Source organism: Schistocerca serialis, chromosome 7 (assembly GCF_023864345.2).
Source record: "Schistocerca serialis cubense isolate TAMUIC-IGC-003099 chromosome 7, iqSchSeri2.2, whole genome shotgun sequence".
NCBI lineage: Eukaryota > Metazoa > Arthropoda > Insecta > Orthoptera > Acrididae > Schistocerca > Schistocerca serialis.
Genome location: NC_064644.1, coordinates 179,297,272 through 179,585,629, shown reverse-complemented (window position 1 = coordinate 179,585,629; position 288,358 = coordinate 179,297,272). Strand labels below are relative to the sequence as shown.

The window sequence follows — 288,358 nt, the reverse complement described above, 5'->3', positions numbered from 1 at the left end:
CTCCATCTGCCTGTTCGTAGTACTGTTCATTGAAAAAAAAATAAGTGGAAGTCAACACATGACGAAATAGATTCGTTAATTCAGCACCAAACCCAAACTCAATCAACCGTAACGAGGCAGACAGAGGAACACGAGTGAAGAGAGAGACCAAATCAGAACTTAATAGAGTGTCGGAGTCATTCAAATGCATTCCCTTTAAAGGACGTTAGAAATCCGCCGAGTTCTGAATGTGGTGCTCACAGTGACCTACTATAAGGCTCAACCGAGTGGCAAGGTGTTTTGCAACACTGTATGTCGGAGCGCCAATGTTACAATCGGACGGATAGGAACCCCATCCTCGTGGACCTTAGGGAGGCGATATAAACTAGGGGGAGCAGCACGGTAAGAACCGAGACTCTTGATAGTCTCCTGCGGTAAGGAAATTTTCTTAAGTAGACTGTTAGTCTTTCTCTCAACACTTTTTGTGGGATCACCATCGATCCCGCGATACGCTGAATCAGAAAGTGAACACTGCATCTTTTGAATGTAATCTTGCTTGTCCAAAACAACGGTACAATTGTCCTTGTCGAACGTAAAATAACAATATCCCGATCAGCTCTAAGTGAATGTAAAGCAGCCATCTAAACCGCTGTGACATCTCATCAAACAACATGCTGCCCTGGCTCTTGTTCGTAAAAGGATCCACTACATTCGTCGACAGTTGGGTTTTGTTTCCAAGGAATTGCTTCGGCTTCACTTAATGACTGCTTCGAAAATTTCAGCTTTTTCTTGGGACTGGCTGGACTGTGCTACATGGTTGCACTCTCACTGGGAATTTCATTTCGCAACTGCCCGGCATTTGGCGAAGTTTCAACGTTTCCAGAGTTCGGAGTCTAAAAATATATCTCCATGTTCTGTGATAAATCTCATGGAGAAAGCTTTTGACGACACAGTTTTACCCGTGCTGGGGAAAGGTTTAAATTTTGTACCGACCCACAAGTGTTTTCCAGACGTTGATATTAATAGTTTTGTTGAATAAGCTGTGTTTAAACTACCTCCTTGTGCTGCAGAGGAGGCTAGGAGGGAAGCATGTCATGTACTGACTGGGGCACTTCTACTCAAGAGTAATATCACGCGCTTGAGAGGACTCCTTTACTGTCACGAACAAGAGCTATGCCAGCGCGTTGCTTGATGCGATGTCACAGAAGCTGAGAGGGCTGCTTTAGCGTTATTTTAACTGCGCACAAGGGAAATGCTACAGCTGTTTTGGAAAAGCAAGATTACATTCAAAAGATGCAATGTTTATTGTCTGATTCAGAATAGCGCGGGATCGGCGTTGATCCCACAAAAAATGTTGAGAGAAATAAACGTTTCTTATCGCAGGAAATTATCAAGAGTCTCAGTTCTTACTGTGCTGTTACCTCAAATTTACTGGGCGTCCCTAACGTCCACAAGGAAGGGGTTTCTCTTCATGCGATTGTAACAATCGTGCTCCGACATACCGTGTAGCAAAACACATTGGTAGTCTGTTGAGCCCAATAGTTGGTCGGTATGAGCACCACATTAAGAACTCGACAGATTTCCTTCGTGGTTAGAGAGAATGTGTTTGAATGACTCCGATATTCTCGTAAGTTTTGATAAGGTCTCTCTCTTCACTCGTGTTCCTCTGTCTGCTTCGTTACTGTTGATTGAGGTTAGGTTTGGTACTGAATTAACGAACCTATTTCGACATGTGTTGACTTCCATTTACTTTTTATTCAACGACTAGTCCTACGAGCATACAGATGGAGTTGCGATGAGAACCCCATTAAGACATATTATTACCAATTTGACTATGGTAGATTTCGAGGAACGTTCTTTGGAGTCAGCGGCTTTGAAACCTATGTGCTTTTCCAGACATGTAGACGATAGTTTTGTTGTTTGACCTCATGGAAGTGAGAATCTGAACGACTTTTTGATCACCTGACATCCACCTGGATATTCGTTTCACGATGTAGGTGGAAAAGAATGGCTGTCTTCCCTTCCTTGATGCGTTGGTCAGGAGCAAAGTGGATGGTCGTTGGTACATGCTGGTCATAGGAAGTTCAAAATGGCTCAAATGGCTCTGAGCACTATGCGACTTAACTTCTGAGGTCATCAGTCGCCTAGAACTAATTAAACCTAACTAACCTAAGGACATCACACACAACCGTGACCGAGGCAGGATTCGATCCTGCGACAGTAGCGGTCACGCGGTTCCAGAATGAAGTACCTAGAACCGCACGGCCACACCGGCCGGCTCATAGGAAGTCTACTCACACTGATTTGTATATGCAGGTTGATAGTTGTCACCATCCGGCTCAACGTTAAGGAGTATTTTGTAGCCCCATGTCATCTCGGACCCTGAGAGTTTGTTAGCTGTTAGGTCATCACGAAATCACTTCTCGTCAGAATGGGTATAGTAAAAGACAGGTCGGACGTGAGCTGCACGATCGGCCAACTGTGCAGCGGGTGAGTGCTGATAATACCGACGTGGCACCAAAATCTACGGCCTTTTTCCCTTACATAGGGAGCGTGTCGAGCAGGAGTGGTCGTCTTTTGCGTAAATATGACGTGAGGTGTGTTTTTTCGCCCACAATCTAAGATCGGGGTCCTTTTAAGTTCTGTAAAGTATAATCTTGCTTTGCGTATGGCGGGTGTCTACCGTATTCCCTGCAGTCGTGACATGTCATATATTGGTCAGACTGACTGCTGTGGATGACCAGTGTACGGAGTACAAGCGGCATTGCACCGATCATCCTATGGAATATAACAACGAGGATATTCTGGCACGCAGTTCCAGATATCAGGAGAGTGTTATTAAGAAAGCTGTTGAAATTAAATTGGTATGTCATCATCATCAGGATTCCGTCCAGCGAGCCAGGTAGGAATTTTGTGAACGATATGTCTTATGCCGCTCATATAAGTCTTTGATAGTTATAGTCAAGCTAATGTCCGTAAATTGGGATTAATGTTACTGAATCACATATGCGACGATAACGCCCGATATCCAGCCGAACTCCAAGTCGATATTTGAGAATTAGCGCGCTATTTGTTTGCACCAAAGTCGGGCTGTGGTTCCCTAGAATAATTTTTAAATCAACTGCGGGCTGCAAATTAACAATTCTATGCCCATTCATGAAAGTTACAGTAGATTAGGACTCGACGACTACTTGATCGCGCATTTGAGCAACACGGAAGTTTTTGTTCTTATAAAGAGAAAACGTACCACGCATAATACAACAAGGTTACTTGCTATGTCAGAACATATTTATATCTATCTTATTAAAACTCAATACCTATTAAATGTTGTACATAATTAAATTCTTTGTAAATAATCAATAATAATTAGAAATGAATGACATGTATAAAAAAATCTCAAGTTGAAATGACGTCATGGGTCACTACTGGTTTCGACTCCCCTACACTCACGTAACGCAAAGTAGATCCGACTGTATAGGACATACTCATGTAATGTTACAGCCTCCATTGGTTTCTGCCCTCGTATAGTTTTTCTCTCTACACTATATCCCATGTTATTCATCTCCTCTTGAGATCTTCCTTTGCCTTGTCTCTCCATCTCATTCTACGCCGTCCAATTGCTCTTCTTCCTGGTACCCCCATCTCCAAATAAAGGCCTGGAGAACGAGTCGGGTGCATTCGCTTCACATGACCGAACAACTTCTATCTCAAAGCACTCATCTTCTCCTCTGTAGTCAATGTCACCTGTTGGTCTCTCCTTACACAATCACCCTGACTCTGTCTCTCCTAGTTTTTTGTAGAGCTAACCTAAGGAACTTCATTTCACATGCTTGTATTTGACACATGCCTCTAGACTATATATTATGATTGGCAGGAGATAATTTTTATACATGGTTTGTTTGGCTCTTTGAGGGACTTCCTTGTCCCAGATTAGATTACGTACTTGGTGGAAGAAGGAAGATCGTTTTGTTATTTTGTTTAAGGCTTCTAGTTTGGAACTTCCATCGCGTGATATGATGCTACCCAGATAATTGAAGCTTTTCATACATTCAACCTTCTCCCCCTCCAGTATAATGTGACAATGTGTGCGTCTCCTGCTCATCTTCATTGCCACTTTCTTGTTCCTACCCACAATTAACTTGAATTTTTTAAATTTTGTGTTCCAGTAATCTAGTCTCCTCTGAACCTCCATTTCCGTCTCTCCCCAAATGGTGATGTCAGCAGCAAAAACAAAAGTGTTGAGATCTTAATTTTTTTCTTCCTTGATTTCTTTCATGATTGTGTCCATAAGTTCAATGAAGACTAAAGGGGAGAGTGAACTGCATTGCTGAACACCTCTCTTTGTCTTAAACCATTTTGATCTTTCACCTCCTACTTGTACACTGCTCTCACAACCTTCGTACAGCATCTGGACCTTTTTAATTAATGAATCGGGAACATTGTGGTTTCTCAAGCATTCCCATATTTTATCCATTGGTACACTGTCATACGCTTTTTCCAAATCCACGAATACTACTATAAAGTCCTTCCCTTTTTCCCAATACTTCTCCATAAACTGACGGAGGGAGAAAATGAGATCTATTGTTCCCCTATTACTTCTGAACCCATGATGTTATTCCTCTAATTGGTGTTCTAGAATTTTCCGCAATCTTTTTGCTATGACCGTTTCCATTATCTTAAGGCAGTGTGTTAACAGTGTGATTCCTCGGTAGTTGGTGCATTTCTTTCTACTACCATTCTTGAGCAATGGTATTATAATTCCTTTTTTCCATTCATCCGGCACTTTTTTTTTTCTTTCCATGTCAGCCCCAGCACCCGGTGTAACCATTGTATTCCATGGATTCCTGCGGCTTTAATCATATCCGCTGTCAGCTCACCTACTCCAGCGGCCTTCCCACGTTTCATCTGTTTCAGGGAATTCTCAGTTTCCAACCACGAGATTGGATACTGCTCCTGCTCGAATTCAATGACTTTGGTGTCACTTTCTTGTGCACCTTCCCCATTCAGTAAGATTTCAAAATAATTCTTCATCTCTTCTCAGATACCTTCAATGTTCCTGATAATATCCCCATCCTCTGTTTCAATCGCTTTTATGTCTTCTCTATCAGATCTTTTACTTTTCAGTAACCCATATAGCAGTTTATGGTTCCCTTTGCTATCCTGCTCTAGTTTCTGGGTGAATAATTCCCAACTCTTCTCCTTTTCTTCTTTCACAGTTCTCTTTGATTGAAGTTTCTTTTGTCGGTATTCCTTCTCCAGTGTTGTCACCTTGTGTTCATCTTTTGGTACCAGACCATGGTTCTGATTTCTTGTTTCAAACTCCATGTTTTTCTTCGTCATATTAAGTTTTTTAATTGCATCTTTTGCTCTATCGTTCCACCAACTGGTTTCTTTGTCTTTCACTTTTCCCTTTGTTTTGCCGCATATCTGTACAGCACTGTTAACTATTGATGTTTTAAATAGGTTCCACTCTTCCTCTACATTACCCCTTTCAGTTTTTGGCAATGTACTAGATTTTGAAAACTTTTCTTATTTTCTTCTTCTTTCAACTTCCACTTCTTAATTTCTGGCTTTCTTTGTACAGCATTCATACTTCTCATTTTATAATTTAGATCATCTACTAGTAACCTGTGGTCACTATCAAAGTGCTGTCTTGGTATGACTGTAGTGTCCCTTACTTTTCCTCCAGTTAATTTTTCCGTTAATATATAATCTATAACTATCTTAGTTTTGCCATCCCAGCCATATCTAGTAATCTTATGGGTATCTTGTTTCTTGAAGAATGTATTCTTCACTAACAGATGATTCCTTATGCAGAGATTTAGAATTTTTTCACCCTTACCATTTCGTCTTCCGTACCCAAAAGGGCCCATCACTTCCTCATATCCATTTCTATCCGTGCCGATCTGAGCATTCACATCACCAATTATCATAATGTCGTTTTCTCTTACTTGGTCTTCCAGTTCTTCAAGGAATTTCTTTTTTTCTTCCTCACTGTACCCTTGCTGAAGTGCGTACACTTGGAGTATAGTAAAACTGTTCTTTCCCAAGTTCACTCCTACTCTAATTATCCTTTCACTTATAAAGATCACATCTGTTACTGGGTCAATCAATGTCTTTGTGAAACACAAACCCCACTCCATTTTTTGCCCCTTTATTGCGACCCTGACAGTATAATTTGTACCCACCTCTCAGCAATTTAGAGGTTTTTCCTTTCCACTTGGTCTCACTCAATCCAAGGATATGAATCTTTCTCTTCTCCATCATGTCTACAATCTCTCCAGTCTTTCCTGTAACCCGTAAACGAGGTTCAGGATGTCCACGCAGCACAGATGCCCGCCACAACTGTCTTATTGAAAAGGCAGCAGAGGCAGATCGTACAGCTACCACAGCACAGATAAGACTTGTAACAGATTGCCGACAGGTTATTAGTTGTGGAACTATACACACGCACACCTCTAGCTCGTCTTCCATTCATGCCACAGCACTGCTGTCAGAGGATCACTTGGAAGATGGAATGGCGCTGAAAGCAGATTCTGCCTGCAAGCAAGTGATGGTCCTTTGCGCATACGACGTAGGCCTGGTGAGCGCTGTATCTTAGAGTGCATTCGTCCAAGACACACTGGCCCCACCATACGGCCTGGGGTGCGATAAGCTACAACTCTTTCACATTTGGTGTTTCTGGACGGGACGCTAACCAGCGTTCGGAGCGTACAGAATGTTGTTAGACTCATTCTTTTGCTGTTCTTGCAACAGGAGGGTGATTTGTTGTTCCAACAGGATAATGCTCGCTCTCACACTGCCCGTGAAATGTGCTCTGCAACTTATTTGGTCAGCAGGATATCCAGATTTGTCTCCAATTGAGCACGTGTGGGATATGATGGGACGAGAAGTATTCGTGCGATACGTCAACCAACAACTCTTACAGAATTACATGAACACGTCCAGCAGGCGTGGCATAACGAATCCCAGGGTAGTATCAGCCATCCAAGATGTACTGGATGCCAGAGTCAGCGCCTGCATTGCCTCCTGTAGAGGCCACACCACATACTAATATAGGTGTTTCAGTATAGGTCGATACCTGTTACCTCAGAGCGGCTTAGCTATTGATCTGTAAATGTAATCATTTCATGTACCCCATTGAATTGTTGCAACGATAAATACTGAGTGAATTGGAACCTCTAAAAGCGTTTATTAATTTTTTGCGACTTTGTATGATGACAATGTTAATAAATGGTCAACCGGTTAGCCGTGCGGTGTAACGCACTGCTTTCCGGGCGTGAAGGCGTGCCGGTCCCCAGCACGAATCCGCCCGGCGGATTAGTGTTGAGGTCCGGTGTGCCGGCCAGTCTGTGCAAGGTTTTTAAGACGGTTTTTTTCCATCTGCCTCGACGAATGTGGGCTGGTTCCCCTTATTCTGCCTCAGTTACACTATGTCGGCGATTGCTTTGCAAACTCGGTCTCCAGGTACGCGTACACCATAATTACTCTACCACGCAAACTTTTGGGGTTACACTAGTCTGGTGTGAGACTCTCCCGGGGGTGTCCACTGGGGGGCCGAACCGCACAATAACCATGGGTTCGGTGTGGGGCGGCGGTGGGGTGCATGGAGTGCTGTAGCCTGTTGTGGGGTTGTGAACCACTGAGGGCTACGACGGGGACAAAGCCTTTACGTCGTTTCTAGGCCCCCACTTCAGTACGGTACAATACAATGTTAATAAGTGGGCAGTGAATCTCTGTAAAATATATATTTGTGATTTATTCAGATTTCATATTTCTTATTGGTCGATGAAAGTTAGTTTCTGGCTCAAATGCCTCAAATGTCTCTAAGCACTATGGGACTTAACATCTGAGGTCATCAGTCCCCTAGACTTAGAACTACTTAAACCTAACTAACCTAAGGACATCACGCACATCCATGCAAAATGCAGGATTCGAACCTGCGACCGTAGCAGCAGCACGGTTCCAGACTGAAGCGCCTAGAACCGCTCGGTCACAGCGGCCGGCTTTAGTTTCTGGGGGGAGCTTTGTACCTACTCTGAGTCTGACGGTGTGGAATTCTGAATCTGAGTCTTGTATGTTACGTGGGCGATGTGATGTTGAGAGGCTTGCGCTGTGTACCTTGTCTGAAATGGGATGGTGTGTTATTGAGATGTGGACGTTATCTGGATAGGGGGTTGTAGTGTTGCGTCTTGAGCTGTGTATGTCGCTAGCACGTGTTGATATACAGTTGTCCTGAGTCAAGTACACTGCTGGGGTAGGGCATGTACAGCGGAATCCTGTACCATTATTTTGCGTGGATGGTGTGACCTACAGCTGATGTCTTAGCTGTTGCCGTTTCTGAGAAGAGGTGATATAAAGGCCAGAGCCACGGATTTTGCTGGAATATGGTGACACAGTTCCTTAAAGAATTAAAATCACATTCATAAAACAGCTTCAGAAACATGATTATTGTACAAATCTGGAAGTCATTCTTCTTATAGACGTGGGACAGCGGCTGACAATATAAGTAATGTAAATGGAACACCACAGTCGTGGTGACTACACTTTCTGAATACTCACTCATGGTGAATAGCGGTCCACGGCACCTAGTCGTTGTTGCCCTTTGCATCCTATGATACATGAGCCAATGACTGAAAGTACTTCGTTGGTTAACAGTAGGACCCGATGATGATGCAAATGTACCATTGAAACTAGTAGTCTGAGTAATAAATACTTTGAATTTACTGCTGTGGTGTTCTATTTCCATTACTTACCAAACTAGTTAACGTGTTAAATATTTGACTTTAAACATGCGAACGAGAGAAAGTTTAAGAAAGTTTTGAAATTATACTTCAAGTCTGTTGGAAGTCGCTAAGTGCTCTAAGTAAGAAACACGAGATAAATATACTCTGGGTACTTTGCGGACCGTTTTGGGCAAAAGCTAGTTCTTTACGCATCAGAATGTTTATGAACTATGTGTCGTACAATGATATAATTTTGTAGGCACATTCAGTGATACTAGTAGATACCGCCTGCAAAGTGTGTTGCGAATAGAGTTAGTTTTAAACAAATATTGCATGATATTGCAGTTTTACTGCCTGTAGTTTTAAGGAAACGCTGGCTTTTGAGGTATCTCAATATTTATGGCGTTATACCGCCTGAATTATTTGCGGTAGAATGATATAATTTTCCAGGTACCTTCAATGTGGATAATGTCTACAGACTGTGTTGTGAACATAATCGGCATAAAAGGAGAAATAAATCAAAACGTCATGCCTGAAGCTGAAGTAAGCACGAACAGCGAAAATATGGTAAGCGATAAAAGTTTTTGCTTTCATCATTTTGTGAGAGTTGTCAGCAGTAAAACGTTTCATAAAGGTTGGAAATTACAAGTTACGTTCGTTGGTAATCAGTAAGTGATCTCATTCTCAGAAACTGGATGAATAAATCCAGGTACCAGCGCGGCATCAGTTACACTGCGTCAAGACAAACACGCAATTTCCAACTTAATATTTATTTTATTGTGTTAAATCTTGAACAGAAGCTTATACCTGCAGTGAGTAGATTGTGGCAGAATTTAAAATTTTTAAATTCGGTCAATAATTATGGAAAATGTTAAAACAACGTTTTTGCATCTGGAAGCCCTTAGATAGACACCCTGCAGCTGGTACTAGATTCCGGGATAGCGGTTTAGCAATATTCTCTTCAGCCCTGACCACATGTTAAAAGTACAAGTGAGCTACTATTGCATTGATTGCTTTGTGATAATACTAGTTAACAATGAATGACCTTAAAAATTTTTGGAACAGTAGTGTATACTTTAGAAATGCTATCATATATGATATCTCAGGACATAAGCAAGACAATTATGCAAACAACTTTACAGCTTCATGGTGCTTTATTACACAAAGAACCAGTGACATACATTGCACGCATTCCTCATACCTGCTGTATATTTCAAGATAGATCAAAAACATACATGTTATCAAAACTTTCAACAATAGTACGTAAACAATTCAAAATGTTAAACAAAATTACCATAGCAAAATTTTTCGAAAAATTGTTGTTTTTCTTAATATTACCATATGGATCAGTATTAAGTAAACATTACTTGCCCTAATTTAATTTACTTTCTTGTGGGATGTGTTAAAGCAATTCCTGTCAGTAGTGAAGCGAAGGAACACTTCGTACTGCTCTCATCGTAGAATGGTAAGGTCTCTGCAGCCTTCTGCCCTGCATTTTGATCTGTTCTTCTTAACATGGCAGTGACGCCCGGGAACCAAGCCCCGCACTTCCAGTGACATAAACAAACGTGACATTGAGTCCGGAGTGATGTATGATACACAAAAGTTTAAAGCTTGTAAGTCCGTTATAACTTCAACTTGCTGTTAGCTATTAACTGAGGAATTACTGAGTAGCTTTGGCAAGTTATTAAAGCATGTGAAATTGTAATTAGAAAATGATATATATTCACGATTATTTCGCCGAGACATACTGTGCAATTGCAGTAGCCGAAGTTTGCAAACAGTGCTGCCTCCTCCTGCCGCTCAGCAGAAGGACGAACGAGTCAGCTCGCTCAGCAGAAGGACGAACGAGTCAGCTGTGGTTTATGCGACGTGTATCGTACATAATGACGCAGAACAGAAAAGGTTCAGCTGCTTACGCACCCGAGAAAAAAATGAAATCTAGAGGTGCCATATATCATATATCTGGACTGAAGAAGATTAACACAGCCGGGGAAAATTTGTCCACCCTTTTAAAGGTACCCAATTCTCTCAGTATTTACTGTTGCAACAGCGCTAATGGATTACACGAAATGATTACATTTACAGATCAATAGCAAAAGCCGTTCTGAGGTACCAGGTATCGACCCATGCTGAAAAACCCATATTAGTTCGTGGTGTCTCCTGCATTCGACGCAATGCAGGCGCTGACCCTGGCAACCACTTGATCGTATAGGTGGCGAATACTGTCCTGGGATACGTTATGCCATGCCGGCTCGACCTGCTCACGTAGATCTGTAAGAGTTGTTGGTCGACGACTCACACGAGTCACTTCTCATCCCACTCGTGCTCGTTTGGAGACAAGTCCGGAGATCATGCCGACCAGGGAAGTTGCTGCACGTCTTGCAGAGCACGTTGAGTTTCACGGACGGTGTGTGGGTGAACATTATCCCGTTGGAACAGCACATCACCTTCCTCTTGCAAGAATGGCGAAAGAACGAGTCTACCAACATTCTGCACGTACCGAACGCTGGTTGGCATCCCCTCCATAAATACCAAAGATTTACGAGGGTTGTAGTTCTACGCTCCCAACACCATAAGGCCTGGGATGGGGCCGTATGTCTTGGACGAATCCAGTCTACGAGACAGCGCTCACCAGGTCTCGTCGTACGCGCAAACGACGTTCACTTGCGTGCAGGCTTAATCTGCTTTCATCGCTGAGGATCATGGCGAAGCCATTCTTCCAAGTGAGTTCTAACGGCACCATTCGAGCCGTGCACGTCGATGCTGTGGGATGAGTGGAAGTTGGTGTGTCTTCTCGTAGTCCTACTTCTAACAACTGTATGTAACAGTTCGTTTTGACATGTCTGAAATAAACGAGCTCTCTTACGTGGGCTGTGGTAGCTTTACGGTCTGCCACTGCTGCCCTTACAATACGACGGTGCTAGCCGACGTCTGTGCCGCGTGGATGTCGACAACCTCGTATACGGGTGTGAGAATGTTAACGTGACCACTGATACCAGCTCATTGCCCAGTGGCACAGCACGTCCAGATTTGTGGCAGTTCTCCGGAAGGACCATCCCGCCACTCGAAAGGCCACAGTCTGACCCCTTTTAACCATTTCAAACTCACTCAGTTGGTTGTAGGAAGCACGAGTACTTCTCCGTGGCATGGTTGCCTGTTTGCTTCACACATTTGCTCACACACTGAGCCTTCTGACTGTGGGAATTGCCGGCCGGGGTGGCCAACCGGTTCTAGGCTCTACAGTCTGGAACCGCGCGACCGCTACGGTCGCAGGTTCGAATCCTGCCTCGGGCATGGATGTGTGTGATGTCCTTAGGTTAGTTAGGTTTAAATAGTTCTAAGTTCTAGGGGACTGACGACCTTACAAGTTAGGTCCCATAGTGCTCACAGCCATTTGAACCATTTTGAACTGTGGGCATACCCCATTAAAGCGAACACACAGATGCTACTCTGTTAGCCATGCCACGACGCTAAATATTGGTGGGCGACGTTGAAACCATTATCAGTTCATCCACTATCTCCCAGGTGGCATACGCGGTCATCAGATCGAAATCGACGTCACCTTTCCAGATATAATAATCTTTTTCGGCAATGTGCATGAAGGTATCATGCGCCGAACACTTTTCTTCGATAGAGTGGCGTAGAGGTGACGCCTGAGGTATAGATTCTGCTGGGACAGAGTGATGTAGCGTTGAGACCTTAGTCGTGGGTTTTGATAAAACAGGGTGATATAGATTAGATTAGATTAGATTAGATTTACTTTCATTCCAATTGATTCGTAGTGAGGAGGTCCTCCAGGATGTAGAACATGTCAGAAAAACAACAATACATGACAAATAGTTACAACTCAAACAAATAAGCAAATGTACCATTCCACAGGTGCCAAGTGGAATGATCGTCATTTTTTAATGAACACTATACGGAAGAATCATTTTACAAATACTAATGCACTGAATTGAAAATATTTTTTTTTATTTATTTATAAGGTAATAAACGTGTAATACAACTACTAGAATACTTATTTACAATGAACACATTACTGCACTGAAATTGTGCAGAAGTTATATATATACACAAATCAGTTGGTTCTACTGAGAAATTCATCCATGGAGTAGAAGGAGTTGGCCACCAATAGATCCTTTAGGCTTCTCTTAAACTGAATTTCATTGGTTGTTAAGCTTTTTATGGCTGCTGGCAAGTTATTGAAAATGTGTGTTCCCGAATAATGCACACCTTTTTGTACAAGACCAAGTGACTTTAAATCCTTGTGAAGATTATTCTTATTTCTAATATTGATTCCATGAATTGAGCTGTTGGTTTGAAAAAGTGATATATTTTTAATGACAAATTTCAAATGGCTCTGAGCACTATGGGACTTAACATCTATGGTCATCAGTCCCCTAGAACTTAGAACTACTTAAACCTAACTAACCTAAGGACAGCACACAACACCCAGTCATCACGAGGCAGAGAAAATCCCTGACCCCGCCGGGAATCGAACCCGGGAAGCCGGGCGCGGGAAGCAAGAACGCTACCGCACGACCACGAGCTGCGGACATGACAAATTTCATTAAAGAATAAATATATTGGGAAGCAGTAGTTAGTATCCCTAGTTCCCTAAACAGGCTTCTGCAGGATGTTCTTGAGTTCACACCACATATAACTCTTACTGCACATTTTTGTGCCCGGAAAACTTTAGCTTGGCTTGATGAATTACCCCAAAAAATAATCCCGTATGATATTATGGAATGAAAGTAAGCATAGTATGCCAGCTTTTTCATTTTTATATCCCCTATGTCTGATACAATTCGCATTGCAAATAGAGATTTGTCAAGACGCTTCAGCAGTTCTGTGGTGTGCTTTTCCCAGTTCAATTTATTATCAAGCTGTAACCCCAAGAATTTAACACTGTGCACTTCTTCTATCTGCTTGTCATCATATGTTAGGCATATACTCGTGGGACACCCCTTACAAGTTCTGAACTGCATGTAGTGTGTTTTTTTCAAAGTTTAGTGACAAGGAATTGGTTAAGAACCAGTGATTAATGCCCATAAATATTTTATTAGCTGATCTTTCTAAGACTACACTTGATTTGCTATTTATTGCAATGTTTGTATCATCGGTAAACCAAACGAACTTGGCATCCGGTAATGTTACTGATGAAAGGTCATTGATATACAAAAGAAAAAGTAAGGGCACTAAAATGGAACCTTGTGGGACCCCACATGTAATTAGTTCCCAGTTGTATGATGCCTGATAGCATGATACATGTTTATTTTCTAATAACACCCTTTGTTTGCTGCCAGAGATATAAGATTTGAACCATTTTGCAGCATTTCGTGTTACACTATAATGTTCTAATTTACTTAAAAGGATATTGTGATTTACACAGTCAAATGCTTTTGTCAGATCACAAAATATACCAGTTGGCTGCAATTTTTTATATAATGAATCAAGCACATTTTCACGGTAAGTGTAGATAGCCTTCTCAATATCAGAACCCTTTAGAAATCCGAACTGTGACTTTGACAGTATGTTATTTGAGATATGATGGTTATAAAGACGATTGTGCATTACTTTTTCTAAAATTTTTGAGAATGCTGGCAAAAGTGAAATTGGACGGACATTTGATGCTATTTCTTTATCTCCATTCTTAAACAGTGGCTTAACTTCAGCATATTTTAACCATTCAGGAAATATTCCACTGATAAACGATAGAGCCAGTAAGTGCCATACGCTTTGCTGCTATAGGGTGATGTAGAGCTGAAGCCAGACCTATGTACCTACATCTACATCTACATCTACATTTATACTCCGCAAGCCACCCAACGGTGTGTGGCGGAGTGCACTTTACGTGCCACTGTCATTACCTCCCTTTCCTGTTCCAGTCGCGTATGGTTCGCGGGAAGAACGACTGTCTGAAAGCCTCCGTGCGCGCTCTAATCTCTCTAATTTTACATTCGTGATCTCCTCGGGAGGTATAAGTAGGGGGAAGCAATATATTCGATACCTCATCCAGAAACGCACCCTCTCGAAACCTGGCGAGCAAGCTACACCGCGATGCAGAGCGCCTCTCTTGCAGAGTCTGCCACTTGAGTTTATTAAACATCTCCGTAACGCTATCACGGTTACCAAATAACCCTGTGACGAAACGCGCCGCTCTTCTTTGGATCTTCTCTATCTCCTCCGTCAGACCGATCTGGTACGGATGCCACACTGATGAGCAATACTCAAGTATAGGTCGAACGAGTGTTTTGTAAGCCACCTCCTTTGTTGATGGACTACATTTTCTAAGCACTCTCCCAATGAATCTCAACCTGGTACCCGCCTTACCAACAATTAATTTTATATGATCATTCCACTTCAAATCGTTCCGCACTCATACTCCCAGATATTTTACAGAAGTAACTGCTACCAGTGTTTGTTCCGGTATCATATAATCATACAATAAAGGATCCTTCTTTCTATGTATTCGCAATACATTACATTTGTCTATGTTAAGGGTCAGTTGCCACTCCCTGCACCAAGTGCCTATCCGCTGCAGATCTACCTGCATTTCGCTACAATTTTCTAATGCTGCAACTTCTCTGTATACTACAGCATCATCCGCGAAAATCCGCATGGAACTTCCGACCCTGTCTACCTCGCTGGGACGGTGCGACGTAGAGTACTTTTCTGGGAGTGGTTGATGCGGTGCTGTGTCCTGGGCGGGCAGCGGCGCCGTGACCCCGGCCGCAAAGCGTGTTTATCGCTCGCAGCCTGTGGCCTTGTGTGGTCGTGCCGTCACAGTGTGGCGCTATGTTGACGCGCGGAGCAACGTCCGCGCAAGACGGCTGTGCGTATCTGTTGCGTGGAACGCAGGAGCGTCGTCCACGTGCTGTCGCATCGGCATTTGATAACACTATCGTATACGTAGTCTACGAAAAAGTAGCACAAGCCGGGGAATCCCCTGCACTTGCAAAACATTTTCCTGGCCAGCAAGTTCCTCTTCTCGCCAGAAGGCGTTCGGTACAGTTCCCCACAGTCGTTTAATGAACAAAGTAAGAGCATAAGGACTATCAGACCAATTGTGTGATTGGATTGAAGAGTTCCTAGCAAACAGAACGCAGCATGTCATTCTCAATGGAGAGAAGTCTTCCGAAGTAAGAGCGATTTCAGTCGTAGGACCGTTGCTATTCACAATATATATAAATGACCTTGTGGATGACATCGGAAGTTCACTGAGGCTTTTTGCAGATGATGCTGTGGTGTATCGAGAGGTTGTAATAATGGAAAATTGTACTGAAATGCAGGAGGATCTGCAACGAATTGACGCATGGTGCAGGGAATGGCAATTGAATCTCAATGTAGACAAGTATAATGTGCTGCGAATACGTAGAAAGAAAGATCCCTTATCATTTAGCTACAATATAGGTCAGCAACTGGAAGCAGTTAATTCCATAAATTATCTGGGAATACGCATTAGGAGTGATTTAAAATGGAATGATCACATAAAGTTGATCGTCGGTAAAGCAGATGCCAGACTGAGATTCATTGGAAGAATCCTAAGGAAATGCAATCCGAAAACAAAGGAAGTAGGTTACAGTACACTTGTTCTCCCACTGCTTGAATACTGCTCAGCAGTGTGGGATCCGTACCAGATAGGGTTGATAGAAGAGATAGAGAAGATCCAACGGAGAGCAGCGCGCTTCGTTACAGGATCATTTAGTAATCGCGAAAGCGTTACGGAGATGATAGATAACTCCAGTGGAAGACTCTGCAGGAGAGACGCTCATTAGTTCTGTACGGGCTTTTATTGAAGTTTCGAGAACATACCTTCACCGAGGAGTTAAGCAGTATATTGCTCCCTCCTACGTATATCTCGCGAAGAGACCATGAGGATAAAATCAGAGAGATTAGAGCCCACACAGAGGCATACCGACAATCCTTCTTTCCACAAACAATACGAGACTGGAATAGAAGGGAGAACCGATAGAGGTACTCAAGGTACCCTCCGCCACACACCGTCAGGTGGCTTGCGGAGTATGGGTGTAGATGTAGATGTAGATGTAGAATACGGAGACGTTAGCAATAATCATCATAACAAGTGCGATAAAGTTGCATCACTTACAGGAAAAGCTAGGACTGTGCAAAAATTATAACAATGATTTGATTGAACTTAACAGCATTTCAAAATGGCACCCATCAATGTTCACATTAGACTAATTATAGAGTTTCCAGAATGAAATTTTCACTCGGCAGCAAAGTGTTCTCTGGTATGAAACTTCCTGGAAAATTAAAACTGTGTGCCAGACCGGGACTCGAACTCGGGACCTTTGCCTTTTCCGGGCAAGTGCTTTGGAAGGTAGCAGACGGGGTACTGGCGGAAGTAAAGATATGTTAACAATTCAGCCGTCGTGCTTGACTAGTTCACTCGGTAGAGCACTTGGCCGTCAAAAGTAATGGTCCCGAGTTCGAGGCTCTGCGCACCACAGAGTTTTAATATCCCACGAAGTTGTATGTCAGTCCACACTCCGCTGGAGAATGAAACTTTCATCCTCTAAACCCCTTCTATGCTGTGGCTAAGCCATGTCAGAGCAATATCTTTTCTTTCGGGAGCGCTAGTCTTGCAATTTTCGCAGGAGAGCTTCTGTGATGTTTGGAAGGGAGGAGACGAGGTACTGGTGGAAGTAAAGCACTGACGACGGGTCGTGAGTTGTGGCTAGGTAGCTCGGTAGAGCACTTGCCGCGAGAGACAAAGGTCTCGAGTTCGAGTCTCGATCTGGCACACAGTTTTAATCTGCTTGGAAGTTTCAGTTATATAGTTGTATCTATAGTTCTAAAACAACAGTAGGCTACCGTAGACTATCATCAGTCAGCGTAGACTATGACAGTCTTCTTAGTGGCTTTGGTCAGTTAAGATCGTTCCCAAGTGCGTTAGGTGTGTTGTGTGCCTAACAGGCGTTACCTAACAAAGATCGGTTTCAAAACTGGAAGTGGTGAACCATATAGAAACTGAGTGAGGATGTACAACGGGCCGGATAACCTACGGAATATTTTTGACCCACATAGTTATCCTCCTGTCTGTTACTTAAAAATAAGCTGTAATTATAGCAAAACTAAAACTATCTATGTTCAATTCAGGTGCTATTCGAAAGTTGTTGATTCCCCAATTTACTCAACAAAATGGTAAAATAAAAATAAAAAAAAACACGAAACAAATACATATCAAATATTCCTTCAATACTTTGTCGATCTTATGTAGCCGGCCGCGGTGGTCTCGCGGTTAAGGCGCTCAGTCCGGAACCGCGCGACTGCTACGGTCGCAGGTTCAATCCTGCATCGGGCATGGATATGTGTGATGTCCTTAGGTTAGTTAGGCTTAAGTAGTTCTAAGTTCTAGGGGACTGATGACCACAGAAGTTAAGTCCCATAGTGCTCAGAGCCATTGATCTTATGTAAATCATGTTGCTATTATTGGCAAACAACTTTCGCATTTTTCAATAATTACAGGAAACCTGATCTTTAATCTTGATGATGAACTTCCTATTGAGATTGAAGTAACAATAATTATATTATATATTTTTATGTTTGTTCATGTAAACTGCACTTGCATCAAAAGGAATTGTTTTGGTTACTTGAAAGTGCAGAAATAACACGATCAATTAATTTTTATTACTTATAAAATGCAATTGATATTTTGTAAGGATATAAAATACACAGTTGATTAACAATGACTGATGTCCGATTCTAATTATGTGCAAAACAAACAATCAAACAAACAAAAAACAAAGATGAAACGTCGGTTCCCAATTTCTCTCTTACACTTTCATTTGTGTTTCTTCCCCTACCAATTCTGCCTATACTACCAGTAATCCTACCACTCACAACGCCATTTATGTAGTGTACCAAAGCTACTGAACTGCATTATTGGTAAAGCGCAACTCTAATTATACCATTTCCGCACCATTTGTCAAAGAGATAATTTATTTTCAGATTCCCAGCCACGGCAGAATTTTTATATAGGAATCAACATGATTTCCGTTAACACCCAACATGTGAAAACCAACTGGCTCTGTTTGATCGTGGTACCCAGAAGGTAGCAGACAACGGAGCTCAGGTTAATGCCGTGTTTTTGACTTTCAAAAAGCCTTCGACACACAGCCACACCATCGCTCACGGTGCGCTTATCGTGAATATTGCAACGCTGTGGCTGCAATACACGCCAATATTGCTGTATGAGCAGGACAACATTACTGACGGAGCAGGCAGGTTGTTGCTTAGAGCGTATTACCGCGGTGTTGCCTCCATCGGTAAACAATATTTCGTATGGCTGGGCCACATATGTCTGTGTCTTGTTTGTCTGCTTGCCCTTCACTCTTAATCTACTACTTTTTCTACGCCGACAGCGCCAAGTCACGTAATCTGACCAGTGGAACTCATCGTAAGTCGCCTTCTGATAATCTATGTTATAGTACAGAGATCGCGTTGGCACACCAAAAATGGCAAAGCGAGTCGATATCGTAGACGTTAGCGAACGATCGATGCAATCTGCAACGACTTATTGGAGTCTTCCTAAAGACCACGCATCCCTTCTCATCATAGGAGCGTCCTCACGCTGAGATCAATACAGCGTCGAGCTAACAAGAACTCTGTCCCAGATCAAGACCTCAGCCTTAGCAGTGATCAGCATCTAACGACAGTGTTCTTGAAGTTTCAGATGGAAATACCCACTTTTGTCAAGGTTGAACATTGTACTTCAAGAGAACAGTTTTTTAATTAGTGTATCAAGTGATGCTTTGATAGTCCATACCAGTTGTAAATTATCCAGTACTCCTGTATTAAAGAAGTGCGTTAAAGTTAACTAAATCTTTTATTCAATTACGTAATAAAATGAACTAATGTTTCCTATGTTCTGGTTTGGAGAGCCTTCTCCCAGAGCAATCAAAGAACTCACAGCTGGCGCCGGACGAAAGTAGTTTCACATGGTCACAACACTGTCGAAACTGGGTATGGCGATATAAGGATCAAAATAAAGGGACATCTATTTTGACTTAGGTGCCAACACACAATAGCTTCCGAGAAAAAGACGACCAAAGTTTCGACAGCACTTCATCAGGCTAGTCGCGCTGCGAAGGTAGTGTAGGGGCTAATAGTATAGTTTGAAGTTTTGCGCCCCATCTTCAGATCAATTTTTATGTGCTCTTTTTTCTTTTGCTGTCGCGAAACTAAGTGACATCAACATTTTTTTATGACATCGTGAAATACAATGGAATTAATGGCAAACGAAATAAAGATTTCGAACCTTATTAAAATATATTTGACCATAATTGATCTGCGTTAATATCTTCCATAAAACTACTACCAACAGTTTTGTATGTCTCCAGGAAGTTATGACAGATTTGATCCTAGAGTCCATCAAGACGTAAACCAGTTAATGGAACGACATAAAAATGTGTAGGCAACAGCCACAAAATCTGGAAAGATCGCTAAAGGACCCTACGAGGGGCGTTCAGTAACTAAAGCAACACGTTTTCAGGACTCCAATACATCATATTATTCCCCATTCTTTTGGCTACAAAACCGCGTTTTTAACATAATCTCCGTTCACGGTGACAGCCTTACGCCACCTGACAGAGAGGGCCATGGTACCATTCTACAGGTCGACGTCGTAGACAACGTCTTGCTGCATCATCGTCGTACTGCATGAGCGATTCCCCGAAGGCACTATCAATAGAGACGGGCAGGTAAGTAGTGAGGTGTTTGTGATCCGTCGATCCCCTCGAATGAGGGTATCCGCACGTTCCAACATTGCAGGAGTTCAGGATGTGTGAGTCGGGCCAGTTTTGACATCGGACAGTTTTGCGCCACCTTGTTGCTATGGTGACAGATGCCTCGCCCAACGACTCACCGTGTTTTTGTACAGTGCCAGGTCTCCGTAGACATTCTGCAAGCGGCTAGGAATATCTGCCATGCTATATAATGAAATAATAAGCAACCAGTTACATAAAAGAAATTTAATTTCTTTACCGGTTTCGGGCACTTAATGCCCTTCATCAGAAAGATATGCTTATCGCATTATTTGCGAGTGTCAATGATAAAGTGCATACAGCGAAGTGCCATGGTCATGTAGTTCACAGTGTCTGCATAAAACTAGTAAAAGATGCTCTTGTTTTCCGCCAAAAGAAATTCAATGACAGCTCTCTGCTTGGAACGCATCTCCGTCACAGACGCCATTCTGAAGGCTACCGTATAGAGACACCAACTGTCGGAGTTTCATGTAACTATAAGGTCTGAGCAGAAAAGGGTTACATTACTTATTGAACGCTTCACGCATCATCACTTTCTGAACAAATTTTTGCGATCTTACGTAAAAACGTAGGCATTTCTGTACATTATTGACTCTTCGGATAGGAAAAACAATCCCTCCTTATATGAAGGACTGTTTTCCGATGAAATCGGAATACCGACTTGTTCACTAAAAGTAATTCCGCCAAAGTATATGCCGTTATGTAGACCCTGCAATGTATACTTTTACTGACATGTGAACAGGTACATTCGCCGATTACGCAAGTGCCCTATCCACAGGGATACCACAAGCAGCAACGATGCGATTAAAAATACACACCTTGATCGATAATGAACTACTGGCTCCAGTTTTCGAGAAAATGCCTCGATATGCTTTGTCTACCGCGAAATTGGTTCAAATGGCTCTGAGCACTATGGGACTTAACTTCTGAGGTCATCAGTCCCCTAGAACTGAGAACTACTTAAACCTAACTAATCTAAGGACATCACACACATCCATGCCCGAAGCAGGATTCGAACCTGCGACCGTAGCGGTCACGCGGTTCCAGACTGTAGCGCCTAGAAGCGCTCGGCCAGCCCGGCCGGCACCGCGAAATTATTTGCAGACTGCGAGTTTGTTTTTCCAGTAATATTAACACAAAAAATGTGACTATGGTATACGTGCCATTGCTCGTTGCTTGTGGTGCTCCGAATTGTTATATTTTGAATGTTTTATAAATGCACTGGTTCTCCTATGTTTTTAATTTTCAAATACAGTTAATTATATAACATTTCTACAGATATAATCCACTTGTAATAAGATTTAAAACTCTAAATACTTTTGTCAATAATTCCATTGTATTTTACGATGATACAAACCATATTGAGGTAACATACTTCCGCGACAAGAAAAGAATAACGAAGCATAAGATTGGATTTGAACATGCGGCATCTAATTTTGAAACTGTTCTCTCGGCAACTGTGCTACCGACTTACTTCGTTTTCCGATGCACGAGTGAACTGATGAAGTCGTGTCGAAGTTTTCCCGATAACTATTGAGCGTTGGCGCCTAACCAGAAATGAGGGTCTATTTAGCTTCATTTTTCTTTTACGAAGCCAAATTTCGACTGGATCAGAGAGCGGCCTATATGTTTCGAAACTACCTGGCAATTTACGACCGTGTGCCGGACTGAGACTCGAACCCGGGGCATTTACCTATCGCGGGTAAGTGGTGTACCAACTGAGCTACCCAAGCAGTACTCACGCTTCGTCCTCACAGTTTCACTTCCTTCAGTAGCTCATCTCCTTCATTCTGGATTTTAAAGAAGTTCTCCTGAGAAACTTGCAGGACTAACACTCCTGTAAGAAAGGATATTGCGGAGACGTGGCTTAGCCTCAGCCTGGGGGATGTTTTCCCAATGAAGTTTTCACTCTGCAGCGGAGTGTGCGCTGACATAGAACTTCCTGGCATATTAAAACTGTGTCACGCAGTCTCCGGAGTATTATTTCGCTTCAGTTTCTAAAGATGGAGCCTGTGTATAGACGCACTACAATTGTTTGTGATGCACAGGAATGTAGACATGGGCAAACAAGATAAGCATGAATTCCATAAATGTGATGCGCACATCTGCGACCATAAGTGTGAAACACATGAATTAATATATACACTGTGCAAAAGAGTCAAAGGACCACATTTCGAAAACATTAAATTCTCACCCGTTGCGACATGTAAGTATGAAATTTGGCTCAAAGTTGCCTAAAACCTTCCTCTCTCATGGTGCAAAAGAGTGGCGCGCGGCAACGTCACCCTCGGGCTAGACCACTTTTCAGGAGTGTCGATTCAGGCGGAATAAAAGTGATGTGTCGACAGAAGTGCCGACACAGTGTTATTTTGAGGGGGCTGATAGGCACGCTATAAGCTCACGCAGAATATCTTGAAGTCTGAAACAGGACGCTCAATGAATTGCTATAAAGAAAAGTACGTTGCTTTGGGAATACTTAACTTTTAATCCTTGTTGTATACATCGTTCTTGATGAGACATTTCATACGATAACTATCAAACTATGTAAGGCTAATGGCGCCTTGCTAGGTCGTAGCCATGGACTTAGCTGAAGGCTATTCTAACTGTCTCTCGGCAAATGAGAGAAAGGCTTCGTCAGTGTAGTCGCTAGCAAAGTCGTCGTACAACTGGGACGAGTGCTATCCCGTATCTCGAGACCTGCCTTGTGGTGGCGCTCGGTCTGCGATCACACAGTGGCGACACGCGGGTCCGACATGTACTAAATGGACCGCGGCCGATTTAAGCTACCACCTAGCAAGTGTGGTGTCTGGCGGTGACACCACATTCCTCCCCCGCAAATCGGCGAACGGTCGTGTGATAAGGCTTCCGCCCGCCGTGGGGAGGACCCCATGTTGACGTATGCGATGAGGTGGGGAGCCTAACAACAGGCGAGGCTGTGCCACCCGCACCCGGCCATTCGGTCCGAGGGGATCTAGGAAACGCCTGAAAACCTAGTCCAGGGTGCACGTCAACATGCGGCGTATGCGCCCGTACAGAGACAGGAGGGGCCGAAGGGTCGACCTCCATTGCGTCGGGGTACCCGACGCGCGATGACGTCATGTGGTCCGGAGCGGGCAAGAGTTCCATGGCGGAGGACAGCTGGTCACGGGAAGCGATCGGCGGCGCGTGACCCAGGGAGGCGCTTGGCGGCTGCAGCGAAGCCGGCGAGCGACCATCTCGGGGCTGAGAGCGATACGATGACAAAAAGAGCAACAACGCGTCCTCCCGAGAATGCGACTCTTTCAACTTCAACATCTGTGACTTGAAAGTCCGGACCAATCGTTCAGCGGCACCGTTCGACTGAGGCGAAAATGGCGCGGATGTCAGATGTTGAATACCATTGGCCTGGCAGAATGACTGAAATTCTGCGGACATGAATTGTGGGCCATTGTCGGAAACAATAGTCTGCGGAAGACCTTCAATGCAAAAGATAGCAGACAACGCTTGGATGGTGGCAGTTGACGTCGTGGAAGACATCCGGACAACAAAAGGAAAATTACTGAAGGCATCTACCAGAACCAACCATCGAGCATTCCAGAATGGACCAGCAAAATCGATATGCAAGCGTTGCCAAGGGGAAGTGGCTTTTGGCCATGCAAAGACTTTCCGCGGCGGTGCGGATTGTTGTTCGGCACACGCCATGCAAAAAGAACACATATTCGTAATCGCAGCATCGATTCCGAACCAAGTACAGTGCTGACGAGCAAGTTGTTTCGTTCGCACTATACCCCAATGTCCTTGGTGAAGAAGCCATAAGACAGAGGACTGTAACGAACGTGGGACCACGACTCTGGACTGATCATTATCAGAACGCAACAACAAAACACCACGTCGAACAAAAAGTCTCTCCTTGTGAGCAAAAAATCGGCGAACCAACGGATCCTCGATCCGAGACTTTGACAAAGGCCATTGCGTAGCAACAAAACGCAAAACGGTAGCAAGGACCGGGTCAGCAGCTGTGGCTGTAGCTACACGACGAAAATCAATCGGAAACGATTCGACCACTGCATCGGTTTCCGAATCAATGAACATGCAAGCAAGTTCGGAGCTGAAACGGAAGAGGCATTGCGCACATTCACTCACACCTTGTGATGCTAAATCGTTTAATGTTCTTGCGACCTCATCACGCAATGGGTGAGGAACATTGCGCGCTCTGAAAAATTTCGGTTGCGCGTTGACTTTCAGTTCCAAATGTGCTTCATAGTTCTTAGCGCAACCAAGGCCCAGTGCAAAAATGTCTGCAAATTCTTCACACAGACGAGAAACACTGTCTGAAGGCACAGTCTGGTTCACTGATAGGACCTGATTTACTACAGACAAGTTAAACAATTGAAATAAATCTAAACCAAACAAGTTCACTGCAGTAGAAGAACGAAGAACGTAAAATGACACAAGTTTTGTTTCTCCCTTGTATGTTGCAAGAAGGGTGCACTGTCCAAACACAGGGATAAGCTGTCCTGAATAACTTTTTAACTGAACATTTGTGGCACGCAACGGAGGTTTGCCCAGTTGTTTGTACGTGTCATGATTGAGCAATGAAACTGCAGCTCCGGTATCGAGCTGGAATGGTATGACCTTGCCATTAAAGTCCAAATCTACAAAAAGTTTATTGTCCTGCTGACGACAAGAGCGACTGTTTTGTGCAATTTGAACAGACACTGGTACAGCATCACTTGCTAATTGACGTGATTTCCGACGACGTCGACGCACACTTGTTCTGGGACGAACACAGTCACTGTTAGAAAGAGTGGCACTGGGCGGAGTGGAATTAACTACATGAATGTCCATGGGCGAAGGTCCACGAGCCTGAGTGTCCTTGGTTCGATTCCGGCGCGAAGCAAAGGGCCTGGAATGGTTGTGATTGTCTGATCTGAGCTTTTTCTGGCAAACACTTTGAACATGTCCTTTCTTATTACAGAAAAAGCAAATAGCTTGGCATGACGGGCAATTGTCACGCGAATGTCTAGTTGCACACCGCGGGTATGATTTCACTGCATTTGTGTGCTGGCGCGGCACACCTGGTTTAGAGTGTGGCAGCAGCTGTGTGGACGTGCGCGAGGGCAGTTTACCGGGCCGCGCATCGCGCCCGGCGGGCCGGTTAATGTTACACACGGCTGGCGAAGTTGCAAATGAGGCCTGTGCAAAGTCAAGCATGTCCTGTCTATCCAATATGTCTATCACTTGTTGAAGGCAGCGATTAACTAGTTTCAAAATCTGTTCCCGTATGCGAACATCAGAAACATTCTGTGCTATTGCATCACGTACCATAGTATCTGAATAAGGGAGTCCACAGTCACACTCAAAAGCACAATCCCGTGTAAGGCCTTGCAATGTTGCAACCCACTCCCTATTAGTTTGACCGGCCGTACGTTTTGTACGAAAGAACGTATACCTTTTTGCAACTACGAGGGTTGCCCAGTAAATAATGCCCCATATTTTTTTTCTCCAGAAGTATTTATTCCACAACAATCAAATTTACATATGTGAAAGACTGATGTTTTGTCTACTTGCTTTATTTTTCCACATAATCTTCTTCAAGTTCGACGGCCTTTTTCCAGCGAGACACAAGAGCGTGTATTCCCTGCCGGTAAAAATCTTTACTCTGCCTACGGAGCCAGGTTGTCACTTCGTGAATCACTTCTTCGTCATCGGCAAAACGTCTTCCACGAATGAAATTCTTCATTGGCCCAAACAAGTGAAAGTCTGAAGGAGCCAAATCGGGGCTGTAGGGTGGATGGGGTAACACTATCCAACCCAGTTTCGCGATGTGTTCACAAGTCCTCAAACTTGTGTGAGGACGAGCGTTATCATGCTGAATCAAAACATCCTGTGGGTTAACATGACGCCCAAGGCGCCGGAAGCGCTGCTTAAGTTTGTCTAATGTTTTGACATAAGCCTCTGAATTAATGGTACTGCCTTTTGGCATCACATCAATGAGAATTACGCCCTCCCAATCCCAAAACACAGTCATCATGACTTTTCCGGCTGAAGGAACTGTTTTGAATTTTTTCTTCTGTGGAGAATAAGCATGACGCCATTCCATCGATTGTCTTTTTGTTTCGGGCTCAAAATGATGCACCCAAGTTTCATCACCTGTCACAATCCGTGACAAAAAGGCCTCCCCGTCAACGTGAAAGCGTCGCAACAAATCGAAAGAAATGTCTTTTCTTTGGGATTTGTGATCGACAGTAAGACACCGAGGAACCCAACTTGCACACACTTTTGAGTATCGAAGCTGATTGATAATCACATCCACACTTCCTTTGCTTACTGACAACTCCAGTGCCAATTGTCGAGTCGTAATGCGTCGATCCCGTCGAATGAGAACATCAGCCCGCTGCAACATGTCAGGCGTGACAGCCGTGGGAGGCCTTCCCGACCGCGGCAAATCTCGGAGATCCGCAGCACCGCCCTCTGATGCTTTCACCCTCTGTGCCCAGCGACCAACAGTACTCCTATCGACTGCAGATGTTCCGTAGACCTTGCACAAGCGTTTATGAATATTGCCCACGGTTTCTTCCTCTGCTACGAGAAATTCAATCACTGCACGTTGTTTCTGACGGATGTCACTTGCAGACGCCATTTTAGAACATTCCTACACCACCGCTCTCTGTCGGAGGAAATTTAAACTTTGCGTACACACGCGGGAAACTTCAAATAACTCGCACCTAAAGTGTCACATTTCTAATATTTTTTATTTCGGAGAAAAAAAATATGGGGCATTATTTACTGGGCAACCCTCGTACATTAACTGTTTCCTTGAAATAGGCGTCCAATGCAGACAAAATTTCATCGTAGCACAGAGTCGCTACGTCGCGTCGGGGAAATAATTTCACTATCACACGGTAGGTGGACACACCGACACAGGATAATAAGTGAGGCTGCCGCTCATTACCTTGAATTCTGTAGGCGGCGAGATGAAATCCAAACTGGCGTGACCACTCCGTCCAGGTCTCTTGGGTTGGGTCAAACTTGCGAAACGGCGGTGCAACTGCATGTTGTGGCTGCGGTAGCGGTGAAGCGGCGGCTGCCGCATCGTGTTGCAGTGCACGTTGACCCTGGACGAGCTGTCCCAGGGCATCCAATAACGCCTGCGTCTGCTGATTCTGCAAGCGACAAAATTCGGACAGTACATCTGGCGAAGCCATGACACAAGTAAATTAGAGCAATACGAACGCGAAATCCTCTTTTAATCCTCGTCGTCATGTAATGTGTCGACAGAAGTGCCGACACAGTGTTATTTTGAGGGGGCCGATAGGCACGCTATAAGCTCACGCAGAATATCTCGAAGTCTGAAACAGGATGCTCAATGAATTGCTATAAAGAAAAGTACGTTGCTTTGGGAATACTTAACTTTTAATCCTTGTTGTATACATCGTTCTTGATGAGACATTTCATACGATAACTATCAAACTATGTAAGGCTAATGGCGCCTTGCTAGGTCGTAGCCATGGACTTAGCTGAAGGCTATTCTAACTGTCTCTCGGCAAATGAGAGAAAGGCTTCGTCAGTGTAGTCGCTAGCAAAGTTGTCGTACAACTGGGACGAGTGCTATCCCGTATCTCGAGACCTGCCTTGTGGTGGCACTCGGTCTGCGATCACACAGTGGCGACACGCGGGTCCGACATGTACTAAATGGACCGCGGCCGATTTAAGCTACCACCTAGCAAGTGTGGTGTCTGGCGGTGACACCACACACAGCTCAGAAGTTCGTGTGACGTGCAAGGGGGGTTAACTACGTCACATCGACACGAAATATCGCGATTTTCCCCAACGTCACCGTGGATGGGTCACACGGTGGGAAGGTCGTCACAGCCCTCTTGCCCACATTTCACACCTTCTTCTGATGACTCTGTGGTGGGGATAGAAACGAAACGCTCGGCGTTGAAACAGCGCGGTTTTCTTATGAGTGGTCGATGAACACATTCCAGATTCACCACAGCACAGAATCGGCTCGAGAATGCCTCAAAGGACGTCGGTGAAACTACCCCTTTCCCTGGGGTGTTTATCCCCACACACTTCGCGGTCGAAAACGACAGTGCGCAGAGCAGTGAGCGACAGGAAGACGTTGTTGATCATTTTGACATTGCTGACACCCTCGGTCGTTTCAACCTTACTCTAAGAAAAATGTGGGACTGCATCCCCTTAAATGTGATCTGACCCTCTTGGACGGCAGCGTAACGGCAATTTTTGCTCTTAAGTACAGGTTGCAACCACTAGTGACAATTCATAATCATTTCACGAAATCTGAACATGATCTGTTGGAAGAAAGAGTAATTATGCATTTTTCATCCCTCCTTCTTCGCGCGTTCCTGTTGTGTGATCACGGGGGGATAGGGGTTGCAGCATTTAAGTGTACATGTCCCTCTACGACCTCGCAGTTCGGCAACACCAGAGTGGCAGCCACGCACCGTTACAAATTAAGGCTACACTATGTGATCAAAAGTATCAGGACAACCCCAAAAACATACGTTTTTTATATTAGTTGCATCGTGCTGCCACCACCTACTGCCAGATACTCCGTATCAGCGACCTCAGTAGTCAGTAGACATCGTGAGAGAGCAGAATGGAACGCTCCGTGGAAGTCACGGACTTTGAACGTGGCCAAATCGTTGTGTGTCACTTACGTCATGCATCTGTACGTGAGATTTCCGCACTCCTAAACATCCCTAGGCCCACTATTTCAGATGTGATAGTGAAGTGGAAACGTGAAGGGACACATACAGCACAAAAGCAGACAGGTCGACCTCGTCTGTTGACTGACAGATACTGCCGCCCTGTTGAAGAGGGTAGTAATGTGTAATAGGCAGACATCTATTCAGACCATCACACAGGAATTAGAAACTGCATTAGGATCCACTGCAAGCGCTATGACAGTTACGCGGGAGGTGAGAAAACTTCAATTTAATGATCGAGCGGCTGCTCATAAGCCACACATCACGCCGGTAAATGCCAAACGACACCTCGCTTGGTGCAAGGAGCGTAAACACTGGACGATTGAACAGTGGAAAAACGTTGTGTGGAGTGACGAATCACGGTACTCAATGTGGCGATCCGATGGCAGGGTGCAGGTACGGCGAATGCCCGGTGAACGTCATCTGCCAGCGTGTGTAGTGCCAACAGTAAAATTCGGAGGCGGTGGTGTTATGGTGTGGGCGTGTTTTCCATGGAGGGTGCTTGCACCCCTTGTTGTTCTACGTGACACTATCACAGCACAGGCCTACATTGATGTTTTAAGCACCTTCTTGCTTCCCATTGTTGAAGAGCAATTCTGGAATGGCGATTGCATCTTTAAACAAGATCGAGCACCTGTTCATAGTACACCGCCTGTGGCAGAGTGGTTACACGATAATAAGAACCCTGTAATGAACTGGCCTGCACAGAGTCCTGACCTGAATCCCATATAACAACTTTGGAATTTTTGTAACGCCGACTTCGTGCCAGGCCTCACCGACCGACATCGATACCTTTCCTCAGTGCAGTACTCCGTGAATAATGGGCTGCCATTCCCCAAGAAACCCTCCAGCACCTCATTGAGTGCAAGCTGTCATTAAGGGTAAGGATGGACCAACACCATTCTGAACTCCAGCATTACCGATGGAGGGCGCAACGAACTTGTAAATCATTTTCAGCCAGGTGTCCGGATACTTTTGATCACATAGTGTACGTAGATGAAATGTCGTAGAATGATTTTGAACATATGATTAAAGAACTGCGGTCGTGTTGCCATCCAAAGAGGTGCAGCCCCACAATGTTCTTAGAGAAGGGGTGAAACGTCCGAGATTGTCAATAGTGTCAAATATTGTCAAGAACGTCTTGCTGTTGGTCTTCGCATTGTGAAATGTCACTTTCGACCGCGACCAGGGAGAGGCGTGGTTTCATTGACGTCCTTTATACAGCCCCTGAGGACTTTTCGTGCCGACCCTAAGCGGCGGTTGTCTGAAATGCTTTCCTCGGCCAGTCGCAAGAAAACCACGTGATTTAAACATTGGACGTCGTGCATCTAACCTCCATTGCAAAGGCGTCGAATGAAGAGGTGAAGTGTGGGTAAGAGAGGCTGGGGGGCGACGTTCCCATCGTGTACACATCCACGGTGGCACTGGGCAGAATTGTGGTGACACTTGCCGCCAACGTGACGTCATTAACCTATCTTACACGTCACATGAACCTCTGAGCTTTGGCCTTTTTGTGCATGTGCCGATATCTACGTGTTTGAAGGATCGTCAAGTCCGAGGATGAAGTCACGGGGCGCCATGCTTTTGTGACAATTAGAAAAGAATGTTTTACACACCTTTGAGCCACATTTCAAACTTGTGCACCGCGAAAAAGTGATTCTTTAATTCTGTAGTGCAGTGTACAAAGACAGGAGTCTGGAAAAGGACATGCTGGCCGTTACCGTTGTAGTAGAAGAAGATCTACAGCAAACTTTTCTGAAGATTCGTCACGTGTGTTTCCATGTTCGTGGGTAGCAATTTTGGAACTGTTTTTTTTATTACACACTTTTTATATATTACTTTTCACTTTTCACGTTCCATACCTCTTTTAGTAGAGAATTATGGAACTCATAGTTTCGTCACTGTACTGCTGAGCCACAATAAAATATTGACATAAACATTTGACTGTTATTTCAAAATAATTTGGTGAATTCTTTGAGTCTCACCACCAAAGCGTTACAAACATCTTGTACCAAGAGAAATAGCGATCGGAAGTGCACTTCAAAGCATTATAAATGTCTGCATGAATCATCAGCTGCCAAAAGCGAATGGCGATAGACAATCTGGTTGTAACTGTATACAGTCCTTCACACTGGTGCCGCTCTTATCAACTGTCTGGCCAACTGCCTTAAAACGATATTTTTAAACTCGTGTTTCAGCATTCGATTCGTAGAAGCGATTTGAATCTAGCATCAGTTCGCGAAATAAAGTTCTGGAAGCAGTTCGCTTGCTTAAAAAAACATATCCAGCAAGCGCGATGTCTTTTTTTCTTGCTAATATTTTCTTTTTTTACTGTAGAGTGCAAATACTGGACCTGCGCTCATTCCCACTAGCTCGCCAATCAAAATTTCCGGGCTGTATTGGCGGTAATATGTCATTGTTATTGTCCATGCAAACGCACTTTTACGTAATATGCGACTGAACTGAAGACTCTGTTGCTAGCATAGCATAGTACGTCGTCATTAATGGGGATGCATCGTCTGAATACCGGCCGCGGTGGCCGAGCGTTTATAGGAGCTTCAGTCCGGAACCGCGCGACTGCTACGGTCGCAGGTTCGAATCCTGCCTCGGGCATGGATATGTGTGATGTCCTTAGGTTAGTTAGGTTTAAGTAGTTCTAAGTTCTAGGGGACTGATTACCTCCGATGTCAAGTCCCATAGTGCTCAGAGCCATTTGAACCATCGTCTGAATGAAGGTGGTGACAGGAGCGCTACCGCCCACGGTATGTGTAAATGATGTTGTGGGTAAAGTCTGTAGCGCTAATAGCCTTTTCGTAGATGACGAGCTCTGTATAGGCAAGTGTCATTGTTAGAAAATTGTTATAAATGCAGAGAGACTTGCAACGATTGGTGCCTGGTGCAAAAATTTGCTACTCGTCTTCAAGATAAGTAAGTGTTGTGAAATGCAGGTAAACGGACGATAACTTCCAACATTGTTTGATAATACGCGACCGGTCGCTGGAATCAGGCACTGACTTCAAGTATTTAGAAGTTTCCGCCCTGAGTGATTTAATGTCAAGGGATCGTAAAAATTCAACCTTGGGGAAGGCAGATGTCAGACTCAGTCGTATTGGGAAAATTAGAAGGAAGTGCAATTCACACACGAAAGAGATCGCTCAAAAAACCCTTCCTTGGCCAATTCTTAAGTACTGTTGATCGGTCTGGGACCCTTACCAAGTTGAAATAACGGGGGAGACAGAAAAGATTCTTACAGGAGCTGCACAATTAGCAGTCAACTCGAGGGTGTCAAACAACCACTCAACGAAGTGTACTGGCAAATATTAAAAGAAAATGTGTGTTTATGTACACGTGTTTACTAAAGCTATTAGTGGAAATTTGTATTAAGGGCGGGATTCGAACCGAGGTCTCTTGCTCACTGGCGCATGAGTTAACCACGACACCACACTGGCACAGGGGCTTTGCAAAACTGCACGGACAACCATAGCACGTCTTCCACGTCAATCCAAGTTCCCTCAGCACACTTGGTATTCCCCATCGTCGCTACACTTTGCATACTTTCAGGTGGCAAAAGTCATAGGATGCCTCCTAATGTGTCGGACCTCCTTTCTCCCGGCGTAGTGCAGCAACTCGACAGGGCATCGAATCAATAAGTCGTTCCCCTGCAGAAATATTACGCCATGCTGCCTCTATATCCGTCCATAATTGCGAAAGTATTGCCGCAGCAGGATTTTGTGCTGGAACTGATCTCTCGATTACGTCCCATAAATGTTCATTTCGGGCAACCTAGTTGTCCAGAATGTTCTTCAAACCAATCGTGATCAACTGTGGCACGGTGACATGGAGCACTGTCATATATAAAAATTAGCAAAATGGTTCAAATAGCTCTGAGCACTATGGGACTTAACATCTGTGGTCATCAGTCCCCTAGAACTTAGAACTAATTAAACCTAACTAAGGACATCACACACATCCATGCCCGAGGCAGGATTCGAACCTGCGACCGTAGCGGTCGCGCGGTTCCGGACTGAGCGCCTAGAACCGCTAGACCACCGCGGCCGGCAAAAATTAGCAACATAAAGAGTGTGGATGGCTGCAAATGATCTCCATGTAGGACATCATAACCATTTCCAGTCAATGATCGGTTCAGCTGGGCCAGAGGACCCACTTCATTCCATGTAAACACAGCCCACATCTTTATGGAGCCACCACCAGCTTGCAAAAAGCCTTGTTGACAATTTATGTCCATGGCTTCGTGGGATCTGCGTGGCGCAGACTTACCATCAGCTCTTACCAACTGAAATTGCGACTCAACTGACAGGACCACAGTTTTCCAGTCGTCTATGGTCCAACCGATGTGGTCACGAGCCCAGAGGAGGCCCTGCAGGCGATGTCGTACTACACTTATCCAAAAAAGTTTTGCATCATACCATTTCCAAGAACTCCTGAAGATAGACGTTGATTGTGGATATTGTATCACAGACACAGTCCATTTGACTGTTCAGAGATGTCACTAAACCCGCCCAAAGATGAAAAAAACCATGCATGTGCAGCGCCTATTAGACGGAGGGGTTCCGACAGCTGATCGGTTCCAGTCATTCCACGAGGAAGGAGATACACGGCTCGTGTTGTCTGTAGTTCAGCCATGCCTAGACGGTCAATACCGTTGTTTGATCGCGTCTGCATTGTTACTTTGTGCCAGGAAGGGTTCTCAACTAGGGAAATGTCCAGGCGTCTCGGAGTGAACCAAAACGATGTTGCTCGGACATGGACGAGATACAGAGAGAAAGGAACTGTCGATGACATGCCTCGCTCAGGCCGCCCAGGGGCTACTACTGCAGTGGATGACCGCTACCTACGGATTATGGCTCGGAGGAACACTGACAGCAACGCCACCATGCTGAATAATGCTTTTCGTGCAGCCACAGGACGTCGTGTCACGACTCAAACTGTGCACAATAGGCCGCATGATGCGCAACTTCACTCCTGACGTCCATGGAGAGATTCATCCTTTCATCCACGACACCATGCAGAGCGGTACAGATGGCACCAAAAACATGCCGAATGGACCGCTCAGGATTGGCATCACGTTCTCTTCACCGATGAGTGTCGCATATGCCTTCAACGAGCCAATCGTTTGGAGACGTGTTTGGAAGCAACCTGGTCAGGCTGAACGCCTTAGAAACACTGTCCAGCGAGTGCAGCAAAGTGGAGGTTCCCTGTTGTTTTGGGGTGGCATTATGTGGAGCCGACGTACGCCGCTGATGTTCATGAAAGGCGTCGTAACGGCTGTACGATACGTGAATGCCATCCTCTGACCGATAGTGCAACCATATCGGCAGCATATTGGCGAGGCATTCGTCTTCGAGACGACTGTGCGCCCCCGATCGTGTACATCTTGTGAATGACTTCCTTCAGAATAACGACATCGGTCAACTAGAGTGGCCAGCACGTTCTCCAGAAATGGACGCTATCGAACAAACCTGGGATAGATTGAAAAAGGGCTGTTTATGGACGACGTGATCCACCAACCACTCTGAGGGATCTACGGCGAATCGCTGTTGAGGAGTGGGACAATCTGGACCAACAGTGCCTTGATGACTTCAGTTGAAACTTCCGGACTGAGAGGCCGTGGTCGATATATAAAGTTTCCACCTAACGTTTCGTCTCCCGCAGATGGAGACGAAGTGAAGGCCGTCGGCCACTTTGTTGTCCGCTGCTAGAGGTAATCCCTGAAATTTGTTGTTGTTGACACACCCTTGACACTATGGATCTCGGAATCCTGAATTCCCTAATGATTTCCGAAATGAAATATCAAACACGTCTGGCTCCAACAACTACCCCGCTTCCTATGAATGATAATTCCCGTCGTGTGGCCATAATCACGCCTGAACCCTTTTCACATAAATCACCTCAGTTCAAATGACAGCTCTGCCAATGCACAGCCCTTTTACATTTTGTGTACGCGACACTATCGCCATCTGTCTATGAGAATATCGGTCTCCCATGACTTTTGTCGAATCATTGTATAAACAAAAAAAAAATTGTTAACTTTCAGTCATACGCAAATCACACAAAGTAAAAGGCAGTCGAGTCGACTAAATACCCAGGAATTACAATAACGAACAACTTAAATTGGAAAGATCATATAAATAATGTTGTGGGAAACGCAAACCGAAGACTGCGTTTTATTGGCAGAAGGCTTAGAAGAAACAACAGGTCTAGTAAACAGACTGCCTACGCTACGCCTGGTCGTCCTCTGCTAGAGTACTGCTGTGCTCTGTGGGTTCTTACCCACTAGGATTGACAGAGAAAATAGAAAAATTAAAAAAAGGCAGCTCGTTTTTTATTATCGCGTGATGGGAGACGCAGTATCACTGATACGAGGGTTGGAACTTTAATTGTGGCAACTATTCGTTTACAGCTCGTAGAAAATAGATAGTGTTTCAAGGTCTTACTCGACTTCAAAGTAGTCACCTGCGTTGTTTATAACCTGTTGCCAGCGATATGGAAGTCGTAGGATACTCTAAGCAGTGCCAGTTGTGTTGACAGTTCGAGCGGCACGGTCTATTGTCCAACGAATTTGTAGCAGTTCTGAAGCAAATGCCGTGAAGTTTTCCTTCAGTTTAGAAATCGAGTTGGACTCATGAGGACTTAAGTCAGGGGAGTGCAGTAGGTGGTATAGCAGTTAGCAGCCCCACCAGTAAAACAAATCAGTAACAGACACTGTACGTGGTTGAGCATTGTCCTGCAACATGATGGTCTGGTCCTGCAGAAAGTGTCATCACTTCTGTCTCTAAGCTGGTCGTATGTTGTGTTCCAAAAATGAACAGCATGGAGATAGAAGCGATGACACTTTCTGCTGGACCTGACTATCATTTTGCAGGACAACGCTCAAACGCGTACAGTGCAAGCTGTTACTGATTTGTTTGACTGATGGTGCCATACCACCTACTGCACTCCCCTGACTTAAGGCCTCGTAAACTCAACTCGATTTCTAAACTGAAGGAAAGATTTCAAGGCATTCGCTTCAGAACTGCTACAGATTCGTCGGGCAATAGAGTGCACCGCTCGAACCGTCAATACAACTGGTACTGCTAAGATTATCCTATGACTTCCCCATCGCTGGCAACGAGTTATACACTATGCTGGTGACTACGTTGAAAATCAGTAAAACTTTGAAACACGTATCTATTTTGTACGAACTGTAAATAAATAGTTGCCACTATTAAAGTTCCAACCCTCGTGTAATAACCAGGTTGATACGGCAATCATATAAACAAAGGCGTTTTTTGTTGCGGCGAGATCTTTTCACGAAATTTCAATCACCAACATTCTCCTCTGAATATGATGATTTTATACTGTCGCAAATCTACATAAGGAGAAATGGTTGGTTGGTTTTGGGGGAGGGAACCAAACAGCGAGGTCATCAGTCCCATCGGTTTAAGGAAGGAAGCGGAAGGAGATCGGTCGTGCTCTTTCAAAGGAAACATCCCGGCATTTGCTTGAAGCGAGTTAGGGAAATCACAGAAAACCTAAATTTGGATGGCTGGTCGCGGGTTTGAACCGTCATCCTCTGAATGCGACTTCATTGTGCTAACCACAGCACCAACTCGCACAGAAATGAGAAATGATCATCATAGTAAAAAAGGGACCACATACAGAAAGATTTATTTTTTCCACGTCACGCACTGTTAGAGAATGGAATGGTAGAGAAATAGTCTGAAGGTGGTTTGAAGAAGATGTAGATGTAGATGTAGATGTAGAATTGGAGTTGGCTGCTGTGTTAAGGTGTCCTCGTACCAATAGGGCTAGTGGAATAGTCCAGATTGTCACATGACTGGAATGTCACTAAATCTTATTCTCGTGGTCTGCGTGGCGGGCACAAAATTGACAACAAAGTCGATGTCATCGAATTTTTCGTCGCAGCCAGAAAGTGGGTACCAAAAGCAAAGGAAACACCACAAGAGTCAATTTTTGTGGGCAGTGATATTTTAGTGACAGGAGTCGTCTATCGCAGATTGTAAAGGCAGATAGACATATCGCGGCATAGCATATCACTCACCACTTCCTTGCTGGAAAACAACAACTGGTGAATATCCGCAGCATCCAGAACCATCTTCTCACTATGGCGTAGAGAAGCCAAAGTCTCAAATATGAATCCCTGCTCACCGCACGTAAGAGTAGATATGAAATCGTTGGGCACAGCCAATGTACACTTAATAAAGCGGTCGCCTGAGCTAAGTCTACATCTGTGTCTACACTTATATCCATATCTACATGCACATCTATGTGACTACTCCTCAATTCACACTTAAGTGCCTGGCAGGGGGTACATCATACCCACTTTCATCTGGACCGTTCAACTCTCGAATAGGGCGCGCGAAAAACGTACACTTAAATCTTTCCGTGAGAGAATTCTTATTTTTTTATAATGGCCATTTGTCCCTGTGTAGTGACTATGAATGAAATATTTTTGTATTCGGAGGAGAACTTTGGAAATTTAGATTTAGTGAAAAGATCTTGTCGCAACAAAAAACGCCTTTCTTTCAAAGATTCCCAGCCCAATTCGCGTATCAATTTCGTGACATTTCCCACCTATTTCGTGATAATACAAAATCAGCTACCCTTCTTTCAAATTTTTCGTTGTACTCCGTCAAACCTAGCTGGTGAGAACCCCACGTCGCAAAGCAGTTCTTCAGCAGAGGACGGACAATATTAATGTAGGAGGTCTGTTTAGTAGACCTATTACATCTTTTAAATGTTCTACCAGTAAAACCCAGTCCATGTTCCTCTTCCTCTCGACTTTATCTAAGTGATCGTTTTAATTCAAGTTTTTAGTAATTGTAATTACTAGACATTTAGTTGAATTGAACAGCCTTTAAATTTGTGTGATTTATTGTGTAACAGAAATTTATCGGATTCCTTTTAGTGCCCAAGTGAATGACCTCACACTTTCCGTTATTTAGTATCAATTGCCACTTTTTCACCACACGGATATCATGTCTAAGTCATTTTCAATTGGTTTTGAGCTTCTGATGACTTTACTAGAGGGTAAATGACAGCATCATCTGCAAACAATCTGAAAGATCTGCTCAGATTGTCTCCTAAATGGTTTATATAAATTACGAACAGAACAGGGCCTATAAAACTTCCCCTGGGAACGACAGATATCATTTCTGTTTTACGCGATGAGTTTCCATTGGATGAGTTTCCGTCGGTTACTATGAAGTGTGACCTTTCTGACAGGAAATTACGAATCCAGATGCACAACTGAGACGGTCCTCCTTAGACACACAATTTCATTAGTAGTCTCTTCTGAGGAACGGTTTCAAAATCCTTCCGGAAAGCTAGAAACATGGAATCAATTTTGAGTTCCCTGTCGACAGCACTCATTACTTCGTGCGAATAAAGAGCCAGCTGTGTTTCACAAGAATGATGTTTTATAAATCCGGGCCGACTGTCAGTCAGTAGATCATTTACTTCGACATAATTCATAACGTTCGAAAATGTTCTAAAATTATACTGCAAATCGACGTTAGTGATATGAGTCTGTAATTCAGCAGGTTATTCCTACTTCCTTTCTTCGGTATTGGTGTGACTTTCCACTCTTTAGGACTCGCCTTTGTTGAGTGATTTAAGCTGCTTCACTAAACCGAGGATATTTACTTCTAAGTTATTCATGTTAGCAGCAGTTTTTGATTACAGTTCTGGAATACTTATTTCGTCTTCTTTTGTGAAGGAATTCTGGAAAACCGTATTTCGTAAATCTAATGACACCGTCATCGTTAAGATTGCCAACACTATCGCGAAGTGAAGGTATTAATTGTGTCTTTCCGCAAGTGTACCTCGCATGCGACCGGAATCTCTTTGGATTTATGACGGGCTCCAAGACAGAGTTTCGTTATGGTGACTGTTAGAAGCATCTCGCGTTGCAGTTCGCACTAAATTTCGAGCTTCTGTAAAACCTCGTCAACCTTAGGGATTTTCAGTTCTTTTAAATTTGACATGCTTTTCCCGTTGCTTTTATAACAGCTTGCTGACCTGTTTTGTGTACCATGAGGGTCAGTTCCGTTCTTATTACTTTATTTGGTATAAGTTTCTCCACTGTTGTCAATACTATTTTTTTTAAATTCAAGCCACATCTCCTCTACATGTTGATAGTTGGTTCGGAAGGAATGGAGGCTGTCTCTTTGGAACGCGTCGAGCGAATTTTTGTCTGCTTTTTTAAATAGATATATTTTGCGTTTGTTTTTGATGGGTTTCTATGTTAAAGTATTCAGTCTCGCTGACAATGTGGTCACTAACTCCTGCATCTACATGCAATGATGGGCCAAAACGTTATGATCACCCGCTTAATAGCACGTTGATCCATATTTGGAACGAAATACGGCGTTGATTCTGCGTGACTTGAATCCAACAAGTACTTGGTTGGTTTCGCGAGGTAGTGACACTAAATAATGAAAAGTGCGAGGTCATACACATGAGTGCTAAAATGAATCCGTTAAACTTCGGTTAGACGATAAATCAATCAAATCTGAAGGCCGTAAATTCAATTGAATGCCTAGGAATTACAATTACGAACAATTTAAATTGGAAAGAACACATAGAAAATGTTGTGGGGAAGGGGAACCAAAGATTACGTTTTATTGACAGAACACTTAGAGGATGCAACAGACTATTAAAGAGATTGCCTACACTACGCTTGTCTCTCTTGTTTTGGAGTAATGCTGCGCAGTGAGGGATCCTTACCAGATAGGATTAACGGAGTACATCGAGAAAGTTCAAAGAAGGGCAGCACGTTTTGTATTGTGGAGAAATAGGGGAGAGAGTGTCACTGACATGATACAGGATTTGGGGTGGGCACCATTAAAACAAAGGCGTTTCTCGTTGCGGCGTGATCTTCTCACGAGATTCCAATCACCAAATTTCCCTTCCGAATGCGAAAATATGTTGTCCACGCCGACCTACATAGGCAGAAACGATCGTCATAACCAGATAAATCAGAACTCGCACGGAAAGATATAGGTGTTCGTTTTTTCTGCGCGCTGTTCGAGAGTGGAATAATAAAAATTATTACAAGGTAGTTCGGTGAACCCTCTGCCAGCCACTTGAGTGTGATTTGCAGCGTAACCATGTAGATGTAGATATATTGAAAGGTGGCTACACTGAGTCACAGCGCCAGAGATTGCGCCAATGAGTTTTATTCCGCCGCCTCCACTGGCAGTGCTTGTTCAGAAGTTGTGGTGGTTAGTGTTTTGCTGAGAGGATGTTGATAGCTGTACTATTTGAGGCCGTGTCGTGTGCAGTTGTTTTGATGGGCTAGACAGCCGATGCTGTTCGATTGGGGATGTTGTAATGATCAGAGTGTATTCTTCGTCAATATATATGAGGTAATAAAAAAAATTTTTTGTATTTTAAATTTCCTAAATAACAATGCCTCTTGGTCACAGATTCAGTCAACAAAGCATCTGGCTTGTGTTCATGTATTAAACTGTAATTCGGGTTTCTATGTGCAATTATAGTATTTCAGTTTTATTTAATTAATTCAGTGTAAATGGTATTTAAAATATCTTGTTTTATTGAGGAAGAACCGTGCCAGATGTGCACGTTGAATCACACTTCCACACACAGAACAGTTACACTTGTGCTTTGTTGTTCGCAGTTTTTGTTTCGTAGCTTTTATAGTTGCTGGGGACTTAATTAATTAATTGTGGTAACGGAAATTTCCTTTCATTCTTTGTTGTTATTCTATGCAGTCAGATTGCGTACTAATACCAGTCAGGGCCAACCGGTTACGAGACTTCGTAGCCGGACACACAGCTACTAAAATTAAAAATATTTGCATTCTAAGTAATTAAGCCCCCATGCCATATGTGACACCACATGTGTACGCCCCGATCACGAAACTCCCGTAAATTATGAGCGGTTGTCTATTTCATTGAGATGGCACCCGATAGCGCCACAGACTTGATCCATTGGGTTCACGTTGGCGAATTTGGTAGCCAAGAAATCAGTATGAATTCACTATTACGCTCCACAAATCACTGTAGTATGATTCTGTGCTTGTGGCATGGTAATCACGCTGTAACCAGCCACTACCATTGGGGAAGAAATCAAGCATGAAAGGATGAAGGTGGTCCGAAAAAACATTCATTAAATCCCAAACTGTCATTGTTCCTTCCACAGGAAGCTAAGGAGAATGTCTCCCATCGCATGACACAGCCTCCGCTTGGCTGATTCCGCGGCAAAAGAACAAGTATGGTCAGTTATTGCGATTTTGAGAGTGATAGAGGTAGAATCGTTGTCCGCTGCCGCAATAATAAGCTAACAATTTGTAATTCGCGACCCTGTGAATAATAATTATTACAAGCGCGTCAATTTGATCGCACTAAGACATCGGATCTGAAAAAGTTTGCTACCGTTAGTGGCGATCGGCATGATATGTAGAAAATGGTTGCGCAAAATCCTACACCCGCAACACTTTCGCAATTGTGGACGGCTAGAGAGTCAGTACGGCTCAATATTTCTGCATGTGACTACCAACGACTCGTTGAGTCCATGCCACGTCGAGTTGCTGCACTACGCAGAGCGAAAGGGGGATCCGACACGGTATTAGGAGTTAGAAGATGATTTCTGTAACCTCGTTGTATAAACTCCGCAAGGCATTGTATGGTGCATTTGAGAGGGTTCTTCCTATCTACATTATCGAATTTTTAATCCTATTCCATGTGAGTGAGAGAAAACTAGCCGCCAGTATGCCTCTGTACGCGCCCTAACCTACCAAATCTTACTCTCATGTTTCCTATGTGAGACGTACAGCAGAATGCTGGCACAGTCTTCTTCGAATGTAGATTCTCTAAACTTACCTTATGAGGTTTCATGAGAAATACGTAATGCTTCACGTTTTAGTTTACACAGCACATCTACACTCCTGGAAATGGAAAAAAGAACACATTGACACCGGTGTGTCAGACCCACCATACTTGCTCCGGACACTGCGAGAGGGCTGTACAAGCAATGATCACACGCACGGCACAGCGGACACACCAGGAACCGCGGTGTTGGCCGTCGAATGGCGCTAGCTGCGCAGCATTTGTGCACCGCCGCCGTCAGTGTCAGCCAGTTTGCCGTGGCATACGGAGCTCCATCGCAGTCTTTAACACTGGTAGCATGCCGTGACAGCGTGGACGTGAACCGTATGTGCAGTTGACGGACTTTGAGCGAGGGCGTATAGTGGGCATGCGGGAGGCCGGGTGGACGTACCGCCGAATTGCTCAACACGTGGGGCGTGAGGTCTCCACAGTACATCGATGTTGTCGCCAGTGGTCGGCGGAAGGTGCACGTGCCCGTCGACCTGGGACCGGACCGCAGCGACGCACGGATGCACGCCAAGACCGTAGGATCCTACGCAGTGCCGTAGGGGACCGCACCGCCACTTCCCAGCAAATTAGGGACACTGTTGCTCCTGGGGTATCGGCGAGGACCATTCGCAACCGTCTCCATGAAGCTGGGCTGCGGTCCCGCACACCGTTAGGCCGTCTTCCGCTCACGCCCCTACATCGTGCAGCCCGCCTCCAGTGGTGTCGCGACAGGCGTGAATGGAGGGACGAATGGAGACGTGTCGTCTTCAGCGATGAGAGTCGCTTCTGCCTTGGTGCCAATGATGGTCGTATGCGTGTTTGGCGCCGTGCAGGTGAGCGCCACAATCAGGACTGCATACGACCGAGGCACACAGGGCCAACACCCGGCATCATGGTGTGGGGAGCGATCTCCTACACTGGCCGTACACCACTGGTGATCGTCGAGGGGACACTGAATAGTGCACGGTACATCCAAACCGTCATCGAACCCATCGTTCTACCATTCCTAGACCGGCAAGGGAACTTGCTGTTCCAACAGGACAATGCACGTCCGCATGTATCCCGTGCCACCCAACGTGCTCTAGAAGGTGTAAGTCAACTACCCTGGCCAGCAAGATCTCCGGATCTGTCCCCCATTGAGCATGTTTGGGACTGGATGAAGCGTCGTCTCACACGGTCTGCGCGTCCAGCACGAACGCTGGTCCAACTGAGGCGCCAGGTGGAAATGGCATGGCAAGCCGTTCCACAGGACTACATCCAGCATCTCTACGATCGTCCCCATGGGAGAATAGCAGCCTGCATTGCTGCGAAAGGTGGATATACACTTTACTAGTGCCGACATTGTGCATGCTCTGTTGCCTGTGTCTATGTGCCTGTGGTTCTGTCAGTGTGATCATGTGATGTATCTGACCCCAGGAATGTGTCAATAAAGTTTCCCCTTCCTGGGACAATGAATTCACGGTGTTCTTATTTCAATTTCCAGGAGTGTATAATACTTTCGAATGGGCTTTACCGAACTATAACGATCCTAGCAGAGCATCTCTGAATTCGTTCGAAATGGAAATGAACGTATGTCAACGTTGGCCGGGAGGCCCCGTCTGGGGAAGTTCGGCCGCCAAGTGCAAGTCATATTTCAGTCGACGCCACATCGGGCAACTTGCGGGCCGGTGATGGGGATGAAATGATGGTGACGACAACACAACACCCAGTCCACGAGCGGAGAAAATCTCCAACCCGGCCGGGAATCAAATCCGGGCCCACAGCACGGGAGGCAAGCACATTACTACCCAGCTAAGCAAGCGGACATTCGTTCGAAAACTATGTTCGTAACCGCACAGAAAGAATAACGTTTCTTACGTTTACCTAACTAAATGAATACATTCTAAGGCAAAAAGGTCACACCACGAAGGAATTACCCGAATGGGACGGAAATCGATAGATGTGATGTACATACACAGACAGCCAAATGATAATAATTTCAGGAAACACATGATGTGATGCCAAGCGGTGTTAGGCGAGCAGTGGTAGCTTTATCTGGTGCCTTCAGTTTTATATTTTATGGAAAGAACGGCCATGAGAGCAGTTTTTTATTATTTTTTATTGGTTGTGACAATGATTTTATCAGATGGTCTGCCTCATATGCCATGATGTCCATATGGTTTTATAATTGTTAATCCACGTTTCAGATCTGATGATGGCACCTTCAGATTGCTGAAACCGGTCATCTAATAAACGACTGAAGCGATCGTGGCTTTTCAATTATTTTAATTTCAGGAGAACTGGACGATTCATTCAAGAGAAAGAGGTTGACAAACTGAGCGAGTCAGTAACACTTGGTGTATCTCTGGCCCTTATGCAAGCATTTATTCGGGTTTGCATTGACAGATAGATCTGCTGTATGTCCTCCTGAGGAATATCATACAAAATGCAGTCTAATTGCTCGCTTCAGATCGTTAAAATTTCGAAATGTTTGGAGGACCCAGCCCATAATGTTTCAAACGTTCTCAATTGTGGGAATACTCGGCGTCCTTGTTGGCGTCTTTAGCATGAAGACAAGCAACAGCAGCTCTCACCATTTGCGGGCGGCCATTATTTTTCTGACATATCATGTTGGCGTCTCCAGAGACATCTTGGCTGGTCATCGGGGGTGAGTTTGAAGTGGTACTCATCCCTGAAGACAGTTCTCCTCCACTTAATCAGATCCCAGGCCGAAGACATGTCTGGAGATGCCCCCACAGCGGTGGGTACCAGCCGGACTGTCGACCGTCGTACAGTCCAACAACCGGGAGTGATGGTCTGGGGTGCCATTTCTGTTCAAGTAGGACCCCTTTGGTTGTCATCCGCGGCACCTTTACAGCACAGTCATACCTCGACGATATTCTACGTCCTGTTTTCTTGCCTTTCACGTCAAGCCATCCAGGGCCCACATTTTAGGATGATACGCCCCCCCCCCCACACACACACACATACGACGACAGCTTCTACTAGTTGTCTTCGTGTCTGCAAACCCCTGCCTTGGCCATCATTGACACCGGATCTCTCCCAATTTGAGAACATTTGGAGCATAATGGATGGTCTTCTGATGATCTGTTTCCAGCTATATGTGTATGTATGAAATTTCGCTCAAATTTACCTCTTACTCTGTAACAAGTATACGTGTTACCAAAACTACGTACCCAAAAACTGTTATCCAACTCAAAATCGTATGCTAACCTGTGACTAAACAGAACGTCATCTGAAACGAACTGTAACTGGTATGAACAGAACTTGTCTTTATATTAAATGCGCAACTGAAGTAAATCAATTATCTGATCCTCATCAAAATTTCCACTTAGCTCGGGTCATGACAAAGTTGTTGAAGATTTCTCGAAAGCATAACGGCAAACAGCAGTCACGCAGTGGCTAAGCTATATTTCAGTTTTTTAAATAATATTTCCAAACAATATTCAAACTGCTGCATACCATACGGTGCAATGTGGTATTGCGTAATGATAAACCTTCTTTAAACAGTTGAATGGGGAGAGTAACTATTTCGATGAAATGTTATTCCAAGACGACGAGCCGGCCGCGGTGGTCTCGCGGATCTAGGCGCGCAGTCCGGAACCGTGCGACTGCTACGGTCGCAGGTTCGAATCCTGCCTCGGGCATGGATGTGTGTGATGTCCTTAGGTTAGTTAGGTTTAAGTAGTTCTAAGTTCTAGGGGACTGATGACCACAGCTGTTAAGTCCCATAGTGCTCAGAGCCATTGGAACCATTGGAACCAAGACGACGATTTTAGAACGAAGTATGTATTCAAAAAGACAGAATAAAACTTCGCATGATCTTCAGACACAACATTGGTCTGAACAATAGTACGCTTAACAAAATGTACAACGATTTAAAAAGGGTACAATGTTACCAGAGAATTTCTATAAAAAACAAGCCACTTAATCAGTTGATATGACTCAGGGAAGTGGGGTGGTCTTTCTCTTAGCTCTGAGTAAGTGAATGAAGTTAACCAGTTGCATCATTCCAACAAACTACTGTAGAATACTGCTATCTTACATCAAACTACTTCTCCTTAAAAAATTTATATATTGAAAGTTTACATTCTTTTCGCCTTTCAACCAATACATCATATTCGTGCTTGCTGCCCTTTATTATAAATCTTCCTTCACCTAAGAGATACAGTCACAGGTCAACGCAGCACCAATGAATCGTCCATCACCTGCTATGCTTCGGTTAAGAATGTAACAGACTGATAGAGGCAAAGACTGTGCCACAACAAAACCAAAGATTGTTTAACAGTAACATAACTTGTTCTCTCCTTGCCGTGCAGGTCGATAACTCACAAAATTCAAAAAGACATGCCTACCTTACAGAAGTAACGCGCAAATTGTACAGAATCTGGCATGATATCCCTCAGGAGGACAGCCACCAACTCTAACAGTCAGTGTCAAGCCATATAACTGATTTAATAATTGCCAGAGATGGTCCAACATATTAGTACGCTCAGTTCGTGAAGCTCTTTCTCCTGAGTAAATCAATCAATTTTTCTTGAATTGTAATAATTTATTAATTTATTTATGTGTTTATGTAAATCACATCTACTGATTTCTGTCCCATACGGATAATTCCTTCGTGGTGCATCGATTTTCTTTATTCTTGTCTTAGGGTGTGTTACTTTCACTTATTATTCTGTGAGTTTCGGAGAGGACCATACTGTCTGAAATATCCTGCACCTGGTACCAATGAGGCATTAGCGAGGTCTCACGAAGAGCATTAGCTTCAAAGCTTTTTCTTTTTTATTTTGGCATATACATTTCACACAAAGCCAAACTAGCAATAAATGTTGGGTTTACAAATGACTAGACCATCCTGCAGAGAAAATAATGAGTTCAGCTCTTCATCGCGAGGAAGTTGTTTCCAGTGTCGATAATTCAAGGCTTGAGATGCAAATGAAAGGTCAACGCCACAGTTGAGATAAGAGCCGAAATCTGCTGTAACCTTGTGCGCTCCGCAGGGAGAAAAAGGACAACTGGTGCCAACAGGGCGGATCTACTCCACACGTCAGGGTTACCTGCTTTCTATACACAGCTTTAGCTCAGAGTCTCTTGTAGCCATTGAAGAACGATCAAACTATTATGGTCAGTAACAACTGACAAACTTCGGAACCTTGACTACAGTCAGCATATATCTATCAGTTTGTATATTTTTGCGTAGAGTTTCCACGAAATGCTAACAGTTGAACAACCCGTGCATCGGGTGAGAAACTGTAGGACAATTCTGGGACTCTTTCGAAAACTATTGGAAAACTGGTTGGCTTCACTTCTTGTCATATCATTTAACCTTTTGCATGCCATGCGTTTGTGAATAGTTTATTTTTCTTTCTGTTATCGTATTTTAACTGTTTACACTTCTTGTTTTCTAAGATGAAGACTGGAAACTACAGAAGGTTTCAATAAGTATGCAATTTGTACTATTCATTCAGCTGCTTTTCTCCGCGCCACCGATGTCTCATGTCCTATTATTGACAGTTACAAACCACTCTACCTCAGCGGTTGGCATTCTGAATTTTTTTAGTGTCTCTAAAAGGGAGTCCTCCAAAGATATGTCTTCATCTTCCTCAAGTCGTGAAAGCCAAATGGCTTTCAGCCACACACTGCAATTTTAATTGCTGAGAGGAGAAGCAAACTCCGATACTTGGTTCTGTGTACTCTATTCTTCGTGTTTCATTCTTCTCTCTAGTATTTTCTTATGTTGAAGGCTTTTTCTTTGTGTTTCATGGTTGGTAGTTATTTTTTTTTACTTTCTGGTTGGCTTCACTTCTTGTCATATCATTTAACCTTTTGCATGCCATGCGTTTGTGAATAGTTTATTTTTCTTTCTGTTATCGTATTTTAACTGTTTACACTTCTTGTTTTCTAAGATGAAGACTGGAAACTACAGAAGGTTTCAATAAGTATGCAATTTGTACTATTCATTCAGCTGCTTTTCTCTGCGCCACCGATGTCTCATGTCCTATTATTGACAGTTCTAAACCACAGATTCAGTATTTTTATGCTCATTCATTACATTACAATTCGTCAGTTTTACAGATTTTGAACGCTTGTGTACTATAGGCGTACCATGTGTTGAACTAGTGGAGTACTGACTAAAACACAATGAACATATACTACATCATTTGAGATGTAATTATTCGAACCTGCTGAGTATTTTAAAACTAATGAACCCTTAGGAGATAAGATGTACCCACTGCCTGACAAAAAAGTTAAGCACACAGAATGAGAGGAGAAAACGAAACGAAAGTATGGGTTGAGAGGGTATGTGATATCGTTTAAGCGATTAAAATATACAGTTAAATTTACAACAAATTTGGCAGTTTGTGCCCACTCATCAGTATAACGTTGCATCTTTTTGCTCTAGATGCATCCGCTGATTCGGATGGGAAGCCGTTGAAGAAAGCTGGCCCACCGCTGTTGTAGCTCGTCCTCGGTATCTGGATGGTGGCAGTGGGCCAGACGATGAAATTGGCCCCCATGTGTTCTTTCGGGAAAAGATCTGGGTATCTTGCTGACCAAGGAATACATCAACATCAGGCAGGCAGTTCAAAGACTCTTACTACGAGGCCTGTTCAGAAAGTAAGCTCCGATTGATTGCCAAATTGAAACCACAGTGAACATCAGAAATGTTTTACTTGTAACAATTAGCTACACCTTTCAGCTACTTCTCTACGTAGTCGCCGTTCTGACTTAGACTTTTGTCATAGCGTTGTACCAACTTTTCAATAGCCTCATCATAGAAGGCAGCCGCCAGTGCTTTCCGCCAATTCTCCACGCTGGCCTACACCTCGTTGTCTGTGTCAAAATGTTGTCTTCAAAGACAGCGGTTCATGTGACCAGAGATGAAACTCAGGGGGAGACAATTGCGGACTGTATTGTGGGTAATCTCACATTTCCATTTGAAAACGATGCAGGAGCATCTTCATTGCCCCTGCAGAATGCGGCTGAGAATTGTCTTGAAGAAGAAACAGCACGACAGTTATGTAATGTTAGCTGCATAGCTTCAGGCGAAATTTCTCACCAGGCCCTCGTACTTGGTGGCAGACACTATTTTCTAGACATCTTTACGCACTCACTGCGAGCTCAGAAATGAGAAGAGCGACGTGATGCTAACTGGGGTTATACTAGAGACACTACCCAACACATCTGTGCAAAGCTTTATCGGATTTTCATAGTCGTTTCCATTTCGCGACCGATCGGAGCTTACTTTCTGAACGCCCCTCGTATTTGTGGACGAGCATTGTCTTATTGAAAAATGGCACCCCGACACTGTCGTCTAAGATATAACACATGAGGAGGCAGGATGTGTGTGACGTGAAGTCGTGCCGTCAGAGTTCCCTCAGTCACTGGCAGCCATGACATCAAGTCATACCCTATGAGTCTCCACACCATGACGCCAGGAGTGCCATCACTATGCCTCTCTAAAACATTCGAAGGCCGCCGCCATACTCGCCAAAATCGGTCATAAGTGTACAACATCCAGAAAATTGTGAAAATCGACCTGCTATCGATACAAACCCGTCCAGGTGATAGCAGGGTCACCTGGCGGGTATTAATTGCTAGTCAGACGCACGCACGTTGGCTGTAGTATCAGTGAGCGTGCTGTCCGTGTGTAGAATGGGAAAGGCGCGTGATCAGTCTGAGATTGACGGACGGCAGATTATGATGGCCCGGAGGCTCGGCGCGAGCATTTCGGAAACTGCACGACTTGTCGCCTGTGCGAGGAGTGCTGTAGTGATTGTTTTCAACACGTGCCGAAAACCAAGGTGACACCACGTAAAGACGTCGTCTGGTTGGGCGGCCACTCCTCATTACAGATATCGGACGTCGTATCTGGGCAGACTGCTAAAACAGGATAGGTGGCGAACTGTCTTGGAATTATGTCAGAGTTCAACGCTGGACAGAGTGCAAGTGTGTCTGAACACACAGTGCACGGACCGACGACCCTTGCTTACGGCCGCGCTGTCTTAGTCGTCTTGCCACGGTTGGCGCAGCTCCTCCCGTCGTGTCCTCTCGCAGGCATAGGTGTGTGTGTGTTGTCCTTAGTTAGTTTAAGTTAGATTAAGTAGTGTGTAAGCCTAGGTACCGATGACATCGGCGCCGGCCGGTGTGGCCGTGCGGTTAAAGGCGCTTCAGTCTGGAACCGCGTGACCGCTACGGTCGCAGGTTCGAATCCTGCTCCGGCCATGGATGTGTGTGATGTCCTTAGGTTAGATAGGTTTAAGTAGTTCTAAGTTCCAGGGGACTGATGACCACAGAAGTTAAGTCCCATAGTGCTCAGAGCCATTTGAACCATTTGATGACATCGGCAGTTTGGTCCCATAGGAACTTACCACAAATTTCCAAAATGTCCTTGCATGTGCCAATGTTAAAACCACGAAATCGACAATTACGACTGAAATGGGCTCGTGAACATAGGCACTGGACGTTGGTGCAGTATCAGTGTTGCATGGTCTAATGGATCCCGACACCTTCCTCATCATGCAGATGGGAGGGCGCGAATCCGTCGTCTTCCATAGGAACACCTCCTTGACACCTTACTGCGGCACGGAGACAAGCTGGCGGCGGCTCCATTATGGTCTGGGAAACATTCAGGTGGATATCCATAGATCCAGCGGAGCTCGTGCAAGGTACCATAACGGCCAAGGAGTATCGTACACTGGTTACCTACAACGTACATCGCTTAATGACGACCATGTTTCCCGATGGCAATGGCATTTTTCAGCAAGATAATGCGCCGTATTACAAGGTCAGGAGTGTGATGGACTAGTTTGAGGAACACAGTGGTGAATTCCTATTGATGTGTTGGCTCTCTAACTCGCCAGATCTGAACGCTATCGAGCACATCAGCGATGTGATTGAACGTGGAGACAACCCATCGGCCACAGTTTCACTGTAGTTAACCGTAATTTTGTACACCAAAATTGTTTGCATGAATTTAGCTTGCAGAATAAAAACGGTAGGCATATCCAAAACGAGCAAAAGTTAAATTTGGAAAATAACTGCAATGACTTTGAAATCACGCAAATACTGGGCAAGAATGATAAGGCGGCAATTGAACAAAATGCACTCGCACAAGCTTAGATGTGGAAAACACGTGTAACGTGAACAGTAAAGACGTTAATTCGGAGTGGAATGATTTCAATTGTAGTTATGAAAAGCAAAAATATGTAACGGTTAGCAACACTTCATAGAAAGTGTAGTGTATCACGTAACACATTGTAACGCTGTCTATATGGATGTTTGCATAATCGTGACCAAATGTAATTACTATTCTTTACTGATTAGTTGTTATACTATGCTGTAAAAAATTTCATTCATGGTAACAAATGTTTGTCAATAATAATGTTATGTAGACATTATCACATAATAGCATTTAAAAAACACAACATAAGATCATAAAATTACTTGGACTACAAGAGATCCAGCACGCTTTTGTCACTGAAATTTGAATTGCATTACAATCATTTTTAGTTTTAACTGACTATCTGCAGTAGTGGTGTAACGCTATGTATATAATTACAGTTACTACTGCTTTTTATTACAATAATTACTTGATTGAAAATCAGCTATAAATTTAACTGAATCTGTTCTTTTTTAACGAGTTATTTGACTTATAACTTTCACGAAAACGATGGTGAGGAGAAAAGGATGAATGGTAACGACTTGAGTCAATAAAGTTCCACTTGTAAGGTATATGCTTTGACTGAACACGCTCTAATGTTCCAAAACATCTACAACAACGTTGGCACGCCTATTACAAAGCTCGACGTATACTGACTAGACCTTACTTTGCTATGAGTTAGGTTTGGTGCGATGTAATGCTTATTATGAAATTCATTACTGGCAATAAGCTCTTCTTGATAAGTGAACAGCGTGAAAAAATTGAGGCCACAAAGTATTCTTCATTAACTCCAAAATCTTCTTGCAACCATGTACTGTGCCCACAGACGTTGTAGCTCGCTTATATTTTGTGTTACCACAGTCTGCATTTGATGTTTGCATGCCATCTCACACATCTGTACCACGTCGGAGATGCTTCGCAACTCATCTCTGGCCTCACTTCAACGACTGCGCGCTCTCGCGTCATCGATGTTATTGTTGCGTGAAAGATATTCTTTATGTTTCGTACAATATATATTTCCATGACATTGACAGCGTATTTACTACAACGATTTGACTTCTTTATCACTCTTTTAACATACATTGCATTGCATAGACACCAATTATCGATAAAATTCATAAATACACTCCTGGAAATGGAAAAAAGAACACATTGACACCGGTGTGTCAGACCCACCATACTTGCTCCGGACACTGCGAGAGGGCTGTACAAGCAATGATCACACGCACGGTACAGCGGACACACCAGGAACCGCGGTGTTGGCCGTCGAATGGCGCTAGCTGCGCAGCATTTGTGCACCGCCGCCGTCAGTGTCAGCCAGTTTGCCGTGGCATACGTAGCTCCATCGCAGTCTTTAACACTGGTAGCATGTCGCGACAGCGTGGACGTGAACTGTATGTGCAGTTGACGGACTTTGAGCGAGGGCGTATAGTGGGCATGCGGGAGGCCGGGTGGACGTACCGTCGAATTGCTCAACACGTGGGGCGTGAGGTCTCCACAGTACATCGATGTTGTCGCCAGTGGTCGGCGGAAGGTGCACATGCCCGTCGACCTGGGACCGGACCGCAGCGACGCACGGATGCACGCCAAGACCGTAGGATCCTACGCAGTGCCGTAGGGAACCGCACCGCCACTTCCCAGCAAATTAGGGACACTGTTGCTCCTGGGGTATCGGCGAGGACCATTCGCAACCGTCTCCATGAAGCTGGGCTACGGTCCCGCACACCGTTAGGCCGTCTTCCGCTCACGCCCCAACATTGTGCAGCCCGCCTCCAGTGGTGTCGCGACAGGCGTGAATGGAGGGACGAATGGAGACGTGTCGTCTTCAGCGGTGAGAGTCGCTTCTGCCTTGGTGCCAATGATGGTCGTATGCGTGTTTGGCGCCGTGCAGGTGAGCGCCACAATCAGGACTGCATACGACCGAGGCACACAGGGCCAACACCCGGCATCATGGTGTGGGGAGCGATATCCTACACTGGCCGTACACCACTGGTGATCGTCGAGGGGACACTGAATAGTGCACGGTACATCCAAACCGTCATCAAACCCATCGTTCTACCATTCCTAGACCGGCAAGGGAACTTGCTGTTCCAACAGGACAATGCACATCCGCATGTATCCCGTGCCACCCAACGTGCTCTAGAAGGTGTAAGTCAACTACCCTGGCCAGCAAGATCTCCGGATCTGTCCCCCATTGAGCATGTTTGGGACTGGATGAAGCGTCGTCTCACGCGGTCTGCACGTCCAGCACGAACGCCGGTCCAACTGAGGCGCCAGGTGGAAATGGCATGGCAAGCCGTTCCACAGGACTACATCCAGCATCTCTACGATCGTCTCCATGGGAGAATAGCAGCCTGCATTGCTGCAAAAGGTGGATATACACTGTACTAGTGCCGACATTGTGCGTGCTCTGTTGCCTGTGTCTATGTGCCTGTGGTTCTGTCAGTGTGATCATGTGATGTATCTGACCCCAGGAATGTGTCAATAAAGTTTCCCCTTCCTGGGACAATGAATTCACGGTGTTCTTATTTCAATTACCAGGAGTGTATATAGTTACAAAAATGATTTTAAACTCATGAAATCGAGTAGTTGAGAAAATACGTGAGGCACTGGGTAATAGTGTAGTAAGTGATGATGCAGTACTGCAATTCTTTGCTGAATGCAGTGCAGTGCGTTTCATCAGCAGTCCACGCTTCCCGGTCACAGCCCGACTCCAAAGGAAGCCGTTTGCGTAGTGGTGTCAATGGCAGTCTGAACAAGGGACGATCATCCCCTAGTCCGGCTGCTGGTTGTCTTCGACCAGTTGCGTGGGATAACTCAGAATGTTGCAGCGAGTCCATTACATGTACTCGGATGCCAGGTGCACATTCGAAAGCGTTACGAAGTGCTTACTGCACAGTACGGGGATACTCCCTTGTGGTGCTCAGACATGGTCGACTGGAAACTTGAAGACGAGTACGCCTGGCCTCACGTTCCCATGCAGTCCAATATCGAGCCACTGTCCGTCAGAATACCCCACAAATCTGGATATTGCACTGTTCGACCAGCCAGTCAGATGGAGACCCATAATGAGTTCCCATTCAAACTCTTTCAGTTGCTGATAAATCTGTCTCACATGAGTACCCAGCATCTCAGTTTTTGTCACCGTGATCGCTTAACATTTGACGCTGTTCACGCTTCTTATGTAAGGTAGCAGATTTTGCACCTTACATGTTGCTAAATCAGTACTAATACACCGAATAATAATTGATAATTGGCCCACCGGTAAGAGAGAATGGACACAGAAAAGGAAGTTGTATGTGTCATGTCGGGCTAACGAAATGGGCTCAGAGGCTGGAACACGGCCGGAACCCCTAAGGAAGGTGTTTATGTCATGTCAAACTAGCGGGATGGCCGCGGCCGGACCCCTTTCTCGGCTAGCACTTCAGACCACCAAAGACGTTTGGAGAGGCTGGGCCATCACAACAAGAAGCGAGAAGGAGCTACATGCGAAAGAGAGAAAGACGATTTCCCGCCACAGTGGAAAATTTGCGGACGGGATTGGCGCAGCGCGCTTAGAGATACGTATTAAAAGTTTGGCGGCAACAGCAACCGCGGGAGAATTCTGTGTAGTGGTTGGGTACGAACGCGCACGGATACGTGGAAGTCTGTGTCGTGATTGGCTACCAACGCGCACGGATCCATGCGGCGAAGAACGGTCAGGTTTGCAAAATCTCTGAAGGAGGACTCTGGGGGCGGCTGTGGAGGAGAGCAGTCGCGGTGTCTGGCTGCCCTGCTTGGAGAGCGTGGAGAGAAGTAGGTTGGAGAAGTTACCGGCATTGAGTCCAGTGGTTACTCTCCAAGTCTGAATAGTTTAGAGCATACGACTCGACACACGTAGCATTATCTGTTCCTCTGAGGAGAGAAACAGATTTGTACTAACTTGTGGTGTTCATATGCAATCTGAAGTGTACCTTTGCTGCCACGCACTTGAGTCGACCAACTACTCTTGGCATATGTGCATGTAGCTTGAATATTGACTAGTGACGGACTCCGCAATTGAACACTTACGTACAGGAGTTTACTGGCGCAAACCGCGTCCACGTTGGAGATTAAAGCCAAGCTCGCTCACGGGAAAGACGGCATCACGACGTTGGCGGGGCCGACCGTCGTAATCATGACGGAGAATTACGGTGATATTAGCAATCATCAGCCAAAGTAGGGCACTGTAATTCTAAATGAGTTCGTATTCCGCTAGCTCTTTGAATGGCGCTCTCTGAGTCTGTGTCTGTTCAGGCAGAACTGCAATAGAGTCACTTGCGAGTTCAGTGTTGACTTAAGTAGTTAGAAAAAGAGGATACATTCTGCCAATGATAGGCTAGTTAGGTTAGCGAGTGTATTGTATTGTCATGTTATGCTAGAAATATTGCTCATCCTGTTCTGAATAAATCTTAATTTGGTATCATATGCCAATCACCGCATTATTGATTTCGTAGCTAGCAATCACCATATTTTTGTTTAATAATTAGAGTGTAATGATAATTTCGATGCAAATGATACTGGGGGCATAACAGCGAGTTTAAACAGAGCCAATTAAGTCAGGTAGCAACTCAAGGTCGACTAAGACTACCCATGGATATTTTCCAATATATCGACAATTTTACAATAAACCCCCCGTACGTTGCACTTATATATCCTATCAGGGCTGGTACAACATTAAACACACATAACACTAATTCATTCTTGTGGCCGCTCTAATTACCATAAGAAATTGCCACTCTCATTATTTACCTACCGGCCAGTATTGCGTATGAAGTTACACTGGCTCCCGGCCTTGACTTCCGGTGCTTCACTTTTTTTGTTGGGCAATGTAAATAGATAGGTGCTTGTCTGTGTGTTTCAGGTTAATTTTAGAACGCATGGATGAGTTTCAGTCAAACTTGATATGTGTAATCCTCTACTTACAACACATCAAAGTAATGTTTACTATACAGTATGTGGAATCTTTTCTTTTCGAGCTGAAGTCTTCCGTCGGGAAGAGCCGGTGTACTTCTCTCCATCAAACACTTAAGTTCCCATCTGCGCTTTGGGAACTTCCTAGCGTATCGCAGATTCCCAGTCCTCAGACTGTCTCATACCTCTGCATCCACCAGGCTTTACTCATCAAGTGACGTGTGTGCTACCACCTAGTATCCTCCTGGGACCAACTGTCAGATGGCATCTGCGCTCCTGAAAACTAAGCTCTCAATAGTATATGGCTGACTAAGCGTCCTTTTCGCTTCTGCTTGTAGATTTTGACAACGAGTAGACAGATGTATCCCTCTTTGCAATAGAACTGCAAAATAAAGTGTCTTCAGTGACAGTCGAGTTATAGCATAAGCTTCCGGGCAGATTATAACTGTATATCAGACCAGGATTCGAACCCGAACGTCACCTTTCATGGGCAATGATCTTACAGACCTATTCAGGCACGACTCACGATCAATGACTTCACTTCTCCAACATCTTCCCCATACATTCCAAACTTTATACACCGAGCGAGGTGGGGACGTGGTTCTCACACTCCACTCTCATTCGGGAGGACGACGGTTCAAACCTGCATTAAGCCATCCTGATTTATGTTTTCCGTGATTTCTCTAAATCGTTTCAAGCAAATGCTGGGATGTTCCTTTGAGATGTCATGGCCGACTTCCTACCCCATCCTCCCCTAATCCGATGGGACCGATGACCTCACTGTTTGGTCCCCTCCCCCATACCAACCAACCAAACTTCACAGAAGCTTTTCTGCATGCCCTCATAGAATAGCACCCCTGAAAGAATAAATACTGCACAAAAATTTCCTAGCCGCAATCTAGGCGATTGTTTCCAGGATGAATCTTTGATTCTACAATGGATTATGGATATTCAGAAATTTCCTGGCAGATTAAAACTGTATGTTGTGCCTCGAAAGCAAGGTCCTGGTTTCGTGTGAAGGTCTGTACACAGTTCTTTTAATCAGCCAGGAGGTCTCAAAACTGCGCGCATTCGACAGCAGTATGAAATATTCACTCTGGAAGTGTAATGTATTCATTTCTGGTCCTCTACACATTTTACCCTCTACAGTTCCCTTTTTCTGTCCCTTATTCTTGTCATTGTTTTCCACATATTCCTTTCCTCTCTGATTCTGCACAGAACTTCCTCATTCCACACCTTATTAATCCACCTAATTTTCAGCACTCTTCTGTAGCAACACATCTCATTTGCTTTGATTCTCTTCTTTTCCATTTTTCCCACAGTCCTTGTTTCACTACCATACAATGTCATGCTCCGAACGTATATTCTCAAAAGATTTTTCCTTAAATTAAGGTCTTTGTTAGATACTAGTAGACTTCTGTTGGCCTGGAATGCCCTTTCTGTCAATGCTAATCTCGTTTTGATGACCTTCTTGCTCCATCCGTCATTGGTTATTACGTTGCCTAGGTAGTAGAATTTCTGATCTTCATCTACTCTCTCCTTGCTCCATCCGTCATTGGTTATTTTGCTGCCTAGGTAGTAGAATTACTGATCCTCATCTACTTCGTGACCATCAATCCTAATGTTAAGTTTCTCGCTGTTCTCTTTTCCTCTGCCTCTCATTAGTTTCGTCTTCCTTCGATTTACTCTCAGCGCATATTCTGTACTCAGTAGACTGTTCATTCCATTCAGCAGATCTTGTAATTCTTCTTCAATTTCATAGAGGATTGCAGTGCCATCAGCGAATCTTATCATTGATATCCTTTCACCTTGAATTTTAATTCCATTCCTGAAACTTTCTTTTATTTCCATCATTGCTTCTTCGATGTATAGATTGAATAGTGGGGGCAAAAGACTACATCCTTGTTCCACACCTTTTTTAATCCGAGCACTTCGTTCTTGATCTTACACTCTTATTGTTCCCTCTTGGCTGTTATACATTTTTATATTACCTGTCTCTCCCTATAGCATACGCCTATTTTCCTCAGAATTTCTAACATCTTGCACCATTTTACACTGTCGAACGCTTTTTCCAGGTCGACAAATGCTATGAATGTGTGTTGATTTGTCTTTAGTCTTGCTTCCAGTACCAACCGCAACAACAGAATTGCTTCTTTGGTGCCTTTACCTTTACTAAATATGGAGTCCTTGTTAACAGTAAAATCCCTTTCTATGTAATATTGCCTGGAACTCAATGAAAAAGTAGTTTCAGACCATTTTCTTACTGATCCAGTTGTCCAATTAGCACACAGTAACGCTGGTTATCTACGCATACTACATTTGCGAATATTCCTTACTTGGTTCCCGCGCAGAACGATCCACCACAGGCGCGATTCAACATAACTCATAATTGTGCACTGTATATACTAGAAGACGCTTACCATCAGACACTTACAATGAATTGATGTGACATAATTCCGTTTTCTTAAGACATATTGAGTCTCAAGACTGTCTTCGATAAGTATAGAATCTGAAGTAGTGGATTAAAATTTGTGCTAAGGGTTGGACATGAACCAAGGTTTCCTGCTTACTAAGCATATCAACTACACCACCCTGGCATTGTGGCTAACACAGTTGCAGGGGCCGCACTTGTCCAGAGCCTTCCCTCCGACAAACTTCAATTCACACCTCAGGCGATCTTTAATTTCCCCTTCTTTAAATTGTCAATGTTGCCGAAAGTCTCCGATATTTGAATAGCACTCCAGCTTTGTACGTAACGGCTGTACTTCAGGCAGTGATCTGTTAATCATCCCCATGAAAATGTATAGTGGACAGGCAAAATAATGTGAACACCTGTACTTACTAGGGAATGGTATATTGATAAGGGGATGGACCCCTATTTGCCCGTAATAAAGCTGCGATTCTTCTTGGAATACTGGCATCTAATGATTGTATAGGCTCCAGTGGAATGTTACGCCACTCTTCGATCAGAACTTCTTCTAAATTCTGTAGTGACGAGAGAGGGGAAATCTGCTCCGAAGCCTGCCCTCCAATACCGCCCACAAGGGTTCGACAATGTTCAAATCCAGGGACTTGAGAGCTTTAATGAAAGGGACATTATTGCCTACTGTGCTTTTCAAATAAGTGAGTTCTATGACAGAACAAACGCAAAGTCATGTTTTATGGCATCAACTGCTATGGTTCTACGCACAACGAATCATCGTAAAATAAGTGAAAGGGAGTCTGCATGTGTGTACGTTAAAGGCGGAGGAAATTGTGCCAAAATTAAAATTGTTGGTGATCTTACACATTATTATAGAAATTAAATAAAGTTCAATTCCTTATCTCCTTCATTTATAAGATGCTGCAGTTCAGTTGCATGCTCCTCATATCACGATTGTATTGTCCTGTCAGTGTGAATGGGTGCGTTATCGTCCTGAAATACGGCATCATTGTTGAGGAATAATATTTGAACAATGGAATGCACCAGATCACCTAAAATGTTCACATAATCGTTGGCTGTAACACAGCCTTTGAGAGTAATGATGGGACCAACAGAATACCATGATATGACTGTCCACACCATCACACTTCCGCCTCTATGCTTAACAGTTGAAATAGAGTAATCAGGATTGTAGGCTTCTTTTGGCGTTCTCCAAACGTAAACCCGGCCTGATGTTGAAAATAACGAAAACGTTGACTCGTCGGACTGTATGACGTGTTTCTACTGATCAGCCGTCCAGGATTTATGCTCCTGACACCATGTTTTACGCTTCTTTGCGTTGGTTGTCGTCACTAATGGTTTCAGTATAGCAGCTCGTCCATGAATATTCGCTTTGTGGAGTTATCGGCGGACACTGTCGATATATACGGGGTCTCGAAGATGGCTATTGAGCTCTTCTTTCACTTTAGCCGCCATAGTTTTGTGTTGTTTTGACCCAATTCGTGTTTGCGTACGACAATCTCTGTCATTTAGTTTTGATTTGCGTCCACTGTGATGTTTACGCGATGATGTCTTTTCATACTTTGTCGAGGCTGTCATGACTATTGAAACAGTTGCTCTTCAAACATACACTAAGTTGGCTACCTTGGTAACTGATGCTCCAGCTAATCGGGCCTCCACAATCTTCCCTCTTTGGAACGATGTTAGGTTTCTCATTGGCCGTCGACCACGGCCACCTGAATGTAAATACGAAGTGTGCACTACATGTAAACAACCTGCACTGATGCCTAGTCCGTACTTAACACGTATAGTCCAGCGCGACACAACCATCCCGTTACTGCCACTGTTCACATTATTTTGCTTATCCTCCGTAATTACATTGAGCCTGTAGGTCACCTACACCGAAAGTACAGGCAGGATTTCCCCATTACATTCAAAGCTGGGGTGCTATTCCAATATCGGAAAGCCTTGGCAACACCTACGATTTAAAGAAAGGGAAAATCGAGATGGGCTCAGGTATGAAGTGAAGTTTGTGTAAGGCAGGGCACTGGAGCAGGATTGTGTTAGCCACAATGCCAGGGTGATGTAGTGGATAACCCATATGCCTAGTAAGATCCAGGTTCATGTCCTGGGAATGGCACAAATTTTAGTTCATTGCTACAGCTTCAACCCTAATCGAATGTATGATAAAATTACTGAAGCGTCGGAATACTCATAACGACTCGAAAGCAGCAGGCTGATAATGAGCATCGAGATCGCCATGGGCTGTTGCACTCACATGGAAGTCAGGTGACGCATATACACTCCTGGAAATTGAAATAAGAACACCGTGAATTCATTGTCCCAGGAAGGGGAAACTTTATTGACACATTCCTGGGGTCAGATACATCACATGATCACACTGACAGAACCACAGGCACATAGACACAGGCAACAGAGCTTGCACAATGTCGGCACTAGAACAATGTATATCCACCTTTCGCAGCAATGCAGGCTGCTATTCTCCCATGGAGACGATCGTAGAGATGCTGGATGTAGTCCTGTGGAACGGCTTGCCGTGCCATTTCCACCTGGCGCCTCAGGTGGACCAGCGTTCGTGCTGGACGTGCAGACCGCGTGAGACGACGCTTCATCCAGTCCCAAACATGCTCAATGGGGGACAGATCCGGAGATCTTGCTGGCCAGGTTAGTTGACTTACACCTTCTAGAGCACGTTGGGTGGCACGGGATACATGCGGACGTGCATTGTCCTGTTGGAACAGCAAGTTCCCTTGCCGGTCTAGGAATGGTAGAACGATGGGTTCGATGACGGTTTGGATGTACCGTGCACTATTCAGTGTCCCCTCGACGATCACCAGTGGTGTACGGCCAGTGTAGAGATCGCTCCCCACACCATGATGCCGGGTGTTGGCCCTGTGTGCCTCGGTCGTATGCAGTCCTGATTGTGGCGCTCACCTGCACGGCGCCAAACACGCATACGACCATCATTGGCACCAAGGCAGAAGCGACTCTCATCGCTGAAGACGACACGTCTCCATTCGTCCCTCCATTCACGCCTGTCGCGACACCACTGGAGGCGATGTTGGGGCGTGCACGATGTTGGGGCGTGAGCGGAAGACGGCCTAACGGTGTGCGGGACCGTAGCCCAGCTTCATGGAGACGGTTGCGAATGGTCCTCGCCGATACCCCAGGAGCAACAGTGTCCCTAATTTGCTGGGAAGTGGCGGTGCGGTCCCCTACGGCACTGCGTAGGATCCTACGGTCTTGGCGTGCATCCGTGCGTCGCTGCGGTCCGGTCCCAGGTCGACGGGCACGTGCACCTTCCGCCGACCACTGGCGACAACATCGATGTACTGTGGAGACCTCACGCCCCACGTGTTGAGCAATTCGGCGGTACGTCCACCTGGCCTCCCGCATGCCCACTATACGCCCTCGCTCAAAGTCCGTCAACTGCACATACGGTTCACGTCCACGCTGTCGCGGCATGCTACTAGTGTTAAAGACTGCGATGGAGCTCCGTATGCCACGGCAAACTGGCTGACACTGACGGCGGCGGTGCGCAAATGCTGCGCAGCTAGCGCCATTCGACGGCCAACACCGCGGTTCCTGGTGTGTCCGCTGTGCCGTGCGTGTGATCATTGCTTGTACAGCCCTCTCGCAGTGTCCGGAGCAAGTATGGTGGGTCTGACACACCGGTGTCAATGTGTTCTTTTTTCCATTTCCAGGAGTGTAGTACACGGGAGGAGGATCAAGCATTATGCAGCCATATAAGTAAAAGATGCAGTAGTTGGGTCTACAAAATAATAAATGTAAAACTGAGGATAAGCTAGTGTTATCAAAAGGGCAGTGTTGTAGTTTTCTGTTAAATGCATGAGCTACATGACTCTGGTGCGACTGGTAGCGGTAAGTTACAGTACTGGAATTTAACCAACAAAACTACAAAAAAGCAATTACATTAGTAAAGCGGATAGTACAGGACAATACCAGGGATCCCAGTGCTAAATGTGCTCTTCCTTAGTAGTTAGTCACATCTTCCGTATAAGAGCACATGGACTCTCATAATGGCTAGTATCGTCTCAAGAGTAGAGTACGCACGGAATAAGTGAGCCTGTACCTTCACAGACAGTTCGGGAGAAATGGGGACGATGGTAGTGATGGGGTCTTTGTTGTGAGCCATCACAATCTGGCAGGGCACATTCAGCTAGACAGCTGAAGCCCATGCAGAAAAGTACAACTGACACGACTTGTAAGCTACAGCTAGCAAGTCTGCAAACAATCGTATTACCAGGTTACATCAGTACGAACAATAATTCAACAAATATTGACATTTAAAGTCAATAGTTTATCAATTTTTTTGACTCATCATTCTTGTGACTGGTTTGATGCGGCCCGCCACGAATTCCTCTCCTACGCCAAACCCCTCAGCTCAGAGTAGCACTTCTAACCTACGTCCTCGATTATTTGCTGGATGCATTCCAGTCTCTGTTTTCCTCTGCAGTTTTGACCCTCTACAGATCCCTCTAATGCGATAGAGGTCACACCGTGATGTTTTAACAGATGTCCTACCATCTTGACACTTCTTCTTGTCGGTATTTTCCATATATTCCTTTCCTCGCTGACTCTGCGGAGAACCTCCTCATTCCTTACCATACCAGTCCACCTAATTTTCAACATTATTCTGTAGCTGAAACCTGGTAGTGAAGGGAAGGCAGGATTCGGTTACAATTGTGGACGGGGCCGTAATCAGTTACTGTTGGTTGCCTTTTACAGTTACACAAAATTTATTTTAAACCAGTAATTCCAGACTCAACAATAAATAATTAATGAAGGAATAAACAATTGTGTAAATAACAGTCTTACAATTTAGCAAATCACCGTTAAATACAGATATAGCAAATAATGTTTTAAAAACAAGCCACTGTGTTCTGGGCAGAAGGCCTTACACGCCAGGAATGGCAATAAATTAAGAATTGTTTAAAACTCGCTGCAACTTACAAATTACAGGATTTGAAATATTAAAGGCAAGTCGCCACAAACACAGCAGAAGGCATCAGACGCCAGGAAAGGCAGTAAATAAGGTAAATACAAATACCAAATTAGAATTTTAAGATAAATGACCACAATCACGGCTGAAGGCTTTACTCGCCAAGAACGGCAATAATATAAAAAAATTAGAAACCTGCTGTAAAACAGCAAATACAATAGCAAATGTTAATTAAAAAAGCAAGCAAGTGATCACCAAACGGGTGAAATAAGATGATGGTAAGCTTTATAACACAACCCTTAACATCCACTGAACACTACACTGCTAGATTTATTCCAGAAGGCGACCAGAACTATTAACTAGACATATATAGCCTTTAATGTAGGCATTACAAGGTATTGTAATAAATAATACAATAATAAAACACAAGGACCAGTACATAAGTTCCTTAAAGGGTACTGAGGTAGATTATACCCGCAGAAGGCGTGGACTGAAGGAGCGTTGTACTGAAATACTGGCCATCAGACCTCCTTTTAGAACACACATGTCTTACGAGAACCAAGAGGCCACAGATGGTGCTGCAGAAATCGAACTCTGAGAAGGTCCGGAAACAAACACTTTCGCGAGCGATGAGATAGGCAGCCAAGAGTTTCATTCACTTCACAAGATGGTAACTCATACCAGTGGCAGTCTAACGAATGACTAATGATAATCTTGCTGAAGCTACAAGGCGTCCGATAAACCAAATGCAATGATGGAACAATACGCCAAAGCCGGAACCGGCGGTCTGCACTACGTCCCCAGAATACTGTGTTTAGAGCGCCCGGAATGAGAAAGGAATCACTACTTCCAGAGTAGAAGAATAACCAAGCGGCCTACAATCAAGAAAGCTATGAAAACAACACGCCTTACCGGACAGCAGCGGAAGGTGAGGAAGCGTACACTGCCCTTACATGCACTAATCCCCGGGCAGGAAACTGGGGCGTTAGGGGCCACCAGGCAAGAAAGCTAGTTGAACTTATAACAAGTTGAACGCAGTAAATAGTAATAAGAAGTCGAGGAAAGCTAATCAAATCTGCCTTCCCAAGCACTCCACTCGCTGCTCTTCGCCTTAGCGACATTACGAGCAGCAACACGAACCCAAGTCACTGGAGAATCGCGAGATATCACACTGGTGGAGGTTTCTCTACTTGGATTGAAATACACTCGTCTTAAAGCTTGCTGGATACCGTTTACGACGAGGTCGTACACCCTCGTGACCACAGCCCTTCCATCCGGCAGTCCATGCATGCCGCCAGCGGTCCCGGCGTTTCTGGCACTGCATGGACCTGGCTCTTCCTGAGTCCCCAACCGAACTCGCACACTCGCACGACCCCGAAAAACGACGACGTCGCCACAAAGACAGGGCAATAGTTACGACATACCGATAACCGCCGCTGCTGCGACTAGCAGACAGCACACGCTTGTGAAACCGAGTGGCACCAGTCAACACGAGAAGACAAACAACAGCAACCATGCCAACTAAACGATACCATCTGGCTTCCAAGAGAGGGCGGAAACCTACAAACAGCACCAACGCGAGCCGCAGCATGGCTCAGTAGCACCACATCTCAAATGCTTGGATTCTCTTCTTTCCCGGTTTTCCTACAGTCATGTTTCACTGTCATATAATACAGTTCCCCAAATATACATTCTCACATATTTCTTCATCAGATTAAGGCCTATGTTTGACAGTAGCACACATCTCTTGAATGCTCTTTTTGCCAAAGCTAGCCTGCTTTTCAGGCCCTCCTTGCTCTATGATGACTCTGAGCACTATGGGACTCAACTGCTGAGGTCATCAGTCCCCTAGAACTTAGAACTACTTAAACCTAACTAACCTAAGGACATCACACACATCCATGCCCGAGGCAGGATTCGAACCTGCGACCGTAGCTTTCTCGCGGTTCCAGACTGCAGCGCCAGAACCGCGCGGCCACTTCGGCCGGCCTCCTTGCTCTATCAGTCAGGGATTATTTTGTTGCCTAGGTAGCAGAATCTCTTAACTTCATCCACTTCATGATCACCAATTTTTGTTTTAAGTTTCTCTCTGTTTTCGTTTCTTCTGCTTCTCATTACTTTTGTCTTTCTTCGATTTATTCTCAGTCTATATCCTGTAGTTATTAGACTGTTCATTGTATTCAGTAGATCCTGTAATTCTTCTTCACTTTCACTGAGAACAGCAATGCCATCAGCGAATCTAATCACTGATATCCATTCACCTTGCATTTTAATTGCACTCTTGAAACTTCTGTTTATTTCCGTCATTACTTCTATGATGTACTGATTGAACCGAGCACTAGTGAACAAAAAACTGAATAACCCTTTAAACATAGAATCCAATCAAAGTGAAACAAGATCGACCACGTTTTGCCAGAAGAAAGTCTCATAAAACAAACAAGCTGTAAAAATGTAGTGTGGTGGACAACGTTGCTTACTATGATACTGACAATGTAAAAGAAAGAACGAATGTCACACGGAAATTTTGTGTCAGTCCACTGATCACCTATTCGTCAGTATTATCTTTAGATTATCTTTAGGTTTTTCTCCCCTATTTCCTCTGCTTCACAAAGTCATGAACTTTGGTACGTACTTGTAGCTATGGTTTATTCTCTTTACTGAGCAATTGCAATAGCTAGCTGTTCCTGCAACCATCTCAAGCAATATTTTTAAAAAGAGTTTAGCTTCCTCGTTTGCCTCTTCTGACAAAAATTTAATTGCAAGGCATTTAATCACAAGTGACTGATTATTAAGAACTCTGCCTGCACCTATGGTGCATGAACTCCGTAGTGCCATGCTGTGTGGTTCCCCTATAGGGATGAGCTCGTCCAGTACTCAGGATGAGAATGCATTTCTGTGTGCTGGTGCAAGGATAATTTGTGCGAGTTCTGCATCTGATGTCCTTCTGCATCTGATGTATACAGTTGGTATACGGAGGTTGTATGGAAGATAGCTCATATCACTGGCTCTGAATGCAGAAGATGCTGTACTCGTGGAGCAACATCTGGAAGCAACTGAGTGGCTGTCATCATTCAAGGATGTAAAGACACAGGGTATCCCCCTCAGCAGGTGTCTAGTTCCATTGGTGCCAATAACCATCGATCCCTGAGGGCCCACTATGCTCTGAAGCTCAAAAACAGTACAACTCACCCCTCTAGCGGAGTGGTGCATTGGTGAGACACTGTTCTGCCAATTGGGAGAACTGCTGTTCAAAGGCTCATCCGAACATTCCTCATCCTTCCGCCATCTGTTCGTGCTCCGTCTCTAAGGACATCCCTATCCACATGTGACTTAACATTTATTTTGCTAGGGAATAAATATATAAGTTAAAACAAGAAACTTTGCATCACAATTCTGTATGTGCTCCCGAGAGGAGAGTGGAATGGGAATCACGTATCGTCATTCCCTCTGCAAATGAGTTCTTTTGGGCCAAGTTAATGAAAGGTTGAGAGCGAGTAGCTGGTACTGGAAGCTGCACAGCAAAGAAAATATTTATTCCAAGAAATATATTACTTTACTTCCTGAAGCCAGTATTACACAAAAAGAATAAAACATCACAGTCTAGTTACCACGAGGCGTAACAGTAAATTCAACGAATAAATCAAGTGCCAAACTGACATTTAAAAGAATTTATAACGACGCTTTTAGTGCAGGCAATCTACTACCAGAAGCCGGCCTCTGGCACCAGAACTGGCAGAGCACTCTGCCTGGCACACTTGAAAGTCGAATTTAGCACGTATCATGAGCAGTCACCTTAACAGCTTTGGCTATCTGGACATGGCCTCTGACAACGCACATTTCCAGCTTATCTCATGCTGCAATGCTATGTCCCTCGTCCATTAACCCTCTACTTGCAAATTCTCGATTCCCACAGCGGTTTGCACGATATTAGTGCATCTGGACTGAAACAAACGTCAAGAAGCCTTTGCACTCTTATAGAAGTGTATATATACCTACGTAATTCACTAACTTGTGAGTAGGAGGTTAATGGACGAGGGATGCTGCATTGCAGTGTGTAAGTTAGAAATTTGAGTCCGGATGGCTAAAGTGGTTAAAGCAACTGCTCTTGACAAGCAGCAAATCCGGGCTCGAGTTCCAGCCCAGCACAAATTTTCAACTTTCGCCATTGCATTACCGCACTGCCCTGTGCGGCTGAAAGTCTAAACATGCCTCTGGTTGGTCATAAGTAAATGCCATGTTTGCATTGTGTGCGTGATTCCTATTAGTGTGCATAACGCAGTTTGAACCCGACCTGTAAGGAAACATGATATTACTCACCAGGGATTTAGACTTCAGAAGAATAGCTGACACCAGAGTTCCTAAAACATTCCAGTGAGGTAGGAAGGGGACCTCTATCTTAGAATCGACAACAAATATTCCCTGTAATTATATTTATTAGAATCACTTTTGCACATGTTGAGTCATTACAATGCACAAGAGCAATCTCAGGTATGACCTTCTCAGACAAGGAGATCCCGGTATTAAATTTCTCAAATAACATAAAATATAAAAAATCAATAATATCACAAAATTCAGGATGGTTAATTATTTTAAGTGAGAGAAAGACTCTCTGCTAGAAGACTGTCCAAATGTTGAGGTGAACAATGTTACCAGCTCTAACAAAGTTTTATTCTTCCCCACAAATGTTAACCAGACGTGGCCATCGAGTTCACGAAGAAAATACGTTAATTTTGGGAAATACTACAAGGAGGACAGGTCTTTATACGTTGAGCATCGTATCACTGGAGTAAAAACTGGCTTGTGACACGACAGTTACATTTTATGGTGTGCTACGTTCTTTACCTTGTGTTGCACAGCATCGTCGGCTTGGCTGCTGCTGTGTGTCGTCGGATCTGTAAATCTATCAAAATCCTGTACTGAGCCTGGCTGATTCTATATCAGCAAACTTGCCCTACGTATTCTTGAAGCGAAAAACGTTAACTTCACCTAGTCCGCTTTTAATGGTTGAGCACATGTGCTAGGCAAGCGCGCCATACGTTACTCTGCCATCGCTGTTCTCGCAAGAATTTAACTAGACTGGCTCTCTTCGCTCTCTGCTCTGGAGGTTTACAAAAGGAATTCAGACAGCTCTTGAGTGAATTTTGGAGCCAGGTGAACAAAATGTTCACACCAGTATACAGGGTGAGTCACCTAACATTGCCGTTGGATATATTTCGTAAACCACATCAAATGCTGACGAATGGATTCCACAGACCGAACGTGAGGAGAGGGGCTAGTGCAATTGGTTAATACAAACCATAAAAAAATGCACGGAAGTATGTTTTTTAACACAAACCTACGTTTTTTTAAATGGAACCCCGTTAGTTTTGTTAGCACATCTGAAAATATAAACAAATACGTAATCAGTGCCGTTTGTTGCATTGTAAAATGTTAATTACATCCGGAGATATTGTAACCTAAAGTTGACGCTTGAGGACCACTCCTCCGCTGTTCGGTTGTGTGTATCGGAGAGCACCGAATTACGTAGGGATCCAAAGGGAACGGTGATGGACCTTAGGTACAGAAGAGACTGGAACAGCACATTACGTCCACATGCTAACACCTTTTTATTGGTCTTTTTCACTGACGCACATGTACATTACCATGAGGGGTGAGATACACGTACACACGTGGTTTCCGTTTTCAATTACGGAGTGGAATAGAGTGTGTCCCGACATGTCAGGCCAATAGATGTTCAATGTGGTGACCATCATTTGCTGCACACAATTGCAATCTCTGGCGTAATGAATGTCGTACACGCCGCAGTACATCTGGTGTAATGTCGCCGCAGGCTGCCACAATACGTTGTTTCATATCCTCTGGGGTTGTAGGCACATCACGGTACACATTCTCCTTTAACGTACCCCACAGAAAGAAGTCCAGAGGTGTAAGAACAGGAGAACGGGCTGGCCAATTTATGCGTCCTCCACGTCCTATGAAACGCCCGTCGAACATCCTGTCAAGGGTCAGCCTAGTGTTAATTGCGGAATGTGCAGGTGCACCATCATGCTGATACCACATACGTCGACGCGTTTCCAGTGGGACATTTTCGAGCAACGTTGGTAGATCATTCTGTAGAAACGCGATGTATGTTGCAGCTGTTACAACACGCAACTGAACGTCGGAGGTTTCAAGCGTCAATTTTAGGTTACAATATCCCCGGATGTAATTAACATTTTACAGTGCAACAAACGGCATTGATTACGTATTTGTTTATATGTTCAGATGTGCTAACAAAACTAATGCTAACAAAACTAACGTGGTTCCATTTAAAAAAACGTAGGTTTGTGTTAAAAAATGTACTTCCGTGCATTTTTTTATCGTTTGTATTAACCAATTACACTAGCCCCTCTCCTCACGTTCGGTCTGTGGAATCGGTTCGTCAGTATTTAATGTGGTTTACGAAATATATCCAGCGGTAACGTTAGGTGACTCACCCTGTATATCCTTTCCATAGGGATGCCCTCTGACACACTCGACGACATCTCAAGCGAAAGTGCCTGTCACGCTGGGCAGCTGCGTGTCTCCTCAACCTAGCTTCCCTTCTCTCTACAGTGAGGTTGGACACTAGATGGAACAGCCAATGACAGTCGCTCTTTCATTTCTAGTAGCCATGGTTGCCCAATCAGCAAATCACTCATTAAGTATAGTGTCGTATAATTGGCTGGCTTTCAACTGAACAGCCATGTCTGTCACCCCCTTATTAATACTCCATCATCCACAAGAATGGTAAGTTACCGACTCACGCGTTGCTCACGTGATACACTGTTCTTCCCCTAGTTATCTGCTGTGCCCGTCACCTGCACTTGACCTTGACTAGGCTGCGGCTTTGCAGGCCATTGTGTCATAGCGTGGCTACTAAAACTGGCTTCCCCTCCAGTGATGCTCGCACTCTGTTTTTACCTAACTTAAACATGAAAATTTACGTAAGGTAGTAATTTTCATCACTCTCGATGCCACGTATATTAAATCTCAAACAAATTAAATACACACAAAAACCCGTTTCATGTTGCAAAACCATTGTCTTGCAACACTATAAACGACACGTATAACTGAGGCACCTGTCATTTAAAGTGTCCAAAATCCCGATGCCTTACAAAAGTTATGAATTCCCACCCTCCCCTTCCCCTTCTTTCCCCATTGTCTATTTCGTATATATGGATGCACCCCATCACGAGAGGTGTCTATTCTTTTAGATATGAACTACAGAACAGACACCATTTACATATCCATTTGACAGTTTCATGCAGCAAACTGGTCATTCACAGCCGCTACAAATTCATAAGGCAATTTTCATTAAACATAGAAATGAATAAAAATGCAGAATAATACAAATACACAGAAGCGCCAAAGAAACTGGTATAGGCATGTGTATTCAAACACTGAGGTATGTAAACAGGCAGAATACGGCGGTGTGTTCGGCAACGCCTATATAAGACTACAAGTGCCTGGCGCAGTTCTTAGATCGATTACTGCTGCTACAATGGTAGGTTATCACGATTTAAGTGAGTTTGAACGTGGTGTTATAGTTGGCGCACGAGCGATGGGACATAGCATCTCCGACATAGCGATGAAGTGTGGATTTACCGCTACGACCATTTCACGAGAGTACCTTGAATATAAGGAATCCGATAAAACATCAGATCTCCGGCATCACAGCGGCCAGTTCAAAATGGTTCAAATGGCTCTGAGCACTATGGGACTTAATTGCTGAGGTCATCAGTCCCCTAGAACTTAGAACTACCTAAACCTAACTAACCTAAGGACATCACAACATCCATGCCTGAGGCAGGATTCGAACCTGTGACCGCAGCGGTCGCGCGGTTCCAGACTGTAGCGCCTAGAACCGCTCGGCCACTCCGGCCGGCGCAACGGCCGGAAAAATACGGGTATCCTGCAAGAACGGGACCAACGACGACTAAAGACAGTCGTTCAATGCGACAGAAGTGCAACCCTTCCGCAAATTTCTGCAGATTTCTATGCTGGGCCATCAACAAGTGTCAGTGTGTGAACCATTCAACGAAATATCATCTATATTGGCTTTCGGAGCCAAAGACTCACTCGTGTAACCTTGATGACTGCACGACACGCAGCTTTACGCCCCTCCTGGGCCAGTCAACACCGACACTGGACTGTTGATGACTGGAAACATGTTACGTGGTCGGACGAGTCGCGTCTCAAATTTCATCGAGCGAATGAACGAGTATGGAGACAACCTCAAGAATCCATGGATCCTGCTGACTGTTCAAGCTTGTGGGACTCTGTAATGGCGTAGGACGTGTGCAGTTGGTGTGATATGGGACCCCTGAGACATCTAGATACGACTCTGACAGATGACACATACGTAGCTTCCTGTCTGATTACCAGCATCCATTCATGTCCATTCTGCGTTAGGACGAACTCTGGCAATTCCAACAGGATAATGCGACACCCGACACGTCCAGAATTGCTACAGAGTGGCTCCAGGAACATTCCTCTTGGCTTAAACACTTTCGCTGGCCATCAAACCCCCCAGACATGAACATTATTGAGCGTATCTGGGATGCCTTGCAACAAGCTGCTCAGAAGAGATCTCCAGCCCATGGCACGCTTACGGATTTATGGACAGCCCTGCAGGATTCACGGTGTCAGTTCTCTCCATAACTACTTGAGACATTAGTCGAATACATGCGACGCAGTGTTGCGGCAGTTCTGTGTGCTCCCGGGGGTCCTACACGATATTAAGCAGGTGTACCACTCTCTATGGCTCTTCATTGTATGAAGACAAACGACTTCATATCATACGCAGAACTAGTAAAACGGTAACTCTTTTAGACTTCTGAATAAATATATACGAACATCTGTAATTACTCAGTAAAAGCTATTAACTTTGAAAAACCCCAGAATAGGGAATAATCATTGTAGAAACCAGAACGTGATTAACATAATACACAACTTGTGTATATATTCAGGATTTGCACAAAAATACGGAAATAGGGCGATAAATGAGTGCCTGAACATAAATTCAGGTGCTAGTAAAACCTGAAGGTCGCCATTTTGGATTTGACCACTAACCGGTCCGGTGCAATGTCCTCAATACATGACAAGCACATTCGTCATCAGAACAGTTTTCTGTGTAGTCGGAGCTAAGTGAAATAGAACTTGGGCTAATTTTTGGTGCTCGGATAGTGGGTACTTCCGCAACCACGGTAGCCGAAGTGTTTGATGTTTCGACAGGTACCGTGACGAAGATTTATGCCGCATATAGGAAGCCATAAAATCTGGACTAAGGAGCAATGAAGAACGTTATTTGCTCCAATGAATCCTGTTTCACACTGTCTCCAACTTCTGACCAATTTTACGTCATAAGAGTGAAATATGGCGGGGGTTCATTGATGATTTTGGCAGCCACATTGTGGTGTTTCATTAGCCCCTTAGCTACCCTACAAAGTCGCTTTACTGCCAAGGTTTATGTAGCTATTTTGGCTGATCAGGTCCATGGTACAATGTTTGTTCCCCAGTGGTGACGATGTTTTTCAAAACAACAGGGCTGCTATTCACACAGCTCACATGGTCCAGGACTGGTTTTGTGAACACGAGGATGAAAAGTCGCGTCTTTCGAGACCACCTCAGTGGTCAGATCAATATTATTGAGTCTCTGTGGTCTACATTGGACAGGAGGGTGCATGATCGCTATCCACCACCGTCATCGTTACCTGATCTTATCACTATCTTGCAGGAGTAACAGTACAAGATTCCCTTTGAAAAGGTGCGGGCGGGCATTTATCCATTCCGGGACGACAGGAAGCTTTTTGAATGTTATGGATTTCCTACCCTTTATTAGGCACCGTAACGTGTTGTGTTTTTGCTCTTTTCATAAAATGGTTCAAATGGCTCTGAGCACTATGAGACTTAACATCTGAGATCATCAGTCCCCTAGAACTTAGAACTACTTAAACCTAACTAACCTATGGACATCACACACATCCATGCCCGAGACAGGATTCGAACCTGCTACGGTAGCGGTCGCACGGTTCCAGACTGTAGCACCTAGGACCGCTCGGCCACAGCGGCCGGCGCTCTTTTCACATTTTTCCCCACCCCCTGTACATCAGACCGAATGACAGTGATTTGCCACTTTGGACTTTATATTAAGAACTCAGCTACAGCCATACGGCACTCCACTAACACAGAAGAAGCAAATGACACTTGGAAACTTAAACACATTTTGTCAAAGTTTGTCTTCTGCCAATGCTCCAGTCACTGGTTGTGGGACACCAAACAGCCGAAAACGAGTGTTTAAGAGGCTTCTTACCGAATTAATTGTCTTCAGTGATACGCTGGCAGTGCAGTGGATGAAGTCGCCAATAGCTAGTTCCTCAGACACAAGTGGCCTCGATCTGCCGCTAGCCCGACCATTCGCACTACAGCGTGTCTTCCCAAAATGTAATACTGCGACTGCCTCTCCTCCATCGGGGTAGAGCGAACACATTGACCCAGCCAGCTCAACCACGAAGACTCCAAGGCTTAGGAGGAACATACACTGAGGTCAATACTGCGTCGTCAGGGGTCTAGAAAACTGTAGGTGGGGCATGTTGCGCTCTCTAGTGTGACGCCATAACACTAGTTGCTAGGTTACAGAGTCAACGATATGACTGAGGGAACACTTGTATTGACAGGAGCAGACGCATGGCTGTGTTAACTTTGATGCAATGAATGCCGATTTGTATGTTAGTGGTTACCAAGATGGCAGTGACCGTTGGAATGGCTCCTTGGCTCGATGAAGGACGTCTGGAGCGCAGATATATCTTCCTGGGCGGTATTTGATGAAGTATTCTCGTTCTCAGGAATGATCGAAGACACTATAAAAGAATAACTTTCATTAGCAAAACACAGATCCTCGAGCACTTGCACTCCGCCTCACCTTTCGTATATGCCTCCCATTCCCCATGCGGATCCTCTACGACCTGATTCCTTTCCCCCATCTGCTCCTTTTCCTCGAACATATCTGCATCCTCTGCACCTCCCGCCGCCTTCATCCCCCTCATCCCCTGGTTGCTTCTTTCCTCCCCAACCCCGCCCTCTGCCCCACCTTCACTGTTTTGTCCCCCCTACCCTTCACCTCTACAACCTTCATCTCCTTTCCCAAGGTGGCTTCCATCGACTCTCCCTCCTGGATGATGCCCTCTCTCCCTCCATTTATCCCTACTATCAACTCTGATCCTCACCTCCCCCTCCTTTCCTCTGTCCTTTCCCTAGGCTCCCTTCCCCCCCCCCCCCTCCTTCCATCCTACTTTTTCCCCAGCTACCCTCTCTCTGCCTCCCTTCTCCCCCCTGAGTCCTTTTTGCTCTCCCCTCCACTGCCTTCCCCACTCCTTCTTGTGTCCACCCAGCCTCCCCCTTTTCTACTTCCCCTCCCTCTATTGGCTCCCCCTTTTTTCTTTTCCTCTCCTCCCACCTTTTTCCCCTCATAGGTCTGGGTCCGCCCCCCCCCCCCCTCCCATCTGCCACTGTGTCTCCTGTATAGTGCTGTTATAAGTGAGTGTTGAGTGTTGTCCGTCCCCGGTCAGTATTGCGAACAGCCGCCATACTGTCGCTGGTTGTGTTTTTTGTCTCGTGCGAACAGAAACCAGACTGTCGCCGTGTTTTTTCATTGTGCCTGTCTACTTCTTGTGTGTCTTCATCCTCATCGTCACCGCAGTGTTTTATATATTTTAAATTCCACAACTTTCCGCCATTTTACAGTTTTTTACAATGTCAGCGTTTTATCGCCTGTTTTTCTTGTTTGTTTCTATTCTCATTATGTTTTTTTTAACTTTTCTGTAGGTTGTAGAGCAGCATATTACGCTGCTGCCAGCCCGCCCCCGCCCCTCTGAGGGGGGAGGGGGGGAGGGGGGAATCGAAATACAATAAAGAAAACAAAATAGCAAAACAAAACTCTATTATAACGTCCTGGGTCGAGGCAAGCGGCGGCATGAAGACCTGAGATGTTACTGGCCCAGTGCTGATGGCGTGGAGCGCTGACACCCAACTGTTGGTACTGCCGGTAGTGCTGCAACTGAACTGCTGACACGACTGGACGGAACTTCTGGTACTGCCGACTTGAGGTGTAGGGCGTGACTGACAGCGCGGTCGGGCTGTGGCCTAAATAGTCGGGAGCGGATGGGTATCCGTGTGGCGCTGCTAGGGTACATGACCTGGCGTAGCAATATAGTGCCCAGCCAACAGCCCTCTCTGCTGCCACACGCACTCCACCTGGCGCTCCTAGTCTTTGTGGAGGCGACCTGTAACTCCGTGGTAAATAGACCAGCCCGTACAAGGCAATATCTCGGTGCAGATGAAAACCATTTATCCACGTCCTCCTGGTGGGGCAGCTGCCCGCATGCCCTGCCTGGTATGAGGTGGAATCGACTACCAGGTGGATACGACAATTAGTAATGGGACCAGGAAGGTAATGGCAACCTAACATGTCTGTAGAGTTCCCTGAGAACTCATTTGTAAGATGGGCCTAGCTTTTTCTAGGAACGGCTGTTTAAGGTTGCATTACAAATTAGCTCCTACTAACACTCTGCTGTTTTGTTGTTGGGCCCAGCAGGACCACTCAATATCACTTTTGTCGGTGTCGTGGAGCAGTCAGTTCGTAGCGCCCACGTAGTCAGCGTCTAGTACTGAGGATCTCGTGGTAGATGCTATGCTAATAAAATTCTGGCTCTACATAATCACTTATAAGAGTAGTATTATTCACGAGATGAAATTATCTGTGTGATTCAGGCGATCTGAAGACAACTGCCATCCGCTGTCTGTGTAGTACAGTCAGATGCTACGGCTTACGGGCTGGGCAACACGTCATCATGCTCCACTGTTCAGTGCTGGAATTTGTCTCTCTCGCTCGTCTCAACCCTATGGTGGCGACCTTGAAATCGTTCCGTAACTTCAACTAATCCTTGATTACATGCCAAACCTGATATTGCACTCTTTCCTCTCGATTTGTTTTTCTTTTTCTTCGTAAGTCTTAAATGCTGAATACATTTCAATTAATGAGTAAATTTTGGGTTCCTCCCACTGTTTTGATGTGGTACAGACTTTACTGTATAGTTACAACTTCACGATAGGCTTTGATTAGCTGATGCTAAAATAAACTGCTTGATTCACTCGTGTAATTAGGATCGAGTAAGTTGCTTTCAAGGCCACACAGTACGGCATCATCCTCTGTAGGTTTCTCTTCTTAGAAGAGGTGATAGACAGTCGAGGTGTACCACGAAAACCGTCCTTCCTCAGAGTCACTCCTGGACGGAAAACGGTGGGAAATAGGAAAGGGATTTTGTGGCCTAACGTCCCAGTGCCAACATGCTCACTGTTATATAGCTAGGGAAGGCCGAAATGCACGCTATAAGCTCACGCAGGATGGCGTGAGGTCTGAAACAGGATACGAAATGAATGCTATAAAGAAAAGTACGTAGCTTCTGGAATACTTAACTTTAATCCATCATTTGTATACATCGTTCTTGATGAGACATGCTTCATACGATAACTATCAATTGCTATGGCGCCTTGCTAGGTCGTAGCCATTGACTTAGCTGAAGGCTATTCTAACTATCTTCCCTGCAAATAAACGACGCTTCGTCAGTGTTGCATCTCTAGCTAAGTCGTCCGTACAGCTGGGGCGAGTGCCAGTACGTCTCTCTAGACCTGCCGTGTGGCGGCGCTCGGTCTGCTATCACTGATAGTGGCGACACACGGGTCCGGCGTATACTAATGGACCGCGGCCGATTTAAAAGCTACCACCCAGCAAGTGTGGTGTCTGGCGGTGACACCACACTCACTACAGACGTAGCACCTACCATAGATCAGATTAGGATGGGGAAGGAAGTTTCATGTAATTAAATGAAACTATAAGGGCCCAGAGTCGTTTTCAGGTCTCACCCTATGATGTACACTCACGTTCAGAAACAACATAACACTTTGAAAGATTAGATATAGGACTTACATATTTACGGGACATGTATAGTATTATGCTCTGCAAAAATGATTAGCATTTCCTGTGGGGCTGGTCCCGGCGGAGGTTCGAGTCCTCCCTCGGGCATGGGTGTGTGTGTTTGTCCTTAGGATAATTTAGGTTAAGTAGTGTGTATGCTTAGGGACTGATGACCTTAGCAGTTAAATCTCATAAGATTTCACACACATTTGAACATTTTGAATAGCATTTCAGTGACCTCGGTTCAGAATGCGTTGCCCGGTAGAAACAAGGTCCGCGTGGGTCCTGGTAACTTGTTCCGTGGGTTATGATATCGACGCCTATAAGGTGCAAGTGGTGTCTTGCGGTAGAGCCATCCATGCTGCGTTCTCCTGGTTCCGAAGTTCGTCTGTGGTGGGTGGCATCGGGCCATAGCGCTGCACCCGTCATTTTACCATATCCCACGCATTTTAGATTGGTAACAAGTGTGGTGGACTGGCGGGTCAGGCCAAATGGCTGACATTCTATGACACCAAGAAAGCACGTGTTCGTGCGCCAACATAGGTCGTGCATTGTCTTGCTGAAAAATGGAGTCTGGGGTTTTGTGTATAACGGGTATGGCTGTGGGTAACAGGATTTCATGCACGTAGGTCACACTGGTCACAGAGGGCTGGATACGCACCAACTGTGGTTATACTCAATAGCACCCCACATCATAAGGCCTTGAATTGCCGTTGTATGTCTTCTGCGAATGAACTGACTGTGATGCCGCTCCCCCTGTCTGCAGCGAACCAAAATGCGGCCATCACTTTCAAACAAACAGAACATGGGTTCATTCGGAAACTCTATCTGATGCCATTCTCGTCCCCAGTGACATCGTCCTATGCAGCATTGCCGTTTAGCATGTTTCTGTACATTCGTCAAAGGTAGGCCGAGAAGTTGATGACTCGCACGTAACCTATGCCGTAATGAACGGCGAAGGACGTCACCCATGATAGAGTACGATGTGTTACACTCTTCCGCTTGAGCCGAGGAGGACGCAAATCTATACTGCAATGCCACTCGAATGATTCGCGGAGGGTGATCTGGCGTTGCGACCTGACCCATCTCGTCGTGTTCTACGGCCTTCCGTGGACTATTCTGCACACACTCGTTGCACTGCCGAAACGCTTCGTCCCACACAAGCAGCAATTTCCCGGATGGATGTATCACGTTCTTCCATGCCAATAATGCGCCCTCTTTCAAACTCACTGTTTTGACGGTACGGTTCGCGTATATGTCTGAGAGGCCTCCTGCACGTCTGCTCGAGTCACACTGATACGTTACCTTCGGTTTATAGCGACAACGAGAACCGCATGCAAGTGTTGACCTTGAACCCGAGGGGCGACATGGTTCAAATGCTAATCATCTCTGTAGAACATACTAATGTACATGTCCTGTGAATATAAACATCCTGTGGTATCGATAGTTACGATGCCACAACGTAGGTGCGCTCTGCTAGGTTGGCTCTACGACACCGACGCCGACGACAGCACCCTCTAGCCGGCGCTGTGCAGCTCTACGAGCGCCGCTCCAGATTCTACCTATTTGATGCCGAGCAGACGACCAAGCAACATTGTTTCTATTTCATAGCGGGCGAGCCACTACTTGTAACTTTGTAACTTGATGTACAGCTTCGCACCTACGTGCTCATCTCATCCAAAGTTAAGTAAACAGAAAAACCGCTTTCAATTGCAGTACCAATTGTTCTACCTCACCTGCTCCTCCTAGCTTCCTACATTCGGCCTACCCTTCATGTTTCAGGAGCAGAACCAAGAGCCATCTATTCAGGCGCGATACAAAACGTCCTATCTCCAGTCGTTTTTTCTGAACGTGAGTGAATACGTGCAGACTGAACGGACGAATGAAAATTTGTAGTTAGAGCGGGATTCGAACCCAGGTCTTCTGTTCACTAGGCAGAAGTGCTAACCAATACGCCACACTGGCAAAGTGGCTTTGCACAACTGCACGCACTCCTCTAGCATGTCTGTGTCTTTTCTATTCTTGCATTTGCTTTTCACAATTTAAGGAAACTAGGGACAATGTTATCCGAATGTATAGACTGGGTTTAGAATAGCATTCCGTTTGAAAGTAAACTGCCTACGTAACTCAGGAGTCAGCGAATCTGGCTGCTATGTGGAAGTCACGGATTGAATTTCAGTACTGCCAGGGACTTTTCCTGGTGGAAAGACTGGTCCAAGCTGCATCAGCCTCCTGAGACCAATTTACACCACTGGCCATTAAAATTGCTACACTACGAAGATGACGTGCTACAGACGCGAAATTTAACTGACAGGAAGAAGATGCTGTGAAATGATTAGCTTTTCAGAGCATTCACACAAGGTTGGCGCCGGTGGCAACACCTACAACGTGCTGACATGAGGAAAGTTTCCAACCGATTTCTCATACACAAACAGCAGTTGACCACCGTTGCCTGGTGAAACGTTGTTTTGATACCCCGTGTAAGCAGGAGAAATGCATACCATCATGTTTCCGACTTTGATAAAGGTCGGATTGTAGCCTATAGCGATTGCGGTTTATCGTATCGCGACATTGTTGCTCGCGTTGGTCGAGATCCAATGACTGTTAGCAGAATATGAAATCGGTGGGTTCAGGAGGGTAATACGGAACGCCGTACTGGATCCCAACGGCCTTGTATCACTAGCAGTCGAGATGACAGGCATCTTATCCGCATGGCTGTAACGGATCGTGCAGCCACGTCTCGATCCTTGAGTCAACAGATGGGGACGTTTGCAAGACAACAACCATCTGCACGAACAGTTCGACGACGGTCGCAGCAGCATGGACTATCAGCTCTGAGACCATGGCTGCGGTTATCCTTGACGCTGCATCACATACAGGAGCGCCTGCGATGGTGTACTCAACGACGAACATGGGTGCACGAATGGCAAAACGTAATTTTTTCGGATGAATCCAGGGTCTGTTTACAGCATCATGATTGTCGCATCCGTGTTTGACGACATGGCGGTGGACGCACATTGGAATCGTGTATTCGTCATCGCCATACTGGTATCATCCGGCGTGATGGTATGGGGTGCCATTGGTTACACGTCTCGGTCACCTCTTGTTCGCATTGACGGCACTTTGAACAGGGGACGTTACATTTCAGATGTGTTACGACTCGTAGCTCTACCCTTCCTTCGATCCCTGCGAAACCCTACATTTCAGCAGGATAATGCACGACCCTATGTTTCAGGTCCTGTTCGGGCCTTTCTGGACACAGAAAATGTTCGGCTGCTGCCCTGGCCAGCCCATTCTCCAGATCTCTCACCAATTGAAAACGTCTGGTCAATGGTGGCCGAGCAACTGGCTCGTCACAATACGCCAGTCACTACTCTTGATGAACTGTGGTATCGTGTTGAAGCTGCATGGGCAGCTGTAACTGTACACGCCATCCAAGCTCTGTTCGACTCAATGCCCAGGCATATCAAGGCCGTTATTACGGCCAGAGGTGGTTGTTCTGGGTACTGATTTCTCAGGATCTATGCAGTCAAATTGCGTGAAAATCTAATCACATGTCAGTTCTAGAATAATATATTTGTCCAATGAATACCCATTTATCATCTGCATTTATTCTTGGTGTAGCAGTTTTAATGGCCAGTAGTGTAAATCTTCGACAGCCAGGAGAACGGTGTGCTGACCCCATGTCCCGTCGTATCGCATCCAGTGGCGCATTTATCAGAGGATGTCGGTCGGTCCCAACGGGGTCAGAGCAAGAATGACGAGATTTTTGTTGCTTGATGAATGCAATTTCTGTATTTCAACTGCTGCACTGGTTCGCTTCTCGCTCGACGATGACTCTGAACATGGAGGTTAGCATAGCACTTCACACCAAGGCACTGCGCCCAGTTACGGATTATGAGGCAGCGGCGTGGGAGACGTAGTTCGTAACCATGTCAGTAATAGCAGTATCGGACGAACGTCTTGCGCTCCCCCAAATAACGTCCGAGCGCAGAACTGCATCAGGACGCTCGGTCTCCCCTCCTGTGATAGATATGAGGGTCGCTCCAAAAGAAATCGTAAGGTGGCAAGATTTTGCACCTTACAGTACATTCGTAGCGCACTACGACAAGGAGTTAGACTGAGTTTTGATATCATCTGATAGGATCAGAGCCGTTTTATTATGAAAAATACGACTGACAACAAGTACATCTTGGCAGTAACAATTGAGTCTCATTTGCATGTTGGGTGATGGGTATTGCGTTGCTGTGAAAATTTCGGTGGAGGAACGGGAGAAGGGCATCGCAGAGGGACTGCAGCCAGAAGCAGGCGAACAGGAAAGCCGATGGTGGATGCAGAAAGGTTCTTTCTGTGGCGGCACTCCTCTCCAGGAGCTGTCTGGAGATGCAACAGCGGCACAGCTATTGTAAGCGAGTATCATCAACCCGGAGATGCCGATGGCGCCAGCTTTCACAAGGATGCGTCCGGAACGGAATGCAAGGACAGGCGGCGTACAATGATGGGTGGCATGGGTATCATTGAATAACACCTCCTATAATTGCAAATACTGCTCCTATAGATAAGACATAATGGAAGTGGGCAACTACATAATATGTGTCATGTAATACAATGTCAAGTGATGAATTTGCTAATACTAATCCTGTTTTTTAGATAATGCAGAAGCCGCAGCGGGCATAAGCCACCAGCAGTTAGCACGGAGTCACATCGATTGACCTGTGTACCGCGATTTTCAGATTGGTTCCAATAGCTCTAAGCACTATGGGTCTTAACATCTGAGGTCATCAGTCTCCTAGACTTAGAACTACTTAAACCTAACTAACCTAAGGGCATCACACACTTCCATGCCCGAGGCGGGATTCGAACCTGCGACCGTAGGAACAGCGTAGTTACGGACTGAAGAGCCCAGAACGGCTTGGCCATAGCGGCCCGCTACCGCGATTTTAACGCATATGTTTCCAAGTGGTAGATTTGTATGAATCGGGAGAGATAGTAAATTTGTTCTAGGAAGTTCGACAGGAGAAACAAAACGTGTGTTTGTGGTTCGTCAGATCTTTTTAAGAGTGAGGAGAGTGGGAGGATGAACAAAGCGCACTATGATTCTCCCTCGTGATGACTGGGTGTTGTGCGATGTCCTTAGGTTAGTTAGGTTTAAGTAGTTCTAAGTTCTAGGGGACTGATGACCATAGATGTTAAGTCCCATAGTGCTCAGAGCCATTTGAACCATTTTCACCAGAGGTGAGTTGTAGAGCCAGCAGAGTAGAAAGGGGAAATCTGTCTGAGCCACCAATCTGAGCAGACTTTTGTCGGAGCCCTGGGGGTGGATGGAACTTCTGTTGTAGGCGGTAGCTAGAGTGGAGAACATTGCTGTTCGGTTAAGATGATTCTCAAATTCATCTCCTGGCTGAGAGTTCTCTTTTGCGTCCAGCACACAATTTTCTGGAGAGCTCTTTCTCTGTCATACACTTACAATTAAGGCGCTTTTGAATTTCTCCTCTTTGACTGGGATTTCACGTCTTATGTTGGTTATTGGCAGTGACGCTATTTCGACAAAGCTTCGACTTAGCAGTTTCTGGACAACGGTCTGCTGTCTCGGGATTTAGTTTCCAGTACTGAAAACATTGTTATACCACAACCTTGCCCGTAAGGCATGATACTTCGAGAATCGCAACTTCACGCCGCCACACACTTTCTGAGACAGTGAAATAAACACCCGCCCCGACATTCAAGGCAGGTAGTTTAAATTGCTGGGATCACTTGAAAGGGTTTCTCCACTGAGGTTTCACGTCAATCGATTGGACTAGATTCTTCTAATTTTTCAATATGGAAGCAAAGACAGTCATTCCGTGTAGAGAATGTCAGAACACGTTATTCACAATTGGCAGAATTAGGCAGAAGATAGTCAACACTAGTTTTTGCAGTCACTACAGTTGTAATTCTTGATGATTCATTCCTACTTAAAATTTTATATTTAATTGGTATCTACATAACGTGTTACGAGAGAATTTGTTTACTACACGTTATTCATGCTGAGATACTACAGTGCGTTAAATATGTACCTTTTGTATTATTAGGGACCTAATACTAGAATGGTTCTGCACACCTCTTGCAAATGATTAACAATGGACACAAAGGATTTTATATTACTCACCTCTACCACCACTTCTTTTCAACTTTTACATCAAATTCAAGCTGTAGGAATATTTTAGCTATTTTTTACATGTATCTTGCATTGTTATTAGGGACCTAGTACTATAATGGTCTGCACACATGGTACAAAGAGCTTATATTACTCACACCTCGGCACCTCGGCCCCTCTCCCACCCTCCCCCCCCCCCCTTCCGTTGTTAGACTCTTGCACTTCCAAGATGCAGGAATAATTTCACAGCTAATAAAATCATTTTGTTATGATCACAGATTTGTGCATATTTTCGGGTAGTTAAATTCACTGTTTTTCATACTGATGCTGTTGGTGTTTTGGGCATATGCCAGGTTCAAATTAGCGATATATTTGTTCAATAAAATTGTTCAGAGATTGACAGTAGGATCACAAATTTTGTAATAAAATGAATACTGTAGTTACAGTTTTTGTACGACACCATTAGAAGTAGGTTTAGCGTTGTTGTCTCAGTTGGTTACACTATGTGATTCCTCGAACTTCTGATATGCTCTTGACATTGGTATTGCTTTAACTGATGTTTAGTTTTTATGTTTAGTTTTTATGCTCTTTTTTAGTGGACTTACTTCTTATAGTGTTTCAATATCACATGTCTATGTATATTTTTCTTTTGTTGTAGTTCTCACCAGATGGTTAGTTTATTGTTATTACGTGACATTGTAAAAACACTGAATATTTTAACAGTATCATGAGTTTTGCATCACCTCGGTTCCGAGAGTTCCGGAACTTGTACAGAAAATAGGAATAGAGATCAACAGAAACATCATTGCCACGATTTTTATTGCTCATCAAAACCACACATTGCTTCTTGTACCACCATACAGAGAGACCTTCAGAGGTGGTGGTACAGATTGCTCTAGTACCCAGTAACACGTCCTCTTGCATTGATGCATGCCTGTATTCGTCATTGCATGCTATCCACAAGTCCATAAAGGCACTGTTGGTCGAGAGTGCCACACTCCTCAACGGCAATTCGGCGTAGAACCCTCAGAGTGGTTGGTGGGTTACATCGTCCATAAACAGCCCTATTCCAGACATGTTCGATAGGGTACATATCTGAAGAACATGCTGGACACTCTATCCAGCAATGTCGTTTTTTCTGAAGGAAGCCATTCACAAGATGTGCACGATGGGGGTGCGAATTGTCGTCCATGAAGACGAATGCCTCGCCAATACGCTGCCGATACGGTTGCACTGTCGGTCGAAGGATGGCATTCATGTATCGTACAGCTGTTACGGCGCCTTCCATGACCATCAGCGGCGTACGTCGGCCCCAAATAATGCCAACTCAAAGCAGCAGGGAACCTCCACCTTGCTGCACTCGCTGGACAGTGTGTCTAAGGCGTTCAGCCTGACTGGGTTGCCTCCAAACACGTCTCCGACGATTGTCTGGTTGAAGGCATATGCGACACTCATCGGTGAAGAGAGCGGTCCATTCGGCATGTTATTGGGCCCATCTGTACCGCGCTGCATGGTGTCGTGGTTGCAAAGATGGACCTCGCCATGGATGTCGGGAGTGAAGTTGCACATCATGCATCCTATTGCACACAGTTTGAGTCATGACACGACATCCTGTGGCTGCTAGAAGAGCATTATTCAGCATGGTGGCATTTCTGTCAGGGTTCCTCCGAGCCATAATCCGTAGGTGGCGGTCATTCATTGCAGTAGTAGCCTTTTGGGTGGCCAGAGCTAGGCATGTCGTCGACAGTTCCTGTCTCTCTCTATCTTCTCCATGTCTGAACAACATATCCTTGGTTCACTCCGAGAGCCTGGACACTTCCCTTGTTGAGAGCCCTTCCTGGTGCAAAGTAACAATGTGGACGTGATCGAACCGCGGTATTGACCGTCTAGCCATGCTTGAACTACAGACAACTCGAGTCGTGCACCTCCTTCCTGGTGGAATGTCTGGAACTGATCAGCTGTCGGACCCCCCCTCCATCTAATAGGCACTGCTCATGCGTGGTTGTTTACATCTTTGGGCGGGTTTAGTGACATCTCTGAACAGTCAAAGGGACTGTGTCTGTCATACAATATCCACAGTCAACGTCTATTTTCAGGAGATCTGGGGACCTGGGTGATGCAAAACTTTTTTTGATGTGTGTATTAAATAATACTGTATACAGTATACAGTTCCTCATTTGGTTAACCTATTTGTATCCCCAAACGTCTGATATGGATTTGATGTTCGAGTTGTTTTGCTGCTGCAAGTCTGAATGATTCATGTTAGTTCGATTGCCTCATAGAATAGTTCAGCATTACATTTGTGTGTGTATTTTCATATATTGTCGTTCTTATCAAATGGTTGGTTGTTTTTATCGCATGAAAATATAATATCATGTGACATTACAATAACATCATGTGACTATTATATTACATAGTACTGTACAGAAAAAGTCATATCCCATTGTATCTTCTTTTACTGTATTTTTTTATTGTAATTTATGTACATATGTATCTCTCTGTGACTGCACTATAGTGTACATATATTTTTTACTTCTCTTTGACCTATGATCTTTGACTCTGACTTGTTGATTCGTTTATCGACTCTTATGTGTTACCCTACTGGATTTTTCTCTGCTGAGCAATGGTGTTGTGCACTTACTGGTCTTACAGATTTTCATGTTTTCGATTCTGTTGTCTGCTTGGTTAAGCCTATATTATGGAGTTAAGCATCAATTTTCTTACGTTTTTGGGTCGGCAATGGGGTATTCTCTCCTGGATAAATCGCATGTAACCAATGTGAAGTTGTTATAATAGATATTTTTCATAAGTACACTTAATTTTTCCGATTAATAATTGCCATGGAAATGTAATGTGTTTCGAGATTCACAGTTTTCACTTTGTTTCCATTTTTGTGCTAGCACTGTGAAGATGGTCCATGATCGAAACTGTCAGACGGCACATTGTTTGTCATGCATTTCTCGAAGTATAACGATGCTGTTGACAGACGGCTGAAACTTTTTTTTATCACACTGCACCTATTGTGTACCAAAGGGCACAAGATATCATCGCGCCAGGTGTTGGGCCCGTATGGTGCCTGCGAATGTAATATCGCAGTTTTTGTTCTCCTCAGAGACTCTGCATATGGATATGTTTATCATGATGCTGTTCACATAATGGGAATCGACTGAAAAGGCTACATAGAGCCATTCCTGAATCCAGCGTTGTCATCGAGCGCACCACTTTCTGCGCGTACTCTGTCCTGTCGCGTCAATGGTCACCGTCTTGGCAGTCCGTGGTGGTTCAGACGTCGCCGCCCTTTCACTGTGGATACTGTCTTTCTTCAGGCAAGACCATTTCATGACTGGAACTACGTAATGTGGCTGTACGATCCTGCACGGCCAAGTGAACATTTAAGTCTGTCGGTCTCTTCGTGCGTTAGTCGCTTCTGCCATTGTTATCCAACAAGGCATTTTGTATAGCCCTGCAGAAGCCACACTGATTGCATATCGCATGACAGACACGAGCAGCAACATCGCATTACAGTAAACCACGGTCTCGACAAGTCACGATCCTGTTGCTGGCAGTGGTTACTCTTCCTTGCACGAGAAATAACATCCTCTTCTCATAAACTAGCGAAAATCAAATGTGTTTTTTTAATGCGAAACCAAATCCGTATTTTTTCATATATATACTGAATGTAGATGGCGTTACTCCAACCAACTTTGCCCTGTTCAGCTGAAATGCTAGTCTGTGCATGTTGAAGGACGTAGTAGACTGCAGCTTGGCATAATTGCTTGCTACCTTCATGGTGCTGCAATTTTAATGGCTAGCAATATAGATAGGGTTGATGGGGGTGTCTGTGCAACGAAACACTGTTACCTGTTGCTCATTGAAAAGCTGTATACAGCTTTTTTTACTATGCACTATTTGTTGCCTGTAGCTGTTCTCGCGTATCAGTAGTTTTGTTACAACGAGAGATGGAGAGGAAGGAAGTTCCTGTGAGTGCACTGACATCAGCTGCCCTCACGTGTCTGCCTGTTCGGGTAAGCATACCTCCTGATTTAATCCCCACTCTCCCCTCTTTCGAGGTGTCCCAACCTACAACGCTGGCATGTGCAACATTGCTGTCAAGCAGTGCGCACAGAGGGGCATGTGCAGGAGCGTGCATGTGGGCATCATGCTACTGAAGTAGTATGGCTCTGAGCACTATGGGACTCAACGTCTGAGGTCATCAGTCCCCTAGAACTTAGAACTAGTTAAACCTAACTAACCTAAGGACATCACACACATCCATGCCCGAGGCAGGATTCGAACCTGCGACCGTATCTGTCTCGCGGTTCCAGACTGCAGCGCCTAGAACCGAACGGCCACTTCGGCCGGCACTGAAGTAGTATGGAAGTATGCATCAAACACATAGAAGATTTATAAGAATTGTATTCATTACTTTGAATCGTTTCAAGTGTCCCATATCAACCAACAAAAACATTTTCACAAATACAATAAAGATCAAAAGTCAATGAGTATATATCTTTTTCAAACAGTTGACACTTTTCCCTTCACATAATGTACTTCAAATCAATAAGTCTCATCTACCACACACTGCCTACAGTACCCTCATGGCTAAAATTATCTGTTGTTGTTGTTGTGGTCTTCAGTCCTGAGACTGGTTTGATGCAGCTCTCCATGCTACTCTATCCTGTGCAAGCTTTTTCATCTCCCAGTACCTACTGCAACCTACATCCTTCTGAATCTGTTTAGTGTATTCATCTCTTGGTCTCCCCCTACGATTTTTACCCTCCACGCTGCCCTCCAATACTAAATTGGTGATCCCTTGATGCCTCAGAACATGTCCTACCAACCGATCCCTTCTTCTGGTCAAGTTGTGCCACAAACTTCTCTTCTCCCCAATCCTATTCAATACTTCCTCACTAGTTATGTGATCTACCCATCTAATCTTCAGCATTCTTCTGTAGCACCACATTTCGAAAGCTTCTATTCTCTTCTTGTCCAAACTATTTATCGTCCATGTTTCACTTCCATACATGGCTACACTCCATACGAATACTTTCAGAAATGACTTCCTGACACTTAAATCAATACTGGATGTTAACAAATTTCTCTTCTTCAGAAATGCTTTCCTTGCCATTGCCAGCCTACATTTTATATCCTCTCTACTTCTACCATCATCAGTTATTTTGCTCCCCAAATAGCAAAACTCCTTTACTACTTTAAGTGCCTCATTTCCTAATCTAATTCCCTCAGCATCACCCGACTTAATTAGACAACATTCCATTATCCTTGTTTTGCTTTTGTTGATGTTCATCTTATATCCTCCTTTCAAGACACTGTCCATTCCATTCAACTGCTCTTCCAAGTCCTTTGCTGTCTCTGACAGAATTACAATGTCATCGGCGAACCTCAAAGTTTTTATTTCTTCTCCATGAATTTTAATACCTAATCCGAATTTTTCTTTTGTTTCCTTTACTGCTTGCTCAATATACAGATTGAACAACATCGGGGACAGGCTACAACCCTGTCTTACTCCCTTCCCAACCACTGCTTCCTTTCATGTCCCTCGACTCTTATAACTGCCATCTGGTTTCTGTACAAATTGTAAATAGCCTTTCGCTCCCTGTATTTTACCCCTGCCACCTTTAGAATTTGAAAGAGAGTATTCCAGTCAACATTGTCAAAAGCTTTCTCTAAGTCTACAAATGCTAGAAACGTAGGTTTGCCTTTCCTTAATCTTTCTTCTAAGATAAGTCGTAAGGTCAGTATTGCCTCACGTGTTCCAGTGTTTCTACGGAATCCAAACTGGTCTTCCCCGAGGTTGGCTTCTACTAGTTTTTCCATTCGTCTGTAAAGAATTCGTGTTAGTATTTTGCAGCTGTGACTTATTAAGCTGATAGTTCGGTAATTTTCACATCTGTCAACACCTGCTTTCTTTGGGACTGGAATTATTATATTCTTCTTGAAGTCTGAGGGTATTTCGCCTGTTTCATACATCTTGCTCACCAGATGGTAGAGTTTTGTCAGGACTGGCTCTCCCACGGCCGTCAGTAGTTCCAATGGAATATTGTCTACTCCGGGGGCCTTGTTTCGACTCAGGTCTTTCAGTGCTCTGTCAAACTCTTCACGCAGTATCGTATCTCCCATTTCATCTTCATCTACATCCTCCTCCATTTCCATAATATTGTCCTCAAGTACATCGCCCTTGCATAGACCCTCTATATACTCCTTCCACCTTTCTGCTTTCCCTTCTTTGCTTAGAACTGGGTTTCCATCTGAGCTCTTGATATTCATACAAGTCGTTCTCTTATCTCCAAAGGTCTCTTTAATTTTCCTGTAGGCGGTATCTATCTTACCCCTAGTGAGATAGGCCTCTACATCCTTACATTTGTCCTCTAGCCATCCCCGCTTAGCCGTTTTGCACTTCCTGTCGATCTCATTTTTGAGACGTTTGTATTCCTTTTTGCCTGTTTCACTTACTGCATTTTTATATTTTCTCCTTTCATCAATTAAATTCAATATTTCTTCTGTTACCCAAGGATTTCTACTAGCCCTCGTCTTTTTACCTACTTGATCCTCTGCTGCCTTCACTACTTCATCCCTCAAAGCTACCCATTCTTCTTCTACTGTATTTATTTCCCCCATTCCTGTCAATTGCTCCCTTATGCTCTCCCTGAATCTCTGTACAACCTCTGGTTCTTTTAGTTTATCCAGGTCCCATCTCCTTAAATTTCCACCTTTTTGCAGTTTCTTCAGTTTTAATCTACAGGTCATAACCAATAGATTGTGGTCAGAGTCCACATCTGCCCCTGGAAATGTCTTACAATTTAAAACCTGGTTCCTAAATCTCTGTCTTACCATTATATAATCTATCTGATACCTTTTAGTATCTCCAGGGTTCTTCCATGTATACAATCTTCTTTCATGATTCTTAAACCAAGTGTTAGTTATGATTATGTTGTGCTCTGTGCAAAATTCTATCAGGCGGCTTCCTCTTTCATTTCTGTCCCCCAATCCATATTCACCTACTATGTTTCCTTCTCTCCCTTCTCTCCTTACCCATGACTATTAAATTTTCGTCTCCCTTCACAATCTGAATAATTTCTTTTATTTCATCATACATTTCTTCAATTTCTTCGTCATCTGCAGAGCTAGTTGGCATATAAACTTGAACTACTGTAGTAGGTGTGGGCTTCGTATCTATCTTGGCCACAATAATGCGTTCACTATGCTGTTTGTAGTAGCTTACCCGCATTCCTATTTTCCTATTCATTATTAAACCTACTCCTGCATTACCCCTATTTGATTTTGTGTTTATAACCCTGTAGTCACCTGACCAGAAGTCTTGTTCCTCCTGCCACCGAACTTCACTAATTCCCACTATATCTAACTTCAACCTATCCATTTCCCTTTTTAAATTTTCTAACCTACCTGCCCGATTAAGGGATCTGACATTCCACGCTCCGATCCGTAGAACGCCAGTTTTCTTTCTCCTGATAACGACATCCTCTTGAGTAGTCCCCGCCCGGAGATCCGAATGGGGGACTATTTTACCTCCGGAATATTTTACCCGAGAGGACGCCATCATCATGTAATCATACAGTAAAGCTGCATGCCCTCTACACTCCTGGAAATGGAAAAAAGAACACATTGACACCGGTGTGTCAGACCCACCATACTTGCTCCGGACACTGCGAGAGGGCTGTACAAGCAATGATCACACGCACGGCACAGCGGACACACCAGGAACCGCGGTGTTGGCCGTCGAATGGCGCTAGCTGCGCAGCATTTGTGCACCGCCGCCGTCAGTGTCAGCCAGTTTGCCGTGGCATACGGAGCTCCATCGCAGTCTTTACACTGGTAGCATGCCGCGACAGCGTGGACGTGAACCGTATGTGCAGTTGACGGACTTTGAGCGAGGGCGTATAGTGGGCATGCGGGAGGCCGGGTGGACGTACCGCCGAATTGCTCAACACGTGGGGCGTGAGGTCTCCACAGTACATCGATGTTGTCGCCAGTGGTCGGCGGAAGGTGCACGTGCCCGTCGACCTGGGCCCGGACCGCAGCGACGCACGGATGCACGCCAAGACCGTAGGATCCTACGCAGTGCCGTAGGGGACCGCACCGCCACTTCCCAGCAAATTAGGGACACTGTTGCTCCTGGGGTATCGGCGAGGACCATTCGCAACCGTCTCCATGAAGCTGGGCTACGGTCCCGCACACCGTTAGGCCGTCTTCCGCTCACGCCCCAACATCGTGCACGCCCCAACATCGGCTCCAGTGGTGTCGCGACAGGCGTGAATGGAGGGACGAATGGAGACGTGTCGTCTTCAGCGATGAGAGTCGCTTCTGCCTTGGTGCCAATGATGGTCGTATGCGTGTTTGGCGCCGTGCAGGTGAGCGCCACAATCAGGACTGCATACGACCGAGGCACACAGGGCCAACACCCGGCATCATGGTGTGGGGAGTGATCTCCTACACTGGCCGTACACCACTGGTGATCGTCGAGGGGACACTGAATAGTGCACGGTACATCCAAACCGTCATCGAACCCATCGTTCTACCATTCCTAGACCGGCAAGGGAACTTGCTGTTCCAACAGGACAATGCACGTCCGCGTGTATCCCGTGCCACCCAACGTGCTCTAGAAGGTGTAAGTCAACTACCCTGGCCAGCAAGATCTCCGGATCTGTCCCCCATTGAGCATGTTTGGGACTGGATGAAGCGACGTCTCACGCGGTCTGCACGTCCAGCACGAACGCTGGTCCAACTGAGGCGCCAGGTGGAAATGGCATGGCAAGCCGTTCCACAGGACTACATCCAGCATCTCTACGATCGTCTCCATGGGAGAATAGCAGCCTGCATTGCTGCGAAAGGTGGATATACACTGTACTAGTGCCGACATTGTGCATGCTCTGTTGCCTGTGTCTATGTGCCTGTGGTTCTGTCAGTGTGATCATGTGATGTATCTGACCCCAGGAATGTGTCAATAAAGTTTCCCCTTCATGGGACAATGAATTAACGGTGTTCTTATTTCAATTTCCAGGAGTGTATTTACCAAATGTCATCGAAATCGGTTCTGCAGGTTAGTAATAATAAATTTAAACGTCATGCAGGCTGTGGCAGTTTTTCACGCATCTCAGTGTTTACCACGTCATATATCCTGAACTATGTGTTGTGCGATGATATACTTTGGGAGGTATATTCAGTGGTATATGTGAACAATGTCTGCAAAATGTGTCACGAATACAGTTAGTAGTAAAGAAGTAATAAATTAAAGCGTCATGCCTGATGCGAAAATGAACAACGAAAATGTTTCCTTTCATCATTTCTGTGGGTAATGTCAGCGGGAAAATGTTTCGTAAAAGCATGAAATTATGTGTAAAATTTGTAGCAGTCGACTAAGTGGTCTTGTTGTCAAATACTGGAGTAATAAAATCTGGGTATTCGCTCGTCATGACCAACACTTGTTTTTCACCCTCACCCCAGGCCACCGTTCCAGACAGTAAATGATATGTGTACCAACTTGATTGAAGTCAGTCCAGTGGCCTCGGAGGAGACGTGGAACATATACACATACATACACACGTTTTTATAACGTGTGTGGATATGTTTTCCTCGTGATTCTATTTTGGTGAAATAAAACCCTTACAGTGCATCAAACTAAGTTCAAGTTTCCTGTGAAAACCTCATGATAATTCGTCCAATAATTTGGAGGATTAGCGTGTTCAGACAAACAGACTCGATGGTTTTAGATAACACTTTAAACCACGACATCCCTTTATTTCGTTGTCAGATTTTGATGAACTCAAGTCCATACTGTGCCCCAAACTATGCTCAAGTTACCTGCGAAAACCCCATGAAAATTCGTCTAGTAGTATGTGGATTAGCATGTTCAGAGACAAACAGACAGACAGGAAAGATTTACAGGTTTTTTATTATTATAAATAGATACACAATATAATTCAGAACAATCTTCACAAAATGCTTTTTTTTTTTTTTTGTTTGTAATATTTCAGTCTTCTGACTGGTTTGATGCGGCCCGGCACGACTTTCTCTCCTGTGCCAACCTCTTCATCTCAGAGTAGCACTTACAACCCACAATCTCTGTCTTCCTCTACAGCTCCCTCTAGTAACACGGAACTCAATCCCTATTGTCATAACAGATGTCCTATCATCCTGCCCCTTCTCCTTGTCAGTGTTTTCCACATATTCCTTTCCTCTTCGATTCTGCGAAGAACCTCCTCATTCCTTACAGTCCACCTAATTTTCAACATTCGTCTGTAGCACCACATCTCAAATCCTTCGATTGTCTTCCGTTCTGGTTTTCCAATAGTTCTTGTTTCACTACCATACAATGCTGTTCTCCAAACGTATATTCTCAGAAATTTCTTCCTCAAATTAAGGCCTATGCTTGATATTAGTAGACTTCTCTTGGCCAGGAATGCCCTTTTTGCCAGTATTAGTTTCCTCCTTGCTCCGTCTGTCATTGGTTATTTCGCTGCCTAGGTAGCATAACTCCTTAACTTCATCTACTTCGTGACGATCAATCCTGATGTTAAGTTTCTCGCTGTTCTCATTGCTGCTACATCTCACTACATTCGTTTTTCTTCGATTTACTCTCAGTCAATATTCTGTACTCATTAGACGGCCTATTCCATTTGGCATATGATGTAATTCTTCATTTTCACTCAGGATAGCAATGTCATCAGCGAATCGTATCATTTATGTCCTCTCACTTTGAATTTTAATTCCACTCCTGAACCTTTCTGTTATTTCCATCATTGCTTCTTCGATGTACAGATTGAACAGTAGGGGCGATAGACTACATCCCTGTCTCACAACCTTTTTTATGGTCGTCCACTCTTATTATTACCTCTTGGATCTTGGACTTACTGTATGCTACCCGTCTCTCCCTATAGCTTACCCTTATTTTCTCAGAATTTCGAACATCTTGCACCATTTTACATTGTCCAACGCTTTTTCTAGGTCGACAAATCCTATGAACGAGTCTTGATGCGTAGAGTAATGATTATTAAGACGGAAGTTTAGCCAAAAGACGTATTCTCTGCTGATTTCCACTGAGACACAGTATGACGAATTCTGTTTGTGGAGAAAGAAGAAAGCAGCTGACTTAATCGCTCTGGTGAATGACAGATACATTGGTCTGGCGGCTGCGAGCGAGTATTTCGAAAATTGGAAGGCTTGTAAGATGCTCGTTCACTGCCGCGATTAACAATAGTAGACGAATTGCGGTCATAACGCTAGTCAACATCCGAAAAGCGAATCTCTTTAGTTTACCCAAGATCTTAGCGTAGAACACATTCCGTAAAAACTGGGTGAAATGATACGTTGGTAAAACACTGCTTTCATATTTTGAAGGACAGTGGTTCAAATCTCCATCAGGACGTACAGATGTAGCATTTTAGTGCTTTCCATAAATCTCTTAAAAGTCGTGATGGTTCCTTAGAGGGCGCGGCTGGTTTCTTTCTGCATCCTTTGAAAAGGGCATGGCCTATCTCATTTCCCCATGCTTCCATAAACTGCGCTCTCTAATGACCTGTTCGTAGATGGTGCTTTAAATTCTAAGCTTCCTTTCTTTTCCTTCCTTATCCTTGCTTAGTCTGAACTTTCTAATGACCTCATTCTAGATTGGGTGTTAACCACTAATTTTTCTTCCCTTTCCTTCCCCACTTTTTCATAATCCGATCTTTCTAATGACCTACTTGTAGATGGGGCTTTCGTCCTTTCTTTCCCTTCCCCATCCTTCCATAATCCGTACTTTCTAATAATTAGATGAGGTACTCAACCCTGATTTCCTCCCTTTTCCTTCGCTATCCCTACTTTATCTGAGCTTCCTGATGACTTCGTTCTAGATGGGGCATTAAACACTAATCGTCTTTTTTTTTTCTTCCTCTTCCTTTCATGATCCCCTTGTGCTCAGCCTCTAATGGCATCATCCCTGATGTGAGATTGAACCCTAATTTTCCTTCTTTAAATTCTATAGGCCGGAATAGATGATTCTACAGGGCACAAATGGAGTACAAAGCTGGTGAAGGCACATATGTTTCAGAGTATACTGTTCATCCTTCATTGCTGCTGCCCAGCAAATGACTGCAGTCATGTGTGGGTGGGAGCGAAGTTGAGACCTTTCTGCAAAACCGAGACCGCATCATCACTCAACACCATGCCACTCAAATTGATGAGCCAGCCTCGCATTGGTACGTGAGAGAGTGCAATTCACCCGCCGGACCCTTGAGTTTATCTCACAGGAATTACTCAAACTACATTTGCAACTGGCTAGTAAGTTCACTTCTTGTTCCTGGGATTGGATTGATGGTGTCACCTGGGTGTCAGCTGATTCCGCCCATAAGAAGGCTACGGGACGTCAAACAGCTAAGTTCTCACGTCTCCTTGACAAACCATCTCTGCAGGTTCCGTGCAAGACTGTCATCAATTTGAGTAGCATGGTGTTGAGTGATGATGCGGTCTCGGTTTTGCAGAAAGGTCTCAACTTCGCTCCCGCCCCCAAGTTCACTCCGGTCGCAGAAATTGTTAGTGCTGTTGAACAGGTTGCAGCTCGACTTCCGCCAGAATCAGCCGAGGAAATACGTCGTGAAACTTGTCGTGCGTTGACGAAATCCAAGCCGATGAAGTCAAATATCAGCAGTAAAGAGAGGGCGGCCATTCGTGATCTGAGGGAGCTCTCTGAAATTGTTGTCTTACCGGCTGACAAAGGCAATGCTACAGTTGTTGTCTCCCGTAAGGACTACACTGATAAGATGCAGAGCCTGCTAAATGACGATTCCTACCGGAAGATCAGCGTTGACCCTACAAAGAAGGTGGAGAACAAGACGAGGGCGCTTCTCAAGGACGCAGATTTACTGGAGGGTGACGCTAAGAAATTGTTACCCCAAGGTCCGGTACCGCCTAGACTATATGGACTCCCGAAGGTTCACAAAGAGGGGGTACCATTACGCCCCATTGTCAGCAACATCAGGGCACCTACATATTTGTTGGCCAAATACCTGACGGGAATATTAAGTCCTTATGTGGGTAAATGCCCTCATCACATCCGTAATTCCGTGGATTTTGTTAAACGCCTTGATAGCTTCAGGTTGGATGAGCCAGATATCATGGTGAGTTTTGACGTCGTTTCCTTGTTTACGAGGGTACCCCTGCGAGAGTCACTAGAATTGATTAGTCAGAAGTTTGACGAGAAGACCACTGAACTTTTTAGGCATGTCTTGACTTCCACGTATTTTCTTTTTAATGGAGAATACTACGAACAAACGGAGGGAGTCGCCATGGATAGCCCACTCTCACCGGTGGTAGCGAATTTGTACATGGAGAACTTCAAGGAGGAAGCCCTGTCGTCATCCGTATGGAAACCTACTTGCTTTTTCCGTTACGTGGACGACACCTTCGTCATCTGGCCACATGGTATGGATAAACTCCTTGACTTCCTTACACAGCTAAACTCCATACACCCCAACATCAAATTGACTATGGAGACTGAAACGGAGGGTAAATTACCTTTCCTTGACGTCTTGGTCAAGAGAAGGGCTGACGGCACCCTAGGTCATGGGATGTATCGGAAGACAACGCACACTGATCTGTATTTGCACGCAGACAGCTGCCACCACCCTTCACAGAGGAATGGGGTACTTAAAACTCTAGTACATAGGGCGCGCACTATCTCTGATGCAGAGAGTCTACCCCAGGAATTGGAACATCTGAGAACTGTATTTCGAAAAAATGGGTACTCAGAGTGGCAGATTCAACGTGCTCTCCGCCCAACCACTGCAGCACAACCTGTTGAGATGGATGAAGTCACGAGGGAGGAGGTAGGCACTGCATTTATTCCATACACAGGCGCACTCTCGGGGAAAATCGCCCGCATTCTGAAGAAACACCGGGTCGGAACTGTGTTTTGTCCTCCAAATAAAACTCGTGCACTGGTGGGGAGCGCCAAAGATGACCTCGGTTTGAGGAAGGCCGGCGTGTACCAGATTCCGTGTCAATGTGGCAAGTCGTATATTGGTCAGACGATGCGTACCGTCGAGGATCGATGCCGTGAACACCAGAGGCACACTCGACTGATGTATCCGAGCAAGTCGGCGGTCGCTGAACATTGTTTGTCGGAAAATCACGCCACGGAGTATGACCGCACGAGGATTCTGGTACAGACGTCGAGATACTGGGACAGCGTTGTTAGAGAGGCCATCGAAATTCGCACCAATGACGACCTCATAAACCGTGACGGTGGCTATAATCTTAGCAAGGCTTGGGAACCAGCGATTGGGTTAATCAAGAGTAAATCGAGCAAACGTATAGTTCTGACGACCACGGCGGACAGAGCCATCACACCGACGTCATCTCAGACGCCGTCGCAATCTGTTCCACCGCGCGACCGTGGCGCGGGGCGCGGACGGCGGAGGGAGCGCGCCGCGGGCGGAGGGTATTTAAATCGGCCGTCGCCACGACCGAACCCAGTTCCCTCTGAGCAGCCATAGCGTACGGATCTCCGTGCCGGCATGTTCACAGGAGCTCAGTCCATCAGTTCACCTGATGATGGCGACACGTATGATCGCCGAAATATTGTGCCCGTTGGACACTATAGACCGGCAGCACATCCGTGGATATTTTGATTAAAAAAGATAAAGATACTTTGATTCTAAGGATTGCATGGGTAGGAATGAAAAATAGTTTGTTCATTAATATTAATACTAATTGTGGTGTTGGAAGGGGTTGTATTTCAATAAAATGACGATTAAGGACCCTAGGCTGGTCAGCTAAATGTCGAGGGGTTTTAAGAAGAATGCTTTTACTTGTTCACTCTCCCAACTGGATCGGGTCGTTGGCTCTGGCTGAACGCCTGTTATGAGACGAAACCTGTTAATTAAAACTACCCCTTCACTAATTTTGATTAATATTTAATAACTAAATAGTGTTCAGGGAACTGATCACTACTAAACAAACAAGGATAGCATTGAACAAATTTATTGAACACCAATCTTCCTGACATCAAACTAAACAATGACATACATTTATAAGTGATAAAATTAAGCTAGAAATGGCAATGGCCCTTAAATTCCAAAACTAACTCTTAAGGTCGGATAACGCATTTGTACTCGTTATTTTCTACTCTCTCCCCTTGTCAGACGGCATAAAATATGTCACACAAACCTACTGCAGTTAACAAATTCTCAATAAGAGCGTGGCTGGAAAACTGAGCTCTGTTAATCACAAGCGTGCGTAATATCGGATTAAATGCCGAAACTGAGCATCACGTTACCAAATGCAGCATCGCGGACAGGTCAGCAAGCTGCCGATGGCGTCTGCGTCGTCGAGGAGCCTCAATTGCAACAAAAATGAATTTATTTTCGCGAACAGGCTTCCTGTTCTTAAACTCCTATTCAAAAGCTAATTCTGCTTTCTTTCCAATGGTCTCGCACTCGTTAAGACGGGACTCACCAGCCCAAAGGTGGAATCCAGTAACGTCTTTAATAAAGTGTGGCTCAAGGAAATTGCTCTGCTCCCGTCTGCTTCCTGTGAGACAGTATTCCCAACTGTAATTAGCGGAATCAGCCTGTCCCTAACAGTAAAACATGACAGTACCCCTAACTGAATACTAGTTTCAGTTGCAGCTGGCGGACTTATTCAAAGTTCTGCCCAGCACACTGAAAAGAATTTACTCTCCTACAGCAGAGCCGAAAGCACGACGTCCGCTCACTACAGGAGCTAAGACGCTTCTCCTCGATAACAGCTCCAAAAGCTTCCCTCTGCAAGAATCAGCACCCCCACGCTATATTTCTAGCTGGCCAATGCCGTGGCTCTAGACCAGCACAGTTCGCTCCCACTGTTATTTCCTGACTTCTTTCAGCCAATTAAAACACTCTGCGCCTTACTGCGCCTAGAATGTTCTGGAACAAACTGTAAATCCGTTCAAAATTGAACCCACCAATCGTGTCTCTCTGTTCGCCCTCGCGCGGGAAAAGGTCATTGCACTAGCTTAACCGCTTTTCTTAGAAAACCCCAGAAAACGTTAAGATTCGTGGGAAGGCTCCCTTAGGCGCCAGCTCATCTCGAAATAGTGGCGTCGGCGTAACGTCCAGCGCCAACGAGGCGCTGTCCTTGAGGCCCCGCGCAATGGGTCCGTATCTGTTCCGGCGGCGCGTCTCCCCCAGTGTGACGCTTTCGCATGCCGACTCGTAATGGTCGGTTGTAAACTTCCACACCCCTCTGCCCTGCCTCTGAGCAGTGCCGCTCGTCCGCTCCAGCCAAACTCCGTGAAAATATCACCTGAACCCCGACCTCATGCAACATGCGAATTTCTTAAAGTCAATACTCGTCTTATGCCATCTGATACTCCCTATATTAATTTCAATAGGCTGATTGCCTGATAAATAACATAATAACCGATATCTAACTCGTCTTTGCAACAATTATTATATTACAGTAAGGGTCAAAATACTGCTACCTTACAGTGTCATCCTCAGATACCACTCATGTGCTGGACATCAAAAGCCCGCAGGCGCATCACAAACGACAGTATCTGCGAATCCTGAGGGTTAACGCCAGCTTGGCAGTATACGCAAGTCGGACGCCACACCTCCACTCTCCGGCAAGACCACACGACACCAGCACCCCCACCGGCGCTGGCGTAAAGATGCAGCACTCACCGGCACTAGTGCTTGGGCCCCAGTTCGTCAGCGCAGATCGTCTATTCAGTTCGGCAACTCAGCTCCACGGGACAGCAGCTGTCGACGTCATAATTAGTTAGGGCTGCGAGAACCGGCGCTGTTGAGTTGACAGAAGATTCTATTCAGAGATTGGGAAATGGCTGTTACATTCTACAAGTCTAGTTCTCCAAAGATACGTAAATGTGTTTGGTTATTCAATTATAGCACTGTCTATTGATATTCTGTAGTATGCACAACTATCCTGTCTGTCTCCTGCTTCTTAATTGGCGAATTACTGTTGTGACCATCCAGACACAATACTAATCATGTAAAAATATCCTATAAAGAAGCTCGTTCCACATCGTTTCAATAGAACAATCGTTCAAATGATCTATGGAACATTAAGTAACTAACTAACTGACTAAAGGAACTTTCTCTTTCGTCTCTTTGGGACCTGTGATAAATACACAAAACATTTTTATGGTGACTACTTACATTCCTTCATAGCGTACCAAACATAGCATTTTCCAAGTGTATATTTGTCCGTGGCACGAGGTGAGAATAGTGTTTCACTGTTTTGAGAATGTGGCGATAAATTCCAGGTGATGTTCTGTTATCTAAATGTGATGTGTATCACCTAAATAGTACATATCTGGGATGTCACTGGACACTAGCCGAGGTCTCATACCCCACACGTACACAATCTACAGAAGTTACATGACTGGTCCGTTATCGTGTATCCGTATAAGGATGAGCTCACTTCATAGTTAATTATACATGTCACCAGTCTTAGTGTACCTGAGGGAGAGGACTGTTGTGGTCATTAACATATATGGGGAGCAAACTAGTAGGCACCACACCTGCAATCACCAGTGGACTAAAGGCAGCCTGTAAATTTAATGATCCAGCATGCATGTCGACGTGTCTTCAGCTTTGGAAAATTCGTGTTTAGAAAACGCATGGCTTCTACATGCTATGTCATCAATACGTGCTGGCATCGTAGCATGAATGTGCACTATCATGAATGAGATCATCACTGACAATAGAAAAACAGTGTGATGTTCCAAGGAAGTGAGCAACACATGTGAATATTGATACCGCTGATGTGTGCCAGTGGCAGCTTTGAATTTAACATTGCATTTCAGAGACCATGTTTATTCTCTTAAAATATGGAATATTTTTAAATCAGGGTGGTCAGAAACAGTCTGAAAAGCCTGTAAAGATATTACAAGCTAAGTTGTGCTGAGAAATAATTGTAAAGAAAAAATTCGATACGAGAGTTAATTAGCATTGGTGTTAGCCAATCAGGCCGATGTGCTCGCAGATTCAAGCACTCCGCCTCAGAGTTGTTGCCAAATGTGTTATTCGTTCGTTTTCCTAAAACCGAACAAGAGGACAATACAAAAGTTGGACTTGAGATTGTTCCATGGATCGAACACGAAACAAAGGCTGAGCAGTCTCGTACATCATCATGAGAACAACTGACACCAGATGTATCCAGCGGGCCGCCTGAATTTCTACCCGAAACGGCCTGATTGACTAACCTCAGTGCTAGTTAACTGGGAAACGGCGCAACGTAATTTTTTTAGCAATTATTTCTCAGCGTAACCAACCCTGCAGCAACACTCTTACAAGCTATTTAGATGGTTTCCAACGACTGTGTATACAAGCTAAGTACCTTATGTTGCCTGGGTATGTATTTATTCCCATCTTCTACCAGCCCGTCTCCACCTTCCCCTGTCTCTGTACACCTCCTTCTTTACCCCCTCTCTATCCATCTCCTTAACTCCCTCTCCCCCTCCCCATCAGTGTCTGTGTTCTCCTGCCCCTCTCCTGTCTATTCCCTCCTTCCCCATTTCACTGTCCATCTGCTCCTCCCACTCTGTCCATCTGCTCCTCCCTCCTCTGTCCGTCCCGTCCCCCCTTTAATTACACATCCCCCTACCCTCTATTTGTCCATATCCTCCTCCTCCTCTCTCTGTCCATCTCCTCCTTTCCCCTTCTCTGTCCATCGCCTCCTCCTCCCCCCATCTTCATCTCCACCTCTTTCATTTCTTTGTCCATCTTCTCTTCTCCCCTCTCTCTGTCCATCTCCTTCTCCTCCTTTTCTCTGTCCGTTTCTTCCTTCCTCTCTGTCTGAACACCCCTGCATCCTCCCTGCCTATCTCTTCCTCCCACTGTCTCTGTCCATCTGTTCTTTTTTCCTTTCTCTGTCCATCTCCTCCTCTCCCCTCTCTCTGCCCCTTCCCCCCCCCCCCATCTCTGTTCATTCCTTCTCCCTCGCTGTCTCTCCATCTCCTCCTCCCCCTTTATCTTTCCATGCTATCACACCCACTTCAATAGAAGGCTGGTGGTTCTCACCCCCACAGTACTTTTATCTCTTTCCATATTGTAGCTAGTTTGTTTGAAATGTTTACGTCTCTGGTCAGATTCGTTACTACATGCGAGTCGACCGGACTTTAGCAGTCGCTTATTGAAGCAGCCTGCCACACTCGCGAACTCTAGATACAAATGGCCAAACAAGCGATTTTATGTTCAGATAGAATCCAACACAATCATGCAAATGTTAAACTGATAATTATTCATGTTGATAAGTGCTAATGTGGCCTACGTTTCATTATACACAAAATAAAATACAATTCAATTCCTAAAGTTAAAAAGGACCCAACCAACATCCCAAATTAAAATAAAATAATAGGTTTCTCGTAATGGCATTACTTTGGAAACACGGAGACACTGAGACTGCAGTTCTGTGAGTTTCAATCCTCTGACGATATTTATTTTTAATGGAAAGATTCGTCTCATAAGAATATTGTAGGAGAAAAAGGTGAAATGGGAAAAATCTATCTTAAAAATACTAATTTATTTGCTCTCAATCTATGTTGTAAACTTTCACCAAAAAATGTAAATAGCAATGTGCATACAATATTAAGATTTTTCTGAATCACCAACATGATAGTATCCAGATTCATGAACATGTAACTGTGCAGAAAGCCCCTAATGCTCTCTGGAAAACTGTAAATTGGGATTCAAATCACTTTCCACAGTCTAGGCAAGTCACAAAAGGGACGTATAGTGGACAGCGTCGACTTTTGATCCCAGTGCCATAAAGAACTAACGATAAAAGCAATCTCAAGATCAAAACAGACTCGCAAACTGTGAGTTACGCAGTACAAAGATAACACAAACGCTAATCGTTTACTCCAAAACAGCGAAAGGAGCGCCAAGTAAAAGCAAGAATCAAACAGAGACTCTCCAGCGACGAGACTCAAACAGCTGCCACGTGCTTGTTCCAGAATCGACAACCGACTGCACACTCTCACACATCTCAAAATTATCATAGGAGGGAAGAAAATTATAAGGTTTTCCACTGCGACAACTGAAAATCTTTTTCTCTCTTCCTGCATGCAGGATAAGCTTGTAAAATTTACTCCTCCAGCACTTGTTGTATCCGATGTCAGCAAACTCAAAGTTGGCAGTGTACTGATCCTCACCTTTTGACTGGCGCAACAATGTCTGGGTGCGTAAATGCAGCTCAATTCCCACGCTGTTTATGGAAACATAGCCGTGGCTCTCTTCTCTACTTTTGCTTTTAGGACAACCTGCAGGCTTTTGTTCAAATCTCTCGGGAGTTCACGTGGCACACACTGCTTTGAAAGGAATTTTTGAAGTAGTCTATATTAAGAGATATGCAAAGACTGCACGTGGGACTTCATGATAGGAAACATTATTCCATGAAGTACTGAATTTTCTTATGTTAACGGACTTTTGGGTACATCACGAAGAGAAGTACAGGTTATCCGTCACTACTCTGGCGCTGACTTACTAATTCACACACTACAAATGTGTATGGATAGACGAGTCAAAAAATTGACGTTGAGACCTGTAACTAAAAGATGTAGGCGATACAAATGCGTGGTACCGCTTCTACGTAAATCTTTTACTGGATACTGTGTAACGAGCTGTACGCTTCTGTGCAGCTGGTCTTATCCTCAACTCGCTATCGCTGCCATAAAAGCGCTCGCTCCTCAAAAAAAGTGTTTTCTTTATCTCGAGAGTGTGAAGTGGCAAACAGTGCCTTTTAACTAATACTGCCCAAGAAAATGTCGACCTATGCCCGCTCATCCGACTGTTATTAGTCAATTACCGACAGTCAGAATCACTCCACACTTCAATTTATCTCTGAGAAAACAGTTCTTTTATTATTACGTTCACTTCAGTGAGTAGAATTAGAGTAGAAATTTAATTAATGATAGTAAAACAGACTTTTATTTTGCCTAACTTTCACAGACACTTTTATTATTACAATACCTAGGTACTGAGGTTTGATGTCTTATCCACTCGGTGCACTGCAGCTCACAAGAATCTCAAAAACATCATTTCTGATGCTAAATTGGAAGCTTCTGCTGCAAAGGACTTATTACGGTGGGTTGGTATCATCCGACATGTCCCAGTGACGCACTGTAAGTATGTTTATGTCTTAGGAACAGTCTTTACAACATGTACTACAAGCTCTCTTACGTGCATGGTTGGAAAACTGAAACTGCTCCGGAAAATATTTCATGCACCGTAACATGGACAACCCAACATACGTAATCAGCACCTTGGGCAGCTGATGTAAGTTCGATTACCTACCTGGAAGTGCATGAAATTTTTTCCTCGCCAGTTTTATCTTGTCCACCACGTACAGGTCATGTACGTACATTGTTATTATGTAGAAGAACTTGTTTTGCATACTTCTGTGTGGTAAATGGTTCAAATGGCTCTGAGCACTATGGGACTTAACATCTGAGGTCATCAGTCCCCTAGAACTTACAACTACTTAAACCTAACTAACCTAAGGACATCACACACATCCATGCCCGATGCAGGATTCGAACCTGCGACCGTAGCAGTCGCGCGGTTCCGGACTGCAGCGCCTAGAACCGAGTGGCCACCGAGGTCGGCCTCTGTGTTGTAAAATCACACTATTAAATAGAGTGAGTCACTGCTTTCCATAAATTAGGAAAAATACAGCAATTTAGTAGAAAACCTTGTGATCTGGAGGACGCCATCAGTTGGTGCCTGTAGCGGATCCCGTTTTCGGTTGTGGTAATGGGGGGAGGGGTCACACTTTCTTACTGTTCACCTCCCCCTCAACTCCCGAATATAACTGGAAATCACCCCCTCTTCCCCTGCCCTCCGCTTTTGAAGTATCACAGAGGTCTTGAATTTAATAATAATAATAATAACATATAAATGTTTTACTATAATAACAATAATAATAATTTCTTTAAATGATTTTGTAGTAGATTACTCTAGCGTAACTTTCAAGGAATTAGTATCCCTTTAATTTACTTCTATGGTCACAAACTTTTTGTTACCAGGTTACCGATTTCGGTCGATAATGACCATCATCAAATCTGCAGAAAAAAATGTGGAAAAAACATAAATATACTCGCAGATTATCTACAGCTTAAAAACAATACATAGACCATAATGAAAAGTACTACTGACGAATATATGCATCTGTGCGCTTTTAAGTATGAAGAGGGATACCTGTTTTGTAAAAGCAACATCCTAATGTACTGCAGCGATTTTGGCCTCGTCAAAATAATATTAAATGCTGAATCTACATCTACATCCACATTTATATTCCGCAAGCCACCCAATGGTATATGGCGGAGGGCACTTTACGTTCCACTGTCATTCCCTCCCTTTCCTGCTCCAGTCGCGTATGGTTCGAGGGAAGAACCAGCATCGTCAAATATATATAAATAAAATCATATGCAAGGGGCATGTTGTCAGTAGCACTACTGTTCAAAACAAGCTGCCGTTTCAGAGTTATACCGTATTTCAGAAGCATTTATCTGAAAAATTGAAATGTGCGTGTGTCATGCAACTGATCTTAGAGCTGTAATAGCACCAATCTCTGACGGCTTTGATGGTATCTTATGTACAGTGCGCAACAAAATTAAGGGAACACTTATTCGAAATCCCGTAATTGTCTCCCCATTCCGTCGCATAAGTTTGAATCTGGCTCAAAGATGCCTACAGCCTTCCTGGGCTATGATTCAAAAGCGTGGCGCCCTGCGACGTCACTATAGTATAGGGCTCGGCGGCACTTCGAACAGCAAGGTGTCGATACATGTGAAAAAAAGGCCACACCTCAGAAGTTCATGTGAGTTATAATGTAGGCTAACGATGTCACATTAGCACCAAATTCCACGTGTCATACTATGTGAACGTCGACTTACATTTCACCCCTTTCTTTGACGCCTTTGCGATGGAGGTCAGAACCGCGACAAATAGCACTGCAATCAAGCTGTTTTATTATGGGTGGCGGATCAAAACATTTCAGACACACTGCCGCTCAGAATCGACACGGAAAGGCCCCAGGGGGTGGCGTAAAGGGCGCCAATGAAACCATCCCTTCGCTTGGAGCGTCAATTCCCACAAATTTCGCTTTCGAAAACGGAAGTCCGCAGTGCGATAAACAACAGTACGACGTTCTTGCCAACGTTTGACTGTGCTGCCATCTTCTACATCTACATCTACATGGATATCCTGCAAATCACATTCAAGTGCCTGGCACAGTGTTCATCGAACCACCTTCACAACTCTCTATTATTGCAATCTCGTGTAGCGCGCGGAAAGAACGAACACCTATATCTTTCCGTACGAGCTCTGATTTCCCTTATTTTATCGTGGTGATCGTTTCTCCCTGTGTAGGTCGGTGTTAACAAATTATTTTCGCATTCGGAGGAGAAACTTGGTGATTGAAATTTCGTGAGAGGAAACGTCCTTGTTTTAATGATGTCCAATCCAAATCCTTATCATTTCAGTGACACTCTCTCCTCTATTTCGCGATAATACAAAACGTGCAGCCCTTCTTTGAACTTTTGCCATGTACCCCGTCAACCCCATCTGGTAAGGATCCCACACCACGCAGCAGTATTCTAAAGCAGGACGGACAAGCGTATTGTAGGCAGTCTCCTTAGTAGATTTGTTACATTTTTTAAGTGTCCTGCCAATAAAACGCATTCTTTGGTCAGCCTTCCCCACAACATTCTCCATGTGTTCCTTCCAGTTTAAGTTGTTCGTTATTATAATTCCTAGGTATTTAGTTGACATTACGGCCTTTAAATTGACTGATTTATCGTGTAACCGAAGTTAAACGGATTTCTTTTAGAACTCAAGTGGATGACCTCACACTTTTCGTTATTTAGAGTCAACTGCCAATTTTCTCAGATATCTTTCCTGAATTGTTTTGCAATCTGAACTTGATCCGAAGCACTAAATCTTCTGATGACTTTATTAGTCTATAAACGAAAGCGTCATCTGCAAGCAACCTAAGACGGCAGCTCAGATTGTCTCCCAAATCGTTTATATAGAAAAGAAACGGCAAAGGGCTTATAACAATACCTAGGGGAACGCCAGAAATCACTTCTGTTTTATTCGATTATTTTGCGTCAATTACTACGAGCTGTTTCCTCTCTGACAGGAAATCAGAATCCAGTCACATAACTGAGCCGATATTCCATAAGCACTAAATTTCGCTACAAGCCACGTGTGTGGTACAGTGTCACAAGCCTTCCGGAAATCTGGAAATTCTGGGCGTTTGAACCCTACTATAAGGACGTAAGAGGGCTGAAACGCCATTGAACGTGATCTGTCCTCTTTGGAGTGTAGTGCAAATGCAATTTTTCCTCCGTTATACAGGGAGAAACCACTAGACACCGTTGAAAACCATTCGACGAAATCTGAACTTGATCCGAAACAGAAATAAGTTTTTGTGCTTTTTCATCTCTCCTTTTTCGCGCCCTCCTATGGAGTGATCACAGGAAGGTGCAACATTAAGATGTGCGTGAATAAAGCCACAAAGGGATCCTCTGAGACCTCCCCCAGCCTCTCTCTCCCGATCGGCAATACACTCGGTGCCACCCAAGCACCTTATCTGAGCACGTTACATATGTACCTGCCAGAAACTTCGACAAACTTTCCCTTTGTGGCTGCTCCAGCGTGTGAAAGTAGCTAACATCACTTGAGAGCTGTCGAAGGGGTTACCTAATCCTCAGGCGCTAGAGCAGACACGAGGCTGAATTTGTGTCAAAGTTTCAGACAGGTAGATTTGCAACGCACTCAACTAAGCTGCGTGGGTGGCACCAAGGGTGGGGGACCTTAGAGGGACCCCTTGCCGTTTTATTAACGCACACAACTTAACGCGTTACACCCCCCCTCCCCCCAATAGGAGGGATGAAAAAGCATATGAACCCTTTGCTGCTTCAGACCACGTTCAGATTTCGTCGAATGGTTTTTAATAGTCCTTACTGCTTCCCCCATATCACCCATGGTCTAAGGGTTGGCCGGCACGGTAGCTCAGCGTGTTCGATCAGTGTGTTAGCTGCCCTCTGAAATAAAAAAAACTGAGTGAACGGATCAACGATGAACCTTAAAAGATGTCATGTGACGTCCGCCCCGAACAAATGCAACTAACTATAACGAACAAAATGAGCTCAATAAAAAAAAAGGGTAGCGTCTTTGATTCATAATCAAAACATCTTCAGTCCCGGGTTCGAATACCGCCGTTGCTTAAATTTTGATTAATAGTCAGCACTGGTGGCCGAAGCCTTCCGGCATAAGAAGTCACCTCTCATTCTGCCAACGACCTTGTCAAAGAGGGTGGAGGAGCGGACAGATGTTCAGGGCACTCTCTTGTCGTTGGGGTCGAAGAATCAGCAACGATCAACGGCATGAGGATACAGAAGGCAATGGAAACCACTGCATTAAAGACACGTATCGTGTATCCACAGGACATGTGGCCTTTAATTGAAGAAGTGTCATGATAATTTTTCCATTGGTAAAAGATTCCGGAATAGTCCCCCATTCGGATCTTCGGGAGGAGATTGCCAAGGGGGAGGTTACCATGAGAAAAAGATTAAATAATCAACGGAAGGATAACTTTCTCCGAGTCGGAGCGTGGAATGTCAGAAGCTTGAACGTGGTAGGGAAACTAGAAAACCTGAAAAGGGAAATGCAAAGGCTCAATCTAGATACAGTAGGGGTCAGTGAAGTGAAGTGGAAAGAAGACAAGGATTTCTGGTTGGATGAGTATAGGGTAATATCAGCAGCAGCAGAAAATGGTATAACGGGAGTAGGATTCGTTATGAACTGGAAGGTAGGGAGGGCAGAGAGTGTGTTACTGTGAACAGGTCAATGATAGAGTTGTTCTTATCAGAATCGATAGCAATACCAACACCGACAACGACAGTTCAGGTATATATGCCGACGTCGCAAGCTGAATAGGAAGAGATAGAGAAAGTGTACGAGGATATTAAAACGGTGATACAGTATGTAAAGGGATATGAAAGTCTAACAGTCATGGGAGACTGAAATGCAGTTGTAGGGGAAAGAGTATAACAAAAGGTTACAGGAGAATATGGGTTCGGGACAAGAAATGAGAGAGGGGAAAGACTAATTGAGTTCTGTAACAAGTTCCAGCTAGTAATAGCGAATACGATATTCAATAATCATAAGAGGAAGAGGTATACTTGGAAAAGGCTGGGTGATACGGGAAGATTTCAATTAGATTACATCATGGTCAGACAGAGATTCCGAAATCAGATACTGGATTGTAAGGCGTACCCAGGAGCAGATATAGACTCAGATCACAATATAGTAGTGATGAAGATTAGGATGAAATTCAGGACATTAGTAAGGAAGAATCAATATGCAAAGAAGTGGGATACGGTAGTACTAAGGAATGACGAGACAAGGTGAAGTTCTCTAAGGCTACGGACATAGCAATGAGGAATAGCTCAGTAGGCAGTACAGTCGAAGAGGAATGGACATCTCTAAAAAGGGCCATCATAAAAGTTTGGAAGAAAAACATAGGTACAAAGAAGTTAATGCGAAGAAACCAAGGGTAACATAATAAATACTTCAATTAATCGATGAAAGGAAGAACTACAAAAATCTTCCAGAAACCTTAGGAATAGAGAAATACAAATCGCTGAGGAATGAAATAAATAGGAAGCGCAGGGAAGCTAAGAGGAAATGGATGCAGGAAAAATGTGAAGACATCGAAAAAGAAATGATTGTCGGAAGGGCAGACTCAGCATACAGGAAAGTCAAAGCAACCTTCGGTGACTTTAAAAGCAAGGGTGATATCATTAAGAGTGCAACGGGAATTCCACTGTTAAATGCAGATGAGATAGCGGATAGGTGGAAAGAATACATTGAAACCCTCTATGAGGGGGAAGATTCGTCTGATGTGATAGAAGAAGAAATAGGAAACGATTTAGAAGAGATAGGGGATCCACTATTAAATCAGCATTTAAAAGAGCTTTGGGAGACTGAAGATCAAAGAAGGCTGAAGGGGTACATAATATTCCATCAGAATTTCTAAAACCATTGGGGGAAGTGGTAACAAAACGACTATTCACATTGGTGTGTAGAATGTATGAGTTTGACGACATACCATCTGACTTTCGGAAATCATCATCCACACAATTCCGAAGACGGCAAGAGCTGACAAGTGCGAGAATTATCGCACAATCAGGTTAACAGCTCAAGCATCCAAGTTGCTTACAAGAATAATATGCAGAAGAATGGAAAAGAAAATTGAGGACGCGGCAAATAATGATCAGTTTGGCTTTACGAGAGGTAAAGGCACGAGAGAGGCAATTCTGACGTTGCGGTTAATAATGGAAGCAAGGCTAAAAAAGAATCAAGACACTTTCATAGGATTTGTCAAGCTGAAAAAGCGTTCGACGATATAAAATGGGCAAGATGTTCGAAATTCTGAGAAAAGTAGGGATAAGCTATAAGGAGAGACGGATCAAATACAATATGTACAAGAGCCAAGAGGGATTAATAAGAGTGGACGACCAAGAACGAAGTGTTCGTATTAAAGAGGGTGTAAGACAAGGATGTAGCCTTTCGCCCCTACTGTTCAATTTGTACGTCGAGGAAGCAATGATGAAAATAAAAGAAAGCTTCAGGAGTGGAATTAAAATTCAAGGTAAAAGGATATCAATGATACAATTCTCGGATGACAGTGCCGTCCTGAGTGAAAGTGAAGAAGAATTGCATCATCTGCTGAACGGAATGGACAGTCTAATGAGTGCAGAGTATGGATTGAGAGTTAATCGAAGAAAGACGATGGTGATGAGAAGAAGTAGAAATGAGAACAGCGAGAAACTTAACATCAGGATTGATAGTCACGAAGTAGATGCAGTTAAGGAATTCTGCTACCTAGGCAGTAAAATAACCAATGACGGACGGAGCAAGGGGGACATCAAAAGTAGACTAGCAATGGCAAGAAGGGCATTCCTGGCCAAGAGAAACCTGCTAATACCAAATATGGGCCTTAAATTGAGGAAGAAATTTCTGAGAATGTACGTTTGCAGTACAGCATTGTATGGTAGTTAAACATAGATTGTGGGAAAACCGGAACAGAAGAGAACCGAAGCATTTGAGATGTGGTGCTACAGACAAATGTTGAAAATTAGGTAGAATGATAAGGTAAGGAATAAGGAGGTTCTGTGCAGAAACGTAGAGGAAAGGAATATACGGAAAACACTGATAAGGAGAAGGGGGAGGATGATAGGACATGTGTTAAGACATGAGGGAATGACCTCCATGGTACTAGATGGAGCTGCAAAAACTGTAGAGGAAGACAGAGATTGAAATATATCCAGCAAATAACTGAGGACGAAGGTTGCAAGTGCTACTCTGATATGAAGAGGTTAGCACAGGAGAGGAATTCACTGCGGGCCGCATCAAACCAGTCTGGAAGACTGATGACAAAAAAGAGAACTGCTTCCAAGTTGTACAGTAGAGCGAAACTTGCGGTTGGGCTACACTCCAACGGGGTCAGATTACGTTCTATGGTGTTACAGCCTCTTAATGTCCTTAGGGTATGGTTGAAACGCCCAGGAGGTGGCAGCAGTGTCTAACCTTGTAAAGAACGTCGTCCTGTTACTGATTGCACTGCGAACAGTCATTTTAGAACCGCAAAATGTGTGGGAATCAACTTCCCAAGCGAAGCGGTAGTTTCCTTTAGGCAAATTACGCCAGTCGCTGAGGCCATTTCGTATCGATTCTAAACGGTGACGTACGAAACGTTTTCCCTAGCCACCCGTAAGAATACTGCGTGATTTCAACGGTGGTCGACGCCGTTCAGACCTCCATCGCAAAGTTGTGAAAAGAAGAGTTGAAAAGTTAGTAAGAGGGGTGTATGGGTTTCCCATTGTGTGACAAGTGGGTGGTAATGTTGGGCAGAACTGTGGTGGAATTTGGTGCCAGTGCGATAGCATTAACCTACCTTGCAGCTCACATGAACTTCTGAGGTGAGGCCTCTCTATTTCGCATGTGTCGCCACATTTCCGTTTGTAGCGTCGTCGAGCCCGAGGCTGAGGTCGCAAGGCGCCAAGTTTTTTCACCAATACAGAGGAAGGTTGCAGGCATCTTTGATCCAAATTTCAAGCTGATGCGTCGAAATGGGAGTCAGTTAAGGAGTTTCTGAAAAAGTGATCCTTTAATCTTATTGTGCAGTGTATATTATAAACGCGGAAGTTTGTCTGTGTGTGTGTGTGTGTGTGAGAGAGAGAGAGAGAGAGAGAGAGAGAGAGAGAGAGAGAGAGAGAGAGAGGGAGGGAGGGAGGGAGGGAGAAAGGGAGGGAGAGGGAGAGAGGGAGAGAGAGAGAGAGAGAGAGAGAGAGAGAGAGAGAGAGAGAGAGAGAGAGTTCACTCTGTCCCGGCCGGTTTGAGGATTTTCTCTGCCCGGGAACTGCATGTTTGTGTTGTCCTCATCATTTAATGACAGTCATCAACATCCGTGACAGTGGCTGGATTGGATTGTGTAATAATTGGGACTTTGTACGGGCGCTGAAAACCGCGCAGTTGAGCGCCCCACAAACCGAACATAATCATCGTCCTTCACACTGAAACGGTTCGACGGATTTACTTGAAATTTTGAATGAAGATAGCTTATACGCTGAATTAACACATAGGCTACATTATATGTACCTACGTATCAAAGGAGTGGAGGTGGGGTGAAAAAGAAGTGTCGCTCACAATGCGTGAACATCGATGCTTCATGCATCCAGTATTTGAGAATGAGAGCACTTAGTGATTTGCTACAAACTTTACACACAATATCAAATTTTTATAAAATTTTTCTCCCTGGCAATTTCTCAGAAAATGATGAAAGAGAAAAACTTTATCGCCAACCACATTTTCACTGTTCACGCAGTAAAACTACCGCATGAAGCATGACGTTTTCATTTACTACTTCCTTACTAATTGTAATTACGAGACTTTTTGCAAACAGTATTCACTTATACCCCTGAACGTACCAACGGAGTTATATCATTGTACAACACATAATCCAGGAGATATTACGTCAAATAATTTAAATGCCTGAAAAACTGCCGCATCATGAGTCCCGTTTTAATTTATTACTACTTTACTAGCGACTCTATTCACAACACATTTTGTATACGGTAGCCACATATACACTCCCGAAAATTGAAATAAGAACACCGTGAATTCATTGTCCCAGGAAGGGGAAACTTTATTGACACATTCCTGGGGTCAGATACATCACATGATCACACTGACAGAACCACAGGCACATAGACACAGGCAACAGAGCATGCACAATGTCGGCACTAGTACAGTGTATATCCACCTTTCGCAGCAATGCAGGCTGCTATTCTCCCATGGAGACGATCGTAGAGATGCTGGATGTAGTCCTGTGGAACGGCTTACCATGCCATTTTCACCTGGCGCCTCAGTTGGACCAGCGTTCGTGCTGGACGTGCAGACCGCGTGAGACGACGCTTCATCCAGTCCCAAACATGCTCAATGGGGGACAGATCCGGAGATCTTGCTGGCCAGGGTAGTTGACTTACACCTTCTAGAGCACGTTGGGTGGCACGGGATACATGCGGACGTGCATTGTCCTGTTGGAACAGCAAGTTCCCTTGCCGGTCTAGGAATGGTAGAACGATGGGTTCGATGACGGTTTGGATGTACCGTGCACTATTCAGTGTCCCCTCGACGATCACCAGTGGTGTACGGCCAGTGTAGGAGATCGCTCCCCACACCATGATGCCGGGTGTTGGCCCTGTGTACCTCGGTCGTATGCAGTCCTGCTTGTGGCGCTCACCTGCACGGCACCAAACACGCATACGACCATCACTGGCACCACGGCAGAAGCGACTCTCATCGCTGAAGACGACACGTCTCCATTCGTCCCTCCATTCACGCCTGTCGCGACACCACTGGAGGCGGGCTGCACGATGTTGGGGCATGAGCGGAAGACGGCCTAACGGTGTGCGGGACCGTAGCCCAGCTTCATGGAGACGGTTGCGAATGGTCCTCGCCGATACCCCAGGAGCAACAGTGTCCCTAATTTGCTGGGAAGTGGCGGTGCGGTCCCCTACGGCACTGCGTAGGATCCTACGGTCTTGGCGTGCATCCGTGCGTCGCTGCGGTCCGGTCCCAGGTCTACGGGCACGTGCACCTTCCGCCGACCACTGGCGACAACATCGATGTACTGTGGAGACCTCACGCCCCACGTGTTGAGCAATTCGGCGGTACGTCCACCCGGCCTCCCTCATGCCCACTATACGCCCTCGCTCAAAGTCCGTCAACTGCACATATGGTTCACGTCCACGCTGTCGCGGCATGCTACCAGTGTTAAAGACTGCGATGGAGCTCCGTATGCCACGGCAAACTGGCTGACACTGACGGCGGCGGTGCACAAATGCTGCGCAGCTAGCGCCATTCGACGGCCAACACCGCGGTTCCTGGTGTGTCCGCTGTGCCGTGCGTGTGATCATTGCTTGTACAGCCCTCTCGCAGTGTCCGGAGCAAGTATGGTGGGTCTGACACACCGGTATCAATGTGTTCTTTTTTCCATTTCCAGGAGTGTATATCATTTCCTGTACCTGGAAAATTATATCATTGTACGACATACAGGGTGATTCACCAAGATATGCAAATATTTTAATATGTTATTCTACAGTACAAGTAAAACTAAAGAAAAAATTTCACATAAACATAGGTCCACAAATGTTTATTTAAAGAGTTACAGCTTTTAAAAGATTTTGCCTGAAATTTAGCAACTTTGCTAATATGAAGCCATCACAAAATTGTATGAGGTTAAAGTAAAGCACGATTTCCATTTATTTTGTTGTTATTGGCCTGGTGATTCTAATAAAAGATGCCCCAGGCGTGTATCTGCAGTAGTTTTCCAGAACATCCAGAGAAACAAAGAGTATTATACAAGCAAATTTGTTTACTTTCCATTAATAATGTAGAAACGTTTATGTCATTGTTGGGGACCGTTAGTGAGTTATTTAGTGAAAGAGAATAATGACAACAGTGTATTTAAGTGACACCACATAGTATTTGTTGTAGTTTGTTCAGTTAACGTTATTACCACCATTTTCCCAAAATTAAATTGCCTACAACTTCCGTTGAAAACTTAGTCAATTGGATGGAATTTGAAAAACAAACAGGGCCACGTAGTTAATAAATTAAAATTTTCCGAAATTACGTCTTTGCTTCTCTGGATATTCTGGAATTCTACTGGGACATCTTTTCTTAGATTCTCCAGATCAATAACAATAAAATAAACGGAAATCGTGCTTTACTTTAACCTCGTACAGTTTAGCGATGTCTTCATATTAGCGAAGTTGCTAAATTTCAAGGCCCGCGTCTCGTGGTCGTGCGGTAGCGTTCTCGCTTCCCACGCTCGGGTTCCCGGGTTCGATTCCCGGCAGGGTCAGGGATTTTCTCTGCCTCGTGATGGCTGGGTGTTGTGTGATGTCCTTAGGATAGTTAGGTTTAAGTAGTTCTAAGTTCTAGGGGACTGATGACCATAGATGTTAAGTCCTATAGTGCTCAGAGCCATTTGAACCATTTTTTAAATTTCAGGCAAAATCCTTTATTAGCCGTAACTCCGTAACTAAACATTTGCGGAGCTATGCTTATATGAACTATTTTCTTTTTTTTATTTGTAGAGTAACATATTGAAATATTTACATATCTTTGTGAATCACCCTATATAGGTCGGGTGATACGAAACGCCGGCCGGCGTGGCCGAGCCGCAAGTTCGAATCCTGCCTCGGGCATGGATGTGTGTGATGTCCTTAGGTTAGTTAGGTTTAAGTAGTTCTAAGTTCTAGGGGACTGATGACCATAGATGTTAAGTCCCATAGTGCTCAGAGCCATTTGAACCATTTTTTAAATTTCAGGCAAAATCCTTTATTAGCCGTAACTCCGTAACTAAACATTTGCGGAGCTATGCTTATATGAACTATTTTCTTTTTTTTATTTGTAGAGTAACATATTGAAATATTTACATATCTTTGTGAATCACCCTATATAGGTCGGGTGATACGAAACGCCGGCCGGCGTGGCCGAGCCGCAAGTTCGAATCCTGCCTCGGGCATGGATGTGTGTGATGTCCTTAGGTTAGTTAGGTTTAAGTAGTTCTAAGTTCTAGGGGACTGATGATCTCAGATGTTAAGTCCCATAGTGCTCAGAGCCGTTTTTTTAAATTTTATATGTATACGAAGTCACAAACATTGAGCAGCTTGAAAATGAAACTGTAGGGCGAAATCGGCTAGAGATACAGGTGAATTATTTGTACTTAATAACTTTGAAATGTATTAAATACATGTTAAATATATTTGAAATATGCGTTCGTGGGCAAGGCCACGGTTAAAAAACTCTTCATAAACCCATGGAACCATCTCAATCAATTTTGGTACACACTTTAGTAACTTCTGGTAAGAAGTACTGTGAGTATAAGAACCACCAGCCTCCTATTGAGACGGGGGTGATAACATGGAGGCAGAAGGGGCAGGAGGAGATCGTCAGACAGAGAGGAGGAGATGTATAAAGATAGGGGCTGAGGAGGAGATGGAAAGAGAGCGCAGGGAGACTGAGATGGACAGAGAGAGGATGGAGCAGTAGACGAACAGCGAAAGGTGTAGATGGATTTTGACTGGGGGGGTGGGGGGGGGGGGGGAGGAGGAGGAGACCAACGGGGAGGGACAGGTGGAGGAGATTGGAGGTGGACAGAGAGAGGGGTTGGAGAAGTTGACAATGAGGGGGGAGGGAGGAAGAAACGGACAGAGAGAGGGGGAAGGAGGAGATGGACTAACAGAAGATTGGAACAAACACATACTTTGGCCGTTTTTTATTAATAACTGTTTAACCGCGAGTAACAACGCAGGGTGGAGGTAGTAATTTACATAACGTAAAGCATGTGTGCCCGAACTGTTGTCAGTACTGCATTTGGCATAATAATTGCAAACACAAGTTTTCGAACTACAGCTACTCGCGAGTTTAAATTAGTAAATGGGTACAGGGACGGCTGTTTCTTTCAGTCGTTCCCGCCAATCTTTCGGAAAGTCAATTTTCTTGTTATTTTTTTTCTTGGTGGAGGGTTTGCGTCAATCAGAGTCCTGTGTTTTCTGGATCTACCTGTAGAGTCACGAACCACGTCGGGTTTGTCGTTGGCTGAAGGTCTGGCCAGCGTGTGGTGGTGCGCCATGACATGTCTGGCAAGTTTTCTGCAACCGGTCAGAGCGCAAGACCATTCCCGCGGGCTGTCCCTCAGACAAGCAACTGAAAAATGTTCTGTGTTAAACACAGCTTGAAATTTTCCAGAATTTCTTGCCAGTTTAGAGTCGCTTAGTTTTAAAGCAACTTTTTCCTCGGAAAGTTAGTTTCGAAATTTGGAAATGTTTAAAAGAAAACACATAAACGCTTCTACTAAAATGTTTGTTTTTTTCGGGGGGGGGGGGTTAATTAATGAATCCCATGACCTTTCCCTTCGATATGCGCTTGGCTGGTGGTATGACAGTAGGAAAAGCAGGTAAAATAATCAGTTTCATTGACCTCATGGTGTGATTCAGAGAACTAACTGCCACGGAGCATCACTGACAAAATCGAGGCAGATCAAACTCAGAAGTGGGTAGATGTTGGCCTCTCGTTGTGTTAGAAGGTGACCGACATCTGATCCCTGCACGAATGGTCAGTAACTGCTATTAAGTAGTTGACATTATCGGAACTGTGGCCTATCCTCGTTACAATCACTGGATATTACTCACCACTCTCACAAGAAGGAAAATCGGCTTAGGTATACCGTGCAGCAATGTTGACCATCGGACTGTCGTACTGTAATGGATAGCATTTCTGCCTAGCGAGCAAGAAGACCCGGGTTAGAGTCCCGGCCGCAGCACAAATTTTAATTCATTTCGTCTGCTTCGATTATTTGTGTAATGGTTCGTAAAATTTCAAAACTCCGTATCTGAATGGTATCACAAGTCGGTAGTGGAAGCGGGAACTGGGTTAATAAAGTGCAGAGTCACTGCTTCCAATTATTAATTAAAAATACTACAACGGCAAAAAAGTTAGAATTTAAATAATTGTCTGCCAATGCAGTTAAATGTTAGTCGGTCTACAACTAATGACTTGTTTCACTCTTTCGAAAGAATGTCTCTTTATCAGTTACAATCAGCCAATACTTAAGACCACTTGTAAAGACTAACAAAACGTTATAAACAACGAACACTGATGATCTGCAAGATAAATTACATTAGGATTTCACCAAGACGAAAGTTATAAACCGCCCATACAGATTTTCCCAGTTTTAGATCATTAGTATTGCCGAGGCTCTCGAATATTGGTATAGCACCCCACCTTTGTGCGTAAAGGGTAAATCCCGCCTATACTTTACCTGTACGTGATCTGTTGACGTATTACTTCAGCTTTCATCCTTATCAAAAACGAAGCTGAGACTCAGTATGTCTCCAAGAAAGTGTAATTACATAAGATCAGTAAATCACCTGCGCCTGAGGTACAGGAAGGATTCCCTCATTGCATATAAAGGTGGGGTGCTATCCAAAATTGGCGAGCCTTGGCAAATACTGAAGATTTAAGAAAGGGAAAATCAGTATGGGCTGAGGTGTAAACAGAAGTTTGTGTTAGGGAGGGCACCGGACTAGGATAGTCCATGCAGCTGTGTTAGCCACAATTACAGGATGTTGTGGTGGATAGCACATCTGCCTAGTAAGCAAGAGACCAAGGTTCATGTCCTGCTCTTGGCACAAATTTCAATTCCTTATTTCAGCTCCTATCCTTATCGAAGATAAAGTTGAGGTTTAATACGTCTCCAGGAAAATGTAATTATATCAAACCAAATAATACTTCATAAAGTGATTAGCATGTGCAGGAGCACATGATTCTAAAAATCGCTTTTCTAGCTCATAGGGAAGGAAAACAACTTAAAATAACGCTACATAAAATAACTAGCATGAGCAGCTCCACTTAACTCTCAAACCCGCCGATACAACATCGTACATCGTATAACCTGTCACATAAATTTAGTAACAACAAGTACTTGTTTAAATTAAAGACTGAAGACTAACATAAAACTCCCTAGCCATAGCTGTGGTTCAGAATCTTAGGTATGTTTAATACAGGAAGCACAAGGTTAAATGTTTGGCCAATAGACCAGGTCCTGCGAGTGGGCCATGTCCCATTCACGCACCATACCCACAGCAGCAACAAGCACCATCAGCACTGACCCCAGTACCAACTTAGTTGCGTCCATAATGACTATACAAAGTCGGAATGGCGATGGCAGCGATCCGATCAAGATCACTTTTCAACCCAAAACATCGGGAATCTAGAAACTAATCCAAGACCACAAGCTATGGGCATTCGACCCACCTGAAACACAGCCAACACCTCACGAGCCCACAGTCGATAACGGTGAGAACGCACTGCCTGCATTCTATATTTCACTGAGTATTGTGCATCTATCCACAATGCATTCCCTGCTGGAAATTCTAGTATTCTCAAAAGGATGCTGCAAAATTTCCTTTTTAAGCGCAGGTTGCTATTCCAATTCCGTCCGGCCTTTATGATTTAGGTTTTCCGTGATTTCCGTAGAGGCTAATGTCGGGATGGTTTCTGGGAAAGAGCACGGCCGATTTCCTTCTCTGTCGTTCTCCAGCCCGAGCTTGTGCTCCGTCTCTAATGACCTCGTCGTGGGCGGGACGTTAAACATTAATCTCTTCCTCCTCCTCCTGCCGAGTTCTAAGAGAGATGAAACCCAACTGACTATTGCAGGTAAAGTCTCAAACGGTCAGGCCATTGGGCCGCACCACTTCATACTCAGTACGATAACAGTCAGATCTCACACTTCCAACTACCGCAGTCAGTTTACGTCACCTCAGGTCCTTCATGTTCGTAGGCTCAGAATCGACTCCAATCGCGGCCACCCCGGTCTGTCTCTTCGCTTCGACACACAGTGGCCGCCAACGCACGGAGCCAAAGATCACACTGTTAGCATCGACGACATTGTGTAACAAAAAGGCATAGAACAAAAAATTCTGAATACGTGACCACATTTTGTGATACAGGCAACCTGTATGAAGATCACGTGCGACACTGGCCGAAAAGTTCGACCATGCTGCAAAATGACGCGGTCATATTGAAAGGTGGCTACACTGAGTCACAGCGCCAGAGACTGCGCCAAAGAGTATTATTCAGCCGCCTCCACTGGCAGTGCTTGTCGAGAAGTCGTAATAGGCAGTTCTTGTCGAGAAGTCGTGGTGGAGAGTGCTATTGAGATGTAGCAGTGGTGAGTCGTTGTTGAGAAGTTCCCATGGAGAGTGCTTGTTCACATGTTGTCATATTGTTTTGATGGGCTAGACACCAGATATTGTTGGATTGGGGAAGTTGTAATGATCAGAGTGTATGTTTCGTCAATATATATGAAGGTAAAAAATTCCTTTTTTTTTCATTACTTCAATGTCTTATACAATAACGCCTCTTGGTCGCAGGTTCAGTCAACAAAGCATCTGGCTCGTGTTCTTGTGTTAGACTGTATTTCTGGTTTCTATGTGCAAATATAGTATTTCTGTTTATTTTTTTAATTACTTCAGTATAAATGGTATTTAAAATATCTTGTCGTATTGAGGAAGAACCGTGCCAGATGTGTACGTTGAATCACACTTCCACACACAGAACAGCTACACTTGTGACTTGTTGTTTCGTAGCTTTCATAGTTGCTGGGGACTTAATTAATTGTGTTAACGGAAATTTCCTTTCATTCTTGGTTGTTATTGTATGCAGTCAGATTGCGTACTAATACTAGTCAGGGCCAACCGTTTACGAGACTGCGTAACCGGACAGTCAGCTACTAAAAATTTAAAAGTATTTGCATTAATATTTAATTAAGCCCCCATGCAATATTTCCAGAAATGGACCACACATAGTCAATATTTTGTAACATGTAAAATCGCTAAGCGTGTCTAAGGCTTCTAGTCAGTCCGTTTGACCAGTCTGGGGTGGCAGTTGAAGATAGCAAAACGAAAGTCGAATTTTAAATTTCAAATTCAAGAAATCGTTCACGCAGGAGAATCGTACAAATACACCGTCATTTGACCATCGGACAGACTCCCGCATAGATGCCATAGTAATAAGCATCCCTGGAGTAGAGAAAAAACTGAAAGATTTGAAAGCAAATAAATCACCGGGTTCGGATGTAATTCCGTTTCGGTTTTACAAAGAGAACTCTACGGCATTAGCCCTTACCTAGCTCGCATTTATCGTGAATCTCTCTCTCTCTCTCTCAGCACAACATTCCAAGCGATTGAAAAAAAGCACATTTGACTTCTGTGTATTAGAAGGGTAAAAGAACGGACGCTGGAAATTACAGACCAATATCCCTAACTTCGGTTTGCTGCAGAATTCTTGAACATATTCTCAGTTCGAATATATAAGACTTTCTTGAGAGTGAAAAGCTTATGTCGACGAATCAGCATGGTTTTAGAAAGCATCGTTCGTGTGAAACATGATATACTGCGCACTATGGATGAAGGGCAACATGCAGGTTCCATATTTCTAGATTTGCGGAAAGCATTTGACACGATACCCCATCGAAGGCTCTTAAGGGAGGTATGAGCATATGGAATAACTTCACAGATATGTGAGGTGCTAGAAGACTTCTTAAGTAATAGAACCTAGTATGTTCATCAGAGACGAGGATATCGTCAGGAGTGCCCCAGGGAGTTATGATAGTACAGGTGTTGTTCTGTTTGTACATAAATGATTTGGCGGACAGGGTAGACAGTAATCTGTGGTTGTTTGCTGATGATGCTGTGGTATGCTATGAGGTGTCGATATTGACTGACTGTAGGAACATACAAGGCGACTCAGACAATATTTCTAGTTGGTGAGAAGAATGGCAGCTGGCGCTAAACGTGAAAAAATGTAAGTTAATGCTGATGAGTAGGAATAACAAACGTGTAATGTTAGGTTACGGTGTTACTAGTGTCCTGCTTGAAAAAGTCAAGTCGTTTAAATATTTGGGCGTCTTCACAGGACTGTGCATTGATTGTGGTTCCACGCTAGAGGAACACGAGGAGCAGTGGACCCCTGCACTCAAAGAAGGACGTCATTATGACCTTAACGGAACTTGTGTGAAAGGCTTTGTATTTCTTTGCTGGGTTAGAGGTGGGATGTTTCCACTGTTAGCTTTGCCGTTTACCCTCGAGCCATCGGAATGCTGTCGGACAGAATAATACTGTCGCACGATAAAGCTGATCATCATACTGCCGATCGGACGAAGACTACGCTTCAGTGATTTGGTTGGGAAACATTGCAGCATCCTCCGTACGGTCCGGATCTTTCACTGCGTGGTTTTCACATCTTTGGTGACCTGAACAAAGATATGCGAGGATGACGATGTCGGTTTCAATCGGACGAGGAAGTTCCAGAGTAGATGCTGTTGTGGATCCGCGCGCGCGCTTGCGTGTGTGAGTGTGTGTGTGTGTGTGTGTGTGTGTGTGAAATCTTATGGGACTTAACTGCTAAGGTCATCAGTCCCTAAGTTTACACACTACTTAACCTAAATTATCCTAAGGACAAACGCACACACCCACGCCCGAGGGAGGACTCGATCCTCCGCCGGGAGCAGCCGGTCAGTCCATGATTGCAGCGCCTAAGACGGCTCGGCTAATCCCGCGTGGCCTTGGATCCGTCAGCGGCCGATCGTGCTCTGCGAAACAGGAATTGATCGTCTCGTCTTCCAGTGGGATAAATGTCTTAACACATGTGGTGATTACTTTGGAGTGGAACAGTTCTGTACAAGCCATGTATCACCTCTAGCAAGTGGACGAGTTACGTTATCCTAGCTACATGCATTGTGTATCCGAGCAGGAGACTCACAGTCAATTTCGTGCTACATTTATAATAACGTCATGTTTACGTGAACGGTGCACTGTGATAATTTTTTTAGTAGCTCTTGAGGACAAAAGTGGATCACCGGATAAAAAATATAGGGTGCTATTTCAGAAAGACATACTGCTATTCTTATCGACCGAATATACAAGAAAGACAATCGTTATTGTTTCTCTAGGGCTACACAACATCTGCTTCACTTTTTTTTATTTTTTTCCTTGAGAAAAGTAATGTAGGCTGGTGGAGAGAAATGGAACATGATGAAAATAAATAAATTATGAGATTGGTGGCAACAGGGCATTGAAAAGAATGCGGTGGCAGCAAGTGAAAAGTTGTGCCCAACCAGTACTCGAGCCCGGAATTCCCCACTTTACACGAGCGACCGCTTTAAGCTCATCGGCTATCCAAGCACACTTTCCGTTCGACCCAAATTCCCAGCTTGTTTCACTCTATATACATAGCGCCCCTGTCCACAATACTTACTGCTCGCCGCATCACGCTGGTTCAAATGGCTCTGAGCACTATGGGACATAACTTCTTAGGTCATCAGTCCCCTAGAACTTAGAACTACTTAAACCTAATAACCTAAGGACATCACACACATCCACTGACGTCTACAGACATTAAAGTAACCTCTGGCGTGCCACAGGGGAGTGTTATGGGACCATTGCTTTTCACAATATACACTCCTGGAAACTGAAATAAGAACACCGTGAATTCATTGTCCCAGGAAGGGGAAACTTTATTGACACATTCCTGGGGTCAGATACATCACATGATCACACTGACAGAACCACAGGCACATAGACACAGGCAACAGAGCATGCACAATGTCGGCACTAGTACAGTGTATATCCACCTTTCGCAGCAATGCAGGCTGCTATTTTCCCATGGAGACGATCGTAGAGATGCTGGATGTAGTCCTGTGGAACGGCTTGCCATGCCATTTCCACCTGGCGCCTCAGTTGGACCAGCGTTCGTGCTGGACGTGCAGACCGCGTGAGACGACGCTTCATCCAGTCCCAAACATGCTCAATGGGGGACAGATCCGGAGATCTTGCTGGCCAGGGTAGTTGACTTACACCTTCTAGAGCACGTTGGGTGGCACGGGATACATGCGGACGTGCATTGTCCTGTTGGAACAGCAAGTTCCCTTGCCGGTCTAGGAATGGTAGAACGATGGGTTCGATGACGGTTTGGATGTACCGTGCACTATTCAGTGTCCCCTCGACGATCGCCAGTGGTGTACGGCCAGTGTAGGAGATCGCTCCCCACACCATGATGCCGGGTGTTGGCCCTGTGTGCCTCGGTCGTATGCAGTCCTGATTGTGGCGCTCACCTGTACGGCGCCAAACACGCATACGACCATCATTGGCACCAAGGCAGAAGCGACTCTCATCGCTGAAGACGACACGTCTCCATTCGTCCCTCCATTCACGCCTGTCGCGACACTACTGGAGGCGGGCTGCACGATGTTGGGGCGTGAGCGGAAGACGGCCTAACGGTGTGCGGGACCTTAGCCAAGCTTCATGGAGACGGTTGCGAATGGTCCTCGCCGATACCCCAGGAGCAACAGTGTCCCTAATTTGCTGGGAAGTGGCGGTGCGGTCCCCTACGGCACTGCGTAGGATCCTACGGTCTTGGCGTGCATCCATGCGTCGCTGCGGTCCGGTCCCAGGTCGACGGGCACGTGCACCTTCCGCCGACCACTGGCGACAACATCGATGTACTGTGGAGACCTCACGCCCCACGTGTTGAGCAATTCGGCGGTACGTCCACCCGGCCTCCCGCATGCCCACTATACGCCCTCGCTCACAGTCCGTCAACTGCACATACAGTTCACGTCCACGCTGTCGCGGCATGCTACCAGTGTTAAAGACTGCGATGGAGCTCCGTATGCCACGGCAAACTGGCTGACACTGACGGCGGCGGTGCACAAATGCTGCGCAGCTAGCGCCATTCGACGGCCAACACCGCGGTTCCTGGTGTGTCCGCTGTGCCGTGCGTGTGATCATTGCTTGTACAGCCCTCTCGCAGTGTCCGGAGCAAGTATGGTGGGTCTGACACACCGGTGTCAATGTGTTCTTTTTTCCATTTCCATGACCTAGTAGATAGTGTCGGAAGTTCCATGCGGCTTTTCGCGGATGATGCTGTAGTATACAGAGAAGTTGCAGCGTTAGAAAATTGCAGCGAAATGCAGGAAGATCTGCAGCGGATAGGCACTTGGTGCAGGGTGTGGCAACTGACCCTTAACTTAGACAAATGTAATGTATTGTCAATACATAGAAAGAAGGATCCTTTACTGTATGATTATATGATAATAGAACAAACACTGGTAGCAGTTACTTCTGTAAAATATCTGGGAGTATGCGTGCGGAACGATTTGAAGTGGAATGATCAAAATAAATTAATTGTTGGTAAGACGGGTGCCAGGTTGAGATTCATTGGGAGGGTCCTTAGAAAATGTAGTCCATCAACAAAGGAGGTGGCTTACAAAACACTCGTTCGACCTATACTTGAGTATTGCTCGTGTGTGTGGGATCCGTACCAGGTCGGGTTGACAGAGGAGATAGAGAAGATCCAAGGAATAGCGGCGCGTTTCGTCACAGGGTTGTTTGGTAAGCGTGATAGCGTTACGGAGATGTTTAGCAAACTCAAGTGGCAGACTCTGCAAGAGGGGCGCTCTGCATCGCGGTGTAGCTTGCTCGCCAGGTTTCGAGAGGGTGCGTTTCTGGATGAGGTATCGAATATATTGCTTCCCCTTACTTATACCTCCTGAGGAGATCACGAATGTAAAATTAGGGTGATTCGAGCGCGCACGGAGGCTTTCCGGCAGTCATTCTTCCCGCGAACTATACGCGACTGGAACAGGAAAGGGAGGTAATGACAGTGGCACGTAAAGTGCCCTCCGCCACATAGCGTTGGGTGGCTTGCGGAGTGTAAATGTAGATGTAGACATGCCCGAGGTAGGATTCGAACCTGCGACCGTAGCGGTCGCTCGGTTCCAGACTGTACATCACTCTGGAATCCCGATAGAGTGCAGGAGAGAGGGTGCATCCAGACTGAAATGATCTTAATGGCCGAAAGAACAGAGACCACACACATATGTATAAATAAATGGGACAATCTGTATACTGGTTCAAATGGCTCTGAGCACTATGGGACTTAACATCTGAGGACATCAGTCCCGTAGATCTTAGAACTATTTAAGTCTAACTAACCTAAGGACATCACACACATTCATGCCCGAGGCAGGATTCGGACCTGCGACCGTAGCAGTCGCGCGGTTCCAGACTGAAGGCGCCTAGAACCGCTCGGTCACTGCGGCCGGAGATCTGTATACTATACTGCTGCTCGACGAAACATGCTTATTACTGACGCTGTTTGTGCTATAGCAAACTAACAAATGCTGATTGTACATTTCAGGCATATTCCACACCCAGACATAAATATTTGTCTGAGTCTCTGTCTTCTCATACTATGCCTATGGCACGTTATATGTTCTGTATCCTGGTATAGAGTCATCATATTCGTCACATAATTTTTTCAGTTAATACGTTTATACTGTTTTTAATTACTTAAATGAAACTTGCAGACAGTATTCTCTGTGGCATTAACAGAAATTGATAACCCCCATAGGAAACGAGCTTGTCTGTAAAAGCTGTGTCTCAAACATACAGTTCCTTCCTGTTAGCGTCCTCGCCGTGTTGTAATCTCCGACACTAACGCTATCGACCTGTATGAGCGACACGTGCGGATGTGGGGACACAGAAATCCCGTCTGCGCAACCGTTTTCCGCTTCCAAGCGAATTTACGCTACAAGTCGTGCGTGGACTTCTTGGCTCCGCAGAACCTCTGACGTCACGCGTGCGCCAAAATCACGGGTCTCGCTATGTAATTACCCTTATCAGCTACTCAGAAATCTTCCAAGGCGCACTCTTCCACACAAGTGCTTCCCGCTTCGATAGCACCCTGAATTTTTTAATGTCTTTAGCGAGTGGTATAATGCACTATAAAAAGAGAGATCGTTTTTTTCCATCGCGTATCACATACAACTCAGGCAATGATTCATTTACTGTATATCCACACAAAGTCGACTGTTTCTTTCACTGCTTTTACTTTATACTAGTCTGTAGATTTGTTATGCCTGCAATTTTTCGTACGTGTGACAGACATTTATTCGCATGATTCATATGTCAAACTCTCACAGTGCTTTATACGCCCTACATCAAATTTCGTCATTCCCGCAAGTTTTTCTCCCTTGACCCATCCCTCAAAATGGTTCAAATGGCTCTGAGCACTATGGGACTTAACATCTGAGGTCATCAGTCCCCTAGAACTTAGATGTACTTAAACCTAACTAACCTAAGGACATCACACACATCCATGCCCGAGGCAGGATTCGGACCTGCGACCGTAGCAGTCGCACGGTTCCTGACTGAAGCGCCTAGAACCGCTCGGCCACAGCGGCCGGCACCCATCCCGCACTTGATGCCATACTTCAGTGGCCTGTAGTCCATGTTTATTTTTATATGTGTAGGGTGAACATTAATAAAACGGACAAACTCGAGGGACAGATTCCTGATGGGAAACGGAGGGGAAAAGGTCCCATTAACATGTGTCCGGAAATTCATCTTTGCCACGGTATATGGCGCTGACGAATGAAAGTCCCTCTGGCGACGTGTCGTATGTTCCTTGTTTGTTGCAGACTGTGTAACTGACGCAGCGTTCTTTAAGCAGCAGAACTGGTATTTATATCGGGATCAAACTGAGATGGTGTTTGTGTAGGGCCAAGCAGATGGAAGCGGTCGAGAGGCAGCACTGCTATAGCAAAACAAGTACCATCACAGTCACCAACCGCATTACACAACAATTCAAGCCCTTTTCGAGCGTTTATGTGATCATGGGTCTTTTTGATAGACGAACTTGCAGGGAGGCGACGAACTGTGGGTGAACCAGACTTGGAGGACCAGATTCACAGGATATTGAGACGAACCCCACTGTAAGACCAGGCAAGTGGCCCACCAACATGGTGTCAGCGCAAGTATGATTATGTATATCCTGCATGACAACCGCTACTGTCCCTGCTACCTGAAATCCCATGGAGTTTACTTTAATATCTGTTCTGACTTCGATGCGATGCAGCTCTGTACATTGGCTCTGAGCACTATGGGACTTAACATCTGTGGTCATCAGTCCCCTAGAACTTAGAACTACTTAAATCGAACTAACCTAAGGACATCACACACATCCATGCCCGAGGCAGGATTCGAACCTGCGACTGTAGGGGCCACGCGGTTCCAGACTGAAGCGTCTAGAACCGCACGGCCACACCGGCCGGCCCTCTGTACATTGTTCCAGGACGATTCCATGCACGCTGTCCGTTTCTGGACACATGTTCATACGACCTCTTTTCCTCCTTTTCCAGTCAGGAATCTGTCCTTGCAGTTTGTCGGCTTTATTAATGTTCGCCCTGTATAATAAATCCATTATACAGTAGTTACAGGTATGTTATTATGATACGTTTTCTTATGTTATTCTCTTGTTTTTCAGGTTAGAAACAACTTTTGCAGTACTAGTTTCGTGAGGTTAAATTAACGCTAGATGTTAAATTCACACATCAATATTAGACAACAAAAGACATAAGACAAACACACAACGACAGTTGGAAACACTTCGCTCTGTAAACATACACACACGTTCAACAGAGAGTGAAAACTGCAAGTGAAATGTTGTAAATATGGTAGGTGAAAAAACTCTGGAAATCGGCCATCTGGAGTATGGAGACCGAGTGAACTAGTCAGGACCACAAACATGGACCAACAACTCTGGATATCGTAAGTAACACCAAACGACAATTTAACCCTGCAGAACTCGTGCTGCAAAATGTTGTTTCTAACATGAAAAACAAGAGAATAACATGAGAAAAAGTAACAAAATAACATACTTGTAGCTACTACATAATGCATTTATTACATATACAAAAACAAAGCCGGCCGCGGTGGCCGAGCGGTTCTAGGCGCTTGAGTCCGGAACCGCGCGACTGCTACGGTCGCAGGTTCTAATCCTGCCTCGGGCATGGATGTGCGTGATGTCCTTAGGTTAGTTAGGTTTAAGTAGTTCTAAGTTCTCGGGGACTGATGACCTCAGATGTTAAGTCCCATAGTGCTCAGAGCCATTTGAACCATTTGAACAAAAACAAAATGTATAAATGGACTGAAGATACTTAATAAATAAAAAGTTGCCAAGATGGAGCATACCTTCATGAATTTGGAAGCAACTAAGGAACAACGGAAAACGGGAAACATGAGAATTTATTAATTAACTTGATGTTTAGAAAACCATTTCGCCATGTCAGGATTTCACCCAGTGCGTACCTTCCTGTCTTTTATCTGTTCACATTTAGGTTCCCTGTTGTGCTGTGCACAACATACTAAATATCATGAACTTTTTCCGCTCTTCTAGATCTCTATATACGTGAATCCAAAAGATTCGTCTTGATGTTGAAAGTATTCCGTGCCATTCTACGCTTCTACGCTTTATCTCTTCCTCGTTCTAGTCAGAATGTATCATTCTACTTATTACATGATAGAAACGATTCACTTTCCCCGTATGGTCTCTTTAGCTTTGATTATCAGTTATCTTCAGCCCGTAACTATGAAAGGTATTATGCGCGAACCTTGACGCTGGTAGCTGTCCCCAGCGCATAACACCTTCACGAAGACTAAAAGTATTAACGTTTTTGCTTTGCGAAGAACGTAATATAAAAATGTGAATACATTTAGTGTTAGTGAAGGTGCTGAAAGCTATCATAAATTCATACAGTGTGTTTCCATAACAGGACGTAGAGGATGCTCCACTGAACAATTTGAGCTAGGGAACCTGGGATCGGCCGGCCGCGGTAGCCGTGCGGTTCTAGGCGCTCCAGTCCGGAGCCGCGCTGTTGCTACGGTCGCAGGTTCGAATCCTGCCTCGGGCATGAGTGTATGTGATGTCCCTAGGTTAGTTAGGTTTAAGTAGTTCTAAGTTCTAGGGGACTGATGACCACAGCAGTTGAGTCCCATAGTGCTCAGAGCCATTTGAACCATTTTTGAACCTGGGATCGGAGAAGCCAGTTTGAGGAGATAATATGAATAAAATCACAGTATTGTGTACTTTTTTAGTTACATTAGTTTACTGCAAATACCGTCACTAACACAATGGGCGTACCATTTGTACAGTATTTTAAAAAACGTTTTGAAACTGACGGCCATCAACCTCAATGCAAGCATGACATCGGCAAACAAGATTCTGACGCACCCTGACAAATATCCCTGGTGTTTTTCGAATCACATTAGAGGCAGCTACAGTTCTGGCAATTAATTTCATCTCCGTATCCACTGGGGTCTCGTACACAAGTGACTTTAGATATCCCCATAGGAAAAAATCAACGAGATTCAGGTCAAGTGACCTCGCAGACCATGCAATAGGACCTCCTCTTCCAATCCTAGTAATCAGGCCCATCCTCCTCGTTACCGTGTAGGAAATAAAGAATGCACATGTAAAAAAACATCACAGTACGTGTAAATTTGTACGTAAGTTAGTTCTAAATAAGCTAGAAAACAGTAATGCTAGACAAAGCGGTAGACCTTTACTTCCATATCCCCTTAAGCTGGCTTTTCGGGCCCCAGGTTCACTACCTCAAACTGTTAAGTGGAGCATACTCTATGTCCCGTTACATTTTTCACGCTCTTGCGGAAGCACCCTGTATTTTTGTAGACGATCGTAAATAATGGAGTAATAAACAAAAATCTGTCCACTGAAAACGCTTTAGAATAAGCGTAACGCGTTTGGTCTTAAGTAGACTTTATTACAATCGCATAAGACGGTATTTTATCTACACATGCAAGTGACTGTAAACAAGGCGCTTATAACGTGTGTAAGATGTCGAGAAAATTACTGCTTCCTTGTTTTTACTATGAATATCGCCTCGCTCGTGTAAATCATCAACTGCAAAATATCAATAGTATCTAATTTTACACATAAAGTTCTCAAGTACTGCTCATAGTGCCTTCCTGGAAATTTACAGTATTTGCAATCCCTTTGCAGTCCCTTTGCTTTCTTCTTTTCAGGCATTTTATGAAAATATTATTAAATACAATACACTGAGTATTGCTTCGATTTATCTGTATGGTAAGTAACGAAAAACTGAAAATAAAAAAAAAGTTTCCATATGCACACTTGACCCCACAACCCTCAGATTACGTTTCTTACTCTTTACGCTATGCCAGTCGCTGCTTGGAAACACCGTTAACATAATTGCCTCATCAACAGAACGAAAAACCAGTCCAAGTTGAAATATTTTATTTTTCATTCAATGACTAGTTTCGGGCCGAGACTCATTTTAAAATCAACATAACAAAGTCGAAAATGACGGTTCCGAAGATGTCAACGAAATTTATAATGCACTTTCACAATGCGTACATTACACATTTTGTTGAAATCATCGGAAATGTCATTTTCGAGTTTGTTATGTTGTTTTGAAATGGTCATCGAATAAAAAATAAAATTTTTCCAACTTGGACTGGTTTTTTGTTCTATTGTTTAACAGAATTTGCTGACCCTAGTAATTCCAGCATGCTGGCAACTCATAAATGTATCATACCTCACCCGACCCGCTCCTAAAATGCTATTTTTTGTCTAAACTCTTGACCATCTTGAGCTTCCTCTTCTGTCACTTTCATTTCTGAGCAAACCTCACAAATAGACCTGCCATAAATTTGGACGAAATCAATGATGACGAAGGCGCCGTGTCCTTGTAAGTAATAATTAAAGCCAGTGACCAATCTTACCCCGAAACTAAAATCGTGATATCTTATAGTGGATTTTATGCGTGTGGTTCTGACAGTGCCTTGTCAAAGTTAACTATGTCATCTGCATAACGAGCGACGATATGTCTAGCATTACATGCTAAGTAAACAACAGACAAACAGGTATTCGTAATACACCCAATCGCCTTACAGATATCGTTAACATTTGAGTTTCTTCTTAAGACGCGCAACGGACCACTTTTCTGCGCGACTCTGTCAGTACGACATTTACTGTTTACCTTTCTTTCATTACTGCTGTTCAGACTTCTGTTTTCATCTTAATTCTGCATTCAGCAGCTGCTACTATCGCGTATTTTCGCATTCTGCACGTGTTGTATATGTGGTTAATATTGAGACTGAGAGGTTATCGCTATTCCGAAAGACAAATTTGGCAATTTGCCCGACATACGTGGTCTGTCCAAGCGTTTCTGAAGAAGAGAAATCTGTTAACATCCAGTATTGATTTAAGTGTCAGGAAGTCATTTCTGAAAGTATTCGTATGGAGTGTAGCCATGTATGGAAGTGAAACATGGACGATAAATAGTTTGGACAAGAAGAGAATAGAAGCTTTCGAAATGTGGTGCTACAGAAGAATGCTGAAGATTAGATGGATAGATCACATAACTAATGAGGAGGTATTGAATAGGATTGGGGAGGAGAGAAGTTTGTGGCACAACTTGACCAGAAGAAGGGATCGGTTGGTGGGACATGTTCTGAGGCATCAAGGGATCACCAATTTAGTATTGGAGGGCAGCGTGGAGGGTAAAAATCGTAGAGGGAGACCAAGAGATGCATACACTAAGCAGATTCAGAAGGATGTAGGTTGCAGTAGGTACTGGGAGATGAAAAAGCTTGCACAGGATAGAGTAGCATGGAGAGCTGCATCAAACCAGTCTCAGGACTGAAGACCACAACAACAACAACAACAACAACGTGGTCTGTCCTTGCTTCTGCCAGCTCGTTGGAATACTCGTTCCATTTACTCATATCCAGTTAAGGGGCTCCGGAACGCCCTATACTTGCAATGTTAAAATAACGCTTATAAATTACATCTTTCCTCACTAAGTATTTGAGGTAGGAAGTTGAACTTTTTACAGATTATTTATTGGAATATGGGCTACAACTTAACACAGGGATTTTACAAAATTTTAGTTCAGTTATTAAAGATGATTTTTTTCAATTGTAATGAAAATTCATAACTTTTTTTGCAATTTTTTATTTATATATTCAAAAATATACAGTTTTTTGGAAAAAGGCTGTGTTAAATTATGCAGAAGGTACTGTGTAACATTTACTGAAAGTTTGAAACAAATATGTTTGGAAGATCCTTAGAAAACGTGTAATTAGTATGAGAAAATAAAAGTTTTGGGAATCGAGCGACAAAGATTGGATTAACTTTTTAGTGCATTCCAGGTCCATAGGATGGATTATCTTCATCCTCTGCAAACTCCTCCTCCAGCTTCCTCTTGTTCATCCTCCTGTTTACTCTTGCTTGTATTTCTAGACTCTTTACAGCCCTGTCTGCAGCCCGAAGGCGTTCCTTGTCTAAAGCAAGCATCGCTCGTTGTTGTGTTCGTAGATTTTGCTACCATTTTCTTCAGTTGCAGTTACTGCAACACTGTTCCAAAAGGTGGTCATGTATGAACACTTATCACATTTCAGTTGTTTTTCACTAGCAAGTCCTACGTGCTTTATTATGGAGAGTTCCAGACCAACTTCACTACAATGAATACATCTTACACAGTTTGAAAAAATTCCTTTGAGAACCGACATATCAAATATTTCATTCACATCCGATTCGCCCATAAAACATTCATAGTTTTCACTCATTGAACCAAGCTTCTTCTGTGAAGTATTTTCTTTCCCACTTTGACTGGTATGGGCAGGTGTACTTGAGAGGTTAGGTTCACTCACTTGGTTATCGTCTTTATTGTTTACAGTAATAACACATACCTTTGGCTTTCCAACATTTCTCCTTTTCTTAAAAGCCTTCAGAGGATTTCTAATAACTTTACTTTATTCATTATTATACTTCAACAAAACAGAGACTCAAGAAACAGAATTAATTACGGATATTTTCGAGATTACGACAGAGTAAATAAACATGAAACAATCGACAATCACACCAGCAATATATATTGAACCATCGCCGGCCGGAGTGGCCGAGCGGTTAAAGGCGCTACAGTCTGGAACCGCACGACCGCTACGGTCGCAGGTTCGAATCCTGCCTCGGGCATGGATGTGTGTGATGTCCTTAGGTTAGTTAGGTTTAAGTAGTTCTAAGTTCTAGGGGACTTATGACCACAGCAGTTGAGTCCCATAGTGCTCAGATCCATTTGAACCTTTTGAACCATCACAGGTTAGCCACAACACATACTTTATCTCACATCACTAAAATGTACCTGATGAACACGGACGTTAATAATCACACCATTTGACAGCAGTTTAACAGCGCCACAGTGGGTCACGCCCATGTAGAACACATTTCAAAAAAAAATTAAAAATAGTTGTAGTCTTCGGAATTGAATAAATTATATATCTATTAAAAGGTAATAGTCTGCAGATTCAGAAAACGCAAAAAAGTAAAAATTGAACTTTCATGATTTTGAGCCTTTCCGGAGCCCCTTAATATGTTCGCTCGTTTACTCGTCTATCTCTTTTCGGTCTGTGTTTACGGCAGAAACAGAGGCTGCCATGCATCAGTCCAGTTCGTGAGGCCGCCAGGAACTGGACGAGATAATGATCATATCAAGTCGTTAGTGTACACTACTATCGGCTCGCAGCATCCTAGTAGCAGTGGGCGACAACAACGTTTATCTCAGGAACGTACGGTGTACGGTGGCCCAATTACAGCGATATGGAACTTCTTTGAGACGTTTTTGGATAGCAGAGCAACAAGCATCATACAAAGTGAGTACATGGACCTCTTTGTAAAGGACTCAAGGACACTAGCTTAGCCTTGCTTTCAGTGCATCCAGTCATAACATAGAAGTCAAAGCCAGGGTATATAATGCTTGAATAGAAGAGGGCGTCAGTACTATAACCTGCCACCTTTTTCACAGAACGTCGCGATTTACGAATTGCACGTGCGGTAGGCGGCAACTAACGTTCACCAAAGAATACGCTCCTATCACGTCAATAAGTCGCCATGTGTAGAGAGATGCATGCACTAGGAAGTAAACTTAAACAAGTCGCTTGCAGAAGCTACGAGCTATTTCACTTGTAAACACACCCAGCTTGTCGACTTCAGCAAGCTTCGTCAACTTGCACAACCAACTTTTGCAAACGGTTTCTTGCATCTTACTGCAAGTACTTCTCAGTTGTTTTTCTCAAACTTGTGTGTTCAGCAACGGTACGAAATTGTCAGTTGTCGAAAAGGAGAATTGTGCAAAGATACATGGGCCGAAACAAAGACGCCATTGGGTGAATCACCTAAAACTTGCACCGCAAATATTAAGGAAATGGGAAGTGCTACTGTCGTGTGTTTTTCACAGAAGGGATTGGTGGTAAGGGGCTCGTATTGTTAGCCAATAAATAGATTACAATAACACTTAGAAAGTGTTTGTCGAAGGATTCTAGTGCGAGTCATTTACGAGATATCGTATTTTGAAAAGTTCCCACATGGAGGCTTGTACAATATCTGTGGTAGCACACGCTAAAGATCAACACAAGCGCATAAACTGATTTGTGGATTCGGACCAGTAACGAGACAATTGACCATCACAGACTGTGTTCAAAATAACCACCAGCAGCGACAATATACCCTTCCATTCTGGTATAGAACGACTGCTGCACACGTGCTAGCATTTCAGGGGAGATATCCGAGCGGGCTGCAGTAATACGTACATCGTCGTTTATCATCTACTGTAATCGGTATATCCTTGTAGACAGTGCCTTTCAGCTTCCCCCACCGAAAAGCTTACAGCCGTCAAATTCGGGGAACAGGCTGGCCAAGGCGCAGGTCCTCTGCGTCCACTCCAAAGATTTGCAAACAATTCGTGAAGACATGCTGTAGTACTTCGTGCACTATGGGCTGGACAGCCATCATGTTTTCCCTACAGGTTCCTCCTAGTCTTCAGAGGAATGTCTTCTAGCATCCTTGGAAGGCTACGATACTTGTGCTAGTTCTGTGTTTCATCTATGAAAAACAGGCCTCTGAGCTGATGGTTCACTATCCCACACCACAGATTTACTCTCCATGGAAGCTGACGTTCCACGTGACGAAGCCAATTGCGGTTGTCAACAGACCAATAGCACCTGTTTCGGTAATTTACCCGGCCATGATTGGGAAATGTGTCTTCATCACTAAACAAAATACGTGATACATCTGGAGTGCCTTGTCTTAAAACCCATGTACAAAAGTTAGTACGATTCTCATCATCGTTTACATGCAACTCTCGATGGGAAAAAATATGATGGCAATGGAACCTATGTCGATGGAGAATGTGTAGGGGACTTGCCTGACTCATGCGTGGGAGATAACGTGCGGATCAACTGCAACAGCAGCAAGAACATCAATTTCCCCCTCTTCTGTACCACTCGTTTCCGTCTGTTACGTTGTGTAGGTGTTACGCTACCACTTTCACGTAACTGATTGAAAAGGTCGATTTTGCCGATATGGTTTCCGTCTATTGGGATGTCTTGCCGCACCGCACACACTCTACAAAAACAAACTCCATTCTTCCTACATCTCCCATACACCATGAGCTTGTCGCCTTTTTCTGCATTGGTTAATCCCATCGTCCACTCACAACCTACTGCTTGGACTGTCACACACTAACTGGCCAGCAAGTCGCATGCACTCGAGGAACACACACACACACACAGTGTATCCAATATAACAATATCGTACCTAGCGACTACGCAGGTCGAATGGCACAAACAATTTCCGGTGTGAAACTTTACAAAACATGATATATCGTAAATGGCTCGCACTAGAATCGTGCAACAAAGACCATTGACACTCTAATTTACCCTACTTTTAGTTTACCAGTGTCCATAGGCATTGTTGTTATATCTTTGCAATTTTCAAGCTGCTAGGTTAGTGTCGTTATCGGTGCCGTGATGAGGATCATGGCTTCTCCACTGTCCGTTTGCACCAAAGAAGAGCAACGTTCAGTAATTCGTTTTTTGTGGTCGGAAGCCGTATCAAGGGTCTAAATTCATCGAAGACTTACGGTACAGTATGGGAACAGTGTTTTGCCACAAGTGAGTGTCTACGAATGGATTGAAAAATTCCGAAATGGTCGCACAAGTGTTATGCACGGTGAAGGAGCCGAACGACCGTTTACCGCCACAAATGAAGAAACCATTGAGCGTTCACGTGAAATGATTCTCTTAGACAGACGATTAACTATTGACGAAGTGGCACGTAGTCTGCAAATTAGTCACGGTTCTGCCTACGAAAACATCAAAAACAAACCTGGGTGTCATAAATGTTGTGCAAGATGGGTCCCAAAACAACTCACACAGTTGCATAAACAAACGCGCTTGGACATTTGCAAAAACTATTTGGATCGTTATGGTAATGAAGGGGACAACTTCTTAGACAGGATCATTACTGGTGACGAAACATGCATCCATCATTATGGGCCGGAGAGTAAACAACAGTGTGTGGAAAGGAAACATCTAAATTCGCCGTACAAGAAAAAGTTCAAGACCCAACCGTACGCAAGAAATCCCATGCTTATGGTTTTTTGGGACGCACAAGGTCCAGTACTGGAACATTATGGGGAAAGGGGCACAACAATAAACAGTGTAAGTTACAGTGAGATGCTTACTGCCAGGCTAAAGCCTGCAATTCGAAGCAAAAGCCGAGGAATGCTGTCAGAAGGTGTTGTGTTGTTGCACGACAATGCCCGTCCACATACTGCTGCCCACACTGCTGAAACGCTCCAGAACTGAAATTTGAAGTACTGGATCATCTTCCATATAGTCCGGATCTTGCCCCTTACGACTATCACTTGTTGGGTCCACTCAAACAGACATTAAGGGGCCGTCGATTTGCCTCGGACGCAGCAGTGAAAGAAGTAGTACATTCCTGGCTCGCAGCTCAACCGAGAACCTTCTTTTACGAGGGCATCAGGAAACTTGCGCAAAGATGGACCAAGTGCGTTGAAACGCAAGGAGACTATTTAGTTACAATAAAATTTCATAGCTACTTTGCGGATAATAATTGACTTACCCTCGTAATTAAGAGGTCACCACTTGGTGACATATTTGTCGCATTTTTGTGTCCTGTTTTCGAACATTTGATTGCACTATAAAAAGATATGTTCGAGGCTGTCATTCGATATTCTTAGAAAGTTTTTAATCTGAGCAAAGTCCTCTAACTTTGTTCCATTCAATAGTGTTTCTTTATAACTTAAATATTACGCTTCTGTATCCATTTTCTTCACGTAAGCGTTTATTTTTTTCTTAGCTTTGTTTTTCGTAACGGTTTTTTAATAATAATAATAATAAAGCAACAGTGGCCAATTTCACGACGCGACTCTAGTCGGTCACCTTGCTCACTAGGCATGTATGCTGACCATTATACCACCGTAGCACTGTCGACTCAACGCTAGTTGAAACACGTCAACTAGTACTTGCAGGAAGTTCCTGAACTTAACTTGTCCAGGCGACTTGCGGAAGCAAACTTGCACAAGTTTTTGTTCTAATGTAAACACCTGAACAAGTGGTTGCTGAAGTTACTTGCTAGTGGACTCACGCTTTCGTAGACATCAATTTCCCACTAATATCACCATCATCCTCTAGCTAACCAGTTCGGAAAACCGAGAGCGCTAACGCGCCCGCTTTCGAGAGACGGGGAGATGAGTAAGCCCCGGATCGACGGGGGCTTGTGAGGCGGCCAGCTTGGATGTGGTTTTTACGCGTTTTCCCACATCCAAGCAGGTAAATAATGGGTTGATACCCATGTCTCGCCTCAGATACGCGTTACGCAAACACTTAGAAAATGTTATCACACTTGACCGTGAAATCTAGAATAGAAGCAGACAGAGGGAAGGTGGAGGGGTCGATTGGGTGGGGGAGGGGGGGAGCGGGGGGTTGCACTTGCAGTCGTTGTGTCAGAACGAGCTCGATTGTGTTGAAAGATGCAATCGCCATCCCCGAATTGCTCTTCAACAGTGGTGCTTAAAATATCATTGTCGGCCTGTCCTGAGATAGTGCCAAACAAAACAATAGAGGGTGAAGCCTCTCCACAAAAAACACGACCGCATCATAACATCACCGCCTGTGAATTTTACTGTTGGCACTACACACGCTGGCAAATGATGTTCACCGGGCATTCGCCATACTCACATCCTGCCATCGGATCGCCACATTGTGTATCGTGATTCGTCACTCCACACAACGTTTTTCCACTATTCGCTCGATCAATGTACACGCTCCTTACACCAAGAGAGGAGTCGTCTGGTATTTACCGGCGTGATGTGTGGCTTATGAGCAGCCGCTCAACCGTGAAATCCAAGTTTTCTCACCTTCCGCCTAACTGTCACAGTACTTGCAGTGGATCCTGATGCAGTTTGGAATTCGTGTGTGATGGTCTGGATAGACGTCTGCCTATTACTCATTACGACCCTCTTCACCTGCCAGCGATCTCTGTGAGGCAACAGACGAGGTCGACCTATACGCTTTTGTGCTGTACGTGTCCCTTCATGTTTCCACTTCACTGTCACATAGGAAACAGTGGACCTAGGGACATTTAGGAGTGTGGAAATCTCGCGTACAGACGTATGACACAAGTGACATCCAATCGCCTGACCACGTTCGAAGTCCGTGAGTTCCGCGGAGCGCCCGATTCTGCTCTCTCACGACGTCTAATGACTACTGAGGTCGCTGATATGGATTACCTGGCAGTAGGTGGCAGCACAATGCACCTAATATGAAAACGTATCCTTTTGGGCGTGTCCGAATTCTTGTGATCACACAGTGTAATACTGCCGGTCCCGCAGTGAAAAGGCAAAACAAGAAAAATATCACCAATACCTTAGCGTTAAAAAATACAACTTACAGAATCATTTAACACAGTTCTTTCAATAATGTTCATGCAACGTACGGATGTTTGTAATCTTTGAATGGAAATTAAAAAGATCCACACAGAACTAAACTATCAAAATGACACTTAGTTGATTCTCCCGATGTTGGCTTTGTTGTCTCTTCTCAGGTCTTGCTTGTACATAGTAGTTATGCTAGTATTTCCAGGGTTTTAAAGTTCATTGGCTCACTAACTACAAAATAAAACCAGTTTTTTTATTTAATCTCCCATATTCTTAATTACTCAGATGACTCCTTCAGAAAACATATCAGCTACTACGTTGTAACTGTTTGTTTCGTCTACTTCTCACAAAAGGTTCCACAAGGCCCCCTTCTACAACTGCTCTTCCCGCTAAATGCGAGAGATAGCTCAAAGATTACAAATAAAGGCAAATAAACTAATTATTAACATCTCTGGCAAAGATATTATTAAATAAACTTACATATTTTTACGTAAAAATTCACAAAACTAAACAGATGAAATGTTGTAAATGAATTTATAAGAAGTATAGTTACGTTTCTATTTACGAGTACATAGAATGTAAGTATTAAGGTGTAGAATAACATTTTCGTGAACACTAGTTTTGTATCAAGTGACTGAGTTACAATATCGATACCTAGCGGTATCATAGAGTTCATAACCTGGATTAGGCTGATTGCATAACAGTCATCATCGACTTTTTAAAAGACTGTAACCTATCCATTTCAGAGAAAGTTAATAGCTTTATGCTATTCTTTACCTTTTTCCACAATAATATAAAATAATTGCATTTGTTAATGGTTAGTATTATGTATTACTATGATCAGCTTTCCAGGGGCAGATGTGGACTCTGACCACAATCTATTGGTTATGACCTGTAGATTAAAACTGAAGAAACTGCAAAAAGGTGGGAATTTAAGGAGATGGGACCTGGATAAACTAAAAGAACCAGAGGTTGTACAGAGATTCAGGGAGAGCATAAGGGAGCAATTGACAGGAATGGGGGAAATAAATACAGAAGAAGAAGAATGGGTAGCTTTGAGGGATGAAGTAGTGAAGGCGGCAGAGGATCAAGTAGGTAAAAAGACGAGGGCTAGTAGAAATCCTTGGGTAACAGAAGAAATATTGAATTTAATTGATGAAAGGAGAAAATATAAAAATGCAGTAAGTGAAACAGGCAAAAAGGAATACAAACGTCTCAAAAATGAGATTGACAGGAAGTGCAAAATGGCTAAGCAGGGATGGCTAGAGGACAAATGTAAGGATTTAGAGGCCTATCTCACTAGGGGTAAGATAGATACCGCCTACAGGAAAATTAAAGAGACCTTTGGAGATAAGAGAACGACTTGTATGAATATCAAGAGCTCAGATGGAAACCCAGTTCTAAGCAAAGAAGGGAAAGCAGAAAGGTGGAGGGAGTATATAGAGGGTCTATACAAGGGCGATGTACTTGGGGACAATATTATGGAAATGGAAGAGGATGTAGATGAAGATGGAATGGGAGATATGATACTGCGTGAAGAGTTTGACAGAGCACTGAAAGACCTGAGTCGAAACAAGGCCCCCAGAGTAGACGATATTCCATTGGAACTACTGACGGCCGTGGGAGAGCCAGTCCTGACGAAACTCTACCATCTGGTGAGCAAGATGTATGAAACAGGCGAAATACCCTCAGACTTCAAGAAGAATATAATAATTCCAATCCCAAAGAAAGCAGGTGTTGACAGATGTGAAAATTACCGAACTATCAGCTTAATAAGTCACAGCTGCAAAATACTAACACGAATTCTTTACAGACGAATGGAAAAACTAGTAGAAGTCAACCTTGGGGAAGATCAGTTTGGATTCCGTAAAAACACTGGAACACGTGAGGCAATACTGACCTTACGACTTATCTTAGAAGAAAGATTAAGGAAAGGCAAACCTACGTTTCTAGCATTTGTAGACTTAGAGAAAGCTTTTGACAATGTTGACTGGAATACTCTCTTTCAAATTCTAAAGGTGGCAGGGGTAAAATACAGGGAGCGAAAGGCTATTTACAATTTGTACAGAAGCCAGATGGCAGTTGTAAGAGTCGAGGGACATGAAAGGGAGGCAGTGGTTGGGAAGGGAGTAAGACAGGGTTGTAGCCTCTCCCCGATGTTGTTCAATCTGTATATTGAGCAAGCAGTAAAGGAAACAAAAGAAAAATTCGGAGTAGGTATTAAAATTCATGGAGAAGAAATAAAAACTTTGAGGTTCGCCGATGACATTGTAATTCTGTCAGAGACAGCAAAGGACTTGGAAGAGCAGTTGAATGGAATGGACAGTGTCTTGAAAGGAGGATATAAGATGAACATCAACAAAAGCAAAACAAGGATAATGCAATGTAGTCTAATTAAGTCGGGTGATGCTGAGGGAATTAGATTAGGAAATGAGGCACTTAAAGTAGTAAAGGAATTTTGCTATTTGGGGAGCAAAATAACTGATGATGATCGAAGTAGAGAGGATATAAAATGTAGGCTGGCAATGGCAAGGAAAGCGTTTCTGAAGAAGAGAAATTTGTTAACATCCAGTATTGATTTAAGTGTCAGGAAGTCATTTCTGAAAGTATTCGTATGGAGTGTAGCCATGTATGGAAGTGAAACATGGACGATAAATAGTTTGGACAAGAAGAGAATAGAAGCTTTCGAAATGTGGTGCTACAGAAGAATGCTGAAGATTAGATGGGTAGATCACATAACTAATGAGGAAGTATTGAATAGGATTGGGGAGAAGAGAAGTTTGTGGCACAACTTGACCAGAAGAAGGGATCGGTTGGTGGGACATGTTCTGAGGCATCAAGGGATCACCAATTTAGTATTGGAGGGCAGCGTGGAGGGTAAAAATCGTAGAGGGAGACCAAGAGATGAATACACTAAGCAGATTCAGAAGGATGTAGGTTGCAGTAGGTACTGGGAGATGAAAAAGCTTGCACAGGATAGAGTAGCATGGAGAGCTGCATCAAACCAGTCTCAGGACTGAAGACCACAACAACAACAACACAACAACATGATCAGCTATTACGTGCTCCGCCTGTCAGTAGAGTTTTTCTTTTTTTTTATCGTGAAATGTACCACCTATGTAGTAAGGCGTCGGCTGCATGTTACGTAGAGCAAAGAACAATTAAAGATATTTGAAGAGAATAGAAAGTTCATTAAAAGTAAAAAACGTTATGTTAACAGTAACTGTCAAAACGACAGGGTGGTAGACAGACAGGGTGTATACATCGCATAGCGTGGCTGTGGTACAGGTTTCAAAACACCGATGACGTCGCACCAATCCATATCATATCGTCAAACGGTCATTACCCTTCAACAGGACTGTTATCTGTCACTAACGGCGGGACGTAAGCGATGGATGTCGGCCCCGAAACTGGCATCAGAACTCGCAGCAGCAAGAGGAGGGCCCTACTGAAAGCGACCTGTCTACCAGATACTGCACATAACTAGACGATCCTTGTGCCTATCTCGTTATCCTTTGCGCAACGGTTGCCTTGCTCTGAAACATTGAAATAAGGATACCAAACCAGAAGTACATATTGCGCTTTTCCGACAGCACCACTCACTTCTCACAACTCACTGCTCTTTGGTGACCGATTCACATACTTATATAATGGAGCACGTTCATGAAACAGACCGAAAATGTCGATTTTCAGATTATTTTTTGTTTATTAGTGGAACTTAAGGACACTAAGCTCCGAAAACTTCAATGATGAAATCGCATCCAAAGTGCCTGAAAAATAATTAAATGTGTGTCGCAACCTTCCTGCCACTCCCAGTTTTTAAAGCAACATTTCAATACTAGCTCGGTGAACAACGATTCCGTGGATTACTTTCAAGCAAACTTACACAGGATATGTCACGTTGGCTGTAATATACGCTGTTTGGTTTTCTATATCATCTGTGACTCTGGTCCGTATCTTAGGAACATAACAAACCCGCTGGTTTGTTTACGAGGAAACAATTCTTGTTTTGCCTTGTGCTACTGACGGATGTTTACGCAAGTATTCGATTCTTTCATCATTCAATAAAGCCAGAGCCTATCCAATGTAAGTGACACAAAAAGTGTAGATATGCTACATATTTCTACATGGCGTCAACAGCTGAACGCCCCATTCATCATCTGTGTCATATTAGCTGGTGTAAATATCTACAGGTTCAATGGGATAACAACCCACACATTCAGAAGAAAGGCTTTCAAATTGTATCCCGAATGTTGTCAAGCCTACTTATAGTTTTCTAGCCGATCCTGACTTCTAAAAAAGTGTGTTCATGGCAACACTCAGAGTCCAAATGAGTTTCTAATTTCACTCATATGGAAACGATGCCCTAAAGTCATGATTTCATGTGCTAGAGTTATCAAAATTGCGACTTATGATGCACCCCTTATATTTAATGATGGAAACGTAGGAAGGATGAAGTTATTAGAGAGAATGAGATATAAGATAGGAAATTTCACTAAAAAACATCTTGAGAAAAAGTACTTTACAGCCCCTGTCTGGAGCTGAAAAGTCAGCTGAAGACCTGGTAAAGGAAAGAAGGCAGAAAGCAAGAAACCAGAGGAGAAGCCGTGAAGGGAAACAGGGCCCTGAGCACAAATATGGGGCATTGGAAGAGCTGACATAAGAAAAAAAGGTGGATTGAACTGTATATTGCATTTCTTGAAAATAATGATTTTTAAAGCTTATTTACTCTTTTCTGAGAATATATAAAGGCTAGAATTATGAAATATTTTTTCTATTAACCCAATAAGAGTTGTCTCAACAGTAAAGTTTGGAATTCTGAGTGTAAGCTGAAGTATGGGCAAAGTACTTGGAATTTTGCAAAAACTTGTATTATACTTAACAGTTTACTATGTTCAAAGAGATTAAACAGAGAAAATGTTGCAGAAATCTCTTGAATAATTGCTGAGAAAACAACATTTTTAAATTCCATAATATTTTGTAATATATATATATATATATATATATATATATATATATATATATATATATATATATATATATTACAAAATTTCATTGCCACATCTTCAAAACTGTGGATTTAATCTCGCGGCCTGCCTCATCACGTGACGCGACAGCAGCGCTCCTACTCATAACGTCAAAACTATAGTGTCTGTGACAATGTTGACGGGGTAACGCACCAATAGGAATGGGATCTCTTTCCCTATATGTCAAGCCAACAAATTATGCCTCAAAACACACGTCTTTGAGATACGTTCATATTATGTTCTCCACATCTTCAGATTATATCGAGTTTTCGCGTCGCGAACATTGTATCTTTACTTATGACGTTTTGCAATATTTGTCTTAAAAACCTCCGCTACAAAACGCTGCACCGCCGATAGTAAAGAAACCGTATTCGCGACACATAAATAAATGTAATCGTCTGAACATGAATTGCCAGGCATCGTAAAGTGTCACCATGGGAAAATAAACACCTATTAAAGCAATTCTTCTCTCCATCCAAACAGGCCTCGGAAGGCCCAACGGTACCGACCACCGTCGTGTCGTCCTCAGCCGATGGGTATCACTTGAAGCGGATATGGAGAGACATGTGGAAGGAAAGGAAAGGGAAGGAACTAATGATGTCAGCTGCATCAGAGTTTTGTGCGAAATAAGGAGTAACAAGTGAAAACATGTGCTGGATTTAGACGCGAACGGTTGTGTAGAACGAATAATAACGCTGTTACAGTCTGCATAATGGGAAGGGATCAGTACGGAAATGACAGGGTTATAGTGTTGTGCCCAGATGTTATGAACTCTGTCAAGTTTCTGCGCTACCACTGCAGTAACGGCTGGTCATCAGACAACTCATTTACACTCATTGTCAACATACACCGCAGGGGGCACTTTCTCAATGAACTCGTATGCATAGTCCGGGATCATCCCTCACTAAACCGCTACTTGACTTGAGTTTGCACTACGAGACCTTGGTAGGAATACTTGGCTCCCCTTGTTTTAACAAGGATACGCTCTCCAAGCTGTAACTTAAAACGTTGGGTTATAGTGTTGTGCCCAGATGTTATGAACTCTGTCAAGTTTCTGCGCTACCACTGCAGTAACGGCTGGTCATCAGACAACTCATTTACACTCATTGTCAACATACACCGCAGGGGGCACTTTCTCAATGAACTCGTATGCATAGTCCGGGATCATCCCTCACTAAACCGCTACTTGACTTGAGTTTGCACTACGAGACCTTGGTAGGAATACTTGGCTCCCCTTGTTTTAACAAGGATACGCTCTCCAAGCTGTAACTTAAAACGTTGGGTTATAGTGTTGTGCCCAGATGTTATGAACTCTGTCAAGTTTCTGCGCTACCACTGCAGTAACGGCTGGTCATCAGACAACTCATTTACACTCATTGTCAACATACACCGCAGGGGGCACTTTCTCAATGAACTCGTATGCATAGTCCGGGATCATCCCTCACTAAACCGCTACTTGACTTGAGTTTGCACTACGAGACCTTGGTAGGAATACTTGGCTCCCCTTGTTTTAACAAGGATACGCTCTCCAAGCTGTAACTTAAAACGTTCCTACTCATCCAGTTCTAGTGGAATTTCTTCTTGATGAAATTCTCTGGTGTCGATCTGAAACGCAGGAAAAAGTTACTTTTGTATGCTGTAAGGAAGAATTTTACTCCAACAACAGACGCAGTGCTGCAGCCTGCAGCTAGTAGTACAATTTTCCGTTAACTTTTCTGCTGGTATACTCATTTCTCTGAGACGTCTCCTGGGAAACGTGATGAAAAGTTGGCTGCGGAGATACAGACACACGAGATAAACGAATATCGAGCAAATTTTCTGCAAGCTCAGGTTTCATCCATTCCACTTGTAAGGTGGCTAGAGTATTTTTGGTATTCAATTACTGTGATGTGGGCTCTGTATTTTCATTTTATATGTCGTATTTCACGTTTGTATACTGCATATTTTTCAAACAGAATTCTTTAATAGTTGACATGTTACGCCACAGAAGTTCTGAGTATAAGCAATGTGATCTTTGGTCGCTAGTAGCGCTGTCGTTTCCAGGGGCATTCTGTGAGAAGTCGGACGTTGGTGACACTACAGGGCAGCCTAAAAATTGCTAGCAGAGCACATAGATGAAGTTGCAGTGGATGCTGAATTTCGAAAATATGATTTGGTAAAGATTAAACTAATAATTGCGAAGATTTTCAGCTAACGTCGCTGCACTGCTTGGCTGTGCATAATTTACAACGTGCTTGAGAAAAGGAAACTTTTAGTGCGATTTTTCTTTATTGGTTCGAGTTAGTTAGTTTCATCATTCAGAAGTGATTAAACAAAGTTGTCTGCTCACGTAGATTGCACTGAAACTTTTAGATGCGTCACTCCTTTACCATTCTATTAACTCATTTCATGCCAGAGTCATAGTCTTTATAAAAAGAGTCGTATTTTTTGTACATTTTATTGCATTTGTTAAGAAAACAGAGTTTCAGTATAGTTTCGGAATGACAGTCTCTTTTTAACCATTTAGTTCATGCAGTATCTTCCATCGTCTCCGCAGAAAAATTTGTTGTTCCCATAATTGTAACACTACAGTGCACTTGGTGGAACACAACAGCTAAAACTGAAGAATCATCTGTTTAGCATAGTACACGTCCCTGCAATGCTCTTGCGCAAGGCTTTCTTTCCTTTAGCCGGTGTGCTGCTGTGTTCGCGCAGTATTTATTTTTATCACTTTCGAATAGTACCGAATTTTCCATTTCTACAGGTAAGCCATGAAAATTTGTTAGGGCCAGTTTTACATCACAGTTAGAACATAGTAAGATCATTTACAATTAAGTTTTGCATTTCGAAATTAACATCGGGTTCGATTTAGGAAATTTGTGGTAAGGTCTTATGGGACCAAACTGCTGAGGTCATCGGTCCTTAAACCTACACACTACTTAATCTAACTTAAACTAACTTACGCTATGAACAACACACACACCCATGCCCGAGGGAGGACTCGAACCTCCAACGGAGGAAGACGCACGAACCGTGACAAGGCGCCCTTAGACCGCGCTGCTACCCAGCGCAGCTTTCAATTTAGGTGAGGTTCAGCACAGATTTTATTCTTCATGCAGACAATCTTATTCTTCCAGCACTGCGCTGTATTTGTGAGTGCATTATTTAAAGTTTGGAATTTTATTTATTCAAGTTATATATGTAAAATCAGAGGACATTTTTACAGAAACGTTTTGGTTATTTGCTCCTGCAAAATTCGATTTGTAAATTTATATAGAATTTTCACGCTGTCATCTTTGCGTGTTGGAATTGCAAATCACGCACTATGACGTCACAGATTTTAAAAAATGATTCAAATGGCTCTAATCCTGAATCCTGAACAATGTAAGTGGTGTACCCCTGATGAAATGAGGCCCCAAAACTATCTGAAATTGTGTAAATCTATATAACTTTTACCAAAATAAGAACTGTATATTAAATAAGCTGTCCTGTAAAACTAGTATTGTGCAGTGCAGTGGACAATTCTAAAATCTGTGGCCGGCCGGAGTGGCCGAGCGGTTCTAGGCGCTACAGTCTGGAATCGCGCAACTGCTACAGTCGCAGGTTCGAATCCCGCCTCGGGCATGGATGTGTGTGATGTCCTTAGGTTAGTTAGGTTTAAGTAGTTCTAAGTTCTAGGGGACTGATGACCTCAGAAGTTAAGTCCCATAGTGCTCAGAGCCATTTGAACCAAAAAAATCCTGTTCAGTCCATGTTTCACCCTTTGTCTCTATACAGAGATGAGCTACAAACATCTGCCACCGTGCATATCACTTGTGGTTCTAACGGTAAGTTCTCCTTACTCAAGAGGAGGACATCTCTACGTATAACAGTGACATCTCAAATTTCTCTGTCACAGTCACAAGCGGAGACACTGCGATGTGGGCCTACTGTTCATGTATTTTTCCAGATATACAGAAGATCGGGATTGTCAGCATGTTTTTCCATCGTACATCCTCGTGTGTGTGTATGTGTGTCTCCAGCATGAGGTATAGCTTCTTTTCAGGCGGCACGGTTCCAGAAAATGCCGTCACTCCCACTTTTAACGTGCCACGGACGTCTACGATTTTAACGCTAATAACAATAACAAATATAAAATGTTTCATACAACAATAATTTTTAGTTTATTACATCTTTTAAGTACATCCCTTTAATATAGCTTTCGTGAAATTGCAATTCAGAGACATACAGTATTTGAAAAGGATTTGTTCAAAAACAGAGGAAATACATGAGTCACGCGAATCATTGAAATTCTGATAGCAAAAACTGCCATATGTCTGAAAATTTGATAGTCTACACGATACATGAAATCAAGTTGCGTAGTCGCCACTAGCAGTATTACACTTGCCACTACGACTGTGAACACAGGTCTGAAGAGTATGGATGAACAAGCGTGTAAAAGAGTCGAATTCTGTTTCTTTCGATCATTTACGTCTACTTTCAGCAAGTTAGCTTTTTACTAGTGCTTCCTGTGCACTCACGAACTTTGTCGAATTTCTTGTTTGCAGCTGGTACGGTCAAATTTGAATTGGAGGGGGGGGGGGGGGGGCGTTAGGAGTATGCGTGGTGGGATGCTATCTACAACCGGTCAGAATACAAATAAGTCCACTTTGGGTAGCCTTCAGATTAGCAACTGTATGTTTCCAGTTATCGCCTCGGACCCCCTTTTGCCCCGCCTAGTGCAGTAATTCGACGTGGCATAGGCTCAACAAGTCGTTTTAAGTCCTCTGCAGAAATATTGAGCTACTCTGCTTCTATTGTCGTGCGTAACTGCTAAGGTGTTGCCCGTGCACGGTTTTGTGCACGAACTCACCTCTCGATTATGTCCCACAAATGTTCGATGGCATTCACACCGGCGATCTGGGTGGCCGAATCATTCGCTTTCATTAGCTCGGATTAACCAAAATGTTCTTCAAACCAGTCGCGAACAATTGTGGTCCGGAAACATAGCGCATTGTCATCCATAAAAATTTCATCGTTGTTTGGGAAGTCCACGAATGACAGTCCATTCCATACCACACCATTATGCAGCCACCACCAACTTGCACAGTGCCTTGTTGACAACTTAGTTTCATGGCTTCGTGGGGGTCTGCGCCACTCTCGAGTCCTACCAGCAGCTCTTACGAATAGAAATCGGGACACACGTGACCACCATGATTTTCCAGTAGTCTAGGGTCCAGCCGACACGGTCACGAGCCCACGAAAGTCGCTCCAAGCGATGTCGTGATGTTAGCAAAGGAACTCGCGTCGGTTTCGTGTTGCCACAGCCCATTAAAGCCAAATTTCGCCGCACTGTCCTAACGGAGACGTTCGTCGTTACGTCCCACATTGATTTCTGCGGTTCTTTCAAGCAGTGTTGCTTGTCTGTTAGCACTGACAACTCTACGCAAACGCCACTGCTCTTGATAGTGAAGGCCGTCGGTCACTGCGTTGTCCGTAGCGAGAGGTTATTCCTGAAATTTGGTATTCTCGGCACACTCTTGACTGTGTGGACCTCAGAATACTGAATTCCTTAACGGTTTCCGAAATGGAATTTCCCGTGCGTCTAGCTCCAACTACCATTCCGCGTTCAGAGTCTATTAATTCGCGTCGTTCGGCCATAATCACTTTGGAAACTTGTTCATGTGAATCATCGTGTACAAATGACAGGTGCGCCAATGCACTGCCCACTTATGCCTTATGTACGGGATCCTAACGCCATCTGTATTTGTCACCTCAGTGTGTAGCTAATAGTTTCTACACGGAGTGACACAGTAAGTGAAGCCCCCTCAACGGAGGGAAGAAACGGAGTGAAACTTCATGGGCTAAGAGACTGTGTGACGTTATTTCAGTGATTACAAAACCGCGTCAGAATGACAAAGAACTTGGCAGTACGAGCCAACTTATCAGTATGGCGTTGCATTTCCTCTGGCGTGAATGCATGTACTGATTCGGGTGAAAAGCCATTGTATCCTTTCTCAAGGCAAGCTGGCCGAGAATTGTTGTAATCGATCCTTGACATCCTGGATATTGGCAGAGGAGTGGAGACGACGTCCAAGCTGGGACAAACCAGGGGGCCTTGTTACTTCAAGCAGATAGTTCATAGAGATAGGAGCCACGAGAGTTGTCTTGTTGAAAAATAGCTCCACAATACCGCCACATGACAGGTAACACACGAGTGCGCAGGATGTCTGTGACTTACTGTTGCGCCATCACAAACATTTAATCACTACCAGCCTATGGCTCAAAGCCAGGAGTAACGACGCTGTGTCCTCCAAAACATTACAAGAGTGGGATATCTTCCCAGGTCGCCGCCATACTCGCTGACGATGGTCATCAGGGATAGTGCAGAACCGTAATTCCTCGCTGAGCATAATGTGATGCCATTCATCAGCAGTCCATGGAGTCCATGCTTGCTGGTAAGGTCACCACTCCGAACGCAGCAGTCTGTGTTGCCGTGTTAACGGAAGCCTACACATTGCACGGAAATTCCCTACTCCGGCTGCTGCTGATGACACAATGCTGCAAGAAATCGGGTGGCATGAGTAGATGTGAAAGGGGTTACCATGTGTTTGGTGCGCAACGTAGCGATCTCCACTTGTAATGGTCACTAGTCGTCGACTGGAAGCTTGACGGCGAATATGCCTGCCCCCACATTCCAGTACAGTCCAACATCGACCGGCCGACGAAATGGAGACCCACAATGAGGCCAATTTTAAACTCTGTCAGGTGCTGATAACGCCGTCTCACACGTGTACGCAACATCTCCGGATCCTTCGCAGTGATCACTCAACATCTGACGCTGTTGACACCTCTTGTATATCTTACCGGTCCTTGTAACAAACTAAACACGAACAACACTACTGCACTCTGATGGCAGTTCTACCTCTCACAGGTAATTACAACTACAATCACTTACATTATGCAGCCACCACCAACTTTCACAGTGTCTTGTTGACAACTTGGGTCCATGGCTTCGTGGTGTCACTTAAATACCCGCCATGGCGTATGTTACGTTGACGTCAGACCATGTCACTTTCTTATCAGGCGCTGCACAGCTCCATGCCGTTTTCGAGACACTTTCGATTCTAGTCTATTTTCCGAAAGTTAGCTGAGCACATGCTAAGGGAGCATGTGAAATGATTCAGCCAGTCCACAAACTTTATAGTTTGTATCTTGCGTAGTTTAATCAATAGCTGAGCGACGAGACAGTTAACGAGTGGTATCGGAACGTGGCTTGTGCTTCGTCAGAACATCCCCGTGGTTTCCCGAGGTCGCGGAAGGCAGGGGTATGTACCGGAGTAGATGCTATTTGCCAGGGCGACACCGCTTCTCGCCATTGGCGGAGGAACTGCCTGCGGTTGCGATATCTCGCGCACGCCCCTCCGCGACCTTCACTGAACCGGAAACCGTGACGTATTCGCGCCGAGAAGCGCCGCGGAAGTTCATCGCAAATAACTGGAGTACGTAGCGGCCGACGAGCAGACTCGTTACCAGCCACGCGCCGTAGCACAAGCACCAACTATGGCAGTGCGTTCCGTTGCTCTCCAGGTCAGTAATCGCCTATTATCTGCAGCCACAGACTCCATTCGTTTTCTGCTACTAAAGAGGCTTCGACAAAACTCACGTATCTTCAGAAAGATGTAGATGCTCGATGGCATATCTAATCCGTAAATTTTGTAAAGAGAAAATTGTACCAACATTTGTGTTTCAGTCACAACTTAAAAGGGATGTAATATGAATCAGTTGTATGCATCGCGCATATTCGACTGTAAATTATCGTCACTTACGTTGTGAAATTATAGTAATATCTTCGAATTCACATTTGGGCATGCCACAGTTACGTGGCACTGTTGTCAAGGAGAACTTGAGTGAGAGATTCAGCCACTCAGTGGAGAAGTTTTCTTTCTTCGCTCGGTGCAAGGATCGCAGTTGATTCTCAGCATAAGCGAATGCAGTGTTGGTATGTTGTTGTTGTGGTCTTCAGACCGAAGACTGGTTTGATGCAGCTCTTTATGCTACTCTATCCTGTGCAAGCCTCATCATCTCCGAATAACTACTGCAACTTACAGCCTTCTGAATTTGTTTATTGTACTCATCTCTTGGTCTCCCTCTATTATCACCTCACTCTTCCCTCCAATACTACAATGGTGATCCCTTGATGTCTCAGAAGGTATCCCATCAACCAATCCCTTCTTCTAGTCAGGATGTGCCACAAATTTCCGTTCTCCCCAATTCTATTCAGTACCTGCACATTAGTTACGTGATCTACCCATCTAATCTCTTCTGCAGCACAACAGCCCAAAAGCTTCTATTATCTTATTGTCTAAACTGTTTATCGTCCATGTTTCACTTCCGTACTCGGTTTCCGAACAAATACGAATACTTTCTGAAAAGACTTCCTAACATTTATACCTATATTCGATGTTAACAAATTTATTTTCTTGAGAAACGCTTTTCTTACCATTGCCAGTCTACATTTTATATCCTCTCTACTTCAGCCTTTATCAGTTATTTTGGAGCCCTAATAGCAAAACTCATCTACTACGGTACGTTAAGTGAATTTGTTTCCTAATCTAATTACCTCAGCACCACCTAATTTAATTCGACTGAATTTCATCATCCTTGTTTTGCTTTTGTTGATATTCATCTTATATCCTCCTTTCAAGACACTGTCAATTCCGTTCTACTGCTCTCCCAAGTCCTTTGCTGTCTCTGCCAGAATTACAGTGTCATCGGCGAACGTCAAAGCTTTTATTTCTTGTCACTGAACTTTAATTACTACTCCAAATTTTTCTTTGGTTTCCTTTACTGCTTCCTCAATGTACAGACTGAATAACATCGGAGATACGCTACAACCCTGTTTCATTCCCTTTTCGACCACTGCCCTCCTAGATGTCCGTCGACTCTGACAATTGCCGTCTGGTTTGTGTACAAGTTGTAACTAGCCTTTCGCTACATGTATTTTACCGCTGCTACCTTGAGAATTTCAAAGAGAGTTTCCGGAAAATATTGTCAAAAGCTTTGTCTAAGTCTATAAATGCTATAAATGTAACTTTGCCTCTTCTTAACATATCTTCTAAGAAATGTCGTAGGGTCAGTATTGCCTCGCGTGTTCCTGTATTCCTCCGGAATCCAAACTGATCTTCCCCGAGGTCGGCTGGTACCAGTTTTACCATTTTTCTGTAAAGAATTCGTGTTAGTACTTTGCTACAGTAACTTATTAGATTGATAATTTGGTAATATTCACATTTATCAGAAACTGCTTTCTTTGCAATTGGCATAAAATAGAACGACCACATAAAGTGGTTTGGCGAACGGTGGACTTCGGTTAATTGGAAGAATTCTCGGAAAGGGTAACTCACATACCCCTACAGGAGCTAGCATAGAGAGCACAAGTGTGTCCCATTCTTGAGAACCGATCCGTTCTCGAGAACTGCTTGAGAGTTTGGGATACTCAGCAGATCGGATTAAAGGGAGGCCTCGATGAAATTCAGAGGCATGCTGCTAGATTTGTTGCTGATAGTTCGATCAACACGCAAGTATTACAGAAATGTTACTGATCTCAAACAGGGAACCCTGGAGGGAAGACGACGTTCTTTTCACGAAACACTTTTGAGAAAATTTAGTGAACCGGCGTTTGTGGCTGATTGCAGAAAGTTTGTACTGCCACAAACATACAATTTGAGAAAGGATCGCGAAGAAGAGATAAGGGAAATTAGGGCTCGTATGAAGGCATACAGTGACCAAAAGTAATCGGACACCTCCTTGTTATGTGTAATTGACCACTAGATGTCACGTTACGAGGACCCGCCACTATACAAGGAGGCGAGGAATATCGTGTGGGAGTGGACAAGTAGTGACAGCGGAATAGCTAGGTAGGGAGACTTCGAAAGTGCGGTCATTGGTTGTCACCTGAGAAGCAAATCCATCAGGGGCATTTCAGTCCTTCTAAAGCTACCAAGATCGACTGTTGGTGAAGTGATTGTGGTGGAAAAGCGACGGGACAACCGCAGTTGCACTAAGACCAGTCAGACGTGTAATGGCAGGTAGGGACCGTCGTGCATTGCCGACGGCGGTTGTAAAATAAATCACAAGAAGTCAGGGGAAGAAATAACTCGTGGGTTAGAAAGTGCTATCCGACGTCCAGCTAGCACTATGGCTGCGCGCAGCGAACTATAAAGAATGGGGTACAGTGGTCAAACAGGTCCTCACACGCCACACGTTGTTGTAGTCAGTGCTAACCATCACTTGAAATGGTGTAAATAACGACACAACAGGACAGTGGTTCACTGGAAACGAGTGATTTGGAGTAATGAATCACCCTATAACTTGTCTTAATCTGATGAAAAGGTTTGGGTTTGACACATGCCATTATATGAAGTGCCAACAGTGAAATACAGAGGTGGTGGTACGGTATAGGGGGGATTTTCGTGGACAGGGCCCATAAAAAAACGCTTAATGCGGAAGAATACGATCTCATTTTGCAGCTCTGTGTACCGTGTACAGTAGAGGAACAGTTCGGAGACAATGGCTGTACCAGCATGACGCTGCAACCTGTCACCAAGCAGGGTCAGTGAGGCAATGGTTGTGGACGATAACATTCCTGAAATGATTGCCTTGCCCAGAGTCCCGACTTGAACCCAATAGAACACCTTTGGGATGATGAAGGACGTCGATTTCGCTCCAGAACCCAGCGCCTAATATCACTACGTTCTCTGTTTTGGGGTCTTGAGGAAGAAGGGCTGCCATTCCACTGCAGACATTCAGACGCCTCGTTGAAAGTATCCTCATCGCAGTTCAAGCCGTCATCAAGGCAAAGTTTGGACCCAGCTCTTACAGATTTTCGATAATAGGCGCCGTATTCGAGTGGAACGGGAAAGAGAATGACTAGCAGGAGAATAAGGCACGCTTCGCGATGCAGCCCGTGGTGCTTTGTGAGGTACACTGTATGATTACACTGATTTACAAGTTCGTGGCGCTCTCCATCAGTAATGCTGGAATTCAGTGTGGTGTTGGCCCACTCATAGCCTTGATGACAGCTTCCACTCCCCCAGCTCGCATCCGGGAGGACGACGGTTCAATCCCGCGTCCGGCCATCCTGATTTAGGTTTTCCGTGATTTCCCTAAATCGCTCCAGGCAAATGCCGGGATGGTTCCTTTCAAAGGGCACGGCCGACTTCCTTCCCCGTCCTTCCCTAATCCGATGAGACCAATGACCTCGCTGTCTGGTCTCTTTCCCCAAAAAACCAACCAACCAACCACTCCCCCAGACATACGTTCAGTCAGGTGCTGAAAGGTTTCTTGGGGAATGGCAGTCCATTCTTCACAGAGTGCTGAACTGAGGAGATGTATCGATTCGGTCGGTGAGACCTGGCTCGAAGTCGGCGTTCCAAAACATCCCAAAGGTGTTCTATAGGATTCAGGTTAGGATTCTGTGCATGCCAGTCCGTTACAGGGATGTTATTGTCGTGTATCCACTCCGCCACAGGCCGTGCATTATGAACAGGTGTTCGATCGGGTTGAAATATGCCATCGCCATCCCCGAATTGCTCTTCAACAGTGGGAAGCAAGAAGGCGCTTAAAACATCAATGTAGGCCTGTGCTGTGATAGTGTCATGCAAAACAGCAAAGGGTGCAAGCCCCCTCCATGAAAAACACGACCACACTATAACACCACCACCTCCGAATTTTACTGTCGGTACTACACACGTTGGCAGCTGACGTTCACCGGGCATTCACCATACCCATACCCTGCCATCGGATCGCCACATTGTGTACCATGATTCGTCACTCCACACAACGTGTTTTCACTGTTCAATCGTCCAATGTTTACACCAAGTGAGGTGTCGTTTGACATTTACAGGAGTGATGTGTGGCTTATGAGCAGCCACTCGACCATGTAATCCATGTTTTCACACCTCCCGCCTAAATGTGTTAGTACTTGCAGTGGACCCTGATGCAGTTTGGAATTCCTGTGTGATGCTCTGGATAGACGTCTGCCTATTACACATTACGACCCTCTTCAACTGTCGGCGGTCCCAGTCAGTCAACAACAGACGAGGTCGTCCTGTACGGATTTGTGCTGTACCTGTCCTTTTACGTTTCCACTTCACTATGACATTAGTAACAGTGGACCTAGGGATATTTAGGAGTGTGGAAATCTCGCGTACAGACGTGGTAACACAAGTGACACCCAATCACCTGACTACGTTCGGAGTCTGTAAATTCTGCGGAGTGCCCCATTCTGCTCTCTCACGATGTCTAATGACTACTGAGGTCGCTGATATGGAGTACTTGGCAGTAAGTGGTAGCACAATATCCCTAATATGAAAAACGTATGTTTTTGGTGTCTCCGGATATTTTTGATCACATAGTGTATGTACGAGATGTGTGAGAAAAATAAGGAGACAGAAAACAATGCGAGCGGTACGACAACGCTGTGTGGTTCCACTTGTGTAGACGGGTGTGTTCATCCATTCCAGATACTAAGTACGACTTTCAGGTTCGTACAGCCGTTACGTGACTTTTGAAATCGCCATCGGTGAAGTTGTGTTTTTGTTGTGTATAATGAAAAATGGAACAGCGGGATTTAGAACAGCGTTTGCCATCGAGTTTTGTGTTAAACTTGAGGAATCCGTGAATGTGACTTTTGAAAATTTGATGCAGGACTATACGGAACATTCCTTATCAAGAGCACTAGTTTTTCGCTGGCACAAATCATTTTTGGAAGACCAAGAACACGTTGAAGATGAACCTCTTCAGGGAGACTTTCAAACTTCAAAAACCGACGAAATCGTCGAATGTGTGCTTACTCTTGTGAGATCAGACAGAATTTGTCCCTCCAGCACAAACTACAAAGCTCTCCTTGAAAGTCTTGGGAAATGGCGAATCGAGTGAGACCGGGTACTGCGTGCAAGTGGGTACTGCATCATGAAAACGTCCCATGTCACACAACTACTTCCATCAAGAAATTTTTGACCTCAAAATACAGTTCCGTTGTTCCAAAGCCGCCCTATTCACTTGATCTCAGTCGTTTCCCGAAATTGAAAAAGTCTTTAAAGGACGTCATTTTCGTACTCTGGAGAACATTCGAAAGAATGTAACCGACATGTTAAAGTCCCTACCAGTTGAAGTCTTTCGGTGTTGGTTTCAAGACTGGAAACAACCCCGCCGACGTATAGCTGCCGAAGGGAACTACTTTGGAAGGGACAATATTGTTGTTCGAAAATAAAAATAAAATATATGGTAGATAAAAAATTAGTCTCATTGATTTTCTCACACATCTCGTACGCAAATACAGATTTAGCTACGTAAGCGCTGGCCAGGAAGAAAAGACCAGGGTTCATAACCTTAACGGAACTAAGAGATCTACACAAAACGGAAGTTACTGTGACAGGATATGTTACGCAGGACAGACGTATGCACCTTATCCGATAGGATGTTACATCGCACTTCCTGCTCTCATCCTCTGCTCACACCGCAGGAGAGGCAGTTTCCCAACAAATGTAACCATCGCCAATCTGTAGACAATTCGGACGCAAGAGCACGATTTCAAGCAAATTTTTACCTGAAATTGCAGAACGAGAAAAAAAGTCATTTAAAAAAATGCCTTGTAGTCTCCAAATGTCCTAACGTCTGTGGTAATTGAATAGCTCACGAGAAATGAAGAAAATGAAGGAAATCAGAAGTTGAGGATCCGTTGATGACGAGGCGACGAAGTGATCATAGACGGATTACGAAAGGAAATCAAATGGTTCAAATGGCTCTGAGCACTATCGGACTTAACATCTGAGGTCATCAGTCCCCCAGAAGTTAAGTTCCATAGTGCTCAGAGCCATTTGAACCATCAGTCCCCTAGAACTTAAAACTACATAAACCTAACTAACTTAATGACATCACACACATCCATGCCCGAGGCAGGATTCGAACTTACGACCGTAGCGGTCGCGCGGTTCCATACTGAAGCGCCTAGAACCGCTCGTCCACAGCGGCCGGCGAAAGACAACCAGCCGAGCCCTTCTCAAAGAAAGCATTCCGGCATTTGCCTTTAGCGAAACCATCTTAAAACTAAGTCTGGATGAGGATTTGAAGCGCCGTCTATCTGAATGCGAGGCCACTGTCACTGGAGAATGTCCCCTAACGAATTTAAGCTTCGAGGATATGTAGAAGAACATGCCAGTGAGAAGGGATAAAGCCTGAAGATGGAGGCGAACAGGTAGGTGCAGTAGTGCTCTTTAGTGTGATCAGAAAGATTTGTCGTCAGTCAATGAAGAGACATCAGACAAAGTAGAAAAGTGAAAGCAGGTGGCAGTATGCTTCGTCATCATATAGTGTAGTGTGACTGTGTGTGCGTGTTCAGACGGAGCAGAATTATCCGTCTCTGCTGCGACGACAGTGCTGCGTATGTGGAACCAGCGGCTAGCAGAGGCTCGTAGGAGCGACGAGCGGGTTCTGGATTGTCCATAGTGCTGCATCGACTATTGAAAATGTTATTCGTGCGCTAGAGGCTATAACGATGTCACACGTATCGCAGTGTCAGCTTCGACAAACGGTAAACGACTCAAACTGCAATGGGCACATAAACGTCGCTGCCGTGACGAGTGGCCGACGTTCAGTGTGTGGAAACGAGTCCCGCGTCAGCCAGCCCTGCAGTTGCATTTGCACACGTATTAGATGCTACCGTCCCGGCCACGATCGGGCAGATTACGCTGACGCGTGGCGTAGCGAACAAACGTCACGTGTGGTTTGTGACGCTCTTGAATAACGAACGCGAGTCGATTACCACATCTGAATATCAACCACTACGCCGAGGAGGTTTAGAGCCACAGTTGGAGCCCATATTTAGGACAATTTCAGCTCCTGATCGCACGTGTGTCGTATCCATCTGGAAACGTTGTTTTTTGTAAACTTCCGCAAGGACACTGAAATGATGATCCCTATATGGTCAAATAATCGGTATGCGTACCTAATACGTTCCAAAATGCCGCGCATAAGAACGCGCTTTCCCGGTGCTCATACATCGGGTTCTGTTGGTGATAAAAATGTAGGGTCAAGTATTTTGGTTACCCTTTGGGCTAGGGGCCATTTATATATCCAATTGAAGGATCGTCTTATTGTTACTGCCCTACAGTATAGGGTCAAAGTATGAATGTTACATACGTCCTACTGCTTAGGCAAATGGAGCAAATCTGTTATTTCTTTTTTCATTTGATATGGTCTACAGTGGGCCTGATGGGACTTATGGAGGCACCATTAGCTCACGGGTGGTTCCTCGGAAAGTCCCACAAAAAGAATTTTTTTACTGTATTTTCGCCGTCACCAGCTGACCAAAACCAAGCCGAGGATTCTAAGAAGTACAGTATATGCACAGTAAATGGCTGAAATTTTTACCATATATTTTTCAGATCGAGATCTCGCACAACCATGAAAATTTTGTTGATATAGTTATCTGTTTCTAAGATACAGAGGTTCAAATTTACCCGACATCTACACGTAAAATCCGGAATTAGGAGAAATTTAAATAATAAATCACCGCAGTAAATTGCTCAAATTTTAACGGTTTATTCTTTAGGCATTTATCTAGAAGAGCCATCTCCCCATTTTCAAAAATCTTTATCCGTCATCGAGAAACGTCCCCCAAAACTCGTTTTTTTGGGTATCAAAACCCAACTGCGGATTCCGAGACAGCTAAGCACACCAAATGGCTGTAATTTTTACGATTACTCCTAATATCCTGTTCTTGAACAGCCCTGCGAAATTTCTTCGTACCTTTATCCGTTTCCGAGATACAGAGGTTCAAATTTACCCTACATACACACGAAAAATACACACGTAAAATACGGTGTGAGGTGAAAACGTTGTTTATAATGTGACATACCACGGAGAAATATGCTGTAAAGCGTCTCCGTTATCATCTGGGAACTCCATGTTGCAGTACTGAAGGACAAGCGCAATTATTTTGCATGTAAAATTCGATCTGAAGTGTAAAATTGGTTTTGCTTTATTTCAATTTCTCGCAAGTAACCTATGCACTTTTCATATGAGTTATCTGTCCTCCTGCAGCGGGGAAAGAAGGGAGCCAGCGTTAAAATACTCCTTCCGGATCACAAAAAATGTTAATATGTTCCCTTTTATGTAAAAGACTCTGAATGAAAAGTGGAGTACCAGCTGCCTCAATCTGCCTTCCTCAGCATCTTTAAACATTCGATACGATATTGCAGTGCCTGTGTTATTCTGATTATGATGCAAAGTTGCTTTCTACACGCATGCATGTCCAAAGAAACAGGCACTGTAGAAACTACAGCCGTTACGAAACACATCAAATGAATTCGCAGTTGCGAATAAGGACTACCACCAGCTGTAGAGTGGAATGACGACAGTGAAAAATTGTGCCGGATTTCCCGGAAAATCAAAACACCGTAGCGTAAGCATACAACGCGTAACATGGCATAAATTAAACTTTATAGCACAATTACTGGCAAAGAATTTATGCTACAGCATGTTCCAAGCAGTAAGATATCTTCACTGAGCAATTCGTGTGGAGTATGCGTCTATAAACTGCCAGCCACATCGAATTCTGGGGCGCCACCTGGAAGAACAATACATAATCGCACAAGATGTGTCCTCGATGGAGATTATCATTAGAGTTCATGAGATGGGGCATTACGCGATACCGAAACTAGCAGACATTCATATAATATAGGGTGCAGTTAGAAATACCCGGAAATCTGAACGAAATAACGTAAAAAGCTTTCAGCATAGACACCACCCTCAGTGCAGGAAACTTATCGCCAGCCAACGCTTTCGACAAAAATGTGTTAGGAGATCGTGAAAAGGGAAGATTTAACAATAAACAATCGTCAAGCTGCCGGCGAAACGCTCACTTCCAGAGAACACAGCGTGGGGAATACTGGTCGAGCATTAGTTGCACTCCTCTACATCTACATCCACACTCTGCGCAGTGCATGGCGACAGAGGGCACTCCCCATTATACCAGCTACAAAGGGTTTTCCCGTTCCATCGACATAGGAGCGCGAGAGGAGTGACTATTTCAATGCCTCAGCTCGGGCTGTAATTAATTTAATCTTGTCCTCACGATCTCTACGAGAGCAATACGAAGTGGGCTATACTGTATTCCTAGATTCATTATTTAAAGCTGGTTCTCGAAATCTTAAGCAGCATTTTTCGGTACAGTTTACCTCTGTGTTCAAGTGTCTGCTATAGTTATAGCTCAATTTTTTTCAAATCTCTGTGACACTCTCCCAGGGTCAAGCAAACCTGTGACCAGATGTGCTGTACTTCTCTGTGTATGTTCAGTATCCCTTGTTAGTGCTGTTTGATGTGGATCCCATACACTTGAGCAATATTCTAGGATGGATGGCACGAGTGATTTTTAAGCAATCTCCCCTGTGGACAGGCTGCATCTGGGTAGTATTCTATCAATAAACCCATGTCGAACACCTGTTTCAACTACGACTGTGTATCATATCCTTACGAAGTCTTATACCGAGCTATTTGTGTGGGTTGGCCGATTCCAGTTCTAACTCTTTCATACTGTAGTCATAGTATACTACAGTTCTAAATTTCTGCACATTTAAAGCAAGTAACCCATCTTCCCAGAACTTTGAAATCTTATCAAGATTCGACTGAATATATGTGTAGCTTCTTTCCGGCAGCATTTCAATGAAACAATTGCATCATCTGCGAAAATGTCCGAGGTTAGTATTAACACTCGTATTTATCTGTAAGGTCATGAATACGCGACATAACCAGAAACGATCCCAACACACTTCCCTGGGGCACACCCGAAGGTGGTTCCACATCTGTCTGTGACTTTCCATGCAAGATAACGTGGTACGTCCTCCCGACCAAGAAACCGTAATTCCAGTCATAAATTTAAGTAGATACCCCGCACGATCGGACTTTTCATAATAAACATCGGTGTGGTGTTGAATCATATGCTTTTCGGAACTCGAGAAATAACTGTCTCTATCTGATTACCTTGATCCATGGCTTTCAGGATGATTGACAACGTGTGCAAGTAATGCGGCCAAGCGATAGTGAATGCAGTGTCCGTTCTATCAACTGTATTATGTTACAATCCAAGCACTGAGTCTAACAGTATTCAGTTAGTACAGTTACTAACAACCGAAGCTGTTGCTGCAAGGCGTAAAGCCGGCCGGTGTGGCCGAGCGGTTCTAGGCGCTACAGTCTGGAACCGCGCGACCGCTAAGGTCGCAGGTTCGAATCCTGCCTCGGGCATGGATGTGTCTGATGTCCTTAGGTTAGTTAGGTTTAAGTAGTTCTAAGTTCTAGGGGACTGATGACCTCAGATGTTAAGTCCCATAGTGCTCGGAGTCATTTGAACCATTTGAACAAGGCGTAAATGCCTGCGTGAATAAAACACTAAGTATTAATTCACAACTATTAGTGGCCCATTACAATCAGTTTAAGATCCTCTGCCATCTGGACAATTTGACGCTAAGCATTTGGGATAACGTGAATGCAGATGCACATGGACTGCAGTATGGTTGTACATTGCTACTGCAATAATTAAGTACCAAAACTGCATATCGCCTGATTCACATTTTGATGCGTTATTAGTTATTTTTTTATTGTTTCCGACTGATTTGCGTAAACTGGTGCACTTCGTCGTGGCCTTAGCGAACAGACGAACTTTTGTAACATCAGAAGGTACAATTCAGCACTAACAGTCTGTGTTCCAGGCACGAATTGAGAAACGATAAATGTTTCTTGATGTTACAAAAACAAATATAAAAGGCAAAAAAATATAAAACATGTTTTCTGATTCTTCTGTGTATACTTAAAATTTTAAAATTTTCCTTACTTTCTACAGTTCAGTGAGGTGTTGCTCCTATTTGGTACAGTAAACATTTCATCGCATGATCATAACATTGGCAGGTTCTGGAATTCACGTTGTCATTTTTAGGTTTCCATGCCGAATCTGTAGCCGGCCAGGGTGGCCGAGCGGTTCTAGGCGCTACAGTCTGGACCGTTACGGTCACAGGTTCGAATCCTGCCTCGGACACGGATGTGTGTGATGTCCTTAGGTTAGTTAGGTTTAAGTAGTTCTAAGTTCTAGGGGACTGATGACCTTAGAAGTTAAGTCCCATAGGTCTCAGAGCCATTTGACCCATTTTGAACCTAGTCTGTAAAAACAGAATCCTTATACGATCGCTTTGTTGCAAGTTTGTCTGGCTGTCTGCCTGTCCGACCGTTAGGAACTCTCTTTCTCAAGAATGAGCAGACGTGCTAAGTTCAAATTTATGCCACATATTAAGGTCTATAGTCCTTTGGCGATGTAAACGTTTTCGATTTCTAAGTCTATTCAGACAAAACATACGGCTATTTACGTTACGTATTTTGACACTCGAAAACTCACTCATCGAAACCTATACGGTACTATACATTGACCTAGAATCATGATAAGCTAGGTACTGATGGTACTGAGGTACTGATATCTGGTATCTCCGAAGCGAGAAAGGAAAAGTGGTGCAACCTCCTACAAGAGACGGACATGAAGCACAGCAGTAGGAAGGCATGGAAACTGGTCAAAAGTCTCAACAACGACCCAACAGAACCACAACCAAATTACAGTGAAGCTACACCTGATCAGATAGTTCACCTACTACTCATGAACGGAAAAACTAAAAGGAAGATCAGGAATGGCAAAATTAAAAGAAAGTTGAACGAGGAGATTAGCTTCCTAACTCACCCGTTCTCCCTTCAGGAGCTACAAGATGCCATCAAAGATTTGAATAACAATAAGGCCGCTGGCCTCTACGATCTGAGATCTGAGCAAATTAAACATTTTGGACCGGGAGTACAAGCATGGATCCTAGAGCTAATGAATAACTGTATTACAACAATGCAAATTCCTAAACTGTGGAGGAAAGCTCGGGTTATTGCGTTCCTAAAACCAGGGAAAGACCCAGCTGAAGCTAAAAATTTCCGGCCTGTCTCACTGCTTTGTCATTTATTTAAAGTGCTGGAGCGAATGATCCTCAAACGCATAGCTGATTATGTGGACAAAGCCCTCATTAACGAACAAGCTGGATTCCGACCAGGAAAATCATGCTGTGGCCAAATCCTTAACCTCACACAGTACATCGAAGACGGCTATCAGAGGGGAGAAGTAACTGGGGTCGCATTCCTGGATCTCAGTGCTGCATATGACACAGTTAACCATAAGTTGCTTACCCAGAAAGTGTATAATGTCACTAAGGACTACACCCTTTCTATGTTCGTGCAATGTATGCTACAGAACAGACGCTACTATGTAACCTTACAATCTAAAAACAGCCGATGGAGGACACAGAAAAATGGACTTGCACAGGGCAGTGTCTTGGCTCCAATATTATTTAACATTTATACCAATGATCTTCCCATCAGCCACCAGACACGAATGTTCATATATGCTGATGATGCAGCAGTGGCCACACAGGATAAAACCTTTGAACAAGTGGAGGAGAATCTCACAGGAGCCTTAACAGAACTTGCTACCTATTACGACGGCAATAATCTCAAACCAAACCCTAGTAAATCTCAAGTATCCGCCTTCCATCTTAGGAACAAACAAGCCAAACGGAAACTCCGAGTCATGTGGCAAGGGGAAGAGCTGAAACATTCAAACAGCCCAAAATACCTGGGAGTAACATTGGACAGAACACTTACTTTTAAGCAGCACTGTCACAACACTAAAAAAAAGGTCTGTGCCAGGAACAACATACTGCGGAAGCTAACAGGTTCATCGTGGGGAGCTCAACCACATGTTTTGCGCACCACGGGTCTGGTGCTGAGTATCTCAGCAGCGGAATATGCGGCGCCAGTTTGGAGGAACTCTGCCCACGCTAACCAAGTTGACGTCGCCGTAAACGAAATTGTACGTATCGCCACAGGATGCCTCAAACCAACTCCCACAGACATCATTTACCCCATCATAGGCATAGCACCACCCACTATCCGCAGACAAGTAGCCGCCGAGATCGAAAGATCAAAACAAAAGAATGATCCTCGACACCCGATGCATATGCACCGAAAACAACGTGTCCGGCTGAAATCCCGCAGGAGTTTCATTGAGACTACTGAAGAGCTTGCCACCAAGCCCGTCGCAAGGCGGCTATCTCTCTGGGAAGAAATGGTGCCACACTCCACAATGGAACTACTTGAGGAGGGATCTGCAGGATTTCAACTACCTTTTACAACTTGGAGGTCATTAAACCGGCTGCGCACTGGAGTAACTGGGTGCAAATCAAACCTATTTAAATGGGGTTACAGTGATAGCGATAGGTGTGAATGCAGAGCAATACAGGACTTGGACCACCTACTGATCTGCCCGGATATGTCTATAACATGCACTAAAGATGATATTTTGAAAGTCAATGACAAAGCAATCTACGTTGCTAATTACTGGGAAGGGAAGATATAATTGGTGCATCCGGACACGGAAGAAGAAGAATGATAAGCTCAAGCACTGTGGTATGAATGCGGCAGCGCTCGAATGGTTTAAATCATACCTAACTGGAAGAGTGCAGAAAGTTGAAATAAGCAGTTCACATAATATGCAAAAAAACTGGTGATTTCTCAAACTGGGGAACAATCAAGAATGGGGTGCCGCAAGGTTCGGTCTTGGGTCCTCTGCTGTTCTTAGTATATATTAATGACTTGCCACTCTATATTCACAAAGATGCAAAGCTGGTACTTTTTGCCGATGATACAAGTGTAGCTATCACACCCAGCAGACAAGAATTAACTGGTGAAATTGTAAACGAAGTTTTTCAGAAAATCATTAAGTGGTTCTCTGCAAATGGGCTCCCATTAAACTTTGACGAAACACAGTACATACAGTTCGACACAGTAAATGGAATGACACCATTAATAAATATAGACTTCGATCAGAAATCGGTAGCTAAGGTAGAATATTCAAAATTTCTAGGTGTATACATTGATGAGGGGTTGAACTGGAAAAAACACACTGAGGATCTGCTGAAACGTTTGAGTTCAGCTACTTATGCTGTTGGGATCATTGCAAATTTTGGCAATGTACATCTCAGTAAATTAGCTTACCACACCTATTTCATTCTCTATTTACGTGTGGCATCATATTCTGGGGTAACTCATCATTGAGTAAAAGAATGTTCATTGCACAAAAGCGTGTAATCAGAATAATTGCTGGAGCTCATCCAAGAACGTCCTGCAGACACTTATTTAAAGAGCTAGAGATCTTCACTGTACCCTCACAATATATATATTCATTTATGAAATTTGTTATTAACAATCCGAACGAATTCAAAAGTAATAGCAGTGTACATGGCTACAACACTAGGAGAAAGGATGATGTTCACTACTCAAGGTTACATCTAACTTTGGCTCAGAAGTGGGTAAAATATGCTGCCACGAAAGTCTTTGGTCACTTACCTAATAGCATCAAAAGTCTGACAGATAGCCGTATAGCATTTAAAGGGAAATTAAAAGAAATTCTTAATGGCAACTCCTTCTACTCATTAGATGAATTTTTGGATATAGTAAGTGGGTAATTTTTCCAACCCCCACCAAAAAAAATTAAAAATATTAAGTCTCATGTAATATTTTGTGTAATGTAATATCTTGTATAGACACCTTTTATTAACCTGATACGTTCCACATCATTACGAAGTGTCGTATTCATGATCTATGGAACAAGTACTAATCTAGTCTAATCTAGTCTGAAATTTGGTAAGAAGCAAGGTTCCACAGTACTAGTAAAGGAAAAGTCATAAACTGTTAACTAGTAATTATATTACACGAAAAAAATATTTCTTCTTTCATTTGTTATCCGACTTCATACTTGAACTTAAAACAGTCTCGAAAGTCTTGAATACTTGGATACGTTGCCAGTCGATAACAGGCAAAAATCGTCACCATTCTCTGTTCCCGGATTGGATAAACTGTCTATAATCATGTTCGTACGGAACCCTCAGTGTGGGAGTCCTACTCGCACATGGCCATTTTTTATCTCGCTTTGGAGAACAACAGTGCCACAACGAATGTATGGTCATTTGTTGCATGTCATCTACAGTGATCAGTAAGAACCTTATGATCACCTACCTAATAGCCGGTATGTCCACTACTGGCACAGATAACAGTGGCGGCACGTCGTGGCATGGAAGTAATGAAGCCTTGCTAGGTCGCTGGAGGGAGTTGGCGCCATATCTGCACACACACGTCACCTAATTCCCATAAATTCCGTGGAAGGGAGGGGGGCAGGTGATGAGCTCTGACATCACGTTCAATCACATCCCATATGTGTTCCGTAGTGTCCAGATATGGCGAGTTGGGAGGCCAGCTCATGAAATGGAACGCGCCACTCTCGAACCACTCCATCACACTTCTACCCTTGTGACATGGCGCATTATCTTGTTGAAATATGCCACTGTCGTCACGAAACATGACACGTGAATGTTCCCCAGAGCATAATGGAGCCACAACCAGCTTGTCGCCGTTCCGCGGTAATGGTGTCAAGGAGCTGTTCCCTTGGAAGGCACCAGATTCCCGCCCTCCCATCGGCGCGGTGAAGGAGGTAGCGGGATTCAAAAGATCATGCAACGCTCTTCCATCGCACCAACGTCCAGTGCCAATGGTCACGTGTCCATTTCGGTCGTATTTGTCGATGCCGTGGTATTTATCAGTGCACGGGTCTTCGGCTGCGAAGGCCCATCGTTAGGAGTGTTCGGTTCACCTTGGTGTCGCCACGTGCTGAAGACACTCACCACAGCACTCCCCGAACACCTGACAAATCGTGCAGTCCCCGAAATTATCGTGCCGTGCCTCAGGGCCATCACAGTCCTCCTCCGGTCAAATTCAGACAGATCGCGCGCCATCCCCATTGTATACAAGGTCAGATACTACAGACACCGCGCGTGTGTCTGGCTAGCAGTTATTCCTCGCCAGGTGACGCTGCTGTTGCCTGGACGGGTTTATATCGATAGTAGATCGGTGGTCATAATGTTCTGGCTGATCGGTGTAGTGGAGAGGGGTACTAACAGTCCATTCTAATTTTTCTTTCATTTTGATTGCGCTTTTACCTGTATTTTTCGAATAATCCTAGTCTATCACCGATCCATGTAGTGTGGTTAAACTTTTGTTGTTAGAAATGTGATGACATGTTCACAATATTTTGCAACGATTGTATAAATAGTTTCGTTTCCACTTACTCAGCTGATGCCGCTCACTTCTTATTTTAAAATGCCTGCGCGTGTTTGTTTGTTTAGTGCCTCCTTTTCACATATCGGCGTGAGAAATAAGTCGGCGATTTCGTTTACGGAAAGCGTTGCGACCAAAGTCACCTCGAAACGTATGAGCGGCCAAGGAGGTCAGAATTTTGAATGTTAGGATATTTTACTTCTTATCCCAGACATACGTCACTTAAACGAGCGCACTCAGTCCAGCGTCCTTAAAACACCAGTAAATCATTACTCAGCTTCTGCAAGTTTGCACCATCTCTTGCATGACTCCTTGGATTCTGCTATCACCCACGTATAGGGAGATAAGAGCTCCCACTAACTACTTCTTGACACACCACTGACCACTGCATTTACTACACTGATTTAGGCTAGTCACAAAAAAATATGGAGTGGACGACCCGTCTCGGCTTTCAATCCACTCATGCACAGTATGGATTCAATGTCTTAACTACTGCCCCACCCTGTTTGATACGTGATTCTTCGACAAATCTAATGACGTAGCAGGTAATCGGAGAATGTATGGCTCTGAATTACTCATCGATTGCATCAAAAAAAGTTTTGCATCACCTCGTTTCCGAGAGTTCCGGAACCTGTACAGAAAATTGGAATAGAGATCAACATAAAATCATTTCCGCCCTTTTTATTGCCCATGAAAACCACACATTGCATGTTGTACCACCATACAGCAAGACCTTCAGAGGTGGGGTTCAGATTATTGTACACACCAGTACCTCTAATACCCAGTAGCACGTCATTTTGGATTGATGCATGCCTGTATTCGTCGTGGCATACTATCCACAAGTTCATCAAGGCACTGTTGGTCCAGATTGTCCCACTACTCAACGGCGATTCGGCGTAGATCTCTCACAGTGGTTGGTGGGTCACGTCGTCCATAAACAGCCCTTCTATCCCAGGCATGTTCGATAGTGTCCATGTCCGGAAAACATGCTGGTCACTCTAGGCGAGCGATGGCGTTATCCTCAAGGAAGGTATTCACAAGATATGCAAGATGCGGGCTCGAATTGTCGTCCATGAGGACGAATGCCTCGCCAATATGCTGCCGACATGGTTGCACTATAGGTCAGAGGATGACACGCACGTATCGTACAGCCGTTACGACGCCCTCCATGACCATCAGCAGCGTACGTCAGCCCCACATAATGCCACCCCAAAACAGCAGGGAAACTCCGCCTTGACGCACTCGCTGGACATTGTGTCTAAGGCGTTCAGACTGATCAGGTTGACTACAAACACATCTCCAACGATTGTCTGGTTGAAGGCATATGTGACACTCATCGGTGAAGAGAACGTGATGTCATTCATGAGCGGTCCATTCGACATGTTGTTGGGCCCATCTGTACCGCGCTGCATGGTGTCGTGCTTGCAAAGATGAATCTCTCCATGGACGTCAAGAGTGACGTTGCGCATCATGCAGCCTATTCTGCATAATTTGGGTCGTGACACGACGTCCTGAGGCTGTACGGCTGTACAAAAAGCATTATTCAACATGGTGGCGTTGCTGTCAGTGGTCCTCCGAGCCATAATCCGATCCGTAGGTAGCGGTTATCCACTGCAGTAGTAGCCCCTGGGCGGCCTGAGAGAGGCATGCCATCGACAGTTCCTGTCTCTCTGTATCTCCTCCATGTCCGAACAACATCGTTTTGGTTCACTCCTAGACGCCTGGACACTTTCCCTATTGAGAGCCCTTCCTGGCACACAGTAACAACGCAGACACGATCGAACCACGGTATTGACAGTCTAGGCACGGTAGAACTACAGACAACACGAGCTGTGTACCTTCTTCCTGGTGGAATGACTGGAACTGATTGGCTGTAGGACCCCCTCCGTCTAACAGGCGTTGCTAATGCATGGTTGTTTACATCTTTGGACGGGTTTGGTTCAAAATTGTTCAAATGGCTCTGAGCACTAAGGGTCTTAACTTCTGATGTCATCAGTCCCTTAGAACTTAGAAATACTTAAACCTAACTAACCTAAGGACATCACACACATCCATGCCCGAGACAGGATTCGAACATGCGACCGTAGCGGTCGAGCGGTTCCAGACTGTAGCGCCTAGAACCGCTCGGCCACTCCGTCCGGCTGGACGGGTTTGGTGACATCTCTGAATAGTCAGAGGGTCTGGGAAACGGGGTGATGCTTTTTTGATGTGTGTATATCGACACCGACGGGATATTAAACACTAATCTTCCTTCTTTCCTAAAGTGGCTCGCAGAACGAATGATTAAAAAAAAATTAGACATCGAATGAGACTAGCTGACAAATACGGACGTGTTGAGCTAGCGAAAACGTATTCCGCATCGTACGGCGTGATTTCCACACAACGCAAATATTACTTTTGATTTTGTGATCGTTTAATTTCTTCAGAACTAAAATTACACATGAAATTTCGGGCGCAGTAGGAAATAAGACACACGATACAATCTGTAATTTATACTGACGGATGGCAAGTAAACGTCAGCGGTGTTTGGGCTTACGACCTTGAAAGAGGTCTGTTGCTGCGCAGAACACAGCAAGCTTTGAGACTGCCTCAGCGGCTACACCTCTGCGATATCTCTTGCGTAACCGGAACAACCGACTACGCGCAGATACGAAGGAGAACCTCAATGTCATTCACTTGTTTGTTCAGTGTGTCACAAAACCATATTCTGGGCGTGTGGTGCAAACTAGCTGAATAATAAGGTCAGAAATTTGAGGACTTTTTTTCTATTGGTATGCTGTGATAAATTTTGTATTTCTTGAGCATGACCACCCCCATATAGAATCTCTCCTCACCCATCTCTGATCGGTTAAATTATTGTGATCGAAAGTCTAACAGTTCGAAAATGATGCAATGAGTCTCGAATAACAGCAGAAAATAGATAGGGAACTTTCAAGACAGCAAAAGAGAGGTCGGGCACACAAGTTAAGTCTGTCAGCTGGCCATGGTGGCCGAGCGGTTCTAGGCGCTACAGTCTGGAACCACTCGACCCCTACGGTCGCAGGTTCGAATCCTGCCTCGGGCATGGATGTGTGTGATGTCCTTAGGTTAGTTAGGTTAAGTAGTTCTAAGTTCTAGGGGACTGATGACCTCAGAAGTTAAGTCCCGTAGTGCTCAGAGCCATTTGAACCATTTTTTAAATCTGCCAGGAGATAATATTCATTTTGGAAAGAGTCCCCTGCGTTGTGGTTAAGTCATTTCTGCACAACATCCTCTCTTACACGAGTGCTACTCCCGCAAGGTATGCAGGAGAGCTTCGTGAAGTGTGGAAGGTAGGAAGAGAGTTACTAGTCGAAGGAAAGCTGTGAGGGCGAGTTGCGAGTCCTACATGGACAGATAGCCGTTTGCTCGCAGTAGGCGAAGGTTCGAGATCCGAATTCTAGTCCAGAACACAGTTTTAATTTGCCAGAAAGTTTCAGACTGAACCGTGATTGAGACCTTATTTATTTATTTTTTTGCTGTTTTGTATATGACACTGTAGAAGATACTGCAGTCCATGCTTCACAGTTATTGTTCAAATGTTTTGTGAAAACGAAAACAGGAGTCTCCAGGAATTACACAGTGCGCCGCGCGGGATTAGCCGAGTGGTCTTAGGCGCTACAGTCATGGACTGTGCGGCTGGTCCCGGCGGAGGTTCGAGTCCTCCCTCGGGCATGGGTGTGTGTGTTTGTCCTTTGGATAGTTTAGGTTAAGTAGTGTGTAAGCTTAGGGACTGATGACCTTAGCAGTTAAGTCCCATAAGATTTCACACACATTTGAACATTTGAATTACACAGTGAATTTTTGTCCAAATTTTCATCGGCAAACGAAGAGAGGGAAATGGAGGAACGGGGTATCAAACTGACCAGCGTGAGGTCTAGTTGTGCAAAAACAGATTTAATTGCTTGAAAGTAATCAGGATAATTAAGAAAAAATTAATGAGTGATTTGAGGGAAAATTTACATATTTCAGGAACAGTGTCAAAAAGTTCATATCTTCGGGGCATTGCTATTTTGCACATAAAAATTTACATTGTTGTGATGTTTAACCGTAAAAAATATCTGTATGAAACTTGAAATAAAAAAGGTCAAATCATTTGTGAAATGATTTGTCTGAATATCAGAAATAAAACAGAACAGAGCTACATTTGACATGCCTTTGAACGATGCTCGAAACGTTTATATCTCAAGACCACATTAACAACGGACAGCATGGTAAATATCCATTAGCACTCTTAAAAATTCTAAAACATTGCTTTAAAATCTCAATTGGCTCCTCATTTGCTGTACATGATTTCGAGGACCGCATGTTTCTCTACTCTACATTTTTTTGTCTAATTCACCCATGAAGACCATTTCACTTATCATTTGTGGAACGCGCGTTACCATGTCTCTTTGTTCGAAAACCATGTAATTGTCTCTCATTATGACATAGTAGTTTGAGATATGGTTCAGAGGGGTTTATAACCTACGTATTGGTGGAAAAGCGTGGCGCCCTGCGACATCAGCCTCCGACTAGGCGAGTGTTTCAAACAGCAAGGTGTCGACACATGCGAAAAAAAGGCCGGAGCTCGGAAGCTCATGTTATCTGTAAGGTGACTTAATGATGTCACATTGGCATAAATTTCGCCACAGTACTGCTCGACCCCATCGTACATGTCACACCTTGGGAGGTCATCGCAGCCCCTCTTATCCACATTTAACCCCTTTTTTTGACTCCCTTACGGTGGGAGTCAGACCCACGACTCCCAGCATTGAAATCCCGTGGCTTTCTTGTGGGTGGCCGAGGAAAACATTTCAGACACACTGCCGATCAGAATCGACACAAAAAGACCTCAGGGGGTGGCATATAGGGCGTAAATGAAACCAAGTCTTCCCTTGGGGCGTCGATTCACTCACATTTTGAGGCCGAAGACGATATTTCGCAGCGCGAAGAGCAACAGGCCAACGTTTTTGACAACCTTTGACACTGCTGACTCCTCCTCCTCTCCCACCTCCCCCCCCCCCCCTTTCTGGACGATTCAACCCTCCTCTCAGAACGCCGTGACTACATTCCGTTGGAATGCAGCACGACTGCAAATTGTGTTCTGGAGCACTGAGTGGGAAAACTAAGGACCGTTCAAAATCATTCGACGAAATCTGAAAGTGATCCGAAGCAGCTGAGTGTGCTTATGCTGTCTCAGTTCTCATGATTCGTGCCTTCCACTGATGTGACCGCGGGGGGAGAGGGGAGGGGGAGTTACGGCATTCAAACATGCTTTGAAAAACGGCGAATGGTACGCTAAGACCGCCAGTTGCGGTAACAGCCTCAGTAACACATGCCTACCTTTATTGGGTACTTTAAAAATGTACAATACAAAAACCAAGTGTGATGGCGTCATAGGCACCTGCAGGCACGTTACAATGATGTAGAGCATCAGTAGGTGTGCAGTATCAGACGGGTGTCAAGGGGTTGCCTGCATGCAGGCGCTTAGAGCTCTGGCACAAGTTGTCTCTGTACAGGTATATTTTTAAAGTGCTGAATAAAGGTGGACAGATGGTACCGAAGGTGTGGCCGAAATTGGCGGTCTTAGAAGAAGCCGTTTTTTTTTATGTTCGTTTCAAAGTGTCCCCCACCCCGCCACCCCCTCCCAAACCACACGCCTAAGGAAGGTGCGAAAAAAGGAGGGATGAAAAATCACAAACATCCTTTTCTGCTTCAGATCACGTCCAGATATCGTCAGATGATTTTGAACGGTGATTCCACACAGCAGACGAAAGCAAAACTTCCAGTCGCAGTACACCCCAAAGGGGCGAAATCACATTCTGTGTGCCTGGAGCCCAGCGATGTCCTTGGAAAAGGGTTGAATGGTTCTGGGGGTGTCAGCAGTGTCGTTTTCGACCGCATAATGTGTGGAAATCAACGTCCCATAGAACCGGTGGTTCTGCTGACACCCTCTGTGCCACCCCGTGCGGCCTTTTCGTGTCAATTCTGAGCGGCAGTGTGTCTGAAATGTTTTCCTCGGCTACTCATAAGAAAACTGCATGATTTCAATTCTGGGCATCGCAGGTCTGACTTACGACGTACAGGCATCGAAACAAGGGATGAAATGTGTGTAAGAGAGGATGTGACAACCATCCCATCGTCTGAGACATCTAGGTGGACGTTAGGCAGAGTTGGGGTGAAATTTGGGCCAATGTGACTTCAGTAACTCACCTTACACCTCACTTGAACTTTTGAGCTATGGCATTTTTTTAGCATGTGTAGACACGTGGCTGTCCGAAGCATTGCCAAACCAGATGGCGTCATCGCAAGGCGCCGCCCTCTTGCTCAGTTACAGAGGAACGCAGAAATTTCAAACTTCTGCGTCGCAATGGGAGACAATCACAGGGTTTCGAAGAAGTGACTCTTTAACAACGTTGCACATCGTATTTTACTTCTTACTTTTCGACAAATAATTTCACAAAAAAATTTACTGTGGTTTTGCAATTTATTATTATTTTTTGTAATAATCTATACCACATTAATAACTCCAGGACAGGTTGTGGAAATAGCATTAACAGAAGGTGCTAGGTTCCGATGTGACTAAAAGCTCGAGCATAGCGTGTAATTTCCCAAGCTGTGACGTAAACTGTTCGTGCTATTCTGGACATGCTTAAGTACCGCACTACTATATGATACTTCAGTATCACAGATAAGTAACTGATAACGTTCTTGGCCTCTGTCTGTTCAAGTTTTCCAGTTTCTCTGTAGCTGTAGATATATCTCGTATGTCATCATCTGACGATAATGACAAATTAATATCCCAGTTTTACAAGGTTTATCAACAAATAGACATTTGATTAGCAGTTCTAAACGTAACTTCTATTATGGAATGCAGCTATCAAAGGTTTTGTTTGCAACATATTTATTTGGGCGTTGTTGTAACATCCTAGACTGCCCGGATAGTCTTGCGTGTTAAAGCGCCGTTTCCATGATGGGGAGATGCACGGTCCCCGGATCGGATTAATGACGAGGGACAGTGGGCTGGCCAGTCTGGATATTGTTTTTAGCCGGTTTATCATATTCCACTAAGTGAGTACCGGCCTGGTACCCAACTCCCGCCTAAGTTATACGATGATCATATGAACTGAAAAGTTAGTTTGCTCAGGAGATAGCACCCATACACTACGAAGAGAAGTTGCATAATAAGGTATCTCAGTAGAACTTTTCCATTCAGGTGACATTATCACTTTCCCACGCCTCTCTGACAATAATGCTATACAACTTCACATTGATTTCCGTCACAAAAAACTTATTGTCTTTACGGAATTAGTGCATTGAGAGATCATAATGATTCTGGTAATCAATTATGAATGTACCGACATTTCTTTCCCCTTAACTTATTTTAAAAACTAGGTTAGTTATTTTAGTTAGCCTTTTTTATTTTGGAGCAGTAGAGTGTTGACTTACTGTCTGTAGCTCGATGACGAAAAGACGTCCGATTGCCCCTGACACTCAACAGTTAACATCGGCACAAGTCGTAACATTTCGTGTCGGCTGTGTTCTACCTGCGATTGTTGCCAACCACAGCGATCTAACAGCAGTGGGTCACAGGTTTGTTTGAACGTGAACGCCCCTGCATATGATTTCACCAAACCTTGTTAGGCCTACTTTCGTAGTAATTTATACCACAACTGCTGATCGGTACGAGGCGCGGGAGTCCGTAAGTTGTCATTGCTGGACTCAAAAAAGTAAGCATTCCTCGTTTCCTGTCCCTTCACCACACGGTGACTGCATCATTCTCCTGCTCCCTGATGTCTATGAGCTAGTCGGATTTCGATCCACAACCAAGGGCGTTCATACCCGGGGGCGTCCGCTCCCCTCCCCCCCCCCCCCCCTCCCTTCCCCTAACAGTCACGGGAAGCGAAAAAATTCAATGCAGTCAGGTGTTTTTCTTTAAAGAATGATTCTAAAGTCGGTATTTCGCAGGTTTGTAACAGGATCGGAACCCCATTCGTCTTCCAAAATATAAAAAATACTCCATATATTCAGGTCTAGGCCCTTCCCCTACAAACTATCGTATAGGCACCCTTGTCCACAACCAAGCCCTATTGTTGTGCCCACTATCCAAGTCATTGTGTGCACATAAGCACAAATTCAAATTATGGCACCAGACAAACGGAGACGAATAGTACGGAAATACTTTTAGAAAGATGACAAAAGTTTATGATCACTTTCAAAAAATTCTGATACTTGTAACCACATTCACTACAGTATCTGTATTCCAAACAACGATTTTACATGGGTTAAATGGATACATCTTTCTGCTAAAAGTAAAAATTGTAATAATGTACTTAATAAAACAGAGCAACTATTCAACTATTATAAGTTAGAAAAAGAGATCTATATGTGCAACAGTAGCTATTTATTGTTTGTAAAACGAACGTTTTTACCACAAAAAGCAATATTTTGTCGTAAAAAATAATTTCATGGAATTGCTTCATACACCTAAACATTAAGACGTAACATAACAGTTACCCGAAAAAACGATTGTTCGGCTGCAGTTAATCGATGGGAATAATCGATTCATTTAAACAATCGAAAAGACTCTTATTCTCAATCGCCCATCCCTAAATCCGTGTGCTTTTTCTTTCAGTGTAAGCTCGCACGTGGATGTATACGTGGCTGCAGCACCATCTATGAAGTCTTATCACAGGCCGCGAAGCGGACCCATTTTTCGGGCCTGATACAGCGTTATGTAACCGATTTTTGGTGCCATGTCTCATCCTTGAATTTTTCCTTATCTGTGCTTGTGGATGGGAAACTTTTGAGCAGCTTGCATTAATGTTAATTGTGTTTCACTTATTACAGTGTGTATTAATTTCCGTGCCGCGACACATGACCAGTTTTCAACACTGAAACCTTATTACACACTGACGCAAAAAAAAGTCGCAACACCAAGAAGGAGTTGTGTGACAAACGCAAGTTGGTAGGCGTGTTTGCATATCTGAAAGATATCTGTTCAAATTTCGCATAAGAGCGGCGCTAGAAGTGACACGATGAGGATGCAATCACGTTTGCTTGAAATAAACATTAGTGAGCGTTTATTACCTTTGATTGCCTTTGAGATTAGAGGTGGTGAGTTGATGTTAGTCAAGAATGCCTTTCAGGGGACAAAGATGCCATTATCAACAACTAACTGGGTTTGAATGGGGTCGTTTAATAGGGCTGCGAGGAGTTGGATATTTCTTCTGCGACACTGCAGAAAGACTTGGTAACAATGTAGCGATTGTGTATGACTGCTGCCAGCGGTGGTCACGAGAATGTACGGCCTTAAGAAGACCGGGTTCCGGACTACCACGTCGCACTACCGAGAGAGAAAACCATCGTGTTCGGCATATTGCTCTGGCACATCTTAATTCATCTGCAGCAATAATTTGAGCAGCAATTGGCGCCACAGTGACACAACGAATCGGATACTTCAAGGACAGCTCCGAGTCAGAGGCCCTGTAGCGTGCATTCCACTAACCCCAAATCACCGCCATTTGCGACTTCAGTAGTGGTAAGTGAGAGTTCATAGGAGGACAGGGTGGATATGTGTTTTCTGACGAAAGCTAGTTCTGTCTCGGTGCCAATAATGGCCGTTTATTGGATAGAAGGAGGTCTGTTGAGGACCTCTTACCAACCAGTCTGTGGCGTAGACGCACAATACCCACACCTGGAGTTATGGTGAGGGATACGATTTCGTATGACAGCAGGAGCATTCCCGTGGTAATCCAGTGCACCCTGACTGCAAATCTGTACGTTAATCTGGTGATTCCACCTACTGCGCTGTTATTCATGAGCTGCATTCCTAGCGGTGTTTCTCAACAGGACAACGCACGACCATATACCGCTGTTGTAACCCAATATGCTCTACAGAATGTCGACATATTGTCCCGGCCTATTCGATCACCATCTCTGTCTCCAGTCTAGGGCATATGGGACGTCATCGGACGACATCTGGAGCGTTATCCGCACCCAGTATTTTCCGTCCCTGTAATTAGTGATCAAGTGCAACAGGCATGGAACCCCATCCCACAAAGTGACATCCAGCCCCAGTACAACACTATACACGCACGTTTGCATGCTAGCAGTCAACATTTTGACCTTTACACTGGTTATAAATGTACCAGCATTTCACATTTACAATTGCTCATCTCGCACTTACGTTAACCTGTGACCTTGCAGTATTAATGTGGTGTCACCGCCAGACACCACACTTGCTAGGTGGTAGTTTTAAATCGGCCGCGGTCCATTAGTACATGTCGGACCCGCGTGTCGCCACTGTGTGATCGCAGACCGAGCGCCACCACAAGGCAGGTCTCGAGATACGGACTAGCACTCGCCCCAGTTGTACGGACGACTTTGCTAGCGACTACATGGACGAAGCCTCGCTCATTTGCAGAGCAGATAGTTAGAATAGCCTTCAGCTAAGTCAATGGCTACGACCTAGCAAGGCTTCATTAGTAACATTGCATGTATCTAAAGAGTCTCACTTGTATCGCCACAATCTCCAGATGTACCAAAAGGATGGATTAAAGTTAAGTATTCCAGAAGCTATGTACTTTTCTTCATAGATTTCATAACGTATCCTGTTTCAGACCTCACGCACCCTGCTTTAACTTAGCGCGTGCCTTTCGGCTTCCTCTCATTGTGTCTAGGCTGTCTTGTCTAGACACAACAATTAATCACTTAAATATGTTAAATAGACAAATGTATTCCCGAAATTTCGTTACTCTACATTAATTATTTTTTGGTGCTGCAATTTTTCCCCTCGATTTTTGTGTAATATCATCGCTTTATTTTTTGTGGAACAAGCCTTTTTGTGATGAAAACACTTTTTATGATAAAAAATAATTGTAGAGGAATTCTTCACAGACCTTACCATAATGCCGTAACACAACAGTTAACTGAATATTCGATTATCAGGATTTAATTAATGACAGGATTCATCGTGCCATTTAAACAGTCGACAAGACTTTAACTGATAACCGCCCGTTTCTAAACCTATGTACTTTCTTCTCCAGCGTAAGTCCGCACGTGGATGAACACATGTCTGCGGCACCATCTATGCAATCTTATCACAGACGGCAAGCGGACTCATTTTTTGGGGCTGATACAGGGTTATGTAACCGATTTTTGGTGCCACGTCTCATCCTTGAATTTTTTCTTATCTGAACTTGTGGATGGCAAACTTTGAACAGCCTGTATTAATTTTGACTGAGTTTCTCTCATATATTACAGTACGCATTAAGTTCCATGGCATGTCACATGATCAGTTTTCAGCATTGAAGCCTGGATTAAAATTTTAGAACTTTTTAATGATATGACAAGAGTACTGTAAACACGTACCACCAGCATACGACGTGCAGAGGTGGTCAGCCGGAAAACAGTTTTTGTGAAATTTACTATTGCGGACTAATTTGGGTAAGTCCCATTTCAAAATATTATGCCCGAACTACAATGTTTTCTAAAACAATTAACTGAAGGCATAATCAGGAATACAACATATAGCATACGCGGTGAGAAAATAAAAGCTAGAACTACTGTACAGAGTTGACAGTTTTGGTCTAGTTGTCCGTTTTTATTTTCCGTCTAGTTCGTATAGTCTTAACACAAAGTCCTAAGTTTTACTGTGATTTTTCTTAATGTCCTGCCAAGTCGACATAGCAATGCCAAACTCTGGCCATACCGCTCTGTGCAGAAACAGCGTCTTGAATTTTGTCAAGCACTCTCATTTTCTCTTCTACACTTAAAGATTTGTATTTGATGCTAATACTCGCCTTGGTTGTACCGTACTATACTTTACTATACTATTAAGCGAAACATACGTCACTCATTGCCTGCCACGGGTAAAGCGAATGGCAAGTGAGGTGACGCGTTCAATATTTTACCACAGATCTGCTTGGCGTGAATAATGTCCAGTCCGGCAAAGCAGCGTTTCGCTTCGCGATAAAAACCAATCCAGATAACACGAAGGCCGAATTGGTGAGGGTTTACTTTTATTTTGGGTTTTAGTTACGGTCGCCGGCCGATGTGGCCGTGCGGTTAAAGGCGCTTCAGTCTGGAACCGCGTGACCGATGCGGTCGCAGGTTCGAATCCTGCCTCGGGCATGGATGTGTGTGATGTCCTTAGGTTAGTTAGGTTTAATTAGTTCTAAGTTCTAGGCGACTGATGACCTCAGAAGTTAAGTCGCATAGTGCTCAGAGCCATTTGAACCAAGCCATTAGTTACGGTCCACGATGATGTTTTTCAGAGAAGTGTATGCATTATACATAAATATCAATGATATAACGGTTGTGAGATGTTGTCAGGTGTCGTAACTACACTGTGTAGTGTGTTAGTGTATGTGTCACAGAATATCTTCTAATTGTAAGAGCAGCACTTAGTGACTCAACAATATTTTGTGAAGCCTTCATATAACAGGAAATCTAGAGATAACGTCTATAGCTAAGTGTGGATAGTGGAAGCTAAAAATTAATTGGTGGTAATTCCCGCAATGTCTGTATTTTCCGGAACAGAAGTATCACCCTCTGCTTTTTCTTTCCTGGCAAATACCATTAAAGTTTCATGACACCAATACGTAAGAAAAATCCATTGAGGAAGGAATGATTTGCACCGTATCAGTAGAGGTGGAGTCAGTCCTATCTACTGGAAAGAAAGGGGAGACAAGGGTTTCCATCGACGAAGAGATAATAAGAAACGCTGCTTGGATGAAATACGACTAAGGAAGGAAATTGTCAGTTCCCATTTCAGAGCAATTACCCCACAGTCGTATGGGGATTGATGAAACCACACGAAACCTAAATTTGGCTGCCAGACACTGATTCGAACCCGTCCCTTTCAAAGTGCGAGTCCGGTGCCTTACCGGATGCACCACTTCTCTTGGTTGAATACAAAGAATTGGATCCCCGCTTAAAACTAAGATTTACTTTCTCTCCTGCTAAAACTTCCAGTACGCACTGCTGCATTTTTCCATGAATAATAACGCCTTTTTCCTGACCTTCAGACACCAGAGCCACGGAATCGCATCTCGAGCTCGGTATGAACACAAAAAATCTGACTCGGTTTGAAGAACTGCCCCACTTACGCTTAAAGTGATTTAGAAGACCACGAAAACATAAATCGATATGATCAGATGAAATCGACAGTCACGTCTTGCGAAAAAATTAGTGAACTTAAAGCGTTTACGGCCTTCTAAAACAGACGTCTTCCAAATCACGTGCATAGAAATACACAGAATCTGATGAGAGTCTGAGGAGCCCACCGTTTCGTCTACATCTAGCTGGCTGACTACACAGACGGACTGAGCAAATTAGTGCAGTTTTTAACGCACCTGTCGCGTGTACAGACGGAGAAGGGTTCGAATCCCCGTCCAGTCATTCTGATCTGAAATATTCATGATTCTATAATTCAGTTCGTACTAACGCCAGAATGGTTCCTTTAATAATACCACAGGCAACTCCTTCCGAAACCTATTGCAGCTGGAGCTCCATTTCAAATTTGTCGACAAGGCATTACACTCCGGCCTTCTTTCTACCACTCAGATCAATACAACTGAGGAGATTCGCTGAACCGATTTTTCAATTATGGAGTACTTAAAACATTCTGGGAGCAGGGGAGGTTAAAACGCCGTTTCGTCAGAGTCCATTGCGTTAAGAAATGTGGCACCTAGCCCAAATGATCGATGTTACCGTATGACTAAATTGTTATGTTCCTTAAAGTAGATGAATCTGTTATTTTTCAAATCCATTCGTACATTGATATCCACAGATTGTTAAGCTCAGTGGCACTGATGTGATAGAGAACCCTTAAACGTGATATAGTTCCTGATGTCATACAGGCTGTTGCAGGAGCAGTGGTAAATATTTCCATGTAACATGTGTCCAGTTTCTACTGGTTACGGATATACAGATGGTTACAAACGAAATTCTCCATTGCGCGTGTTGGTGTATTCGATTCGCTACGGGCTTTTTTTTGTGACTGTCATTTTTTTAAAGTTCTAATTGTGAAGTCGTGTATGAGTTTACATTATTAAATTTTCTAACTGTGTTTGTGATTATGGTTTGCTGGAAAATTCTGTTGTATAGTTTAAGGACGCCGCACGTATTTATAAAAACTACGTTGTGTATGACGACATGATATTTTTGTACGAGGTTTGTGATGGAGAGGCTGCTGCATGCTTGTAGAAAGTATAGTAGGCGTTTCCTTAACCGCCTAGTACCACATGCGAGACTATTCGTTTTTTCACTAACCTGTGTAATACTGGTGCAATTTCCAGCTGTCAAGTCGCATCTGAAAACGCAAATGAACAGTGTGTGGATGAAGTACGAGGACGTGCTGAAATCTAATGTCTCCGATTTTTTGTTATGTGAATACTCATGAAGCTTTTTGAATAAGACAAACGTTATTAACATTCTACACCTTTATTCTTCATATCTAGATTTTTATTTCACGACATAGTCACCCTGGAAAAGAAAACATTTCTCCCAACTAGAGGCCAGTTTGTTGATACCGTCATTGTATAATGTTTATAGGCACAGCCACAACCTCACCCCTGCTTGCACCGCTTCATCACTATCAAAGCGAAGTCATCAATGGCGTTCTTTAAGTTTTAGAAATAGATTAAAATCGAATGGGGCCTTGTCGGGACTGTATGTAGGATGATCGCTGACAGTGAACCAAAGGAGTCAGAGTGTTGCAGATACCGCAGCGCAGTTGTGTGGAATGGCGTTGTCGTGCTGAAGGAGAGGACGCTCAATATGCGGACAAACACATCCCTCCAATACTAAATTGACAATTGCTTTACGTTTCAGAATTTGTCCTTCTAGTCAGGTTGTGGGACAAATTTCTTTTCTCCCGAATTCATTAGATACGATCTACCGATCTAATCTTTAACATTCTTCCGCGGCACCACATTTCAGAAGCTTCGATTCCGTTATTCTCTTAACTGTGTATCGTTCTCGTTCTACTTCCGTACAAGGCTATATTCCTAACAAATGTCTCCAGAAAAGACTTCCTAACACTTAAATTTATATTAGCTATTAGCAAAGTGCTACCGTTGCCAGTCTACTTTACCTATCTGACCATGTATCACGTGCCCCGGGTAGTGCTAGCGTTCGTGCAATGACGCGACAATTGTTCATCCATGGTCAGCAGTACGGAAAGTTTTGTTGTCTATTTTACACAGGTAGTTGTACAAGCTCCAGACGGTAAGCAGCAACTGAAACCTCATGATCTGTAGCAACGTTCTGAAATTGCTCATCAGTATCTAACACTGATCGAAGCTGATGAGATGTGGCCGGGCAACACTCTCCGGAATGACGAGGCACATTTTACACTACAATGGGCAGTGAGTACACAGAACTGCCGAATTAGCAATATTGTTAAATAGCGTGTTGTGCACGAAGAGCCGTTGCAACTGCCGTATGTGACTGTGTGGTATGGATTCACAAGCATCTTTATTCTCAGTCCGTTTTTCTTTCAAGAGAATACACGCAGAGAGCCTGCCAAATGTACCCTGACTGCAATACGTTTCGAGACCTCCTTGTACAGCATGTGATTCCTGCTCTGGAAGAGTGCACTATGTGGAAACCAGTGTTTTCATATAAGATGGGGCAACACCTCATGTTGCTCGTCCAGTGAAAGATCTGCAAGAAGCAATATTCCACGAATATGTTATCTCTAGAGGTTTTTCAGATGCATGGCCTGCAAGATCACCTGATCTGAACTCCTCTTTGACCCCGTCCGCCCACGTCCCATTCCTACACATTACATATGGAAACATTTCTATAAATCTTTCTTTCTTCCACAGCGCCAGATCTGCACCTAGTGGCCAAAACTGTATTAATTTTTTTCCAGCGGAAATCGGTTTTACATTAATGCATTACGTCTACCAAGTTTCTCAGCCGTAAGATACACTACTGGCCATTAAAATTGCTACTCCAAGAAGAAATGCAGATGAGAAACGGGTATTCATTGGACAAATATATTATACTAGAACTGATATGTGATTACATTTTCACGTTTTTGGGTGCATAGATCCTGAGAAATCAGTACCCGGAACAACCACCTCTAGCCGTAATAACGGCCTTGATACACCTTGGCATTGAGTCAAACAGAGCTTGGATGGCGTGTACAGGTACAGCTGCCCATGAAGCTTCAACACGATACCACAGTTCATCAACAGTAGTGATTGGAGTATTGTGACGAGCCAGTTGCTCGGCCACCATTGACCAGACGTTTTCAATTGGTGAGAGATCTGGAGAATGTGCTGGCCAGGGCAACAGTCGAACATTTTCTGTATCCAGAAAGGCCCGTACAGGACCTGCAACATGCGGTCGTGCATTATCCTGCTGAAATGTAGGGTTTCGCAGGGATCGAATGAAGGGTAGAGCCACGGGTCGCAACACTTCTGAAATGTAACGTCCACTGTTCAAAGTGCCGTCAATGAGCACAAGAGGTGACCGAGACGTGTAACCAATGGCACCCCATAGCATCACGCCGGGTGACGAATACACGATTCCAATGTGCGTTCACCGCGATGTCGCCAAACACGGATGCGACCATCATGATGCTGTAAACAGAACCTGGATTCATCCGAATAAATGACGTTTTACCATTCGTGCGCCCAGGTTCGTCGTTGAGTTCACCATCGCAGGCGCTCCTGTCTGTGATGCAGCGTCAAGGGTAACCGCAGCCATGGTCTCCGAGCTGATAGTCCATGCTGCTGCAAACGTCGTCGAACTGTTCGTGCAGATGGTTGCTGTCTTGCAAACGGCCCCATCTGTTGACTCAGGGATCGAGACGTGGCTGCACTATGCGTTACAGCCATGCGGATAAGATGCCTGTCATCTCGACTGCTAGTGATACGAGGCCGTTGGGATCCAGCACAGCGTTCCATATTACCCTCATGAACCCGCTGATTCCATATTCTGCTAACAGTCATTGGATCTCGACCAACGCGAGCAGCAATTTCTCGATACGATAAACCGCAATCGCGATAGGCTACAATCCGACCTTTATCAAAGTCGGAAACGTGATGGTACGCATTTCTCCTCCTTACACGAGGAATCACAACAACGCTTCACCCGGCAACGCCGGACAACTGCTGTTTGTGTATGAGAAATCGGGTGGAAGCTTTCCTCATGTCAGCACGTTGTAGGTGTCGCCACCGGCGCCAACCTTGGGTGAATGCTCTGAAAAGCTAATCATTTGCAAAATGTTCAAATGTGTGCGAAATCTTATGGGACTTAACTGCTAAGGTCATCAGTCCCTAAGCTTACATACTATTTAACCTAAATTATCCTAAGGACAAACACACACATCCATGCCCGAGGGAGGACTCGAACCTCCGCCGGGACCAGTCGCACAGTCCATGGCTGCAGCGCCTAAGACCTCTCGGCAATCATTTGCATATCACAGCATCTTCTTCCTGTCGGTTAAATTTCGCGTCTGTAGCACGTCATCTTCGTGGTGTAGCAATTTTAATGGCCAGTAGTGTAATTATAACCCACGCGGACTTCTGTGAGTAGCAGCACTTTAATTACAACCATCCGATGTAATTCTCTCAGAATTGGCTGAATGCTACTACATACCACCTCTGTAACCAACAAAAATTGGGCATATGTTCCAAGGAAGTTTTATTCAAATTAGTCTGTCCTACCGCTTCTTAAAATACTTACTGTTCCTTCTCAAACGAACTGGTGCAGTACATTGTAAAAGTAACAGTGATGCTGGTAGAATACAATGAAGCTAATTTAATTCGCGGAAGAGTTAGATAAAGGCAGCAACTCATGTAACAAGATCATGGGGAAATGCAACACGGTTGCCGGAGAAGCCACATGAGGCGAGGTCGCTAGTGATACTTAAACTTGCGGTTTCGGCAGGACAAGAGGCGAACCACACGTCACGAAGGCGGGGGCTGCCTCGCTGACCCCAGCTGACGTGCAGCGGGCTGACTCGCCACTAAATAACCATCGCCTGTCTTTATACGTCGGCGCCATTTCCTGTCATTCATGAAACACAAGTCCCCGTACGTAAACGCCTTAACCGACACTACAAACCTACAAAATCGCCCACGCGAGTGATAGCGACACTTATTACAGTTATCTTGTTTGTTAGTTTACACTTGGTTAGAGAGTGTTGCTGCGCCACAACTGCGTTTTAAGTTTATGAACAACCACTTTAGTCGCTAAAACGTTTTTAGTGTAGCTTTCCCAGTGTAATCTGAAGCTGACACAATAAATGCAACCAAACGTTGCTCATAATGCAATGAACATTTAAGTAAATTAAATAACAAGAATGTAAGAGTTTGAAGATGAAGAAGTTTTTAAGTTTATGCATGTATCGTATAACTACAGAAAAACGCAAAATATAGCTTACATTGTGCTGTGGTGAAGTAGAGTCAAACGATAAAGATTGTAAAAGATGGGAAGATTTAAAAATGACGCCCCCAGTAACATCGTAAGAAAAATAGACGTGTCATGATTATAGAAAGTAGACATTTTGATAAAATAGAAATAAAGGAAAGCTTCAGCATTAAAAAGGAGTTATTCTGTTTTGTCGAAAACAGACATTTTGAGACCATGACTGTTAAGAAAATACAGGTTGGTTCTTGTAAAGAAGACCACCCAGCCGCTGTTATAATGCTGTATATTCACACAAATAGCGCCGTTACCTGTTTCGGACCGACAAGTTCATCTTCAGACAGTTGTTCACGTTTAGATGTACATTTCTTAATATTTATATTAGCTTGCGGCGCGTTCCATGAGGCGGTGGCGCCTCTATAATACTGCGTCATTATATTGCAACTTTTTTTAATTTATTGGCTTTCGACAGGGGGGGGGGGGGGGCACTGGGGGCCGAATCGCACGATAACCCTGGGTTCGGTGTGTGGCGGCGGTGGGGTTAGTGGACTGCTATAGCCTGTTGTGGACTTGTGAACTACTGAGGACCAAGCCTCTCAGTCGTTTCTAGGTCCCCAGTTCCATACAATATAATACAATATCCTCCACCACACACCATAAGTTGGCCTCCAGAGTACTGCTGTTCACAATTGGTCAAAAGTCGTCGATTGACTATCACAACAATGAACTTGTTTCAAAAGAGATATCTGAATATTCTACCATATCCCCGCTCTGATAATAAAACAAGTACACTATGTGATCAAAAGTATCCGGACGCCCTCAAAAACATACGTTTTTCATATTAGATGCATTGTGTTGCCACCTACTACCACGTACTCCATTAGACATCTGAAGTCATTAGACATCGTGACAGAGCAAAATGGGGCTCTCTGCAGAACTCACGGACTTTGAACGTGGTCAAGTGATTGGGTGTCAATTGTGTCATACGCCTGTACGCGAGATTTCCACACTCCTAAACATCCCTAGGTCCACTGTTTCCGATGTGATTGTGAAGTGGAAACGTGAAGGGACACGTACCGCTCAAAAGCGTACAGGCCGACCTAGTCTGTTTGACAGTGACCGGCGACAGTTGAAGAGGGTCGTAATGTGTAATACGCAGACATCTATCCAGACCATCACACAGGAATTCCAAACTGCATCAGGATCTGGTCATGATGTGGGGATGTTTTGAGGTCCATAAAGTAGGAGAGCCATTCAGAATTAATAGAACATTAAAGAAGGATGCTGCTGATCAACATTGCAGTTCCATATGGCAAGACACATAATGTTCGTGGGTCTGTTCTACAGCAAGACAATGATCCTTAAACATGCTTCTAAATGTGGGAAACTGAAGAACATTATTTGGCCACGCCAGTCACATGACTTAAATAGCATTGAACTATTATGGGTGAACTTGTCAGGGATGTCAGAAAACCGACGTTGAAGAGCTGTAGAATACTTTACAGAGGAGTTCAAAGACAGAATAACAAGAGTTTGTGCAGTTGTTCTTAGGATAATGGGTTGATACTTTGAAAAGGCTGCAGTCTAAACCATATTGTACTATATTTATTTATTTATTTATGCATTTATTTTACCTTGCAAGATTAGGGCCTTCAGGTCCTCTCTTACACCTAATCAGGCATACTCAGATTCAACAAATTTCAGTGTCTACAGAAAATTAGGACATATAACATGTTATACAGTATTAATGTTAAAGAAAAAAAATAGAGATTATAAAAGTAGTACAATGATAATTATAACAATCAAAAAATAATTATAACACTCAAGAATAATAAAAATAATAATAATAATGATAATAATAAGCCCCGTGGAGGCCCGGGAAAAGAATAGGCCTCCGGTATGTTCTGCCAGTCGTAAAAGGCGACGAAAAGAACAAACCACTAATAGGGCTAACCCCCCTTTTAGTGTGATTACTTGGTTCAGGACAGAACTAAAGAAGCCTCGGACAAGCGCCGTCATGGTCGGGGACGACGCTTGAACCCTATGCCCGCCCACAATGGTAACGACACTACTAGCCACACGGAAAATGATTTAAATCCAAATAGAGGTGTTTTGCTGGATATGCTTCCTGCAACCACCCTAGAAGGAAAACAAAGACAGAGGATGAGATGGTCAGATGAAGTCAATCGACACCTCATGTTCTGTTATTACCAAGCAACAAACCTAGGAAGCAACACAACTGGATACAGATCACAAGTATACACAACATTTATTACCAGATACCCAGAATTAAAATTTTTAACAGAACAACGTCTAGCTGATCAGATTCGTGTAATAATAAAAAATAACAGGATACCCCAGTCAGAATTAGAAAACATCAAACAACAAGTACAACAAATACTGGAACAAAATAATGTGCAATCAGAAGAAGAAGAAAATACAGTAATTGACTCAAATATCCCAGAGCAAACAAACAAAGAACAACACACATCAATTAAACAATCAGAGGAAAACGAAATCTTAAGACAGGCACCAACACAAGCACAAATAGAACATGAAGTGACACACATGTTAGATATAGAAGAAAAATTTCAGTTGACATATATAGAATACAAAGACACAAATACAGACATTAGACCATTCTTGCATAGACCACCAAATAGCCCACAAGTCGAAACAACAATAAAAACTATCAACACAATCATACACAACAAAATAAATGAATACACAACTATGGAAGAGTTACAATTACTGGTTTGTGTAGGAGCACTCACTACACTAAATATACACACTAGGCAGAGATCAGAACGAACCAACACACAGAAGAAACCCACAAAACCAGCATGGCAACACAGGCTACAGATCAGAATAGAAAAACTGAGAAAAGAGATCGGACAGCTAACACAATTTATAAGAAATGAAATATCAGACAAAAAAGGAAAAAGGTTAGGTAAAATCTCACAACAAGAAGCAATAGAGCAGTTAGACGAAAAGAAGCAGAAACTACAAGCTTTGGCCAAACGACTTAGAAGATACAAAAAAAGTGAAAATAGAAGGAAACAAAACCAAACATTCAACACCAACCAAAAGAAATTTTACCAAACAATAGATAACACACACATAAAAATAGACAATCCACCAAACATAACAGACATGGAACACTTCTGGAGCAGCATATGGTCAAACCCGGTACAACATAACAGGCATGCACGGTGGATACAAGCAGAAACAGACAAATACAAGATGATACCACAAATGCCTGAAGTGATAATTTTGCAACATGAAGTCACCCAAGCAATTAATTCTACTCACAATTGGAAAGCCCCTGGAAAAGATAAAATAGCAAATTTCTGGCTAAAGAAGTATACCTCAACACATTCACATCTAACTAAATTATTTAACAGTTACATTGCAGACCCATACACATTCCCTGATACACTTACACATGGAATAACGTATCTGAAACCTAAAGATCAAGCAGACACAGCAAACCCAGCAAAATATCGCCCCATAACATGCCTACCAACAATATACAAAATATTAACTTCAGTCATTACACAGAAATTAATGACACATACAACACAGAACAAAATTATCAATGAAGAACAAAAAGGCTGTTGCAAAGGAGCACGAGGATGTAAAGAGCAACTGATAATAGATACAGAGGTGACATATCAAGCTAAAACTAAACAAAGGTCACTACACTACGCATACATTGATTACCAAAAAGCTTTTGATAGTGTACCCCACTCATGGTTACTACAAATATTGGAAATATACAAAGTAGATCCTAAATTGATACAGTTCCTAAACATAGTAATGAAAAATTGGAAAACCACACTTAATATCCAAACAAATTCAAATAATATCACATCACAGCCAATACAGATTAAGCGTGGAATATACCAAGGAGACTCATTAAGTCCTATGTGGTTCTGCCTTGCCCTGAACCCACTATCCAACATGCTAAATAATACAAATTATGGATACAATATTACTGGAACATACCCACACAAAATCACACATTTGCTATACATGGATGATCTAAAACTACTGGCAGCAACAAATCAACAACTCAACCAATTACTAAAGATAACAGAAGTATTCAGCAATGATATAAATATGGCTTTTGGAACAGACAAATGTAAGAAAAATAGCATAGTCAAGGGAAAATACACTAAACAAGAAGATTACATACTAGATAACCACAGCGACTGCATAGAAGCGATGGAAAAAACAGATGCCTATAAATATCTAGGATACAGACAAAAAATAGGAATAGGTAATACAAATATTAAAGAAGAACTAAAAGAAAAATATAGACAAAGACTAACAAAAATACTGAAAACAGAATTGACAGCAAGAAACAAGACAAAAGCTGTAAATACTTACGCCATACCAATATTGACCTACTCATTTGGAGTAGTGAAATGGAGTAACACAGACCTAGAAGCACTCAATACACTTACACGATCACAATGCCACAAATATAGAATACATCACATACATTCAGCAACAGAAAGATTCACATTAAGCAGAAAGGATGGAGGAAGGGGATTTATCGACATAAAAAACCTACATTATGGACAGGTAGACAATTTAAGAAAATTCTTTCTAGAACGAGCAGAAACTAGCAAAATACACAAAGCAATCACCCACATAAATACATCGGCTACACCACTACAATTTCATAACCACCTCTACAACCCTTTAGATCACATAACATCAACAGATACAAAGAAAGTAAATTGGAAAAAGAAAACACTACATGGCAAGCACCCGTATCATCTAACACAGCCACACATCGATCAAGACGCATCCAACACATGGCTAAGAAGAGGCAATATATACAGTGAGACGGAAGGATTCATGATTGCAATACAGGATCAAACAATAAACACCAGATATTACAGCAAGCATATTATTAAAGATCCCAATACCACAACAGATAAATGCAGACTTTGCAAACAACAAATAGAAACAGTAGATCACATCACAAGCGGATGTACAATACTAGCAAATACAGAATACCCCAGAAGACATGACAATGTAGCAAAAATAATACATGAACAACTTGCCATACAACATAAACTAATAAAACAACACGTTCCCACATACAAGTATGCACCACAAAATGTACTGGAGAATGATGAATACAAATTATACTGAAACAGAACCATTATAACAGATAAAACAACACCACATAACAAACCTGACATCATACTCACCAATAAAAAGAAGAAATTAACACAACTAATTGAAATATCCATACCCAATACAGCAAATATACAGAAGAAAACAGGAGAAAAAATTGAAAAATACATCCAACTGGCTGAGGAAGTCAAGGACATGTGGCATCAGGATAAAGTTGACATTAAACCAATTATACTTTCAACTACAGGAGTCATACCACGCAATATCCACCAGTACATCAACGCAATACAGCTACATCCAAACTTATATATACAACTTCAGAAATCCGTAATTATTGATACATGTTCAATTACCCGAAAGTTCTTAAGCACAATGTAACATATACCATACAGTTAAAAGGAAGTGACGCTTGATCAAGGTCCGCGTCACTTTCATTCCGAACCTGACCTAAGGTCTGAGAAAGGAAAGATAATAATAATAATAATAATGACTATGTATATGAAAGTAAACATATTTTTCTTTTATGAGTGTCAGTCCTATTGCTAGTTGGGAATTTTCTCATTATATTCTTGCAGCTTGTGAGTTATTCTCATCAAGCAGAGACATAAGACGATGGAATGGGGTGAAAGAGATATAGAAGAGGTAGATAGGTTAGAGGAAGAGAAATAGAATGGTAAAATTCGAAGCTATGATGGAGAGGAGAAAGAAAAAGATGAGGGGAGCACAACAATGGTGGCTATACCGTCCCTAATATGTAAGTCTTAAGTTCCCTCTTGAATGTTAAGTGGTTTTGGATAAGACGCAGATCACAGTGGAGCGTGTTCCATAGTCGTATGGCTGAGATGGAGAATGACACGGAGAAAGATTTTGTGTTATGTAAAGGTACAGCCAAGATGCTAGACGTATCCGATCTGGTATTGCGGTTGTGGAATGATGATAGGTGTTTAATGTGAGAAGATAAGTATTGGGGGCACCAGTGGCTAAGAAATCGATGAAGTAAGCACATCGTGTGGAGATTGCGTGCCTTATGTGGGCGTATCCAACCTAGCTGGGAGTATGAAGGACTGATATGATCATACAACCATATGTTGCATACGTATCTAACACAAGCATTCATCACTAGCTCGAGGCATCTCGAATTTTCATTATTTGTTCCATGTTGAACTACATCACAATAGTAAAGATTAGGCAAGACTAGTGTTTGGATTAATTTTTGTTTAACATGGGTTGGAAATATTTTTCTAAATTTTTGAATTGCATGTAGGGAGGAGAGCGATTTCCGGCAAGCTGTGACTGTTTGTTCTTCCCAGTTTAGGTGTTCATCCAAGATTATTCCAAGGTCTTTTACTGTTTTTTGGTATGGTAGTTGGGTACCATTGAGGAGTATTTGAGGGACTGTTTCGCGAAAGTACCGACTGATTAACTTTGGATGAGATATAAGTATGACCTGGGATTTCTTGGGGTTTAGTTTCAGACCTAGGTTCTGTGCCCATCGAGAAACAGAGCAAATATCTGCGTTCATACTCGCTACTGCTTCAGCAATGTTCTTGGGGCTTGCACTTATATACAGTTGGATGTCGTCGGCATATAGATGGTAGTTGCAGGAGTGAATCACTGAAGAAATATCATTAATGTACAGTGAGAAGAGTAATGGACCAAGGACGGAGCCTTGGGGAACTCCAGAGCACACGTTTTTCCATGATGACTTTTCCGACCCACAAATGACTTGTTGACTTCTGTTTTTGAGGTAGCTGTCGAACCAGTGTATTGCGCTGTTTGAGAAATTCAGCTGCTTCATTTTAATTAGTAATATATCAAAGTCAACTGTATCAAAAGCCTTGCTAAAGTCAAGCAGTGTTAGGATGGTAGCTTCACGTCTGTCCATAGCATGTTTAATGTCATCTGTTACTTTGATTAATGCAGTTGCTGTACTATGGTGCTTTCGAAAGCCTGACTGATATTTGTCGTGGATGTTATGAGTTTTGAGGTAATCCGTCAGCTGTTCATGGACGATGTATTCTAGGGCTTTAGATATTGCAGGAAGTATGCTGATCGGCCTGTAGTCACATGGCGACTTAGGGTTGTCAGTCTTGGGTATAGGTTGAATTAAGCTTTGCTTCCACTCAGTAGGATATGTACTACTGACAAGAGACAGGTTGAAGATGTCTGTGATAACTGGACTAATAGTGTTTACGACGTTCTTAATCATGCCAATGCTCACTCCATCATTTCCTACTGCCTCGGAAGAGATTCTCATAATTGCCTTGTGTACTGTGCCGGTAGTGACATGTTTTAGGAAAAACTTGTCTCTCGAGAGATTGATATCTTGGGGCTGGTAATTTGTCGCTGCGTGGCAGTTTACGGCTGTTGAGAAGAAATCGTTTAATTCTTCTGCAGACGCTTGATAAACAGCGTCAGATCTTCGCTTCCCTATACCGAAACTGCGCAACTTTTTCCACAGGTACTTAATGACGGAGAGAAAATACTTATGTTGTTAGTCTATTTAATTTGTACGATGTTTGTACGAGGGTAAGTCAATTATTATCTGCAAGGTAGTTATAAAATTTCATTGTAATCAAAAAGGAAACCTAAAATAACATCATTTTTCGACATAGTCTCCTTGCGTTTCAACGCACTTGGTTCATCGTTGTACAAGCTTCCTGATGCCTTCATAAAAGAAGGTACTCGGTTGCGCTGCAAGCCAGCAATGTACCGCTTCTTTCACTGCTTCGTCCAAGGCAAATCGACGGCCCCTTAATGCCTGTGTGAACGGACCAAACAAGTGACAGTCAGAAAGGGCAAGATCGGGACTATTGGAGGATGAACCAGTACTTCAAATTTGAGTTTCTGGAGCGTTTCAGCAATGTATGCAGCAGTATGCGGACGGGCATTATTGTGCAACAACACACCTTTTGACAGTAATCCTCGGTGTTTGCTTTGAATTGCAAGCTTTAGACTGGCAGTAATTATCTCACTGTAACGTGCACTGTTTAATGTTGTGCCCCTTTCCCCATAATGTTCCAGTTCTGGACCTTGTGAGCACCAAAAAACCGCAAGCATCAGTTTTCCTGCGGACGGCTGGGTCTTGAACTTTTTCTTGCACGACCAATTTGGATATTTCCATTCCATACTCTGCCATTTACTCTCCGGCTCGTAATGATGGATCCATGTTTCGTCACCAGTAATGATCCTGTCAAAGAAGTTGTCCCCTTCGTTACCATAGCGATCCAAATGTTTTCTGCAGACGTCCAAAGCGTTTGTTTATGCAACTGTGTGAGTTGTTTTGGGACCCATCTTGCACAAACTTTATGAAACCCAAGTCTGTTGTGGATGATTTCCTAGGCAGAACCGTGACTAATTTGCAGACGATGTGCCACTTCGTCAGTAGTTAATCGTCTGTCCAAGAGAATCATTTCACGTGAACTCTTTCACGTCAACTCTTCATTTGTGGCGGTAAACGGTCGTACGGCTCCTTCATCGTGCGTAACACTTGTGCGACCATTTCGGAACTTTTCAATCCATTCGTAGACACTCCCTTGTGACAAAACACTGTTCCCGTACTGTACCGAAAGTCTTCGATTAATTTCGGCCCCTGATACGCCTTCCGACCACAAAAAACGTATCACTGAACGTTGCTCTTCTTTGGTGCAAGTAGACAGCGGAGCAGCCATGATTAACAGCACGGCAACGATAACGAAACTAATCTAGCGGCTTGAAAATAGCAAAGATGTGACAACAAATAAACAAAGCATGCGTCATCAACGTAAAACGACAATACTATCAAAATAAACAAAATATATTTAAATTGCAGTAAATAATTGACTTACTCTCGTACATTAAAGTACAGAATGTAGACATAACTGCAACTTGATGATAGCTCTAAGAATGTATGTCAAAAGTACACTGTATATCTTCTTCTTCTTCTTCACTTCACATATTAGGCAAGTTGCCTGTACGTTACTTCATCTCTTGCATAGGTTGCCTACCCTTCTCCTTCCAGGGTGTTTATAACCGAGAGCCTTTACCGGGAATCTTTCGCCAGCGATACAGTTCCCTCCTTTTTCTCCTATATTCATTTATATTTTCGTTTAAGTTACGTATTCCTAAATTATTCCTTATATCTTCATTCCTTTTTCGGTCTACCCTTGTACATCCTTCTATTCTTCTTAGAAATCTCATTTCTTGAGCCTGTATTCTACTTTCTTGACGTCTTGTTGTTGGCCATGCTTCACTTCCATAAGTAAGGGTTGGTAATGCTATTTTTTTTGTGAAACTTCAGCCGGGATTCTTTCGTGGCTTTATTCTGCAAAGTTTTTAAGATTCCTCCACATATGGAAGTAAATTTATTTAACTTTTGGCCGACGTCATGGTTACATTCCTAAATCATGTCCAATTCTAGATATTTAAAATGATTTACTCGCTTTAAGATTTTATCAAATGGCTCTGAGCACTATGGGACTTAAATTCTGAGGTCATCAGTCCCCTAGAACTTAGAACTATTTAAACCTAACTAACCTAAGGACATCACACACATCCATGCCCGAGGCAGGATTCGAACCTGCAACCGTAGCGGTCGCGCGGTTCCAGACTGTAGCGCCTGTAACCGCTCGGCCACTCCGGCCGGCCTAACATTTTATCGTTCAAGACTATTTTAGCTCTTACTGGTAGCCTACCCAGAAATTCCATCACTTTCGTGTTATCTACCTAGAACATTAGGCTGCAATACGAGGCTATCTGCTACGACCTATAGGGTCTCATCAGAAGGACATCTTCATTCTCTGTAATCATAGCTCATCTGCATATAAAATTACATTTAGTCTAGGGTCACGGTTTCAAAGAACTCCATTTGTGTACAACATTTTCTATCTGCTTAAAACTGCATCTATATATATGTTGAAGAGTGCTGGAGAAATATCGCGCGGAATGGCTGCTTCGTTTGAGCCGCCATGTCACGGATTGCGAGGCCTCTCCCTCGGACAGGGGTGCGTGTGCGTGCACGCGCATATGTATGTGTGTGTGTGTGTGCGCGCGCGCGCGCGCGCGTGTGTGTGTGTGTGTGTGTGTGTGTGTGTGTGTGTGTGTGTGTGTGTGTGTGTGTGTGTGTATTGTTCTTAGCATAAGTTAGTTTAAGTTAGTTTATGTAGTGTGTAAGTCTAGGGCCCGATGACCTCAGCAATTTGGTCTCTTAGGAATTCACACACATAATAAATACAGCATCCTTGTCGTAGCCCTTTATTTGTATTCATTGGCTTTATTGTTATGTTTCCCGTATCTATAAAAATTTCGGTGTTTGTGTATAGACCTTTGAAAGCATTTGTAAGGTGAGGTGAGATAGATAATCTCGTTCAACCATGATACTGCATAGCATTTCTCTATTCACATTGCCGAACACTTTCTCAAAATCCACAAAAGTAAGATGCGTTTACCAATTGAACTCTCGCCTCTTTTCTACAACTTGCTGCAGTACAAAAACGTTGTTAATGGTTGATCGTACTTTTCTCAAACCTGTTTGTTGTTCAGACATTTCTAAGTCTTGCGTTCAGAATGTTGGCCTATAATTTATAGGCTGAATCCAGGAGCCTTATACCCCGACAGTTACTACATTTATTTTTATCGCACTTTGTAAAGACAGATATTACTTTGGCTCTCAGACAGTCTTTTGGTACTTTCTTATCCCTCCAACATTAATTAAATGTGTGAAAAAGTCTTAGATGCTGGAATAACCTTCCATACTTCTACAGTTCCATACAATACCATCTAAACCAGTGGTTTTCCTATTTTTTGTAGGTTTTAGAGCTTCTGTCATTTCTCTCATGTCAGTATCGTCCAGGATCTTTGTCTCATTGAGTTCAGGTAACACCTGTATTAAAGTATCCTCATACCACAATTTTTTATAGTTGTTTATCGATTCGTTCTCTCCTATATTATTAATATGTATACGATCATTTTCTTGCATGTTGAGTGATTGTAACTAATACTTGCACAGGATCGACACGATGGAATCGGTTGTGGGACTTCAGTCTTTCCCATATTGCGTAGAAAGGCTTCTTTGTGTCTATCGCATTTTCTGAAAACGAAAATAACGTGGTGGAAATCTATCGCTTCACTGCCATCGCAGTCGTTATTCGTGAGTCAAGTCTGTGCTAACATAAAACCATCCTCCTGGTCCTTACTGGCAGACAATGCGATGGAAAATGAAACGTCGCAAGCATCCTCTGAGAAGTCACTTTTACTCTGTTTTTTGTTGCTAGCGTAGTTTTCCTGAGTACTGGTCCTCATTTCGCATCACACAGAATAGTGTGTGCTGTTACACATAGTGCAACTGCCAAGTGAAAAGTCTTTAGGGCTGTAATCTCAATGGACTCTCCTAACGACCAAATTTTGCAAAATATCTCGCCCATTTGCTGTACTTTCTGGACTAACCGCTCGTTAACGAAAATATTCCCATTTGGTCTGCATCGAGTATGAATGGAATTTTAATGACCATATTGAAGACGCACCCGTGTCTTGTTTATGCGTCGTGGTGACTCCGTTACAGTGGATGAGTCGCAGTTTTGAGTAGTACCGTAAGCCACTGCAGGGACTGCGTTGTTGGAGACCGATATTATAAACAGACTCTTACTCTTCGATATCAAGTGAAACAATGGTTATGTCTTGCGGTTATATTCTCGAAGTAAGTGCGTACCTACAGTTATTTCTATTTATTGTTATTTCATACCTGACTACTACTAATTCCGTGAGACAGAAACTGTAGCTATCTTAAATGGCCAGAGAGAAAGCAGTCTGATCTTTTACCAAGTTTTTCAGTCTGCCCTCAATATTTCCATAGAGCATTTTTAAAGGAGACGATAACTGAACCGATGTATAACAAAATGATAAGTTTTAACCGCGATATATGTTCATTACTGTTGTGACTTGGCAAGACAGCCAAGCCACTATGAGATAGCCGAAAGGCACGCGTTTAAGCTCACGCAGGCTGGCGTGAGGTCTGGAACAGTTAAAGGATTTGAGTCTAGTAAAAAAAGTACGTAGCTTCTGGAATACTTAACTTTAATCCATAATTGGTGAACATCGGTCTCACGGTACATGCATCACAAGATAAATAGCAAATGATAATGGCACCTTGCTAGGTCGTAGCAAATGACGTAGCTGAAGGCTATGCTAACTATCGACTCGGCAAATGAGAACGTAATTTGTCAGTGAACCATCGCTAGCAAAGTCGGCTGTACAACTGGGGCGAGTGCTAGGAAGACTCTCTGGACCTGCCGTGTGGCGGCGCTCGGTCTGCAATCACTGATAGTGGCGACACGCGGGTCCGACGTATACTACCGGACCGCGGCCGATTTAAAGGCTACCACCTAGCAAGTGTGGTGTCTGGCGGTGACACCACAATTACTATCACAGTTTTCTACACATTGCTTTGATTTATTCATTTCTTCTTTTTGTTCGCTCCTTGGTTCCTGGGCGGTGAAGGGGGGTAAAGGAGCAGGTGGGACATATCCCCCCAACATATTTTTAAAAGCAATATAAACGTTTTGGGTCTTGGTTGAAAAAATTAAACCGTTGTACGAACATGCCCAAGGTTAACTAATTACACATACTAAAAGCTCTTTCGCAGGAAGAATTAATTGTCTGCAGGATTTATTAACATTCCAATAAATCGTATCCACTTATTCCTATTCATTAAAAAAGACCAATTCCAAGTTCTAATGAATCTTGTTCGTACGACTACGAGAGATGAAGGAGCAAAGTAATTGAGCACCAGTCCGCTTAGTTTCGCTGTAAGTTTGTGGGAGAGGTGGCCAGTGGCCAAACGGCTAACAATCGAACGACACGCTACAGTCATCTGCTGCACGGTGTTTGTACAATAGTAAAGGTGTAGCCAGTGCATGTGTCGAGAGGAATTGCAATGAAGAGAAGAGATTTCAAGGCAATTCATCCACATTCTATCTTTTTAGAAGGCAATGTAATGACAGTGAATATTTATTACAAAATGTATTCAAACGTGCTCAATTTTACCGCTACAATGTCGTAGAAAATCTAGTTTATAGGAATTTATTAACTGTCTTTTAAACTGATCTAATACAGCATGTGGCATATTAAGTTCTATACATAGCAACAAATAATCCTGAGTTAATAACGAGCATCAAAACGAATACAGGGATGAGTGAACACTAGGTTGTCGTAGCGAGATTGAATATGCAACCCCCAAATCCTCCAAAAATAAACAAAAGATGTACCTATTCAAAAAAGCAGATAAAAATTCACTTGACGCCTTCCTGAGAGACAATCTCCACTCCTTCCAAATTGATAAGTGTAGACCAGAATTCAAAGAAATAGTATGGGTAGTACTTGAGAGATTTATATCAAATAAGTTAACAAACGACGGAGGCAATCCTCCTTGGTGCACAAAACGGGTCAGAACACTGTAGCAGAAACAACGAAACAAACATGACAAATTTAAACAGACGCAAAATCCCCAAGATTGGCGATCTTTTACAGGAACTCGAAATTTAGCACGGACTTCAATGCGAGATGCTTATAACAGCCTCCACAACGAAATTTTATCTCGAAACCTGGCAGAAAATCCGATGAGATTCTGGTCGTTTTTTAAGGTTAGCGGTAAGAAACAATCAATGCCTTCTCTGCACGATAGCAATGGCGATACTATTGAAGACAGTTCTGCCAAAGCAGAGTTACTAAACACAGCTTTTCAAAATGCCTTCATAAAATAAGACGAAGTAAATATTCCAGAATTAGAATCAAGAACAGCTGCCAACATGAGTAACGTTGAAGTAAATATCCTCGGAGTAGTGAAGCAACTCAAATCACTTAAAAGCAAGTCTTCTGGTCCAGACTGTATACCAATTAGGTTACTTTCAGAGTATTCCGATGCATTAGCTCCATACTTAAAAATCATATACAACCGTTCGCTCGACGAAAGATCCGTACCCAAAGACTGGAAAGTTGCACAGGTCACACCAATTTTCGAGAAAGGTAATAGGAGTAATTCACTTAATTACAGGCACAAATTATTAACGTCGATATGCAGCAGGATTTTGGAACATATATTATGTTCGAACATTATGAATTACCTCGAAGAAAACGGTTTATTGACATACAGTCAACATGGGTTTAGTAAACAACGTTCTTGTGAAACACAACTAGCTCTTTAGTCGCATGAAGTGCTGAGTGCTATTGACAAGGGATTTCAGATCGATTCCATATTTCTGGATTTCCGGAAGGCTTTTGGCACTGTACCACACAAGCGACGTGTAGTGAAATTGCGTGCTTATGGAATAACATCTCAGTTATGTGACTGGATTTGTGATTTCCTGTCAGATAGGTCACAGTTCGTAGTAACTGATGGAAAGTCATTGAGTAAAACAGAAGTGTGCAGGTAGTGTTATAGACCCTTTGTTGTTCCTTATCTGTATAAACAACTTGGGAGACACTCTGAGCAGCCGTCTTAGATTGTTTGCAGATGACACTGTCGTTAATCGACTAATAAAGTCATCAGAAGATCAAACAAATTTCGAAACGATTTAGAAAAGATATCTGTATGGTGCGAAAATTGGCATTTGACTAAAATAACGAAAAGTGTGAGGTCATCCACATGAGTGCTAAAAGGAATTCGTTAATCTTCGGTTAGACGATAAATCAGTCAAATCTAAAGGTCATGAATTCAACTACACACCTAGGAGTTACAATTACAAAATGTAACAGATCTACTAAGGAGACTGCCTACACTACACTTGTCCGTCCTCTTTTAGAATACTGCTGCACAGTGTGGGATTCGTACCAGATAGGGTTGACGGAGTACATCGAATAAGTTCAAAGAAGGGCAGCACGTTTTGTATTATCGCGAAATATGTGAGAGAGTGTAGCTGAAATGATACTGGATTTGGGCTGGACATCATTAAAAGAAAGGCATTTTTCGTTGCGGCGGAATCTTCTCACAGAATTCCAATCACCAACTTTCTCATCCGAATGCGAAAATATTTTGTTAACACTGACCAACAGAGGGACAAACAATCACCACGATAAAATAAGGGAAATCAGAGATCGTACGGAAAGATGTAGGTGTTCGTTATTTTTGTGTGCTATACGAGATTGGAATAATAGAGAATTGTGAAGGTGTTTCGATGAACTCTCTGCCAGGCACTTAAATGTAATTTGCAGAGTATCCATGTAGATGTAGATGTAGATATTATTTTTCCTTGATTATTCCCTAAAAAAGTTTTGTAATAATGTTTTCTGTTGCTGCTTTGCCGGTGTTACTAAACAAAAGAAAACTACGGAGTGTGAGTTCTTGGAGGGTATTCTTGTAAAGTAACAAGTTCCAATCATTCTTTGCTTTCTTTGTTTCGCTTATTCCATAGTCCTGCAGCGATCGCAGGGTCAGCGTGGTTGGAACGGATTTGGCATGGTTAATTGTTGGGGTGGGCAGATGCTCTTCCTGCCACCACCCCGTACCTCCAGGGAAGGGAATCAGTGTACCCCAGCTGTCTGCATCTAGTGTAAATCGTGAAATAGTGCGCACGTGTTTCAAATGTCTGTGACGCGTGTAACTGAGGCGGAACGTGGGGACCAGCCCGGTATTCACCTAGCGGGATGTGGAAAACCGCCAAAAAACCACATCCAGGCTGGTCGGCACACCAGACCTCATCGTTAATACGCCAGGCGGATTCGATCCGGGGCTGGTGCGCCTACCTGAGTCCAGGAAGCAGTGCGTTAGCGCTCTCGGCTACCCTGGCGGGTTAAGTTCCAATCAATCTCGATGTTTTAAAAGCATAGGTCTGTACTTCAAACTACAAAGTACATAGTTTGTTTCTAGCGGCTTATTTTCACTTTCTTAAACTGATTTTAATAATCAGACTAATACAGTATTTAAAAACCTGGAGGTCTTTATCTTTACTGTTTCTCTCAACCGACTGAGCGGAAATTTCTCATGGGCGAAGAAGAGCTCAGGACTATTGCCGTTTCGCTTAGGACGTAATACACAATGATCATACACACTTTGTCGATAAATTTAAATGTTAACATTATACCAGGTGAGGCATTAAGGACAGACGTTTAGAAAAAACATATCGTTACTTGTGCTTAAAAAAAAATTTTTTTTTGCTGAATAATACTCAAATGAGGTTGCCATTTTACAAAATTAATGCTTGAAAACATCTCCGAGGTGGCGATCATTTTCAGCGATGCTCTTCTCAAGCCACTCTCTGATGTTGGCTTCTATTCTCTCCAACACTGCTTTCTCAGTTTGAACAATTTCCATACATATTGCTTCCATCTGTTCATCAAGTGTACGTGATTTATCCTCGTATAGACGTGACTTGAGCTTATCTCACAAAAAGTAGTCACACATGGACAGGTCTGGGGAACGAGGAGGCCAACTAATGTCACCAAACCGGGAAATGGCGCGATGGCGAAAAATAGTCCGAATAGCTTCCATTGACAATCTTGCTGTGTGAGCTGTGTCCCCATCCTGCTGAAACCGATCTCGCCGGATAGGAATACGTTTTCTTCTTGGGTCAGATGGGAAGAATTCAGTGATCGTCTGTCTATAACGTTCCGAGGTTCCACTTACAGTGTTTCCTTCATAGTCTTGGAAAAAGTATGGATCAATAAAATCTTTGCATGTTACAACACACCAAACAGTCACCTTGGGACTATGTAATGGTCTCTCATGCATTAGTTTTGGATTTCACTGGCCCAATAACGACAGTTCTGCTTATTTACCATGCCATTCAAATGAAAATGCGATTTATCACCCATAAAGATAATAACGTTGTCACTTTACTCAAGTATGGCCTCTATTTCTTGAGTAGACTTCAGCTATTATACATAATCTTTAGGGTTCAATAGTTGCACCATGAAGGATGAAATCCTAGATCAATATGCAAAACACTGAACGATTACTGAGGCGCAGTTCATCAGAACGTCTCCTAGCAGTTCGAGCAGGACTACAGAGTATGGCTTGCTGAACTCTTTCAGCATTTCCTGCAGTGCACACTGAGCGAGGAGCCCCTGACGGTTTTCTATTCACCACTGTTCTTCGTAAAAGAAATGATTCAGCCCACCGTAAAATGGTGTTAAAGTGGGAACACCATCATGTCTCACAAGATTGAAATGGAGACGAAACTCACTCTGAACTGCAGAAATAGACTCATTATTAGGCACAAAACTATCGTAAGCAAAGACACGATGTTGGATAATCCAAAGCGCCATGACCTCGGCTAAACAAAATGGCAGGAGTTACCAAACACGTGACCACATCATTTCCCCCCTCCTACTACTTGAGCCTGAGTACTATCTGTTCCAAAAACGTCCATCCTTTCTGCCTCACCCTGTACAACTTTTTTGTACTCGGTAGTCGCAAAATTCGTTTTAATTCAGGCTTAAAATGGCAAGCTTTAGAAATTTTAAGTTCCATGAAAATATACGGTCAGAGGCATCCAGAATGCTCCAAGAAGTGGTTTTAGCCCCTAATTTTTCAACTTTTTTCAAGGTGATCTCTCGTTTAGACCCCTTGTGATCTATTCGCTATTTATTGAGTCGTGCTCCCCAGTAGTTCAGTGCTAGTGGCGCCTGTCGTCGTTATCCTTATTACATACCGCTTGACAAAAAAAAGTGGAGTACCCAGTAGATATGGTCTAATGCCAATGCAGTTTCGTACATGTACACATACCATCGGTATTATTAGCGCTTTAAATGTCTATGAGAAGTGGAATGGCCACTAGAGTGCTTTAGCGCTGTTCATGTTTAATGTTGGCCGGTCGCGGTGGTCTAGCGGTTCTAGGCGCTCAGTCCGGAACCGCGCGACTGCTACGGTCACAGGTCCGAATCATGCCTCGGGCATGGACGTGTGTGATGTCCTTAGGTTAGTTAGGTTTAAGTAGTTCTAAGTTCAAGGGGACTGATGACCACAGATGTTAAGTCCCATAGTGCTCAGAGCCATTTAGCCATGTTTAATGTTGTTCCATGGATGGTAGGATATATAAGGGGTGTAAACAGCATCATGTGGTGAGTGATCACTGTGAAGGACACGGAAACGCTGTGCAGGCGTGTGAACAGCGTTATCCACACCTGACAGTGTTTGAAAATGGGCTCATTGTGGGTCCCCATTAGGCCGGCCGGTCGAATGGTGCAGTGCCCAGAAATGTGTAGTGACAGTGGCCCGATGTTACACTGCCTGGGAACTCTAGGAGGGGTATACAAGGACTGGTCGTCAAGGTTCTGTCTGCGCCGCCTGCAGACCATACAGAACAAAGTGCTACGTATCATAAGCAACGCTCCACGATACATACGCACCAAGGATCTTCGCAGAGAATACTGCCTTGAGACCCTCACGGAGGTTTTCAAAAAACTCGCCACATGACTGTACAGGAAAACGAGACCTTAGACCAATCCTTTCATCCTTAACCCGAGAAACTACGATCACAACCATAGGGGGAAACATAACGTCCGAAAACGCTACTAGTTATGGACAATTAACCGTCCAAAAACAGTACTAGTTAGGGACAATTAACTACCTAAGGGTAGCACCAACACACAAATATAGCAACTGCACGCGAACCCCTGTAGCACAGTAAAGCTAACTGGCATTGCCAACTGTAGACCAACCGACCAACCGGCAACGCAGGGAAACCGTACTGCACACTAAAACGAAAACAAACCCAACCAAAACCCATACACAGTGCGATCGATTTACAACCAGTCCACCACTCAAATAACGACCTTGGCATGTTACAGGTAGAGACACTGCAGCTGACCCAGGAAAGTCACAGACTGTGCCCAGCTCAGCAGTAGCCCTTCTCGATAGGACTGATGCTCTTTACGATGACCTAAGCTCTGAGAACAAACCGAGGATAGCACGGCTCAGCAGTAGCCCTTCTCGATAGGACTGATGCTCTTTACGATGACCTAAGCTCTGAGAACAAACCGAGGATAGCACGATACCCGAAACTAACAACAACGTCAACTTTGCACGGTCTGCCGCACACAGCAAGAAAACCTCTTCTGCTCTTACTACCCGACCAGACTAATGCAGAAGATTTTTTTCTCCTCCTTGTCGCTTATCTTGGCACTTTCTTCCCTCTGCCCTTGAAGCCGCTACGTTCCCTTTTCGTCCTCTATCTATCTCCTCGACGTGACTGTAATAGAGAGTAATCCTACACATATGTATGGATAACATCACAATTCCACGTCTAGTGAAGTCCTCAGTTACTGACTACAAGTACCGAGGTGAGAGTAGAATTTTTGTGATGGTTATCACGTCGCTGAGGGCGTGGAGGGGCTCCACATTTTTTTAAATAATGAAAAAGGTTCCGGTCGACCGCGTCCTACAATAAGGAGGGAGCATCGTCGTACTGTGCTCAAGCACAGCTTAACCACCCCCCCCCCCCTTCCCCATACCTGCTTCTGCCGTCCGCGAAAAAGTACCGGACTGCCTCCAACATTTTGTGTTATTCCGCGCCATTGGTCGCAGACTACCAATAGCCCGACTAGGGAGTTCCCGTCCCGTGAGTAGACTACCGTTAGCAACACAACACAAACGGCAGCGTTTGGAGTGGTTCCGTGACTGAGAAGCATGGACTTCTAATGAATGGCGACACATTGTGTTCAGCAATGGATCACGGTTCTCCACAAGCCCGGATGACTGCAGTCGGCAAATATGGCTGCGACCTCCGAAGAGGTCCCATTCTTGCAGTGTTTTGGGGTGGTACAGCGACGTTACTCCTGGCGTCATTGTGTGGTGAGCCACCAAGTATGACTTCATGACGTGCCTAGTAGCGATTGAGGGATCTCTGACGGCACACCGGTCCGGCACTGGTATCCTAACTACTCGTGTGTCACCTCTCATGCGACAATTTCGTACTGCCATGTTTCAGCGGGGCAATACTCGCCCACTCACAGCAAGTGTCTCTGTGGACCTATGTACTCCCCTAGCCAACAAGTTCCTTAGATCCGTCCCCGATAGAACATGTACGGTACCAGCTCGAAATTCAAATGGCTCTCAGCACTATGGGACTTAACTTCTGAGGTCATCAGTCCCCTAGAACTTAGATCTACTTAAACCTAACTAACCTAAGGACATCACACACATCCGTACCCGAGGCAGGATTTGAACCTGCGACCGTAGCGGTCGCCCGGTTCACGATTGAAGAGCCTAGAACCGCTGGGCCACTTCGGCCGGCGGTACCAGCTCGGATGTCAACTCCGTCCCTGAGCCAGTATCTACACCTACATCATACTCAGCAAGACAGCTGACGGTGTGTGGCTCATGGTACTTCTGGTACCATTAACTGACCCGCCGCCCCCCCTCCCCCCCTCCCCCTGCCCTGTTCGACTCGCGAACGGAGAGTGGGAAGAATTATTGCCGGTAAACCTCTGTATTAGCTCAAATTTCTCGAATTTTCTAGTCGTGGCCATTTCGCGAAATGTGTGTGGAAGGAAGCAATTGTTGTCCGACTCTTCCTGGAAAGTGCTGTATCGAAATGTCAATAGCAAACCGTTCCGTGATGCACAACGCCTGTCTTGTCACGTCTGCCACAGAAGTTTGTTGAGTATCTCTACCGTCCTTTCGAGACGACTAAACGAACCCGTGACGAAACGCACCGCTCATTGTTGCATCTTCTCTATCCCTTCTATTAGTCCTATCTGATAAGGATTCCATATTCATGAGCACTTCTCAAGAATCGGTCGAACATAAAGTGGATGAGTTACATTTCCTTAAGATTCTTCCTATGAATCTCAGTCTAATATCTACTTTTATTACTATTTTTTAAGTAGTCATTCCCCTTCAGCTAGTTACTCCTAGATATTTTACGGTAGGTACTGTTTACATGCTACATTTATGTAAGTTCGAGGTCAACTGCCAGAACCTACACCATCCTACAATCCTCTGCAGGTCATTCTACAAATTGATAATGTCGTCCGGCGTTGCTACCGTCTTATAGACAACCGCATCATCTGTGAACAGTCTTACAGAGCTTTCGGCGTTTTCTACTAGATCAATTATATACAATGTAAACAGTAACGGTCCTATCACACTTCCTTGCGGTACTCCGGAAACTAGTCCGCGACGCGTGGCCTAGTGGCTAGCGTTGCTACCTCTGAGTCACAGGGTCGCGGGTTCGATTCCCGGCCAGACTGGGGATTTGCTCTGCCCGGAGACGTGTTTGTGTCTTCATCATCATTCTAGAACATGGCGAGACTGGACAGTGTAAAGATTGGAAATTTGTTGCGGCACTGATAATCACGCAGTTCAGCGCTGCACAAACCAAATATCATCACCATCGGCAGGGTTATAAACACAAAATCAAATAGGGGTAATGCAGGAGTAGGTTTAATAATGAATAGGAAAATAGGAATGCGGGTAAGCTACTACAAACAGCATAGTGAACGCATTATTGTGGCCAAGATAGATACGAAGCCCACGCCTACTACAGTAGTACAAGTTTATATGCCAACTAGCTCTGCAGATGACGAAGAAATTGAAGAAATGTATGATGAAATAAAAGAAATTATTCAGATTGTGAAGGGAGACGAAAATTTAATAGTCATGGGTGACTGGAATTCGAGTGTAGGAAATGGGAGAGAAGGAAACATAGTAGGTGAATATGGATTGGGGGACAGAAATGAAAGAGGAAGCCGCCTGGTCGAATTTTGCACAGAGCACAACATAATCATAACTAACACTTGGTTTAAGAATCATGAAAGAAGGTTGTATACATGGAAGAACCCTGGAGATACTAAAAGGTATCAGATAGATTATATAATGGTAAGACAGAGATTTAGGAACCAGGTTTTAAATTGTAAGACATTTCCAGGGGCAGATGTGGACTCTGACCACAATCTATTGGTTATGACCTGTAGATTAAAACTGAAGAAACTGCAAAAAGGTGGGAATTTAAGGAGATGGGACCTGGATAAACTAAAAGAACCAGAGGTTGTACAGAGATTCAGGGAGAGCATAAGGGAGCAATTGACAGGGATGGGGGAAATAAATACAGTAGAAGAAGAATGGGTAGCTTTGAGGGATGAAGTAGTGAAGGCAGCAGAGGATCAAGTAGGTAAAAAGACGAGGGCTAGTAGAAATCCTTGGGTAACAGAAGAAATATTGAATTTACTTGATGAAAGGAGAAAATATAAAAATGCAGTAAGTGAAACAGGCAAAAAGGAATACAAACGTCTCAAAAATGAGATCGACAGGAAGTGCAAAATGGCTAAGCAGGGATGGCTAGAGGACAAATGTAAGGATGTAGAGGCCTATCTCACTAGGGGTAAGATAGATACCGCCTATAGGAAAATTAAAGAGACCTTTGGAGATAAGAGAACGACTTGTATGAATATCCAGAGCTCAGATGGAAACCCAGTTCTAAGCAAAGAAGGGAAAGCAGAAAGGTGGAAGGAGTATATAGAGGGTCTATACAAGGGCGATGTACTTGAGGACAATATTATGGAAATGGAAGAGGATGTAGATGAAGATGAAATGGGAGATATGATACTGCGTGAAGAGTTTGACAGAGCACTGAAAGACCTGAGTCGAAACAAGGCCCCCGGAGTAGACAATATTCCATTGGAACTACTGACGGCCGTGGGAGAGCCAGTCCTGACAAAACTCTACCATCTGGTGAGCAAGATGTATGAAACAGGCGAAATACCCTCAGACTTCAAGAAGAATATAATAATTCCAATCCCAAAGAAAGCAGGTGTTGACAGATGTGAAAATTACCGAACTATCAGCTTAATAAGTCACAGCTGCAAAATACTAACACGAATTCTTTACAGACGAATGGAAAAACTAGTAGAAGCCAACCTCGGGGAAGATCAGTTTGGATTCCGTAGAAACACTGGAACACGTGAGGCAATACTGACCTTACGACTTATCTTAGAAGAAAGATTAAGGAAAGGCAAACCTACGTTTCTAGCATTTGTAGACTTAGAGAAAGCTTTTGACAATGTTGACTGGAATACTCTCTTTAAAATTCTAAAGGTGGCAGGGGTAAAATACAGGGAGCGAAAGGCTGTTTACAATTTGTACAGAAACCAGATGGCAGTTATAAGAGTCGAGGGACATGAAAGGAAAGCAGTGGTTGGGAAGGGAGTAAGACAGGGTTGTAGCCTCTCCCCGATGTTGTTCAATCTGTATATTGAGCAAGCAGTAAAGGAAACAAAAGAAAAATTCGGAGTAGGTATTAAAATTCATGGAGAAGAAATAAAAACTTTGAGGTTCGCCGATGACATTGTAATTCTGTCAGAGACAGCAAAGGACTTGGAAGAGCAGTTGAATGGAATGGACAGTGTCTTGAAAGGAGGATATAAGATGAACATCAACAAAAGCAAAACAAGGATAATGGAATGTAGTCTAATTAAGTCGGGTGATGCTGAGGGAATTAGATTAGGAAATGAGGCACTTAAAGTAGTAAAGGAGTTTTGCTATTTGGGGAGCAAAATAACTGATGATGGTCGAAGTAGAGAGGATATAAAATGTAGGCTGGCAATGGCAAGGAAAGCGTTTCTGAAGAAGAGAAATTTGTTAACATCCAGTATTGATTTAAGTGTCAGGAAGTCATTTCTGAAAGTATTCGTATGGAGTGTAGCCATGTATGGAAGTGAAACATGGACGATAAATAGTTTGGACAAGAAGAGAATAGAAGCTTTCGAAATGTGGTGCTACAGAAGAATGCTGAAGATTAGATGGGTAGATCACATAACTAATGAGGAAGTATTGAATAGGATTGGGGAGAAGAGAAGTTTGTGGCACAACTTGACCAGAAGAAGGGATCGGTTGGTAGGACATGTTCTGAGGCATCAAGGGATCACCAATTTAGTATTGGAGGGCAGCGTGGAGGGTAAAAATCGTAGAGGGAGACCAAGAGATGAATACACTAAGCAGATTCAGAAGGATGTAGGTTGCAGTAGGTACTGGGAGATGAAAAAGCTTGCACAGGATAGAGTAGCATGGAGAGCTGCATCAAACCAGTCTCAGGACTGAAGACCACAACAACAACAACATCACCATCGGCAAATTACCTTTACATCTGCCGATTTTGTTCCGTTAGCAGCGACATGTTGAGATCCATCTGAAAGGAAGTCTTGAACCCAGTCGGAAATCTGGACCGATACTCCATAATCTCGTTTTTTTTTTTTTTTTTTTTCCTCTCTAGCCGGCAGTGCGGTACGGTGTCAAATGCATTCCTGAAGTCAAGGAAGACGGCATCAACTAGATATCCAGGATCTCAAGGACCAGTTGTGAGCTAGTTTGCCTCAGGGAAGGATACAATGGCTTTGTTACACCCTTCCCAACCGAATCAGTGCATGCACCTAGGCCAGACGGGGTTCAACTCTATACTCGTAAGATACCTTTGTAAAATTTGACCCTGTTTTGAAATCACTGAAATAACACGTTTTCTCAGCCTCTTTTGTTTCCTGCTTCACTTCTCTGTGCTTAACCTTCTTTGTCATGAAGTGTATGTAGATTCTTTTGCTGCTCCACTAACTCGCAGTCATCTCTTTTTCCGTTTCCTCGTGTATATGAGCAACATGTTTTATCTGTCTATTCCTTTATAATATCTCAACACGCTTCTCTCCCAATAATACTTATCCTCTGCAACCAAATCTCACTCTCATTCCCTCTAAAGAGGTGAGTTGTTATCCCTGCGCAGCCGTAAGGTCTATAGAAGTAATAAACTGTGTCTGTCTTATGTCAAGAAGGTGTCAACATCTGAAGACACTGACAGTTGCGTGACTTACAGTGACCACTTGATGCGACTGGATGCCCGAGAAGATTTTATTAGTTCGTATCACCATGAGACCGTAGATTCGTAGATTACCCGAGCTGTTCTGAATGCACCTCTTATGTGATCACATTATGCCAGACGACCACAGGCAATTGACAGTGGCCTGAGAAAGACAATCGCTCACCACATATACAGGATCGTTATAATTAAACTTTCACACTTGAGCCATTGTAGACGGAAAACTGTTTACCGTATAGGTGTTAAACGTTATGGAAATGATGTTCAGCCAGTGCGCTGCAGGATTTGAGTTTTTAGCAGTGTTATTGTCATGACTTGCCGTTAATCGCTGGTGCTGGCACGGCGACATGGGTTGAAACACAAGCATCGGCGTGCATTACCGCTGCAGACAGTCAACATGGGTCTGTGAAAAGTGAGCATTAAGGGAGTACGGGAGGTCCTATGTCCACACAAGGGTTGAAGAATGCGATTCGGAAGTTCGAATTAACTGGCGATTTGGGAATTGCTCCTGGGAGAGGCCGTTGGCCAATTGCACCACAAATTGATGAAGAAGTTACTGTTAGCATGACTGAGAATGCTGGACACAATGTGCAATCTTCAAGCAGTTCACAAGCTGTGTCACGAAAGCTGAACATTCTATGGTCCATCATTCGAAAGATAGTGCGAAAAATTGTGAAATGGTCTCTGCTATGCGGTTCCAGCCTGTCGTGGATGCAGATGGTCTTCACATTGAGCAACGTTTGTAACCTGGAGCCGGCCGGAGTGGCCGAGCGGTTCTAGGCGCTACAGTCTGGAAGCGCGCGGCCGCTACGATCGCAGGTTCGAATCCTGCATGGATGTGTGTGATGTCCTTAGGTTAGTTAGGTTTAAGTAGTTGTAAGTTCTAGGGGACTGATGACCTCAGAAGTTACGTCCCATAGTGCTCAGAGCCATTTGAATCATTTTTTGTCACCTGGAACGTAAACATGATACGCAATAACAAATGTTACCCTCTCATTTAGAGATTAAAATGTGTTTCTTCCAATGGTTTATTCGTTATTTCTCTTCCCCGTGTCATTGCAAATGTTACCACTCGTTTCTTCGTGGGGGTCTTCTCAAGTAGCAAAAATGTAATTGTAACCACCTGTATTTTTACAATAGCGAACACTAGGCATCAAAAGCGCTCGCGCCATAGCTGTGCCACCGCTGTATGTTTTTAATTCGGCAGTCTAATCTATGAAGCGGCTGTATCAGTGACACACCTTCTCAAGATGATAAAAAAACTATGAGACGATAAGATAAGGAAGAACACCCAGTAGCCGTCTCACAAACAGTTTTATCTCTGCGGATGCCGCTGGAAATACCGACGGACCAGTGGAGAATTTATCGCAGTACTTATCTGCCACTTCAAGCTAAATTTTTCGCTAATGGCTACCCTAATACTCTCACAAACATCTTTTTTAAGGAAGTTTTTTTTCACCGACAGTAATATCTGTTTCACCATATCAATATGTTTCTGAATTACGTCCGCCGACAGCGTCACTACACCTCTTATTTGCCGAATCATAGTCGGGTGATGCTGAGGGAATTAGATTAGGAAATGAGACACTTAAAGTAGTAAAAGAGTTTTGCTATTTGGGGAGCAATATAACTGATGATGGTCGAAGTAGAGAGGATATAAAATGTAGACTGGCAATGGCAAGGAAAGCGTTTCTGAAGAAGAGAAATTTGTTAACATCGAGTATAGATTTAAGTGTCAGGAAGTCGTTTCTGAAAGTGTTTGTATGGAGTGTAGCCATGTATGGAAGTGAAACATGGACGATAAATAGTTTGGACAAGAAGAGAATAGAAGCTCTTGATATGTGGTGCTACAGAAGAATGCTGAAGATTAGATGGGTAGATCACATAACTAATGAGGAGGTATTGAACAGAATTGGGGAGAAGAGGAGTTTGTGGCACAACTTGACAAGAAGAAGGGACCGGTTGGTATGACATGTTCTGAGGCATCAAGGGATCACCAATTTAGCATTGGAGGGCAGCGTGGGGGGTAAGAATCGTAGAGGGAGACCAAGAGATGAATACACTAAGCAGATTCAGAAGGATGTAGGTTACAGTAAGTACTGGGAAATGAAGAAGCTTGCACAGGATAGAGTAGCATGGAGAGCTGCATCAATCCAGTCTCAGGACTGAAGACAACAACAACAACAACAGTTCAATAATGATGTAACTTGGCATTGGCTTCTAAAGGCAACTATGAAAGACAGTTTTGACCAGGCGAAGAATAACTAAGAATCTGCTGGTCAACACGAAAATGAGTTTAGGCCAGCCTGTATATATATATATATATATATATATATATATATATATATATAATCTAAAAAAAGTACCCGCAACTCTTAGTACGTAGTATGTCGTGCGCGAAGGCAAACTGATCGATTTTCGCGGTTTTCGAGAAGGAGCACATGTCCGCAAACGGACAGCTTGTGCGCTGGAAAGCGTCGAAGATTGAGAACGAACGGTTGTGGCGCTTTGTTCTGATTCGTTTTGGTGTACGGAAGTTATGCAACAATTCAATTTTATGTGTACTACAGATGGACGACCTAAACCTAATAACATTTCTGCGCATGCGCTACATTCCCTCACACAGTCGTTATGTGCATCCTACCGCTGACGATATGTGGTCTGCCAGTGCAGTAATGTTGTTGTCAACAGTGCGAACTGCACCTGTACAAATCTGCGGAAATAACCGGCACAGTGCTCGCATACGACAAAGCGGATTGCAGTGGGAGAGCTGCCGCAAGATTATATGCGGAACATTTGCCGAACAAACATCCTCCACATTATTCCATTGTGGGACGCCTCAGAGAAGGCGGAAAGTAGCACGTAGGTATGTTCTGTCTAAGGTGTGTCCATTATGTAGTAAAGTAGTAGCATATTGTGCTTGGTCCTTGCGAATACTATCCCCAGTCTACTGTTTGTACCCTGGTAGGTGCCGAAACGTGATGCGGGTCGTCCACGCTCGGCTCGAATACTACAGCTAGAGGAGGACGTGTTGACAACGTTCGAAGAGGAGCCAGCCACCAGCACTCTGTAGGTGGCAAAGGCGCTGCACACGGGTAAAAGTGCTGTGTTCCGTGTTGTCCATGAACACTGGCTCCATCCGTACGATCTGCACAAAGTCCAGGCATTCCAAGAGGAGGACTACCCACGACGTGCACAGTTTGCGCAGTGGTATTTACAAAAATAAGTAGTCCAGCCACAGTTCCCGGCCTTGGTGCTATTCACGGATGAATGCACGTGTACTAGCGACGGCATATTAAACTTGCACAACATGCACGTTTGAGCGGACGAAAACCTGTATGCGCAGGTAATTCAAAATCACTAATACAGGGTTTGTATTAACATCTGGGCCGGGATAATTCGTGCCCATATCATTGGGCCATATCTACTGCCAAACAAACTAATAGGACCGATCTACCTTCAATTTAATAGAGATGTTTTGCCTACCCTATCAGATGTAGTGCCACTAAAAGTTCGGATGGGCGTGTGACTACGACACGACGGAGCTTCAAGCTTTGATGTCGATGAGCGAAACCACCTCAACGTCGCATGTCCTAATCAATGGATTGGTACGGATGGACCAGTTCCGTGGTCAGCAGGGTCGCCAATTCGACTATTTTATGTGGCGTATTATGAAGAGTACGGTGTATGGCACACATGTAAAGCTAGTGCAGGATCTTACTGCTCGAGTACACGGAGCGATTGAAGTACTTTAAAGGCAACTGAAAGCACTGACGCAGTTTGAATCCCGTTTGTAACGTAGACAGAGCGATGGTCTACTTAAGTTGGGCTTGTTGACGTTGTGTAGAGTGGACACCTATGTCAGATTTCGACGCTCTCAGCGCCCGAGCCGTGAGTTTCCGGATATGCGTCCCTTCTTGAAAAGCGATCAGTGTGCCTTCCCCCTCAACATGCTTCTTCCCACCCCAAATTCACACCTTGTATGTAACTTTTCTGTCAACGTATTTTTGCACTTTTTTAAAAATGCCCTCGACTTTATACTTCGTTTTCATTATAGCGTTTTCTTGTCTGTTTGTTAGGTACAAATTTTGCAGTTCATTTTAAACTAACTTGAGCTAGAGAATTGAAACTTTCATCATCGTTCAGGACTGAGTGGAATGCAATGTTAACTCGCTTTCTTGTCTGGCGTGTAGCGAAGCTTATTTCCCGCTTTCCTGCTCCACTTGCGAACGTTTCGTGGTAAGAATAGTTATCGGTAAGCTCCCGTGTGCGCTTTAATCTTCTAATTTTTGCCTTCGAGGACTTTTCGTGGGATAAAAGTAGAAGGAAACATTGTATTGGTTGACCCAGGTGAAGACAAACTGAAATAATTCTAAAATTAACCGCATATCTCTGGTTTAATCTCATCGAAATGTTTGAAATCGACTGGTTGTTGTTGGTGGTTTTTGGGAAGGAGACCAGACAGCGAGGTCATCGGTCTCATCGGATTAAGGAAGGACGGGGAAGGAAGTCGACCGTGCCCTTTGAAAAGAACCATCCCGGCATTTGCCTGGAGCGATTTAGGGAAATCACGGAAAACCTAAATCAGGATGGCCGGACGCGGGATTGAACCGTCGTCCTCCCGAATGCGAGTCCAGTGTCTAATCACTGCGCCACCTCGCTCGGTAATCGACTGAAAAATCTGACACACAGAAGACTAAAAAGCGGAAAATAATTATTTGAATAAAAATCTTTTTAACACAACACGGTCTTAAATCGGACTAAAAAGTATTAAATAATTTCTCATAGCTCCGTACATATCCCTAACCCTATATAGATAGCCATGCAAATTTTTAACAGTTATGTAAATACTTGTAGAATTTAAAACATAAAACGTGTGTCGCTTGCATTACATAACTGATGCATGAAGAGTCCACCTTCTTATTATTATCTGTTGCCTGCGCCCCATCTTTCTCGTTTTAATTTCTACAAGCGCTTTCGTAACTATTAAAAATTTACAAGCGCAAATATTCAGGGCTCCTTATATTGGGGTAGGAATCCATATATGGCTAGGAAAAAATATTTTATACTTTTTAGTCCGTTTTAAAACATGTTATGTTAAAGACCATCTTATTTAAATAATTATTTCCGTGTTTCCAGGGAAAGAAGATAGGACGGTTTATGGATAAGCGTCTCGTCATCATGAAGCTGTATAGACATAAAGCATTTATTGGTTAGAACAAAAAAGGGGAGAGTCTTTTTTCGAGACTTCTTTGAAGAAATATTCCCGCTATTTACATCAAGCAGTTTAGAAACATTCCGGAAAACGTAAATCATGATGGTCAGATGGGAATATCAACCTGGCCCCAGCACCTTCACCATCTCGCTACATCGATGACAATTAAGGATCAGTCGATACATAAATGTAGACAGCTCGATTCGAGGTCTACGACGTTTCAGAAAGAGATCCCATCATCAAAGAAAGGCTGTCACGGTTGACAGCATGCGAAGGACAAGCTCTTCTTTTTCGTATGTGATTAAAATTTATCTTTTTCTTCTTCGCTTCATAGATTAGGCTTTTAAGCCTATTTCGTCTTCACAAATTCTTTACATCTTATTCCTCAAGATGAAACAAAGAAAATAGCGTTCTGTGACGAAGATATGGTCCAACATAAAATTGTTTTACGGGTACGGTTTTAATCATCTAGCTATTTGGGTTGGCGAATTCGATATATCATTAAAAATCTTGAAACATAATTACCCAGTCTCAATACAGAAAAAAGTGGCACTATTCACAACACATTCAAGAACAAAACCCAGCGATAATAAGGGATAGCACTTAATTTTTTTATAAAGCACCGAGATAATCATGCAAAAAGTTTTTTTCAAATTTGTATGCCAAGTATTTTTTACCAGCATTCAATGAAAGAACATTCTATGGATTTAACATCCCGTCAACAACAAGCTCACTAAAGACAGAGAACGAGTTCTGATCAGAATTGAATGTAGAATGATGTCGACCATATCCTTTCAAACGAATCGTCCCGGAATTTGCATAAATGTATTTATGGAAACATCGCTATTATCGTTACCTTAATCTGTCATGTACACAAAAAGACGGGTGTTAAAGATGAAGAAAATTCTTGCAACCTTGCGAACTATTGTTTGTCGTAAACTTTTCCAATTATTTCGAACCTCTTATGAAATGTGAGCTTACGTGGTTCGCCCTCTAATTACACATGGAGATGCTCTTCGTCGTATTGGTTGTATTTTAGGAAGAAGGGATCGAGAATGATATCGCGTGACGTCTTCCGCGGGTCTAGTCTTCGTTAGTTACGTGCGCGAAATTGTGCAGCTGACGCCTTAAGAATCCGTTTGCCTTCCTGTGCGTTATATTCCCTTCAGAAAACTGCGCCGTTATCACTTGAGGAGCGTAAAAGGCCACACCGACGGAATGTGGGCGTGTTTGCGAACACGAGTACCGTAGCGCCACGTAATATCAACAGTGTTACGCAAATACAGCTGTTCTGCTACTTCGCACGTCACGAACAGGCTTACAGATCAGTGCGAGGTGTTTTTCTCTCGTTGAGCAGTTGGCCTATCCATAATGTTCGTCACCGCTAAGACCTCCTTTTGATTATTCTTGCTGCAAAAGAGTGTGGAGATACAACGTTGTCTGACGTGCCTTTAAACGCATTCCAATTTAACTGAAAAACTTATTTTCAAATTATTTGTGCAAACAGTAAAAATTTGTGTATCTGGACTAGTGAAAGGTCAGAAATTTTCGATTGCCACAGCTGAAATAGTTCCTTTCCCCTCATCCTTTCACCGAGCGAGGTGGCGCAGTGGTTAGCACACTGGACTCGCATTCGGGAGGACGACGGTTCAATCCCGTCTCCAGCCATCCTGATTTAGGTTTTCCGTGATTTCCCTAAATCGTTTCAGGCAAATGCCGTGATGGTTCCTTTGAAAGGACACGGCTGATTTCCTTCCCAATCCTTCCCTAACCCGAGCTTGCGCTCCGTCTCTAATGACCTCGTTGTCGACGGGATGTTAAACACTAACCACCACCACCACCATCCTCTTCCTTTCCCATCACTCTAATATAACTTTCGAATCGTTACTGAGTCCTTTCTTTTAATTATCTTAGTAGGCTTACGCAAATATTTAAATAATTAAGATTTCGACTGTGATCAACAGATGTCTTTGACATAGTTATCTCGATTCGCGAATATTCCACTCTGAAAGAAAATATTGAATCACCACATCGTGGAACTACGATTTTTCAAAAATGGTTCAAATGGCTCTGAGCACTATGCGACTTAACTTCTGAGGTCACCAGTCGCCTAGAACGTAGAACTAATTGAACCTAACTAAGCTAAGGACATCACACATCCATGCCCGAGGCAGGATTTGAACCTGCGACCGTAGCGGCCGCTCGGTTCCAGACTGTAGCGTCCAGAACCGCACGGCCACTTCGGCCGGCTACAATCTTTCAACGCACTGCTGCGATCGCAGTTCAAAATTATACGGCTCTCAAGTTCCATAGTAACTAGCGGCGAATTCCAAAACATAATAATAGCTCTGAATCCCCAATCTCACAGTATTTAAATCTCCTAATTTTTCCAGCCTCAGTTCTCTTAACTAAACTTTACAGAATCTCCAAACCTTCAACCTTTCAGTCTCCAAACTAGTCGATATCGAATGTGAAATTTTTGTACAAATCTGCTGAGGGAAGTAATACCTCCAGTCCTCTTTTGGTTCGGTCGTGCTCGATAGTTATTCACCACGCTCGTTGCGAACGAGCATTACATCGTTGAGTGATCCTTTGTGAGGGCAATATGTTCGTGAAAACTCGATAATTTCACAGATCCAGAGCATATCGGATTTGGTAGGATCACCACTTCCTTTCATTCATCATGAACAGGTTCACCTCTCAGCAACGATTCCTTTACCGCTTTCTGCAGTAAAGGTTTCCAAGCGGCCAATCATGGATGTTACCATTAGTTTATTCACTCAGGTTTCGTTATTCCCCTCAGTATGAGGTGAAGCCTAAATGGATGTTGAATGGTTTAAAACAAGCGTTACTTCTGGTGACTCGTTGACATAGCGATCATTTGAAAAAGTTGCGAAAAGCAAGGGGACCTGCGGAAGTGAAAGTAAGTAGCCGAATCTACGCTATAGTCAACTACTCACCAGTCGTATACATAGGGGTAGCCTCATGGAGTGATGTAACTGTACGGAAGGCAGATGCCAGATCCCAGGGTCTTTCGAAGAAACCTAAGAAAGCATCACGTAGTCTCAGGAGCAGTCTCCTACAAAATTCCAGTTTCATTTTATTTTTATCATTGGACCTCTACTACCACAATGAATGATTTCGTTGTAACGCTATGTCTCTGGATGTGGTTTGTATACAATCAAATTTCAGCCCACATCCCACTACAAGTGTCAGAAGTTTTTAAGGGAATTTTGGAACACGATTATTACCTGACTGATTGCAAATTTGATCCACTATGTTGTGTTCCTAGCCTCTCAAGTACACCAAAAAACGCACAGTTTGCAATCTTATACTATCCTATCTGGTTGATAGTAAATTTGACCCACAATGTTGTGTTTCTATCCTCTCAAGTACAAAAGGGTTATCTCCCAGTCAGGCGTTTGAATAATACATAATACTTCTTGCTTCTCTTCATTATTCAAGTTACAGCAGGAGCAACTGATGGTGTAGCTATGTTGTGCTAAACTAGGTACGAAAGGCTTGAGAGAATGCACGCTTCAGTTGCTTTTTGATTTTGTATTACTTACAAAAAAGTTTCCAAAGCAATCTTTAGGTGACTCTTGCACCACTGAGTATTTAGCAGAAAAAGATATCGGTGCTCACACTTCGATAAAATAATACTGTATCCACCATCGTAGTATTTTGACACTAAAGTTCACTCAGTTGATGATAGAAGCATTACATCGAAATCCAACGGAAGAATGGTTAACATTATTTGTAACCTTCCCACTAAGTCGGAAAGAACTACTTCCACTGAAGAAACTGTTTTTCCCTTATCTTGACCTTATCTTGAAGGAAGCTTTTATCTTGTAAGGGTAAGAATTTTCTTGGAAACCTAATCGGTAGTTCTTCTGGAGCGGCATTAAGTTGGAACTAAAGTGAAGGGACTTTCCACAACAAACAAAAACACCTACGAGGTATGGCGAGCAAAATGTAGACATTTTGATAAAACAACAGAGCGCTCCAGTCTGTTACTTTTATTTGTCTCAGCAGAAACTGCATTGCCGGAAAGAAAATTAGTACACCCTTTTATAAGTTTCCAATTCACTCAAGATTTCCAGAATGAGATTTTCACTCTGCAGCGAAGTGTGCGCTGATATGAAACTTCCTGGCAGATTGAAACTGTGTGTGGGACCGAGACTCGCACTGGGGATCTTTGCCTTTTGCGGGCAAGTGCTCTACCATCTGAGCTACCCAAGCACGACTCACGCCCCGTACTCACAACTTTACTTCTACCAGTAAGTTTCACTCAAGATTCATCGTTGCAACGGTGCATATAGAGTACATGAGATGATTACATTACAGATCAATAGCACAAGCGTTTCTGAGGTACCACGTACCGACCCATGCTGAAACACTCATATTAGCACGTGGTGTAGCCTACACGGGCGGCAATGCTGGCGCCGACTCTGGCATACAGTCGATCGAGCAGATAGCCAATACTGTCCTGGGACACGTTATGCCACACATGCTCGACCTGTTCTAGTAGTTCTGCAAGAGATGTTGATCGACGAATCCCACGAGTCACTTCTCGTCCCATCATATTTAACATGTGCTTGATTGGAGACAAGTTTGGAGATCGTACTGTGCAGAGAAGTTGCTGAACGTCTTGCAGAGCATTTTGTTTCACGGGCAGAGTTTGGACGAGCGTAATCTTGTTGGAACGACACATCACGTTCCGTTGCAAGAACGGAAAAAGAAACGGATTCAACAACATTCTGCACATACTGAGCCCTGGTTAGCGTCCCCACCAGAAACACCAAATTAGAATTATATATTAATACCTTACGCTCCTGACGGTCGTTGATATAAATCAACGGGGACAGGTGAAAATGTGTGCCCGAACCGCGACTCGAACCCGGGATCTCCTGCTTACATGGCAGACGCTCTATCCATCTATCCATATATAATCCTAATTTCGTTCTATACGGCTGCAGGTCATCAATGGTGTCTGTTCTATCGGACATGTCCGAAAGAACAGACACCATATCCATATAGGTATATAGTTCTGGCAATACCGGCTATGACCTTCCTCTTCTGTCAGGATGCACACACATTGAAAAATCCCCTTTGAAAAATTATTGAATTACTGTGCTGATAAACCTCTACGTTATTTAATTTTCAACCAGCTGAGCAAAACTGAATGTACTCAGACATTACTCTCTTTACTTATTCTGATCAACGCTAAACTGACACCATATTTTTAGCGCAACGCAATCTGATTTTCAAAAATCCCTACAAAAGAATGGCCCTGACTAATAATAACCTATACCTTTCATGAATCACTTACCTCACAAAAATCTTCGTTACACGAACTACTGCAATACAGCGAGCGCCACTACTACCAGCTAAATAAAAGATTCTAACTACTGAAGGACCTAATTACTGATAGGCGTAGTTAGCAAATGAAAGATTTTGATAGAGAACAAACAATGTATTTACCTTAATGGCGTTCAAAAGTCATTATATATATATATATATATATATATATATATATATATATATATATATATATATATATATATATTCCAGATCGTCCGGTCTTAAAATTCTGCCATCTCTCTCCCCACATCCACCACTGCTGGCACTCACCTCCAAGAGCGCTACGTGGCGTTACCAACATAAAAACCTAAACAGCCTACTTACAATATTACCCGAACTCTTACGAGACTTGGTGAGAATGTCTTCCACGAGTAATGAGTGTGTTGGGTAGGGGACACTACGAATGTAGTGTGTGGACATACAAGGTAAGAATGTGGGTCTCGCGGGAGGCGTGCGCGAGATAGTCCCTGCAGTCGCACTATCCTCTGTGCCCTCGGTGGCTGAGATGGATAGAGGGTCTGCCATGTAAGCAGGTGATCCCAGGTTCGAGTCCAGGTCGGGGCACACATTTTCACCTGTCCCCCGTTGACATATATGAACGCCCGTCAGCAGCTAAAGGTATTAATATACAATTCTAATTTCGTTCTAGACGGCTGCAGCTCGAACCACCATACCGCGATAAAAGTCTGTTAATTGCCATCGTGCGGCCGTAATCACGTCGGAAACCCTTTCACATGAAGCATCTGATTACAAATGACAGCTCCGCCATTTCGCCGCCCTTTTGTACCTTGTGTACGCGATACTACCGTCTTCTGCATACATGCATATCGCTATCCCATTACTTCTGTCACTTCAGTGTGTGTTACACTTGTTTGTGTTGTCCAGCCAGAATTTAGTCCATCTTGCGACTTGGCCTGTATATTTCCCTTTTCACGGCAAAAAAAAAAAAAGCTTTGAAGGAAAACTAACAAATAAAAACGTATGTGGATAGTAGATGTACTGATAATGATTTCAGCGTCATCCACCAACATAGCGTAGTGGCATAGCTACCAGAGAGTCATCTGTGTCTACCCTTTAACAGGGAACGTTTACAGGTAGAAGGCTCACTGTGGTGCAAACGTATGAAGCAAACTGGCAACCATGCCACGGAGACGCGCTCGTACTTCTTACAGCCAACTGAGCGAGTCTGAAAGAGTTCAAATTATGGCCTTCCGAGCGGTGGGATGATCCTTTCGGAAAACTGCCACACAAGTTGGTCCTGTTGCCCGTACGGCCTCGGGTGGGGCCAGTGTGTCTTGGACGAATGCAGTCTACGAGACAACGCTTGCCAGGTATATGTCGCATGCGCGAACGACCATTACTAGCGTGCAGGCAGGATCTGTTTTCATCTTTCAAGATTACATTACGCCATTCCATTTTCCAAATGATTCTCTCACGTCACCAGTCGAACCGTGCTCTTCGATGCTGTGGCGTGAGTGGAAGGCGGGCTAGAGGTGTGCGTGTCCGTAATCCCACTGCTAATAAACGGTTCGTAACAGTTCGTGTTGACACGTCTGGGTTCACAAGCCCTCTTATGTGCACTGTTGTGTCTAGACAAGACAGCCTAGACACAATGAGAGGAAGCCGAAAGGCACGCGCTAAGTTAAAGCAGGATGGCGTGAGGTCTGAAACAGGATAGGTAATGAATGCTATAAAGAAAAGTACGTAGCTTCTGGAATACTTAACTTTAATCCATCCTTTTGGTACATCTGGAGATTGTGGCGATACAAGTGAGACTCTTTAGATACATGCAATGTTACTAATGGCGCCTTGCTAGGTCGTAGCCATTGACTTAGCTGAAGGCTACTCTAACTATCTGCTCTGCAAATGAGCGAGGCTTCGTCAGTTTGCATCGCTAGCTATGTCGTCCGTACAACTGGGGCGAGTGCTAGTCCGTATCTCGAGACCTGCCTTGTGGTGGCGCTCGGTCTGCGATCACACAGTGGCGACACGCGGGTCCGACATGTACTAATGGACCGCGGCCGATTTAAAGCTACCACCTAGCAAGTGTGGTGTCTGGCGGTGACACCACATGCACTGTGGCAGCTGTACAATCTGCCACTGTTGCCTTTACAATACGACTGTCCTGGGCGGCGTCTGTGCTGCTTGGACGTCCAGAACCTCGTGTACAGATGTGAGAATGTTGACGTGACCTCTGATATGAGCATCGTCGTGCAATTAACGCAGCAGGACCAACTTGTGTCGTAGTTCTCCGAAAGGATCATCCCGCCACTCGGAAGACCATAATTTAACCTCTTTCAGACTCGCTCAGTTGGCTGAAAGAAGCACGAGCGCGTCTCCGTGGCATGGTTGCCTGTTAGTTTCGCACATTTGGACCACACTGAGCCTTGTGGCTGTGAGCGTTCCCTGTTAAAGGGTAGACACAGATGACTCTCTGGTAGCTATGCCACTACGCTATGTTGGCGGATGACGCTGAAACCATTATCAGTACATCTACTATCTCCAAGGTGGCGTACGTCGTCATCGAATCAAAATCGACGTCGTCTTTTCAGGTCTACTAATTTTTTTCAGGTACATTATTTTAGAGATTTTCTGTCATTTACAGTTTGTCAATAGGTAAAGCTGTTTGTTGCTGTTCCTGTTGTGGAAACGTTATCATCAGCGTTACCATCAGTTTAGCTCCAAATACAAAACACATACGTTTTTATTTGTTAGTTTTCCATCAAAGTTTTTTTTTTTCATGGAAAAGGGAAAAAGACAGGCCAAGTCGCAAGATAGACTACATTCCGGCTGGACAACACAAATAAACGTACACACACTGAAGTGACGGAAAACATGGGGTAGCGATATGCATATATGCAGAAGACGGTAGTATCGCGTACACAAGGTACAAAAGGGCGGTTTTTTATTTATTTCGTGTGACGAGCTCCCCCCGTCGGGAGGACCGCTCGCCTGGTCCAAGTCTTTCGATTTGACGCCACATCGGCGACTTGCGTGTCGATGGGGATGAAATGATGATTAGGACAACACAACACCCAGTCCCTGAGCGGAGAAAATCTCTGACCCAGCGGGGAATCAAACCCGGGCAACTAGGATTGACAGTCTGTCGCGCTGACCACTCAGCTGCCAGGTGCGGACAAAAGGGGAGTGAAATGACGGAGCTGTCACTTGTACTCAGATGCTTCATGTGAAAAGGTTTCCGACGTGATTACGGCCGCACGACGAGAATTAACAGACTTTTATCGCGGTATGGTGGTTCGAGTTAGACGCGTTGGACATTCCATTTCTGTATTCCGAAATCCACAGTGTCAAGAGTGTGCCGAGAATACCAAATTTCAGGCATTACCTCTCACCACGGACGATGCAGTAGCGGACAGTTTCACTTAACGACCAAGAGCAGCGGTGCTTGCTTAGAGTTGTCAGCGATAAAAAAACATACAACTTTGCTTGAAATAACAGCAGAAATCAATGTGAGAAATACGACGAACATATCCGTTAGGACAATGCGGTGAAATTTGGTGTTAATGGGCTATGGCAGCAGACGACCGACGCGAGTGCCTTTGCTAACAGCACGACATCGCCTGCAGTGCCTCTTCTGGGATCGTGACCGTATCGGTTGCCTAGACGACTGGAAAACTATGACCTGGTCAAATGAGTCCCGATTTCAGCTGGTAAAAGCTGATATAGGGTTCGAGTATGGCGCAGACCCGATAAAGCCGTAGAACCAAGTTGTCAACAAGATACTGAGAAAGCTGGTGGTGGCTCCATAGTTCTGAGTTGACATGAAATTGACTGGGCCCTCTGGTCCAACAGAACCTATCATTGACGGGAAATGGGTCAGCTATTACCATTTGCAGACACTCGTGGATTTCATGTTCTCAGGCAACAATGTGCCTTGTCACCCGAACACAATTGTTTTAAATTGGTTTGAAGAACATTTTGGGCAGTTCGAGCGAATGATTTTGTCTCCCAAATCGCCCAATATGAACCCATGGAATATTTATGGGACATAACTGAGAGGTCAGTTCGTGCACAAAATCCTGCACCGGCTACACTTCTGCAGTTACGGACTGCTACAGAGGCAGCACGGCTAAGTACATCTGCAGCGAACTTCCAACGACTTGTTGAGTCCATGCCCTGTCGAGTTGCTGCACTATGCCGGGAAAAATGTCCGACGCGTTCTTAGGAGGTGTTCCGTCACTTTTGTCCTCTTAGTGGATTTTGTCACCTCTTAATGAGGCAGCAATAGTCTGTGTGAGCCCTGGACTTGCCTATAGTGATTCTAAATGCGAGTTGTGTGCGCTCAGTTTTCAATATCCGAATTGTAGGGTATCGGGATGGCACACGAAACACATAGTGAAGGTATTATGAGCGGTCAGGCGACTGGCATATTACAAGCCAGTCATACTCAGCGCTAAGTGAATCGAGAATTTAATGTCGCTTTTAATATCATTTTCTGACGAAATTAGGATGGAAGAAACATTCAAGACCTGTACAGCATGGAGCATGTACCATAACTCAAGTCCTGGATCATTACTTTCCCTTACGTGGCCAAAGATGTTGGAAGATGTTCAGTCTGCACAGTATACACTAGTTTAGAGATCACGCAGATGCCTCGATGCCATACATCTCTTATCAGATTGTGGATCATCGGCTTTCACGAGTAGCTGTATAAACTTACCAACTTGTCACACATATTCGCTAACACTCGACGATTGCGGCATCTTTTCCAATATGAATATATTCTAGAACACTGGCGTAGTTTCCTGTTCACAGATGAGTTTACAGTTGAACTTGGAGTGTAATGGTTCAGTATGGTGACTCCAAGCTAATTCGGAGCACGTACGCCTCTATGTGTGTTTCCTAGTGGTATTGTGACATTTTAAATATTTAGAGGTAATGTCTGCGGTGGTATGTGTGCATTTTTGTGATTCTTGTAGACTAAGTTTCAACTCAAGGATGGTAATCCCAACAATAAAATGTCTGATCTGGTGAACGAGTAACTACAATGACATAACGCATCTAGTCTGGCCAGCTTATTCTCCCGACTTAAATTCGATTGAAAATGCATAAAAAGACTGCAGCCATACACCACTACCATAGGCCGTTGTTGACCGTCGGGCAGCACTTCCTGACAATGGGTAAGGGATGCGTTAATGCAAGACATGGTAGACAGCCTGATGCACAGTATAGGGAGTCACTATGCATAATTTCATGGGATTTGCGGTGACTTAAATGTAGACAACGGCTGCTTAGTAGGATTTCTGGAAAATATTAAATTTATTTGTTATACTGGACCACTAACGGAACACTTACCCTTCTTCAACAGCGCAGCGGTCTAAAATTACATACAAACACATATAGTGCCTAACTGAACAGTTTTGGCTCGATAGACGGCATGTTTTGTGTCTCTTGTGTCTAATTGTAAGTATCGATTTGAGATAAGCAATCTTCAATGCAATTATTACGGTCATACGAGAGCCAATACATGACAATACAGGCCTTACATCTTTACAACACTGGCTAATTACACGTGTGGTTTCCCTAAATCTTGTAACCAAATGCGGTGATAATTCCATTGGAAAGGACACATCTGATTTCCTTCCTTTAACGTTCCCCAATTCGAGTATTTGCTCCACCCCCTACGATCCTGTCATCTTCGGAATGTTAAATCCCAATGCTCCTTCCCTTCATGAACAGCAGCATCGCTTTCAAAGTCTGTCGAATATAGGCAACTGCTCGACGTATTGGCGAGTGGATTTCACACTCATACTGCCATTGTCTTTCCATTTCTTTATGGTGGCCATACTTCGAGTACCTCTTTAATGCAGCATTGTTTTATTCAAAGCAAAATCTCATCTCAGCCATTTTCGCAGTTGATGTGACTTTCGCTATCGGCTGGAATAACATTACATTATACTATCCTGGGAAAATAGTAACTACGTTTCATTTTGTTCCAAAGATACTGACTACCAAAGACGAGCAAATTTATTAATTTCTTTCACCCCCCCTTCCAATTCCCCTCCCCCCGCTCCCCCCCCCCCCCCCCTCCCAAAAAAATCACCTTATACTTCAACACGAATTTCAATAATGGTTCGGAAAAGATATTAACATTTTATCAACCTGTCGTAATTGCAATATGCTATGAGATTTAGACTCCGCACTAGTACGCCTGAGATGACACGAGAAAGTTAAAAATCAGTGCCGCTCGTTAACACAGGTGTACGAGATCGTCAGTTGAGACCTGTCCACCCTGATATTTCCTGTCTGTTGCTAAGATGGAGCGAAATGAGTAAATACTTGTGAAAGGGCAAATAAGATAAGAGATGACAAACATCGAATTGTTGATAAGAGTGTGTTCTCAGTTTCCTTTCACCTTTGTTTACGCTAGTGACTCACATATCATAACAACACTCCATCACTTATCAAGTCAACAACAATTAATTGAAAAGAAACCTGTTTTGCTCAAGTTACTTAACAGTATTATTGGTGCTCTGGCTCTACTCACCTGAAGTCCACGAGGCGCTAAATTCTACTTTCGCGTAGTGAGTATCGAGTGTGGGCAGAGCTGGTCTCGCATTGCCCATCAAGGCTTCTGAGAAGTCCACTCTGGTTTCTTTTGTGGCAAGGACAAACGCTATTGTTTGCTTATACTGATTAAAATTGGACCGCTAAATACTGTAATAACCATAGGAAAGCTGCGTGGATCAAGCTGTACGCGATTTCATTACTTCCGGAGAAACTTTACATTGCTATAGAGGGATATGTCAAAGTTTTGTCTGAGCTCTATTGTCTATAAGATGGTGCAGTGACTAACAACAGATGTATTAGCATTCTAAGATTTTTAAAAAATGTTTGTATCGTTAAAGAGATGAACCAAAGCACAGTAGTAATGAAATGGATTGCTTTTCGGAAGTAATGCCACATAAATTCTAGGAGCCTTTCCAGGTATGAAGAAAGGAAAGGTGCCTGTAAATAACAGAGTTTCAGTAGAAATGATTGAACTTGGAAGGAAAAATATACAAAAGAAAATTGTAATGTTTTTACAGTATTTTTGCGAAAGGAGGTAAAAAAGTTCTGTAAAACTGAAAAAAATGCGATTATTTTCCTTCAAAACATAGGCGACATCAGCACACCTTCAATCTGTTTAAAGTAAGTTATTACGAAACCACCCAAAATCGTTGTAAAACGTACGTATTCAGTCAAGCGACCAACTCAAGTCACCTTCATGCGCATAAAAATTTGTATGGGACGTTATCTGTCAAAATAATTACCGTGACCAATTGCATATAATAGATAATCAGTGTTAATTCGCGAGTGAATTCACCATAATTATGTCGCCATGTAATAGTCCATATACATTTTTAACTAGAAGATGGTCGCTTGACTAAAAGTGTTTGTCTGTGTATACATACACAATATCAGATCACGAGGGACAAACCCCTCAGTACGAAAGGAAGCGGGAAGTATTGTTTTGTCAGTAGAGAAGCAGTAACAGCAACAATATTGATATCACGCTTGCTCGTCCCACGGTGATCTTCCTGAGTATCCACTTTTTTCTGTTGCTGTTCAGCCGGTAACAGTTCTCCAGAACTACTAATCGTCTCTGAAACTGTTCTACATATATTGAGCTTTATATTAGTTTTTGTTTCACTAGATCAAAGCAATGAATTCAGAATTTGGACAAATGTATATTTTGCAGCTATTTCGGGTTCTGTCTCTCCTCTGATACGAAGCTTCCCTATTTTCCTAGTGCAAGATCTAAGAAATTTCCACTAACTTTCAAATATCTCATTTTTCAGACTTTCACTAGCAGACCGCATTTTACATATTTATTCATTAGTTTCCACATCATATATCTCACAACTTCTTCATCGGAGGCAGTCATGGGAGCGTCCGTGAATAAGACAGCATATAAATAATTTTCACTTATTTCAACAACTATTCATACCAATGTATAAGTTTTAAAGAAAGTGGGTGACAAACATCATCCGTGTTGAATACTTCCGATAGAAATTTCTTTTATGAAGAACCGATTTTTGGAAGCCCAGAATTTTATGTACAATTTTACAGCGTTAGTCGATATGATCCAGGTTTAATGCGAGATCACTCGCCTTTCACCATCTTCCACACTTCGAACCTACACCTATTGCACTTTTGTACTTTCAGTGGTCACGGTGGGCTGGCTTTGAGCACTATAGGACTTAACATCTGAGGTCATCAGTCCCCTAGAACTTAGAACTACTTAAACCTAACTAACCTCAGGACGTCACACACATCCATGCCCGAGGCAGGATTCGAACCTGCAGCCGTAGCGGTCGCGCGGTTCCAGGCTGAAGCGCGTAGAACCGCTCGGCTCCACCGGCCGGCGGTCACGGTGGGAATTGTTGCAGAACTAACTACTTTGTTAGTTAATTAGCTGCATGTGCCATAGATCATAACTGCGGTCTCTCTCTGTGGTTTTGTATATGTTTTACTATTGTAATACACTTTCTGAGATTTCTTGTATTGTCTTCCATTTTGTCTCACTCTGATTATTGTTAAAAACAAGTAGGTCTTTCGTGGAGGTTTGTTAGTACGAAGACAATTACAATCTTCATAGACCCGAAGATCCCATGCCAACCTTTAATAATAATACAAAACAGCGCACAAGTACACAAACGTTCATCACAATCAACGCCACGATGTGCGTACGCTCTAGGTACTGCGTGACAAGTCGGAGGATGGCTCTGTCGAGTACATAACCAAAGGCAGCAAAACAGGATTCTTTGACGCTTCGGAAATATCGTTGTCGATTTTATTAACATTACTTACTTCGGGTAGTACACTTAAAATACCCAACAAACGTTATATACTGCGGATAATATGAGTAAAACACCACACAAACATGTTTGAACACCACAGTGCTTTGCTAGGAACGACAAATTGTAAATAGTATGCTCTGGACTTTCTCTAATACGAGGGCTGGCCTATATAAGGTACTCGTAATTTTTTCCCCCATACACAAAACATTTCAAGAGGTGGAAGTTCCTGCAGCTGCCACAACAAGAATCACGTAAGTAGTTGGGGCACGAGCTGAACGCGTAGAGATTTGAAATTATTGTTGATCCTTACCAGTGCAGTCTCATAAAACGACTACCACTGAAGGGAGCACAAATAAAATTAAAAACTGATGTCGCTCAACAAGACTGGTGAGATGTATTGCTCTTTTTTTTTTTTAAAAAAAAGCATTTGGAACTTTGATTCAGAAAAGAGTGTTAACTTTTTCTTCCTTTGCTTCGCGGAAGAACAACTTCTTAATTATAAATGAAAACACAATTCTGTGTACATTTTCCGGTAGTAATTTATTTCGTTAACCAGTTTTCGACTTACAGGGCCATCATCAACCCTTAACTGACTATCTTCGTCAAAAACTGTCAGTGTGATGATGGTCTTGTAAGCCGAAAACAAGTTAACAGAATATATTAATAGCGTAAAACGTACACAATATTGTGGTTTTCATTTAGAATTAAAAAAAATTATTCCCTGTCAGGATCACAATACTATTTCTTTGTGATTACCGGTTTCTGTTACTAGCAAACGACATGCTCATTGAACAGATGCAGTAGTCGCACTGGAAGGAATGATCTGATATGGAGGTAGTTTTATAGGAACTGAAACTGGTAATAATAATACTAATCCATACATATTATAAACATGTATGTATGTGTGTGTGTGTGTCGGGGGGGGGGGGGGGGTGTATTGTCCCACATCTCCTCCTAAGCCTCTGGATCACGGGGTCCCGGGTTCGATTCCCGGCCGGGTTGGGGAGTTTCTCTGCCCGGGGACTGAGTGTTTGTGTTGTCCTCATCATTTCATCATAATCATCATTTGTGAGAGTGACTAGACTGGATTGTGAGAAGACAATGGACTGTGTAGAAATTGGGACTTTGCACGGGCGCTGATGACCGCGCAGTTGAGCGCCCCACCAACCAAACATCATCATCTTAAGCCACAGGATTGATTTCAGCCGAACTTGGTATACATATCCCTTACTGTCAAGCAACAATCACTGTGGGATAAGAAACACGTACATATTATAGTACGGGAGATATGACGTCATAAACAATGGGGTGCGTGAAAAAATGCCGCATAATGCAAGATGTTTAAAATTATTATTCTGTGCTACTAACTCTATTTGCTTAAGTTTCGCAGGCACATATGCCGCTAAATGCACTTACAGAATTATATCATGATACTACACTGCCCCACTGTGCACGACGTTTACCATAAATTTATTACTTCTTCGCTACTAACTCTGTTCGTAGCCCATTTTGCAAACGTCATCCACGAATGTACCTACAAAATTATATCCTATAACATATAGATGAAGAAATACGACGTCATAAACACTGAGATGCTTGAAAAAATACCGCATCACGCATGATGTTTAAATTTAGTACCTCTTTGCTACTAACGCTATTCGCAACTTATTTCGCAGATAGTATGCACGTACGCCCTGAATGTACCTACAAAACTATATCGCTGTATGCGACATAGATCAGAAGATACGACGCCATAAACATAGAGATGCGTGAAAAAAATTCCGTATCGTGAATGATGTTGTAATACATTTATTCTTTACTCTTTCAGTCAAGTCAACTAATTGAAATCCCTGACCCATGGCCGCACTTTTGACAGCTTTCAACTGCGAAGCGCAAACGACGGATTTTTTGTTTTCATTTCTAATGGAAAATTTGCAAATGGTTCAAATGGCTCTGAGCACTATGGGACTCAACTGCTGAGGTCATTAGTCCCCTAGAACTTAGAACTAGTTAAACCTAACTAACCTAAGGACATCACAAACATCCATGCCCGAGGCAGGATTCGAACCTGCGACCGTCGCGGTCTTGCGGTTCCAGACTGCAGCGCCTTTAACCGCACGGCCACTTCGGCCGGCGAAAATTTGCAATGCCCAGTTTGTCAGCTAGTAAATAAATAAAATTGTGGTGCTGATGGTGAATAAATACTGTGTTAAAATAAGGGATGATCACGAGTTCACTAACACCCAGTGTCTTTTTTGCATGAGATTTCGAAAATAATATGAACTGGAAAAAAGGGGTGAAGAAAATATTAGCGTACCAGATAACAGTAAACAAAAATATTTTCTGAAAGAGCAGTAATAGTGTTTCTGCTTCATCGGCCAAGCATACACCACGAACTACAGTCCTGAAATGATTATGCCACAAACACATTCCACTCGGTGGAAACCCCATTTGGCAGATTCCCGCACCAGTCGCTCACAAAGGAACGCTGCGAACAACTTTCCTAACGGGATCCCGAGGAGACATTCCGTTGTTCTTACCTGTTCCGAAACAGGGAGACTATGCCAAGCACAAGGGAGCCAGGACAATTCGCGAGCGTCGTCAGACGTCACAAAACAAGAGTTACCTTCCTTCGGCGCTTGAAACTCTTCCACACTACCTCTATACTCTGCAAACCACTGCATGGCATAGGATGTATCCAATTGTACCAGTTATTGGGTCCCTTTTCTTTCCGACGACGGGAAGCTAAACCCAATCTTCCTTCTTTTATTTTCCGTTCCATTCACGGACGGAGCGCGGGAACAATGATCGCATAAACGTCTCTATGCGAACTGTAATTAGTCTAATTTCGTCTTCGCAATCCCTACGAGAGCAGTATTCTAAGACGGGTCGAACTAATGTTTTGTGTGCAGCCTCCTTTGTAGGCTGACTGCATTTCCATAGTGTTCTACCAAATGAGGCGCAATCTACCGCCTGAATTACCTACTAATAAGACTATGTGATCGATCCATTTCACATCCCTTCAAATTGTATGATTTGACCGATTCCATTCATCAAAGTTAGATCTAATGTAGGGAGTGGTAACATCTTTAGTGCAGGTGGAATGCTACTGTAAGTAAAATGGAAACGAACCACCGTTAACTATTAATTTCGTCAAAACTAGTTTCATCATCGTTTTGGAACCGAAAGATGCGTTTTGAGACCTCAGTTCACATTCGTTTTACGATATTTATATAGTGGAATTCAGGAATTCCAAGATACACGCCTTCCATATGTAATTGTTTTTTCGTGGCAGATAATTTGGTTTTCGAGTGACCTTACACATTCCCTGAGTTACCAGAGACTATTAGAGCGCGGTTAGCACGTAAGCGACAATGACGGCGTGTTTACATTGTTTATCGGGTGTGAAACGCTAGTGATCGCAAACCCAGGCACAACGAAGGCTACCTAAAAATTAAACAGTGCTTCTAGTATCGGCGTTACAAGTTTACGTGAACAACGTTTCCACTTGGAGTTGATCAGTCAAGTCTCTGACATTAGAACGAACCACTACCTCAAATCATATAATAATTGTTATGTAGGGACTGATGACCATAGATGTTAAGTCCCATAGTGTTCAGAGCCATTTGAACCATTTGAACGAATTGTTATGTGACATGGGCCACTATGAAACTGCAAAGTAACTGAAACGCCTAGTAGCAGAATAATCAAAGACACGTGTTCGTCGAGAATGAATCATTCTAATTCTAATCGTAAAAAAGATTAAATAGAACAACTTTAAGCATTTGTCTTTGTATTGATGAAAAAAACTGCTGATCTTCATCCAAATGATAATAAATAATTCTGTACAGACATTGTTAGTAGAACATTGAAAGTACACGCGAAAGTAAAGAAAAACGATTAATGATCATTGAACATAAGCACATAAAAAGAGTTTTCTAAGTGAATAAACATTTGCACTACACGTGTCATATAAATTTTCATGAAGAAAATCAGTTTGGCTTAGGAAACTGCTCAGCAATCACACTCCCTTTACAATTTGTTATAGACAGGGTTGTCAAGAATAACTGACAAAATTATAGAACATTTCCTGGCGAAAGGAACTGCTGAGCTGAGGGTGAACGCAACAAAACACTCAGTAAACATTAAAAATATTTTTATTGCTACTTACAGCTTTCAACAAATACTTGTTACCTTTAATTTTTTGTTAAAAGTCATTGCATGTTGCAAACTTCAGCTACATAGAACCGCCATTATCATTTTTATATTTTTTATGTTAGCCGTTTCTCCTCCGTTTAAAAACATTTTCCAGGAAAATGATTTTTCGTGGACATAGAAGCTTGTCTTCGTAATTGTTTCAAAGTTTTACGTACTATCTCTCCTTAGTAGATCTCTTCTTATAAGCAATCTAAATTAGTGATACGAAAGAAATTCTAAAATTGCCGAGCCACTCGTCCTTCGATACCGAACACCGAACACGGGGCTGAAATACAGAACAGTTCGGTAAAACCGTACACCTGGGAATCCAGGTTGTAGGAATTACTGTGGAGCTTTAGTGTAATATCTCTTCAGAACCTGTAGAAACTGAAATTTTGACTTGTAGAACCTGGTATCTATTATTGCAAGACTCGGATAAGCGCACTTCTTTGTGAATGAAGCGTTTAAGTGCGATATCCTGTCATAAATCAAGTTATGCTCAGTTTCAACCACAATAAAAGTGGGATCGATTTAGTCATGCTCCTCTATGACGTCATTCCACGCAAATGAATTTCCATCGGCTTTCCTGATTTATCGGGGCCATACTGCTATCGTATTCAAGGTGACTGTGGTCTCTCACTGGAAAGGTAATCATTACTTGTGCAAAACGTCTCTTTCCGTGTAATTATGAAACATAGCGCAGTTTTCATTTGTCCTCCAACAGAATCTCACAGAAGAGATGACACGTCATAAAACTTTCCGATACGAAATTGACGGTTTGACGGTGAAAGTCACTCTGTTTGTGCTATGGATATGCACTATAAACATTGTAACTTACGCTCAAAAGGCTTTCAATAACATCACTCTTAGCACGAAACCTCTTATATGCATCGCTAATTATTCGAGTCTTCATCCTTCTCTGTTGCATTTCATCTTGATCTAAATAATGATTTAATTGTGTGGTGCTGCTTTCTTGAAAACGATATGCGAGTGAACAATAGCAATGAAACTGTTTAGGTAACGTAACAAAACGAAAAACATTCCTTTAGCTCATAAAACTAGTTTCTGGTGGATTAAACAAATGCTCTATAACAAGTGAAAGACGGTTGAGGCGCTTAGGTTGACCAACACGTTTTATAACAGCTCCTTCCAAATTAAAAAGAACTGCGCTTAAAAATAGAAATGAATATTCAGAAGACTGATCATTCTTCAGCATATGTGAGGACTTCAACAATTTATTTGCTAAACATAGATCGTTATTGCATTTAGTTTCGAATTTCGGAAGCAGACCTTTCCCCATGCTGATGTCTCATTGTCCTTCACGAACAGGTGCCATCATTAGTTTGTTAAAAAGAAAAGAGTTCGATCGTTATTCCTCGGCATCTTTCAAATGAAAGGCGAGAGGACGTAACTATTACGAACTGTACCGGGCAATTGCCAACATTTTGTTCCGTGTAGCAACTGACTACTGAATCTGCACATCTACACTACCTGGCACCAACTGAAATTCAGTGGCCGGTTACGAAGTTCGCTCTCGTTTGTTGAACGTGATTAGTGATTCCACTCCTTGCGCAGTTGTAGTCACGCCTGGGACTTTTGTTCGGCATGTTTCGGTCCACCTCAGTGGATTGCAAATTTAATAAATCGCTATACGAGACTTCAGCAGGCAAGGATACGAAAAACCTCTGAAGATCGATTTTCCAAGTCCGAAGAAAAAAAGTAAGGGGCGCTAAGTTTAATATCCAGCCGATGGCAACATCATCAGGAACCGGTCAAGTCCGAAACCGGGCATGATACATCTGTAAATAAAATTGCTTGAAAAAAAAAAATTATGGCTTGTCGCTCTCATTAAGTAAAATATTTTGCACATTGCATGCAACTGCTTATCTCTATGTGTCTATATAAGAAGAAATTATGGCTTAAAACTCCTCATATAAAATAAAACTTCCATACTCAGTTGCTCTGTCGCTCAAGATTAAAGAAAGGAAGATCGAGTTTGTATCAGTGCAGTACCGGAAGGACTTGAAAGTCGAAGCAGCGAACAGCAAAATTTCTCCTTCATAAGGCGTCGTAGCTTATGTATGCAGAAATACAACGGGTAACGACACACACAAAATAGTAAATATCTCATACTTGTGAGAAGTCACGTATTCTGAATGAAAAAGAATACAGGAATCGAGCTTCATGCCTGCCGAAGTACGAAACAACAATTACTCGTTGCTTTGGTCCGAAGAAGACCAGTAGGCCTACTTTCGCGTCATCATGCATCTAGAAATAAATCAAAGCTAACAAGGAGACTTCCTCAGCTTGGAGTCACGGATTTTACAGTCCTTTTAGGATAAGGAAGTATTCGTTGTAAGTAAACTAAAGATCTCACTTTTGGCCACTAATGCTCAGCCATTTACGAGGAAAATCGGTTTGAATAATGTGACTGGATTTATTTACCTGTACTGTTACATGAACTATGGTCAAGGCCGCGTAGCGCAGACGATAAGCACCTGATTACTACCCGGCTGATCCATGTTCGATCCGAGGCACTGACGTTCTTTTTCTTTCTTTTTTCTATTACTATCAGACGACGTATTATTCATTCTTACAAGATTTTGACAACTAATCTGTGGACTGGGACGTTATTAATTTTCATTATTTATAACAAAAGTTTACAAGAATGTACAATATATTTCGTTTGAGACCTAGTTATTCGCTGTCGTGTCGCCATCTGGAGCACAGTCCCTACATTCACGCGGAAGGTACTTGTAGAAGCACGCCATGCGTACTGTATAAATGCAATGTCCTCACATACGTAACTTTTTTTCCGTTTTCTACGACCGTCACAGGGAAGCATACTTAGTTGACATTTAAGAATGATAGCCCCTGTTCTGTCAAACTGGCGACAAATCAAGAATATTACAACATATTTTCAAATACTGGTGTGCTCAGTTCATTCATAATCGGGGAATATATCTTGATAGAATCTTCGCGAGATGATATTTCCCTCCTGCCTTTCATTAAACCTGCCCCCGGCGTTTTGCAAGCGCTTCGTCAAAAGTTTCACCTGTCGATAGAAATAAGTATACATCACAAGGCTGACAGATGGGCGTAACTTTCGACGGTATGAATTTGAGCGTGCACGTCACTTCTCCAGCCTCATTGTCAAAACTCTCGTCGTGCGTACTGTAACCGGGTTCTTCCCTCCAGGCGGAGTCCGCACATGATACCGTGGCCGACGTGCAGTGACTAAATTTCGTCCTAAGCGCTGGGCGAGTTCATTCCAAGGAACATAGAATAAAAAGTTCATTCTTTAGCTAGGAAGGAGAGGCCGACATTTGTTTGTCCCTTTTCCGGCCGGTCAACGATTACAGAATTGAGGCGTACGCTCTGCAGTCTTTCTCAAACGATTTTACAGAAATTATTCGATTAAACAATTTCATTTTTGCGTTATTTACTGCTTTATATGAGAGCATCGTGATGATGTGCCCATCATTTCGTTAATAGTCATAATTGTTGTGATACTTGCATGTAAGTAAGACAATGAGCAATATTCGAAAAAGTTTGCAATGAAAACTAGGGATCGCTATGATTTTGCCTTTGGTGCACATTACGCAATATGTTGCTGTCTATGAAATTTAGTTAACGTACTGAATTTTTCTTTAGATTTGGGTGGATGTCTCCGTCTGTCACCAATCAGATGTGATCACGAGCGGCCAGTGATAAAGCCAGAGTGAAATATCCATAACATTCCTCATATTTCATAAACAGTTTGAGATCCTGAAGTGAGATTTTGGTAAATGATAGCACGCAAAGAGGAGCGTATTTTGCCATATGGTTATTATGCAAAACTTCATTATCTACCATGGTATTCCACTAACTAACGACTTTTTCCAGGAAAAAATGTTATTTTTAAGGGCCATCGATAGCTGCAGAAATGGGACTTGCTATGCATTTTGGAACAACATAAATGAGGACATTACATATTTAGCTTTTTATGAGATACTGAATCTTACTTTTCCTCAGTTCCTCACTTAATAAACTTAATAGACCACTGTTTCAGAATTCTCTCGCAATTGCATCTGCACAACATGTTAGTGAGGTGACACTGTGTAAACTCTGATGTGTTTTGGCAAAAGAAGCAACTCTTAACACGCCAACAAGATAAATGTGTAGGTTATACTCAAAATTCGCCACTCCAGACGCTTCTCTGAAAGTTAGACAGGCGAAAATAAATCACTAGATACTAACCAAAACAGAGGTGACATGTTTTTGTATGGTCACCATGCAGGTGTGGGTATGGAGGAGCTCCACTTAATATGTACAAAAAAAAAAAAAAGTTAGCTTAGGCTTTAGTTTAGAATGGCACTTCCCCTCCAGCGCTCAGCATTTCCCCTACATCGCCTGCCCATAACCCCCACCACTACCGACATCCACATGGGTACCCTGTGGCCACACTATTCTGTCCGGACTCTATCAGCAAGGAGTAAGAACTTTTCATTCTTCACTTAAGGTCGTAGTACTGTTTCGAGATAATTCCGATAAAGACCTTTGATGAGCTTCCTTGACTTCGAAGACACCACAACAACATTTTTAAATTCTGTGGTCAGTTTATCAACGGTTTTCTAAAGAATCGAATGCACTTGTTTTCTCTTGTAGACAGGTGGAAACCTTGGGGAGAAGCTTGCTAGATGTAGTTACACTGAAGTGTGCGGCATACGAATGTGATGGCTTATTCAAACTCTGTTCTGTGTCCAATGTAGTCTTTCCTCCCTGATAAGCCAACGATCTGTTGTACGTTGTTTGATACTGACAACTAGTCTCATCCTTGCTGATAACAAAATCCATAGCAAAATGAGCAACTAGCTCCTGTTTTGTGTTTGAAAATTTTGCACTACCTGTGCAGTTAGTTCCAGAATAGTAATGTCTCTTCTGCCCTCGAATTTCTTTACTTTTCACTGTCATATCTTGTCTCTTTGTTTGAAACGTGCACCCAGAAAGGACTCGCTTGAAAACCTAAATTACTGGAAAGAAGGGGAAAAGATGCCACTGTCACCCATTGCTGAATTGTTCTCGCAATCACCCGAAAATTTGTAATTCGTGTACATATAATATACCTTGAATTGAACCAGACAGAAATATGTATTACATTCCTCGTAGAAAAAATTATTTCGAATATTCTTACCTGTTTCTAGGAAACGCTGAAAAGCGTGCGAATTGATCAACTGCAACTTGCCAATATTTGTGTCACCACGTCGTCTCTTCTTTCCACGGATTAATAAGGTCTTTTCTTTTCAAGCGACGACTGCTGTGAACTCTTCTTCAGAGGAAAGGAAATTTCGTTAACCAAGTCCATAGTACCGGTATCTCTGCTGATTTCTTCGGCCATGGCCAGGGAACAGAATTAATTTCGCTTGGAGGCTGGTCTCTGATTAGATTGTGTTGGTGGCAAATCGCATTCGCTACAAGAAGAGCGTACAGAAACTAGCCATTTGAATTTTTGATCTTCCCACGAAGTCTCACGGAGGTTTATTTTCCGGCTTCTTCTTTCATTTCTGTTCTTTTACTACCGCACACGAATATGTTGATGCAATTCACACACTTACAAACCTTTCCGTTTATAGATTTGTGAAGAATGTTTGATCTTCAATGCATACACGACCGTGTCAGACTGACTCAAAACGGCTATCCTGCTTTCTTCCTCACCTTTGACAACTTCGAGGAAGGCGATAGGTATAAAGGGAATATGGACAGTGTATGAGGGGCGGACGAACAGGTATAAAAGGAAGGCCGCGATTTGTACGAGGGACAGGGAAGCAGAAATGAAAGGGACGCCGTAGTTTGTGGAGGAAGCAGTTATAAAACTTCTCCAGACACTCATTGTGGAATGTAACATTATTTGCGAGTCAAAATCACTCAAAAGAAAATAATGAAGATTAATAGCCTTCCAGTCCACAGATCAGTCGACAGAATCGTGAAAGAATGAATTATACGTCGTCGGATAGTAATAGAAAAGAAAAGAAAGAAAGAAAGAAAGAAAAAGAATTTCCGGGCTGGGGATCGAACACTGACTGCCCGCTCGTCCTCTGAGCACGCAGCCTCGGCGATAGCTTATGCAACATTACGGGTATATGAATCGCGTGACGTTATTCAAACCGATTTTCCTAGGAAACAGCTGAGCGTTGACGGCCAAGTGGAAGTCTTTAGTTTACTTACAACGAGTACTTTCTTAACCTGAACCAAAGTTGGGACAGTCTCCTTTTAAACTCATCTAAACAACGATTTGGCGCACTTGTTTACGCGATGGACTCGCTATCGGTAAGAATAGAGTTCAAATTCTCGCCCACCCATCCAGATTTAGTTTTTCCTCCGTTTCCCTAAAATCGCTAGCGAATGCCGGGATGATTCATTTCAAACAGACACGGCCAATTTCCTTCTCCCGCCATCCAGAGCCTCAGTGATCCGTATCCGGTTCACCCTTTCGTGCACCGGATCCAACGCTCTCTTCAGCAGCTGGTGGACGACGGTTCTCCGGTTAGCTTTATGTGGGTTCCTGGCCATGTCGGTATCCCTGGGAACGAAGCTGCAGATGCCGCGGCCAAGGCTGCGGTCCTCCAGCCTCGGACAGCTTCTTGTTGTATCCCTTCATCAGATTGTAGCAGGGTCATTTGTCGGCGCATTTTGTCGCTGTGGCATGCCGATTGGGCTGCACTTACGGACAACAAGCTTCGGGCCTTGAAACCTCTTCCCGCGGCTTGGACGTCCTCTTCACGCCCCTCTCGGCGGGAGGAGGTAGTTTTGGCCCGGTTACGAATTGGACACTGCTGGTTCAGCCATCGCCATCTGCTGACGGCTGCGCCGGCGCCGTTCTGCCCATGTGGGCACTTGCTGACGGTCCGCCACGTTTTAACGTCCTGTCCTGATTTTACTACACTGCGTCTTGATCTTAGCCTGCCATGTACTCTCGATGCCATTTTAGCGGATGACCCAGGAGCAGCTGCTCGTGTTCTTCGTTTTATCAAATTGACCAACCTGTCTACGGACATTTGATTATGCCGTTTTTTTAATCCTATGCCTGTAGATCTTTTATCATGTTTTCCCTTTTAGTTGCTGTTTTAAACTTGTGCCTCGCGGTGCATTCCTAACGTAGTCTGGGCGCTAATGACCGTTGAAGTTGTGCGCCCTAAAACCACAAAAAAAAAAAAATCCTTCCCCAGCCCGAGTTCGTGTTCCGTCTCCGAAGACCTTGTTGATGGGACATTAAACAGTAAAATTTCTTCAACGTTTGGCTTACAATAACGGCAATATGCCTGTTTTTCCCAAGCATCTCTGGGGCAATCATACAGTATGACGCAAATCTTTTCCTCGATGTCTTCTTACTTACTCAACTCCTGCGTCGCCTTCAGATTTCGTAACTTCTTGTTAGTTTTATGATTCGGTCACCGCTAAACGCATTGCATCATTCTTGTATCTTTGTCCTATGAAGTTTGTGGGTCAACGGATGAGCAGCGTCAGTCGTGGATGAAATGACTCAGTCATTGTTTAACAACTCTTTATTACTGACAATAAGTGATGTGTTGTTAAGACTGAGGTCACATGTCCGAAAAAGTACAAAGTCATGTACTATCCTGATCCGAGAGAATAACGTGGCGGTTACTTAAAGAAGAGCCACGGTTACTTCCTTCTACCATCACTCTTCAACCGACAAATTTTGCGTCAATAGCGACTTTGGGTCTTTGCTTTAGAAACCCTTGTCACAGTCATAATTTCTACTGTTGCAGTCACATAAAGTCTCAAAGTATAAAATCGAATAATTGTTGCCCTTTAATAAGTCTGTCAACATCTTAAATTACTACAGGAATCTGTTGAGCGTGAGTGGAATTTTCTTTCTTCGTTTTTCGTACTTCTTTTTGCCATGTTCTACACACACGAGAATCATCACATTTTGTGGTCTATAAACCGGAAACAGAATCTAATCCAGCTCTAATCTAAGTCGAATGGTTGTGTTAGACGAAATTAGGGAATTAGTACATCATTACTCTAAATTGGTGTTGTGATCTCTTTGTAAAGCCGTGGTCTCCAAACGACTAGATATGTACCGTAGTGGGAACCGATTTGTCTCAATTTCTGATATCTAGTGAATGAACACAAATCTAGTAACTTACTCTGTTCTGTCAGAATCTATATATATAAATAGGACATTCAATCCCATGAGACGAACAAAAATACTGTTATTTTTTGCTATTGGGTTCTTTTAGGTTTTTCCTTTGAATGGCTTGGGCTTTCAGAAAGATAACGTTCATCATTACATATTACGAAGGGATCCTAAGTTTAATGACTCTTTGTAAAGCTGACATTATTTCACAAGGTGCAAAAATTCAATGCTGCACTCGAAAAGACGAGGAAGAAGCATCGCTCAACGCTGAACAGGTTGGAAATGACACTGAGAATCAACAGGCAGACAATAAGACAAACAGAGTGGGCTTCACTGCCGAAGTCTCACAGATTAACGCACAAATTGAGCAACCCGAAATGTTTCGTAAGACTGTTTGTTTCGCATTTGTTGATATGATGTCACGTTAGAGATAAGTCGTTTTTGCTTCTGTTGGCAGCATAACGTAGGTCGGAGATGCTCCATTCGCTAGCTTATGTTGGTGGCCCTGTAGTGTTCATCAGACAGTATAGCGTCGCACGAGGGAAAGCGCTCGCGAAGTGAATGCGTGTTAGTAAGCTACGGAGCGCGCGTCTGTTTACAAGTTAGTGTAAACGCAGTAACTGTGGACCAGCTGACTTAAAATAATATGAATGTGATACAGAGGTGACAGTGCGTTTTAAACACTTATTATGTTCCAAAGACGTAAAGAGTATTACCAAGACAATCTGTTCGTTGTGCCGAGGCAACCAATTAACAACATTCCGTCTTCGTTTTGTTGATCGTGTTAAAGTGATACTTGTGTAAACGGGATTGAAATGGCACGGCTTACACATTTTTCGCAGCTGTTGTTACTACGCAAGGTGTGTATGCGAAACATCTTTAGTTTAGAAGAAATGAGTAGGTTATTTTTGTTTTGCTAGCGTAATTGCTGTGTGTCCTGTTGGAGTCTGCAGGTGAAATAGTATCATCATGGAACTAAAGGTCGAATTTCGGTGTCTTCCGTAATAAACCAGGAACTGTGTTCAGAGTGGACGACTTTAAGACAATATTTTGTGTGTCCGTGGTATTTTAATTCCAAATATCTCCGGCACTCTTCCTTGATGGAATATACTGGACGCCCGTTTGTATATTATGTATGTGTGTGTGTGTGTGTGTGTGTGTGTGTGTGTGTTCTGATAATCTCGTATGTATTCGCCATGGGCATGTATCATTTATGTATGTCCAGATTTTTTTTAGCTCCTTGTTGATATCTGGTGAAGTGAGTGAATGATTCAGCACTATAGGTCCTTCATGGCTCTGTGAGCGCACGCTATAAATACATCATCAAATAAATTTTTGTGGCAACTATCCTCATATAGCCATATTTAACTTAACAGCCCATATCATCCTTGCCAATCTCTAGGCACGCAGGGAACGTGGGAGGGCAACTAATGAAAGTGCTTATGTACAAATAAACTTATGCTTGCTGTAGTGATCCAGCCCTCAGTAGTTCTCCATTAATAAGACTGCTGCCAGATCACAAGTCGTAGTGTATGTCTCTGAATTGTGTTGGTTGGTAATGATTTTTAAAAATAGAACTAGTTATTTCCACTTCATTGTGACTTCACCCTGTTCTACCAAAGCATTACGTTTAAAGTTTCTAATCTCGTATGGGCTGTTGTCTGTGATACAAATTTCAGTGAGACACAATGGAAGATTATTATTTCAAACTGTACTGCTAGCATTTTTTCAGTGGTTGGAACAGGTCCAGTAGACTGATTTTGGATCAAAGATCAGTTGTAGCACTCCAAACGAAAAAAAAAAAAATAATAATAATAAAAATGGCAGTGTAAATGTGAAATCGTTTATTCACAATTTAAATGAATGCATTAGTCTCCTTGTACTCCATTCAAAGCTGTATGTAGCAATTGTACTATCCATTGTCAGTGTGAAGAGGAAACAGATACAGAGAGAGATTCCATTATGATGTCATTAATTTCTCATAGAGATTCTGATCTTTGTCTTAAAAGGAAGGCATCATATTTATTTGATGACATTGCACTTTCTGAAATTTTGGTTTTTATATCAGTTTTAAAGCTTGCAGCATTGTTGCACATGAAAGGGAAAGTACTTTTTGAGCTGAAAGACCAATGGATGCAACAGAAGCAAGTTGGGAAAGCTGTTAAAAACAGTGTAGCGCAAGGTTTATGCAAAGTGACGGTGAAAGTTAGTCATTGATCATGCACTGCATCTTTTGCATTAGGCCTACATTTTCTTTCACTCACAAAAGAATGAACTGTTGATTTGTAATATCTGTAGCTCTTGCATTTAATTTGAATGATTTTAAATGGCGTTTGAGTGATGGTAATTTTCTTGCCCATTTCTATTTCCATTTTTGGTATTTAGAAACATTTATCTTTAATTTTAGTAGTTCTAGTAGGCTGCCTACATTTTTGCTTTGAATATACATTCTGCAGTGGCCTTTTGAATAGGCATCTTTAACAAGACAAAAAAGTCAACTAAATTACACTGTCAAACAGTATGAGTAATTGAATCTGAAAACCTTTATGCTGAGTTCAGACAAGTTATTTTTATGAGCAAAGTTATTTTTCTGTGAAGTTTGTGTGCCATGATTAAGTGTGTTGCTAATATATTTAAATCTGTACACTACACACCATTTTCAAGTGCATAGCACAGGGAACTTCTCATTGTACTATGTACACACAGTTCCTTATTTAATACAAAAAAGCATTATAACCAATTGAAATGCTGTATACTGTCTTCCATTGTACATACTGTGAAACAGTAATAGTTTGCATAATGTGTTGCAAAACTGTAGTGCAGAAGTGTAAATTGCTATAGTATCTTTCAAAGTATTTAAAAATTTTTAATGGTGGTATTATGCAACAGACTGATTGCCACTCAGCATATAAAGAAGAAACTGAGTAACAGACAGGTACAACGAAAAGACTGCTAGCATTAAGCTTTTGGACAAAAGGCCTTCTCCTGAAGTAGAAAACACACTCATTCACAAACCATGAGCATTTGCTGCTAATTTATTAATGGCATTATTTCATGCTTTTGTATATAATATTCACTTATTTGGCATTTTCAGTATTATGAAAATTTATAAGTTTGACTCTGACAGATATGCTTAACTGCACTTGTTATTTAACTCTTTTATGTGCTCTATTCAGATTTATAACTAATTGTGTTTGTAGTTTCTTTCCAGAAATCTCATCCACAGCCAGGTGAAATCAGTTCGGAGGTTGTCTTTAAAAGTGCATCATACTTTCAAGGTAAATATTTTATATGCGGAGTTTGTTTATTTTGTTTGCCACTTTTCAGGATCACTAGAAAGTACGCTGTTATTACTGCTCTGATAAGTTGTAACAGCCGTCCATTATGTTTTTGTGGCTGCAAACATGATAAAGTGCAAATTTTGCCACTGATGTACATGGAGTCATACTGTGCTCCTTGCCTGCAGAAATCATATCAGACAAACGTATCTTTGAGATAAATGACAATTTATAAGAAGGTAATGGATTCCATAGAAATACCACATTCAGTCTTGGTGGTGCTTTATACATCACACATAAGTTACTGGAATATTGATTGCAACACAGTGCGGCTTATCACTTGTGTGTAATTGCCTGCGTAGTGAGGCCAATGAGATAAAGAGCTAAAAGCAGTCTGTAAGCCCTAGTTATCTACTTATTTCATGTTTTTCTTTGAGTAGCTCCACAGTATCCAAGGATGTTCATCTAAAGAGAAAAATGGTGTGCAAGTAAGTAAATTCAGTAAGGTCAGAGGACTACATTATATAAACACACACAGAGAACAATAGTAAGTCATTATTTGGCTTTAGAAGTAGTGACTCAGTAGAGCAACATTTACAAAATTTTGTGTGGACTGAATTGGAAGAAAAGTCTCCTTTTGGCATTTAGAAAGCCTTCCATTACACATATATTGCAAACGATGTTAGCAATGCTGGTGGAGATGGTTGTATGTGTGATTAATGGATTCCTGCAGTATGCAAAACCCTGAATGTTAATAACATGCTCATAAAATTTTCATATCAGTGTCATTCTCAAGAAAACCCACTACTGACATTTGTTGAGATGCTCTCTCTGTTTTACCCCTCCCTCTTCTTTTTGCCAGTGTTGAAAATCATTCTGAGTATATGCAATGAACATGAGTGGTGCTGAGAGTTCAGCGGACTTATGCCATTGTATTTTTGCTCTTATTTTGATGTTTTATTATTGATATTATCATATAAGACTAACTCATTCACAGCAGTTAATCTAAAATTTGAAATGTTATGTATGATGGTATAATGATAAAGTTTTTAAATTTTCTGTAGCTTGCAGATGAACTGAAGTTTGATACTAGCTTCAATTCCATAGACTATTTTTTCTTTAGAAACTTGTCTCAGATATAATTTAAAAGAATAACATACCTAATATTGCAATTAAATAAAAATAAGTTTTATCTTTTCATAGGAGGGTGGTTTGATAAGCATGGTAAATTTTCAAGAGAATGAAACATTTTTGTTGTGCTTTCATGGTTGGAAAGCTTGATTATTTCATGAATCATATAAAGAATTTCAACAATGTAAAGTATATGGTTCATCATTGACAATCTTTTGAATTGGTCAGTGTGTTGGCTGCAATTGAAAACTGAGAAAACAGAGCTTCATGCTGTTATTAAACATTTTCATGTGAAGGGTTGGACTGATGCACAAATTGAAACAGGGATTAAGTTCATGCAGATGCTACATCATCATTGAAGACCAGTTGCTTTTGGAGTAATGAATTTAAACACGGTTGGACAAGCACTGAAAGTGAAATGTTCTCCGGCTATCCAACTGAGATTACAACAACAGAAACCATTGACAAAATCCATGGTATGGTACTGCAAGACTGCTGAATACAGATTTGCGAGATTACTGAGACTGTAGGTATCTCATCTGAAGGAGTGCATGATATTCTGCATGGAGAATTGGCTGTTAAGAAGTTGTTGCAAGGTGGGTGTGACAATTGCTCACAGTTGAGCAGAAGTGCATCTTGCACAACATTTCAACAAAATTTCTGGCAATGTGTAGTTGCAGTCCACAAGACTTTCTGATCCAATTTGTGATTGTTGATGAAACCTAGAGCCATCATTACACAGCAGACTCAAAACGGCTGTCAGAACAATGGAAAAATGCTGGTGAAAGTGCTCTGAAGAAGGAAAAGTCCATTTTTGTCACGTGGTTAGATGATGGGCAGTTTTTTGGGATTCCCAAGAAATGGTCCTTGTAGATTATTCGGAAAAAGATAGAACCGTAACTGGACCCCATATGCTTCATTGTTGGATTATTTAGAATGTGTGCTGGCTGAAAACAGACCAAGGTTGGCATGCGACACAGTGCTCTTTCACTAGGATAATGCACTATCCCACACATCAGCAACAACAAAAGTGCATGAAATGGACTTTAAATTGGCTTCTCATCCACCCTGTTCATGAGACTTAGCCCTAAGTGACTTCTTCTTGTTCCCTAACTTGAAACTTTGGCTAGCTGGGAAGTAACTTTCATCAAATTAGGAAGTGATAGTTGCAGTCAACGAGTATTTCCCAGAGCTTGACAGCACCTAGTTTTCCGATGGGATGAAAAAGCAGGATTACTGGACCAAATGTATACCCCTCAATGGAGACCGTTGAGATGTAAGATGAATTATATACGAAGCAAGCATATTTTTCTTGCTTTTTCACCAGACTTGTCAAACCATCTTTGTGCACCTACCTGCAGTGATCAACAAGTGTGGTGCAAGGAGTCCCAGATTTGTAGATCAAAATTATATGGACAGCAGAGGACTTTAAACTGAATATTTTGAGTAAAATAACCAACAGTTGTAAATGAATTTTCCAGGTTCTGTGATGTTTCCATGGTGTTTATTATTGTTTACTGTTCATGACACATAATTGGAGATAGAGCATTCCCCATCACAGGAATTTAGACATACACTGACAGAAAAAAAACTGTAACAGCAACAAAGAGTCGTTGCAACCTAAACAAAAGTTGGTAGGTGTTTTTACATCTGAAGGATGATGTCTGTTTAAATGTCACGCCGGTCACTTAAGAATGGCGCTAGTAATGCCACTATGAGGATGAAATTCAGGCTTACTTTAAATAAATGCCATAACTATCATGAGAGTTTCTTACCTTTGACATTGGGCTTGGTGAGCTGATGTAAGTCAAGGTGCTTTTAAGGCGACATAGACACCATTGTCAACACCTCACTCGACTTTGAACAAAGTTGTGTAATAGGTCTATGAGGAGCTGAATGTTCTTTCTGCAATGTTGCAGAAAGACTTGCCAGGCATGTAGTGACTGTATATGATTGCTGGCAGTGGTGGTTATGAGAATATAGGCTTACAAGAAGACTGGCTCCAGACTGTCGCATGGCGCTGCTAAAAGGAAAGGCCATCTTGTTTGGTATATGGCTCTGGTGCATCGTACTACACCTGCAGCAGCAATTTGAGCAGCACTTGGCACCACGGTGAAACCATGAATTGTTGCAAATCGGTTACCTAAGGGCAACTCTGAACCATATGCCCTGGATCACGCATTCCACCGACCCCAAACCACCACCATTTGTGACTTCAATGGTGTCAAGTGAGATCTGTTGTATTTTATGATGAAAGCTGGTTCTGCCTCAGTGCCATAGATGGCAGTTTGTTGTTAGGAGGAGACCAGTTGTGGATCTGCACCCAGCCTGTCTGCGTGCTATACACACTGGAGTTATTGTCTGGGGTGCAATTTAATATGACAACAGGAGCACTCTCATGGTTATCCCATGCACCCTGACTGTAAAATTGTATGTCAGTCTGGTGATTCAACCTGTTATGCTGCCACTTATGAATAGCATTCCAGGTTGTGCTTTCCAACAGGATAACTCTTTGCCAACATAACACTATTGTAATCCGTCATGCTCTACAGTGTGTCAGTGTGTCAGGATGTTGTCTTTGCCTGCTCGCTCACCAGATCTGTGTCCAATCGAGCACATATGGGACATCATTGAATAGCAGCTCCAGCATCATCCACAAACAGCATTATCCATCCCTGTAATTACTGATCAGGTGCAACAAGCATGGGACCCCATCCCACATACTGACTTCTGGCACCTTTACAACACAATGCATGCACATCTGTGTACTTACATTCAACATTCTGGTGGTTACACTGCTTATTAATGTACCAGCATTTCACATTTGCAATGGCTTAACTAGCACTTACATCGACCTGTGATTTTGCAATGTTAATCAAATAAATATGTTACCTACACAAATATACTCCTGCAATGACATTGCTCTACATTAGTTACTTTTTGGTATTGCAGATTTTTTTTTTTTCCGTCTGTGTATTTTTAATCGATTGTTTAGGAGGATGCAGTGCCTAGGAAGCCAAATAAGCATAAAAACTCTCAGAAGAGGTACCATCCTTGTTGGTAGAAACCTATCACCAAGGATAGAAACTTACAATGAACTGTGCCATTCAAGCCACAGTGAACTGGACAAAGTTCTTGACAATGAATAATTTTCAAAATAAAATTTGAGGATGTGGTGTTGGATTATGTGTTAGAAATTTCGTCATGAAGCTCATTTTGTTGACTTGCCTGGTATACACTTCTAAGGTAACAGTGTGGGTATTTCTGGTGGATCAACAGTTATGCCCTTATAAAACAACCTGTGCCCTCAAGGGGGTTCACCACTCTTTGGTGAGTTCATGCATGGCTACCATGGGGCCCTGGTGTTTGCAGCACCTTCTCGCTTTCCGTGCTGTTTTTTTTTTCTTTCTTTGTTTCTTTCTTTTTCCATCTCCTATCCTTCCTCCGCTTCTGTGTTTGAGGTTCCTTGCTGTTTATTCTTCCTTGCTGTGCACTCCTGAAGGCCAGCACGCATGTCTGACACATCACAGGTGATTGAGTAATGCAGAATTCCCCACCCTGAGTCGACAGGTAGGGTTCATACGTACCACCTGAGCTGTCACCTCCCCAAATTTCCAATTGATTCCTCTGCCAGGAAGTCGGGAAGTGTGACCTGAGGTGTGAACAGCCACCTAAGGTCGGTGAGTTACCCTCTGAGGTGGGAGGGGAGGGGAGGTGGCTCCCAGATGGAAGGAGCACGTCATCAAAGACATTGGCAATCATGAAAGATTTTCTCACAGTGAGTCGATCGCCATCTTGGACTATGTCTCATAAACATAAACTGAATGAGGCTAAACATTTCAAGAATCTCCTAGCTGCACCTCGGTTTCTCATGGTATCGCATACTGAAGATGATCAGTCCTTTTCTACGGTTAATCGTTCTTTTACTCAGAAAGGTGTTGATGCAATTGCAAACCCTGGGAAATCCTGCTCTCATTTACATAATGGCACTTTGATTTTGGAGACCAATTGTGATTTTCAAGCACAACAACTGGTTGCAGCTTTGCTCCTTCTTAGCCATCCTATTCATGTTGAGGGCCATCAAATGTTGAATTCTTCATGTGGTATTAATTACCCGCTTGATGATCTTACCGAGAGAGACATTCAAATGTACCTCTCCGATCTCCATTTCACTGGTGCGCACCACCAATTGTTTTTCTGTGCTGGAATCTGCAGGCTAAACCCAGAGAAAGTGCCATCACCTCTGTAGCTCTGATGGAATAGAATCCTCCAGCGTCTGTGCCCTGTAGCAGTGAGTCTTGGGAAGCTGGCACTCAGCAGCTGCTTAGGTGACAACTCTATATTTTTTCCCTCCTCCCCTTTCCCCATCATGACTCTCCTCCAACAGACCATTCACTGCAATAGATCCAACAAAGAGGAATTATGCCTGCTCTTGGCATCAGCGTCCACTTGTGTTCTGCCTCCAGAAAACGAAATTGCATCCTCCCACCCACTTTGACCTCTAGCATTTATTTCCAGTCCAATTTGACCTTCTCCCTCCCACCCCTGGGGACAGCATTTCAAATTGCATCTCACTGAACTCCCAGCTGCAGGCTGTTGCAATCCGCATTTTCCTTCCTCACTTCACCTTTTCTCTTTGCAATGAGTACATCCCTTTGTCATTCAGCATCAACAGGGCAGATTTTCTCTAGCTTATTGGTCAACTCCTTCTCCCCTTTTTGCTGCTCGGTGATTTCAGTGCTCACCATCCCCTTTGGGGCTCTTCCAAAACCTGTTGGAGAGTTGTTCTCTTGCCTGACCTGCTCAATCGACTCAACCTCATCTGCCTTAAAACTGACATCCCCATGTTCCTTTCAGACTCCACACACACACACACACACACACCTATTCACATTTGGACCTCTCATTCTGCACTCTCCAGCTTTCCCCTTGTTTGAAGTGGTCCATTCTCTCTTCCATGTTCTCAAGTGTCCGTTTCCCATGTGCTATCCGTTTGCTGACTCAAACCCCACATAGTTGAAACCCAGTTGACAGCTTTCTAAGGCTGACTAGAGGCTTTACTCCTCCCTGGCGACCTTCTGTGAACAATGTTTCCCCAGTTGTGATGACCAAGTAGAATACCATGCAAATATTATTCTTACCACCGTAGAATGTTCCATCCCTCTCACTTCATCTTTACCAAGCTGTTCCCCATCCCTCGGTGTATTGAGGTGTGCTGTGATGCAATTCACGTGTGGAGACATTCTCTGTGCGATTTTAACTATCTTCCTACGATGGTAAACAGTATTCGTTATAAACAGATGCGTGTGCAGCGCTGTCGCATTCTTAGGTATAGCAATAGAGCTAACAGGATATCATTTACTTGTACTTTTAACAGTTCCACTCCCCCTTCCATCATGTGCACCAACCTCCAAAGGCTCTCTGGGACTGAGATCTGTTCCCCAATTTCCAGACTGACCATAGCAGGTGATGTCATTGTGGACCCTATTACTGTATCCAGCACCTTACCCTGCTATCTTGTGGAGATTTCAAGTTCCAACCACTATCACCCAGCCTTCCTCCATTGGAAATGAGTGGAGGAAGCTCAGATCATACCCTTCTCCTCACAAAATTGTGAATTCTTACTATGAGGGAGCTAGATCATGCCCTCACTTCATCTTGATCTCTTCCATCCCTGGGCTGGATGAAGTTAACATTCATATGTTGCAACCCCTTTCTCTTGTGGGCAGACACTTTTTCCTTCATACATACAATTGCTTGTGGGCAGATGGCATGTTTTCCAGGTGCTGGTGCAAAACCACTGTCATGCCCTTCCATACCCAAGCCCAGTAAGGACAAAACATCTTCCTTCAAGCTACTGCACCATTTCTCTCATCAGCTGTGTATGCAAGATGATTGAACATATGATTTGTGCCTGGCTGGAATGGTGGCTTGAGAGTCTTGCAATTTACTAATCACTGCACAGTTGCAGTTGACCACCTCATCACTTTGTCAACCTGTGACTTGAACGCTTTTCTGTGGAAGTACTAGACTGTGGCCACATTTTTTTGGTTTGGAGAAAGCCTACAACGTCTGCTGGAGGACTGATATCCTTTGAAATCTCTAAATGTGGGGCTTTCAAGGCTGCCTGCCTCATTACCTTCAGGAATTTTTAAAAGACAGAGTTTTCAAAGTATGTGTGGATTCTGCCTTGTTGGACATCTTTATCTAGGAAAATGGGGTGCCTTAGGGCTCTGTCCTGAGCGTTGTCCTCTGTGCTATAGCCATTAACCATATTATGGCCTGTCTTCCGACGGCCATCTCCAGCTCACTTTTTGTTGACAATTTTGCGATCTATTGAAGTTCTCTACAGACTTGTCTCAGTCACCTTTACTCATGGAGCAGTGACAATGGTTTTCACTTTTCCACTGGCAAAACCATTTGTATGAATTTCCGATGGTGCAATGGGTTTCTTCCACTGTCTTTACAGCTTTACTCCTTTGACCGCCAGTATGGGGCGCGTTGCTCTTCTCTTATCTCCTGGAGTTCGTATTTGGCTATTGCTCCAGCAGCTTAACTTCATGCTACCTGCCACTTTTCCAATGGATGTGAACCCTTCACCACCTTGACTTAGTGCAGCGGCCTGTGTTCACCTTTTCATCATTGGCACCAATGATTTCGGCATTGGTTTCCAGAACACTGCTCAGTATTTACAGCAGAGCTTTTTGCACTGTATCAGGCCATGCAGTACATTTGGTGACACAGGCTTTTCAATTGTGTCCTCTGCTCTGATTCCCCCAGTGCCCTTCAGAGCCTCTGTGTGCTGTAAACAGATCATCCCTTAGTGCAACAGATCCAAGAAAGCTTCTACTCACTCGCTCTTAAGGAAACCACTGTGACGTTTATGTGGGTTCCCAGTAATATTGGTCTGATTGGAAACAGGACTGCTGACACTGCTGCCAAGACTGCAGTTCTCCTACCTCGGCCCGCTAGTCCTTCCATACCTTCTGATGATCTCCGTTTTGCCATCTGTCAGCAGGTGATGTCACTGTGGCATCACCACTGGTCTTCCCTTCATGGGAACAAGTACTGAGCAATTAAACCTCTCCCAGCAGCTTGGCCATCACGAGGACATCATTTTATTTAGGTTGTGTATTGGGCACTGTTGTTTTAGCCATCACCATTTGTTAAGTGGTGATCCCCCAGCACTTTGTGCTCATTGTCATCAATCTTTGATAGTTTGCCATTTCCTGGCCGAATGCCATTTTTTAACCACTTACTTTCTCATTTACATTTGCCGTCTGAGTTACCAGCCATTTTAGCAAACAGTGCACAGGCTGTCGACCGTGTTTTACTTTTTATTCATCGTAGCAATATGGCAAAGGATATTTAATCTTTAGTTCAGGATATCCATTGTCTCTATGGCATATTTTGTGGACCTGTCTCCAAGGGGAAGTCCTTGTTCGTAGCTCTCTTTCCTTTCGTTGATTGGGCTTACCATGTAGTCGCTTTTAAATCCTTTTTTGTATTATTGTTCTAAGGCTCCAACACGGGCACATATGACCTTAGTTGTTTTTGCACCCTAAAACAAAACGAAACCAAAACAACCTGTGCAAGCTGAGAGACTAAAATATTTGGAACCTAGAGTACCATCAGTGGTTTAAGTTGTAATGCATGTATAGAGATCGACAGTCATGTATTAAAAGTATTCCTGTGAACTTCTGCTTATACAGTAAGGTGTAAGTTGCTTATCGTAAAAATTGTTTAATATTCATTCTTGACCTTTAGTTCCTCTAGTCAAAAATTAAAACTGTCCTGAGGAGAAGCTACCAATAATAAATTGCTTGCAATGTTGCTTTCTTGTGAAATATGAGGTATCACAGTGTGACATAGAATAGATAAAGTGTATGAGAACTTAAACAAAAAAAAAAGGAGTTGGGGATGGGGGGGGGGGGGGGGGGGGGGAGTGGTGGGTTCAGGTCAGTCTGGTATTTTGGAGCGGTTAAGAGCAACTGAAGAAAGACAAATTTCCAATAAGGACCAATGATCACTCAGATCAGCACCAAACAGTTGCAGAGCACATATGAGAGGTGCGGATTTTGGGACTCAATAAGATACTTGTAGGAATTGCAGTGATCCAAGTAAAACTTGTTTATTGCATTCAGACTAGTGTACTACAGTGAAGGTTATTTGTAAGTGCTAGAAAAAGCAAGGATTTTAATGTTGGGCTGGCAGAAGTTTGTGTCTGACTCTGAGAGGTAATAGCTAACAGAAGTAGCAATCACTAGCTTCATCATAAAGCACAAACTTTTGAGCAGCATTTCAAGTGAGAAAACAGACTTGAATCGAATCTTGGGCAAAGCTGGCATTGAGTGACATCAAGTTGGTACCCAAAATGTTCTGGCATAACTGTCTGAATGTAAAAATACACAGTCTGTTAAGGATTGCAGTGGTGATCTGTTCTCCCGTTGGCTCCCCATTCCACTGGTACTTTATAGGCATTGGCTAATCTGACATGTGGCTTCATGCCACCATGGCACCTCTGGCCAAACATGTTCAGGTCTGCCTCCTACTCCTATTATGTAGGCTGGCATGTTCCTGGCCTTTGCACTACAAATTCCATGTTTGATACCTACAGCATTCCGCTGAAAGCTAAATATCACTGCTTGTCATAGTATGGCTAGCAACAACAGTATTTTATGTCACCCCTTCTGGAGTGGGGATCACTGTTCTGGCAGTTTTACTCATTTGCCATGTCACTCTGTGTGAATCCACTGATGTTGCTGCTCTCTATGCTTGCTGCAATGCTAAGACATACCTGTTTCTAACATGTGCTGTGGCACCGTACAATTATATATAAAAGGTGTTTGGAGTAACCAATTAATTTTCTAAATTGAAACATCTACCCTGAGACAACTGCCCTGAGAATCTGCATTAGCATGCCACTCCTGTTAATGTTTACCTCATGTAACCTACATGCTACGGTGTATGGTTGCCACCTGCTTTATGTCTCTGGTTTCCGGTCTTGAAGTGCCCTAACTGGCTTCCAACAGCATCAAGAAGTGTCAAACTGGAAAAGCTGTCAACACAGGACAAAGGACCTCTCTAATTTTGTGATGAGCTACTCTCTGCCAATTCTAAGTTGTTAGAGTCTCAGCTGATGTGTATTACTGTTATTAATTCTCATCCTGTCTAGTGTGTATCTGTTGATCCAGTACACTGACCAGATGGTAACTGGTTTTTATTCACTTCCAACAAATTAAAGTACCTGAATTACAAGTGAAGAAAAGCTGATATTCACCATTTGCTGAGTTAAATTGTTAATTGGGATAGACAGGCTGATTAGTAAGTAAATTGGGTTAAGAAAGTATTAAAGAAACTGAAAGTGAAGAGAGGGAGAGAGAGCAGAAATGGGAATGCACAGTGTAGTCCATAAATTTCTAGACTGGTTTTTGCTATTTCTCCAACAAGCCCATCTGTTAGCTGACTGTTGAACTATGTAATTTGAACCCTTTCAAACACAAACAGCCATGTTGACAGGTGTAATTCCAGCAATTGTTAAAGTTTGTGGATGTCTCATATAATCTGTGTGTGTGTGTGTGTGTGTGTGTGTGTGTGTGTGTGTGTGTGTTTTATCTTGCTGATAATTATTTGAAGATACTTTTTTTTCTAAGTTTTCAGACTTGTCTGTGAGGTTGGCATCACCTGATGAACTGCATTCTAAACCAGATGTTAGTGAACTTCAGTTTGGCAAACATTTTACTGATCATATGCTGAAGGTTGCATACCATGCATCATTGGGTGGATGGCAGAAACCAGAAATTACACCTATGGAGAATCTCGTATTACATCCAGCTGCTAAAGTTTTGCATTATGCCATCGAGGTTAGTACAATACTTAAGTTTGCTTATTTGTTTCAAAATTTGTCACGTTGATCACAAAAAGCCTTCAAATGTTTACTGTGCTTACAAAATATTTGTAATGATTTCATTCCATAACAGTTATTATACATTGGTTTACCAGCATTCAATATAATATTGCCACTCTCAACAGTACGTATTTTAATGAATGTAAATTTTATTAAAAGTAAATAAAATGTAGGTATTATTTGCAAAATCACTGGCTTATACCCATTTACTTTTTACGATATTTTGAGGTGGGAGAGGGGCATTTTTTCTTGTCCTTTTTTTTTCTATCTGCTCCTTACTGATTGGATTTCCATTGCCCATTGCATCCTGTAGATGCACCATGTCATGTCTGACATTTTGCTGATTTTCCTATATTTCTTCAGTTGCAGCAAAATTTTGAGGCTACAGATAATATCTCTTTCTTGTTTAGCCCTGTGAGTGAAATATTTATGGTGTTGATCTAATGAATTTGGTTTCCACATGTGTTGTTGACTTTATATCTTTAACTACTTATTCTCATCTCACATCTTATGGAGTATTTCATACAACAGTAGTACAGTCACCACGGTCTTAATGCACACACGGAATACAAACAGTGTGCTAATAAATTGCAAGAAGGTGAATGCCTTCATTAGTCTTAGATGACTCACTTGAGGATGATTGCAGATGCCCAGTTGAAATATTGTGCAGCGATGTTATTTATGTTGATTGCAAGTGCAAAACTTCATTGACTTGTAATGACAACTGTACATATAATAATTTTTTTCTTTATGAATTTAGATAAATTAATGTAAGCAATGTTTTGAACTTTTTTTTCGGTTCGTATCGTTATGTTAAAGAGACTGTGAGCAACTTTTGAAATGAATATTATTATTTATGTTAGATTTCAAATAATGTGGTAATCAATGTTAAAACTATTGTAAGATGTGAAAATTGTAATTTATACACTTGGTCCATACATAGGTAATGCATTAGGATATGTGTAGTAGAAAACCTGTGGTGAATACCCTACCTGTAGGGGAGTGGGAAAAGGTGGAGGCAGGCGAGGTGGGAAAATGCACACTGGCGCGGTTCGGCACAACGGACACAGTATTACAGTCGGAGGCAAACAACAGTCGGAGTTGGGCATCGTTCGGAAGTACACGTACTGTACCGAGGAGGCTACCCAGGAAAAGTGGATTCCATTGAGCCTCGGATGAACCGATTCCGACGACTACTTGGCATGGCTATATTCTGAGGCACAAAGTTGGAAAGATAACGACGCTAAGAAGAAGGAAAGTGCCGCTGCAGTGAGAGCCTTAGCCGTGCTTGCATGTGTGCCGTGCTTCTCGCTATCTCGCTGCCCGCCATCCGCCGCACCGACTTGCACAGGTCAAACATTTATTTCATCTTTAGAAGTGTATCTGTGTGGACCAGTGTCGAAAATGTTTCTGACTGTTCAGTAATAACGTGACTTTTACCAGCATTGCCTTAGCCGTGACTTATCCTGATCACTGACCTAGACAGGGTCCTTACCTCGTATTGTGCAACCCGAGTATCCTGAACTGAAAGTTTAATGTTAGTGTTAATGAAAATTATCAGCAGATTAATCTATGCCATAAAGGAGTCTAAAGTTCTGTGTGTTATTGCAAATGTTGGTAAAGAACAAAAGCATGACTAAGTTGGAAGAGAGTTTTTTGAATTGTGTTAGCGATGTTATTTAATTAATTTGAGACAGAAATAATGACAGTTGAATTATTCAGAAGTAAGACAAAAGAGTAGTTATCCATAGATTCATAATTTTGAGTGTTAATTTGCCTTCAGTACTTAATAGTTTCAGTTTAACGACCATAACAGTTTCAGGGTCCCCCCCCCCCCCCCCCTTCTCTTGTCCATTCTTTCAAACCTTGAAATGTGTTGTTCAGATTTGACCAGTAAAGCTAAGTCTATATTAATCCTAAGTGTATTAGTGTTTTTCCATCATTAATAGTGATATTGTGTGTGTACTTTCAAGATTGTCGATGCTAGGGCAATCTATGCCCGATTTCAGTCTGCTCAACATACAAAATGCAGTTCGTAGTAATCATTACTGTGTGGTGTTGTGTAATTTTAGCTCGTCCAAATTAATACAAAAGGAGAAAACTTTAGTTCAGTGGATTTTTTTTGGTTCCAAACTTTGCCATATAAGGCAACGTTACTACGTGTAGTTATGCTTGTACATGCACCCACTTGTACAAGGAAAAACTCACTCATTGCCTAAGTAGGCTGGCGACCAAGTTATTAATTATAGGTAGCATCTACTGTGTGTACTTCTTGTCCATGCGAAAGAGTAATTATACTTTACATTTGCTTGATGCATCACTGTAGTTATTGACTGAGTATAAGTCCGATCTTGCTTCTATTAGGTACACGCGGTCAACTAATGTACTAAAATCCTTGTTTATAAGGTGAAGCCCGTGAACTTATTGCAGTACAGGCTTTATAGAGCTAACGTACGTCCGAGCAGGGCGGTAGCGTTACAGACTGTCCACTTCACTGGTAAAATTTTAAAATTCACGTCTCTCCTATTGTTGGAGCCTCTGAGAGAGAATATTGCGGTTCAGATGTTGAGCTTCATCTGGTATAATTCAGTGTATCTCGTCCTTAGCTTTATATTTACAATTTGTTTTAGTCTTGAGGCTTGGCTGTAGATTGATTTTTGCTTATATAATTAGAACAAGAGAGATAGACAAGTGACGGACTACATAATTTGCAAGCTTTCTCATCTTTCATCCTGCCACATTTTGCTGAATGTACATTGCACCATGTGTCCACAAAGTCCGTCCACAGTGGCGTGCCTCGCATGCCATGCCTTGTGGGGAGAGTAAGGTTGGCAGCACATACAAGTCTCACCTGTGTGTGTTCTGTGGACCTGCAGTGGTTGGGTACGGGTAGTTGTGTTGCATGTGTGTTGTAGCAGTTAGCTGTGTTATTGTCTAGATCTTATGTAAGCTGAGTTGCAGGAGGGAACTTTGTGGAGCATGTGAGGTGGCAATTTAGATTGCATTTTCCTGCTTTGAGATGTCCACATTGTGACACTGTACATTATTTAATTACAAATTCCAAATAACAGGTTCAGTTCATGATGCACAACAAACTGGAAGGCACACAATTTGAGCAGAATGGAAGCTTGGAGATGTTTTGGACATTGTGTGCAGAATTCAACAAAATCAGTGAGGAATTATTGCAGGAACCTGAAGTCCATCTTATGACAGTACATAAGGCTGTAACAAAAGAACTGGGGATTTATCTGGATAGAATTACTGCTGTGCGACAATTTATTTGAATGTACCATGAGAAATGAATAGCATATTGTGAATGGTTTCAGCGAGTTAACTGAAATGGAATTAATGTTTTAGATCGCACCTTTTTCACTGATGAGGCTTGGTTTTACCTATCTGGCTACATTAATACAAAAAATTCGTGAATTTGGTCATCCAACAATACACATGTCTTCAGAGAAACACCATTGCTCACAGAAAAAATTTTGTAGATTGCCATAACAGGAGTGCGAATTATAGGACTGATCTTTTTCAATACTACTTCCATTTACAATTTCTGTTGTTCCCAGGTAATTTATCCATTTAGTGCCCTGATGACTGAAAATCAGATCAATCATTCATTTTTCCATTGAGACAATGCTGCTGCCAGTTGCTACAGCTTTTAGATGAAATCTACGGAGATGGAAACGTCTCTGGCCCCCATGCTCACCAGATCTGCCTCTGTTCAGCTATTTCCTTTGGAGTGCGGCTAAAACATTTGTGTATCAAAACCCAAAGACAACGGTAATTGATTACCTACATTCAATTACATATGAAACATTAGTAAAGGTGTTCTCAAGTAAATGTAAACATGTTGAACTGTGCCTTCAAGAAAGAGGAATTGGTGAGGACAGTGTATTTAATTGTAATTAATGTAAGTAATTAACTTCTTGTTTTAATAGTAGTAATGTTGAATCCCATCTCTCAACATAACTGCAGCCACTGTCAGTGAGTCCCAGCCCCTAGGTTGCAAAGTGACATGAATGTGCTGCTCATCTCACTTGCCCTGCAAGGTGAGACACATGGAGCTCACCACTGCAGAAAGACTTTGTGAATCCACTGTAGTAATTTTAGATGGTTATATAAAAGAGCAGGTGGGATGCAAAGCCTCCAAAACAGGCAGTTTCAGCTTACATGCTCAACCACAAGAAGATGTGGGCAAACTTTGACACACAGGCAATCAGGGATATGCACCATAGCTGATACAACTGTTCTGTATTTTCTATCTTTCTTGTATTCCTGCCTTTTGTCTTTTCCTTTCTTGTTGGCTATCAGAGGAAGCTACAATTTACTCCTCCCCTCAATAAGATTTGGTAGAATTGTCTAGATCTAGAAATCTTAAGTCTTCTGCATTAAGGAAATGTTCATGTGAAAGTAGTTTGAGTCATTCAGTTTTAAATTAATTAATATCCTTAATGTAACACCACAGTTCTTACAACTTGAAAGCACTCTTTCTTCCAGGTCTTTGAAGGTATGAAGGCATATCGTGGAGTTGATGATAAAATTAGATTATTTAGACCAGATCTCAATATGCGTCGTATGAATGGTTCAGCAGCTCGTACAAGTTTACCAACATTTGATGGTGATGAATTGATCAGATGTTTGTGTCGTCTGATTCTTATAGACCAGGAGTGGGTTCCACACTCTGAGGCATCAAGTTTATACATCCGTCCAACAATTATAGGCATTGATGTAAGTAGCTATTCATACTTAAATAAAATATAAAATCTTTCGCCATCTTAATTGTTATGCCTTTGCTTATTTTTCTTTGTGTTTAGTGCAATAATAGGTTGAGTTGTTATGGCCTTCTGTCCAAAAACTGGTTTGCTGCAGCTCTCCATGGTAGTCTAACCTATATAAGTCTCTTCATCTGTGCATAATAACTGCAACCTATGTTCATTTTAATGTACTTGCTGTATTCATGTGTAGGTCGTCCTCCACAATTTGTACTCCCCCTCCCCACCTCCCTCCCCCACCCCCTCATTCCGCGATTGCCAAATTAACTAATCTTTGGTGCTTTAGGATGTGTCCTATTAGCTGATCGTTTCTTTTAGTCAAGTTGTGCTGTAAATCTTTTTTCCCCAACTTTGATTTGGTACCTTTGTTCTAGTTGTTTGATCTACCCATCTAATCTTGTGTTCTTCCATAGCACCACACTTTGAAAGCTTCTATTCTGTTCTTGTCTGAACTGCGTATTGTGTACGTTTCACTTCCATGCAATACTGACAAATACCCTCAGAAAACCTTCCTAACACTTAAATTTATATTAGATGTTAACAACTTCCTCTTTTTGTGAATGTTTTTCTTGCTATTGCTAGTCTGCATTTTATATTCTTTCTACTTCCTCCACCATTATTTATTTTTGTGACCAAATAGTAAAACTCATGTGCTACTCATAATTTAATTCTTACAACCTTGTTTCATTTAACTCGTCTACACTCCATTACCTTTATTGTACTTTACTTGCTGTTCATTTTATAACATCTTTCCGTCACCATCCATTCCATTCAACTGCTCTTTCTAGTCCTTCGTCATCTCTGATGTCATCAGCAAATGTTGCAGTTTTTATTTCTTATCATGGAACTTTAATTCCATTTTTAAATTTTTGCTTCATATCCCTCATAATTTGCTCAGTGTGCAAATTGCATAATTTAGGGATAGGCTACAACCGTGTGTCGTTCATTTCTCAGTCACTGTTGTCCCTCTATATCCTTTGGCTCTTATAACTGCAATCAGGTTTCTGTGAAAATCCTGGATAAGCTTTTTGCTCCTTGTATTTTGTCTCTGCTACCTTCAGAATTTCAAAAAGTGCATCCATTTAAACCTTTTCAAATGCTATAAATGTAGGTTTATCTTTCTGCAGTCTATCTTCTAAGATAAGTTTTAGGGGTCGGTATCATCTTGTGTGGTCTTAAATTTCACTGGAATCCTAACTGATGTTCCCTGAGGTTAGTTTCTACCAGTATTTTCAATTCTCCATTAATAATTTGTCAGTATTTTGTGATAGTGACTTATTGAACTCGTTCACTAATATTCACTCCTATCACCACTTGATTTCTTTGTAAATGGAGTTGTTACAGTCTCTTTGAAGTGAAGTGAAGCAACTGTGAGTAAGAGCACATTGTGAATCCACTCTTCTCCAACTGTTGTCTGAGGGCTGACGCTAAGAATATTGGATGGACTGCTTTGGAGAATGTCACTGGCCTATCTTCATGGTGTAAATACAAAGTTCACATCTCAGGAGTGTGACCATAAATCAGTCTGAACTTACTTATTTGTCAGATTTTCCTTGTCCGAGAAGCAAAACATGATGGCGGTCATTTTAAATGTATCAGTCTTGTAGACTATATTTTCACGCTTTTATTCTTCAGTGCTTTTTGTATCCTAAAACCAATTACATGAATCAGTTAGGTATCTCCATTGTTACTGTGGAATCATTTTGTAAAGACCTCCGCGATTATGATGATGAAACTTTCGGCTAGTCATCACATATTTTATAAACAAACAATTACTATGTGTGCTTTTTGCTATTATTTCTCTCTTTGGTCACTGCGCCTCTGCTCAATGTACCAGAAAAGTAAGGCTAGTCAAGTATCGAGTCAGGGCATGGAAATCAATAGTAATCTTTTTCACTTTCACAATATTACATTTATCAATGAAACAATTAATACGAGAGAATGTTGTAAAAATAACAGTGTAAGAAAAATAATATCAGGTGTTGACTAGTTTTGACAAAAAATGTTATATGATTAATAGAAGACTGTTGTATTGTGCCAACTCTTCTGCCCTGCTTCGAAAAGCCAACAAAATTTTGTGTATTACAATGCTTCATTGTAATACTTATTTTCTGTATATTGCCAAATAAGTAACCTCTTGCAGCAAGACACACTACTCATATGTCTATAATGTTTGTAATAAAAATTCTAATTCATTTTGTAATTTTTTGATGATAGCCTACACTGGGAGTTGCCACTTCAACATCTGCACTTTTGTATGCCATCATGTGCCCAGTGGGTAGCTATTTTGGTCCTGACAGTAAAGCAGTTTCGTTACTGGCTGATCCTAAATACACTCGTGCTTGGCCAGGTGGTGTTGGTGATAAGAAAGTGGGATCCAATTATGGTCCCACACTGCAAGTTCAGGTTAGTTTCTTTACTGACATGAAATGATCAGAATTAATATTGTATTTTGTTTTAAGTGTTTGACTGTCTTTCCTAATTTAAAGGCTAGTTATAATTAAACTTTTACAACTTGTGTCAGTGTAGACAGAAAACTAATTATTGTATGAGCACCCAATTTTGTAGGAAAGATGTTCAGTCTGTGCACTGCAGGATTTGCATTGTTAGTAGTGTTAGTGTCATGATTTGCCATTAGGCGCCAGTAATGGTACAGCGACTTAAGGTTGAAACTCAAGCATCAGTGTGCATTACAGTTGCAGAAGTCAACATGCATCTGGACAAGATGAGCAGGGCTTTACTCATAAAGTTGTTTTATCAAAACAACAGCAATAATGCTGTTGCTCTTCAGAAGTGTTGATGCGTTAAAGAAATATGAAGGAGTCCTCTTTTCCACACTGAGGTTGAAGAACATGATTTGGAAGTTCGAACTAATAGCAGTTTGGGAATTGCTCCTGGGAGGGGGGGGGGGGGGGGGCTGATAGTAAATTGTGCCATAAATTATTGAAAAAGTTACTATTGCCATGGCTGAGAATGCTGGATGCAATTGCGAATTTGCGATCTTCAAGCAGTGCATGAGCTGAGTCTTGATAGCTGAAAGCTCCATAGTCCGCTGTCCAAAAAGTGCTGTGAACAGTTGTGAAATGGTATCTCTAGTGCTATTCCAGGCTGTCGTTGATGCAGATGGTCGTCACATTGTGCAGTGTGTGTAACTTACTTGAAAGGTAAACATGTTACGCAACTAGAAACTGTTACCATCTCTTGTGGAAAATAAATGTGTTTCTTTTAATGATTTATTTTTTATGGGAGGTCCCTCTCGAGTAGTGAAATTTTAATTATAACAACCCTGTACATAAATCAATACACACAAGCTAAACTTTTTTAAAATTTTTCCTTCTGTTGTTCTGCTACTCGGTTAGTGTGAGGATTTAACGTAGTCTAAAGCATTTACCTAACACACTTATCTCACCACATAAGATGCAGATAGTTCATGCTATAGTTAATTTGTTTTGTGCTTGTAAATGTTTAAATGTTCCTGATCACATGCAAAGACTACATCTTTTCTTCCATTAATTAACATTTTTGTTATTGTTATTCGTGTAATAATGGCAGGCTGTTTGCTGCCTCTACCTTTTGTGAGTCAGTTAAAAGCTATATATCTGCTTGTTAGTCTAGTACAGTAAAACGTACCATTTGCAAGTGTGAATGAGAATGCAAAAGAAAGTAAAATTGAAAATTTACAAATTTAAAGTAAAGTGTGTCCATGCTGTTCTCTTTAATTTTGATCATAACAAAAGAATTACTGGAACTACATAAGACATGCACTTACAAGTAGCCACTTGACTGTGTAATTTTTAGTAACAGTCAGTTCCCTGAGATACTTCAGCAAATAAGCTGCCATTTTTTTTATACATGGACCACCAGCACCAAATGCAAGACATAGAACATTTGGAGTTGATATTTATTTCACGAAGAAGTAGCATGTTATAAGAATGGAACTAAGTGATTTATATGCACCTGCTTAATTGTGGCTCACATGTTGGTCAAAAACACTGCCATTAGATACATGTGTGTAACTCCTACATAACTCTGTATGTGTGTGTGTGTGTGTGTGTGTGTGTGTGTGTGTGTGTGTGTGTGTGTGGGCGCGCGCGGTCTGCTTTCTCTTGCAAGGGAAGTGTATTTTATATATTGTTGTATATGGCTTACATGAAGTTTTATGAAGTGCAGCTAGATGGTTTTTATAATTTGGAATGCTATTTGTGCTCTAGGTAATGTAGTTTGTATAAAATACATAAACAGGCTGATATGGGCTGTCTCATCTCTAACAAAACTCTTTTTGGTATTCTTTAGTGACAGAACTTACAAATGTACTAAAAAAGATATTTCAGTACTTTCAGTAATTACAAAGTTAATTTTCACGCATAAGCAGTAGATCCTATAGTGTTAACTCCCAACTACCGTTTATTGAAACCATCTTGTTGGTTTATTGAATTTCTGATTTCATCTTTTTTTATGCTGTTAGTTTAACTTTTCTGTTAAAGTGTTGTTACATTTCCAGGCAGAGGCAGCATCTCGTGGTATGCAGCAGGTTCTATGGTTGTATGGGGAAGAAGATTATGTAACAGAAGTAGGAACTATGAATGTGTTTATACTTCGCTTGAATGAAAATGGAGGTAATTAATTTAAAAAAAAGTATTATTGGAAATTTATGTCCAAGTAGTGATTGCGCTGCATTATCACCCATGCAGCAGATTCCAGTAATCAGGATAAAGATACAGTGAGCTGTGGCGTTAGCAAACAGAGAATAAATAAAGGGAGTAATAAAATTGAAATTTGTTACCTGGCTGATGAAAATAAATTTAAATCCCTGGACACCATATTCAAATCAGTTTTCTTGAAAAATAGAGAGTAAAAAGCAGCAGGTACTAGGATAGAGAACCATTCTCAGACTAGACTTCTTGATCTTCATGGATTTTTTTAAAAAAGAAAAATTACCCTATTGAGATTCACTGTTACAATGGCAAGAATTTTGAGAATATTGCAATGTTTTTGGCTGGACGATAATGCAAAACACTTCAGTTTATGAGAATAGTACCTTGTTACATTCGAAGAAAATGTGTGAGGAATATACTTGTACTCCTCAGTTATGGAACAAGTTAAAAGTCCTTGAGTGTAATTATTTCTAAAATGAGAAAATTGGCCTAGTTGGGGGATGTTAAACGTAGTTTAATTTCGTTACATAAAAAATTCTGTAAGCTGATAACAGGTATTATTTAAAACAGTATGGGTGCTAGCCAATTTCTTAAGCGGAATACAATTGGGAACAGGGACGTTCAGTTTTTAAACATGATTTCAGGAAGGGGGAACAGTCTGTTTTGCTCAGCTGAACCTGTGATTGGTAAGTGGGTATTTTAGAAGTATTGAAAGTGCTAGGAATTGACCTGTTTCATTTATTCAGTTTTAGTTTCTCCATAAAAAAAAGAATGAACTTGATGTGCAGGATATATGCAAGATTTCATAAGATTCCAGGGCTTGACAAATCATTGGTGGAATTAACTGATCAGTCAGGTATTGACACAGACTATGTTGTTGTAGTGTACGGAACAGTAATTTTGCAACTGTGAACCAACTTTCAAACAACAGTAGATGCCAAGACAAGATTGTGTATGAGCAGCTGTGGCAAGGAACAATTCATACTTCTTGTTTGTTACACATCATAATGTGCGACAGAGTGCAGCTGTACTGAAATGAGCCTTGCAGAGAGCAAGAAGAAGGTGGTGGTGGTGGTGGTGGTGGTGGTGGTGGTGGTGGTCGTGGTGGTGGTGATAATGTGAGACAACAAAGCAAATACATTATGAGAAAAAGAGAGTCACTTTAGACTACAAAATCAGGGCAATATGGGATACAGTGAAAGAGTAGATTAGTAGAACCAGACATGAAGAGGAGCATATAGCATTAAGAATAAATGATTCATTGGTAACAGATGTGTTCAGAGTTGCAAAACTTGTTAACAAGTGTGTCATAACTGTTACTGAAAGAATGAAGTTGTTAGGTTTAGTAGATGCTGCCATGGAATATATCAGGCCAGATATTACAAATAACTCCAGTAATATGAATATAACCCTGACTATACAACAGAAATAATGTCCAACTTAAAATATTTAAAAATCTAAAAATTCTAGTGATTATCATAAAATATCAATAAAGTTGATTAAAGAGTGTTCTTTTTAGTTTAGCTGAGTATTAAGTTATTTGTGTAACCAGTCATTTATCGCTGGACCGTTTTCTGACTGGCTGAAATATGATGTTATCAGGCATCTGTATAAGAAAGGAGATGTAGAAATACTGTTGAACTTCTGTCCAGTTTCACTTTTGCCTGCAGTCCCAAATTTAAAAAAAGATAATATACAAACAGTTGCTTAACTGTCTGTCTAACATCAAATAATATATTGTCATAGACACTGTTTGGCTTTTAAAGGATTCCACTATTGAGAAGGGTATTTACACATAAAAGGAGAACATACTCAATTCATTAGACAATAAATTACAAGCTAGCACAAGGAGTATAGGTTGTGATACAGGTATGATGACATATGGAAGTTTGGGTCTGGCCGTGAGTCGTGCAAGGATAACCAAAGCGGTTAAAGAGATTGCTGGTGTAAAGTGGGACATCCAGGTTTGAGTCCCAGTCCGGCACAAATTTTCGTTGCAATCATTCTGTTAAGCAGTCGATTGTTGTTCGTATTTGCAACTGTGAATGTATTTCATGTATTTGATCTAAAATGTTATGTTTTGGCAGAAAACCGTATTCAAGTAAGATAAGGACTTCGTTAATAATGTTGTATTTTTCATTCAGGCAGTTATTATTGAATACACCACTCCATTTCATGTCTTTCATAAGTTTCCTAAAATAATCAACTTTTGGCTTACTGACTATTCTCTTGAAGTCAGATTTTGTGTCTGGCTCCGAATTAACATTTAGCAAAAGGAACTGCATGTCAGCTTGAAAGGTCATTGACTACTGATTTTGTAAGACAATTTTGTTCATTAATCCTTTCTATAAAGATATTATCAGTGGCTTTTTTTGAACAATTAGCTACCCTAGTTGAGAAATTTACTGTAGAAATTAAGTTGAATGATAATATTACTGACTTATTGAAAGAATTGTTAGGAAAAATCTACATTAACATTTCCAGAAAGCACTGTTTCCTCGTTCTCTACTTAAAAAAAAAAAAAAAAAAAAAGAGAGTAGAGCTTCAAGGTGGTTTATTACCAGATTGAAATTACCTGCAGGTGCACAGTATACACCCACTGTTATAAACAATTGATTATGAAATTCTGCTTCCATTGCACATGCTTCCTCACGCTGTTATAAGCAAAATTTATGAATGTCTAAGTTCTTAAATTTGTGACAATCCCTGATGAAAGTGGCAGCTCTTCCTTTCTCCATTTCTGCTCAGCAGAACTGTAACACTTAACACATCTGTACCAGTGGTCATATGGTGTTTAAAGGACAGATTGTGTCAACTGGGTTTGATGACTCTAATTAATCAATACAGATATGCCATTCATTAATTTTACTTGTCTTTGAATATGTTGATGCAACAAAGACAGTTGGTGTTTCTCACTGACTAGAGTGCAGTTAGCTAGAAAGGTATAACTGGGAAACAATTGCTTGTTTTAGTGAAAGATATTTATAGAATGTGGCAATCCATATAAATTGAAGCAAACATCCAAAATTTTAGCATACAGCAGAACTGCTGAAATCTGTCTTGAGGATAAAATTACATGTAAGTATTAAAGCAAAGTGCTACAAATTGGCGTAGGCAGTTACAGAAAACTCTGAAAAAGAAAAGATATTATATTGGAAATGGTTACTGCCAAAAAGTTTCGGTCTGCATTTGTGATTGTTAAAATTTTTCCTCTTCCTCTTGCTCTATTTAAGAACGGAAGAGGAAAAGCATCATTTAGTTGGTAATAGCTAACTTCTGCCTTTCTGTGATTAGCTTGTAGAAGGTAAGGAACAAATAAGGATTTTGTATGTTAGGATTAGTTCTAATCAGTAGCATGAAATAGGAATAATTTCACTGTAGTCAGATTGTAGATGTACACCAGAATCATTAATGAAAAAAAAAAAAAAGAGTTTGTCATTTAATACACAGCATTTTGGAAAACTTTATTTCAGTTTGCTGGGATAAGAGGAGGGACTGTTAATGTAAGAAGAGTGCCATCCAAAAAGTAAGGAACATGCACATACAGTCTGGACACTTGGGCTCTGTCAGCCACTTATTGGTTTCTAGTGTTCAGTGGACAGTTGTTGTTATGTACATGAATTGTATTCCCCAAACTTCCATAAGTTGTCATTCCATTATACAGCTGATGGTTGTCCATATTCGCAACTGTGAATACATTTCATGTATTTCATAATGGCTGTTGTCACTGCAGTGCCTTTTCCTTCAGACATTCATGCATGTCCAAAGGAACATTGCATCATAATTCAGAATGACATAGGCACTGCAATATCATTGCTGCATGTGGTTGTAAGCCAAACATAGTCACGTGGTAAGTGCATAGATACTTATGACCATAGCCGTGCTGATTACGAATCCTGTCGAGGGAGAAGTGTTGAGTTGTTGTTTGTTTTGCACAGACAAAAAATGTTAGACTCTGTAACATTCACTGCAGACTTGTTACCATATATGGCAAAGGTGTAACGACTGCAGGTAGTGTCAAAAACTGGTGCAGAATGTTTAAGAATGGGAGAACTGATGTTCATTATGAAGAGAGATCAGGGCGACTCTCTGTCATCACAGATTTGGTGGGACAGAAGGTGTATCACATCATTAGAGAGAATCAATGATTCACAATTAGCAACATGCATAAACAGTGTCAGGAAGTGCCTCACTCAATTTTGTATGAAATTGTCACTTAGAACTTAGGGTACCACAAAATCTGTGCACACTGGTTGCCACACATGCTCACAGATGACTAGGAAGCTGCGAGAATGGGTGCTGCATTAGCATTCTTGGAGCATTACAAAAGGGATGGCAGTACAATGATTGGCGAAATTGTTACAGGAGGTGAAACTTGGGTTTCTCATAACACTCCCACAATGAAGCAACAGTCTGTGGAGTGGCACCATCTTCAGTCACCACTGAAATCACTAAGTTCAAAGAAACTGCATCAACTCAAAAACTGATGGCTTTTGTATTCTAGGAAAGTGAAGAGGTCCTACTCATTGATATCATGCCCCACAACACATCGATCGATAGTCGTGCATACTGTGCTATCCTTGAGCATCTTCATCGGGGTACTCAGAACTGCTGAAGAGACAAGCTCTTGCCTGAAACTGTTCTGTTGCATGTATGCATTGGTGCATGAGGAATTCCAGTGGGACACCACTGAGCATCCTCCCTACATCTGGACTTTGTACCATCAGGCTTTTTCCTGTTCCTGTTAAGGAGCACCTTGCTGGTAAACACTTAGCAAATGATGCTGTTATGACCTAGTGTGACATAGTATGATGTTGATCTACACAAGCTGCTACCAAAGTAGGACAAGTTCCTCAATGTCCAAGGCAGCTATGTTGAAAATAGACAAAATATGTGCCAAAACATATTTCTGTGTTATTATTATGGAATATCTTGGTATGGCAGAATGTTCTTTACTTTCTGGATGGCCCTCGTATATACTGCATTCCATGTTAAAAATATATGGTAAATTATAGTAGTGTAAACTGCATAAGATGCAAAAAATGTAACTTTAACAGTATTTGATTTTAATGCACTTATTTGATTTCCATACAGAAAAGGAACTTGTAACTCCACCACTAGATGGTCTTATACTGCCCGGTGTCACACGGTACTCCATTATAGACTTGTGTAAGCAGTGGCCGGAGTTTAAAGTACTTGAGGAAAGATTCACTATGGGTGACCTCATTAAGCTTCTCAGTGAAAACAGAGTAAGTACTTTTGTATTTATTTTCCTTGTAATTATCTATGGTCCAAAATATTGGAACACATGAGGCAATACTGACCCTACGACTTATCTTTGAAGATAGATTAAGGAAAGCCAAACCTACATTTCTAGCATTTGTACACTTAGAGAAAGCTTTTGACAATGTTAAGTGGAATACTCTCTTTCAAATTCTGAAGATGGCAGGGGTAAAATACAGGGAGCAGAAGGCTATTTAAAATTTGTACAGAAACCAGAAGGCAGTTATAAGGTCGAGGGACATGAAAGGGAAGCAGTGGTTGAGAAGGGAGTGGGACATGAAAGGGAAGCAGTGGTTGAGAAGGGAGTGGGACAGGGTTGTAGCCTGTCGCCGATGTTATTCAATGTGTGTATTGAGCAAGCAATAAAGCAAACAAAAGAAAAATTTCGAGTAGGTATTAAAATAGATGGAGAAGAAATAAAAACTTTGAGGTTCGCCGATGACATTGTAATTACGTCAGAGACATCAAAGGCCCTGGAAGAGCAGTTGAACGGAATGGACAGTGTCTTGAAAGGGAGGTATAAGATGAACATCAACAAAAGGAAAACAAGGATGAGGGAATGTGGTCACTTTAAGTCAGGCGATGCTGATGGAATTAGATTAGGAAATGAGACACGTAAAGTAGTAAAGAAGTTTTGCTATTTGGTGAGCAAAATAACTGATGAAGGTCAAGTAGAGAGGATATAAAATGTAGACTGACAATGGCAAGGAAAGCGTTTCTGAAGAAGAGAAATTTGGTAACATCCAGTATTGATTTAAGTGTCAGGAAGTCATTTCTGAAAGTATTCGTATGTAGTGTAGCCTTGTATGGAAGTGAAACATGGACGATAAATAGTTTGGACAAGAAGAGAATAGAAGCTTTTGAAATGTGGTACTACAGAAGAATGCTGAAGATTAGGTGGGTAGATCACATAACTAATGAGGAGGTATTGGTTAGAATTGGGGAGAAGAGAAATTTGTGGCACAACTTGACTAGAAGAACGGATCGGTTGGTATGACATGTTCTGAGGCATCAAGGGATCACCAATTTAGTATTGGACGGCAGCATGGAGGGTAAAAATCATAGAGGGAGACCAAGAGATGAATACACTAAGAAGATTCAGAAGGATGTAGGTTGAAGTAGGTACTGGGAGATGAAGCAGCTTGCACAGGATAGAGTAGCATGGAGAGCTGCATCAAACCAGTGTCTGGACTGAAGGCCACAACAACAACAACAACAACAACATCTTTGGCCCAGAATTATTTGGTCCAAGGAGGATTTTATATGGATAATCTCTCCCAAATTTCACAGTATGATAATACGTGAAAATACTGTTGATAACTGATTTTACAGCAGACTGATCTTGTAGGCAGTTTATCCTACCTCCAAATTTTGTGCCTTTGTAACAGAGGGACTAAAAAGAGAAACAAAAAAGTCGAATCAAGATCATCTGATAATCTATATAATAGAAGGAAACATTCCACGTGGGAAAAATTATATATAAAAACAAAGATGAGGTGACTTACCGAACGAAAGCGCTGGCAGGTCGATAGACACACAAACAAACAAACACAAACATACACACAAAATTCAAGCTTTCGCAACAAACTGTTGCCTCATCAGGAAAGAGGGAAGGAGAGGGGAAGACGAAAGGAAGTGGGTTTTAAGGGAGAGGGTGAGGAGTCATTCCAATCCCGAGAGCGTAAAGACTTACCTTAGGGGGAAAAAAGGACATGTATACACTCGCACACACGCACATATCCATCCACACATACAGACACAGACACAGACACAAGCAGACATATTTCAATATCTTTTTGACATATTTTACTACACGATAACTGGAGTAAAAATATGTCTGCAGTGTCCATTCAGTTTACTGTCTTGTTTTATACTGTTTTTTGTTTAATGGACATGCTACATGGAAGTGAAGTCTGTTTAGATATTAAATTGCTACATCTGTAAGAAAATTCTAAACATGTTAGACTAATGGAAGAGGAATGTCTAACCTTACAGTTTTTTCTGTTATTCAGTTGTTAAATACACCTGATGTAGTTGCTTTCTCTTAATGCATGCTGTTGCAACAGATACTAAACACAGATTGTTGCAAAAGAATTCATATAATTCATATTATTAACAGACACCTTTTTTCTAATTTTGTATCTGTATTCAACTGTTGCAGTTGTTGGAAATGTTCGGTGCCGGAACTGCATGTGTCGTTAGTCCGATAGGCTCAATCCTGTACAAAGATGTGTTGCACAAAATTCCAACTGTTGAATGGGAAGACCCTCTGTATGCTCGTTTACTTAAAACTCTACTGGACATTCAGTATGGAAGAGTAGACCATCCTTGGGGTGTTTGTATTGATCAGTACTGCTGATAGTGGTCATTGCCAGTATGTTTTACTGGTGTGTTTGTTTTGTAAAGACTTACGAAGTAACTTATAAAAATCACTGTACAAATTTCTAATGATGTGTGCAGCTTTTGCAGTGTGAAAATACTGACTGTGTTTTGTAAGAAAGTGTTGTAAGTTGTGTGTTGAACTCTATCTCAGTGCTTAGGTTTTCAGTTTAATTGTAATCATGTGAGAAAGTGTGGCTGAATGTAGATGGTTTTCTAGGGCTTATTTTTGTATTGTGTGAGAAATACCTCCTGTTGTGTTTAACAACAAACTATTGTATCTTGGACTGTAAATTTGGTGAGAGACTTGGGTGTTTCCTAAGTAATGAAAGAATGTCTGTTGTGGCAGGGAGTTTTTAAGAGTCTATGTTGTATTTTTTATTTTTGTGTCATTGCTTTGTATGTTCAGATGATCATGTTATTTATTTATTTTGAACACATTTTAATGTTACTGCTGTGAAAACAATATAGATGTAAAGTTTTACTACCTTGAATATCACATAGTGATTGCATGTTTTGAATAAGACATTGCTATAGATGCATGTAGCATACATAAAGTAAGAAAAGAAAATGTGGTGTATGTATTGTGATGCTGTTATTTTGGCCTCTTATGAAGCGTGTGTAGTAGAATACGAATGAATGAAGGTATGTGAATTACTACGAAGCCCTTTGAGGCATATTGCAGTGCATCCAATTAATATGTCTTAATTGCACCAAATGGAAAGGAAAAAGGAAGGGAGAAAAAAATTCTTTCATCCTTTGACATAATCATAATATTCATATTGTTCAGGTTAATATCAGTTTCCTTATGTTTTCATAAGAAGATGTAAGGATTGTTCCATTTTCTTGTTTTATTTTAATGAGAGCTTATACAAGCTAATTTTGTCCATTGGACAGAGTGGAAACCATGTGACATTTATTTATTTTATCATAAAATTTAAAAATGTTCACCCTGAGTACAACTTGATCGAATCTATAGAGACTGAATAACTACTTCAAAAAATTGCTTATCTTCTGCCCAAACTAGTTGCTTGGGATATGAATTATTTTCATTTATATCTGTATGCCAGATGACAAGAAAATGATTTTGAATTACTCCATTCGTGGTACAAAATGTATCTCAGTGATTTTTACTGTGTGCTATGATTTGAAGGCACATGATAAAGTTCTAGTTTAGTGTGTTGTGCTAATGCATAGAATGCAGGGTATATTATATGTACAGTATTTTGTGTATATTAGGGTACTTAAAATTAGATACATCTAGACATTTATTAATTTTCCTTGAAACAAAGCCTCACAGTGTACGATTTTTCAGCAGATTTGCATTAGAGAATGCAGTCATTTGTCATTAGGAAAGTACAGTAATCCTGCAAATATAGTTCAGTAACAAATTTTGTGTAGTGTACGGTTTTGCAGTTTCTTCTCTCATAAGAAACCCAGTTTGTTCCTATGTGCGATCTAAAGAGAGGAAAGAGGACTTTTTTTTATAAATTTACACAATGAGTGCTTTTAACTCAACATGTGGGCTCAGAATAGATAATTTTAAATTTAGTTACCTATGTACCAGTGCAATCAATAATTTCTCACATGTAAAACTTAAAAGCAACTGTACTTTTGCAAGAAATTCTGTTTTTAGTTTATAAAATGCAAGTAGTTTATTTTAGCCAATGTCCAACTGAACAATTTTACTATAACAGTTCTGCAAGAAGGTATTTATGTTGAAATTAGTTTTGCTGTTATTACTTTCCATATCATACAAATTCAGGAATTACAGGGGTACAGAATAGTTTTGTGTGTTTTAACATTCACCATTTATAAAATGGATTGATAAGGATGTGCCATTTTAGATAGCGTATTTTATTTTTGTATTATGTTGTTTCTTCCTGAATTTCCCACCTGATTTGTAGAACATGTGCAGATGTTCAGAAGCAGGTATAAAATAAAATATGGTGCATTAATGTTTTTCATGGTGGCTGTAGGTATATTTTGTTGAAAACCAAACTCGTGCTCGTAATGTTATCAGTGCTGTGTCATACATGTGGTTTTTACGAAGCATGTAAGCAATCTAATCTCGCACTGTGTGTGTGTGTGTGTGTGTGTGTGTGTGTGTGTGTGTGTGTGTGTGTGTGTGTGTTTTCAGGTAAAAACATGTGCTTGGTACATAAAACACTAAAACTGTAATCATTGGCATTCTCTATATTGCAAGAAAATGAGATGTGTGATGGTTAGTTGCTCACTTCAGTCTTTTTTTGTGTTTCTTTATTCCCCCTGTTTTCATAAATGCTAGAGTATTTAAGAAAATTCATTTGTGTTGTTCTGTTACACTGTTAAAATAGATTTACCATTTCCCAAAGTGTATTAAACTACACTCACGTACGTTAGCAGTACGTAAACTTGTTATTATAATAAAAACATTAGAAATGAATGCCAACAAAATTAAATGATTCCTCGAAAGAAGAGACTGTTTAGTTAAAGCAAATTTATTCTGCTGTGTTGTCAGAAAAACTGTGTTCTCAGGGACTGTCGACAATATAACTGTGATACCTTCCTGCTGACATATTTAATCACTATCATGTCAGCTTCCATTATTTTGAGAAGATATTTATTTTTTGTAATATGCATTCAGAGAGTTGCTGAATTTCTCTCTTTTTATCATGAGAACCATGACTGTAGAGTAAAACAGTTTCAGTACATGAAGAATGACTAAATTATACTACTTATATTTTTGTAATAGTATTGTTATACATTTTTGATTCCACTACTGTTGATAAAATATGCTCAACTGTTCGCATTTGTTTTTATCTCTAATACTCATTTCTGCTGTCCTTTCCTTTATTTTCACCTCACTATAAAATTCTGGAAATAGTGCACAGTGACTTATGTTATACTTCAGCCTGCTAATTGTTAAAAGGCATTATGGTATTTGTGAATTAATGTGTCAGCAGCAGAATAATTGTAACTCCGCAGAGTTCCAACTCTTTCAGTTGTATATTGTAACTGAAAGTATTGTTTGACAATGATAGGGATGTATGAATTTGGGAGAGAGAAATTTTAGGCTGTTTTAGAGTAGTCAGACTTGTAGTATGGGAGATAGTTACCACACTGCACAGAAGGCAAATTGCGAGTGACTGACACACACAAAGAATAGACCAACAAACATTGTGCTATTCATTTGTTATGAATCCAGCATTAACGTGAATGTGAAACTGAAAATAACATTTATTATTATTATTATTATTATGAGAACTGTAGAATGTGATCACCATCAAACACATGAGAACAAGCAACCACTCACCTACAGTTTGGATGTGAATGGCTCAATGGGACACTCACATATAAGATATTTGTTGCTGTTTTAGATGTCTAGAAAAGCAAATGGTGACAAGTGGATTTATAGGACAGATCTTGTATATGCTATGGGTCATCCACAAGGAATAATTTGTGGGGTGTCAGGTTAGAAGCAACAGTAGTGTAATGATGGACAATCGTGGTTATTACCTTCATAAACATTTCCATACACAAATATGTTTAATAGAAATCAAACACTGTGGTGTAGTGCTACTCCCCATACAGAGGAGTTGTGCAGCAGACAGGCCCATTCATCGTAGTATTTGGACAAGCACGTGTCACACACACACACACACACACACACACACACACACACACACACACACACACACAAAGTCCCTCACTCATACTCTCACTGATATATGCGCGGTTTGCACAGAGTTTTCACATTGGAAGGGCTCTGCTCAACAGCTTGTAAGACCTAAAGGAGCTGTCCACTAGCAAGTAACTTCTGCAAGTCTATGCTGAGGTGTTTACAGTAGAACAGAAATTTGGGCTAGTTTACCTCTACAGGTCACTTGGGAACTTAATTTCAGCAACTTGCTGCAAGTATTTGTAGAAGTGTTTCCACTAGAGATGCTCTCTGAGCAAGTGGATGTCTATAGTGGCATGCTAAAAACCAGAGCAGCTGCCATCATTGCTGTGTTACTATTATTATTATTCAACAAAACTCAATTAAAATCTAAAAAGTTATGGAGAAAAGAAATATTTGGATGAAGAGGTACTTATTTATAAAGAAATTCTTTCGTATGAATTAAAATCGGAGAACTTCACTCATTATGGGAATGTCATATGCAATTTTTGAAAGTCTCTTGTCAATTGAATAATAAAGTATTCAAAACTGGAATATAAAAATGCCACAAGCTGAATCACTAAGAGATCACCTTTTAATTATTCTTCAACTTTGGCAAACATTAGTTATTCCAAATGTAATATGTTTATGTTAATGCTAAAATTAAAAAGCAGCTAAAATTTAAAGGCCTCTCAACTGCCATTCTTCTTTCCCTTGTCGTAAACAAAGTAATTTTTTCGCACTTCCTTGGCTGACAGCAGCCAAGTATATATGTTTGTGGGTTCCCATGGTATATTTATTTTGGGTCATCTGTTTCTGTGCCAGTCTCCTCTTCCAATGAACACACACAACTTCTACGAGTTTGAGAAAAACTTGCAGCAACTGGGAAGTTCGGCAAGTACTTGCAGCAACATGCAAGAAACTGTTTCCGCTAACTTGTGGAAGCTACGTCTGCAAGTAGATGGAAATTGCAGAAGTTGATTTTCTGAGGATGTTTCCACGTCATATAACACTAGTCAATTGTGAAAATGTAACTGAGAAGAAATAAAGTTTTTAACTGTATTGACCACACTGATAACAAAAATGACAATGGAAAACCTCAAATTGGCTGCCGTTTCCAAGTTGAAGGGGCTGTGTTTCATTACAATTATATTTTCTTAGCATTCATTGTCAGTCTTTTCACATATAAGCTTCAAAATCCCACTGGTGGTAGACAGAGTGATGAAGTTTCAGGCAACAATAGCTGTGTATATCTTATTGCTATTTTTAGCTTGTAGCAACAAGTGGAAGCAGATGAGGAAGGAATGAGCAGAGCATGTTTCATTTAAGCATAGTCTGTCTGTTGCAAGCTGTGTTCTGTTTGTGCACTGGAAGAACATGTTACTATAATGTAGTTAGTGTGTGTGATCAGTGTTCTTCCTATCATTCAACATGCCTCACAAATTCGAAAATAGTGCTGACAGCTTTTGCTATGTTTGAGGACAGGCTACATTGAAATCTCAAAGGAGGCCCATAACACCATATTTTAGGAAGGCATACAAACTGCACCTAGGCTGTATGTTGCATATATGTGTTGAGTCGTCATTCATGGTTGAATCATAAAAGATCTTCCATGGGCTTAGCTATACCCATGATGAATCATCAAACCGTGTGACCAATTGTTACTTTTGTATGAAAATTCCATTAACACATTGTATTTATAAGAAGAAATCTTTATAAGAAGAAATATCCTAACATACCGTTGGCCATGCGACTAGTGTCTCATGGAGATGGACTGCCTGTTCCTGTTCCACCCGATTGTGATAGTGATGAGGGTGGTAATGAAACCAGTACTGCGCCATCAACTTCAAAACCCAATTCTGCAAAAGATTGTAATTTTGTGTGTAATGATTTTTCCTGGGGGCATGCAGCTTTACTGTATGATTAAATGATGATGGCGTCCTCTTGGGTAAAATATTCCAGAGGTAAAATAGTCCCCCATTCAGATCTCCGGGTGGGGACTAATCAAGAGGACATCGTTATCAAGTGAAAGAAAACTGGCGTTTTACAGATCGGAGAATGGAATGTCAGATCCCTTAATCGGGCAGGTAGGTTAGAAAATTTAAATAGGAAAATGGATAGGTTAAAGTTAGATATAGCGGGAATTAGTGAAGTTTGGTGGCAGGAGGAACAAGACTTTTGGTCAGGTGAATACAGGGTTGTAACACAAAATCAATAGGGGTAATGCAGGAGTAGGTTTAATAATAAATAAAAAAAAAAATACGAGTGCGGGTAAGCTACTACAAACAGCATGGTGAACGCATTATTGTGGCCAATATAGACACGAAGCCCACACCTACTAAAGTAGTACAAGTTTATATGCCAACTAGCTCTGCAGACGATGAAGAAATTGAAGAAATGTATGATGAGATAAAAGAAATTATTCAGGTAGTGAAGGGAAATGAAAATTTAATAGTCATGGGTGACTAGAATTCGACAGTAGGAAAAGGAAGAGAAGGAAACGTAGTAGGTGAATATGGATTGGGGGTAAGAAATGAAAGAGGAAGCCGCCTGGTAGAATTTTGCACAGAGCATAACTTAATCATAGCTAACACTTGGTTCAAGAATCATGAAAGAAGGTTGTATACATGGAAGAACCCTGGAGATAGTAAAAGGTTTCAGATATATTATATAATGGTAAGACAGAGATTTAGGAACCAGATTTTAAATTGTAAGAGTCTCGCTTCCCGTGCCCGGGTTCAATTCCCGGCGGGGTCAGGGATTTTCTCTGCCTTGTGATGACTGGGTGTTGTGTGCTGTCCTTAAGTTAGTTAGGTTTAAGTAGTTCTAAGTTCTAGGGGACTGATGACCATAGATGTTAAGTCCCATAGTGCTCAGAGCCATTTGAACCATTTTTAAATTGTAAGACATTTCCAGGGGCAGATGTGGACTCTGACCACAATCTATTGGTTATGAACTGTAGATTAAAACTGAAGAAACTGCAAAGAAAGGTGGGAATTTAAGGAGATGGAACCTGGATAAACTGAAAGTACCAGAGGTTGTACAGAGTTTCAGAGAGAGCATAAGGGAACAATTGACAGGAATGGGGGAAATAAATACAGTAGAAGAAGAATGGGTAGCTTTGAGGAATGAAATAGTGAAGGCAGCAGAGGATCAAGTAGGTAAAAAGACGAGGGCTAGTAGAAATCCTTGGGTAACAGAAGAGATACTGAATTTAATTGACGAAAGGAGAAAATACAAAAATGCAGCAAGTGAAGCAGGCAAAAAGGAATACAAACGCCTCAAAAATAAGATCGACAGGAAGTGCAAAATGGCTAAGCAGGGATGGCTAGAGGACAAATGTAAGGATGTAGAGGCTTATCTCATGAGGGGTAAGATAGATACTGAATACAGGACAATTAAAGAGACCTGTGGAGATAAGAGAACGACTTGTATGAATGTCAAGAGCTCAGATGGAAACCCTGTTCTAAGCAAAGAAAAGTGGAAGGAGTATATTAAGGGTCTATACAGGGGCGATGTTCTTGAGGACAATATTATGGAAATGAAAGAGGAGGTAGATGAAGATTAAATGGAAGATGTGATACTGCGTGAAGAGCTTGACAGAGCACTGAAAGACCTAAGTCGAACCAAGGCCCCAGGAGTAGACAACATTCCATTAGAACTACTGATGGCCTTGGGAGAGCCAGTCCTGACAAAACTCTACCATCTGGTGAGCAAGATGTATGAGACAGGCAAAATTCCCTCAGACTTCAAGAAGAAAGCAGGTGTTGACAGATGTGAAAATTACCGAACTATCAGTTTAATAAGTCTTAGCTTCAAAATACTAATGCAAATTCTTTACAGAGGAATGGAAAAACTGCCAGAAGCCAACCTCGGGCAAGATCAGTTTGGATTCCGTAGAAATATTGGAACACGTGAGGCAATAGTGACCCTACGACTTATCTTAGAAGAAGGATTAAGGAAAGGCAAACCTACGTTTCTAGCATTTGTAGACTTAGAGAAAGCTTTTGACAATGTTGACTGGAATACTCTCTTTCAAATTCTGAAGGTGTCAGGGGTAAAATACAGGGAGCGAAAGGCTATTTACAATTTGTACAGAAAGCAGATGGCAGTTATAAGAGTCGAGGGACATGAAAGGGAGGCAGTGGATGGGAAGGGAGCGAGACAGGGTTGTAGCTTCTCCCCGATGTTATTCAATCTGTATATTGAGCAAGCAATAAAGGAAACAAAAGAAAAGTTCGGTGTAGGTATTAAAATCCATGGAGAAGAAATAAAAACTTTGAGGTCTACTCCTGGGGCCTTGTTTCGACTCAGGTCTTTCAGTGCTCTGTCAAACTCTTCACGCAGTATTGTATCTCCCATTTCATCTTCATCTACATCCTCTTCCATTTCCATAATACTGTCCTCAAGTACATCGCCCTTGTATAGACCCTCTATATACTCCTTCCACCCTTCTGCTTTCCCTTCTTTGCTTAGAACTGGGTTTCCATCTGAGCTCTTGATGTTCATGCAAGTGGTTCTCTTTTCTCTAAAGGTCTCTTTAAGTTTCCTGTAGGCAGTATCTATCTTGCCCCTAGTGAGATAAGCCTCTACATCCTTACATTTGTCCTCTAGCCATCCCTGCTTAGCCATTTTGCACTTCCTGTCGATCTCATTTTTGAGATGTCTGTATTCCTTTTTGCCTGCTTCATTTACTGCATTTTTATATTTTCTCCTTTCATCAATTAAGTTAAATATTTCTTCTGTTACCCAAGGAGTTCTACTAGCCCTCGTCTTTTTACCTACTTGATCCTCTGCTGCCTTCGCTACTTCATCCCTCAGAGCTACCCATTCTTCTTCTACTGTACTTCTTTCCCCCATTCCTGTCAATTGTTCCCTTATGTGCTCCCTGAAACTCTGTACAACCTCTGGTTCTTTCAGTTTATCCAGGTCCCATCTCCTTAAATTCCCACCTTTTTGCAGTTTCTTCAGTTTTAATCTACAGTTCATAACCAATAGATTGTGGTCAGAGTCCACATCTGCCCCTGGAAACGTCTAACAATTTAAAACCTGGTTCCTAAATCTCTGTCTTACCATTATATAATCTATCTGATACCTTCTAGTATCTCCAGGATTCTTCCATGTATACAACCTTCTTTCATGATTCTTGAACCAAGTGTTAGCTATGATTAAGTTATGCTCTGTGCAAAACTCTACCAGGCGGCTTCCTCTTTCATTTCTTAGCCCCAATCCATATTCACCTACTACGTTTCCTTCTCTTCCTTTTCCTACTCTCGAATTCCAGTCACCCATGACTATTAAATTTTCATCTCCCTTCACTACCTGAATAATTTCTTTTATCTCATCATACATTTCTTCAATTTCTTCATCATCTGCAGAGCTAGTTGGCATATAAACTTGTACTACTGTAGTAGGTGTGGGCTTTGTGTCTATCTTGGCCACAATAATGCGTTCACTATACTGTTTGTAGTAGCTTAACCGCACTCCTAGTTTTTTATTCATTATTAAACCTACTCCTGCATTACCCCTATTTGATTTTGTGTTTATAACAGTGTATTCACCTGACCAAAAGTCTTGTTCCTCCTGCCACCAAACTTCACTATTCCCACTATATCTAACTTTAACCTATCCATTTACCTTTTTAAATTTTCTAATCTACCTACCTGGTTAAGGGATCTGACATTCCACGTTCCGATCCGTAGAACGCCAGTTTTCTTTTTCCTGATAACGACGTCCTCTTGAGTAGTCCCCGCCCGGAGATCCGAATGGGGGACTATTTTACCTCCGGAATATTTTACCCAAGAGGATGCCATCATCATTTATCCATACAGTAAAGCCGCATGTCCTTGGGAAAAATTACGGCCGTAGTTTCCCCTTGCTTTGAGCCGTTCGCAGTACCAGCACAGCAAGGCCGTTTTGGTTAATGTTGCAAGGCCAGATCAGTCAATCATCCAGACTGTTGCCCCTGCAACTACTGAAAAGGATGCCACCCATCTTCAGGAACCACACGTTTGTCTGGCCTCTCAACAGATACCCCTCCATTGTGGTTGCACCTACAGTACGGCTATCTGTATCACTGAGGCACGCAAGCCTCCCCACCAACGGCAAGGTCCATGGTTCATGGGGAAGGGATGAGTCTACAGAGATTCACAAATAACACAGTGTGAACTTGATGACCTAGTGAGAGATCTGGAATTGCCAAAAGGTAAAGCTGAACTGTTGGTGTCAAGACTGCAACAGTGGAACTGTCTTCATAAAATGGTAAGTGTGCCTGCATTCTGTAACTGCCATGTGCCATTCCTTCTATTTTTTGAAAGTGAAAATAACTTATTATTTTTTAGTTATGTAAAGTCATTACTGACACCTAAGGGCAATACTGACCTTGCGACTTATCTTAGAAGAAAGATTAAGGAAAGGCAAACCTACGTTTCTAGCATTTGTAGACTTAGAGAAAGCTTTTGACAATGTTGACTGGAATACTCTCTTTCAAATTCGAAAGGTGGCAGGGGTAAAATACAGGGAGCGAAAGGCTATTTATAATTTGTACAGAAACCAGATGGCAGTTATAAGAGTCGAGGGACGTGAAAGGGAAGCAGTGGTTGGGAAGGGAGTAAGACAGGGTTGTAGCCTTTCCCCGATGTTGTTCAATCTGTATATTGAGCAAGCAGTAAAGGAAACAAAAGAAAAATTCGGAGTAGGTATTAAAATTCATGGAGAAGAAATAAAAACTTTGAGGTTCGCCGATGACATTGTAATTCTGTCAGAGACAGCAAAGGACTTGGAAGAGCAGTTGAATGGAATGGACAGTATCTTGAAAGGAGGATATAAGATGAACATCAACAAAAGCAAAACAAGGATAATGGAATGTAGTCTAATTAAGTCGGGTGATGCTGAGGGAATTAGATTAGGAAATGAGGCACTTAAAGTAGTAAAGGAGTTTTGCTATTTGGGGAGCAAAGTAACTGATGATGGTCGAAGTAGAGAGGATATAAAATGTAGGCTGGCAATGGCAAGGAAAGCGTTTCTGAAGAAGAGAAATTTGTTAACATCCAGTATTGATTTAAGTGTCAGGAAGTCATTTCTGAAAGTATTCGTATGGAGTGTAGCCTTGTATGGAAGTGAAACATGGACGATAAATAGTTTGGACAAGAAGAGAATAGAAGCTTTCGAAATGTGATGCTACAGAAGAATTCTGAAGATCAGATGGGTAGATCACATAACTAATGAGCAAGTATTGAATAGGATTGGGGAGAAGAGAAGTTTGTGGCACAACTTGACCAGAAGAAGGGATCGGTTGGTAGGACATGTTCTGAGGCATCAAGGGATCACCAATTTAGTATTGGAGGGCAGCGTGGAGGGTAAAAATCGTAGAGGGAGACCAAGAGATGAATACACTAAGCAGATTCAGAAGGATGTAGGTTGCAGTAGGTACTGGGAGATGAAAAAGCTTGCACAGGATAGAGTAGCATGGAGAGCTGCATCAAACCAGTCTCAGGACTGAAGACCACAGCAACAACAACAACAACAAGGGCATTGAATCTAAAAGTGATGAGTGGAGGTTGTTCATCAATTCCTCCAAAATAAGCCTCAAGTGTGTGCTACTGAATAATGGCAATGTGTTACCATTAGTTCTGATTGGGTATGCACCTTACATGAAAGAAACATATAACAATATGAAAAAGTTGTTTTTGTTATTGAACTATGACAAGTTTAAATGGCAGATTTCCGGGGATCTTAAAGTCATGGGCATACTGCTTGGGCTACACCAAATTCTGGGACACTCGTGCCAAAGCATTGTATTATAGAAAGAAAGACTGGCTTAAGCATCAGTTATTTAAGCCAGGATCTCACAGGAGACACCGCCTTAACAAAACACTGTCCGTGTGGGCGAGGGGGTTTGTGTGATCCAATGAAGTGGAGGGCTATACCGGCAGTAGTAACTACCAGCAGGGCCTCCCTAGCTGGACAGGTCTCCATAGAGGATCCAGACAAAGTGTGTCTCACAACGTCCCATCTAGTGTCCTGTCCTGTCCTATTCTATCCCATCATATACACTCCCTTCCATTCCTTTTCCTTCTTGTGATTGTGTGGCAGCAGACACAGTCCTCTAATGTGGACCGTGGAAGATCCTTGGAAACCAGGACAATGTTGATGCACATAGGCCTTACTGCGAAGGGATGGATAGCGTTCTGTAGTCATGGTGAAGAGAAGCTATCTAAGGGGTAAGGCCCTGAAATAAAACCTTGGCAGGTGTCCAGGCCATGAGGTGGCAGCCCCACCAGGACACTCGGGGGGGGGGGGGGGGGGGGGCTGTGGGCTGTGGGCTGATAACCCGCACCACCAAAAAACGCATATCACAGAAACTAAAAGGAGAAACAGCTGGATGGATTTTAAGGATATGACCTTTGGCCTGAAAAGGAAAACCCGTATTGGTTTTTGGAATGTAAGGATGTTGAGAGAGAGGCAGGGAGGCTAAGACAGGTTGAAAAAGAGATGGAGAACTATTGACTAGATATGTTGGGACTAAGTGATATAAGGTGGCCAGAATGTAAGGAATT

General features: G+C 42.9%; 1 protein-coding gene across 3 annotated transcripts; it reads left to right on the top strand.

Annotated features, from left to right (window-relative positions):
* The first annotated feature begins 153,000 nt into the window (after positions 1-153,000).
* On the top strand, positions 153,001-278,947 carry LOC126412696 (branched-chain-amino-acid aminotransferase, cytosolic). 3 transcript variants are annotated; one of them, XM_050082409.1, is made up of 8 exons: positions 153,001-153,063; positions 247,953-248,030; positions 258,815-259,024; positions 263,569-263,799; positions 266,061-266,249; positions 268,345-268,459; positions 273,593-273,747; positions 275,943-278,947. In XM_050082409.1, exons 1-8 carry the CDS (start codon positions 153,037-153,039, stop codon positions 276,138-276,140), a joined length of 1,203 nt encoding a protein of 400 aa, XP_049938366.1. In that variant the 5' UTR covers positions 153,001-153,036; the 3' UTR covers positions 276,141-278,947. The 3 variants fall into 3 exon arrangements, with proteins under 3 accessions (XP_049938366.1, XP_049938365.1, XP_049938367.1); XM_050082408.1 differs by lacking the exon at positions 153,001-153,063 and adding an exon at positions 245,264-245,612; XM_050082410.1 differs by lacking the exons at positions 153,001-153,063; positions 247,953-248,030 and adding an exon at positions 248,408-248,518.
* The last annotated feature ends 9,411 nt before the right edge of the window (positions 278,948-288,358 follow it).

Bases quoted from the DNA above. Each gene is read 5' to 3' on its own strand.
- LOC126412696 (XM_050082408.1), top strand. From the start codon at position 245,568: ATGGCACGGCTTACACATTTTTCGCAGCTGTTGTTACTACGCAAG. The intron at 245,613-247,952 runs GTGTGTATGCGA...TTGTGTTTGTAG, and splicing joins AGCTGTTGTTACTACGCAAG to TTTCTTTCCAGAAATCTCAT. The intron at 273,748-275,942 runs GTAAGTACTTTT...CAACTGTTGCAG, and splicing joins AGCTTCTCAGTGAAAACAGA to TTGTTGGAAATGTTCGGTGC.